This window comes from Peromyscus maniculatus, chromosome 2 (assembly GCF_049852395.1).
Source record: "Peromyscus maniculatus bairdii isolate BWxNUB_F1_BW_parent chromosome 2, HU_Pman_BW_mat_3.1, whole genome shotgun sequence".
Lineage (NCBI taxonomy): Eukaryota > Metazoa > Chordata > Mammalia > Rodentia > Cricetidae > Peromyscus > Peromyscus maniculatus.
Genome location: NC_134853.1, coordinates 121,367,898 through 121,656,255, shown reverse-complemented (window position 1 = coordinate 121,656,255; position 288,358 = coordinate 121,367,898). Strand labels below are relative to the sequence as shown.

General features: G+C 44.5%; 1 protein-coding gene and 1 long non-coding RNA gene across 2 annotated transcripts; one reads left to right on the top strand and one right to left on the bottom strand.

Moving 5' to 3' along the window:
- Positions 1–45,130: 45,130 nt before the first annotated feature.
- Positions 45,131–275,874, bottom strand: Cachd1 (cache domain containing 1). Its single transcript, XM_006974048.4, has 27 exons — positions 275,165–275,874; positions 193,203–193,265; positions 153,204–153,352; positions 135,677–135,783; positions 101,875–102,001; positions 98,897–99,041; positions 98,015–98,231; positions 93,102–93,251; positions 88,217–88,450; positions 82,655–82,804; positions 81,910–82,033; positions 80,762–80,879; positions 76,491–76,659; positions 74,095–74,237; positions 73,295–73,476; positions 72,055–72,165; positions 67,660–67,782; positions 66,232–66,331; positions 66,028–66,144; positions 63,152–63,312; positions 62,774–62,860; positions 61,519–61,635; positions 60,338–60,489; positions 58,640–58,801; positions 57,437–57,514; positions 56,735–56,836; positions 45,131–46,794 (listed from the first exon to the last, which is right to left on the bottom strand). Exons 1-27 carry the CDS (start codon positions 275,402–275,404, stop codon positions 46,556–46,558), a joined length of 3,867 nt encoding a protein of 1,288 aa, XP_006974110.1. The 5' UTR covers positions 275,405–275,874; the 3' UTR covers positions 45,131–46,555.
- Positions 216,925–218,899, top strand: LOC143271909 (uncharacterized). Its single transcript, XR_013049240.1, has 3 exons — positions 216,925–217,198; positions 217,838–217,985; positions 218,695–218,899. It is a non-coding gene; the product is annotated as an uncharacterized LOC143271909 (long non-coding RNA).
- Positions 275,875–288,358: the final 12,484 nt, after the last annotated feature.

Below are 288,358 nucleotides of genomic sequence, written 5' to 3'. Positions count from 1 at the left end.
ATGTGGACACACATTCATTCTTCTGTTTTTTCTGCCATCTTAGACAATGCCCAACAGTTTTATCTCTTTAGTTAGCATTCAGACTCTGGCATATTTCCTGACTATATGAATCTATAGTGAAGTATAGCATTTGAGTACACATTTAGATCAATTAGCTGAAATAATTAATATTAATTGTTAATTAAATTAATTGATGGCAGTCTCATCATTGATTGGTACGAATTATAGTCTTTGGGCAATTGTTGCATTTGAAGCCAAGCTAGTAGTGGCACCTATCATCAATGCACAGATTATCTAGACTAATAGGCAATTAAAAATGATTAAGCTTCTTGTGTTAAATTTTCTCATTGCCATGACCAAATACCTAAAAGAAACAACGTAAAGGGGAGAGTTACCTGCATGACTCACAGTTTCAGTCCACAGTCCTTGTCTCCATTGATTCTAAGCCCACAGTGAGGCAAGAGCATGTGGCAGAGGCTACCTAACTCATGGTTCATAGGAAGCAGAAAGAAAGTGACTGAGAGGGCCATGGACATGGATACTGGCCACCAAGGACATGTCCCCAATGACCTACTTCCTCTGGGTAGGCTTTACCTCGTAGAGTTTTCAGAATCTCCCTCAGTAGCCCCAGCAGCTGGGTGCCACACCTTCATGAGCCTTTGAGACCCCTTCACATTCAAACCCGAACATTTTGACCTTGGCCCCCATAAGGCTCATGCCCATCTTACAATGGAAGATGCATTCAGGCCAAGAGTGCCCAGAGCCTCAATAGTTCTAGCATTGCTCAAAAGTCCTGGCTCTAAGTCTCCTCTGAGACAAACTCTTAGCCATGAGTTCCTATAAACTAGAAAGCTAACCATTCCCAATGCGGCAGCGCAGAGTAAACATTCTTATTTGAAAAGGGAGGAATCGGTAGGGACGGGGAGGTAGAAAGGAAGGTTTAGACAAAGGTGAGCCCCAGATTCATCAAAGCAAAAAGTAAATCCTATGTCCAGCATCGAGGGTACATGGGTGTGATGCTACTACCTGAGCTGATGGAATCCCACGGGCCCTTTCTGTCGGGCTGGTTCTGCTCACCACTTGCAGCTTTATCCCTAAGATGTGCCAGGTTCTTGGCATCTCCAACTTCTTCAGCTCTGCCTCGAAGTGACAGCCTCAGAGCTTTACACACCACCCTCAGGGACAGCCTAGAGGGACTCAGATCCTGTCTTACACGCTGGACCTCCCCTTTGAAATCCGGGGGGGGGGGTGCCTCCATGTCCCTGGTTGTGCAAAATCCCCAAGTCTGTCGCCAGTTTTAGTGGTGGCAGCCCCCTCACAGCTCTGAGTCACAGCTCTGCTGGCCTCTGCCTGCCTGGGCAGCCAAGACTGGCAGAACAAAGCCTGGCAAACCAACTTCGGCCTAGGCACATCTGGGGAAGCGGAGGCCACATCTGGGGAAGCGGAGGGCTCGGTGCTGTTTTCCTCTCAAGGGAAGGCCTTTCACATGAGTTTGCTTTTCCATATATTTGAACCTCTGACAGGTGAGGTCTAGCCAGTTCTTGAGATGTCCCAAGGCATCGTTCTTATTCTCCTGATGAAAATTCCTTGACTTCTTTTTAATGGCCTTCGTCTCTTTAACACTCACACTCTATGTTACAACTTTAAATGAGTTATTTTCTGGCCAAACTACACTTTTTGTTATTGTTGTTAAGACAAAGTCTTATGTGGCCCAGGTTGACCTGGAACTCCTTATGCAGCTGAGAATGACCTTGAACTTCTGATCCTCCTACCTCCACCTCCTGAGTACTAGAATTCCAGGTATGGACCACCATATTCAGGGTACAAAGTGCTGGGGATGGAACCCAGGACCTCACAAATACTAAACAAGCACTCTGCTAGCCAAGTTACATCTATAGCCCTCATGGCTCAGTAGGAAAAGGTACTTGCTACCAAAGCTGAGCACCTGAGTTCCATTCTGGGAACTCACTTGATAAAAGGAGAGAACCAACTCTAATAAGTTGTCCTCTAACCTCCATGTGTACACACACACACACACACACACACACATACACATACATACAAATACATACATATATACATATACATACACACACATATACACAGGTACATATACACATACATACATACAAATACATACATATATATACATATACATACACACACACACATGCAGGGGGAGGGGGAAGGAAGGAAGGAGAGAGGCTATACTAACTCTTCTAGCACTTCTCAATCCAATAAAATAGTAATCAAAATTAACCACATGTTGCTAAATTCCTTCCCTTAGGGCGATGTAGATGACATCTACTTCCTCCTCCTATAGTCCCAATGGCAAGCCAAGGTGGATTCCACCAAACTTCGCTATGGGACACGAATAAGTTTATTAAGCTTACTTACAGGGCAATGAGTGAGGGGTCATGGGTGACTTTAAAGTGACCACACTGGAAGGTTGGCACCCAGCCTTTGTGAGGAAACCCCCATGGCTGTGTAGATGGTATCCCCTCCTCTTATCTTTCCCTACTTATATCTTCTAGCCCTTCCCAGAGATGCCTAGGCCGTGTGCAATTAGGGTAGAACTTCATACAGCTGGTTCTGAAGGGAGGCTGGATACTCAGGTGAGGGTCCTTTGACCTTTCCCATCCCCTACTTCCAAGAGGTAAGGTCAACAGTCAACAATCCCAGCTGTGAGGATATTTGGCAAGCAGGCGCAGGTGAACTCCTAAAGATGGCAGCAGTTTGCCTTAGAGGACAGTCCTATATAACACTAACACAAGGGGCTAGAGAGATGGTTCAATGGTTAGAGTTCTTCTTGCAGCTGATACACGTTTGGTTCCCAGCACCTACATTGGGCAGCTCACGACGGCTTGCAGGTCTAGCTCCATAGGCCCAGATGCTTTCTTCTCATTTCCATGGGTACCCACATACAAGTGCCCATACTCCCACAAAGACACATGATGTTTAAAAATAAACTAAATCCTCAAAATTTGCCAACATATTTCTTTTACAGATTCTACATCTGTAAGTCCCCTCTGAGCTGCCTTGGAGATTAGTTTTCAACTAATCTAGTTTTCTTCCTTTCTCTTCCCAAATATATTGCTGGATCTGTCATCCCAGGATTCTCTAGTTAAACTGTGTAGAATCATTACCATTTGAGCTGCTCCCTCAGAAGGCGGGCTCCTACAACTGCCTCTGTTTTTAGCTAATTTTGCATTTCTTCATTCTGCCGTATGTGTGTTCTCGCCAGCATTCCCAACTTCTTTTATGGTTGTAATATTCTATTACTTCTGCTTTTCTGCTCAATTGACCATTTACGGGCAACATTTTGCTTTTATTCACCCGGTACCAGGAACCCAAGCTTTGAAGCTAGATGACCCCAGAATTGCTTTCACATGAGCACAGGTCCTTCTTCTGATATACTTTCAAGCTGCTGAACTTATTTCTAAGACAGAAAAAGATCCCAAGGCTGGGTATGATAAAGAGGGCTTTAGTGAGCCAGGTTAATGTGAATTCCATCCATACTATTGGAAGCCTCCCAGGTGCCATAACCATAGGAACCTGTATTGCTCAGGCAGATGCACATGTGGTACCACTGTAAATATTTCCTTTGTACTCATTCACAAAGCCCAACCAAGTTTCCATTGGATTGAGTCTTAGGAGGCTAACCGAGTATAAGCATGTTATAGCAATTCCCTAATGATCATCTTAAAGCATCAGATGCCTTGGACAGAGCTTAAGCCGGCTCTGCTGTGTCCTCCCCGCTTCAGACAGAATGGGTATAGACAGCACAGACTGAACAAAAAAAAATGATCAAACTCATCTCGACTTTAACATTGGGTCATCAGGAATTTCTTCTTTAAATATAGTAATCCTTCTGTTGTAGCTCAAATGCATTTTACAATAAGCCTGATCTAGAAGTTTAAAAATCCTAATTATGTGTATTTTCCACAGCAAGTGAACATATTTCCTACGTTCCAACTATTTCCTATAAAATGTCATGCAAATGACCATATTCTATTTTTATTGAAATCGAATTCATTTATTCAACACTTACCAACCTCAAAGCAGCACTTAGCAATTTTTTCTCATCTACCCTTTGAAAGTCACTACAGACTCACACAGCTCCTTTGTTAGGATCAATGTCTTCTGATGACATTGGTCATTTTTTTTAAAAGTGTACACCTATGTCTATGTTCATCATGTATTCAGGAGCTGCTGAGGCTGGGAGCAGATATCAAATGACCTCAAACTGGAGTTACAGGGGGCTGCAGGCTTCCATGGATAATAGAAACTGAATTCCAGTGCTCTGCAAAAGTTCTAAGCACTTTTAACCTGTGGATCTTTAACCCCAACTTTGAATCTCTACTCTCTGTGGACTGGATTCTTATTTTGCTTATTTATTTGTTTATTTTTATTTTTATTTATTTATTTTTTTTGAGACATCTGTCCTGGAACTTGCTCTGTAGACCAGGCTGGCCATGAATGCACTCATGGATTAAAGGTGTGTACTACCACCACCTGGCTGGATTTCTCTGGTTAACACTTATTTTCTAAAACCTTTAGTTTTCTTTTACAATAACAAGATGTGTGAGGTCTTCTTGCACTGCCGTTTTAATTACTTTAAATTGCTGGGACAAAACACTATGACCAAGGCAACTTATAAAAGAAAACTTTAGTCTGGAGGCTCATAGTTCTAGAAAGTTTGAGTCTGTGACCATCATGGCAGGGAGGATGACAGCAGGCAGGCAGGCAGGCAGGCAGGCATGGCGTTGGAGCAGTAGCTGAGAGCTCACATATAATCTACAAGTATGAGACAGAAAGAGAGAGGGAGGGAGAGCTGGAGAGAGAGAGAGAGAGAGAGAGAGAGAGAGAGAGAGAGAGAGAGAGAGAGAGAGAGAGAGAGAGAAATAAGGAGAAATGAGCAATAAGCACTAGCTGGGAATAGCATGGGCTCTTGAAACCTCAAAACCCAATTCCAGTGACACACCTTTTCCAATAAAGCCACACCTCCTAATCCTTCCCAAATAGTTCTATCAACTGGTGACCAAGCATTAAAAAATATGAGCCTATGGGAGTCCATTCTCATTTAAACCATCATAATCCACTCCCTGGCCCACATAGTCTTATGGCCACATCATAATGTAAAATGCATTCAGTACAACTTGAAAAGTTCTCATAGGTACAGTTTTAACACAGTTTAAAAGTCCAAAGTCTCTAAGACTTAAGGCAATCTCTTAATTGTAACCTCCTGTCAAAAAGCAAATTACATACTTCCAGCATAAAGTGCCACAGAATATACATTCCATAAGGAAGACTAAGGGCAGAGTGAGGAAACACTGGGCAAAACCAAGAATGAAACCCAGCCGTCCAAACTCCGAATCCTGTAGCTCTGTGTCCAAATATTGAAGGGCTTAGATAGCTCCGCACTGCCAGCTGTCTGCAGCTCTCCTGGGCAGATATCCCATTGCCCAGGCATCTCCAATATCTTGGGGTCTCCAACACAATCCAGCTTCACTTTCACAGCTCTATGCAACGGCCTTTCACGGCCTCCACGAAGGGACTACACTGCCACACACCAGGCCTCCACAGATTTCCTCCACTGCGGAGGAAGATTCCGCAATCCCTTTACTCCTGCATCCGTCTTGATTCTAAAGCTAGGACTATGTGGCTGACGCTGCCAAGTTGTGCTGCCTGCTTGGGATGGAACCCGGCCCCATCCTTGAGCTATGTTTGCTTATGCTTTGACTTATTGATGCTTTTTAGGACTCAAAAATCTTCAGGACTAGGAAAACCTTTTACAAGTTACATGGTTAGTTGGGTGGACTCTTGCACTAAGGGAGCCACTCCATATATTCCATTTCTCCTGATCCTTTTCAGCACAAACCAAAGCTCCAACATTAAATTTCCTGGTATCCTTTTTCTCCTCAAACAGTACATTTTTGAATTTCTTTCTTCCTTTCTCTCTTCCTTTCTTCCTTCCTTCCTTCCTTCCTTTCTCTCTCTCTCTCTCTCTCTCTCTCTCTCTCTCTCTCTCTCTCTCTTCTTTCTTTTTTACGGCCTCACTTTTTTTTTTCTTTTTGCCCCCACTTGATCTTTTTCATTGTAGATCTGCAATCTTAAAAATCTCCTCTACTGCCGGTCGATGGTGGCACACGCCTTTAATCCCAGCACTCGGGAGGCAGAGGCAGGCGGATCTCTGTGAGTTCAAGGCCAGCCTGGTCTACAGAGTGAGATCCAGGACAGGCTCCAAAGCTACACAGAGAAACCCTGTCTTGAAAAAAAAAAAAACCAAAACAAACAAACAAAAAAACCCTTCTCTGTAAATGAAATTAATTCCAAACTCTTCAATTTCACCTTGGGCAGATTCTTAGGACAAGGGGAAAAAACCAGCTAGGTTATTTTCCAAAATATCACAATATCTCTAGTTGCAAATGTTGATCCCTCTGAAACTCTTGAACTGGTCCTCCACAATCCATATTGCTCTCAGTACTATTACCTTCCAAGATCCTGCTAGGACCTGCCTGTTAAGACCCACTTACAGCATTCAACTGCTTTCCTAGCCCAAAGTCACCAAATCTTCCACGTTGCTCAAAAAAATTCTAGCATAGTCAGGTCAGGCCTATCACAGCAGTTGCCCATTTCCTAGTAACAACTTCTGTCTTATTTTTTTATTGCTGTGACAAAACATCATAATCAAGGCAACTTATAAAAGAAAGTATTTCATTGGGGGCTCACAGTTTCAGAGGGTTAGAGTCCATGGCCATCATGATGGGGAACATGGCAGCAGGTGGGCCAGCGTGGTCTGGAGCAGTAGCTGAGACTTTACATCTGATCCACAAGCACGAGGTAGCGGGAGAGCTAACTGGAAATGGCATGGGATGTTGACTTCAAAGCCCATCTTTGGGGGTTTTGTGAAACATCTTTACCAGGAAGGTCATACCTCCTAATCCTTCCCAAACAGTTTCATCAACTGGACACCAGGTCTTCAAATATAAGGGCCTATGGTAGGCCTTCTCATTCAAACCACCACAATTACCCTCCTTCACATCTGTCTGACCTCACAGTTCCTATGGAGCCTGAGTGCTCTTACAGAAGAATGCCGAGTGGAAAAAACCAGGGGTATTTGGAGTTCATACCAGTGTTTCCTTGTGAGTACTGAAAGTCATTTGAACTCTATAAGGGAAATAGAAGTTTGCCATGTGAAGTCGACGGCCAAGGGACTTTTAGGCATGGAGAAGACCCAGGAAGGTTAGGCAATGATTAGTTAGGCATAATAATGTGTGCAATATGATATGCCAAGGAGGCATGTGACCATAACACTTACCGAGGCTGGGGACCCGGCAGTGTTGGTGAGGCAGACTTTCTGAACAAAGTGCCCAATGATTTAGGTATTTGGCATTACTTCCTGCCCATTCCCATCTCCTAACTAATCTAGGCCATGCAGCTAGCTAGTAAATAGAGCAGAAGTGACATGTCACTTTCTGGCTGAGGCAGTAAAAGACTCCATTTATCCAGTTCCTCTCTCTTGCTCTGATGAAGTGTCTAGCAACAGTCTAGAGAATGCCAGCTCTGACATGTGGATCTTTGAATGACTCTCAGAAGCACAGTACTTCTCCGTTTACCTGCAGCCATGGGGTATAATAATAAGTCATAGTTTGTGTTTCCCACTGCCAGATGAAGACATTGCTGACTGCAGCAGCAAACCCAGCATGTACAATGCACGCAGCCTCATTTCTCCCTTACCCACCATGGGCAAACTGGATCCTTCATTATTTGCTAAAGGCAGAAAAACAGTCAGGCATCGAGATACGACATTGCTACCTAAGCTAATTTAAAAAGCCACCAAAAAAGTCAAGTTTCATGTGATCTAATTAAGGAAGTGATTTGCTAGAAAAAAAAATAGTGCATTAAAAAATACCTGGGCTGGGGATGTAGCCCAGGGGTAGAGCACTTGCTTAGTATGCATGAGGCCCTACGTTTGAATTCCAGCTCCACAACAAAGTTGGTCTATTTACACTAGTTACAAGTCTGCGGTTGATATATGGAGACATACATGTTTTTCATTCCCCAGAAAGTTCTGGAGGTTATTCTATTCCTTATTCAGTTAATTTTGTTTGCACACGACTCTTCTCCTAAGGGCATCATTAATATGGAAGGAGGGTGTGAGGCCTGTAGCATGGAGATGGGACTGTTGCCTGTTCAACCCAGCCTAGGCAGATCTTTAGTTCATTTCAACTGTGTATTGCAAAAGCATAAACCGATTATAGTCTATTTATCTTTGTAATTGTCTGTGTTGGGGATCAAGCCCAAAGCCTCAAGCCTTCTAGGCTGGCATTCCACCATTAAGCTATTACTTTAGCCCATCTGCTTTTTCATTACTGACCAAAGCACATTCCCCTAATCCTGCTGGATGAATATACTGTATTTCTACTAACGCAACACAGACATACCCTGAATGCACACACAAAAACTCCCATGGATATTTGACGGAACAGCTTTTGAGTCCTTTAACTCCTAGGATGGAACCTGTTCTTGGCTTAATGTCTACCTTCTGCTCACTGAATGTGAAGTTCATAAGCAAGGCTCTGGTTTTGTAGGGCTAGGCCTTGTTTGTTTGTTTTTAATGGGGGTGGATATTGAAACCTGAGCCTTAGCGTGCTGGGTAAGGGCTCTATCATTGAGCTACATTCCTAGGATTTTGTTTTGTATTTGGGTACTATCTGTAGAGTTTAGTGTTAAGTTATGGCATCCAGAACATGCACTACATGTTTGTTTTATAATTTTTGTTTTATATGGATACCAACAAAAAGAATTCATGAATTGTCTCACCAACAAGAAGAATCAACAAATTACCTCAGAGGCAAAGAATCCAGGTGGAGACCACTGTAGTACCTCAAACGAGAGGGAAGGATGCTTTGTCCAATGAGCCAGTGCAGTGAGGATGGAGAAAAATGAACTGATGTCAGACAAACTTAGTAATCAAGTCAGGGAGGGGTCATTGAGATGCCTCAGCCAATAAAGGTACTTGCTGCCAAGCCTGATGACCTGAGTTCAATTCCCAGGCTGCATAGGGTGGAAGGAGAGAGCTGGTTTTTTGGCAAATTGTCCTCTGATTTACACACATGCAAACACACACAAAGTAAGCAAATGTAACTTTAAAATATAATTAGAGGACCAGGTGTGGTGGCACACACCTTGAAACCCAGAGCTCAGGAGGCAGGCAGGTGGATCTCTGTGAGTTCAAGACCAGCCTGGTCTACAGAGCCAACCAACCAACCACCAACCAACCAAACAACCCCAAAATGAAACTAAACAACAATAACAACAACAAATACCAAACAAAAATAATCAGAAAGCAAGGCAGACAGAACTTGGTGCTTAAATGTTTGGAGTCAAATGGCAAAAGTTGAATTTTCCTCCTTGGATAATGAAATAAACAGGCAACCCTGAAGAGGGATAGGTTGAGAAACACACAAAGATAGACGATAAACCAGCTGGTATGGAGTCCCATGTCCCATGAGCTACTCAAGTATCAATGCCCAGTTGTTACTTCCTCAATTCAGAGTAGGAGACAATGGCCATGCCTGACAAACAGGTTTGGGAATGAACACCACACAGAAACCTGAAGCCAGCGCGTAAGAAGATGAGAGCAGGCAGCCTGTGCAAAAGAAGATGAGAGCAGGCAGCCTGTGCACTGGGAGGCTGGGAGAAGGCCCACCTTGAAGTTAAGTCCCTAGCTCGATTGCTCCCTCCCTTCCTTTCTGCTTTTCTTTTTCTTTTCTCCTTAGGAGTCAGAGCTTGCTTATTACACTGATTGGACACTTAAAAAAAAAAAAACAAAACAGTTTCCCCCTCCACCGTCTCATTCAAACCATTCCTCCTGGGACAAGAGAGCTATTCAGATTTTCTCTTTTCACATATTGAAAATATTCAGAGCAATGTAAATTAAAACCTCCATGTCCCGACTGGGTGGCGGTGGCACATGCCTTTAATCCCAGCACTCAGCAGGCAGAGCCAGGCGGATCTCTGTGAGTTCAAGGCCAGCCTGGGCCACAGAGTTGAGATCCAGGACAGGCACCAAAACTACACAGAGAAACCCTGTCTCAAAAAACCAAATCAAAACAACAAAAAAATTCCATGTCACATGGAGTCTATTTCTTCTTCTACTTTGGATCATCAAGCAGAGGGGATATGGTTTATTTGTCAACTTTTTTGCTCCTATTTCCACCCATTTCCTCCCCAGTTCTTGGTTCACTCAGGTTAAGGTATGAATGTAGGAGTAAAGAAAACATAGACAAAGCATGTATTTGAGAGCTGGTTTTCAAATGCTCCCTGCATGACAGGTAACAAAACCGTCTGCCTTTTACAGGGGACTTGGGTAGCTCTCCAGGGATACCTGTAAAAACTGCGATCATGACGCAGAGGAACATTGTCTAACTGACCTCTCAGAATTACTCTCAACTTCCACGTTTTTCCCTAGCTGGGGCAACTAGCCCCAAGATATCCTATTTCTCGGACAGGGTCCTTGCAAGACCATGTTGCCTTCCTGTATGGGTCAGTTTGAGTGAGGCCGTGCCCCAACAGTTCCTGAAGGCCAATCGTTTTCCCTCGCTTGGGTTCCAGGCCCATGGAGGGAGCATGGAGGCTCCACTCAGCTTTGTCTGTCAGAGCTCTGGGGCTGACTGAGATCAGTGTCTTGCCCAGCTTCTGCAATGTCTACCGCATGTGGGGAATGAGGAATCCTGTCCCGCTTCAATCTCATGACCTAGAGTGGTGCCTCCCTTCGGGTCCATACTCCATGGACCATGGTTACACACTCATATAATCCACACATCCGGTGGAGAGAACTCGAATCTTTTGAACAGTCCTATTGACAGACTCCAGGTGACCCAAGGGAACGAACATTCTAGACTTTTGGTACTAGGCGGTTCCACTACTTTCCCCTGAATCCAGCCAGCTTTTGTTTTCAGCATCACAGACTTTTCAGCTCTTAGAACATTTCAGGTGCTCTGAAGTCTTGTGTTTGTCTCTGGCCAAAGACATTGCTCAAGCATCCAGTTGGGGGTCAGAGGTCAGTGCTTTGTGGAAAGCATCAGCCATCAGACCTTTATGTTATCTCCTGAGAGATGGGAAAAAGCAATGACGGATAAAAGCCATAGCCCTTCCTGTTTGGCCCGCAGCAGCCCATCACGGTAACTCTAGGGACACCCCAGATGACCGAGGCATACAGGAGATTGGTCCTTTCATAGCAAGCCACAGTTTCCCTGAATATGGGGGTGCTTACCATTACTTCTAGCTTTAGGTTCCAACTTAAAGCTGAGACACCAGGCCAAGTTCCATTTAGCATTTTATTACATCTTTAAATAGTCAGGACCAATTACCGAAGAGGTAGAGGAAAATGCTTGGCCTGAATATGTGTTCAAAGAGCCAAAGGGAATGTTTTCATAATCTGCTGAAGGCAATAAAAATAAGGACAGAGTGTCCACTGAATTTTTGGGGAAAGTGATGGCCTTGCCATGAAGGCTTCAGTATTAGGAAAGATCTGGAAGAGTTACCAAACAGTTGCTGAGGAGTGAAGAGGAGGCGAGGAGGCCAGGACGGTGGTGACAGCAACATGGAGCAGTGTGGCCATGAGGGAAAAAGAGGGTCCAGGAGGTGTCCAGGAGGTGAGAGGAAGGCTATTGTCTTTTAAATGCAAGAATGAATCAGGCTGAACTGCTAATATAGTTTTGGGGTTTTTTTTTGTTGTTGTTGTTGTTTGTGTGTGTGTGTGTGTGTGTGTGTGTGTGTGTGTGTTTAAGAGAGAAAGAGAGATAATTGGAAGGGGGTTTTCAGCTTTTTTTTTTCCATCTCAGAAGGAAAAACACACCTACATAACTGATGTTAAAATTCACAGCCGAGATGCAGGCTGGCAAAGGGAGTTGGTGCTGATGTGGGAGTGGGGAAGGGGGAGGAGGAGGGAGCAGGAGGAGGAAGAAGAGAGGGATCAGAACATTGCCAGTATGGATCCCATTGGTAATTAATTAGACACCTGTGGTTTTTCATTCAACCGAATGGGTATGTTTATTGGGCTCTGAAATTTTATAAATATCTTTGTGTCCTCAAGTGAACACTTCTGTGTTCTTGGTAGGGAACAAGAGGCTTACAATTTGTCCTCTGGTGCTATTCATATAGCTCATTAAGGTAAATGTGGCTGACTTCCTCGCTCTTCGTAGCAAAATCCGTGATGGTCCTGGTTGGCACTTAGGTATAAGGAACCAGCTGCTAGGTGCCATGATCCTCCAGATGCCACTCAAGGATTTGCTGCAGGGGCAGTCTGTCTCCCTTCTGCAGATGCAAACCTTCTGATTTCTACACATTTTAAATTATTTTATATTTGGATGATTTTATAAGAACCCACTTCCTGTGGTATGTGCAAAAAAGATGTGTTTCCACACCTCCATTATGCCTCCAAATATAGGCATGTATCTGATCCAGAAACATGGGAGCCCAACATCACTTAAAGCAGGTCACCATTTCCATCTCTGCTCCTGCCAGCTTTCTTCTTCTTTTGTTTATTTGTTTTGTTTTATTTATTTATTTATTTATTTTGAGACAGGGTTTCTCTGTGGAGCTATGGCTGTCCTGAAACTCACCCTGCAGACCAGACTGGCCTCAAACTCAGAGATCCACCTGCCTTTGCCTCCTAAGTGCTGGGATTAAAGGCGCATGCTACCATCACCCAGCTTCTGCTAGCCTTTTTTTAAAAAAACTTTTTATTGATTCTTTGTGAATTTCACATCATGCACCCCAGTCCCACTTATTTCCTTATCCCTCCACATCTGCCCTCTGCCCTTGCAACCTCCCCCCACCAAAGAAAAAAATCTTGCTGTGGAAGCTGCAATGTGTTGTGGTGTGTCTCACAGTGTACCCTTTTGCCTAAACAGCTTTACTTACAAATATTCATGGCAATGGGTTTGGGTCTGGTTCGATGAGTTTTGGCTCTGGCTTGGGCTACACTATCAATGCTGGATGCTCACTGGGACGCCTCTCGGCTACCCTATTGTCTCCCTGTGCCACGGAGATCCTGCAGTCTGCCAGCCTTCCTAACAGTCATGAAGTGGCTAGACATGGCAAGAATTCACTCAGTGTCAGGTGAAAGAACAGATGAGTGGTGGATGGAAGAGGGGATGTGTGGTAGAAAAACTGCCTTTTTCAGTTCCATTCTGACCCCCAGGCCATGTCTTACTGAGCAACCAAATTGGACAGGCTCAAAACTCCATACCTCAGTCTTCCCCACTACTCAACTGCCATGCATGGCCTCACTTCCATCAAAGAAGAATCTCTACGGAAAGATGGAGGGCTAACATGCCTCTTGGGAGGTGGGAAGCCATGTCTGCCTGTCCTTACTGGCAGGTATTGATTTTTTTTTTCTGTAGCGCTCCTGACTGCCTAAGAAATTAAGCTCTTCCCAACAAGCAAGGCTTGAGGCAGTGTGGTCCTAGAATCAGCTGTCAGCTACAATGTCCTGGCCATTGCTGAAGCCGCAGCAGCCTTCATGGGTCGGTTCTGCAGGCCTGCTCTGAGAGTCTACCCTGACAGAATGGCTAACATCAACCAGACAAACAACTGAATGCTGGTGAGGATGGGGACTGATAGTGCGAAGGAATACTTAGATTCTTGGTGGCAGTGTAAGCTGGACAGCCACAGTGAATTCAGTATGGAGGGTCCTCAAAGCAAAAAGCACCTAGAAATAGGACTTCCACATGATTGGGCTATACCACTCCTGGGTATATACCACTTCTGGAATCTGTAGCAACATACAATAGACATACCTGCATATCCATGTTTACTGCAGCTCTAGATAAGCTGTGGAAATGCCCTAAGAATAAAGAAAACATGTTACATAGAAACAATGGGGTATTATATAGCTGCAAAGAAGAATAAAATGTGCATTGCTTGCAAAAAAAATAGGTAGAACTGGAGATTATTGTATTAAACAAAATAAGACAGATTCATAAATACTGTATGTTTTCTCCCTTGTGCAAAATATTCATGTTTTAAAAAACACACAAGGGACTGGGGAGATGACTGGTAAAATGCCTGCTGTACAAGCATGGAGACCAGTTCAGAAATAAGCAGGGTCTGTCTACCTATAATCCCAGTGCTGAGGGAGCAGAACCTGAAGGGCCCTAGGAGCTCACTGGCCAGCCGGTCCAGTTCTAACACTGGGCTCCAGGCTCACCCAGAGACCCTGTCTCAAAAACAGGGTGGAAGCTGGGTGGTGGTGATGCATGCCTTTAATCCCAGCACTCGAGATGCAGAGCCAGGCAGATCTCTGTGAGTTCAAGGCCAGCCTGGGCAACAGAGCAAGCTCCAGGACAGGCTCCAAAGCTACACAGAGAAACCCTGTCTCGAAAAACAAAAATAAACAACAAACAAAAAAAGCAAGGTGAACGATTGAGGATCATACCTTAACATCAACCTCTGACCTCCACACTTGTGTGTGTGTGTGTGTGTGTATACACACACATACACAGACATGTACACACATGTACATACACACATCACATACAGACACACATAAAGAAAAGAAAACACAGAAGTTAAAGGAGACCTATTGGAGGAGGGGACAAGAGAGGGCATAGGGAGGTGACAATGGGATCAAAGTCTATTGCCTGCCTGTAAAAATGTCCTGGAACCCCCTACTTTATAAAAACGACACTAACAATTTGAAAGATTGGAGGGTAAAGAGTTACTTGTGGAAGCTCAGCATGGATCCACCTCTTTTAGTCTCTCCAGTGCCCATAAGCTGGGAAGTCACTTGGACTGGTTACCAAACCTGTGTCCAACGTTCTGCTTCCTGCAGGATGGCTCCACTCTGACCCCATGGAGTTGGCTGTGTGAATCGAGTCGCTGAACTGAAAACTACCCGGAGCCTTGCGGCAGCCAGTCCAAAACCCATCACGTCTCCGCACCGTGGCTAATGGCAAAGTTTCCCAGTTTCTGTTCCCTTTAATGGAATCCCAGGCAGCCCACATGCTCACGGAGCCTGAGTAAGAAGTCAACTCAACCTTCACTGGTTTATAAATGTGGGGCTTGGGGACCACTGGCTACTGCATACAGCCCAGGCCACCTGTGGCTTTACTTGGACCTTCCTTGCTTAAGGTTCTTGAGAGACTGTTATCTGAGGTGGAGTCCTGAATGACTATTTCCCGGAATGTGACTCATACAGTTTAAAATCTGGCCACAGTGGACTTCTCAAGACCATTCTACTCCTTAAAAGAATCCTCTTATATTTCTGTTGTTTTCTCTGTAACACATGTGGCCATGGTCTTGCAGGGGCATCACCCACCTTGTAGTGGCACCCTAGAGGCTACATTGTGAATAATGTATCCTGGATTGGCAATGCCATGGCCCAGCCAACCAGAGTCGAAGGAACCTCCTTGGAAAATTATCTTATTCAGTTTGTCTCATAAAGAAGTTACAAGCACATATAATCGTGAAGCATAATATAAACTATTAATTAAATTAATGTCATTATAAGAGTAAGATTTTGATATGGAAGGCTTGCTTTTTAGAACCACCATGATTTTTATTAAAATTCTCAATGTAATTCTTTTTTTTTTTTCCCCGACACAGGGTTTCTCTGTGTCATTTGGTACCTGTCCTGGATCTCGCTGTGTAGACCAGGCTGGCCTTGAACTCACAGAGATCCACCTAGCTCTGCCTCCTGAGTGCTAGGATTAAAGGCGTGTGCCACCGCCACACGGCTTCTTCTTTTTTTTTTTTTTTTTAATTATTTCTGAGATTTTACATTTCAAATCCATCAGGGGGCAGAAAATAGATGGAATATTTGTTAGGATTAGGTCCTGTTGTGAGATATTTGTATACTGTGTGAAAATGTATTGCTGTGATTGGTGTAATAAAAAGCTGAATGGCCAATAGTTAGGCAGGAGGTATAGGCAGGACTTCCAGGCAGAGAGAGGAAGTAGGAGGAGGAATCTAGGCATGTAAGAGACGCCAGAGGATGCGGAGAGGAAACAGGAGGTGCAAGATGGGAGAGAGGTAAAAAACTATGAGGCAAAACATAGATTAAGATAGATGGGTTAATTTAAGTTATAAGAGCTAGTGGGACAAGCCTAAGCTATAGGCCAAGCTTTCATAATTAATATGAAGTCTCTGTGTCATTATGTGAGAGCTGGCTGGCGGGACAGAGAAAGACTCATTACAAGGCCCAGCTCTCTGTGTTAGAAAGAGCCCTAAATAACAATGGCATATGAAGCAGAGCTCACTTCTGTTACACAGGCTTAGTAAGAGTGAGCCAGGAGAGGGCGGCTCTGGGAGCTGCCACTAGCTCAGGCTCGTGTTGACCCTTAGTTTGTGTCTTCACGCTGTGGTCCAGAATGGCTGTTTAGGTCAAGCCATCACATTTATTTCATCTCATAGAACATAAAGAGAGAGAGAGAGAGAGAGAGAGAGAGAGAGAGAGAGAGAGAGAGAGAGAGAACATGCCTATTTAAGGAGTCACACCATGCTTCTGATTGTAGTTTGCTGGCTAGGACTTGGTCATGTGATCATACTCTTATTTGCCCTGATCTACTTAAATCAAAGACGGTGCTACTCAGGGATGAATACAGACCAGACCTGGGGGATATTTAGCCATCTGAGTCATAGCTAGTTAGTGTAGTGGGTTTGAAAAGTGTGCCCCTCCCCCATTTGTGTCTACTGCAGAACTTAACCTAATCTGGAGATGGTGTCTGCATGTGTAGTTAGTTAAGACTCCTGAGAGGAGATCATTCTGGATTTAGAATGGAACTGATTTCCAATGACTGGTACTCTAGAGCAGAGGACACTGAGGTCAGAGAAGGAGGAGGCCATATGAAGATGGGAACAGACACAGCAGCTATGCTAACGGCAATGAGGGGTTGTCTTCTGAGAGAGCCAGCCCAGGTGCCACCTTCCTTCTTTCCAGAGCTCTGGGAGAGTGCACTGTGGTTCCCAGCCACTGGATGTGTGACAATGTGTCCCAGACAATGGATGTGTGACTGTGTGTCCCAGCCACTGGATGTGTGACAATGTGTCCCAGCCACTGGATGTGTGACAATGTGCCCCAGCCACTGGGTGTGTGACAGTGTGTCCCAGCCACTGGGTGTGTGACAGTGTGTCCCAGCCACTGGATGTGTGACAATGTGTCCCAGCCACTGGATGTGTGACAGTGTGTCCCAGCCACTGGATGTGTGACAGTGTGTCTCAGCCACTGGGTGTGTGACAGTGTGTCCCAGGCAATGGATGTGTGACAGTGTGTCCCAGACACTGGGTGTGTGACAGTGTGTCCCAACAGCTTGCTCTCTACCATTGACTTGCAGTGGTTCCTGAAACTGAGGACCAACACAGAGTCACCATGACAATGTGTTGGTGCTTCATGTCCATTCAGGGGGCTGTATTCTTGTGGTAATTCAGAGGCTGGCTGGGTTTGGGGTAGGATACCTGTGGTTCAGAATCTGGCTTCTCATATTGTCACCACACAACCATGATCTTCAGTTCTGCATGGAAGAAAATGGAGATGATGGAATGCCAACCGTTTCCATATTTATCACCTTCTACGTGGCAAGAGCCTTGCACACATTTTCTCACTTAATCTTTACAGTTATCTTACATGGGTGACAACCTCTCTACGTAACCAGCAGAGCAACAGCTGAAAGAGGTGGGGCATCTATCTATGGATGGAGGGCAGAGACAGTGTCTATACCTGGGCCTGTCTGGCTCTCCAGTTCAAATTCTTCCCCACAGGGGTGATCCGGCTCAGGATAACCACCCTATTTATGTAGCTGACCACTTTGTGCCAGAGGTCAGGTTATTCACAGAGGGGATGAAATTTTCCCACGTTCCCAGGGTTGGGGAATTCAATGAAGATAAACGCAACATCTTTTCTGTGCTGGGCAATGAACAGGAGATAAGCTACGTGACACCACCCTCCTCCGATTGCTTGCCATTGTTAATTGTCTGCATCGGCTAGGGACCAGGAGACCATAGAGGACAGTCTCAGTGTCTGTGAACACTGCCCTACACATGCCACATAACTTTTAGAGATTCAGAGCCCTAGGTTCTACCCTAGTCTGTGGAGGCAGAATATTGAAGACTATGCCCAGAAGTGCATTGAAATAAAGATTTATTTAGTTTCATTTTATGTGTGTGGATGGGTGTTCTGCCTGTATGCCTGTGTACTGAATGCATGCAGTGCTCACAGGAACAGAAGAGGTCAGGGAATTCCCTGGAACTAGAGTTAGAGATGGCTGTGAGCCATTGTGTAGATGCTGAGAGTTGAACCTGGGTCCTCTCAAAGAACAGCAATCACTCTTAATCACTGAGCCATCTCTCCAGCCCATGAACTGAGTTTTTAAAAAGCTCTGTAGGTGATTCTTTTTTTTTTTTTTTTTTTTTCTCGAGACAGGGTTTCTCTGTGTTGCTTTGCGCCTTTCCTGGAACTCGCTTTGGAGACCAGGCTGGCCTCGAACTCACAGAGATCCGCCTGCCTCTTCTGTAGGTGATTCTTATGCTGAGCTACCAATTAGGTAGCCACGTTCAGTGTTTTACTTTCCTTATGTAATACCTTAAACACTAGTGATGAATGAAAATACTAGCTACATGGAATATTAAAGTTAAATGTGTTCTTAATGGTGTTGTATAGTATGTGTAATTGAGGAGCTCATTATAGGAATGCTGTTTAGGCAGCATCTATGTTCATACATTATTGGAGGAGTAGAGAGCATTGTCCTTTCTCCAGGACAATGCTCTCTACTCCTCCGATAAATATGACAAGAGATGATAAAGAAGCCATTGTAACTAGAGTTTTCCTGCTTTGCCCACAGTCAGGACAAATCTCTCTCACCCGCCAGTCCCACAGCCACTCAGACCCAACCAAGTAAACGCAGACTTATATTGCTTACAAACTGCATGGCTGTGGCAGGCTTCTTGCTAACTGTTCTTATAGCTTAAATTAACCCATTTCCATAAATTTGTACCTTGCCACATGGCTCGTGGTTTACGGGCATCTTCACATGCTGTTTGTCATGGTGGTGGCTGGCAGTGTCTCTGACTCAGCCTTCCACTTCCCAGAATTCTTCTCCTCCTTGTCCCGCCTATACTTCCTCCTGCCTGACTACTGGCCAATCAGTGCTTTATTTACTAACCAATCAGAGCAACACATTTGCCATACAGAACATCCCACAGCAAGCCATAGAATGCCATTTTAATCACAGTTCTGTTTCTTCAGCAGCCACACACAATCCGACTCAGCGCCTGCTGTTAGCTGTACCTTTAGCCTAGAAGGCCTGTCTTTGAGGTTCCCAGATGGAATTTGTTCAAAGCTCTCCTGTTTGATGAAGCAACTGTTGTACAGTTTCCCCGAAGCACCCACCATGTCTCCATCCTACAGACTTCCTAGATCCCTTTCCTCTCCACCAGGAAGGAGCTTCCCACATGTGAGCCCTTTGTGTTGTTCAGCATTGTGATTGAGCACAAAGACACAGAAGGTTCAACAAGTGACCAAGTGTCGCCACGCTCCCTATTAGTGTGTGATTCATATCGGAGCCTTTGGAAAGGTTTATATGAGACATGTTTGCATGGTATATTTGCAAACACTTCTCATCAGTATTTCTCCTGATAATCTTTCTCCATCTTGATAACAGGTTGAGCTAGGTCCGCCTTAAGATGTGTCTCCTTTTGAAAAAAAGAAGAAATTCTGCAGTTAGGACCCACAAACCAAACAGCAGCATTTTACAGCCTCCCTTAATTTGTTAACGACACTTTGAAAACGTTGCACCATCACATAATTTAATGCAGATTGACTGGAGATTGCTGTTTGGAAATCAAGCTGGCAGAATTCAGAGAGAGAGAGAGAGAGAGAGAGAGAGAGAGAGAGAGAGAGAGAGAGAGAGAGAGAGAGAGAGATATGTGTCTGAGATCTTCTTCTTTCTGGTGAGGCCAACTGCTGAGGAAGTGCACGCTCCTAAAAAGAAAGTTTGCTATTCCCGGCTCCTGAGAGAGAGGCTATGCCTCACCAGGTGAGACAGCACCAGAGGGGCCTGGTGTCAGGAGTCAACACAAAGCGTGGGCAGGGGGGCTTTGATGTGGATACACTGGAAAATGAAAGGCAGGGTGGGATAAGCAGACTCAGGTCTGGAGATGTGTGTGTGTGTGTGTGTGTGTGTGTGTGTGTGTGTGTGTGTGTGTGTGTGTGTATGCATACTCTTCAATATAGGGCAGACCCTCCTTGTTCTGTTCCTGGTTGTGGGGTGACTTAGAGCAGGGGCCAGGGACCTGGATTGCAGAAGCCTGGTGAGAAGAGTTGGTCAGGAACATGGTCGGTCGGACTATCCTTACAAAGGCCTGCACACAGGCACGTGGTTTGCAGCTTTTAGAGGTTTGTTTACACCCAAGAGCTGTCAAAACATTACCCACCATAGCAAAGAAAAGCATGAGGAACAGGTGTGTGTTTAAGCTGTAGCTCAAGCAACTGCCTCATCTGGACGTCTTAATACGATTTCTCTTTCCGGGAACATCTGTCTCCCTTCCTTTTCCCTTTCTGTGTGACTGTGACTTACTCTTCATACCCCAATTTGAAAGTCACCTGTCAAGGAAGCCATGTGGGTGCGGACTCTGTCCTCTTACCAGTGGCCAGCATGACATCTGGCATGCATCCAAGGCTCTGCGAATACTCACCTGGGTTCTAGAGAGAAATAGGACATGAGGACTAGCTTACACCTTATAAAGCTCAGTTTGAGCAAAAATTAGAAGCCTGTGCCCCTGAGTGTTAAAACTGTGCATGTTAAACACGTGGTGGCTCCATATGCAAGGCCTCTGTTTTCTTGCCACCAGAAGCTTTAATGAGATCTCAAGACAGGCCACCGAAGAGGTGCTTGAGATCAGCAGTCTAATCCATCAGTTAAAAGCCTGACATTGTAACCATAAGGTAAGTCCATGACACCATTTCCCAAGAGGCTCTAAAATCTCTGATTAGATTTTGTAGGTCAGACAACTTCCCACGAAGACTTCACACTGATACAGCATCGAGGGACGCTGTTGAGACAAGTGACTTCACAACTTCAAAACATATGTTCCCGTTTCCACAGTCAGACTGCAGAGCTGTTGGAAGATCTAGCGACTGACCTGATTTCATCACTCTAAAAACAGCCGGAACTTTTCTAAGTGACCCTATTTATACATCCTACACACTTTGTGCCGCGGCCTTGGGGGAAATGACTCTGCACTTTCTTCCTCTAACTCTAGATGACAGTTAAGGCAGAAAAACGGCCTGGCAGCCCCCTGTATGTTATGGCCTCTCTTGAGCACTCGAACAAAGGAATAATTCATAGTAGGAAGTAGCCTTGATGGCACTCAGATGTCATTTGCAATTAAAGTCCACAAACCAAACTACAGCTAGGCAAATCAGTGAGCTCCAGGTTGGGCAAAAGACCCTGTCTCAAAATATAGGGTAGAGACGAATTGAGGAAGATGCAAAAAAATATTATTTTTCTTTGATGATGTGTGTGAATGTTTTGTCTGCATATATATGTGTGTGCCTGGGGCCCTTAAAGGCCCGAAGAGGGATTTGGATGTTCTGGAACTGGAGTTACAGGCATTATGAGTCCCCATGTGTGTTGATTAGCTTTTTGTCAATTTGATACAAATCAAGACATATCTGGGAAGAGGGACTCTCAGTTGAGAAAATGCTTTCATATCAGCCTGGAGGCAAGCCCGTAGGAAATTTTCTTGATTAAAGATTGATGTGGGAGGGCCTAGCCCGCTGGGAGTGGTACTGCCCTTGGGCAGGTGGTCCTGGGTTGTAAGAGAATGCAGACTGTAGCTAGAGATTTCCTGCCTTGCCCACAGTCAGGACAAATCTCTGTCACCCGCCAGTCCCACAGCCGCTCAGACCCAACCAAGCAAACACAGAGACTTATATTGCTTTCAAACTGTATGGCCGTGGCAGGCCTCCTGTTAACTGTTCCTATATCTTAAAGTAACGCATTTCTACAAATCTATACCTTGCCACGCGGCTCGTGGCTTACCAGCATCTTCACATGCTGCTTGTCCTGGCAGTGGCTGGCAGTGGCTGGCAGAGGCTGGCAGCGGCTGGCAGCGTCTCCTTCTGCCTTCCTGTTCTTTTATTTCTCCTCCCTGTTAGTCCCGCCTACACTTCCTGCCCAGCCACGACCAATCAGGTTTTATTTATTGACCAATCAAAGCAACTTGACATACAGACCATCCCCCAATACAGCCAAGTGCAGACCATCTCAGACACCTGCACTCAGGCCCATGGTCCTAATCATCCTCTATGCAAACCTGCTGGGTAACGCCACAAGGAACCCAAGAAGGGCTCCCACAGGACATACATTAACATCCCACAGCAGCAGACTGTATAAGCCATGGGGAGCAAGTGAGCAGGATCCTTCCCTTATCTCTGCTTTAGTTCCTGCCTCCAGGTTTCTGCCATGAGTTCCTGACCTGGCTTCCTTTGGTGACAGAGCCACACCCGAGAGTTGTAAGCAGAAATCAACCCTTTCCTTCCAAGTTGCTTTTCGCCATGGTGCTTTATCACAGCAGTAGAAACTCCAAGACAACATGGGCGATACTGAGCCCAAGTCCTCGGCAAGAGCAGCAAGTGTGTTTAACCGTCTCTCAAGTCCCCGAATTCTTTTCCCTCAAAAGAAACTTTCTGTGTGTTCCAATGAAGCCTTTGAGCAATGAAGAAGTTTCCAGCCACATTTAGCCTACCTTTAATGGCAAGTGCACCTGAGTGCCAATGATCTTACTGTGGAATTTCCAGCCACCTGTATTGAATACTATTATTTTCCTATAATGGGAAATAGACGGAAAATTAAAAATGTCCTTCTCATCAACCCTGCTCTGTTCTTCCTTATTATTAAGTAGAAATGGAGGGCAAGTAAGAGCAAAGGTAGAATAGTCATTCATTCATTCATTCATTCATTCATTCATTCATTCATCATTCACTCATTCATTCTTATGGCCCATCAGTCAGCATGCTCTGTAGTGAGCATCAGCCACTAGCTCAAAGGTTGGCTAGGTGATTGGAGCTGAGTTGGGCTATACCGTCCTTGTTCTCACAGATCAGTATCATTCTTTAAGTCTCTAAGATAACTAGGTATCTACCCTAATTTACCCAAAGATATTTGTATGAGTAGTACTCATTCAAGAAACAAAAGCTCAGGTTGGGGGTGGTGGCTCATATCTCTAAGCACAGCACTAAGGAAGCTAAGGCAGGAGCACTGCCCGAGTCAGAGAATAGCCTAGGCTACATGGTGAGTTCCAGGCCAGCCTGGGCTACAGAATGAGAACCAGTTTCATAAAATAAAATATATTTGGGGCTGGAGAGATGGCTCAGAGGTTAAGAGCATTGACTGCTCTTCCAGAGGTCCTGAGTTCAATTCCCAGCACCCATATGGTGGCTCACAACCATCTGTAATGAGATCTGGCACCCTCTTCTGTATACATAATAAATAAATAAATCTTAAAAAAAAACAAATAAGTAAATAAATAAATTTAAAAAAATAAATAAATAAAATATATTTAAAGGAAATAAACAGCTGGGTGGTGGTGGAACAGGCCGTTAATCTTAGCACTGGGACAGGCAGAGGTAGGCGGATCTCTGTGAGTTCAAGGCTACCTCTGTCTACAGAGCGAGTTCCAGGACAGCCAGGGCTGTTACACAGAGAAACCTTGTCTCAAAAAACAAAAATGAAAACCACAACAACAAAAGGGAATAAGCAAAAGCTAACTGATTCAGACTAAACACAACATTTTGTTCCTTTTTTTATGTATATGTGTATGTATATGTGTTCATAGTGTGCTAGAGGTACATTGTGTATCTTCTCCAGTTCCTTTCTACCCTCTCTTTTGAGACAAGATCTCTCACTGAACCTGAAGCTCACCGATTTGCCTAGCCTGGTTGGGCAGCAAGTCTCAGGGGTCCTCCTTGTCCCCAACTCTGGAGTTGCAGGGGCTTCCCACGATGCCCAGCTCTTCCATGGGCACTGGGGTCAGATCCATGCAGCAAGCACTGTACCGTCTAAGCAAGTCTCCAGCCCCAAATTTACTTTCCTAGAAGACATAAGTATTCCAGAATTTAAGTGTAGGGCTTCACAACTTCCTCGAGGACAGAAGAAGTTCATATAGTTGTCATGGAAACTCGGCTGTGTATTGGCCTTTTCTCTTTCTCCACTTTTCACATCAGCACCTTTCCTCTCTCCTCTGAATTACTGTACTTCTTAGTCTACAAGGCAGAGAATGTGGCTGAGCAGCCCTCCTGTCTACTTCTTCCATTCAAAGGGATTCCTCACTGGGAAATGGCTTTACTCTCCAAACTGTCAGGGAATGTAATTAATTGGGTCAAATGCCTGGTTATGGACCAATGGACTGTAGCCAAGGGGATGGGATTGTTTTGAATACTCATGGGTACCTGTAGGGGGTACAGAGGTCTTTACACTCACAGACATGCCATAGGCAAACCTAGAATGCTAGCTATACAGGGTTATTCCTTCAAGAGAAGAAATGCAAAACCTGTTTTCCACTCAGAGGGCTGGAGCAGACATGCTAACTGGTGACCATTGTGCCATCTGTGTGGCCAAAGGTCTTCCAGCTCTGGACCCTCTTCCAGACCCATTCTCAGAAACTTGTCATCTCTAGAATGTATTTTTATGGAAAGTGTCACATGTCCTTTACAAAGGGTTTTGATGTTGCCATGTCTCACTGGTATTTCGCTTACTTTCTTCCCCAAAGAGATTTAGGTATGCTTTGCTATGTATGTGGGACTGAGTTTCTCATCACAAGAATAGTTTTCACCAGGTTGTGCTGTCTTTAAACACACCTAAAATAAACAACTCAGGCTTCTGAAGTTTGAACCAACACTGGCTACTGAGTCCTGTTGTGCTGAACTGACCTCTTGCCTCATGCAGCTCATCTCTGCTGCCTGGGAAAGTTGCAGAGATGCCCACAGGTAGCAGCATTCATTTCCTTGATGCTGTGGATTTAGGGATAGAGTTTAAGGACACTTTCAGGCAAGCTGTCTAGATGGCTAGATAACAAATATGTATCCCAATGTTTTTTACATTGCAAAATAACTTCTTTGTTTATTAAACTAAGAAAGTGAGAACTAGAATGGAAAATAAGGACATAGATATAATAGTTATTTTAGAATTTTTAACTTATTATTTATGTATATGGGTGTTTTGCCTGCATGCATGTCTATAAACCAAGTCATGTAGTGCCTGCAGAAGCTAGAAGAACTCTCTGGGACTGGTACTACAGATGGGTATAAGCTGTCATGGGGGTGCTGGGAATTGAACTTGGACCCCGGAAAAAGCAGCCAATGCTCTTAACTGCTGAGTCATCTCTCTAGTCCAGTGATAGTTACTTTTAATTATCAACCTGAATCAGCTAGGAAGAGAGTCTCAATGGGAGACTGTCTAGATCAGTTTGGCCTTTGGGCATGTCTGTTGGGGACTGTCTTGATTGACTTAGTTGATGTGTGAAGACATGCCCACTGTGAAGAGCACCATTACTTGGAAAGAAGATCCTGGACAATGTAAGTGTAGAGAGAGTGCTAAGCATGAGGTGACACACACATATTTATCCTCCTTCTGTCCTTGACTGTCATGATGATGGGACCAGCTGTCTTAAGCTCCTTGCCCTATGACATTCATACAATGGCAGACTGTATTCTGGAATGGTGAGTTGATAAACCTTTTCTTCCTTAAAGGTACTCTCATGAGGTGTTTTATCACAGTAACAAACATGAAACCAGGACAGTAGAGAGAACATTAAATATCTGTAACATTAATAATACAACTTAAAAGGCCACTGTTAACACACACAGGCATTTCAGTTATTTGCCTACACCAGCTGTTCTCTCTCTCTCTCTCTCTCTCTCTCTCTCTATATATATATATATATATATATATATATATATATATATATATATATATATATATATCTCAATATCTATCTCTCTCTTTCAATATCTATCTATCTATCTATCTATCTATCTATCTATCTATCTATCATCTATCTATAGATATCTATAGAAAGATAGAAATAGATATACTAACTGACATTGAATATAAAATATTTTTTTCACACTTCATATTTCCCCCACATAAGTACATATTCTTTGGAAGAAACTGAAATGTCTGTAAGATATTCTACCACAAGATAATTTCTTCCTTCTTTTTATATTTCAGTCTCTTTTGTGGTACTGGGACATAACATTCCCTGAATCAGTTCTCTGTAATTTCTTGTTCCTCAATTTTTACTTCTGAAAGTGATAATAAGATAATAACATCTTATAAGGAAACCTTATTTCTGAAGTTAGCCATTTCTTTAGTCATTATATGAGGGATAAGAAGTAAAGTTGCAGAGATATGTGCAGTATGGAAGTGTAGGGAGAGCAGGATTAACCAACCGGGCTCACTAGCACTCAGGAGCCAAATTCCCAAGACAGTCAAGGGGAATGTAGAAGGCTGGGATGGTACTCAGCATCTGCCCAGCCACCTCATCTTCATCCTATGTCTGCATCCTGAAACTGCTAAGATGCAGCTCATTTCCCCCAGCTCTCCCATCTTTTCTTTGGAGAAGATGTGTTCCCACTGTACAATTCTATCTTACCTGCATGAGGCACCATCTTTCCCAGAACAGTTACAACACTGTTGTACGTGTGTTCCCTGGATTCATGTTCTTCATGTATTTAATGCCCAAGAGCTTGGTAGATAGTATATGATTAGCACACCATTGCATTGATAAATTGTTGAATGGGTAAGCGGATAAATGATTTCATGGGCCATTGCCCAATTTCCCATCACATACCATGTATTTTTTCTGCAGGGTTTTCTTTCTTCAATAGTGTCAATGTTCTAGTCTGTGGAGGGAATATAATGCATGCAGGTAATTCATGATATATTCTATTGCTTATGCGATAAACCTCTACATGTTATTTATTACATGCCAGGAACCATGATAGGTGCCAAGGACATAGTCTTCTTCAATGATTTCCATATACATATGCTCATGGAGAATTAGTAGAAGGATTAGTCCATGCCATTAAATCTACAGGTCAGTCAGCAAGTTGGAACCCAGGAGAGACAACGGTTCAGTTCTAGTATAGGCCTGAAGAGCACTGGGAGAGCGGAAGCTCAAGGCTCAGGAAGAGCCAGTGTTCTGGCTCCAGTCTAAGCCATAAACAAAACAAAACAAACACAATCCAGTTTGCATGTGGTCATGAAGGAAGAATTCTGACTTCAAGAGTTGATCTATCCAGGTTTTTAACCAAAAATGTCCTCACAGACACACCCAGAATGACATTTGGTCAATATCTGGGTACTCTAAAGCCCAGTAAAACTGCCACATTAAATTAACTACCATAGCCTCCAAACATGCTCTACCTCCCCATATTTAATAGCATAACAGTTCACTCACAGTGACTATATGACCATAATATGAGACTTGGCAGTCCTCGTTTCTACAGGCTTTGATATTGACCCATTCACCCATGAAACACTGATGGTATGACAGCCCTGTACCTTTAGGCCTTGGTAGGCATACAACATCGACACTTTCCTAATCCATCTGGGTATCTGGAAAGAGCAGGGACAAAGCCAGACAGGAACACAGTCAACCAGCTCTGCTGCTGCCCGGGCTCTCCATTAAGAATCATGGAACCTGGATTTGAGTTCTGGCCATGCCAACATCTAGCCAAGTGGCTTTGAGCAAAACCTTTCCGAATGTCACCAGTTTCCTTATTTATACAAGTTTGGATGAAATCTCCAAATCCTTCCTAGCTCTGACACCTAATTATGGAATGTTTTTGCAAGTCAGGGAGGTGAAAGTATCTGCACACTGGAATGAGGAGCAAGTTTCAGAAATAGAGTGGCGGTGGTTGTGCAACTTCACAGATCCTCTCAGCACCACAGAACTGCACGCTTAGGAAGGTCTAAGTAGCAAATGTTATTGTTCCTTAGCAATGGGAATACACTCTGAGGAAGATGCCCTTTGACGATTTGTCATTGTGTGGATATCAAGGAATGTACTCACATAAACTACAATGGCTATGACATCATGACCAGGATATATAGTTTCATGGGATCATGGTCATCTGTGTGGCCATCTTTGTGTGGCATATGACTGTTGACACATAACCATGCTTTTTCTCTTTTCTTTTTTTTTTTTTTTTAAATTTAAGTACCCACATAGGTTTGGACACTATTCTGACATTAGAGTCATCCGCAAATAACTGAGGCTTCCAGAATGGGGAGGATTAGAGAGAGTGGCTGAGGCTAGAGTAACTGTAAGCTGTGAATGGCTGGGATACAGGTGCAGGAGACAGGACACTCCCCATAGTCTCTTTTCTGGATGTGACTTATGAGCCCCAGCTGCTGACACACCAGGGGTGGGCTGAGTCGCCACCCTGTCCCTGCCACCCACCTCACTCAAAGGAGGAAGCACTAATCTAAAAACATACTGTTTTTCTCTCTTTGCCTGCTGAAAAAGAATGGCCTCTTTAAAAAGTGAAATTAACTAAAAAAAAAAATGTTTGCAAAACCCTTGCCCTGCAACTCAGCTTGGTCCTGTTCTTATCTCCTCCTCTGCGGCTGCTACTTCTGGGTGTGGTTCACTGCAGGCTGTTTAATGCCAGGCGATGTTAATGCATGAATTCATGAACTCCCTATAACACTGCCAAGTGTTTACAATTTCAACCTTACACTTCACTTGGCCGAAAGTTCCTATCCCTTGTTTGGAATTCCCGTCGTCAGCCTGGGATGAGGGTTGCTACCCTGCTCCTCTCCCCATCTCCTGCCTGGCTTCTGTCCTTGCCAAACAGCTCACATTTGCATCACAGTTCTTATATGATTAGAAGAATAGACTTAGTCTGAAGGAATCATTGCCTTTCTGAGGCCATGGAGACCACCGTGCGGAGGCTGTACCGTTCCTTCCCAGCCTGCATGCCAGTTTGCTTTTTATTTCTACGCCCTTTCCATCTTTTCCATAATTAAAGGGCTGAGCTGGTGTCCTTTTCCTGTTCATCTGCTCTGCTTCCCGTCTGTGTAAACTGATTCCTGATGGCTGAGCATATGCCCATCGGTTAGCAAGCAAGTGATGCCCATTAGGCAGCTCTGTCCCGTGGGTGCGGTCAGCCTTGTGGCATTCCAGCTCATTCTCCCGCAAACAAAACTCCAGCCAACAGCCCACATTTTTTCTTTTCCTAGAACCATGTTCAGGTGTATGGGTAGGGCTGCCTGGCTACCCTCCTGTGGAGACTTGAGTGGCTGAGAAAAGGCTAGATGCAGAAGTGGGAAGTACAGGATGAGATGTTTAATTAAGAACAGTTAGATTAATTTAGGGCAAGATTGATTTCTGAAACATTTAATCATGAAACAGCAGTAGGCACTTAACTTTATTATTTTTTGAGACAGGGTCTTACAATGCAGTCTTCCTGGCCTAGAACTAACTCTTTGTAGACCAGGCTGGCCTTGCACTCACAGAGATCCACCTGCTTATGCCTCTCAAGTGCTAAGATTAAAGGTGTGTGGCACCGGGGTCAGTTTACTTAATTTTTTATTTTGTGTGTGTGTGTGTGTGTGTGTGTGTGTGTGTGTATTCTGTGATAGCCATAGGTTTTGAGTGAGTGACATTGGAATGTATAGATCACAACCGGACATTTTGTTTTTGTTGTACTGGGGAGTGCATCTAAAGTCTCCTGCATGCTAGGCAAGCCCTTTCACATGGGATGAACTTTAACACTGGCTCTAGAACTAGATAATTTTCTCCTCCTCCTCCTCCTCTTCTTCCTCCTTCTCCTTCTTCTTCTTTGAGACAGGGTTTCTCTGTGTAGCTTTGTGCCTTTCCTGGAACTCACTCTGTAGCCCAGGCTGGCCTTGAACTCACAGAGATCCCCCTGGCTCTGCCTCCCGAGTGCTGGGATTAAAGACGTGCGCCACCACCGCCTGGTTCAGAACTAGATAATTTTAATAAATGGCTTCATGCCTCTGACTCACATCATCCTATCATCCAGTGCCTCTCAATAGTCGGTCATCCCTCTCCTACCCACACAACAGAAAAATAAACATAGGTGCTTGGTGGTGTGCTGTGAATAAATGCTTTAAGAACGAATTTTGCCCCAAATTCACCTAACTATTCTCCACAGAACAGCTCATCCTATAATTCCTATCTCTGTATCTGGTCACCCACATCTCCATGGGAGGGTAGCCAGGCTGCCCTCGCTATGTACCTGAACATGGCTCAAGAAATCGGCGCCCCACCCCCCTGCTTTTGGTGCTGGGGGATTCATCAGTACTGTTGTATGTAAGGTTACTTCTTATTGTGAGGCATTTAAGATTTATTTATTTATTATGTATACAGAAGAGGGCACCAGATCTCATTACAGATGGTTGTGAGCCACCATGTGGGTGCTGGGAATTGAACTCAGGACCTTTGGAAGAGCAGTTGGTGCTCTTAACCTCTGAGCCATCTCTCCAGCCCTATGTGAGGCATTTAATATTTTCAATTTCAACTTACTTTTAAACTGGTATGTAAACATGAACATTTATTAATTGCTAATAAAATTGCATCAACTGCCTTTAGTGGGTAAGAACACTAATGTATTGTTTAACTGCATTAATTATATGAATATGTATGTCAATAGGGTTCTGTGTGGTGTTTCTTATAAGCATACATTGTATAATGCTGAAATCAGGTTAAGGCTATCTGTCTTCTGGTTAAAACATCTCAAATTCTTTCTAGCTCCCCACCTCACTATGTTTTTTTTTTTTTTTTTTTTTTTTGAGACAGGGTTTCCCTGTGTATCTCTGGCTGTCCTGGAACTCACTTTGTAGACCAGGCTGGCCTCAAACTCAGACATCTGCCTGCCTCTGCCTCCCGAGCTGGGACTAAAGGCATGTACCACCACCGCCCTGCTTTGTTCTAGCTTTTGAAACATGTAATTCATTTTCTCTCTCTCTCTCTCTCTCTCTCTCTCTCTCTCTCTCTCTCTCTCTCTCTCTCTCTCTCTCTCTCTCTCTGTCTCTCTCTCTCTCTCTCTGTCTCTCTGGGTGTATGTACCTTATGTAGCAAAGACCTTTATCCTGGCCCCAGTACTTCTCATTCTTAGTATTCTTAGTGAATTATAAATCAGAACTTCTCATTCTTAGTGAATTATAAATCAGTACCCATTAATCAACTTGCCTCCTCGCCTCCCTCTACAGTACTGTTTCCTGGCTCTGGGAAGCACTGATTTGCTCCAGCTTCTATGAGATCCAACGGTTCAGATTCCACACATTAGTGAAATCACAAACTGCTTACTATTCTGTATTTGGGCTTTTTTATTGTCAGACTTTCTTTGGGACTGCCAGCCCCCAAATAATGACACGCAGATTTATTATTAATTATGAAAGCTTGGCCTTCAGCTTAGGCTTGTCCCCAGTTCTCATAACTTAAATTAACCCGTTTCTAGTCATCTACATTCTGCCATGTGGCTTTCTACCTCTCTTTCTACCTTTCTTTCTACCTCTCTTTCATTGCTCTGTGTCTTGTTGGTATCTCTCCTGTGCCTGAATCATAACCCTGAGTTCCTCTCTCTGTCTGGAAGTCCCACCTATTCTCTCCTGCCTACCTATTGGCCATTCAGCTCTTTATTAAAACAGAGGGCACCTTTCACACAGTGTGATCAAATATCCCACAACAGTATTCTGTAGCAGGCTTTTTCTTTTGGGCCACAAACTAGATCCCAAATCATGACGTGGAGACTTATTCTTAGTTACGAATGCTCGGCCTTATCTTAGCTCTCATTCTCATCTGTTTCTATGTTTGGCCTTGGGTTTTCTTTTTCTTTCTTTTTTTTTTTTTTTACCTTCTTTATTTCTCTGTCTTCCTTTCCTGCTGTCTCAATGTCTGGTTGGCTGGTGGTGGCCTGGCTGCTGACCCCAGGTGCCTCCTCTCTTTCTCCTTGTTCTCTTCTTTCTTCTTCTCTCTCATTCTTAGATTTCTCCTCCCAATTATTCTCTCTGCCTATCCCTTTCCTGCCTAGCTATTGGCCATTCAGCTTTTTATCAGACCAATCAGGTGCCTTAAAGCAGGCAAGGTGAAACAAATGCAACACATCTTTACATACTTGAACAAATGCAGCAGAAACAAATGTAACACACTTTCACATAAAGTAATATTCTGCAGCATAAACAAATATAACGCATCCTTGCCTACTTGAAATAATATTAATGTTTCACAATAGTATTTTGAACTGTTAGGTACTTTTTTTTCTCCCCTCCATATAAAATGTTCTCTTTTTAATGACTAGGATAAAGATGTCAAACTGGATAAAAAGCTACATACATACAAGTACACAAATATATACAAAAAGAAATTTAGTCATTATGGTTGGTGTATCTTGAATGTTTGGGAGCACATCCTATTGCTAGATGAGATAGATACAGCAAGCCAGAGAAGAAACACATGATTCATTTATAAACATATAAGACCATAAATCTGGGAATCTAAACATTAGCATTCATAGGAAATATTATAGCCTACTGACTATTCATGAGAGCACAGCATTAAACTTATATGTGTTTGTTCTCATGGCCTACATAGAACCGTGGTCATTATTTGAAGGATTAAAAAAAAAATTGTTTTGAGACAGGGTTTCTCTGTGTAGTCCTGGCTATTCCAGAACTCTCTCTGTAGACCAGGCTGGGCTTGAACTCACAGAGATCCACTTGCCTCTGCCTCCTAAGTGGCTGGTATTAAAGTTATGTACCACCAGCAGCAGCCAGGAATTCTTAATTCATTCCTTTCTTTCTTTGCTGTGGTTGAACCCAGACAAAACTGAAGTAATAATTATTTAATGTGGTACAAATTATGACACATTTATAGGAAGTGATTTAAAAAAAACCCAAAAATGTAAAAAAGGGGAAAAGGGGAAGTATAGATAAAAACATAAAAATATGGTGGTGCATGCTTTTAATCCCAACACTCAGGAGACAGAGGCAGGCAGATCTCTGTGACTTGAGGCCAGCCTGGTCTACAGGATGAGTTCCAGGATAGTCAGAGCTACACAAGAGAAACCCTGTCTTAAAAAACAAAACAAAACAAAACAAACAAAAAACCCATCAAAATACTATTTCCCAGACTTCCATTTTCACACTTATCAAAATAATCTGCATGCAACCAGAAAATTATCTGTTTACTTTTTACAATAAACAATAACTATGTTTACCTAAGATACCCTGGAGACTAGCCCTTTAAATTTTAATAACTGAAATCAACATTTCAGCAAATGCTGTTCACTTGGATTTTCACAACATATAAAACGTGCTTTAAAAAGTCTTCAGCTTTATTATTCTAACGTATTTAACTTCAAATCCAAATGTTGTTTTGGTTCATAAGACACAGTCTCTGGATGTAGTTCTGACTGGCCTGGAGCTCCCTACGTAGACCAGGCTGGCCTCAAACTCACAGAGATCCATGTCTATTTCCTGAGTGCTGGCATTCAAGGCATGTTCCACCATGCCCTGCATAATAATTCTAATTATTTTAATAATTAAAAATATACTATTAAGCCGGGCGGTGGTGGCGCACGCCTTTAATCCCAGCACTCGGGAGGCAGAGGCAGGCGGATCTCTGTGAGTTCGAGGCCAGCCTGGGCTACCAAGTGAGCTCCAGGAAAGGTGCAAAGCTACACAGAGAAACCCTGTCTCGAAAAACCAAAAAAAAAAAAAAAATATATATATATATATATATATATATATATATATATATATATATATACTATTACATTTTATCTTGCAAATTGGAACCATGTCTAATATCTTTTGAGGACTGCTGCTCTTCTTTGCTTTCCTTTGGAAATGATGAGTCAGCTGGTATATATTCTCCTTTCTACACACACACACACACCCTGCACGTAGATGCTCTATTAGAAGATACTGGAATAGGGCTGGAGAGATGACTCACTGGTTAAGAGCATTGGCTACTCTTGCAGAGGACCTGGGTTCGATTCCAACACTCATAGAGCAGCTCACAGCGGCTTGTAGCTCCAGTTCCAGGGGATCCAATGCTCTCTTCTGGCTCTGTGGGCACTGCATGCACAGTGAACAAACAAGTAAAATGCCCATGCACATAAAACTTTTCTTAAAAGTTAAAAAACAAACATGGGAGCAATTCTTCCATTTCTTCGGGTGTGTGGTGTGTGTGTCCAGGACTAAAACCCAAAGATGCTTAAGTCATTTGCCTATGATGACACCGTACTTGCATCTAACCAACCTACTTATATCTTCCTGTATATTTTCTCATACATTATTATTGGTGTTGCTATACAGCTGAGAGCTGGACCTCACAGCCTGGAACGTGCTATGCAAGCATTTTACCATGGAGGTGTAGCCCAGCTTTACCACACATATATTAAATCACCTCTCGATTACTTTAAGTAATGTCCACAGTGATGGAAATGCTCTTGCAATCATTGCTAGCCTTCATTACTTAGGGAGAAAGAAAAGGGAAGTAGAGGCACAGGCTCCATTGCTTTTGGACATTGCTGCTTTGCCATTGGCTGAACGTACAGAGGCAGAAGCTGCGGGTTTGCGGGTGAGGACTGCCATTTTGCGTGCCCTGCTTTTTAAGCGGTAGGCACCACACTCTGTGCAGTTGAGCTTCACTTCTTTTTCTCAGTTATGTTTCTGGGAGGTGTGGCGATGCTTGTGCACAGAAATGCACACCGACTCTCACACAGCTGCAGGGTTTACACTTACAGCCGTTGCTGGGATTGTTTCCAATTGCTTCCAGATTCAACATGTGCCGAGATGTAGAATTTCTGAGTCAAAGTATACATTTAAGTCGCCACTGAGTTGTCAAAATACCCACATAAATGTGTAGACTCCCATCGACGCTTCGAAGGGCCTCGCACTTTTGAAATTGTGCTCACTCTTTTGGATGAAAACAATAACATACATATTTTCTGAGGCAGTGTCTCACTATGAACCTCAGGTTGATGGCGAACTCTTGACCTTGCCTCAGCCTCATGGGTGCAAGGTCTGCAGGCATGAACCCCTCTCCCTGGTGTAGAAGAACAATCCTGCCTCAGTGTGATGTGCATGCCAGTAACTTGAAAGGCTGACGTTCTTCTGTGTGATGAGCAGCACTTTGCGTCCCCTTCTCACTGCAGAGACTTCTCAGCCCAGCTTTTCGGTTGGATCATTTCTACCTCGCCTGACGGGTGACAGACCTTGGCTGATCTCCATGTGATTCCCACTGTCAGTTTTGTTCTCTCTCTCTCTCTCTTTTTTTTTTTTTTGCCCCGCCCCCCCCACCACATTTGGGGAGGTATTTTTGTAGCACCGAAGTTTTAACTTATGCCAGTCTCTGAGTTATGCCTATTAAAGAAATTCTTCTTTAGCCCAAGGTCATAAACATAGGGATTTATTTCCTTCTGATGTTCTTGTAAGTTCATGATGATGTGCTCCTGGGACATTCTGATAACTAGGCAATTCTAACCTCTTCCAGCCTTTAATAAGAAAATGTCTCCATACTGCTTTAGGCATCTTGAAATGTCTGCTGTCTCTCACCCAGTGTGTGTGTGTGTGTGTGTGTGTGTGTGTGTGTGTGTGTGTGTGTGTGTAGTAGGATAAATAAGCATTGAGATGGTCTCATTTTGGTATTTTGTATTTGTGTGTGTATGTGTATATATGTATATATGTGCATATATGTATATATGTATATACACACATATATAGGCATGTATTTTGTGTGTATGTATATGTGTATAGATGTGTATGTACATACACACACACATATATAGTATTGTATGATACACACACACACACACACACACATTGTATAGTATTTGTATTGAAATCCAACTGTAAATGTCGGTCAGAAAAAAATTCAGTCACTTCTCATTGGGTGCCTGCCTGGATAAGCACAGATACCTGGTAAGCAGATAGGCATGGCAGGCAGCAGAAAACATCAGCTTGCTGTTGGGGAAGGACACATGAGTGCTAGTGCTGCCCTGTACCCAGATGTTGCTGAAGGCAGACTGCCCTTGCTGGCTTGGAAGTAACTTTTCCAAGATTTGCATCCTCACGTTTTGCCATCTTTGGTCTCATCTGGCTCTCTTCAGCCGCTGCCATGTGCTCTTGTCCTGCAGCTGTTCCCTTTGGTCACACACTCTAGGGTCTTGTCTATGAAACTCCAGGGAAGCTTGGGGCAGGTAGGGCATTTGTGTGTCAGCCAGACATGGCCATAGAGAGCAATTCCTGAGTCACAGCCACTAGTACCTGTCAGGATTGCGTTCCTGGGTCTTTGTGCCTGGTGTCTTCTTTCCGTCTCAAGACTCCAAATGACTTCAGGGTTCTTGCACCCCCGCCCCCAATTTCCTGGGGACTCTCAGCTTGTTACACAGAACAGTTTCACAGAGCGGCCACATCCTTGATCCTTCCCAGCACGTGGACACTGACACTGGATTCCTGTTTTCTTCTGTGAGCGGAAGGGGCCCACGCACAGGAGAACCTTTCTCTAGTCAGAACGGGCTTACCCTCTCCCCGACAGCCATATTCAGTTCTGCATTTTAGTGTTTTCTTCCTCTCACAGAGGGGAAACAATGGAAGCTAAATGTGGTGTGGGCAGATGCAAAAGCTGCTCAGCACTGAACTCTGGAAGAAAAAAGCATATATCTGCAAGAGGGCAGGATTGGGAGAGCAAGCCTTCCGGGCTCTGTGAACAGCACATGTAAAGGCCCTGAGGCATACCGGAGTCCAACTCATCCAATCAATCAGAACATAGCAGGAGAAGAGGTTGATGGACAGAATGGGGTGTGTGTCGGGGGCAGGGGGTTGGAGAGAGACTTTATTTCAAGACAAACGACAAAACATCAAAAGCTGTTAGGCAAATGAGGTTTTATTTTCACATTTTTGAGAGGATTACGTTGGACTGAGGTATAGCTCAGTAGAAGAATGTGCATTTAGCATGCATGAGGCCCTGGGTTCAGCCACAGCACCAATAACTAAAAAACCAGAAACATGTTTTAACACACCGACTAGGTAAGTAGTAATGTTTTGGGTTTTGTTTGCTTCTTTGGAGACACGGTGTCGCTATGCAGCCCTGGCTGGCCAAGAACTCACTGTATTGCCCTAACTGGCTTCAGCTGAGTGCTGGGATTAAAGGCCTGGACCACCACATCTAATGAGATCTGTAATTTAAATAAAAGAATGAAACAAGAGCTGGCTAGAGAGGGGAGAGAGTGGAAATGCTGGACACAGCTGCTGGGAAAAGAGAGTGGTGAAGCCAAGCCTGGAGAGTGTTCTGTCGGGCCCTCCAAACGCTGCACAGAGACTTACTCCATGGCTGAGCAATTATAAAAGAATTAAAAACCAGCATGCAGACACTTGTGCACCAATGCTCATAGCACATGGCTTAACGAGGCAGAGACGGCCAGGGCCCACGATCTGATGACTGGATAAGCAGAACACGAAGCACAGATTCAGCCTTCAACGGGGATCGATCTCATACACTTCATACCACAGGAAAGAAGCCAGACACAAACAGTCCACCTATCTGTTTACATGAAACGTACAAATTAGGTAAGTCCATTAAGACAATAAGGAGATTGGCAGTTTGTGGAGACGGGAGAGGGGCAGTTGGATACCACTGCTGCCTAGGAATGGAGTTTCCCCTGGGGTGGCAAAAAAAGGTTTTGAAGTGGGTAGAGGGGATGGATGCATAGCATTCTGAATGTACACAATACATTTTAAAGTCAGTCGTTTTAGATGTGACATGCCATAGTTACCAAGTATCAGAGTGGTGTCTCTAATTAAACAAACAAACAAACAAACAAACAAAACCAACCTGGATTTGCATGTGAAAATGAATTAGGAGGAAGAAGCATGGAGAGGACCATGCAGCTGCTGATGTGGCATTCCAGGGGGACAATGACAGGGACTTGGAGTAGAGCAGAGACAATGGGATGTCTGGACTGAAACTGTGTGGGGAATGTCCCTGCCATTTAGGCCAGCCTGTAGCCCAGAGGCAGCATCCACATGGCTGAAGATAGCTATTCATGCCACCCAACACCACATTGTAAACTTACTGAATATCACGAATTAAAACAAAAACCTACTGTGAGTTTCTAACGTGTGATCTTTGTGGAAGACAATGTTGTCACAACAGCAAAAACTTGGGCACATCTGACTGTAGAGCATCACATAGGTCGGGGAAAGGAGATGAAAAGGTGCTTAGGGCTTCAGGGAAAAGAGGGATATGGGAGGAGACTGGAGGGATGGAGTGGACTCCAGCTTCCTGCTGAGGTCTGTGAGCAGAGGATGAGTCGTAGGCCCTGCACGCACCAAAAGCATAGCACGATGCCTTGATGAATGAGATCTGAGGCTCAAACCATTATGAGGCTCTAAAGAGGGGCTGGAGAGATGGTTCAGAGGTTAAGAGCACTGGCTGCTCTTCTAGAGGTCCTGAGTTCAATTCCCAGCAAACACATGGTGGCTCACAACCATCTAGCATGAGATCTGGTGCCCTCTTCTGGCCTGCAGGCAAACATGCAGGCAGAACACTATATACACAATAAATAAATCTTAAGGAAGGAAGAAAGATGAAGAAATTGTCATCGTAACATAAGGACAGCCAGGGCCAGGAAGCTACCCTTGGTGTAGGCTGAGAGCACTGTATTGTGCTGCTGGAAAGTGAATGGGCAGGCAGAGTGTTTGATGCAGCTGTCTGGAGAGTGGCTGGATTGGCTCTGTTCTTCCAGAGTATGGTGGTGAGGGAATAAAGATTGGGGGCTTCTACACCAATGTGATGCAGCTGTGGAGCAACTAGGGGGAACCAATCAATACACATGAGACTATGGTGTACATGTAAATGCCCACAAAGACCTGGACTCTAGGGTGGCTGGGGGTGTGCTTTTGAAGTTGCTATAGGGTTCTGCCCTATCCTCACTCTCTTTTTCTGATTCCTGGCTAGGAAGTGAGCAATGTTCCATATACCCTCCTCACCACTGCTTCAGAGGCCCAAAGCAACAGGGACATCTGGCCAGGTATCAGGACTTCCAGAACTGTGCTATAGAAACCTTTTTTCTTATAAGTCAATTGCCTCAGGTATTTTGCTACAGTGACAGAAGCTGACTGATGTGCTAGGAGGTAAGCTGGATCTGGATAGAGTCTTGCCAAGGAGCACTGGAAGGCAGGAACATGTCTGTGCAGTGAGGCCAGGCTAATGGCTAGTGTAACACAGTAATATCAAAACTCAGAAGCGGTCAAACTAACTGACTAAGCATATATTTTGGAGAAGTCAGCGATTACAGTTTCTAAATGATTATGTTGGCCATGGACACCCCAGGGGTGCAAGTCTTAAAAAACAAAACAAAACAAACAAAACAAAAAACAAAAACAAAAACAAAAAACCAACAAAAACTAAAGCTTAGTACATACAGCAAATTTTGTAATGCATACTATGAAGAATAAGAAAGAGCCTGTGGGGGCCAGTGATGTGGCTCAGTAGTTAAAGATGATTGCTGCCAAGCCAAAAATCTGAGTTCGATTCCCAGGACCCACATGGTGGAGGGAGAGAACCAACTTCTGCAGGCTGTCCTCTGACCTCCACACACGTGCCATTGCATGCATGTGTTCATTTTCCACATGAATAAATAAAATAAGATAATAATAAAAAAAAGAAAGAGCCTGCCTTTAGAAGGCCAAAGTCCAAGGCTGGAGAGGTGTTCAGTGGGCAAAGCATTTGCCACTCAAACACGAGGAACTAAGTTTGGCTTCCCAGCACCCATGCTAAGCCAGGGTAGTAGCCCACCAGCATGGGAGTCAGAGATGGGGGATCCTCAGGGCAAGCCCACACTGGTGAGCTCCAGGCTCAGTGAGAGACCCTGCCTCATATACAAGGTAGAGAGAGACCAAGAAAACATCTAATGTCAATCTCTGACCTACACATATGTGCATGCATGCACATGCACACTACACACATACAAAAAAAAAATAAAATAAAAAAAATAAAAAAGCAAGCTGAAGTCCAGCTGGATTACAGGACAGTTCCCATGTGAGTACATCCAGCAGGATGAGGTGACCACTCCCAGCTGGGGTTCAAGTAAGGTCTTCGGAAGACAGGGGTAGGGATGAGGGTGGGGAGGGATCGGAGCTCCCTTTCAGGTATGGGCTGGGGAAGTGGAGTTGTCAAGAAACCTGGCACATGCTGGGGGCAGGGAAGTAATCACTGTCTTTATGAGTAGAAGAGAACATACAAATATGTCAGAACACAGAAGGAAAGACAACGTTCACATCGTGAGAGTCAGAGGGCATCCGGCCACGAGAGCAGCTGGAGCACTTGACAGCTGCCAAGGGCAGCTGGAGGAGAGTGTGGTCAGAAAGACTCCTGCAGGACATGGCGCCCAGGGAGTCAGGGAAGCAACAGCCAAGGCTGAAAGTGCATGCATCACATTGACGGAGCCGCAAGCAACAGTGGACCGCCATTACTGGACGGAAAGACCTTACTGCAGTGTTCACCACAGAGCAAGAGTTCCGTGTGCCAATGGGTGTTTGGTGCAAATGTTTTTTTCAGTCACAGTTACTGTTACTAGGAGGGCCATTCAGGGCGCAGGTCAGCTCTCGTCACCTTACTGACTGGACTGTCACATGCTGACTCATTTCTCATTTCTCATCCTCCTCTCCAAACCGATTCTGTTCTTGTCTCTCCGTGTCTGATTGCAGTGGTTGAAGCCAGGAACGCGCCGTAAATAACACCTGGGGTTTCTACTTCCATGACATACTCTCCACTGTGCTCTTTGTAAAAAATATGTATGAAATCGTCCTCAACCTTGTGATTCTCCCGTCCAAGCCCGAGTGTGTCACCACGCCCTGCCTACATTCCTCCATCTTTGCTGCCGTCGCTGTGAGTTCATGTAGACCTCTGCAATGCCTTTCTACCCACGTTTCCCAGCCTTGCTCTCCTATGATCTTTCAACACAGACTGGCCTACGAACACACATACACACACACACACACACCCTGACTGTAACTCTTCCCCATCTCCTCCTTCCCTTTGGAACTATCCTACAGGCTCCCTGGCTGAAGTACATTTTCTTGCTACAGCCCCAGGACCTCATTTTCCCTCCTCCTCCTCCTCCTCCTCCTCCTCCTCCTCCTCCTCCTCCTCCTCCTCCTCCTCCTTCTCCTCCTCCTCCTCGTATCCCACTGCCCTTTGCTGAGTGATGCTTTAGCTCCCGTGGCCTTGCCTCACTCAGGTCCCTGCCCATTCTCTATCCTACTACCCGAGAAGGTAGCCTTCCCCACCATCCCAGTACCACACGGGGCTCTGCAGGGAGCAGCTTCCAAGATGTCACATCCAGACGCTTTCTGTGAGCATCAACCCAAAGCAGAGTCCTCTGTATCTCTCCCTCGCCCTTCTTTTACTCCATAGCCAGCAACCCTCGCTGAAATCGTACTCGGGTTTCATATTTGTTTGTTCAGATGCTTTTATTAGACGCTTTCAAGTGTAGCTGCTGAAGACCCAATTGATACGATCTTATATAATACAGACTTCTGTCTCCAAAGGCTGGTTGAAGCCCCAGTTTATGGGTCCCGTTCTTCCATTCCTCTCTCCCCACTATCCAGAGATCTAGACTTCACCTGTGACTTCACACTACACTGAGACCGACGTCCTTACGACTAATCCTGTGAGACTGTACCAGACCAGGGCACACCTTCCTAGGCCATCATTAGGAAGGAATGCTTTATTCTGGTTGTGCAACTCTAGGCTTCTGACTAAATAAATTGGGGGCGGGGGGGGGGGGTTGCCAATCATTTTGTAGGAGGGATAAGAAATCTAAGGCCAGGAGGCCTAAAGTCTAATAGCGGGACGGGGTGGGCAGCCAGCCTCATCTGGTCCCCCTCTCCAGCTATGGAGGAAAGGGTCAGGCCTGCACTTCATTGTGTGTCCTTGCTTCTGATGTGTAAGTCGGAGGCCCTGAAAATTGGCTGCATTACTGGAAGCGAGTTAAGGAAGCAGCTTGAGAAGGCACAGATCCAGTACACAGAGCCTGTAAACCAGCGACACAGAGGAGGGACACAAACAGTGAGCGGCACGCTTGAATCAAAGACTTCTCACTTGGCGGCAGATTTAAAGCCGGGTTCAGCGACACTGGGATTAGCCTTCAGGTCTCCCTGCTTCCCACTCAGTGCTCGGCCAGGCCAGCCAGGCGAGGAAAGCACAACTCGGAGGTGGCTGGTGCTGACAAAGGCCCTGGGGTCAGCCTGCTGGATGCCTGTATTGAAGGCTCCCATCCTCAGTCGGGGAGACACTGCCCACAAAGGGCTCCAGATGGATTAAGTAGAGATCAGAGATGACAGTGGCTTTTATTCCCTCCAAAGTGTGACTCTAGCCAAGCAAACTTATCTCCTAGTCTCCTTTCTTAAGGAGAATTTAAATAAAATTAAGTCTCCTTTGGGGGAGGGAGCACTCATGAATAAAAAATGAGAAACCTTGAATTAGTAGATCAGAGAAGGAAAGGACCCCAATGAGCAATTCTGAATTGATGGAGGCTGGAAAAAACAAAAAGGTTGCAAGATCTCAATTTTTGCTCACACAGACACACGGACTCTCGCACACTTCATATGCAGTTACAAATATCTTTCAACTGCAGGTTCTTTGAAATGGAAGAGTTAGAAAGTAATCTTTTATAGCATTCTACCCCAGCCTGGAAGATCTGCATACCTCTGTTCAGACCAAAAAGTCACAGAGTGACTGGGCTGGCATGTTTAAGAATTTGATGATCCCCCCCCCCCCCCCCCCCCCCCCCCCCCGCAGAGGTGCATTCTCAAAAAAGTAACCATTGGAATTATCACTGCGACGGGAGGAAGCTGGTCCTCCAGGCTTGCCATGTGATAGTCACGGGTTGGCAACATAAGCTGGTGTGAGGGGGGACTGGATAGCTATCCAATAAATACATTAGTGAGGTTTAGCTGAGTATTCAAGTCAAATCAAGTGATGGAAGGCAGATGGCCAGGCTCCAACATTTCCAAAATTTATCAAAAGTTATTTACTAAAGATTACCTGGCAGACATATGGACATATACTCGGAGGACCATTGAGCCTGGGTCCTGTTGGATGTCAGTCTCAACCAGTAAGTAGTTTCCTTCTGTATCACGTGACCTGGAATATTCTGAGCTACCCATGCTGCTCATTGTAAAGGGCTGGGTCCAGGCACAGGGGCCTTGGTGAATGCACAGGCCCAGTACAGAACCCTTGGGGTCTTCAGAGCGCCCTCTGTTGGTGAATGCACAGGCATGGTAAGAACCCTTGGGGTCTCTAGAGCGCCCTCTGTGCAAGCCACATTGGTGTCTGAGGAGCCTAAGGAACTGACATTGACCATGACGATAATGTTTCCAACACCATGTTTTTCTTTCTAAACCATGTGAACATCACCGCCACCACATGTATGAATGATGTCACATGTGATGCTTAGGGATCAGTCTCTACAGGAACTATAAAATTCAGTCACAGGGGCTGGAGAGATAGTGCAGCGGTTGTTAAGAACTCTTGCAGAAGACCTGGGTTTGATCCCCAGCACCCAAATGGTGCTCACAACTGCCTTAGGCATATATGCAGTTAAAACACTCACACATATAAAACAAAATAAATAAATCTAAACAAACAAACAACAACAAAAACCAACTAACCAAAAAACTCAAAACAAACCCTTGTTTTATGGTCTCTTGTTCAGGTTATAAACATTCAATTACTTCTACCCTGACTTCAGGGCAGTCTTATTGCAAAAGATATAAAATAATTTCCATTAAAGTCTTTTTTTCCCTTTTTTTAAAGATAGTCTTACATGGCCCTTGTTGGCCTTGAACTCATGATCCTTCTGGGGTTCCCCAGGGTTGGGAGTCTAAGTGTATGCCACCATGATGTCTGGCTTGCTGTTGTGTTTGAGTAGACTATACTGATTGTTTTTAGCTCTCAGCTTTGTGTACCCATTGTATAGATCTTGAGCCAGATGGATACCATCCTCAGGACTTGGCCTGGTCTGCTTGCAGAAGATCATCAGAGCTGGACTTGTCAACTGTTGACCTTACCTCACAGGAAAATACTGAGTATCCACCTGCTCCCTCAGTGGCTGTGTGCAATTCTAACTGGACATGGTCTGGGGTTTGGGGGAGGGGCTCGGGAGGACCGAAGGAAGAGCCTTCTGTCTATCACACAGCCACTGGGAGGCCATCATCCATGCTGGGTGGGGACCTTCCCATGCTGCCTGTGACCTCTTACCCATGAACTGTAAGTGACCCTAATATAATAGTTGGTGAACTTCAGTGGAATGGAACTTTGAGACCTTATGAGGAAGATATGAAAGTAGATATTTGGCTCCCCTTAATGGCCCCCAGCATCTTTCTTGGAGATATCACTTCTCTGTTCTGTTCCTTCTTCCTCCCCAGTCAAGAAGCTGGTTTTATAAAAAGATGTATTCTGAATTTGAATTATGTCTGGTGTGTCTGTGTGAGTATATGCTATGTGTGTGCAGGCATTGCGACGTCAGAACCTCTTAAGCTAGAGTTACAAGTGGTTGTGAGCCATCTAATGTGTGGTAAGAAATGAATTTACATCCCCTGGAAGGGGAGCAAGTGCTTTTAACCACTGGCCCATCTCTCCAGCACATCTAGTTTCTTAAGAGAGAGTCGCACTCTTACAGGAAAACCTAGACGAGAAGAGTTCTTTCCAGGGAAGGCAGGGCCTTGCAATCTCGACAAGATAGAGTTGACCATCTTACACTAAGGAAATGGATTTGGCTGTGCAGGAAGCGGGGGGATACATACACTTTTATTTAGTCATTGGTTTTTGGGACAAGATCTCCCAATGCAGCCCAGGCTGCCCTCAAACTATTAATCCTCCTGCTGAGTTTGGCTTGTAAAGCCTAAAACATCAGGCATGGTGGTTTTACTTATTTTTAACTGTTTGTTCTTTATTTTAGCATATTAATATCCTCACTTTTCTTTGTGTGTTTGAGATGGTCAAGAGGCCTGAAGTTGTTTGAAGCATTGAAAGGTCACGTGGTGAGAGACAGCACATCAAATAACAATAGCCACTCAGCTGTTTGTGGCATACAGTTTATTTCACTAGACTGCAATTTTATACACAGTATGAAGGGGTTTCCGGGTAGCACATATATAGTTTACTTTCTGTAGTGCTGAGGACCCAATTTTTATTTATTTATTTATTTTTTTTACAGTATATCATGATACCCTATCATTAAAACATTATTCCGTGAATTTTTCCAACTACATATAAACGGAGATTTACCACACGCATGGTGCAAAGAATGTCTTCATAACATATTTGAATCACAAAATGTGAATCTAAAATACACCACTGTAATTAGAACACTACTTTAAAATCACAATGCCCCGCGCCAAAGAAGCCATTGGATGAATCCCTGCAGAGTCAAAAGCAGTTGGGTGAATTCAGTGGCAGCAGCTTCGAGCTATGATTTCAAAAGAAATCTTTTAAGAACCACACTTGCACAATTTTAAAATGTCTTCCTTTATCTGTTTAATATTCTCAGAGTCAAAAAATGAGACATTTTAAAATTTATAGTCTTTAAAACAAAGAGAATAAGCCCAAGCCTCCCTCAACTGAAAGGCTGGGGCTATAATACTAGATTTCGTAGAAACCTAAGAAAAACATTCTATGGGAGGTGGAAATGGATTCTAAAGGAATGGAATTTCTTTGAAAACGTCTTGGATCACTGCCCCTTCGGGAAGGGAACACTGTCACAGATGACGTGTTTCCGCAAAGTGACGTCAACAAGCCAAAGGAAGAGTTCTTCACCCCCCCCCCCTTTTTTTTTTTGTGGATCAGGGTGGTGGGAAGCTCACCAGTTAAATAAGAAACACAACTCCTTAATCACACAACAACGCCACCACACACAACAGCCAGGGTTATGGCCGAGAATCTCTCGTTTCCTCCCCCTCCCCCCAAAGTTTGAAAGTTCACAATAAATAGTAGAAAAATAATCCTTTACTTAGAAACTTTGAGATGCATCATTTAGAGCTCAAGGTGAGTTCGGTTCCGGACAGTTACGGTGGTGTCCAGGCACCGCTAGGAAACAAGGATGTCCGTCCAGCGGTTGGTGGCATCGGGTGTGTGCCACGTTCCTGGCATCTGTTCCAGCCCTCTTCCAGGGAAGGGGTCGAGTGCTTCTGGTGCTGGGAACATTCCTCTGGCTCAGTTTCCTCGACAAGTGTCTCTGTTGGAGCTTTGCCTAGGCTTCCATTCCATTATGGCAGGTCAGTTCATCAGCACCGGGGGGGCCCCCGCCCCCCGGCTTCCATTTCAGAACCAGCTTCAGCTTCTCACAAACAGGACTTTGTGGTTTCAGTTTTTAAACACGCCAGCAGGCAGCAAAGGCCTCGGACTTCACTGACAAAGCACAGACACCAAGTGTCTCACGGGCCAGAGTTTCACGCCCGCTCATGTCTTCTCAGAGCATCCCGCATCACCAGGGCCCCTCGGCCTGTTAGCACTCGGCGTCCACGGTGTGCACTGTCACAGCTGCCTGGAGGTGGTGGCTGTGATGGAGGGTCGGGTGGTGTGAGCGGTAGTGGTAGAACTTGTGACTTAGCAGGGCTGCCGTCTGGGGTGGGGTGTCCAGGTCCAAGTCCTCATCATGGTTGCCTACGTCCACCCCAGCTGACAAGGGGTCATTGTTGCATGGAGGGTTCTCACTGTCTTCCTGCGGACTCATGGTGCTGTACCCTAGAAAAGGAACAGCACAGCCTCAGGACACAGACCAGACTGTCTAGGGCGCTGGAGTGCACACCCCCCCCCCGCCCCCCCCCCCCCCCCCCCCCCGTGATAGCGACATTTAGGTGCCAACATCTGCACATGACCAGTGGATGCCAAGGTGTTGTAACTTTAAGATGATCGAGAGGAAACAGGGTTGGTTTGTTTTTTTCTAAGAACAATTAACCATAAACACACAACAATGTTAAACTACTGAGAAAGTTGGGGGAAAATGAACAAGAGTCATCACTCCAAATCCCCAGGCCAGTGATACCCCCACAGTGAAATCAGCCCACAGACCCCATTATCTGCAGGTACCCATCTTGGCATCCTGGGGCCCATCTTCCTCTGCTTCTAGAGAGTACGATGACAATCTCCCCCTGTATCTTATACACTACTAAAGCCGGCAATGGGCAGCTTTCAGGGTGATGTGAACAGGGTGCAGACTGGTTGGGAATGGTGGGAAACAGCTGAACGGTGAACTGCTTGTGGGATGTCAGTGAGGGTCCAACCCGTTATCATGATGGGATGTCAGTGAGAGTCCAACTCATTATCATCAGCACACATGTCTATAGCAAAACACAGGTCAGTGATTCCTGCACAACATCTGGGTTCTCAATGCCCACTGTAGAAAGGAGGTGGCCAGAAGGGAAGGAACTCGTCCAAGGTTCTAGTGTGCAGTGAAACCTCAAATCCCCATCTAGCCCAGAGCAACTAGAAGGGAGTCAGCTACGCTCTGTGTGAGCCAGCTCACTGTGTTTAAAGATGCATTTCTTTCAGTATTCTAAGTAACACATGTTTCAAAAGAAAATGCCTTCGTTGATCAAAGGATTCCCCTCCAAGAACCTTGGCATGTTTTTAAATATTGAAAAAAAAAAAAAAACCCTCTTCTAAACGTTTTGAGAAGTGACAGCTCATTAATAGTTTCCTTGCACCTCCGTGTCAATCAGCCCTCACCCAGGGTAAGCGCTAGTCACATTGGCGATTGCAAAACTGATATGCTCGCATTCAGTCAAGCCGGAGCAGTGTGGGGTTGAAAATGTATGCTCTGTGCAAAAGCGAGAGAGGCGATCTCTGTCCTCAGTACAACGTAACTGAAGAACTGTGTAACAGCCAGTCCAACGCAAGGAATATCGACTGGGCATCTCCTAAGTCCATGTCACTCTGCTAGGTACCGGAGGCTGGAAAACCTGGTCCTGTAGGAGCTACGCAGTCAGTGTTTGAGACAAGCAAAAAGAACACAGTGCATTGGGTCACTCTTTTACTGTGGACTGGGTGGGGGTGGAGGTGGGGTGACAAATCACATCGCCTTATTTCCCTTCCTTAATGACTAAAATGGTGTGCAGACAGTGGTGAGACCTAGAGCTCAGCTTCAGTTGAAACCCCGGAGGAGGACTAACTCATTCTGGCTAAAGGAATGAGGCAATGCCATCGCACTGTCACTAGGGCTTAGGGAGGTGAATAGGAGTTCGGTATAGTGTAGCCAGGCAGTGGTAGCACACACCTTTAATCCCAGCACTCAGGAGGCAGAGGCAGGTGGATCTAAGTTGGAGGCCAGCCTGGTCTACAGAGTGGGTTCCAGGACAGCCAGGGCTACACAGCGAAACCCTGGTCTTGAAACACAAAACCACCAAGTTTGGCAAAGTGGAGGTACGCAAAGAAAGAGGAGGGCAGTCCCTGAAGCGCGGAGCCGTAAAGCGGTTCCTCCATCGTGTGGCTCGGATCTGTGTTAGCAGGGAGCTGGGCAGCGGAGAAGGGAGAAGCCGAGAGGAGAGTTCAAGCTAGAGCCTGATGCACACGCTAGAGGAGACAGCAGGCACACGGCTTCCCTATAATGGCTGGCCCTGATCACTCTGGTCAGAGACCGACTGGCAGTTTGGAGAATGGATGAAAGGGAAACGGAGAGACCAAGGAGGTCACTGCCAACAGCCCAAGGAAGGATGAAGAATTAAAATGAGGGGAAGTGGGACGGCAGATTACAAAGGTTGCTAGGCAACCAGGCATGGGTGGTTATATGGTAAGGGCAAAGGCTACAAGCTGAGTCAGGAGGACGGCAGAGGAGACCCGGTGACCCCGAGTCCCAGGAAAGCATGACTCGGTTGGAACCATCTCCATTCTGGAGAGCCTGGTATACACACACGGTGCCAACGACAAAGAGGTACATCGTCTGCCCAGGCCAGGGAAGGAGGGCAGAGCTCACTGCTGTGGGCCGCATCACTGAGAGCACCTGGATACAGGTGCCAGGAGCAAGAACAAGAGCAAGGTGGACGGCCCCGGAAGCCCAGTCAAGGCACCACAGGTACTAGCGGCGCACAGTCAGATGCAACAGCTCTGAGCAATAGCCCTAAGGCAGTGGTTCTCACACTAGGGGGCACGACCCCTTGGGGGCTGGGTGTCAGAGATCCCGCACATCAGATACTTATATTACGATTCACAACGGTAGCAACATTACAGCTATGAAGTAGCAACGAAATAGTTTTATGGTGTGTGTGTGTGGGGGAGGGGGGTCACCACAAACGTGAGGAGCTGTATTCAAGGGTTGCAGCATTGGGAAGGGTGAGAACCACTGTCCTAAAGGCTCGGCTACCTCGGGGAAATGGTGAAAAGCTTGGCATGGGAAAGCAGGCATGGTGGTTAGGTAGGGAGGCTGGCGCTAGGGTCAGAGGGCTGGCTGGAACCACTAGGACTCCGTGGCAGGTACTAGGGGTGGGCGAGTGCCAACGCAAGCTGAGCAGAAGCCAGGTGGCTCAGAGAATCGGAGGCTGCCTCCCAGACCTCAAGCTGACGTCGGACAGTAGCAGCACTTGGAGATGCGGGACCCACCGGATATCAACAGGCTGTTCCGGGGAGGAAGCCGGGGGTTTGGTGACCAAATGAATCTGCCAGAGGAAGGGGTTAGAAGGGTTGACATCTTTGGAGATGGTGGAGGTTTCCAAGTTCAGGGGCTGGGGAAACAGTGACACCTTCTCCCACATTTAAGAGACGGGGCCAGAGTAAGTTTCTTGGTTTGCTATCTGTGGCAGGGCAAAGCCCACAGTGTAGGACTAGAAGCCAGGCTGTGAAAGCTGCCACATGGATGTCTGGACCACACCGTCCCGTGAACAACAAGGAGGACACCGAGACTAGACTTCAGCAGTCCCAGCTTTTGGGCTGCTCACCCTACTGCCCCCAGGGGTCCCATTCTGGCCACTTCTGAGTGCCACAGTGCCAGATCGATTGTTAACACACCTGGTGTAAGTTCCCTCTCCCTGATGCCATGCTTCAAGCTTCAGGTGCCTCAGAGCTCTGCTGAGTCTTCCTTGCCCATCCCCCTGACCGGCCACCTGGGTTTGGTGTCCCTCTGCCATTCTGCATGGCATTATGTAATTTTTTTTAAACATATTATACTAAAAATGGGCTCTTGGTTGACAAATTCCTCCATTTTTTCATTTCTTCTTATTTTTACTTTTGGGAGATAGGGTCTTACTACATAGCCCAGGCTAGCCTGGAACTCACTAAATAGCCCAGGCTTGCTTCTAACTTGAAATGGTCCTGCTCCGCTTTGCTTGCCGGGGCTCACCACCTTGCCTGGCTAGCCAGATCTTTCTTATTTGCTGCCTTTGCACTCCTGGCCCTGAACCCAGGGCCTCTCGTAAAGGAGGCATTTCATAGAAAAACCAACCGGGCCTGCAGGTACAGGCCTGTAAATGCAGCTATTTGGAAACTGAGGCAGGAAGATTGCAGGTTTGAGGCTGGCCTGAGTTCCAGAGCGAATTCAAGGCCAACACAAGCAGCTTAGATCCTGCCTCCAACTAAAAACTCAAAGGGCTGTGGCGATACCTCGGTGGGAGACCACTTGTCTAGCATGTAAGAGGCCTTAGGGCCAATCCCTAGTATAGCTTAAGTTTTCCTGCCTTGCCCACAGTCAGGACAAATCTTTGTCACCCGCCAGTCCCACAGCCGCTCAGACCCAACCAAGTAAACACAGAGACTTATATTGCTTACAAACTGTATGGCCGTGGCAGGCTTCTTGCTAACTGTTCTTATAGCTTAAATTAATCCATTTCTATAAATCTATACCTTGCCATGTGGCTCGTGGCTTATTGGTATTTTAACATCTTCCTTGCCGTGGCGGCTCCAGGCAGTCTCCTTCTGCCTTCCTGTTCTTTTATTTCTCAGCTTTGTTAGTCCCGCCTATACTTCCTGCCTAGCCACGGGCCAATCAGGTTTTATTTATTGACCAATCAGAGCAACACATTTGCCATACAGCCCATCCCCCAGCACAGCCAAGTGCAGACCATCTCAGACACCTGCACTCAGGCCCATGGTCCTAATCATCCTCTATGCAGACCTGCCGGGTAAAGCCACGAGGAACCCGAGAACATCCCACAGCACCCTAGAACTATAAAACTATAAAAACAAAAAGTGGTTTGCCGGGCAGTGGTGGCACACGCCTTTAATCCCAACACTTGGGAGGCAGAGCCAGGCGGATCTCTGTGAGTTCGAGGCCAGCCTGGTCTCCAAAGCGAGTTCCAGGAAAGGCGCAAAGCTACACAGAGAAACCCTGTCTCAAAAAACCAAAAAACAAAACAAAACAAAAAAAAAAAAAGTGGGCCTCCACACACTATTCACACTATAATTCCCCCAAGGGCCGGCATCCACGAGTTTTCTGTGATCTGTAGCTTTACATGGCATGGCATTTGTTAGTCTCACATAATTAGGAAGATTTGGAAATCCATGTTCTCCCTACCCAGTGGTTTTCAGCGTCTAGTGATACTCTGTAATTATTTGCCTCATTGTGATAGCCTGGTGTCTGGATCTGAAATGGCCCCCAAAGGCACCTCTGTTGGGGGACTGGATGCTGTCTGTTATGCTTTGGGAAGGGGGCTCAGTCAAGATGGCTCCAACCTCATTTTGTGGACCCATCCCTTGACAGATTCAAACCATGTTGCATTAGAGGGAGGTGGTGGAATGTAGGCAGCGGGGTCTAGTTAGAGGACGCATGTGACTGGAGGCTTGCCCTGGAAAGATGTGCCTTGCTTGGCACCATGAGGTGGCAACCTCACACCACCATGTCCTCAACCAGCATGGTCTGCCCTGCCATGGCCCAGAAACAGCATGGCCAGCCAACTACCGACTGAGACCCTCGAAGCTGTGAGCCAAAGCACAGCTTCACTGCTTGGAACGGTTCCTCTAAGCGTCTGCAAAGGACGGAAAACTAGCAGACACTATTGCCCATTCACTCCGTGTTTTCCTATCATTTAATGCATGAGTGGAAATCCCCAGGGGACAGCAAGTTGTAGAGAAGCAAGTGAAACAAATACATTTTCTTTTCTTTCTAAGTCTTCTGTGGGTGTATGTGGTAGGAGAGTGAGTGTGGGCATGCCTGCAAAGAGGTCAAAGGACAATTACCAGTGTTGGTCCTTGACTCCCACTTTGTCAGAGGCAGGGTCTCTTGTTTGCTGCTGTATACACCAGGCTAGCCCTCCCACAAGCTCCCGGGGAATCTGCCATTTCTATCTCCCATTTCATCGTGCGAGCTCGGGGCTTGCAGATGGGGCTGTAGTGCCTGGCTTTGTGGGGCTCGGGACCTCATGACTGTGCAGCAAGCGCTTTGCAAACCATGGAGCCCTCTCCCCAGGCCACAGGCGTTTCATCATCCGGCAAATAAACCATTTGCTTCTTGCCAGGAAGTTGTGCTTTGCCCTGAGAACTGTGAAATATCATGAGGACAGACAGGATCCCTGGCCATGGAGCACGGAAGAAATGCTATGTAAACCCAAAGGACCTCTGGCAGCACTTGCAAAGGCATATGCTGAAAAGCAAAAAGCATCTACGAAGATAACCTCAAGCAAGACACTCGCTTTAGGAATGAGGCCAGGCACCCATGAGGACTAGAGGTCCAAACTAGGCTTCTGTACTTTGGCATCCTGCTTATGTGTTTTCGATAGTTCCTGAGATACTGTTATTTGCCAAAACTCGAAGGCTCCTTCAGGGACTTATGCGCCATCTTGTGGTCACAAAGAGTAACTGGAGGAGGGTATCTCCAGAATATGGTCTGCTTTTGATTAGGTTTTTGTTCATCCTTTGTCTTAGAAAAAGTCCCATGAAATTGCCAAGGATGAGGGAAAAACCCCCGTTTTCAAAAAGAAAGTGTTGTTTACCATATACATACATGCAAAAATACCTGTCTAAACCTGGTTGTAAAGTTTCTAATGAGGAAGTAACTGAAATATAAACTCATGAGGAGCAAATAAACATATGCCGGTACTTTTTAAACTTAAAAATAAGCCAGTAGATATTAGACAGAACATGCTATTTTCAAGAGAAATATGAGACACAGCAGATGCATGGTCACAAAGGTATTTAGTAGCTCAACCTGTGAGGCTTACATTTTGCTGAAAAAAAAAAAAAAACAAAAAACGAACACTTTAAGTTGTCTTAGAATATTGACAGAAGTCTGGCTGGGGTGTTCGCAACACAGAGTACTTGCCTAGCATGTACCAGATCCTGGTTTTGATTCACAGCACACTTTATATTTTGAAACACGGCCTTGTGAACTATTTCTAAATGAATAAGCAGCCGCAAGTTTCCAAGTTTACTAAGAGCGGGTTTTATTTCTAGCAACATCGCTATGCAGGTTCCTAGGGGCCTAGGCTTTTACTAGTCACTCACGCGCTCATGTACACGGTGCGCATCACGGTGTGTGCACACACGCGCACGTGCACACGTGCGCGCGCGCGCGTGCGCGCGCACACACACACACACACACACACACACACACACACACACACACACACCACAGCACAACACAGAACCCTGGCACCGCTGCCTCGCCAGCTCAAGCCCTTCCTTTGCCTTTCTCTTTTGTTCACTCCAGGAATCTGTCTCTTTCCACCTTGTGTGGGGCTCAGGAACGTGGGCCTTCATTTCTGGGTTCCCCTGGAGTAGAAACTAGGAGGACAAAGCAGAGAGGTCGCTCCGAGCCCGAGTTCCTACCATGCTAGCTCCTTTGATCTTCACGAGAACTTTACCAGGTAGAAAAACTTAATCCTATTATTTAGTTACGTATTCGTTTTTGAGACAGGGTGTCACTACGTAAGCCTTGGCTGGCCTGGAACTTGCTGTGTAGATCAGGTTAGCCTACACTTTACAGAGATCTGCTCGCCTCTGCATCCCGAGGGCTGGGATTAGAGGTGTGTGCTACCACACCTGGCTATTCTACTTTCAGAATTAGGAAACTAAGGGCTAAAACATCTCACTAAACTACAAGCGGCTTGTTATAAAAACAAAAGAGGTGGTGGAACCTAACACGAATGCATCCTTGTCTCGGGGGCGCTCCTCTTGCTCACTCCGCCCTTTGCTCACCCCACCCTCCACCCCCAGCGCCCAGTGCACCCCACACACCCAGCACAGGCGCGATACAGGAGACTACCACTCAGAACCGTGTGGACAAACCCATCGATTCTATTTCCTCCTCTAATGCGCAGGCAGACTTTATCCTGCCGGCGTGACAGGGCCACTCAATTGGTGAGTCACTGTTAGTGGCCTGCTGTACAAGTTCAGGGACACAACAGCCCACAGGGAAGCGCCATTGATTAAAGGATGTATTTGGGATACGGGGACTCTCAGCGCCTTCTGCTTCCTTCGGTGGTTTATTCTGTCTGCATGAGAAACTATTTTTTTTTTTTTAAATTCCTCAGGGATAACAGGGATCCAATTAGTGAGAGAAATGAGAGAGAGCGAGAGCAAGCCCTTCACTGCATTCCTGGTTTCAGGTACTCACACTGCTCACACTTATCTAAGCCGATGCCTCACACACCATCGCAGTTAAGACAGCAGAAGAGTCTGGGAACATTTTGTCACTCCAGATCCTAATTTGGTATGGATGCCACGGGAGAGGCAGAGCTGAGATTCAGTGTTTCTGCTGAATAAGAAATTATTTCAGCTGAACTTTAGTAGCCTCCAACCTGTGTTAGTATTCAAAAGAGAAGGCGCAGAATTGCCAAGCAGAGGAACTAGCACAGGTTCAAAGGATTATTGGCGGGAGGGGGATGTGGGGGAGGCAGGGAGCCAAGAAACTGAAAAATTTAAGTTCTGCTTCGGTTCTCCATAGAAACCCGAAGGTTCTGTTTAGTCAGTGGGAAGGATGCCATTCAAAGCCCAATTCACAGCCTCGGGTTTACCAGGCTGGGCTGCAGCAGCTCACATTTTCCAAGGGCGGGTGCATCCCTGCAGTGTCAGAGGGATGCTGGTCCCCTGGAGGGGCGTCACCTCCTGTTTCTATTTGCATACAAATAGAAACACTGTAGGAAGGCATTTTTCTTCTTTCAGGATAGGTGTGGGAAAAGCCAAGACCAAAAATAAAATAAAATAAAATAAAATAAAATAAATTAAAAAGTTTATATAATTATCTAGGCACACACAAAGACTTAGCTTTGAAAACTAGACAGCTGGCCTAAAAAAATGAGACATTCTTTCACTCCAGTTCTGGTTTTTAGTAATGGCGGCAGTGATGCTCACAGACCGGGACATACCTGCGGCATGACAGTAAGCAATTAGACACCAGGATCGTGAGAGGCCCTATGGGGTGGCTGGTCTCTGGGACAGGACATGGGCTTCCTAGGACACGGGTTTGCCTGGCACTTGGTACCTCCTCAGCCTTGACTTCTTCTGCAATTAATGTAAATCCACAACTTTGTACACACTCATTCTTAGTCATCCTTTCAAGGCTCAGTTGCAAATGTTTCTTCAGCAAAGCTTTGGAGCCGGGCGGACATGGCCAGAGACGGTGTGTGTGTGTGTGTGTGTGTGTGTGTGTGTGTGTGTGTGTGTGTGTGTGTGTGTAGGTGGGGTGGGGTGGACACTGCTAGAGGACTGTCCAGACTTGCCTATGACCCAAGCAAGAGTGTGTGTTGAGGACGCTGACAGCGGTCCACCAGCAACGTTAGCTTCTTGGACACAAGGGGTTCCATACTGAATGAAGCCTTAGCGACTGTGTGATTTTGAAATGTTTCCCACACCCTGTTTTGAGAACTTGGTCCCTTAGTAACACTATTTTGGAAAGTTCTGGAAACTCTGGAGGTGAGCCCTGGATGAAGGAAGAGGATCACTGGTGACTGGTTCTTCACTTATATGTTCCCCCTTCATCCCACCCGCCCTGGCCGCGATGGTCACAGCTGTCTTCTGCCACATGCCCTTTCCACTAGGATGTTTTACTCAAGACACTGGCCCAAGCAATCAGATCTAATCAGCAACCAAACTGAACCCTCTCTCTTTTAGACAGGGTTTCTCTGTGTAACCCTGGCTGTCCTGGAAACTGCTCTGTCTCCTGAGTGCTGGGATTAAAGGTGTGCGCCGCTGCCGCCTGGTACACTGAACCCTCCTTCTTAAACCATGGGCTAAAAGGAATAATTCCTCCCTGCTTTTGTCAGGAATGTGGTCACAGCTAAGCAAAAGTGTCAAAAACACACCTTAAAAAATGACGTGTGTGTGTGTGTGTGTGTGTGTGTGTGTGTGTGTGTGTGTGTGTGCTTGTGCACTATGATGTGTGGAGGTCAGGGGGTGACTTGTGGGAATCAGCTCTTTCCTTCTACCACATGGGTCCCATGGATGAAACCTAGGTCATCAGGCTTGGATGCAAGGATCTCTACCCATTGGGCTGTCTCACCAGCCCCCACCTGCTCTGCGGAGGAAAACTTGAAAGCAGTCTGTGTGGTCAGGGCCATCTAGCTTGTGCCTGGAAGCATTGGGACGCAAGAAAACTGCCCATGCACTTTTCTCAAGCAACGTCACGCTTGGGTGCATCCTTTAGGGAAACTATGTCCAAAGAATTAAGTACGGAATTGGAGAAGGGGAGAGAAAGAGTGTGTGCCACCTCCCACAGGAGTAGCCCAAGCTCCCGATGGCTTCTGCGCTGAGGACCAGACCTTACCATGATCGCTTTCGGTACCCGAGCGGCCCCAGTAGCGCCGTCTCCTTTCAGGACTGTGTGCATGTCGCTCCATGACGGCAGCTATGAATCGAGTGTTGCTGACTACAGGAAGTCAAGGACAGTTAGTGTCACTCTTGGGCCAGGGCCTTCACTGATTCAACGCCCTGTGCCCTGAGCATGGTCACTCACATGCTGGGGGAGCTCTTCTTTGAAGAGTTAGAATAAATAATTTTTAAAAGAATTTTAAGGATGAGGGGAGAGGCGCTTAGCCACTTATCTCCCGCATGCGTCAGCAGGCCAAGGGCAGCTCCAGGGATCTAGACATCAGCAGAAGTCTCTTTTAATAAAGAAAGCACTTTTCTTTTACCCTGAGTTGTGGACACTAATGAAGGGACTAAAAAAAAAATGTATTCTAGAAACTTCACTTTCTAAAACACCATGCTGGAAAAGTAATGAGAGGAGAAACTTGAAGCCAGAGAAAATGCAAAAGATAATATCTAAAAAAAAAAGGCTTTTGAGGTATTCTGAAACAAAGCAGAGACCCACACTTCTTCCACTTAACGAAAAGGGGAGGGGGGAAAAAAACCCCCGCCATGTCAAAGCTCCTTAAATTTTAATACAAGCCAAAAGGACATAAGAAGGAATATTTATTTTGGATTAGCCTCCCGCCGACACAAGCCACGGGAGGCAGCGGATACTCACTGATGCCCCTGTCTTCGTGGCTGTCCTCGTCCCTTTCATCTCTGTCATTCTCCAGGTTGGACATACGCACTGACATTTCTGTCCATCACGAGAAAGGGAGAAGCATGACTATTTAATCAAACAAAATCATCGGCTTTAATACCCCGCGGAGCACGGGTGTGATGGCCGGTGACAGCAATTCCAGCAAGAGGGAGCTGGGGGAGGGGAAGGGGAGAGATGGGGGGGGGCGGCAGAATGCTCGCCTCCAACATGCTGGGTTCTAGCCCCAGGCTCTCAAAAAAATAAAAAGGAAGATGAGCTTGCAATTGGATGGCCCCTATCTGTTACATCCGTCTAGTAAGAGTCGGATGTTAGTACAAAGGAAGAAGAGAATGGGCAAGGAGCACCTAAAGTTGAGTTCCGAAGAAAGAAATGAAGCTGGCGGAGGCCAACTCACCTTCAAGCCTCTCTCAAAGCACTTAAGCAGTAGTGGGGTCCGAACCATCACTGGCTGTGCCCTGAAAAGGCTACAGCGCCACAGACGGCCAGGTGCCAGGCAACACTGGACGCCGGCCGTCCTGAGTCTCGCCGAATCTCACCGGAGGCAGGTGTTGGTGGTAACCCTGTTGTACTCTTCTGTCAGGGCTGTTGTCATAGCAACAGCTAACACTACTTTGTCACTAGTGCTGCAAGCTGAGCTAAGTGGCCAGCATGGTGGTGAGTTGAATTTACTTTCATTTATCGTTAACACAGTTCTGGGGACTTCGGAAAGGGCGGGTATGGTTTTGAGTGCAGATGGCCGACTTAAAACTTTGGCAACAAGGTCACAATTACAGATGAACTCTTTTGTAGTGGGCTCTGATGATTCCTCCTTGTTCAAAAGGTCTTATTATTCAAACATGACCATTCATACTCTGCACAGCAGTGCAACAGAACTGATTCATATTCCTGGTCATAATGGTCTGGGGGTCTCTGATTTGCTTGGACTCAGACCTGCAAGGGCAGCCTGTGGACACACAGTCTCTGTTAGCACCCTGGCTTCCCAGCTCAGCTGACGGTAGAAATAGGCCATGGAGTGGGTGAGGGATGGGGATGTTGGTAGCATCAGGCAAGAGCCTAGAATTTTCTGGGTAATCAAAATAGGGCATGCAGCGTTTAGGCACTAGAGAAGAAAGCAGGCCTAAGCAACCTGCTGCTGACCTGTAAGAGGATTTCTGCACTCACCCTGAGCAGCAAGAGGAGACATATGCTGGTGGCTGCGGCGATGAATCTGGTGGCGGTAAGCGTACACGGCAAGGACCAACACCATGATGCAGCCCATGATCCCTCCGGCGACAGGGCCCACGGGGGCACTCTTGATCATGTTTAACGTAATCACCTCGTCACCTTCAGAGAATAAACGAACAGATGTTCGGTGTCAAGATCCCCCGAGTGCAGTGGGAGGTAGGGATGGAGGGAGAGCAGTGAGACAGGAAGGACCAGAGGAGGATGCGTTGTTTGGGTGGAGAGCTGGGCGGCACTCTAAATTCCTCCCCGACACACGAGACCGTGGGAGGAGAGACTTCACTTCATCCCTGTTCTCCAGTGTTGGCTGCTACACAGAGTGAGCAGATGAAGACCGCTTACACACATGCCTTGCCTGGTGCTGACGGAGTCCTGGCTACTCTAGGAAGAGGAAACATCACCTAGTAGAGAAAGGCGAGGTGGGCTTCTTTGAGGGACATATGAACTACCCACTGAAATGAGAGATATGAAGTACAGTGAGTCTGCTCGACGGACCAAGACGCAGGGGTGTGGCCTCCCCGTAAGCACAGAGAGTAACCCTTTGGAGCATATCTGTGCCAACTACGCCCCCGCCTGCTTCAGGGGTAACCCAAGCACTCAACCCCTCCTCCCCACAGAAGAGGTTCAATGTGCAGATATTAAAAAGCAAGATCTAGATGGTCCCTAGTTGGTGAGGACTGGACTCATGTCAACTTTGTGATGATACAAAAGCAAGAGGGCATTCACTAGAAACAACACAGACTTGGGAATCTTTCCTTGGGCTTGTGAAATGCAGGATACTCTCTTGAGACAGGTATGGAGGTTCCCAGCCAGCCATGGGCTCACAAAGGTTAAAAAAAACCAGCACTGTGTTGTTGAACTGTGTCGTTAAATTATATAACATTCAGCAGGCGGAGAGTATTAAGCACAATTTGACTTATTCCTTTTCAACCCAAGATAGGTTTACGGGGCCATAACTGTATCCCAAGTCGAGAAACATCTACATTAACTAGTGGCTTAAATATGGTGACTCAATTTGCCAGCTGACAATGAGGACATGGGGCTGACTCTGGGAAGAGACTGAAAAAAAAAAAAATCTAATGAGAAATCCAGACTCTTTGGCAGTATTTTCAAGGACTCGTGGCCCGATCCCAGGGGCTCTTCTCTTTGTGGTGCCCCTGACCCCACCCTAAGTTGCTGTAGCAACCCTGCTGTTGTAGCCCTGGGGTCTGCTGAGCCCACTGCCCTCAACAGTGACGTGTGGCTGAGGACGCCTACATTGAAAGGTGGTTAGGAAAGGGGAAAGGGGACGCTTCGGGAAGAAAGGACACACCGCGGGCCCCAGGCTTCTGACAGCTGGGATGCACATTCAAGCGGACTCCGGAGATCAGCCATGTGGAAATCAGGCCCGAGTTTCTCAGAACGAGCTTTATGGGAATGAATTCCAGGCTTGCAAAACTTGGCAGCATGGTTGGCTGCTCACTGCACAGTGCGTGTAGTCAGCTCGGAAGGTCATTATCTGCCTTGGTTTTGTAATGAAGGATGACTGGGAGACGAAGCAGGGGAGTTGGGCCGAGGATTATTAAGATTTCGGTCCCAGTCTATAGGCAGAAAACTGCATTCAAGAATCAAACCAGCGTAGGTTCCTAACCAACATACCGATGGCCCCCATGTCATCAACGTAGGGACTCTTGGCTCCCACGATCCCTCCGAAGCACTCTTTCTGGGGCGCACAGTAGGACTTGTCCAGGTGGGTCTTTCCGTCGCTGTCCACCACACACCATTCGCAGTCCAGCACACCGAAACAGTCCCTGCCGGAGGGACAAAGGTTCAGAAATCAGTGTGAACAGGAGAGCAGGCAAGCTGGCCTTTAGCTGGACCTCAGGGCTCCACGGCTTGCTCCTTTTCTTGTCAAGTGGGGACAGCAGTCATTTACCTGTGGGTGGCTATGGGCTGCCTCTTGGCCACTTGAAAATGAGAAAAGGCCAGGTTCTCCCTGAGTGGCCTTACAACCTCCAACTGTGGATTAGTGTGGTCTTGTTCAGAATCATCTCAAAGGACCAAAGGCAAATAGACCCTAGGTTTGTTTGGTTTTGGTATAACATGCCCTGTGGCATTATGTTTTTCTTTTCTTTTCTTTTTTCTTTTTTTTAAAGGAAATAGTTCAAGAAATAGTAGTCTATTTAAAAGAGATTTCCTATCGGCCAGTCTCTGAGGCCGCTCCATGGTGATGCTCCTAAGAAATAACATCAGTGACCATACTGCCTTCGTCCAAATACAGCCTAACAGCTCCTGCTAATCAGTTCAAGGGTAGCCCTTCATTCAGCTCAACCAAACCCAAGGCCAACTGTGCCCTCTGTGCCCTTAGCCTGATCTCATGGCAACCAGCATCTAGAAAGAACTAATCCCCCTCCCCCAGATCTGCCATAGCCTCCCATGCCTAGTCCAAAATCCCTAGAGGGGAGCAGCCCACAGCAAGGGACACAGGGCTGTTAGTGTCTCAAAACTGCCCTGGAGCAGGTTTGCTTTCTAAGAAGAAAAGTTATGAAATACTTTCCAGAGAAACCTTGATGGCTGCTGGGTCCTGTTGAGAATCCCAGGACAATATCTTCTCTACTTTGCTTATTAAAACAAAACAAAAAAACTTCCCGCTCACAGAAGAGGCCTTTTTTTTTTAGCCTATAGCATAAATGCCAAACACCTGCAATCAGTGGGAATGGAATATTTAATCGGGGAGAGAAAAGGCTTATGGTGTAGGAAGGATCCTCCCTCTCTCGAAGGACGTATCTTGAAAGCAGGAAGCTGGGCTGCTGGGCACCGATCTCAGGGAGGTCTCTTACCCACTTTCCAGCCTCTGGTTGCACCTGCTGTTCACACACTGGTGCAGGGCGTCTTGCAGGCTGGGGTCGATAGCTGTGTATGTCACTGGCTCCTGGTGGACCTCACAGCTCGGGTTTCTATGAGGGAAGCAAGTGTGGAGGTTAGGGACAAGGCACCCATATCCAAACACCTAGTCCTTGATAAGGTCAGCCAAATCCGAGGTCTCATATTTGTATGGCTGGCTTTCTCACTCAGGGAAACCTTGGGTCAGTCCATTTAACCACTTTGTTGTTTAAATTTGTATACAATAAAAATTATATATATGCTTATATGTACACACCCCCTCATACACCTGAAATCATAAACACTCAACAAAATAGGAATATATAAAGCCAAACTGTGCTCAACCTTTTGTGTTTACAACCCTTAATCTTACTTTTCTGGGGTAACAACTGTGAGTTGGATTTAGCGAGGATCCCTTTAAGAACCCCTTTTTATCTTTAACAAATGTGTATTATATTAATACATATACACACAACATCATGTGTTTCCTTTAAGTTCTAGGAAAGGAATGTAGTACAACCATTAAGAGCTTATCAACAATATAAATAAATAACACCATTTCATGTATGAGCCTATGTAAAGCACATGTATAGTTACCATATAGGTAATTAAAAAAGAACAAAACGCCTCAATATGCATTGAGTACCCAACATATGGTGGACATGTAGAAAATGCTTGTATGAATCTCCTATGATTTATTTATTTATTTATTTATATTATGTTGGGAGCCTTTCTCTATTGTTCTCTATTTTTTGAGGCAGGGTCTCTCACTGAATCTAGAGCTCCATGACTTGGCTAGACTGCTTGGCCTGTAAGCCCTTGGGATCTGCCTGTCTGTTCCCTGGATGGTTGGGGTTACAGGCACACGCCACTGCCTGGATCTGACAGGGGTGTGAGGAACAGTGCTCACGTCCTCATGTTCGCATGAACTTTACCCACTGGACCATCTCCACAGTCTTTCACACGGCTTTGATACAGCAATACACTGCTGATATTTCACAGCATATATAAACATCAAATCAGACATTAAATAAAATTTAAATAATGTTTGGCTTACTGATTATGTTCCTTATTAGAACAAAGCACTTTTGTATACTCTTAACCTACAACAAATTTATAGAAAACATCATAGTATGGAGATTATACATATATGCATACATGTGTGCATATATAAATACAACGCACATAAACACCTATTTTTTTTTTTTTTACCTGTTCTCTGCATTGGTGAGGTTGCCAGTGCACTCATTGACCTCCAGGGGGCACTCACAAGGACATTCACATTCATTTTGTTCCATTCTGAAAAGCAAACAGAATTACTAGTTAAGAGGCAGGTGCTCGCAGAATATCATACACCCACCAGGGAACTGAGATTAAAAAATTCCTTTGCCAGTTACAATTGACAGTGAAAATGAAGCCATGGCCAAAAACTTGAATTGCATTTGGCCTGAATCCGCAGCCATGGTGACGGGTCGTGGGAACAGCACAGATCCTAAAGACTTCTGTAAACCGGGACTTCTTTTCCTCAGGACACACCCCCCACCTCTTCTGTTCCAAATGCCTGGTGTCCACGAACAGAACCCAACCCACCGGTGACAGTTGAGACAGAGACGGTCCACCATGCTGCAAGCGCAGAAGGCGAGGGAGTCGCAGGTCTCATTGACGACGCCGACAAATGCGTTGGTTCCTGGGATCCTCGTCAAGCGGTACTTAGAACAGTGGCTGCCATGCACAAGGTTCGTCAGATCCCCCTGCGGAAGAGAGGAGGGTCAGAACTGACAGACAGCAGTTCGAGGACTCGGCCCTCTCTTACAGAAAAGACAGAATAGCTCGGATTGTGATTATAAAAGCAGCACAGAGCCACTGTTCAGGATTTTTAGCATTTTCTAAAGATATATATGTATGTCTGTGTGTGTGCCACATGTATTTGTGGGGGATAGAATAGGGTGTTGGAGACCCTGGTGCTGTAGGTGGTTGTGAGTTGCCTGACGTGGGTGCTGGGAACCAAACCTGGGTCCCCTAGAAGAGCAGCATGAGCTCATGACACTGAGAGATCTCTTCAGTCCCCATAGCCACTGTTTAAAATGTGGCCCAGAGAACATGGTTTGTTAAAAAATTTGCTTTTCTCACTACTTTGTTGAGAAGAAAATTATAGATAGTTCTATCAGTCAGATATAATTTTCATTTTGTAGTTGGTATATATTTTATATATATTACATAAATGTAAATTTTCATATCTAATTTTATTATGGTTTAGTTATTTATTTTTTACTTTTATTTTATGTACATGGTTGTTTTGCCTTCACGTGTGTCTGTGCACCATGTTGGTTTGTGGCTGGTGTTTCCTGAGGCCAGAAGAGGGCATCAGATCCCATGGAACTGTAGTTACAGATGGCTGTGAGTGGCCATGTGGGTGCTAAGGATTGAACCCAGGTCCTCAGGAAAAGCAGTCAGTGTTCTCAACTGCTGAGTCATCTCTCCAGCTCCTAGTTCTATAACCTTAAGAAAAAAAGATAACATCATTGCTGGTTAGAGTTAACTGTCCCTTAGTGTGGGGGAATTAACTGTGTGAATTGAGGTAGAAAGACCCACCCACTGTGGGTGGCACCATTTCCTGGCTGGGATCCTGAACTGTGTAATAGGGAAGGGACCTGAGCAGCAGCAGGCATTCACACAATCATGCTCTCTGCTTCCTCATGGTGGATGCAGCACTCATAATTAATGGTAACTCTCCATGTCTTTATTTGGGAGCTGGTTGGCAGCCTAAAGAAAATACCAAGTACAGTCGTCCTCTGACCTCCCCACACATGTGCTATATGTACATCTGTACACCCACACAAATACATGATGCAATTTAAAAAGTAATAAAAAATAAATTATTCTAATTTCCATTCAACTAGAATGTGCTTTTTCAACTCCAGCCTCGGGGATTTACCTGCAGAGGACTCTGGAAGCCCCCGTAGAAAAGAACCAGACACATCGGAAGGGGCAGACTTTCATACAGTAACTACCCAGCTCCCCCACAACAGCGCTGCTCACGATGAGCAGGGGGTACGCAGGGCAGCAGGGGGATGTTGTGGACACTTTGAAAGCTTCTCTTTTTCCACTGGGCAATTGCTTTTCACAATCAACTCCATGATATTTAAGATATTCAATTTAATGCAGCACGTTAAAATTATTATTTTATTTAGCCATGTAAATTTTGCAGCAATTCAAGTCATGTAGAATACTCTCGGCTACAAAAGCAAACGAAACAAACACATGCTTTCAGGATGATTGCCACAAAATTCCCCACCTATCACGGTGGGTGACCAAGGACTGACTGAAGCTGGCCTTCGAAATTCAGGCAGTAAAACGTCTCCAGGAGACAGGAGGACCCGGAACCACAGACGTATGTACAGAGTATGGGAACAGCTCTCAGCAGGAACTCAAAGGGATATGGGATGGGGTGGTATGATGGCTATTCTTAGTTGTCAACTTGAGTACATCTGGAATTAACTACATTAACTAAAACCCAAATGGCTGGGCACACCTGTGAGGGATTTTTTTTTTCTTAATTAAATCATTTGAAGTGGGAAGACCCACTTCTAACCTGGATCGTTGAGGTGGGAAATCCACTTTGAATCTGGGCCACACTTCCATAAAGGACGTGGAAGAAGGAAGCTGGCTTTCTCAAGAAGGAAGCTGGCTTTCTCTTTGCCTGCTTGCTCTCTTTGCCCTAGCAAGTCTATTCCTTCCCTGGCATCAGAGCCTACTTCTTTGGGATTCCAGCATGTACTGAAGACCAGCGGAGACATCCGGCCTGAATTCTTGGGCATTATTTTGGGAGACAGCCATTGTTGGACCAGGTGGACCAAGCCTGTAAGTCATTCTAATAAATCCTCTCTCTCTCTCTCTCTCTCTCTCTCTCTCTCTCTCTCTCTCTCTATATATATATATATATATATATATATATATATATATATATATATATATAAAATCATTTTGTAAGTTCTATCCTCTAGGGTAGTGGTTCTCAACCTTCCTAATGTGACCCTTTAATATACAGTCCCTCATGTTATGGTGACCCCCAACCATAAAATTATTTTCGTTGCTACTTCATGATCGTAATTTTGCTACTGTTATGAACTGTAATGTAAATACCTGATATGTAGGATATCTGATATGTGACTCCTGTGAAAGGGTCGTTTGATCCCCCCCTCAAGGGGTCACAACCCACAGGTTGAGAACCAGTGTTCTAGGGACCCATAACTAATACCGCTGGTGTATTAATCAAACCAGAGTACCAACCCTGCGACCTTCAGACAGTCCCTGTCACATCCTGGCTTTCTGTCCCACAATGATCACAGTGGGGGGATGTACTAAGGTCTTGCCCTACTGCTGGGATCCTGTGACTCTAGAGCAACAAATCAGACATGGGCATTATTCCGTTCATAGTCCACGAAGGAGTGGGACCATGGGCTTACCACCAGGCTGGTATTGAATTTATAAGATCTCTGCACGGTCCGGTCACTGAAGCTGTTGCACAGGTTCTTCTTCACAAAGTTTGGGTGGTTCAGGATATCATTTGCTACCAGGGGCTCCTGACAAGACCACAAGACAAAGACCAGTCACTTCACATACGTTGGGCTTTCGCAGAACAGAGCTGACTAACTTTGGCCAAAGGATACCTTGTGGGTGATGTGTTGTTGCTCCAGAGGTGCATGGCCTTTGGGGTCAACGAGGGTTGGATGAGCCACCAGATAACCTCTGTCCTCCATTATGAAGCACCTGTACCAAAAAAAAGTGATGTCCTTCATTCATATGAGTGGCTGACATGCTTTCAAAGGACACTTGACTGCACTAGCCTTAAAACAAACTTATCTAGACTTACGGGGGGAAGAATGAAGGAACCTTGCCGGTGATGGACTAGCTGGCCTTCAGGTTAGGGTAAGAGCTACACATTGTTCTGTGGTCACCTGTACAGTTCACAGGGGATGTGCCCACCCAATGCAAGTGTGAGGGACGTGAAATTCTTTGAAAGAATATTAGAAGGAGGATGATTTTGAAGGGAAGAAGCAGAGGAGTATTCACAGACACAAACAAACAAAACACAACACTCGATGCACATAAAAAGGTACTTGTAGGAACACTAAGCAGAGCCAGAACTGCTTTAATCAGGACTATGTTCCATCTTCTTCCCCCAGCAGTAGTCAGAGCGGTGGCCAGGAGCCCTGCACACGCCCATTAAACTCCAATGTGAAATTCAACAGCGACAGAACGTGCGGAGCACAAGACGGAACCAAGAAGCGACTTTTAAAAGCTGTCTGCGCTGAATCAAGGGAATGCCCTTGCTTTGATCAGACATTTTCTTTTGAAATTCAGAAGGCGAGGTCTCGTAGATCTGTGAGCCTCTTTCTGGGAAAATGTAAAAGTGCCAGTCTAAACAGCTGAAATTTCACAGAGATTGGCTTAATGACTAAGTTAACATCAAAAGTGCCGCCCAACAGAAAGCGCCCTCTGGTCTCCCCAGTACCAAAGTTGAGGGACGCTTCCAATCACTGACTTCTGGAGAAACATGACTTTGGGGCACTCTGCTATTCCTCTTGCTAGGCACTGTGTCTGTTTGTCTAAATAATAAGCAGCATGTACCTTTGAAAAAGGAAAGAAGGGCCAGGGAGATGCCACAGTGGGTAAAACACTCGCCTTGCAGTCCCCCACACCCATGGTAAGCTTAATGCTGTAGCACACATCTGTAAGGAGACTCCTTGACAGCTCATTGGCCAGGGAGCCTGGTGCTTACAGCCATGAATAAGGGACCTTGTCTCAAAGAAGGTAGAAGGTAAGGACACCCAAAGTTGTCCTCTGACATCTGCACACACACACACACACACACACACACACACACACACACACACACACACAGAGAGAGAGAGAGAGAGAGAGATTTGGGAAAAAAAGGTGGTGGAGGGGAAGAGGACAATAAAAACCCGTCTTAATAGGACACCCAGGCCATGAACTCAACTTTTGGTACTGATTCTAACTATATGGCCAACATCTGGTCCCAATTTGTTCTGATTTTGGCAGTGGACAGGAACTAGTGTCCCTGGAGGGCTTACCTTATTTTGTTGCCACCATCTTGGTTACAAACTGGTAAGAGGTCCATCAGAACTTTGTAGAAGTACCTCAGGGTGAAGTCAATGCCCATCACAGCCACAGTGTGTCCGGAAGACAGCTGTGTACTTCATGTGAAGGAGACCGATGAGAAGAAGAGGTAGAGCATACATGGCATTGTCTAGGATTAGAAACATATGCCCTCCCCATTTCCCGCGCCTGTAAATGCGGAGTGACTGAATGTAGCATGAAGATGCCTTGAGAAAAAACATTAAGCCTTTAGTTACGGCTTTCTGAATAAGACCAGCACCAAACACGAGCAGCTGTGGGATATGTCCAGTCCTCACAACCCCCACAAATGTTCAGAGTGGTTGGGCTTTTTAGCAAAAATATCAGTCAGAGACGTAAGAGTGAGAGATTGCAGGTCTGGCTACTTAAAACTGAAAAATATTATGTACATGTGTATATACACATGTATGCATGTATGTGCCTGTGTGTTTGTAGATGTATGTGGGGCATGCATGCCACAGTGTGTGTGTAGAAGAAGGCAACTTGTGGGAGTCACTTCTCTCCTTCCATTATGTGGTCCCGGGGATCAAACTCAGGCTGTCAGCCTGGGCAGCAGGCGCCTTTCCCCACGGAACCATCTCACAGGCGCTACAGTTACTTCAGCAAGCTTCTAGAAATGGAACCTGAATGGCTGCAATTCATTACTGCCTTCACTCTTTCTGGTAAGGAAACAGGCCTCACAGAGACTTAGCAAGCACACTAAGGCCACATAAAACTTACCAGGAACCCTGTCCATTTTCTTTCCACAACACCATGGTGGACTCTACTCAAAACACAGTTCCTATTTAAGAACGAGTCTTATGTGTTGCAGGTCAGAACACCCTCTCTACCCTATACTACCCTCAAAGAGGGACTCGGCAGGTAAATCCAGGCAGTAAGGCTTGGTGCTGCTGGCTAATTTTTTGGTAGATATGGGGTCAAGTCCCAGCATAGCCAGTTTTATTTATGTTGCTCCTGGATGCTATTTGGCCTTTTTAAAACTTTGGTTTTTCATATGAAAAAGGAGATAAACATAAGGTAAACACCCGAATAGCAGAAGTGACTCAGTGAAATACAGCAGGGCTTACCCAACATGGACTGTTAAGAGCCCAACATCTATTTTTTTTTTATTTTATAATTTAATTTAATTTTACATATCAGCCACGGATTCCCCTGTCCTCCCTCCTCCCGCTCTCCCCCCACCCCCAGCCCAACATCTATTATTATCTACCTGGCTGGTTACCAAGAAAATAACAGAAGAAAAAAATGACTTCATTCTTAACCATTTCATGATGGTCTTTTTCTTCTCTCTCCACAGCGACAGGGTTTAACTCTGGGGGCCTACTGCATCCTAGGCAGGTGCTCTGTGAACTGATTGACAGCCCAGACTTTTCTCATGGTAATCTTTACTTTTACGTTTTGTGCATGTGTGTCTCCATGTGTTATATATGTGCACCAGGTACACGACTGGAGCTGGTGCTGGCAGCCAAATTGGGTCTTCTACAAGAAGAACAAGTGTTCTTAACTGCCAGGCCATCTCTCCAGCCCCTTTTGTGGCACTCTTGGGAGGCTTTAGCAATTCAAGCACACTGGAGCTTGCAAGAGTGAGGTCTCTCTGGCCAGCATCATGGAATAATTAGTGTATACATGGACAGAAACTCACTGCCTAATTCCAAAAGCATATTGTCTTAGTCACTAAGTCAGATCTGTAGGGCTGTAAACAATTTTAAATTATTTAATTTCTGTGGAAGAAGCTAAGAAAAAAATTGTAGTTTGTATTTTATGGATGAAAAAAATCAGCCTGAGAATGGTTAAAAGACTTAAATATCCCCCTTTCCCTGTATCTGGAACAGCACCGGAGGTTGGCTCTTCTCTACAGTACTGTATGTCTGCTTCTGTGGAAAGTACTGTTCCGGTGTTTGGGATGTGCTCATTTGATTTCTAAACCTCCTCTGAATGGCAGCTATCTGCTCCAGTATGAATTAAGATGCTGAAGTAATAGCACGTATCTTACCCATGAGCCTAGATTTGTATTTTACCTGAATTGCAGTGAGCTGTACTGTTACCATAGCAACTCAAAAGAATGTTATAGAAATATCCAGCCAAATCTACATTTCTAAACAACGGACCAGGTTGATGGTAACACATGTATGCGATTATCATTATTGAAATCCTGTGACCAGTCCCTTTATCTCCAGCAGTGTTATCACATGGGGAGAATGCCCAGCTAGACTGACAGGCCACTGGAAATGCTCATGGAAGCAGACAGAGTTCCCATGAGTGACTGGTGAGCGCTGAGTTAGAAAGCCCTCCCCTAGCTCTCCACCAAAGTACACCTGAAACCAGGGGTGAGTGGTTGTGTTTCAGACAAGTGGGGTATCCATGTCAGCTCTTTCCTCTGACCAGTTCGAATGCCACAAGTTCAAAGCCTAAATAGCACGGCAATAAAATAACCGCTATTTACTTATCACTCAACACTGTCAAGTTTGGAGCTAAGCATTTTCCCAGGCATCACCTCTAACACCTTGCCCCTTTCCCACGTTCTGGGCGCTGTTCTATGAGCTTCACATATTATTTAATTTAATTATTAAAATAATTATTTGAGATAGGCTCTAGTGAGGAAACAAAAGCAAAAAAGGATTTGCTTACAGTTCTATAAATCACAAACAGCAAAGCTACTTTTACGTATCTCAGGAGGGGAGTAGGTTCCCAAGCTGGCACCTTTGCCAAGCCTGTGTAGCAGTGCAAGTTGCGGGGGCTTTTGCTGAGCAATGGAAGAGGCTGTGGGCTTGGATCTAAACTGTGATGAAGGAAGAGGCCACAGCTCTAAATACTCAAATGGTACCCAGCTAAGTGAAACATCCACACAATGGGGTCTGCAGGCTACATTTTGAGGAGGGCCACAGCATACGTTTCCTCTGGGGGGAATCCATATTCACAGTGACTTCCAGTCTAGGACGAAAACTGTGCATTTTTGTTGTTGTTAAACAGGAAGGTAACCAGAGAGGAGATCTAAAGTTGTTCTCATTTGAAAAGTCACTGCGTTCCCGCCGTGCTTCATTTGAACAGGCCCCACAAAGGTTGGCAAACAAACCAGATCAACATTCTTGTACTTCCCCTAATCGTCAGTAAAGATGCTTACACACATACACATAAACTCACAAACTGGTCTCTACCCGTGCACCAAGAGCACACAACAGAAGGCAAGGCTAAGTGCTCCTGACAACGAGTTGACGATGAAGGGACCCCTCACTGGTATCTTTGAAAGCCCGACTCAGGCCCCTTTAACTACAGTTAGAGATGAGGTGGACTCTGTCCCTGGAAGAAACAGTCTATTTACTTTTCCTTCACGGATTAGGCTGTGTGGAGGGGATGATGAGTCTCATCACATACCAGATGGCATGCTAACAGAAATACGGAAGGATGTACTCCGTATGAGGGTTATTTGCTTATGTAGGGGATTTGTGTTATGAGACAGCTGACAGTCAAGCAGACACCGCTGCCCCAGAATCAGCCTTTGGCTGGCGGCAGGCATGGCTTTCCATAGAGACATGGGCCCGATGCTGGAATTCCACCCCACTCTGCTCTCCAATTATTATATCAATGAACTTATGTCAGGAGACTTCTAACTAGTACCAGTCATTTGAAGAGTAATGAGCACCACTGAAAAGCAAGAAGATCTGCTTTCCTCTAAGTTTTAAGGCAGCATGCCAGGCACCAGTCAAAAATATGGTCTTTCTTGGTTGCTTTGAGAAAATAGCTGTTTGTATAATAAAGGGATTAAAGCAATTCACTTTCCCATCCAAACTTTCACTGATGTTTGTAGCGTCACAGCTGAAGCTTTAAGCGGTAGGAAACAATACATTCTGATATATGTCCCATGGTACGGATATCCTGGCAACATCATTTTTAAGAGATACTTTCCAAAATACCAAACAGAAAACTAAAGCAAACAACTCACATAATTCTAAAGAGTCAGACACAATAGAACTCCAGATGCCCTGGTACATCTTTCCTCATTAAAAAATACTCCTCTGCTGGAAAACATAGCAATTCTAACAATGAAAGATGCCATGTTCCAGCTGGGATTTCTTTTCCTTTTTACATGTATGTGCACGTGACTGAAAAAGTTGGTGGGACTGCTTCAGTGGGCAAAGGTGATTGCCACCAAACCCGATGGCCGGATCCCCGGGACCTGCATGGTCTAAGAGAACCAGTCTCTTCTTACAAGCTGTCCACTGGCCTCCACGTGTGTCCTGTGCATGTATGCATGCACACAAGCACACATTAGGTAAGTTAATACATGTAATCTAAAAGGTTTTACATGACTAAAAATTAATTAACATAATTACCTGGATGAATGAATTGTGTGACTGATCGTCACCACATAGCCAGCTCCTCCAACGTCGAGGTAAGGACCAGTCAGAGAAATCAGCCCTGGATTAGCTACCGCATGAAGATACCTAACAGAGACCCAAGAGAAGCCATGTGATTTTAGGCATTAACTACCCTGTAAGTTTCAAGGAACAGTGAGTTTGTAGCTCTAAAGTACTTATCACTAACTGTGCTGGTACCACCTTAAAAATCAAAACGAATCTTCCATAAATTTTTAAAAAACAGTTTATGTGTGTTTTGCCTGCTTATTACGTATGTGTGCCATGTACATGCTTAGTGCCTGCAGAGGCCAGAAGAAGGTGCTGGAATTGGAGTTACAGATAGATGTTTGTGAGCCACCATGTGGGAGTGGGAATTGAACCCGGGTCCTCTGCAAGAACAAGTGCTCTTAACCACTGAGCTATCTCTCTACCTCCTTACTTCATTTGCAGAGCTGGGGTTTTGAACTTATGGCTTACCCATGCCAGGCAAGTGCTCTAGCACTGAGCGGCCGACCCAGCCCAGCTTCTCACCTTTTGTGTCTGAGGATAGCATCAGGACAAAGAGCTGAGAGACTGAGATTCCCTGCTCTGACATGTGCTCGACTCTGAGCTTTGACTGAGCCCTGCGGTTCAGGTGATCCAGAGGGGAATATAGAAAAGGACCAATGAAAGAAGAGAAGTAAATAAACATAAGGAAACCACCCCGGATTATTCCGGGTGGGGAATGGCCCGGAAGAGCTGACTCCTGAGCGAGGTGGTTGCTATCCAACACAGAAGTGATTTTGCTCCTGGTTCATGCTGCCTCCTCCCTGCTACAGTGCCTGCCTAGCACAAGTGTGAAAATGAAGCTCAGAGGTAGAAGAACATTCCTGAATTTACATGTGTTCATTTTCCACAGGTCATACATGATGCCATAATTACACGGAGTAAAATGAACTATTTCATTCAAGATGACCCTCCAGTCATGAGGAAGAATCAAGTAAGACCTTAGGAGTCAAAATGGACAAATGTAAGGCATTTCACTCTCAAAATTCCAATAGAGAGATAAAGGCACTGCAGTTAGGAAAATAACCCACAATATTAAAAAAAATATTGAAAATAATTTTACCCCCCTTGGAAGTGTCTTCTGTGATTGGCAAAGTTGCTGTATTGTCTGTACTTATCATGTCTCCCCAGGCCTAGGAGGACCTGGAAACGGAAGCCCCCTCAGACTCACCACTGTCTCCTAGTGGGATCAAATGCTTTGTCCATGAGGGACCCAGGATAAATTCTGAGGACGCCATTGGGTGTTGCTATGTAACGGCGGACAATGTATGTGTTCAGGCTGCTCATTTCCATCTGTGTCATCCATTCATCTGTGACGTGGCTGGTCGCCATCACTTCATTCCGGACAGAGAACTAAGAAACAAAGGCAGACCTTGCAGGGCCCCTTTAAAAAAAACTCACATGAAAAGAGTGTGGGCTGCTGGCAGGGCTCCCCAAGGTTCTCTTGCAGAGAAGCCAAGCCCAATTACTTCTTGAAAACCTTTCCAGAGCAGATGGACTCAGCCAAACCCGGTGAAAACAAAAGTTTGCAGAATGAAGTCGGGTTGCTGCGACTACACAGTTGTTCACCTAGCTAGCTTCAGAAAATCCCTACGGCGGATCATTAGACACATAGACACGGCCTCTTTGGTGTTGACTGTCATATTCATCTCGACAGCAGACCACTTCTTTTCCATGGGAAAAATGGAGTGTGAGGTTTTCTCTGGTCTCTTAATCACACCCCCCACCTGGAAATCCCCATTGCCTATGGGACCTGAAGCAGATTCTTCATGTGGCTCACTGGGCTCCTTAATCCATCAAAAGGGTCACAGCTGACTAGCCTCCCCCTGGGGCACACACTCTGCCTTTTTGGCTCCTGGCTGCAGAGGCCCAGATGCAAGCAGGGTTTGATACTTCAAAGGTTCGTGGCCAACACCCCCTCCTGGGCCTGTGGGAAGGGGTCCCGGGGATGTGGCCTGTGCCAGCACTTACTTTGAGTCCTGGGTTAGCAATGAGGCGAGTGTTGTCACTGAGATAGGCCGTGTAATGCTCCACCATGCGCTTGGTCTCGGGCTGGCTGAGGTGCTCGTAGGGGGAGGAAAAGCTGCCGGCGGACAGCATGACGGTTGGACTTTCTGAAAGAGACCCCGACAAAGCAGGCCTCAGCACACCGAGACTTCATTGGGGGCCCAAACAAAAGCATCACTCAGGCTCTGCCAACATGTCTGCTACGGTGGCTTAATGTCTTCCACAAGGGCACAAAGAGCTTGACAATGAGAGCAGAGAAAAAGGGAAGGAAAAAAAAAAAAGCCACATTCTCTCCCTTCAGGGAGCTTATGGTCCTGTGAGGGAGGCAGGATGGGGATGTGCCCAAAGAGGCACAAATGCTGGAAGCGGAAATCCTAAGAATCGTAGATCTGCATGCTGTGTATCTGTTAGGATAGAGGGTACAGCACACACATAGAGCCAGACTGGGTAGACTCTGGGCTCTGCCATTTTCTGGCTGTGAGATGTTGGGCAAGCATTTGCAAAATGGGGAAAATAACACCAACTCTCTAGAGCGATGCTGAACGGTGCTTTACAGGAGCACCAGTGATGTCTGTTAGTATTCACATCAGTAACTGTCATTCAGGAGAAAGAAAGATGAAATGTTGACATCAGTGCAAAAACCAAAACCAAATTAAAAAATCACCCTCCCAGGTGGTAGGCAAACGTGTCCCAAAGAAAGCTTATCGAGAGTATCCCATGTGTATATCTGTAGATACGAGGTCTAACATGAAAATTAGTTTCCTATTTGAGACAAAAATCCTTGCAGTGAGTCACAGTATGAAACAAAATGTTCTATTTAAATTTTTTATTGTTCAACCTTCCCATACTTTTATTTCCTTTGAAACAGGTCTTGGTGTGCAGCCCTGGCTGGCTTAGAACTCTCCTTGTGGACCAGCCTAGTCTCAAAGTCACAGAGATTTGCCTGCCTCTGCTTCCTGAGTACTTAAAAACACGCACCACCACACCAAGCCTCACCCTATTTTAAAATGTGTCATAAAACACTGTCATGTGACATCCAGCACCTGGGAGGCTGAGGCATGAGGGAAGTGAGTTTGAGACCAGCCAGGATTGATTATATAGTGATACCTGTATACAACAAACAACCAACATAAAAACCCAAACAACAAAGATCGCCAAAAATGGATACGAAACCTACTCTCTATCCAAACAAATTTGTCTACAAGAAACTCACTTAACCTATAAAGATATATAGAAATCAGAAATAAACTGGTAGACAGTGGAGTTGTGACATTAATTTCAGAGGAAACCGACTTCAAAGCATCTCAGCTTTGTTGCTTTGCCTTAGTCTGAGGAAATTATTTTTCTTTGGTAAGCCCAAATGTCTTCCTTTGCCACAGATCAACCAAGGCACTGGACACTAAACACCTGGTACATTGCAATAGTAAGTCCTACCGGCATCCTTTGGAGACTCTGCCTACGGCTAAGCTCTTTTGAGGTAGGGTGCTGTGGAAGATGCCATCAGCACCTTCATCAGATCCCTCCCCACACCTGCACCTCCTCACACCTGTGTCCTGTGCTCTTCTGGTAGGACACCTGTTTGTGGCCTCTGGACAACCAAACCATGCCTAGCACTGGCCGCAGGCTGAGAGGGGCTGAGCACTAGGAAAGCTCATCTGTGGTCTGGGAAGATGCTGGGTCCATGGACACTGCGAACCTGAGACCCCAGAGGCTGGAGCATCATTTGGAATCAGCTTAGCTTTGTCTTTTCTCCCTGTTTACTGCCTTCCCCTCTTCACTGGTCTCTTTTGAGAGCATAGCAATTCCCATCTCAGGGGGCTGGAGAGATGGCTCAGAGGTTAAGAGCACTGACTGCTCTTCCAGAGGTCGTGAGTTCAATTCCCAGCAACCACATGGTGGCTCACAACCATCTATAATGAGATCTGATTCCCTCTTCAGGCATACAGGCAAACTTGCAGAAAGAACACTGCTTATATAATAAATAAAATATATCATAAAAAAAAAAAAAAGAAATTCCCAACCTCTTCTAGGCAACCTGACCAAGGCAGAGAACATAACTGCTACACATAGTATATTTTGTTACGCTATCATTATTATTATTAGTTTATTGAGACAGGTTCTCACTCAATAGCCCAGGCTGTCCGGAAACTCACTATATAGTTCAGCCCATAGTGATCTGCCTGTCCCAGCCTAATACCACCAGGACTGTGAGTGTGAACCACTGTACCTGGCTGCTTCACATTTTCTAGAACTGGAAATATGAAGTATTTGGGGCTGGACAGAGAGCAGGAATCAAACATGTTTATGATAAACTCTTTGAGCAAGATCATGCAGGAAGCTGAGGAGCCCATGGGCTTTACCTAGAGTCGCCAGCTGCTTGAAGTGGAGGCAAGCGCTAGGTTGGCCCAGGAGATCTAGCCGGTGGTACAGCAGCTTGCTGCTGGGCACGGTGTTGAGGTTCTTCAATTGTTTGACAGGTATTTCCGGTTGGATCACCACAATACACAGAATGAAGGAAGTGTCCTGTACCTGTAAAGGGGAGGGAAAAAAATCAGCAAGGAATTCCTAACACAGAAAATGAAGAGTCCATTGCATACATTCTTTTCTGATGTCTGTCTTCTCTCTGGGAAGGCGTTAATGCAATGTCGGATGAACACATGAATGATATGAAGATTCACAGAAGATATTTTCTGTTTTTCCTTCTTATGGAAAGGAGCTTGTATGTAACACAACATTCTACAGCTAATGAATAGACAGATGAAGAGGAGCCCCCTGGGAACTGTGACCTGGTTTGTCATGATTAGATAGGTTAATGGTCACAAGTGCGTGTGCATGGCTTGGAATTCACTTAAAATGTACAAGTGGGGCCTGGGACAGCTCAGTGATAAAGTGCTTGACTGGCTTGTCCTAGGTACATCCTCTAGCCCAAGGAGAAAAAAAAAAGCATTGGTTTTTATAGAAGTTTTCTGAGAGTTGACTATTGTTTTTCTTTTTTCTTTCTTTTTTTTTTTTTCCGACAGGGTTTCTCTGTGTAGCTTGGGAGCCTGTCCTGGAACTCACTTTTGTAGACCAGCCTGACCTCAGACTCACAGAGATCCGCCTGCCTCTGCCTCCTGAGTGCTGGGATTAAAGGCGTGTGCCACCACTGCCCAGCTGAGCAGACTATTCTTTTCTTTTTTTCTATTATCAGTATGACACATTACAAATTCTTATCCTAATAGTGAAATGTTTCACTGAAGCTTGCCCAGGGATTGAGTAAAACCAAAACTTATTATATTCTTAATCAATTGTGAATCCTCAGTAAGAGAAGGGCTCGGGGCAGTCTTTACAGAATCCAGCGTGTTTATTTCGTCCCCAGCAAGCACTGTCTCCACCCCAGGTCTGAAATGAACACCATCACTGTTAAAACTCATAGGAAGCATTGGGCGGCGGCGGCGCACGCCTTTAATCCCAGCTCTCGGGAAGCAGAGGCAGGCGGACCTCTGTGAGTTTGAGGCCAGCCTGAGCTACAGAGTGAGCTCCAGGAAAGGTGCAAAGCTACACAGAGAAACCCTGTCTTGAAAAACAAACAAACAAACAAACAAACAAACAAACAAACAAACAAACCTCATAGGAAGCAAAAATTCTATGTATGGTACTCTTGCCCAGTATAGGTGGGTCAACATTTCTGTCCAGGATAGGCAGGTGCTTTAGCAGTCTAATACAATAAACACTATGTATTTGCAGATCTGCTTTCTCTTAGAAATGGATGTTTGAACAAAATTTAGTGAGGAAAATATCTTCCCAATAATCATCAGCCAGTCACTGACTTACCACCAACAATGGTAAATGTAATGAAAAGTTATCTGATAGCTAGAAAATGCCTGTCATTTCCAGATGATGCCACTGTAGGATCACAATGCAACTCATGATTTATGTGCCATGGGGGTGAAGTAGCCTACTCTGTTGTCTGTCAGCCATATAAACATGTAGCACAGACAATCGACTGCAGTATTGGTGGGAAGAACTCAGTTACACTTTACGTAGTCACTCCTACCACAACTTTAATCATTATTTTAGGAGATCTATTTCTGCTTATACAAATGCTTACTGAAAAAACAGCATGTTGTGTTATTCTGGCATCTGCCACATACCTCTGCACACCTGCGCTTTGATTGCCTCAGGCAGCCAGGTACAGTTGGCTGACCCATACCATGGAGGAGGGTTGTGTAAGTCAATGACATTCACACCCAATGATGCAGTGATGCTGTTCTTGGACTATCATTAAACAGTGCATAACTGTGTAAGTCTGATATATTGCAAGATGCAAAGAGTCTGTTTACTATTATCTCTCTCTCTCTCTCTCTCTCTGTGTGTGTGTGTGTGTGTGTGTGTGTGTATGTTATGCATACCTTCCTTCGTGTGTGTGAGACTGCTTGCAGGCGTATGTGGAGATCAGAGGTTGACATTGGGATGCCTTCCTCAGTCTCTTCTCTATGTTTTGAGACAGGATCTCTCAGTGACCTTGGAGTTTGCTGGTGTGACTAAACTAGCTTGCCATGAAGCCTCTGGGGTCCTCCTGTCTCCGCTCTACAGTGCTGGGGTTAGATGCACACCTGGATTCACATGGACGCTGGTGATCCAAATTCAGGCCACCCTTCTTGCACAATAAGCACTTTCCCCACGGGTCTGTCTTTCTCAACCCCAAAGAATCCATTTAAACGATGGTATGTCAATTGATGAGAGTGAAGACAGCTAAGTCAGAACTAAAAGCCAGTGCCTGAGGAAAATGGCTAGGATGATGCAGTGAGGAAGAAATTGGAAACCAGACAGGTTAGAGTTAAGTTAAACATGGGGTCTGTGAGAATGGCTTCAGAATCTTTAAACACAGAGGCAATTGACATCTTCCTGGAATTGCTTTCAAGTACTGCTGGCAAACATCCTCAATTAGATTAGCAAATTTAATCCTCTTCCCTCATGCCCTGAATTAGGAAGTTGATGGGGTATTCTAAACAGCATCTACTCTTTCCTCGCTGCGCAGTCTTACATAGGTGTCCCTGAAGTTAGGTTTTTACTGCTGCAAGTTCCACTGATCCAAAAGATGGAACCCTACTGGAGGAACTGGAATATAACTTTACAGAATTTAGCTTATTGAGTAAGGGAAAAATACCTAAGTTCCAAAAGTAGCTGGGTTAGCTAGAAAGAGCAATCGCTTCACACTGCTAACTTAATCTCAAGTTATCCTCAGTTGAATTCGGTAAAAGAATTCATTGGTCTGCCGTGTCTGTGGATGCTGAGCTATTCGGGCAGATTTTCTCAGTAATAGCTGACTCTTCTTGAATTATATTAATAGAAAGATCCATTTTATCCCTTGGGACAAAGCAAATATTTACCACCCTCCTCAAATAAAGAAATTTAAAAATATTTGCCCTTATTGCTGGGTAGTGAGTGCAGCTTGATTTGTCTTGAATCTCATTTTACTCTCTTAGTTTTTCACTTGATAGTGACCTGGGTGACAAATTTAGCTCCCTGAGAGAGGCAGTACCTCTCGCTGAATTGTTGAACTCAGGACATAGCTCAGGATTTATCAATGTGGGAAGAAGAGAAAATTCTTCTTTCCAAAAATGTTGACATTGAGTTCTGCTTACCGTCCAAAAGCCACACAATGCCTACATTTCTTTCTTTTTTTAAATATCAACAGTTATTAATGCAGATACCATCCAGCATGTAACTGAAATGCTTTTCATTGGAATATATTAGAAAATATGCTAGAAGAAAGAAGCCTCTGAATTCAAACACAAAAGTCTGGTTTTATGATAAGACAGAATTTCTCTGTGTAGCCCTGGCTGTCCTAGAACTCACTCTGTAGACCAGGCTGGACTTGAACTCAAAAGATCCACCTGCCTCTGCCACCTGAGGGCTGGGATTAAAGGTGTGTTCTACCAGATCTGGCTGATAGATGGTTCAGCGGGTAAGAGCACTGGCTGTTCTTCCAGAGAACCTGGGTTCAATTCCCAGCACACACATGGCAGCTCACAACTGTCTGTAACTCCAAGATCTGACAATAATCTATATTTAAAAAAAAAAAAAAAAAGGCTCTGCAGCTAACTCAGCAAGTGGAGGTACTTCCTGCCCCCATGATGCCCCGACGTCTACCCTGGTAGAAATCGAGAACTACCTCCCACAAATTGTCCTCTGGCCTCCATGTGCCCACACATGTACAAATAAGTAAATGTTGCTTCAAAATTCATTTAAAGAGCTATGATCTATCTACATAAATTCATACAGTCACTAATGCACCCCATGCATGTGTACACACAGAGACTTGTTTGTGGTGGTAGGGGGGGTGCTGGTTCTGGAAACGGGTTGAAGTGGTTACTGATGGGAAATAGGTCAAGGGCAGGAAGGAGTGGATCTATTTTCTCCCCTTTATATCCTTTTATATGATTTGATCTCTTTGTCATGAACAATTACTGGTTTTATAAACAAGAAAGGGGAAAAAATATGAACCATCTGTGGAATGTCTTCTAACCCAGTCACTTTAAATCTGGCTGGTCGTATAGTCTGACCCAAGCTCTCCAGTGTTACCGTGAGAAGAGCATTGAACTAGACTTCATGGGCCGTCCAATCCAAACGACTTCCTTCCACTCACCATCTTCCAGGCGTAGCTCACATTGTAGGCTTCCTTTCCAGTCTCCCTCAGCTTGTTTATGTGCCAAGACAGAGATGAGTTCACAGGGACTGTGATAATCCGGCTGCCTAGAGGGAGGCTGGGTGGAAAAACAGAATTAAATGCCTCAGGCAAGAAAGAAAAATTAAGCACTTAATTAAAGGCAAGGAAGAAGCTGTGAGCCAATGGCCACCCCCTGCTTCTGAACAGCATTGAAACTCATCACTTTTGAAAGACATGATGTGAGATTTTCAATTTTGTAAAGGCGTTATATCAACTCCACTTTAGAAGCCATCCTTCGCCTCTACCCTGCCCCCAATGCTAATTCTTTCCAGAGACTGACTTGTCTCAAATCATTCACTTATTAATTTTCAACCAATGAGCACGAAGACTCATTTCTCCACAGGTTACCATCTGCCAAAATAACATATCCCGGTTGGAAAACATCCAATCTGTTTTTATTTTAAGGGAGCGCTGCACAAACTGTGCGGTCGGACACGGCACTGACAAGCTATCTACTGCTCCTCATCTTAGCCTGTTTTTTGCTAATCCATTTCAGTTTGGTCTAAGCAGAGTACTTTCTGGAAACGTGTTAACATATGCCTGACTTGACAATTAAACTCAATGGAAACGTAGAATTTGATTGACAAAATATTGCCTCCAAATAATTTTGACTTTCCCTGTTACATCAAGTAAACAAGATCCTGGCTACCCTTCTTTAAATTCTTGTTTTCCGATTTAATTTTATTTATTTATTATTATTGTGTATGTATTCACAATGTGTGTGTGTATGTGTCTGGGTGAGGGGTGGCGGAGGTGGGGGGTTACCACGGTGAGAGTGTGTAGGTTAGAAGAGAACTCTGTGGAGTCTATTCATTCCTTCTCCTTTTATGTGGTTTCTGGGATCAAATCTGGATTGCCAAACCTGCATGGCAAGCACGTTTGCCTACTGAGCCATCTCCCAGCCCTTGGCTCCTATCATTATGAAAAAATTACTCAGAAAACTTTTGGTAACAAGAAAATAATTTGTATACTTGCCTCATATCCTATGGCAAACACTCATATTTGATCACAAAATGGGTCCCCTTCTCAAAAGACATGAAATCCTGTAGCCCTCACCTCGTTCTTACCTTAGGATATTTTGCCGAACCAGTTCAAACTTGGGGATATTTTCGTAATGTATGATGTCAGTATGAAGGGGGGGCTCTGACAGTAAGTATGGCCTGGTAAGAGATGGATGCATAAGTGTATACCCTGAAATCACAGAATAAGACATGTTATAAGGAAGATGTAGAATGCCAGTTCTAACAAATGTGCCCATTACTGGTCTGAACTGTGGACTGTCTGGGATGGCTGCCCAGTGCTCAAAACCTCGTATGTACCATGGCAGTCCAATAAAACCTCAACCTGTTTTATGTGAGCTCTCATAAAACTCCTGAAGTGTTGAAAGAGCTCTTAAATTACTGAACATATGTCTAATGGAGGCTATTTAGGTGGTGTTCGTTTTTCTGGTTTTCATTTTATTAAATGTTCTAATCTGTTATATGTAAACCTTCCTGCCAGGGAATCTAAAGATAAAGGTACTAACAAAAAGTGGTTTAAACCCCATTCTAGACATTGTTCACCCCCAAGTCTAACTTCTTGATGTTATAAAAACCCACGATCTCATAACCCAGCATATCATGACCTCATGGTTTGTGAATGTATTCTGCCATCCCTAGGATACATTCCCACAGTGGCCCAGTGACCCCATAACTTCCCTGAAAGCCATCCTTATCCCACTTCATGTATTAGTACAAGAATATCCACAGACTATTTTTTTTTAAGTTGCAAAAGAAAAGTCTTCTTTCTTACAAGTAACTCTTTGTAAATTACCTTTGTCATCTATGAGAAAAGTATAGGAAGCCAAAGAGTCTTGGTAATATGTCACGTCTTCAAGAATGTAAGCCAGGTTCACGTCCACACCTACGATTCCCAGGAGGAGATTTCCAAAGTAACAGGGTTTACTCACAGTCATTATCAGACCTGTGGGTTAAAAACAGAACCAAAGAATAGCATAGAAATTCTGGACCAAGGCTGGGGCTGTGCTCAGGTGAAGTATAAGGGCTAATAGTGCCCTCGGGTTCTGTTGGAAAGTTTTCTGTGATCCAGGTCTGAACCCCTGCTCTTGCAGCCTGCATGGAAAGTGAGCCAAAGGAAGAGAAGAGGGTCCTTTGGTGTTCAGATATTGCAGTTAAAATAAACAGGGGTGATTCCATGCCCCCCACTTCCTATCTAAGCCATGATACTTGGTGTGGTAGTTTGAATGTAATTGGCCTCCATAATCTCATAGGGAGTGGCACTATTAGAAGGTGTGGCTTTGTTGGAGTGGGTGTGGATTTGTTGGAGGAAGTGTGTCACTATGGGGGCGGGCTTTGAGGTTTCCTAAACTCAGGATACCGCCCAGTGTCTCAGTGGACTTCCTGTTGCCGCCATGCTCCCTGTTATGATGATAACAGAGCAAACCTGTGGAAGTGTAAGCGAGTCACTCCCATTAAATGTTTCCTTTGTAAAGGTAGCTGTGGTCATGGTATCTTTTCACAGTAATAGAAACCCTAACTAAGACACTTGGGATTAATAGAATATAGTGCAGTGCCAAACACATCTGGTGAACTGGGAAGATTCAGTTGTATGTCAAAAACAAACAGACAGACAAACAGACAAAAAACAAAACAAAACAACAAACAAAAACAACAAAAACCACTGGATAAGGAATCTGAGCTCTTGAGTTCCATTCCAGTTTACTCCTTTGATACTATACGTGTGACGTGTGACACTGGAGATAATATCCCTCACTGATGCTGACAGGACACAGATGAAAGGAACTGTTTTGCTGATTTCTAGGGGATGCTGGACCAAGAGACTGCAGGGAAAGGGATTTGTAAAAGATACAAACATTACAGCGTATTAATGTATCAAAAATCCCTGAAGACAGAGGAGGACATTAGAAAACCGCAGAAACTGATCATACAGAACTCTGAGTAGTTGAAAGAAGATGAAATTTCCATAGGAATGCATTTCTAGTCATGGAGGCCAGTCCCCACACTAGAGTGTAAAGGTCCAGACAGTACATGCTGTAGGCTCTGTCAGCCATACTGTCTCAGGGACCCATTCTTTCATATTTTTTTCTTTTTAGAAACAATTTTTCAAACTATACAGTCATACTTAGCTCACAGGACACATAAAACAGCAGGGCAGTTAGGGAAGAGCACACAGGAGGAAACTGGACGGGGGGGAAGGGTGTGGCTCTCAGAATCCACCTGGGCACCAAACTGTGCCGCCTCCACCGAGAGGCAGGACATGTTTGTGCCGCCCTGACGGGTATGTGTCTTCATGAAGCCGAGACAGGCAACGTCTCTGATCTCTAATCATGCTGCAATCTCGGGGCTCTCCATAAATCTCAAAACATAGAAATGACCTGCTTTTCTCTATCTTGTATCTCCCTTCACCCGGAGGCATGTGCTTGTTCATAAATCCCTCCTAGAACACTTTGGAAAAGGATCTGGACACTCTTAAAGGTGTCTACGAAGAATGGACTTCTACACAGAGAGCTGTGGGTGATGACAATACTCCAGGTGTGCTGAACTGCTGTGGTGGCAGAGACCAGCTGAATGCATCACTTAGCAGGAAGGGGGAGACACAACCCCGGAAAAGTTTGTAAAAAGTCATTCCATGGTGGGTAGGAGGTCTCTTCTGATCTTCAAAGCACCGTCTATTCAGTTCACATTTCAAATGTTTCTCATTGTCGGCTTGAAAACAGCAGATATTGAAGACGGACTGAAGTGCAGACTTCACAGGAGGTTTGTGTTTAGGTCTCCCTGGATGAATGGGTTGTGTATGGCAGAAGCACTATTGTGGGAGCCAGTATAGAGAGAGACAAAGGTCCCTATGTAGGCCACATTTCCCTGGGCTTTTGTCTAAGATGCAAGTCATTTTCATAGACCAGTAAAAGTCCAACGCAATGCTCCATGACCGAGATTCAAGAGCAGTCTAACCTCTTCTGGCTATGACGAAAAGAACTGTCTCAAAAATGAGCCTCAAACCTATTTTTCCATCAGCTTAGACAGGAGATTCTTTGTATTAATTAATTACAAATGAGTTGATTTGTGTGTGCATGTGTCTGTGCATGTGTATCTGTCTGTGTGTTTGCACACGTGTTTGCACATGCACTCCCTCAGAAGTCCAGGTTAATGTCAGGTTTCTTTTCTCAGTTGCCCAACTGAGACAGGGCCTCTCACTGAACCCGGAGCTCACTGATTTGACTAGACCAGCTAGCCAGGGAGCGCCTGTCAGCTGCCTGTCTCTGTTCACACCAGCACCAGGGTTATAGATTCCACTCTGCGTTCCTGGCATTTTACACGGTTTCTAAGGGACCTGAACTCAGGTAAGCACCTTACTGGGACATTTCCCAGCCTCTAGACAGAAGACTCTAGATCCTCATGCGGCGAATAAAGTATGTCAAGCTATATCCATACTGACAGAATCTCCAAACACTACCCTCTCTACTTGAATCTCAAACATACAAGTTGTTTTTTTTTTTTAAAAGAAATGCATGTTCAGCAAATACATATCACACACACACACACACACACACACACACACACACACACACACACAATGATATGCACCAAATGACAATCAATGAACAGCGGTTTTTGAGTTAGAGCTGCATTGAGCACTCTGTGTTCAAGCTCGTGAAGGCAGAGGAGGTGTCACCCAATAAATCGTAGGACCTGAAAGCCCGATAGAAGTTGACACACTGGCACAGAAACTCAACAGACGTGTAAACCAATGACTGAAATCTGCTGTGGAGGGTTCATGAAGTAAGACCTGCAGACTAAAATTTGGATGACATTAACAAACGGTTTCTCAACGTTTTCATATACGGTGTAAATTTTAAGAGGGGCCCCACTCCACCTGACCGGTATTGGTCATTTTAGGTAACTTATTCCGCTGGGTTCCTAAAGGATTGCATTTCTACATCTGTCTGTATTCCTTTCACACAGTAGTAATAGGATGTCTTAATCAGTCTCTTATCAGCAAAATTTTAATGAGGGGGTTTTGTGTACCTTCCCCCTCACTCTGTGGTACATCACTTGGCTGGCGCGCGCGCGCGCACACACACACACACACACACACACACACACACACACACACACACACACAAATGTGCATTTAAGACACGGTACTGTAACTACTTAGAGGAATAGCCTAATCTGGAGGCAGGAGTTCCTAGACAAGTGGTTCTCAATCTGTGGGTTGCGACCCCCTTGGGGGTTGAATGAAGATCTGACGCCCCCACAAAGACATACATGCAGGCAAAGCACCAATGCACATAAAATAAAAATAAATTATAAAAATTATATACTTAAATGAACATTAATCATTCCAGTGTCCCTTTTTACAGGGGTCGCCTGAGACCATGGGAAAACACAGATATTCACATTGTGATTCTTATAACTAGCAAAATTACAATTATGAAGTAGCAATGAAATAATTTTATGGAGGGGGGGGGTCATCACCACACCATGAGGAACTGTATTCAGGGGTCGCAGCATCTGGAAGGCTGAGAACCACTGTCCTAGACTATGCAGATTTGTGGACCCACTCAGAACAGGACCCACTCAGAACAAAAAGGGATAAAAACTGCAGCTGTTACGTTTCTGTTTTATAAAAAAAAATATGCTGGGCTGGAGAGATGGCCCAGCCAGCAAAGCGCTTGACACGTGAGTGTGAGGATCTGCATCTGGGTCCTCAGCACCCATGTGAGGAAGCTCAGTGTCACGACATGTGTCTGAAATCTTAGTGCTGGGCGTGCAGGTCCTGGGGGCCTGCTGGCCAGCCAGCCTAGACATGTCAGTCAACTCCAGGGAGAAACTGAGGGGGAAAAACGGTGGAGAGCAACTGAGGGAGATTCCTGACATGCACCTCTGGTTTCTGTGTACACACACAGCACTCACAAGTGAGCACACCCTACACATACGCACATACACACACATGTATGCATATAGCACAAGAAATCAAAAAAGCGCATTTCCCCATCTCCAGAACCCATCTCTGCAACCTTGCTCCCTTTTAGGCCAGTTTTCCTTGCCTAGCTACAGCTGCATCTGCGAGAGTTCCCAGTCAACAGGAAAACCAGACCTTGTTTGTGATGTCATCCGTCTGCTTAATAACTAGCTGCTTCTTTTAACCTTCACTGAGAATAAGGGAGGGAGGCTCAGTAAGAAAATGAATATTAAGCTGAGTGTAGTGGTGCCTGCCTTTAATCCCAGCACTCGGGAGGCAGAGGCAGGAGGATCTCCGAGTTTGAGGCCAGCCTGGCCTACAGAGTGAGTTCTAGGACAGGCAGATATACACAGAGAAACCCAATCTCAGAAAAAAGAAAAAGAAAAGATTAGAGCTGGAGAAATGACTCGGTACTGAAGAGTACATGCTGTTCTTGCAGAGGACCGGGGTTTAGTTCTGAGCACCCACATGTCAAGTCACAATTGATCATCACTCTAGTTCCAGAATGCACATGCTTTAGACATGTATGGAAGCAAATCAGTCACATACATAAAATTTTAAAAATGTAAAAAAAGCATTAAAAAAGAAGATTCAAAAGATTCCATTTTTCCTGAGAACCAACCTACTATTGGCCAGGCATTTTATAGATATTTTATATATATTACTGCAATTCTTCTTCACAATTACCTTGACAGAAAGGATTCCCATTTTCTAGGTCAGGTGACTGAATCATGTGACAGTTAAAGCCATTACTCAACATTATGGTCTGGGTACTTGTGGCATCAGGATGGTGGTGATAACAGTAAAGGTGAAATAGTGTGTTAAAAAAGGGAATAAGCAGTACTCATAACTGGGTAGCATGCCAGCCACTGGTATATGTCTCTGTATATGTATATATGTAGGTATCCATCTTAATCTGTATATATTCATGTATGTGTGTGAATTAATCCTAAAATTTCCCTGATTTATTATCCCTTTTCGAAGATGACCAAACAGAATTAACAAGACGAAATACACTACTGAGGACAAGGACTTAGGAAGTGTGGGACCTAAGAGCCCACCCACCGCCAAATCTTTGTGTTTCCCTATGCACTGTGACACAATGCTACCCTTCAGTGTCACTTCCTAATGGAGCGTCCTCAGGAAGATGCATCGGGAACTATCCCTTTACATCCTTTTAGGCTGGAGCAAGGAGGAAACATCTGACAGGAGCCAAGATGAAAGGCAAAGAGTGTGTTCACCTTTGTTTTTAAAAAGATGTTATGTGTTAGAGCCATGTGGCAGGTTAGGGGGCAGGCATGTTTCTGTGGGGTTGGAGCAGGAAGGGTACACCTTCCTGTTTGCTCCTTCCTTTCCTCTCCCATAGGAGGACATTCTCTCTGCACTTACCATCCCCCATCTCGTCAGAGAAGGGGAGGCTGAAGACAGCCTCGTCAATCATCCGGTTGGGAAGGTTAGTGTAGAACCTGCCAACTGTGGTCTCCAGGTTGCTCAGCTGGTTCAGCACCATCATGCTGCCCTTTATCACAGGCAAGGCTGTCCGGTCCGGGATCCCATATTTCCCAGAGTTCTGTTCAGCCAGATCCCTGAGGAACGCCAACTCCTTCAATCCAGTCACCCCATCTATAAGCAAAAACAAGAGGGAAGCTTGGTTATTTCTAGGCAACAGTTGGCCGTTTAGATCCACCGTGGATACAGGCGAGGTCTGGCACAGGTCGTGGTGGTGCAGGCCTTTGATCCCAGTGGGGTGGGGGTGGGGGTGGGGAGCAGGGTGTACTGGGGTGATCAAGGCAAGCGGCATCCACATAGTGGGTTCCAGGACAGCCAGAGCTACACAGTGAGACCCTGTCCCGAAGAAACAAAACCCAGAAACAAATAGATGAAGTCCTGCATGTCCAAGGGGGTCCATATTTGGAGGAATAGTATGGACCCAGGATGATACCGGTTCCCACTGTAAAGCAAAGGCCGAGGCATGGAATTTCTTCAGTCAGACACACAAAGGGATTCTTCAAAAGGCAGTGATGGAAAACACATGGGAAGCGAAGGATGTGCCCGTCCTAAACATTTAATTATAAGATTTCAATTCTCTGCTGCACTTACTATCTGAAAGCAAAAGCAACAGTTAACGAGTCTGCATTTAATTCACAGCAGCAGGTGACCTTTGGAGAGTTTTAAGGACTTTACCATTCCATTCCTTCTTTGCCTGTAAAACCACTTGCTAAAAAACCCAAGAAACTCAATGAAAGAATTATGGTCTGCATTTAGCAATGCTTCTAAGCCCTCTTCTTCAAGCTCATTTTAATTACAAATGTCTTTATGCTTGATATTGTTAGGATAATACTAAATTTGATTTATTTAATGTGTATTTTTTTTTATATTTACAGGGTATTGAAAACGTTGTAAGAAGATTTAGGCATAGTGGGATGTATTGTTCTACAACATCTGTATTCCATAGTACCAAAATAAATTTAATAAACCATTTTTTTTCTTTTTTTTTTTAGTTTGCTATTGTTGGCATACAGTCAAAAGGATTAGTAACTGATCTCACATGGGCACCACTGTAAACAAGTTCAAGTGCTTTCAGCTGGTGGCGAGTCTCCACCACTGCCCTTCCAGAAGATTCTGTCTGCTACTCTTGAAGGTTTCAACAGCAAACTCTGAGCTATTCCATTGTTAGACGAACCTGAAGCTTTCTCGGGTCACCTACCATATATGCCGTGATCTTTTCACCCACGGAGTGAGCGTGTTTCTAACATCAGAAGTTCAATTCTAGTTTACCAGGTAGCAGCAAGAGTTAAGGGATCATCTTTCTTCCTTACTTTCTTTTTTTTTTTTTTTTTTTTTTTTTTGAGACAGGGTCTTACTATGTAACTCTGGCTGGCCTAAAGTTTGCTTTGTAGACTAGGCTGGCCTTGAACTCAGAGATGTCTCTGCCTCTGCCTCTTGAGTGCTAGGATTAAAAAAAAAAAAGTGCCACCATGACTGGTTGATTTCTTTTTAAAAACATTATACCTAGATAAACTTGAATTCCACTGCACTCCTTCAAGGCGAAAGGAAAGAAATAAATTCCTGTGGCGAATCACTTGAGAACCAGGTAACTGTTCCCTTTGCTTGGCATAGAGCTGAGATTGGGGTGAGGGCTGAGGGGATCTGTTTTAATGTAAAAGACATGACTGACTCTTGACCTCATCTCAAGAGAGGCTCAGAGAGGTAGAAGGATGAGAGGAGACAACTCGGGCAATAGATGTATTTCCTGTTTGTCTAGTGTTGCTCTGCTCTCAAAGTGTCAACAAGTGACAACCCTAGATATTTGCTAGGCATGGCAGGACAGCGTGGGACAGGGTTGGGTTGTTGACACTCAGATTAGTAAATACACTGGGTTGTAAACCCACCAAGATGGGCATGCTAGAAACCACATTTCCCAGAGTCCTCGCTGCTGTATGCTCACAAATTAAAGACTCCAGAAGTCAAGTTTTATGAAGTGAACTGAGAGATGGTGTGAGAAACTGATAGAGACGTCAGAATGTTCCAGTTTGAACCACTCTCTCTACTCCTCATTAAGCCTCCTCTCCAAACTTTGGGCATGCTCACTACCATCAACCCCAGGTAAGTTGTCTAGCTATTTCATGGAGAGCAATGGCCATGAAAAGCCAACAACCTTCCAGAAATTTCTATACTGCAACTTATAAATTGTCTTCAGTGTTCCCAGCTTTCACTGCAAGCTTGATGATTAAACTTGTGAGCTTTCTGTTTTGTATTTTTCCATTCACCCCAGCCATAGTCATATACCTCATCCAAATTCCTCAGAAAATCCAGCTCTTTCAAACTTTCACCCATCTGCAATCAAAAGTCATGGGAAGACCACGTCTGGGAAAGTGGTTACACAGACAGACAGACAGACAGGCAGACAGGCAGACGGACGGACGGACACACACACACACACACACACACACACACACACACACACACACACACACACACACACACACACACACACAGTTCTTTCACAGGCTCACATTGGCCTTGCTTCCCTATCTGAGCTCTTGGAGGATCTAGTGAGGGAGAGTGTCTGCTCCAGCGAACAGCAGTCAGAGAACTAGTAGTGACAAGATATATCTGGTAAGACAAAAGAGAGAAACTGAAGAGCTAAGGATGGGTGAATGGAGTTAACCAGAGGTTTTATAGTGTGTATTTGTCAGGGGTATGGCAAGTGTACCCAAGACTCCGATTGAAGGATTGGTGCCTGGACAGGTGATAACTGGGGACTTTTATCCAGTTACTTCCCGTGGGTCTGCCTCCTCCCTCCTCTCCTGCATTTAAATCACCTGTCCTCCCTGTTGGGAGAACTGAACGAGACTGACCCCAGACAGCAGAGATGCCCTTCACTGTCAGCGAGGCTGAGTGACAGGAAACACCATCACTGCCCACTCCGTCCCCAGGATTTGCTAGGCACCAAGCTCCATGGTAACTTAAAATCTCTGACTTATTTATTTATGTGTGTGCTTGTAGGTCCGTGTGTGAGGCGGCCACGGAAACCAGAAGAGGGTGTCAGATCCTTTGGACCTAGAGTTGCAGGTGGCTGTGAGTCGCTAATGTGGGTGCTGGGATCAGAACTCAGGTCCTTTGTAAGAGCATCAATCACTCTTGACCTGTGAGCCATCTCTCCAGTCGCTCTATATTAACTTTCAACATACACCATGCTGTTAACTTTCCTAGCGGATCCATCCTTCCTTCCTTCCTTCCTTCCTTCCTTCCTTCCTTCCTTCCTTCCTTCCTTCCTTCCTTCCTTCCTTCCTTCCCTCCCTCCCTCCCTCCCTCCCTCCCTCCCTCCCTCCCTCCCTCCCTCTCTCCCTTTCTTTCTTTTTTTTTTTCAAGACGGGGTTTCTCTGTGTAGTTTCGGTGCCTGTCCTGGACCTCACTCTGTAGACCAGACTGACCTTGAACTCACAGAGATCCACCTGGCTCTGCCTCCCGAGTGCTGGGATTGAAGGCATGCACCGCCGCCACCACCACCCTGCTCATCCTGTTACTTTTTATACTATGCAGTCGAGTTGATTATCCTCACCTCATAGATAAAAGAGAGGTCTTGAGCTGGCACACACCTGCCACCTCAGCATGCAGGAGGCTGAAGCAGGGCCTCATGTTTGAGGCTAGCCTGAGCTACATAGTTTGGGCTACATAATGAGCTGTTGCCTGGGAAAACAAAAAGTTGAGGTCTAAAGAGAGGAAGAATCTTGCCATGAGCCCATGCTGGCGAACGGTGGCTACAACTGTGGCAGCCTGTGGTGAACCTGTACCTCCTCAGGGTGGTCCATAAGGCATAGGCCCAGTCTAACTCCAGAAGAACAGATTCCTGGGTCCCTCCTAAGAACAATATCTAGGATTTACATTTTGGGGGCATTCTCCACATAACCCTTAGAACATCAAACTGATAATAACCATTGTCCCGAAATCAGCATGGGGTATGGGGTGGGGTCGAGTGTACAGAGCTCCTAAATGGGACTGGCTGCATTCCCCTGTCTCTCAGCCACAAGGGAAGATAGCATCCAAGTACCCAGGCTGAGGCCCTGAGGGGGAGATCCATGGAGAGAAAAGCCACATACAAATAGGTGTGGTGGCACCACACCACAGAGGCATAAACCAGGGCTGTCCACATGCTGGAGGACAGGTGGGTAGCAGAAAGGTGAGTGTGGAGTCGTCCTTCAAATATTCCAATTTTCTAAACCCATCTACCAACATGTAGCAGCGAAACTAGTATTTCAATGAAAACTGGCTATAATACCCCAGGGCTGCTCCAAGTGTGTGATGTCTAGAAAGGCCAACCCTCTTGACAGGCCTGCACAGCAGGTCCTTGAGACCTGCATTGGACAGCCGAGGAAGCTGGTTCAGGCTCAGGTATGGTTCTGCGGAGAATTAGGCTATCAGTATGCTTGAGAAGGCGAGCCTCTAGGACAGCGCTATGGCTTCCTGCAACTCACGGGATCTGTGAGTATCAAGCTCCCTGCAGTATCCAAACCTCTGATGACTTAGGATACAGAGGAGAACTGGAAAAAGGAGAGGGATGCAAAACTGCCAGACCACAGAAGCAGAGGAGAGTCAGGAACCAGCGTTTGGCTAGGCAAGGTCACGCAGCCCAGCCCTGGGTACGAAGAGCTGCTGGGGCCTTGCCTGATAGCATCATCAAAGCAGGGCACCGGCCTCTCTTTCTCTTTCTTAAGCAGCTACGGTTAGAAGGAACTTTCATCTGAAAGGAAAATCTGGAAGCACTGCCTACCATTCATGAGGGCATAGGTAAGAATCATTACGGAGTTGTTCAGAAAGCCATTTTCTTCATTGATGACGCGGAGAGTTGCCTTTTTATCTTCTTCGGAGGAGTCCTTTGATGTGATGCCCGCTGACAGGTAAATAATGACCATGTCTGTATCTAAACAAAAACACACAAACCGAGGTTACATTCAGATTCTGGTTAGAGGGAGCTCTGTAGTTTTCCCAGACTTCCCCACCCAAAGGACCTGGCTGGCCCCTTGTGTCCTGAGCCTTTCCCATGCGATGGATGCGCTGGCTTTCATCTTGCTAATTCCTTTTCCCTTCCATCCTGGGCTCTCTGGACAGCAAGGCCTCACTTATCCAGCGCAAGACGCTCCTGACACATTTACCAGATGAAAGACAGCGATTTCCTCCAGGCACCCACGCTGTGTTCATTTAAGCCAGCCTAAAAGGAAATCTCCCCAGCTTCTGAAATGAGGATTCAGAATACAGCTTATCCCTTCCCCAGTCATACAGGGCCATTAACAGGAGCCACACTTTGGGGGAGGGGGGGAACAGACATGGCTTTAAAGTGGAGGTTCTTTTAGGGCTTTGCAAACATGAAAAATGATTTGCCAGACCCCAACTCCCGACAAATACAGTTTGATTTGGAAAGCTTATCAGTGTAGCAAAGCCAAATTATGGATGCAGAAGCACCATGTGCTCTAAACTGCTACTATAAACTGCTTAGTGTGTCTGGGTCATGTAGGCAAAGGTAGTCATCTCTTCATATGTACAGTTGGAGAAATGTCCAGAAAACGGGACAGATACCCGTACCAACTTCAAGAAGCTGCTGGGAGGAATGATGACTGGTCAACTGAATGAATGGGTAGGCAAACAAGAGGGTGATGGCCCAAGAGGGCGGGCGGTATGTGAGAAAGAAGCCTCAACACGCATGGGTGTGCACTCCTTGATCGGTCTGGGGATGACTTGTGATTTTAATTCAAACCACCCTCCAAATCAGGCCAAGGAGTGAGCGAGAAGTAATTGTAACTGAGTGAGAAGTCCTTCGCCAAAGTGGACTGACTCAAGAGAAAGAGTGGCGGGCCTGGGGAGACAGCTCAATGGGTGAAGTGTACTTCCAAGGTAACACTTCAAAGCCAGGGGAGGTGGTATATAACGACAATCCCAGGGCTGGCAGGTAAACACAGGTGCATCTTGGGAGCTTATTGGTTAAGCCATTCTGGTCAGGAGGACAAGCTCTAAGTTCACTGAGAGACTCCGTCATCAAAAAATAAGGAAAAGGAGCGACTGAGGAGACATCCTGCCATCCATCTCTGGCATGGGTTGCTGCCAGGTTCCTGCTCTGTTGCCGCACGGTGCAGTTTTGCCGCAGAGTGGCTGCACATCGGCTGCACGCTGCTGTGTTGTCCCGGAGCGCTGCAGAGGTGCATTCACACAGAGACACACGGAGGGAGACGGAAGGGGGATGGGGATAGTGGACTGCCTACCTCTATGGGTAACAAGGAAGGGATGAAAGAGAGCTGGGTTTCTAGATTGCTTTCTAACACAAAGGCCTTTGGGTCAATAGATGGCTTTTGGACACACTATAGGGAATCTTATCCCTGTGTACAGAAATACGTGTATACACATGCATTCCTCTGGGTCCTGCTGCTATCATTTCACTGGGGCTACTTTAGAGTAACCATGGCAGGCAGCCTAGTTGCTTTATGAACTATCTCATGACATGGGTGCCCTTGGGAAGCTACCTTCTGAGGGAAATTGGGATTTAACATCATCAAAGGTGATGGTGTTATGGTTGTGTTACAAAGCAATATGTAATAAATACAGTTGCCATTAAAATTATCCTCACAGAGATATACAATTCTTGAAGTTTGTAAAGTTCCACTTTAGGTTTTGAAGTGTTTATTGCTACGCACAGAGTAATAACTTATGTAGGATCAATGCTATAGATAACCAAACTGAATTTAGAAAAGTTGGACTAATAACAAATACATCCTCTTTACTACTAGCAAAGCCAAATAGGATGCTTGGACTTTCCTGACTGCAAATGTAAATGTCATTGGAAATCAGGAGGTGAAGGCTGATGTAAAAATAAAAATCCTTAAGTTTTAGGAAAATTCCCACATTAATACTAGATGTCAATATTTTCTCAGTTGTTACTATATTCCTGTATATTACTTTACTAGAGTCTGAAATATCTTACTTAAGCTTCACACTAAAACTAAATGTCAAACAAACCACAGCATGAAATAGTTCCTATTCTTACTGGCGGGGATACAGCTGTATCACAAGCTCACACAGTATGAGGGAAACCATCTCTTCTTGGCAAAGGTCCTATTGGTGATAAATTCTGGGATGTACCTGGACTGGCCCCTAAACAGAACCCTTTTGATTTGAATTTTGCCCACTGCCTCTGTGAATGTCCTTGGGGGCGGTTGTAGAGCAGGGGCCATGACTGGAAAGGTACAAGGCCCAAGCCCTTAGCTTCCTTTACTACCTGGGCACAGTTTATTTTCATCCCACAAAAATTATTTTGCAAAATTCTTACTAGGTCTGCCCAAACCCTATTACATTATCACCTAGTCCTCAACCAAGCAAAACTGAAGTTGTTTTTCCATTGGTAGTTAACATACATACATATATATATATATATATATATATATATATATATATATATATGAAACATTTTTTTCATATAATTTATTTTGATCTGGTTTCTCTTCTCCCAATTCCTCCCTACCCATCCAATTCCATACCTTTTCTTTCTCTTTTGCTTTAGAAAACAAACAGGCAAACAAAAAACAAATAAACCAGGATAAAAAAAAGAAAAAGCACAGCTAGGTGGTGGTGACCAAAGCTTTTAATCCTAGCACTTGGGAGGCAGAAGCAGGTGGATCTCTGGGAGTTCAAGGTCCACTTAGTCTACAGAGGAAGTTTCAGGACAGCTAGGGTTACACAGAGAAACCCTGTTTTGAAAAACAAAACAATAACAACAAAAAAAGAAAATGACTGTAGCTGGAAGTTTTCCTGTGTCCTACTTGGCCCTGAGGTGCCACAGTTGCTTATAAAATAATCACTCAGAGGCTTATATCAATTACCAATTGTGTGGCCTATGGCAGGCTTCTTGCTAGCTATCTCTTTCATCTTAAATTAATCCATTTCTATTAATCTATGTATCACCACGTGTTCTGTGGCTTTACCTGCATTACATGTTGCTCCTTGGACAGCGTTTGGTGTCTCCCCTGACTCTGCCCTTCTCTCTATATCTCTACTTGGATTTCCCACCTGGCTGTAAGTTTCTTGCCATAGGCCAAAACAACTTTATTTACTAACCAGTGAGAACAGCGTATATTCACAACATACAGAAAGACATCCCACAACAAACCACCCCCTCAAATAAAAAAAAAGAAAAGAAAAAAAAGAAAGAAAAAGCACAAGAAACACACACACACACACACACACACACACACACACACACACACACACACACCATAAAACACAAAATCTGAAACCATAATATACAAACAAAAGATCAGTAAGACAAAAAACTCCCAAACATTTGAACATGAGACAAAAAGTCTATAAAAATACCATTAACTTTGTGTTAGCTATCTACTGCTGGTCATGGGGCCCACCCTTAAGTGTGTTTAATACATCCAGTAGGGAAAATCATTTTTTCTTTTACAAGTAGATGTCAATTGGAGATAGTGTCTTGGTTAGGGATGATGAAGACACCCCATTTAGGACTGAGTGTTCCAAGGTCTCTCACTCTCTGCACATTGTCCAGTTGTGGTCTCTGTATTTGTTTCCATCTCCTGCAAGAGGAAGCTTCTCTGATGCTGGCTGAACAAGGAAGTGAGCTGAGTCCCAGTCTGGGGTGCTCATGTGACAGTTTTATTAGGTTTGTTCTGACTTGGCTCTTTGTTTACTGTATTCTCGGAGTCACCCACTGGTGGGGATGTATAACACTGGTAAAGTTAGAGGTGGCTAATTTTAGGGATTTGGGGACTCTGGGACTCTCTCTTTAAGTATCTAACTAGCATGTCTTGGAAATAACATCAGAGGAAAAAACAATTCAAATTTGAGCCCTGCACATACAATCAGATCTACCCTTGAAATCACTCTCCTCTTGCTATGAGATGATTCCCAAACACCACACCCAAACAAACACATAAGAAACAACCTAAAAGGTTAATGGTATTCCTTATGGATCTACCGAGGCAGTGAAAAAGGACCGTACCGTGGACGAAAGTTTTAGATTCTGATTAGTACAAGAAAGAAAGAAAGAGAAACAAAGGAAAGCAAGCAAGCAAAACCCAACCCAAAACAGGATGCATTAAATTTTTTAAATAAAGAAAAATGGCTACAGATTTTTAAGTGTAAAAGGAGAAATAAAAGAATCCTTTGAAAAGTTTCAAAGCAGAGTCCTATTTCAACTACACTTTTCCTTCCTTTAGCATGCATCCTTATTCCAGATTTTTCTCTAACACACGGAAATTAAATTAGAGTGCCTTTGTACATGGGAAGGGTGTGCTCATCTAAATGACAGCTGGTTAGAAAGGAGGGATCAAGGCAAGAATCCTTGTTGTCCCCTCCGGAGCACATGTACACCAGCACGGAACTGCCCCAAGCCCACAGAGAGGCAAAGCCAACAATTAACATTAAAGAGGATGTGGCTATTCCCTTGGGAAATAAGTGAGGATGTGTTCTTAATAAAGGGGCAGGAAGAGGAGGCTCTGGGAGTCTAGAAGTCCCCCAGACTGACCATGGTAAGATGGAAAAGATGAGAACACTCATTAGATGGCCATGAAGATAGCACATGATAATTTTATCTGAAATCAGTTGGAAAGTTTCCCCTCTAGTTTTGAACTATGCAACCAGCCCATTACCGTGGCCATCTCTCATAAGTGCACTTACTTGATTGGAACCGAGTGTTATTGCTGGTGCTTCGAATCAACTGGAATGCTCTGTGAAACCCCACTGCATGCTGGGTAGGGCTGTCAGAAGGCTTCACACTGCTAACAAAGGTGGACATTTTCCTTTTTGTCTCACTGGTGGCCGGGGATAGGTATGTCTTATAGCACTGGTCCAGTGAGCATGTCCTGACGGCGTCTGCCACAGTCAACACAGAAATCTGGAGGACAGAAAAAACACCTGATGACCTTTTCCTCTACTATTTAAAGTTTTATTTTGTTTGTTTGAGGCAAAGTCTTCCTCATGTTATTATTGTTGACCGCAAACTCTTGGGTTCACATAGTTCTCCTGCCTCAGCCACAGTGCCCAGGCTTGGATGTTCAGGTAGCAGGGAAGCCTCACTTGGGAGAAGGCCTATAGAACAGGTTCTGACTTTAAAAATAAATGCCCGAAGTCATCAACCTGTCAAATTTGAAAAGAATTTGGAAAGAAGAGAACCCAAGAATCTGGCCTTTGAGCCAAAAAGAAGTAGCAGCACAGTGTTTGCATATAATACTTAAAACAACAAAAACATCCCTAAATTCATGCAGGAAAAAATGATGGCAAAAGCTGCCCATCTTGGTTTTCATACTGGAGACCAGCGTAGGGAGTAGTGTGGTCTCTGTGCATTTTCAGCGATGAGGTTAGAGAAAAGGTCTTTGGTGATGGAAACGTCACAACACTCGGGCTACACGACAATGGTATGGACACACTGGTGCCATCTGGTCCACTGGTGACAGAGATGTCACTATGATGCCTCTGACTGAATATAATAAAACAAAAATAAGTGTTGGAAATATTCAAGACAGCTTTCATGCCCCAAAGGGATACTGGGATAATAATCACCTTATCATGTTCATCAATGGCACGGAGAATGACCTGAGCAGCATCCTTGGCAATCTGGAGCTGGGTGTCAGTGACTGAGGCCCCATGGTCTAGGATCACGACTATGTGCTTGGACTGCGGCCGGACAGTAGAGACATATATGGGCCTAGAGAAAGGAAAAGGGTGTTAACACAGCTGTGAACACTACAGATGTGTGGGCTCCCCAGGGTGTATGGGTTCTTCTAGGGGGGGGGGGCGCAGGTGGAAGTGAGTTCAGAATGGAAGGGGGAGGGGCATTGAAAAGAACGGGACCGTGAAATTCCGACTTTAAAGACGTGAGCACACCTTCTGAGAGGCTGACTTCTTCCACACACTTGAAAGTCCCAGCTCACTTCTACAGGGTCCAGGCTTTCCACTCACTCATTCTGCTTTGGGGAGTGAACTGCTGGCCCCTCAGGCTCTAGAGACTTGGTCCAAAGGGAGAACAAGGCCCACTTGCTAGAGTTGGCGTCTGTCTTGCAGACATACAGATGATGTTTTTCTAGCAGTAAGCTAGCCTGTGACCTGGGCATATGCTGGGCAGTTCTAGATGGCAGGTTGGCCTTTCTCTTCACATATATACACCCCTGGTTCAGGGAGCCTCCCTTTCCTCTCTATGTCTCAGTGACTCATACAGACCAGCCACCAAAACGCTCCTGAGCCGAGCATCTCAAACCATGTCATCAAAATTTGTCTAAACCTGCATCAGCCACCCTTTCCGCCAGGTGCTTGTTGGCCGACCTGAAGAATCAGGGGAATGCAGAAGTCATGGAGGGGAAATAAATGCCTCTGATCAAAGCAGCCTCCGCCGCTGCTGCGTGGACCAGGAGGGGTGGAAAGAAGAGGGTTAATGAGCTCTCTATTCATTTTAAACCTGGAACAAATTAGGGGTGGTTTCAGAAAGCAAATCGGCCTCAAGAGAATCCCGTCCATTATTGACACCTTTAAAACTAGAATTTTCTGGGAAATGTGAGCTGCCTGTGAGTCACAAAAGCCTGGGCACAAGAAATGTAGCCCAAGTACCAAAAAAAAAAAAACAAAAACAAAAAAAAAAAAAAAAAACAACCTTAAAATCTGGCCAAGTTTACACTAGCTGTTGGCAAGTCAAAAGTCTTGTATTGAGACTGCCTTAGCAGTTCCCCAGTCAGTACCACTGAGCCAGCAGGGAGATGAGATAAAAGAGACCAGGGTAGGTGGCCTCATGAAGAACCAGGAACAGAACAGTAGGACCTCCTGGCCAGCCCTACACTGACACCAGGTTGGATGTTCCTTGCATGCGTGCGTGCGTGCGTGCGTGCGTGCGTGCGTGCGTGCGTGCGTGTTCTTTTAACTAGGGGAGAGGATTTTTCTTAAAATGATGTACTGCCTTTGTCCTAACTGAATTCACCCAATGAAAAGCCCAGCAGCTTTATCTAAAGTGGCTTCAGGGGGACGTATAAATAGCCTTGTACGTTCCATGGATAAACTGGGAGGCAACCTCAGAGCTTGATTGGTTCCTTTCTCATGTGCTGTGCTCTGAAACCCACTGGAGTCTTCGACGGGTTCTAGAGAGTTTGCAAAGGCAACCAGTTAAGACAAGTCAAGAGGCAGGACTGGCAATCTATGAGGCGGGAAACATGGTCACGCAGCCAAAGAGTCAGCTTCATTCTAGGCAGGCTCGAGCTGGAACTTGCAGATGAAGGTTGAATAGTGATGAGACCCTGCCCTCCCTCCCACGAGCTGAGGCAGCGGGCCATTTAATTGGTTTCCTCAGGAGCAAAAGTCAGTCTTTGCGTCCCCCAACTAGTTCGGTGGTTCTCAACCTATAGGTCTCGCGACCCTTTGAGTATGCGTGGGGGTGTTGACTGACCCTTTCATGGGGGTCGCCTAAGACCATTGGAAACCACCGATATCCACGCTATGATTCACTACAGTAGCAAAATTACAGTTATGAAGTAGCAACAAGAATAAATTTTATAGCTGAGATCACCACAAATGAGGAGCTATATAGTAAAGGGTCCCAGCATTAGGGGTGTTGAGAACCAATGAGCTAGATACCAAAGCCATGATTTCTGGTCCAGTCTTCACGGCATATAACTGTACCAGAATATCTAGGGAAAGAATGGCAGAAAAACCATACAAATAATAACAATTTTCTCTCCTTCCTTCCTCTCCTTCCCTTTACTTTGGGAAAAATCTTGGATACAATCTGAAGGAAGGATGAAGGGATACTTTGGTGATTGTTTGGAGGTCATGGAGAATAGGCATCTCCCACTACCTCCAGGCACCCATACCTGGCACTGCCAAGGGAACCTGTTGGGGCTCAAAGGAGTCCATCTTTGCCTAGGGCCTTCTGTAAGTTGATGAGCCTTGTTTTACAAATGATCTTACCAGGCCTTTCCCTCTGGCTACATGGTACAACCAAGTCATTTTGGTGTGAGAAAAGCTGGATAATGGTGACCTTTAATCCAAAGCTCTGTGAGTAACCTTAGAGCTTGTGGTGTCTGAAGTGTACATGTAAACTTCAAAAGTGTCAAACCAAACCCATTGTCCCAGAAAGGAAAATCAGCCACAAACTTTAGGGCAATTACATCTTGACGCTCTATGGTCAAGCTGTGGAGAAAGTGCCGCCATGTCTATTTCAACAAAGGTGTTCCCGGCACAGAACAGTAAATGCATCAAGCCACTGTCTTTCCTTCCCACAGCTCTGCTTGGTGTGATAGACAGCTGTGGGAAAGCTCTGGGCTTTGCATCATCACTCTGCCCTAGTGCAGGGATGCCCATCTGCATCAAATGTAGACATTTTCCAGCAAGGAAAGGTTTCTGAACGGCTTGGGGCAGAACCGTGTGTGGAACTCACTGCTGGGGTTGAAGTCTGGGGTCCGGCCCAGACTGGGCAGACTCTCTCCCCAGAGTCACAGCCCACCCCGCCATGCAGATGGCCGTCAGCAACAAGTGACCTCCGCAGGACGTCAGCATACCGACTGCGATGCTCATAGCTGCCCTTACACCGGAACTTGTGTGCTGGGAAGACAGTGAAAATTCCTTCCTCCGAGCTGAAATACTGCCACTTGATTCCAGGGTTGGATTTCAGGTTGTCTGCAAGAACTGGAAGAGGAAGAAAATGAAATATAACCACAGAGCCCACAGGTGTGTGCATGCACGGCTCTTCAGGCATCTGTTTTGCATAAACTGCTTGTAGTATGAAGAAATCCCACCAGATAGAAGGTTGTAAATTTTCTACAAAACGTTTTCTTCTTGCCCTTTAAAAAACATCCTGTGAAGCGAGTTCCAGGATAGGCTTCAAAGCTACACAGAGAAACCCTGTCTTAAAAAAAAAAACAAAAAAAAAAACAAAAAAAAAAACAAAAAAACCCGAAAAAAAAAAAAAAAAAAAACAACCAAAAACCAAAAAATCCTGTGACTAGGCCAGCCTGGTCTATAGAGTGAGCTCCTCAGCAGCCAGGGCTACAGAGAAACCCTGTCTCAAGAAAAAAATAAAATAAAAAACAAAACAACAACAACAAAGCAATCTGTGGGGGTGCCTGCATGCGTGCATGTGCATGTATGTGATGTATTGTGTACACACACCAGGGCTCCTGGGTAGAAGTCAGAAGTCAACCTTGGGCGTTGGTCCTTGCCTTCTGCCTTGTTTTGAAACAAGGTCCCCTGTTTGGTGTTTGCCACTGCGCATGCCAGGCTAGCTGGCCTGAGAGCTTCACCCCTCCCTCTTCTCACCAAGATTATAGATGCAGCTACTGTGCTTGGGTCTATGTGAGCTCTGGGGATTCTCCTCCAGGCCCCATGCCTTTACAGCCAAGTGCGTTTCTCACTGACCTATCCTCTAGCTCTCAAAGCATTCTATGTTGTTCCCATTACTATGATTATTATTATTGGCAAGATCTTGCTGTGTAATCTAGGCTGTCATCAATTTCACCATGTAGTTCAGGCTGTCCTCGAACTCACAATCCTTCCTTCTGCCTGAGCTCCTGAATGCTGGGGTTGCCAGTGTCACCACGCGGAGCTTCCAAAAGTTTTTTTGCTCTTCTCACAGTCAGAATCCGCTCCCTTCTTGGAGCCATTATGCCTTTTTACTCACTTCTGTAACAACTCAGGACTTTACTGCACATCTGACCATGCACAGATCCCTGCTGAATGCTCTACGGCCTCCATCAAGAGGAACAAAAGCCCATCTTCCTGTAGTCACCAACATGCCAGCAGAAAGAGAGACAGAAACAGAGCTGGAAGCAGCGCTGTGGAAGGAGGGGTGTGGGAAACGGCAGAGAACAGGAATGCCTGGGCTGTGATCTACCCAGCATACACACAGCTCTGTATACACATAGCTCTGAATGACCACGTGGCCCAGGTAAGGATTTGTTTCTCTAGCTGAGCTGTGACTCTGACAGCAATGGTCGATGTCACCTCTTTAGTAGCGGAGTTCCCAGGGTGTTGCATTTAACATGTGCATGATCAAATTCAACCTGTAGTCTAATTTCCATGTTGCAAATGAGGAAATGAGAGCTTAAAGATGGTTCCCGGTGCTTTCCTAAGTCCAGCAAGTTTTGTTTTTATTTACCCCGCTTGTACCTATCTGTGTAGGCACAGCTCATACACTGTTCCCTCCAGATACCATTTCAAGTGCATACAAGCAGCAATGTGGCCCTTCAGAGCCTGGAGCCATGAATACACAGCATCTAGTGAGTATTTCCTGAGTATATGTAAACCCACATCTGGCAGGTGGAAAGGTGTCTTCAACACAGCTCTTCTGACTCTCATATTCTTCAGTCAACAATTCAGTATCAAACATAAAAGGGTGAGCTAATTACAATATGATGCTTGTATGCCATTCCTAACATCAAGGGCTACTAAGGTTCTGAAATGGAGATGTGAAGACCGGCAGGACAATTGGAGGCAATAGTACCCAGGCAATCCAAAGGCATAACTAGGCAACCACATGAAGGCTTCCCTTCTTTGAGAACTTCATGAAGAAGGCAAATTGCTGGTCAGCTCTGTCTCTTCAGCACTCAACCCTGTGGCTGGCCTGACAGGATGCTTCAGTATGCTGGCTGGACTAAATTCCCATCTGACACAGGAAGCTCTTGCTTCAGCTCTCAAGTGCTCTTGCCTCTAGGTCACTGTTGTATCTATGGTCCTGATGTCCACTAGACTTGGATCAACCCTTCTTCCTTTGTTCTTGGCCTGTCATGAGAATGGAATTGCTTGGCAGAATGGAAGGCAAGAGATCAAAAGAACCAACCTGTGCTTTGCCTGGGACAAACTCGTTGAGGGAGATCAGAAATACATACTGACCCCTTTGCTGATTAATTAGCACAATATCTGATGAGCAGCTTAGATGAGGTTTAGGGGTGCTATTGAAGGACAGGGAAGATCTACCAGGTTATGAGATGGGGTTGGCCACAAGCACTGGATGAGAGTACCTCCTACCTACCATGTATAATGCAAGCTGTCCTGTATACACCACAATGGATTTTTGCATTTGGGCTTGCTTAAAATGGCATCCCAAACTGCAACCTGTGTGGAAGGGTAGGGACATGAGAATAGAGTAGTAGTATCACCTTGAAAGTAGGTCACCTTGTTGACCTAGCCAGACAGGAAGCCAGAGGCCAAGGTCAGCTCTCCAATGTATCATAGGAATGGTGTATAAGCACATATCAGCTGTGCATAGGGTAGAGTGTAAAAGGGCATATCATCTGTGTATAGGGTAGAGTACATAAGCACATATTACCTATCTATATGGTAATATATAGCATATCATATCATCTGTGTATAGGGTAGAGTACCTAAGCACATATTACCTATCTATATGGTAATATATAGCATATCATATCATCTGTGTATAGGGTAGAGTACCTAAGCACATATTACCTATCTATATGGTAATATATAGCATATATCATCTGTGTATAGGGTAGAGTACATAAGCACATATCATCTATGCATATGGTAATATATAGCACACATCATCTGTGTATAGGGTAGAGTACATAAGCACATATCATCTATGCATATGGTAATATATAGCACACATCATCTGTGTATAGGGTAGAGTACATAAGCACATATCATCTGTGCATATGGTAATATATAAGCACATATCATCTGTGCATAGGGTAGAGTATATAAGCACATATTATCTGTGTATAGGGTAGAGTACATAAGCACATATTATCTGTGCATATGATAATATACAAGCACATATCATTTGTGCATAGTGTAGAGTATATATGTACATATCATCTCTGGTTGCCATGAACAAAGTAGATCCCAGAGTAAAATCTAGTTGGCTCCAGTCTCTTTCTGAGTGAGATTTATCATGTTTAAAGTTTTATCTACTTTGCATACATCCTCCTGCCACGGGCATATGCTCTCCCAGGACCGAGTTAACAAACAAGACAGTAATTAAAATACACAATCCGTGTTAAAATGTCAGTTTCATCTTTCTTCCTGGCATGTAGAGAGACAGTCTGGCATCAGAGCTGTTCCCACCTGTCACTGGAAACACTCAAAACACAGAGAAAGATCACAACGTCAGTCAGTAAACGGCTCATTTTACACTGAAATTCACTTTTGATGTGATTGTGCCTTGAAAAAGCCACAAGGTGCTGCTGGTCAGCTAGCCTCCTTCTAGGAATATATGCCCAGGGATCCCTAGGACCATTTTTATGTAAAGGTAAATAAGGTTCCAGTCTAGCAACACGGAGCAGGGGTTGCCCAACAGGAACTCTGTGCTGATGAATTTCTGCCATTTCATTCCAACCTCAGCAAGTCAACCTTAGTACGCAGAAGGTTTCAGGTACTGGAATTAAACCAGAATGGCAGGAAGCCACAGACACGCAGGAGAGTGTTCAAATTCCCACACATGCCCATTCCCCCAGGGTTTGAAGGTCCACCTCCCAGTCCCAGCACACTTTTCCGGTTGGGAATAGCGGTGTGAAACTTCGGTTGAAGGACACACAGGAGAAACTCTGGCTTTTCAGATCATACCATCTGACAAAACTCCTTCTGTTAGTACAGCAAGAAGGCCGCCACAGGCATGTCCCTGATCAAGCGCGGCTGTGAGCCAACCAGAGCATATTTACAAAACTCCCTGGCGAGCCATATTTTGTCAGTGGTTCTCCCCCCAAAGCCACGCAAAACATACGACACGCAGGATTCGGTGCATTTCCAAACGTGTGTATTTTTTAGCAATTACCAGCTTTTCATTCCCCCACCACCTCCACATATTTGCAAAGGAGCCATAAGGCACACACCCCCCACCCCCCGCCGCCCCAGCCCCGCAATCCAAGCAATAAAAGTTATTATCTCTAAGGCACATAAGGAAATGGGCTCAGAGAGTTTCTGTGACATGCCTGAGGTTTTACTTTGAACAAGAAGGGCACGTGACTCCAGCCAATGTGAGATCATGATGTCTGTCTCCTGCCTCTTGCCAGGCAGTTTGCCCTTGTTAAGGTCATTCCCCTGGATGGAGTGAGCATGCTCTCTGGTGGTGTCTGGCTGATGTGAGTGTGTGCAGACACAGAGAGGCCTCTTCTCTCCTCGCCTCCTGGGGTCTGAAGCCTTAACCTTGATCTCACATTTGCACTGTTCGCCAGGCAAGCCCTGCCAACCCCTGCAATAAAAAGGCAAACACTGCCTTTGGAAGTAAAGGAAAGCTCGATGACCTCATTTAAAAGTAACATCTGTAACAATAAACAGGCTCTAGGAAGCTATTAAAAGGGAGCCAATGGGACCGGGAATGTTTTAAAAATAAATCAGAAGTCATACAGCGCGTGATACATTTAGTCTCACCACAAAAGATCATTCTGGATCCTCACAATCATTCTTGCACTGAGTGTAACAGGCAAGGGTTCTCAAATTCTCCTTCTCGGGAGTCCTTTGGCATATGATTAAATTTCATCCATTATCTGGTACTAGCAGAGGAAGATGAATATGAAGGTAATGAGACCCCCAGGACCTAGAAGTAATCCATCAACATGGAGCATGTATAGCTAAGCAGGCCCCTCTCTGGCCTAGATGCAGAGGTGAAGAGAGCCTTATTAACTGGGATAGCAACCCAGAGGGGCTCCCCACCATTCCAGTATCAGTTACATGCTCTGGCCACGTGAGGTGGTGTCTAACTCAATACACGGCCCTACCTACTTCTTTCCCTTTCCTCAAGGGTGTTGGAAAACGTCCAGGAAAAAGCTGGGCCCAAACTACTGGCCCAGGATGCATGGTATTTGGCTTCAAACCATTAACAGGCATGTTTGCATCTGTCTGTATCACTCTGCACACCTAACACACACACACACACACACACACACAGACATAGATATAGACACAGACACAGACAGACAGGCAGATACACACACATACACACACACTCTGAAGGCAGCAATAAATCAATATTCTTCACAGAAGTTGGCACCCAAGCTTGAAGATACAGTGTGCTCTGAAGTCCTAGGGTTGGAGAAAGGGAGTTAGTTATCTTTTGACACCTTACAATCAGCATGACTATTGTTAAGGTAAATTGTAGACTCTCTATTCCTAGATCTAAGATCCTGGAGGGCTGGCTCCCCATTCCATCCACTTTCAGGCACATGTTCTCTGAGAACTACCTGCAGCACACAGGTTGATGTGATCTACACTTCTGTTGTATAAATTCTAAAGGCTCTCTTTCTACTAATTCTAAAGCCAAAATAAATGAAATAGTCTGACTAAATCAGTATGGAAGCACTGACCATTTTAAATATGCTTTACAAAGGCAGCCTCTCTATCCTTCATGCATGACTGCTTTGTCGAGAAAGTTTGCAAATAAAACCACCTCATACTATTAACTATTTATCTCAAAAATAAATAAATAAACAACCCAAAATATACGTAGTTTTCTGGGTAAATATACATATAGAGTTTAAATGAAATTTTCTCATCTGGGCTGAAAATATTCCCTCCAAGAGCCAGAAGACCCCACCCCCACCCCCAAGAAAAACCAACACCAGGCATGAGAAGCCCTCTTTTGAGTTGTTGGCAAGGTTGTCCAAGAAACTCCCCAAATATAAAGCCTATTGCTGCTGCCTTTGGCTACCCCCTGAGCTGGTTAGTTTTATGTCAGCTTGACACAAGCTAGAGTTATCTGAAAGGAGGGAACCTCAATTGAGAAAATGCATCCATAAGATCTGGCTGGAAGGAATTTTCTTAATGAGTGATTGATGGGGGAGGGCCAAGCCCATTGTGAGTGGTGCCATCCCTGGGCTGGTGGTCCTGGGTTCTATAAGAAAAACAGACTGAGCAAGCCAGTAAGCAGCACCCTATCCATGGCCTCTGCATCAGCTCCTGCCTCCAGGTTCCTGCCCTGTTTGAGTTCCTGTCCTGACTTCCTTAGGTGATGATTAGGAAGTGTAAGCCAAATGAACCCTTTCCTCTCCAAGTTGCTTTGGTCATGGTGTTTCATCACAGCAACAGTAACCTTAACTAAGACACTCCAGAGGTGGAAGGTGAGTTCCTATTGCTGAAGACACCATGCACTTCAGAAACAGGGCTCAGAGGGCTGTGAGCTGGAATGAATGTCTCCTGAGGACTAGTTTTCACGGCACCAGAAGACGCAATGTAACTTATAAAGGAGAGAAACAACCAACAGTCCTGCCCAGCTAAGTCACTGATAAGTCACAACGGCATGGCACCACGTCCCCAAGGGTACAGTCATGGCATGCATACCTTGGCAGTAACCAACAGCTCTGTAATTGTTCTTAAGACCCACTTAACAAGAGAAAAACCATGCCTGGTACTAGAAACCTAGTTAATTAATCAGGGCTGGTGAAGATCTTGAGGAGAACCTCCAACTATCACTTAAACCAGTACCATCCCGAACTACTTTCTAACCCTTCCCCTTATACTCAAAGAGAAGCACAACCAATCAAAATGTAGGGTTGTGGAACACAGTCCTAATGGATGCATCTAGAAAACACACCTATGGCTCAGGGAACGTTGTGGAAGAAGAGGCAGAAAAATTGTAAGAGCCTGAGGGTGAGGGAGTTTGCTGTGAGATTGTGTCTCCCAGTATCATCAGAAACTACACACGTGAAGCCTCTCACCAACACGACTGTCTAAACACAAGCCGGGACAAGGACAACAGACGTGCTAAAGTGGACAGAGGACAGCCCGCACGGCCCCAGCCTGCATGGCCCCAGCCCACATGACCTCAGCCCTACATAAAGGACTATGGACGACTAGGGAATGCTGAGTGCGAGAAATGGTCTTCCTCAGGACGGACACCCAGATGTGTTATCTAATACCAAATGATCAGCCTTGACAACATACATACGAGGAATATTCAGACAGAGCAGGTTATATTTAGGAACACACACACACACACACACACACACACACACACACACACACACACACACACATCCTACACTCACAACAGCAGTTTTTTGTTTTTTGTTTTTTTTAAAAGAGGCCATGGATTTAAAAGAGAGCAAGGAGGAGTAGATGGGAAGGTTGGAGGGAGGAAAGGAAAGGGAGAAATGATGAAATTATTATAATCTCAAAAATAAGAGAAAAAAGCTTTATCTACAACAAACAAAAACAGTCCCAAGACAAATAAGCAAACAAAACACAAAAACCAAAAACTAGCTCAGAAATTGACAGGTGAATGGGTATTAAAAGCTTATTCATAGGATAATGAGGGGGGGGTGCTTAGTCATGTCAAATGTATAAATTGAACATGTTAAACATGAGAGTTATTGGATATCAATTATACTTCAGTTAAGCTACTTTGCTAATAGAACAGTGAAAAGCTATGGTACTTCATGCAGACGTTTCACACACTGTGTGCCAGTTTTCATCATCAAACTGTGAGCATGCACTTTTACTCCCTTGGTACAGAGGCAACACTAACTTACTCAAGGATCCAAGGCTAAGGCTACTGTTGCTTGATCAGGAAAACACTTGGGTCTAAAGCCTTTGCTCTTTCCAGGACACTACAGCACTTGTGTAAATCAAGAACTACAAGATTGATCCCGGCCTGTGGGAGGTAGAGACACGATGAACCTGAGCTAGAGGCTAGCCTGGACTACAGTGTGAGGCAATTACAAAAATCAAAGAAATTAAAACGGGGCTGGAGGGATGGCTCAGTGGTGAAGAGAGTGCACTGTTCCCCAAAGGACCTGAGTAGGGTTCCCAGAATGCACATCGGCTGGCTTAAAACTGCCTGTGATGCCAGCTCCAGGGGATGTGATACCTCTGGACTCTGAAGGCACCTGCGGTCACAGACACACACAGACACAGACACACACAGACACACATAGACACACACACTTTAAATCTTTAAAATAAAACAAACTAAGACAAAGTAAAGGTAAGTGGAAGCTAAAGGAAACATGTAAGAATTAGTCGTCACCAGATAAAAAGCATGCTGGGTATTTCTCTAGAGGCAGAATACATACATACATGTGAAGTGTTTCTTAAAATACTAAAGTCGTATTAGTTGGTAACTAGAGGATATAAATAAATTGATGAGATATACCAAAAATAATTTTATAATTGAAATAAGAAGAAACAAACTGTTGAACTGTTACAACTGACGTGCACTAACTGGAAACCAGCGTCATGGTGTTTGCCGCTGACCCACAGGCTGGCTTAGTGGGAAGACAGTATAGACGCGAGCTGTGGGGGAGGAAGCTTGGTGAACAATCGCAGCAGGAGCGGCTCAAGGCGACATTAGACAGTACCCGGAGCAGATCAAGGCCACATTAGACAGTACCCGGAGCAGATCAAGGCCACATTAGACAGTACCCGGAGCAGCTCAAGGCGACATTAGACAGTACCCGGAGCGGCTCAAGGCGACATTAGACAGTACCCGGAGCAGCTGAGATAAGAGAGGGAGTTTTTACCTGATTGAGAAGCCACACGATGGACAGATCTTAATCCTTCTGGGAACTGACCACAGGTTACTGAGGTGAGTTTTAACCCTTCTTTCAACGCTAACGCGGCGAGGACTAGGCAAGTTGTTTGGACACGGGCCCAGGCCTCCATTGCACTTCTGTCTAATTCATGCTGATACTCATTTCTTACAGGAAGACTCGGATGACACAGAATGGACCCAGAATGAGAAGCCACAGGATTAGGCCCCATCTTTTAAGTCTGGCAAACTATCTGACCTTAAAATTACCCTCCGGGGGTATCCAAAAGCATCTCTCTGAGATGTACAGCACACTCCACTTTCAAAGGTTTCCTAATGTCTTGCATCTACTGTTAAATCCAAACTCGGAAAGGCGCTGGCTAGCCTGATCCTCCCTTCTCTTCAGGCTCCCTCCTGCCTTCCGTGTGCATCACTGGACACCAGAGCTAATGCTCTGACTCCCACAAATGTGCCCTGCCCTCTTCCAAGGTCATCCTTAGTCCTGGATAACACTTTCCTCCATCCAGTCAGTTCTTCCTTATCCTTCCAATTTTGCTTTAAATTTCCACTTCTTAGAGGCCATTCCCTGATGACTTCAGCCAGCATCTTCATATCCAACATTGTGCCTCTCAGCAAAACCTGATAATGTTCTGTGTGACATTTTTATAGCTGCTCCTTTAACATTGCCCATCTGAGGAGCTGTGAGTGACACCAGGGTGGGACCAATATCAGTTTGTCTGTCACATTCCCAGAGCCTACCAGAGTCCAATTCCTCCCTCCCTTTTTTAAAAAGTAAACACTCTTAGAACATGTGATCTGTGGCTTGGCTAAGGGCCTCATTGCTGTCCCCTGTGAGATTCCAGCTTTTTCAACTGTAAAGTGATGGATTTGGAAAAAGTGTTCACAAATTCCCTTTAGAAACCAGAAGGGCAAAGAGGCAAATCATGATGGTCAACAGAAGGGAAATACCGGTGCTCGACTTACAATTGGGTTAGCCCACAAACTGAAAATATCCGAAGCTAAAAATGCATTCATGGTCTACAATCAAGATGAGCCTATCTTGAATGTACTTAGAACACTTTTATTAACTTATTGTTGGGCAAAATCAAGATAAAGCCCGTTTTATGCTAAAGTGTTGAAAACATCATAGATATGGACTTCGTGGAAATTGGATGGAATGTGAAGACCCTGGCAATATAGTTCACTCTATGGCATATAGACTACGCGCTCTTGGGGTCATCAGCTGCCCGAGCATCTGCCAATCCCTGCTACTGCCCAGCATCATGTCTCATGCTACATATCCACAGGCCAGGAAAAGATAGAAATGTAAAGTTCCAGGGATGATTTCTCCAGAATGGCTAGCCCTTCTGTACTACCAAAAAGTCAAAAAATAAGTTGGACCACTGTGAGCTGGAGACTGTGAACTTACAAAAGAACACATTTCCAGCTGGGTGTTGTAGCACACTGCTCTCACACCAGCACTTGAGAGGCAGAAGTAAGCAGATCTCTGTAAGTTCAAGGCCAGCCAGTGCTACATGGTGAGACCCTGTCTCAGTAAACAAACAACAAAATGAACAGAAAAATAAAAATAAAAACAAATTTCTAGCTACTTTTTAAAAAGCATATAGAAAATGGGGAGACATGAAAAAGGGGAAAAGATTAGTACTTTTACTTTCGAGTGATTGAGATGGTATCAGTGGACACTATACTAGTTATATTAAAACATCTAATTAAAATATTTAGATGAGCAAAATGGAGACAACTAAGTCCCAGCTGCTAGACTGTGGGAGTGAGTCATCGCAGGCTATGGTCTCACATGAGGAAGTGTCCTCTTATCTCATCAAGAAATAAGGTAATGATAGAAGTAATACCTGAAGCTTGGAAATGTAGGAACCAAGCCTAGGGGTGAGAAGCTTTTGGATAAAACTGCCTACAACCACCTGTAACTCTAGTCTCAGGGGACTCACCACCTTCTGGCCTCTGAGGGCACTGTACAAATGTGGTACAGAGACATACATGCAGGCAAACATTCATACACATAAAAAATATTAATTTTTTAAAATAAAAGTCATAAGTTCAGGGTTGAGCAATCAACTTCAAGGTAGACAGAAATTCATATTTCTATCTCAATGAGACAGTGTTCAAAATATAGGTTCAGAGCAATCTAGATACTTCTTTCCTTATGCATTTAGAAGAGTTTAGTAGTAGGTCTTTGTTACAATTCGGAAGCAATTGTTAGCATAGTTAGGGTCAGAGTCTCGGCCCTGACAGCCCTTAACAGACTAGTTTGGCTACTTTACCTCAAATAGGCCGATTAAATAACCAAAGTAAAAGACACAATAAGAGATTCAATGTGGTCCTTTGGGAAGAGGAAGAGAGACGCCCAGTGACTTTCCTAGGTTCATCTTCCAGATCCCAACATGACATTTAGCTTTAAATAGAAGGCATGCATGGGTAAGCAGTCCTTGTCTAGCTGTGGTCCCGAATGTCACCTTTATCTTGGCTCATCTCTTCAGCAAATTGTCTGATCAGTTGTTAGTTCTGTACTACATCTCTTTCCAGGAGACAAACTCTCCTTTGGGCTGGCACCAGGATCCCAGCAAGAGATTACTACAATTTCTTGGGACTGGCGTATTGCTTCAAAAGTCTTAGAGTCAAAGGGAAGATTGCGAGTGTCTCTCACGATAGCCTCCTTTCTGCATTATAGTTTGAGCAACTCTCCCAAGAGTTCATGTGTTGAAATTCAATCCCCATGGTGCCATGTGAAGGTAGAAATTCAATCCAACTATGGGATTCAGGAGTAAGATCCCTTTGGAGGTAATCAGGATTAGTTCATATCCTTAGGGTAGAACACTATAATTGAATATTGGTGGCTGTGTAAACAGGATAGAGAAAGAGACACTAGCAGATACACACACACACACACACACACACATATTTCCTGTCCCTTGCCATGTGACACCCTGTGCTGCTTTAGGACTTTGCTGAGGGAAGGCCATCACCAGCAATAACCCCACACATGGACCAGCACTGTGAATTAAAACAAAATATCTTTCCACATGGGCCTGTCTTGAGTATTTAGCTATAGTAACAAAGTGGACGAGCACAGTCCAATGACTTCCATAATTTGCTTTCCTAAAACATCTTTAGCAACCATTATGAAAGATAAGAAATAGCCAGGATTTCTCTGGTGATTGTTAAATCACCAGTATGGCAAACACAGTTTAACTATACTTTGATGTAATATTAAATTAGAAGCCAATAAAAATAAAGCTCGTTTATTTAACATCCAAATTCACGAATACCATATTTCTACCTAAGAGCTTCTTGAGTAGGAATAGATTTGTGGTCAAAAAAAGATGAAAAGTCCTGACTCTAAGACAAAATATGCTCTTTAGAAACTTACTTACAAAGGTTTCTCTATCAGATTTCTTCAGTGACCACTATTATGAAGGTGCACTTCGACACTAGTACATTTTTTTTTTTTTTTCCGAGACAGGGTTTCTCTGTGTAGCTCTGTGTCTTTCCTGGAACTCACTTTGGAGACCAGGTTGGCCTCGAACTCAGAGATCCACCTTCCTCTGCCTCCTGAGTGCTGGGATTAAAGGTGTGCGCCACCACCGCCAGGCCTTTTTTTTTTTTTCCTATCGCTGTGATAAAGACCATGACCAAAATCATCTTGGACAGGGAAGAGTTTATTTGTGTTACATACAGGGATCACAAATACATTACTGAGTCAAACCATGGTAGGCACCTGGAGGCAGGACCTGAAGCACAGACCATGAAGGAGTGCTGCTTACTGGCTTGCGCTCCATTGCTTGTTCAGCCTGCTTTCATGTAGCACCCAAGAGTGCCTCCCAAGGGTGGCACCACCCACATATCAATCACTAATGGAAAAGAGCCTTAGGCTTGCCTGTAAGTTTATCTTACAGAAGCAGTTCCTCCCCTGATGTTCCCTCTTCCCAGATGATTCCAGCCTCTAGCTTGCATCAAGCTGATAAAAACAAAGAGGAAAACAAAACAACTTCTATAGTGGCATATACAGACGGGAACACATCCGGGTTCTCATTGCTTCCTAAATTAGTATTGGTCTTCATTTGGTTTGACAAGAGATTACAGTATCTCAGAGAAGATCAAAATGCTCATAATAAAACAGTCGAAAGCTCATAATAAAAGACTGACCCGAGTTCTATTTATGCAGCTTTAAGAGGGCAAGTATATTAAGTGCCTGGCTATGCATGGGTACTTAGCAATTTGCATGTGATACCTCAGTTCTTTCATCCAACAACCCTATGAGGTAGGTTTTATTTATCATTCTAGAAACCCAAACATGCAGAGGTTAAAGTTCTAAGTACATATTTGCTAAAAGGAGACAGAATATGGAGGTTCATTAAAGAGATTCCTTTATTCTTATTGTTAGCTGAATGATTCAGGAAGCGAAGAGTGACTTCAGCCTTGAACTCTGAATGGGACTCAGACCATGGAGCCCAATGATCTTGCAACTCCACAGATCATTCTAACTAAAGCCCAGTTAATGTCGGCTGCCTAAGCTTGGTTCTACAGTCAATTCTATGATCCTTTCCTATCAACTCCCATGTATTTTAGCCCAACATCAAGAAAAGGACACACTCAAACCTTATTTTGTTCCAAGTTGTTTTTTTTTTTTTCTAGTTAATGATATAATGGAAAAACAAAACAAAACAAAAACTAACCAGTCTTTCCTTAACTCATTTGAGACTTAGAGAACTATAATAAAGCTCGGGTCAGTCCAAACCCAGGAATGTCCCTTCTTCTTCCTTCCTCTCCCATAGAGACTCCCAGAGGACCCCAAAGCCTGGGTGTTCTCCATGCATTCATGGGAGGAATAACATCAAAGTAGGAAAAACATAGTTCTCAAGCCTGGCTGATTGCCATCACCAAATTCTGAAACCTACAGGGTCCCAACCTTTCCCATGCCAGTGTTCTGAATCCCTGGGCCTGGAGCTCATAATGGTTTCTGTTTGTTTTAAACAGGCTACCTATTGGGACTCTAGAGATTAGCTGTGATTGGGGCAAATAATTAGACATTATTCTCTGTTCTCTCATCTGGTTACTTAGTTTTCCTAGACTGATTCACTTTAAAAAAACACATTAGTTGACATTAGTGAGACCTTCCTGGATCCTCAATTGTCACGGAATCTACTTTTCTCAGTCAGGCAACCTCAATGAGAAGTCTCCACTGAGCCTATCCATCTTCCAGCACTGCCCAGGTTCCCTTCCAAGGTCAATTTAATTGTCTATGCCTAGCTTTTCCTTCTCATTTTCCACAAAGCTCCCATCTTCTCAAACTTAAGTGTGTCAGTTGCTTGGCTTCAAAGTTGATAATAATAATAATAATAATAAATAGTAATAATAAATAAAAAACCCCAAGCTCCTCTGATATAATCTATAAAATATGGCTCAGCCAACACTAGAAACAACGATCCATCTTGGCTATATTGTTTTGTTTCCAGAATGTGCCATAAGCTCCTCATAATCACCTGGATGATTCCTGTTATCTTTTAAAACCCTGTTCGGAGCTGGGTCCTAGGTCACATGTTCCAGCCTTTGTTCCTGACTGCTGGTTTTTCTCCTGTCCTCTTTCCCAACAATATTAACATGAACAAGAATATGAGTTCTCTGAGACCACAAACTTTGAAGTCTAGTACTGCACCTGACACAAAACTGTCACTTGTGAGAAGTCTTTACAAAGGAGCAGGGGGTGAGGGCTGAGGCTATTTCTGGATCTCAGGCTTGGGTAACAAAGCTGCTCTTAACTGAATTTTGAAAAATGGGCCAGAAAGATGGGGGTGAGTAGGGAGATCACAGGCTTGGTTTTACACACAAGGTATTTCAAAGATCAGGCCATGGGGAGAGTCTGAGAAACATCTCAACACTGGCATTCTAGGGCAGGAAGGCCACTCGCTGGGCTACCATGGTTAGTCACTTGCTATTTCAGTTTCTGTGAGCTGACTTCTCTGGACTGTCATCTACAGAAGGGGATCATCTAAGAGTAAGACGAAGAAGCAATGGCGCTTCTTGAGTACGTTTTGTGAATGCGATTACTCATCTGGGTAATTTGGGTCGCTTTTATATAGATGGTAAGACATTTCTCTGTGCAGGTTAAGCCCTGGAAACCAAGCGACCTGAGAAGAAATCACAATTATTTCCCATGGAAGTTCTTCAAAAGCCTTGGTTATCCTACCATGGTGTTGGAATAAGAATGGCCTCCCATAGGCTCATAAATTTGAATGTTTGGTTCCCCATTGGTGTGCTGTTTAGGAAGGAATGGGAGGTGTGGCTTTGTTGGAGGCGGAGTTGGGGGGTGGGCTTTGAGGTTCAAAAGCCATGCCAGACCCAGTTTCTCTCTTCCTCTCTCTTTGCCTGATGCCAGGTGTAAGCTGCTCTGGTCATGGGGTCTTTTTATAGCAACAGAATGGTAACTATGATATCTGCTATACAGATGAAAAACCAAGGACACAGATAACCCTAGCTCCTTCCGTTCCACAAGGATTAATTTGTGTACCTGTTATAGAAAAGGTATTGCATTGTGGTACAGTTATAGGAAAGATATTGCATTGGGTACCTAGCATTCAAGAAGAACAGAGTCAAGGAGCTGTCCAGGATAAAAACTTAACATTCTATAGTAAGAACAAACACTCAGTGAACTTAGAAGAAAAAGTGGCAACTGAAGCAACAGAACTCTGAAGGCACCCTGCCTTCCAAGGTGCCCTGGGGTTGACAAAAGTCACCGCTGTAGCTGTAAAGACGCCTACCGTCCCACACAGCACAATTCGGCTTCCTTTCTTGTCCTCAACGGCTGCCCTACCGAGAGTTGACTTCCCGGGAAGCCAAACATGCTACGGCTACACAAATCTCACCTCTCTAGGACTGTCACACGAGGTAGTAAAGGAGCGGGTCCTTCAGAACCGAGCGCTGTTTCAGATGTGACAGAGGGCACACCTTGTCTTGTAAAGCAGAACTAGTATCCTGAACAAAAGCACCCAGGAGTGACAGGAACTGAAGGGGCCGAGGGGTTTAAAGACTCGAGAGGGATTCGCTAAGGCTGGAGCTCACAGGTCTAGGAAGAAGGGGCTGAAGATGAGGGTGAAAGATTCCCACCCATCTTGGAGGAAATGGGGGGCACCCAAGAAGTCTGAGAAGGGGAGCTTGAGTCAGTGTTTTCAAAACATTCAGTATGTCTTGAAAGAGGACACAGACCCAGGAAACATTTGGGGAGGCTTTCACTAATGATTCCTCTGGAGGAGAGGTGGAGATCTTCAGTTCAGGTGGGAACAACAGAAGAGAGAGGGGAGAAAAGGAGATCACAGACACCCAGAGAGGAGAGGAGAGGGAAGATGCTCAGAACCAGAGCCAAATGTCCCTTCACTGACAGAGGACAATAGGAGGCGTGTCACAGCCAATGTGGCTATTAAGAGGACTTCATAGTTGAAAAAGCGTTCAACATCCTTAGCCACCAGGGAAATGCAAATTAAAACTGCTTTTAAATTATGTCTCACCCCATTTAGAATGGCTATCATGAAGAAAACAAAACAAAGGCTGGTTAGGATGTGGGGAAAGAAGAACTTTTTATTTTTAATTGAAGAGATCTCATAACTTTTTCTTCTTAGATTTATTTTATGGACCCGAATGTTTTATTTGCACACATATCTGTTCACTACATGTATGTCTGCTTTCCTCAAAGTTTAGAAGGAGGGAGTCACATTCCCCAGAACTGGAGATAGAGATGGTGTGGTGATATTTTATTTGTACTGAAATGTTATTTTAATTTTATGTTAATAAATAAAGTTGCCCTGGGGTCAGAGCTATTAGAGCCATAGTAAGAGCGTGGTGGTTAGAAGAGCTAGGTAGATTTCTGTGTGTTCAGGGATACAGCCAGTATTGGAGACATATGCCTTTAAGACCTGGAGGGCGGTACTTACAGGCAGTGATGAGGCAGTCATGTGGTTGGGTTTACAACCAATGAGAAGGCAGAACAGAAAGATTATTTAAACAGAGACACAGGAAGTACCTCCCTCTCTCGGGGAAGCTAGGAGCACTGCAGGAGGTAAGATTTTATCTCTGAGCTCTGACCTCTCGGCTTTCTCTTTTACCTTGGCTCTGTGTTTCTTATTTTAATAAGACGATTGGTTACATCTACATCTGGCGCCCAACGTGACAAGAATCCATTAAAAACTGCTTGGGGCCGGCTCCCTAGCCCGAGCAGCCGGCTCCCTAGCCCCTGCCCAAGGTCTGCTTGGGCTCAGGCTGGACTGTGAGCTGCTTGCTTAAAGCCAGTGCTACAAACAGCTCAGGCCTGCCCTGCTAAACAGGGCCCCTGCCTGTAAAGCCAAGCCTTGACTCGGCTCAAGAGGGAACAAGTGGCTGGCTTTAAGCTTTAGCCGGCTACCCCTTCGCTTTCACTTTCACTTTCGCTTTCGCTTTCGCTTTGGCTTTCTCTCTGTCTCTCTGTTTCTGTCTCTCTCTCTCTCTCTCTCTCTCTCTCTCTCTCTGGATTCACACCTAGGACACTAGGTGGCTCTTTTGAAATTCACTCGGATTTCTACTGTTCTACGCAGATTTGGTAAGTCATAAAGGAAAAAATGGGTTTTCTGTGTACATTGGAAGAAAATTGGGTTTTTAAAATTTTAGGCAGTCTGACAATGGAACAACTATATGAAAAGATTAGTATTATGGGAATTATGCAGTTAATCACCATGCTTATTCTCATTTTACTATTTAAAAAGATAGTCGATTTAAGTGCCAGGATAACAGCTTTAGAAAAACCTGTTAATTTTAACAGTGAAGTTGGTTCAAGTTTGGATCATAAGGTTACAGAAAGAAAGCCTGTTTTCACACAGTCATCCTTAATTTATCCTGTAACCGTACAGCAGATGCCTGATCAAATGGCTACACAAAATATCTGGGCTCCAATTGAACTGATGGATTTTAAAAGGTTTAAGGAGGCAATAGTATCTTATGGCATGCATTCCCCATATGTAAAGCAAATGTTAAACTCTTGGTCAACATATAATAGGATTATACCACAGGACTGGCGGGACCTTGCACAAGCTGTTCTGGAACCCAGCCAGAGAATTCAATTTCTAACGTGGTTTAAGGAGGAAGCTAGAAACGTAGAAACACAATGGAGGGATAAAGGAATACAAGTTTGTCAGGATCAGCTTATTGGAGAAGGCCAATATGCTTCAATACAAACACAATGTTTATATGATGTTCAAACCGTAATTTTATGTCGAATGGCAGCCTTGAATGCATGGGACAGAGTTGATGAACCAGGAAAAAAACCTGAGTCATTCACAAAGGTTATGCAAGGCCCAAAAGAATCTTTCACAGATTTTTTAGAAAGACTGGCTTCAGCAGTAAACAGAATGGTCTCAGGATCAGAAGCTAGTAAGGCAATAATTGAAGCTTTGGCATTTGAGAATGCGAATGCAGCATGCAAAAGAATAATCAGGCCGTTAAGGGCAAGATCTGCACCTTTGGAAGATTGGATTAGAGAAACAATTAATGTTGAGGTTGATGAGCATGATCCGTGGGTAGGAGAAGTAATTTCAAAAGGTTTGAGGAGTGTTAGATGTTTTGGGTGTGGACAGCAAGGACATTTTAAAAGGGACTGTAAACAGGTCATTCCTAGAAGCAATGTTTCTTCAAGGAACAATGGCAACAGAAGGCCCCTTCCTTCTGGAGTATGCAGAAGGTGTGGTAAGGGAAAACACTGGACCAATGAATGTAGATCAATAAAGGACAGACAGGGTAATCCTTTGCCTCAGTTTTCGGGAAACTCCCGGAGGGGCCTCATGCAGGCCCCCATAGCAAAACCAGTTCAAACCTTTCCTGCAGCTGTAGAGGAAATCCCTGCTCTGAGCGATTAAATAACCAAATGACTATTGGAATAAATCATGCTGGTCAGGATGATGAAAAAGAGAGAATAGAAAATTCAGGAGAAAACATAAAGAAAATTTTTTGGTAAACTTTTATTAATGAACAGAGACCAAAATTAACGATAAAAATAAATGGTGTTTTGTTGTCTGGTCTGGTAGACACAGGTGCGGACATTACCATAATTGCACCAGAATTTTGGCATCCAGCTTGGCCTCTTCAGGAGGTAAACGTTCAACTGTTAGGAATTGGGACATTATCTGGAGTGAAACAGAGTGCAAGATGGCTCGAATGTATAGGTCCAGAAGGACAGAGAGCAAAATTAAAACCATATGTCGCTAACATAGCTATGAACCTGTGGGGTCGAGACTTGTTGCAACAATGGAATACTCAGATTAAAATCCCTCCAATCTCAGAAACAAATCATAAACTAGCACATGTTTCTGAGAGAAATATTAGAAGGCATTATTTTGAGTGGTCACCAGCCATCCATATTATACAAGAACAGGGCACAACAACTGATAATCCTCCAAAAATACCAACAGCTCTACCTTTAAAATGGTTAACAGACAAGCCTGTATGGGTTCAGCAATGGCCTTTAACAACAGAGAAACTCCAGGCTTTAGAAGAGCTGGTAGAAGAACAGTTAAATGCTCAGCATATTGAACAGTCAACCAGCCCTTGGAATTCTCCTGTATTTGTTATTAAAAAGAAATCTGGTAAATGGAGAATGGTAACAGACCTTAGAGCAATTAACAAAGTAATTCAGCTGATGGGCTCTCTACAATCTGGAATTCCTTTGCCTACTCTGTTACCAAAAGGATGGCCTCTCATAGTTATTGATTTAAAAGACTGTTTCTTTTCAATACCCTTACAAGAAAAGGACAAAGAAAGATTTGCTTTCACAGTGCCTACTTATAATAATTCTCAACCGGTTAAAAGATTTCAATGGAGGGTCCTCCCACAGGGAATGTTAAATAGCCCAACTCTGTGCCAATATTTTGTACAACAGCCATTGGAAGTGATACGTAAAAAATTTCCTAAATCTATAATTTATCATTATATGGATGATATTTTACTAGCTGACTCAAATGCAGATACTTTAGAAAGAATGTTTGAAGAAGTAAAGAAAATTTTGCCTTGCTGGGGATTACAAATTGCTCCTGAAAAGATACAAAGAGGAGATTCTATTAATTATTTAGGATATAAAATAGAGCTACAAAAAATTAGACCCCAAAAGGTGCAAATTAGGAGAGATAGACTACAGACTCTTAATGACTTTCAAAGATTATTTGGAGATATTTCTCACCTACGAACTATTGTTGGGGTAAAAAATGATGAACTGACTAATTTGTTCAAAACCTTAGAAGGTGACAAGGACTTAAATAGTCCAAGAGAATTATCACCTGAAGCTGAGAAAGAATTGGCCTTGGTAGAAAAGAAAGTACATGAAGGGCACGTGGATCGTATTGATCCAAAGCTGGATTACATTTTGTTTATTTTACCTTCTAGGCATTCCCCTACTGGAATATTAATGCAGAGGGAAGATATTATATTGGAATGGATATTTTTACCAAATAAACCAAATAAAAAATTAAAAACTTATGGGGAAAAAATCTCTGACTTGATTTGGAAAGGAAAATTGAGACTTCGTCAATTAGCAGGAATAGACCCAGCAGAAATTGTCGTACCTTTAACTAAGGAGGACATTGAAAAATTATGGACAGAAAGTGAACCTTGGCAAAGAGCTTGCAGTAATTTTTTGGGAGAAATTAACAGCAAATATCCCAAAAGCAACAGAATTGATTTTATAAAGAGAGCTGATTGGATCTTGCCTCGAATTGTACGGCAAAAACCCATATCTGGAGTTCGTACATTTTATACAGATGCCAACAAACAAGGAAAGGCAGGTTACAAATCAGAAAATTTAAGTAAAGTGGTACAAAGTCCTTATAATTCAGTGCAAAAATCAGAATTGTATGCTATTCTGTTGGTATTAATGGATTTTTCAGAACCTCTCAACATAGTAACTGACTCTCAGTATGCTGAAAGAGTGGTGTTACATATTGAGACTGCAGAATTTATCCCTGATGCTTCAGAATTAACTTCACTATTTATTCAATTACAAGATACAATCAGGAAAAGGAGTCATCCTTTATATATAACTCACATCCGATCTCATACTGGTCTGCCAGGCCCTCTAGCACAAGGCAATGATGAGATTGATAAATTATTGATAGGAAATGTGCTGGAGGCCTCAGACTTTCATAAAAAACATCACGTCAATAGTAAAGGTTTAAAAAAGGATTTTTCCATAACCTGGCAACAAGCCAAAGAAATAGTAAAGAAATGTCCTACTTGTTCTTTCTATAATCAAACGCCATTACCAGCAGGATGTAACCCAAAGGGTACTCAGAGGAATGAAATTTGGCAGATGGATGTGTTTCACTTTGTAGAATTTGGAAAATTGAAATATGTACACCACACCATTGATACTTATTCAGGATTTCAATGGGCAACTGCTTTGAGTTCTGAAAAAGCTGATTCTGTAATCACTCATTTGCTAGAAGTTATGGCCATCATGGGTATACCTGCACAAATTAAAACTGACAATGCTCCATCATATGTCTCTGTTAAAATGAAACAGTTTTTTGCTTATTACAATATAAAGCATATTACAGGTATACCACATAATCCTACAGGTCAAGCAGTTATAGAAAGGTCAAACAGAACTCTAAAGGATATGCTAAATAAACAGAAAGGAGTAACAAAAACCCCCAGAAATAGACTGCATAATGCTCTATTAACTTTGAATTTTCTGAATGCCAATGAGAAAGGAACAACAGCTGCAGAGAGACATTGGATAATAGAAAAAACTACAGAATTAAATCAGCCTATATACTTTAAGGATGTGCTGACCTCAGAATGGAAGCCAGGGTATGTATTACGTTGGGGACGAGGTTTTGCTTTTGTTTCTACAGGAGAAGATAAGCTGTGGATACCATCAAAATTGATAAAGGTTCGATTTGAACAAGAAAAACCTCTTAATTAGAGGAGGTGATAGTTCATCAACCAGCATGAACATCCAATTTAAACTAACTTGTACCTATAACACATGTCTTTTCATTTAATCAGATAATAACTTGCCAAAAAGGAACATCCCCAAAATTAGTCTTGGGGGAAGGTTTTTGTTTTTGTCTTTTAGGAGAATGAAGGTTAAGGAATCTGAAGGACACAAGACAAATGAGACAACTGAAGAAAAGGGACAAATCATCTATCCCAGGAAACAGAGTATATGGGAGTATATGGCATATGGGTATATATTATCTAAAAAATTTTATGTCTTCTTAAATGTTTGTTTCTGCTTTTCTCTAAAGATTTAATGGTTTTCTTTTTTTTTTTTTTTTTTTTTTTTTTTTTTTTTTTTTTTTTTTTTTTGTTTTTTTCGAGACAGGGTTTCTCTGTGTAGCTTTGCGCCTTTCCTGGAACTCATTTGGTAGCCCAGGCTGGCCTCGAACTCACAAAGATCCGCCTGCCTCTGCCTCCCGAGTGCTGGGATTAAAGGCGTGCGCCACCACCGCCCGGCCACTATTGGTTTTCTAATAGTCCCAGTTCAATTAAAATTTAAAGCTGACTTTGGAGTTGGAGAATGGCTCTCTCCTTCTTCAAACTCAAGCATGTTGTTAAAAGGAAAATGCAAACTCCCTGTATCATGCCAGAAAGAGCCATTTTCTGCTATGGGACAGGACAAAAGCCAAATTAATTAAGGGACTATTCTATTACTAATCTCAACTCTTTGATTCTATTCTGATTCTTTAAACTTTTCTTAAAGTATAAATTTTATATCAAAATTTACAAGATTAATATATATATACATTTTAAACTTTGTTAAGATATGAATGGTCATATAGAGTACTATCTAATTCTAGAAAAAAGGCTTCAATTAGCTGCATATATATGTCTTTGTGTTCGAGTCTCTTATCAGTTTTCTGCAGATAATCACGGCCAGGCCTAACATCAACTGAAGTCTCCGGAAAGAAGATGGGGCCCCACAACCACAACAACAACAACAATTCCACGTGGACAATAATAATATCACTGAACTGACAAACATCATCTACAGATCAGCTTTGAACTACAAGGTGCTCAGAGCAATTTTGAGATGACTAGCTGAGATGATCCAGTCTCAAAGACTACTTAAATAAGGACTTGAGATAAACCCTGAACTTTGGCAATACACATGGACTGGATAATAATGAAGGATATAGTTACCTTTCCTAGAATTTGACAATTAACCTAAAATTTTTCTTTCAGGATAAAGATAACTTCGCCCATACCCAGCAGGAAGCAATTTTAAGAATGACGCCCACATTCCCAAAGAGGTGGTGTGGGGCGGGTGGTTTTTTTTTTTGGTTCTTTTAATGGGTTTTGGGTCTGGGATTATTTTCATTATTTAGGGGGGTAGATTACAAGTTGTCAAGGGTTAGGAAAAAGGCTAAGCAAAGGAGATTAGATTTAAGGTTCTTGTTTTTAAAAAAAAAAAAAAGAAAGAAAGAAAAGAAAAGAAAAGAAAAAGACAATTACTAGTTTTAAATACTTTACATTATTACCAACTATTAGGATATAAAGAAATGAAAGTTAGTAGTTAGACATTACAATAGAAATTGTAGTCATATTAGATATGTTTTAAAAATTGAGCAGATGTATTTTAGACAGGTCATCTTCAAACCCTTCAGAGATCTACCGAATATGGCATTTAAAATATTTTAATAACTTAGAAATTTTTCTTTTTTTGAGACATGTCGGCTCCTGGCAGTACTAATCTACTTCAGAGAAAATATGGGCATTGAAGAAACTGCATATGGAGTTAACTTTCATTGTGGCAAAAGTTAGCCACTGGACAACAAAGTATCCTCAAATCAACAGAAAAAATGGACAGACAGAACACGAAACAAAGGACTACCAATTCCTGCCAAAACAAGTGTGGTTATGGCTTTATCAAAAGGCATCTTCTGAGGCCAGGACAACATGGCACCATCCCTGAAGTGGCCTTCACAATCCGGAAAAGGTACAGTGCCCTTTTCTTTGAAGGCAGCTGAACAGGCAGTGGGCCGATGGCTTCTGTTGTGCAATGGAACAGCAACTGAAAGCTCACGCCTCTCAATAGTAGACTGGCATTTAATAGAGGGATGTGGAGAAGAAGGGGATGCTGAGATGAAGCCATATATACACAGCCAAGAAGAATGGACAGCTGAATTCAAAAACCATCAACAATTTCCAGAATTTAAAATCCTGAATCATGACATGACACTAGTGGAATTCAGGTGTTTCTGGTACATGGACTGCTCTCACCCAATGTGAGGTTGAACTGTTGACCTTGTGTACAACCTACTTCACAAATGAGTCTGTCAGATACGATAAGCCTATAGGCTGAAGATGATGCCCCAACACTGTGGAGAAACCTCAGGTGACTGTCCAGGCAGCTGGCTGTTTCTGTCAACTCACAAAATTTTTGGAAGTTGCTTTTGTGCACTTCCTGTTTTTATTTTTGTTAGCTAATATTATTTCCTTCTTGGGTCTCTGAGGGAGTTGAAGATTAGTTAGTTATAGTTGAAGATTAATTAGGATAGAAAGTGAATTAGATACATTTTGAACTTACTAAAATAGGATAGATAAGGGAATTATTTTCTCTGATTTGTCAAATACAAATGGACTAGACATCGTTTAGGTATTTGTTACTTGTATATATTGTATATAGTTATTGTACTTTTGTATATAGTTTTTCTTTTGTTAGTTATAACCTTTTGCCTTTTTTCTTTTTATTAAAATAGAAAAGGGGAAATGTGGTGATATTTTATTTGTACTGAAATGTTATTTTAATTTTATGTTAATAAATAAAGTTGCCCTGGGGTCAGAGCTATTAGAGCCATAGTAAGAGCGTGGTGGTTAGAAGAGCTAGGTAGATTTCTGTGTGTTCAGGGATACAGCTAGTATTGGAGACATACGCCTTTAAGACCTGGAGGGCGGTACTTACAGGCATTGATGAGGCAGTCATGTGGTTGGGTTTACAACCAATGAGAAGGCAGAACAGAAAGATTATTTAAACAGAGACACAGGAAGTACCTCCCTCTCTCGGGGAAGCTAGGAGCACTGCAGGAGGTAAGATTTTATCTCTGAGCTCTGACCTCTCGGCTTTCTCTTTTACCTTGGCTCTGTGTTTCTTATTTTAATAAGACGATTGGTTACATCTACAAGATGGTTGTGAGGTGTCATGTGGGTGCTGGGAATTGAGTCTGGGTCCTCTGGAATAGCAGCTAGTGCTCTTACCATTGAATCATCTCTCCAGCCCCCAAAGAGGAACTCTTATACACTGCTCCTGGGAATATATCCTGGTGTACTCACTATGGAAATCAGCATTAGAGGTTCTCAAGGAAGTCATATGGCCCAGTTATAACCACTTTAATGCATACCTGAAACAAGGTAAGTCAGCATTCCACAGGGATACTTGCACGTCCACAGTTACTGCTATGTTATCACAGTAGCTAGGAAATGGAACAAGCATGGGCAGCTAGCAGCAGATGAGTAAAGGAAGTGTGTATCACATACAGACACAGACACAGTAGAACTTTATTCACTATAACGAACAAAATCACATGTTTCAGGAAGGTTTTTTTTTTTTTTTCTCCACACAGGGTTTCTCTGTGTAGCTTTGGAGCCTGTCCTGGAAATTACTCTGTAGCCCAGGCTAGCCTCGAACTCAGAGAGATCCGCCTGCTTCTGCCTCTTGAGTGCTGGGATTAAAGGCATGCATCACCACCGCCTGGCTGTTCAGGAAGTTGAATGTAACTGGAGATCATTATATGAAGTAAAATAAACTGACTCCCCAAAGCAACTCTGTGTGTGTGTGTGTGTGTGTGTGTGTGTGTGTGTGTGTGTAACATGACAGTCAAAAGGGAACCATGAAGAGACAACCTCCCAGGGATGAAGTGATGATTGCTCAGTCAGTACCCTCAGCAGTTGGCTGGGGCTGGAGGTTTGAGCTCACCTCAGAAGCTGTGAGGAACTGAGGAGGTGGAACAAAGAGCCACAAATGCTGAAGAGTAAAGGAGAAGGAACCCCAGGAGACGAGTGAGAAGACCTCAGCAGTGACGGCAAACAGTGCAGGGTGATTTTCTAGAAACTGAAAAATGACTTTCAGGATAAGGTTCACACGTCAATGGGTACAAGGTGATCAGGCCAAACATTTGGTCCCGCTCAGCACTTTAAATGTCGTGATAAAGTAGAAGAATCTGAGTGTTGACTTGGAGTGGACTGGCTGGTTCAACACTGTTCTATAACCATCACTACAGTATTGTAAAAATGAATAGACATGTGCATAGGAGTTTTCAAGTCATATTGGTTACATTAAAAAAGTAGGTTCTGTCCATGGAAATCAAATACACCATAAATATGTATCATACTCTAGCAGGCTCTAATCTGCATGATGTTTTTAAATGTCAGCTAATGGCTTACAAAATATCCTAGCTGGGCATGGTGGCATATACCTTTAATCTCAGCACTGGAGAGGCAGAGGCAGGTGAATCTTTGTGAATTTGAGGCCAGCCAGGGCTACACAGTGAGACCCTGTCTCAAACCAGCAAATAGGAAAAGAACATCAGAAGTGAGTATAATAGATACTATGGTTTGGATCTGAAATATCTCCACAGGTTTGTGTTTTGAACTATTGGTTCCCAACTTGGGATGCTGGTTTAGAGGCTGTGGGGCCTTTAGGAGGTGGGGTCTGGCTGGCAAAGCAGGTAACAAGGAGTGAGCTTTTGAAGGTTATATACGTACCCCTTTTTAGCCCCATGTACTTGGCTTCCTGTCCTCCACTGTGTGAATGTACCATAAGCTCCTGTCACCAGGTCTAGTGACGTGCTGCCATGTCTTGCTTTACGATGGAGCCATGAGCCAAAATAAATCTGCCCTAAAATGGCTTTAGCCAGGCCCTTAGTACAATGACATGCAAGTAACAACAGAGGTTTACTGTGAGAAGCTGTAAAACTTTTAGTAAGAGCCTGAAGGAAAATTAGGGTTAAGAAAAATGACCTGTGTTTTGCACCTAATTTTGTGTGTACCTATACATATAAATGAATGCATATTAGATGGATAAAAACCAAATCATAAAATCTCAAAAAAATTTCTCAGTGATTTAATAGATTTTAGAAATTTTTATAAGCATTACGTATTTATGACTGAAATGCAATCACAAAGAAATAAAAAGGAACCAATATCCTTAGCTTTTGTACCTTTCTTTTAGGGAGAATGTAGTGTGTTCATTGTTACTAGGAGAAATCCACTAATGATTGATTGATTGATTGATTGATTGATTATGGTGGAGAGTGAACCCAGGGCCTTGTGAATGCTAAACAAGCTACCAGCCCTGCTAATGGTTATCTAACAGGCAATTTTTATGGTAAAGCTGCTTCTTGATTCATGATGGGGCCATGTCTCAACAAACCCACCGTAAGCTAACAGCATACCAAAAATGCAATTAACATGCCTACCCTACTAATCACCCTAGCTTAGGGACTCGGTAAAGGTAGAGTTCATGCTGTTTGCTCCTGAGAGCAAGTGCCAGACCAGCTGGGCGTGGTAGCTCTTTTCCACTGTCCAGCATGAGGCGAGACCGCAACACTGCACACTGCAAGACCCCAATTCCAAGGGCAGTTTCTACTGAGTGCATTTAGACTCAGTAGTATCATGAGGTTGAAAAATGAGTATAAGTCAAGCCATTGGGAGCCAGGAGCCACCTGTATTGGAAAGGACAGAGAAAAGCCTACAGGACACAGGGAGTCATGGCCATTGACCACTGAAGGATGCACTGAAGTCAGGAAAGTGAGGAGAGTCTACAGCCTCTTGGGCCCACAGGTACCTCCTGCAGCATCTACCTTTACCTACTCACGATGGCCCCCTATCCCCAAACCTGTATCTCAGGGAAGACTGCAAGGTTACCAAGATCGGACTCTGCAACTTCAAATGCTCTTTAAATAAAACACAATGAAGCCTAGAGACTTCTCCATTGTGGTAATATATTGTTCCTCAAAATATTGTGCACCCCAATAAACTTATCTGGGGTCAGAGAACAGAACAGCCACTAGATGTAGAGGCCAGAAAATAGTGGCACATGCCTTTAATCCTAGCATTCCAGAGGCAGAGATCCATCTGGATCTCTGAGTTCAAGGCCACACTGGAAACAGCCAGGCATGGTGACACACACCTTTAATCCCAGGAGTGGTGGCAGGAAGCAGAAAGGTATATAAGGCATGAAAACCAGGAACTAGAGCCTGGTTAAGCTTTCAGGCTTTAGGGCAACAGTTCAGCTGAGATCCATTCTGGATGAAGACTCAGAGGCTTCCAGTCTGAGGAAACAGAATCAGCTGAGGAATTGGCAAGGTGAGGTGGTTGTGGCTTGTTCTGCTTCTCTGATCTTCCAGCATTCACCCCAATAACTGGCCTTGGGTTTGTTTTTATTAATAAGAACATTTAAGATTCATGCTACACTCCATTCATTAAGAAAGACCAGCACCTACTTTCCCTCTCGGCCCAGTTGCATAATTCAAGAGAGCAAGAGGCAAATTTCCTTGGACTCTTCAAATAAGCTCTCTTTAGGGATCAGGCCATGAACAAGAAAATAGCTCAGCAGGAATTTAAAAGAAAAAAAAAAGAGTGAGAAACTAAAGATAAAAGCAGGAAAGCACCATAATATACCACATGTGCTGTCAAACTTCAGTTATTTGGATGGACTCAGGCACAAGCAGTCAATTTGGAAAGTACAGATCTGGTGAGGGTTGTTTTAAGGAAAAGAATGCACATATGTGTTGGATGGAGGGATATATGACCCGGTTTTGGATAAATAAATCGAAGAATGGTTTATAATTTATGTGAGTCTATTTCCAGCCAGTCTGAAAGGCAATCTGAAACTGTGTTATCAATTAGGAGCCCATTGATGGATTCTATACAGTCTGGAAGGGCCTGGGGCTGGACATCTTACAGATGTAAATATCAGACATGTGATAGCCTACAGAGTGCATTAATTCTGCTCTGGAAGGGGCAGGGGCTGCAGGAGGAGGAAAAGGGGGAACTTTGAGGTCGCCCTTCACCCTCTACCACACCTCTCACATTACAAGTAAGTGCTCAAGCATGTGGACTTTGGGACGCAGCCACTGCCTGGTAGAATGTCACAAAACTTCAAATGCAAGCAAGCCAGTGCTTAAGAACCTAAATATTGCCAATAGCTGCTTGTAAACTGAGCTGTGCCAACCAACCCTTGCCAGGCAGTGGGTTCTACTTGAGATACACTCTAAGAATGACCAGAGTTCAAGGTCTGGTCTTTAGCTACATTCAATTTACTTCAGCTATTTCCACCTTGATTTTTCAGACCCCTTCACCCATACCTTAACAACAAACAGTGAAAGGAAACAGCATTTTGTAGGAGCCCTTTTTCCTAAAAAAAAAAAATGTTCATGAGGCTCCACCCAGTGCCTGGAACATGGCAAGTGCTAGGCTACTGAGTTACACCCCAGCCCTTGCAGGGATGGCTGATGATTTATATAGCTGAGTTTTACTCTAGTCCCAGTAAAAGAAGGGAATCACAGAACAACAGATGAGCTGTTCACTCTCTGATTCCCATGCAGTGGTCCAGCTTCATAACAGAGGAGAATCACTGGGAAGGGAACATCCCAAAGTTCCAGACCCTCTGATAATCTATCGATCTATCTACTTTCTTTTCCTTCACTCTTCTTCTCCATCTCCGACCTCACACAGAGGAGACTGATTGCCAACTCTTCTTCACCACACCAGACCCCAATGGGCTGCAATTTCTCTCAACTTAAAATATTCCCTGATGCTTAGAATCCTCCACCATTTTTTCCAAGCAGACCTGGAGAGTTCATATACTCAACTGTCTACAGCTCCTCTGCCTCCATCCCGAAAGCCTGAGCCCTCCAGGACCAGCCTTGCCTCCCTCTCCACCATTCTTCCCCACAAACTGCTGGCCCGTCATTAAACACCGTGGCTGTCTTTCTAGCCCTTGCCCTACTGGAGAGGCTCAACACAGCTGCTCTCTCCTCTGTCCTGAAGTACTTCCTTCAGGAAGACACCCTCTTGACCCCCAACCCCTGCCTGCCCTGGACTGACAGTCCCTCTTCTAATTCCTTTCCTGATTACATCTTTTGCAGCGTCCTCTAAGTGACAAGGGACCCCAAGACTCCATCTTTGGAGTTCTTTTCTACCCTAATAGCCTGCTACATGATTATAGTCACATGACACAGGTGCCACATAGACACAATGAGTTCCAAATTTAAATCTCTATTCTGTCCTGTCCCTAGGTTCTAGACTTGCATATCCAGCAGTCTATGAGATTTTTCTACTTGAACGTCTGCCAAGCATCTAAAACTTTACTCTTACCAGATATCCTATTCCAGTCTTGTGATACTCCAACACGATACCCATCCCCTCTCTATGGGCCCTCTACTGCATCCAAAGCAATAGCTGAAGTCCTTACAATGGCTGGGGAAGCAAGGACATCAGGGATTTGGCCCAGAACGATCTGACCTAACATCCTATCCTGTTCCCTAGGCCCCTTTCACCCGACCACAACCACAGTGGCCTTTTTGCAGTTTTTGAGCATAAACAAAATTCGAAGCCTTTGCCTGGGTTATCCTTCCTTCAGTGATGCCCATATCTACAAGCCCCACCTATTCAGATCTCGTCAACAAGTCCCTGTGTAAAAGGGTAAAGTCCTGAATCTCCAAACCTCAGCGACACCTAGGCCTCATCTCCAAGTCACTTTTGCCTGGTCACACGTGCTCTCATCTGATGTGTGCTCCTGTAACAGAACCACACCCCGAGGAACTCCGAAGCGACAGCCGGCATTCTGGAGATCGGGAAGCCTAGGAATGAGAGGCTGCGTGTGCTGAGGAGTGTCTTGCTATACTGCAGCATGGCAGACGGTATCACATGGGTGAGATGGCCCAAGATTGAACTCAAACGCTTGGATAACTGGCATTAATCCATTTACGAGGGTAGAGTCTCATAAGGTTTTGGGGGATGGGGGAGACAAAGTGACCTCGAAGGAGCATTGACCACCACTTGATGTACAGTTTTTTATCTGTTTATCATCAGTAACTCTCAACCTCTAAATAAGCTCTTTGTTCTGTTTATATAGCTTTTGGGCCAAGTATTTATTATGTGGCACAGTGTTTAATAAATACTTATTGAATAAAGTCCAGTTCTGTATATTTATTCTAGTTAGTGGCTAGGTGCTGATGAAGACTTGGGGAAATTGCTTCTGTACTCAACAAGAAAAAGGCATGGTGCCCTTATTATTAATGATGGTGCTAGACCCCAACAATGAGCTTGCTGTCAAAAACTTGGGACAGATAAAAGATAGTAAGGAAATAGGGATGAGGCCCTGGCTGTTATCTGCTCCAGATCTGCTAAGGCCTGGTCCTTCACTGAGGTAGGAGTTCCTAGCAGAGGCAAGAGTGTCACCCTAGACTCCATGTGTGTATGTACCACCCTCATTCTGCCTCAGTCTACTCTTGTGTATGTATATAGATAGTATGTGTAAGTATGTGTGTATGCATGCATGTGAGTGTAGACAGATGTGCATGAGCCACACAGCACACGTATAGAAGTCATAAAGACAACCTTGGGTATCATTCCTTGCCTTCTATCTTCTTTAAGAAGGGGTATCTTTTGGTGGTTTGCTGCTGTGTATGCCAGGTTAGCGGGCCCATGAGCTTCAAGAGATACTCCTGTTTCCACTTCCCATCTACTTTAGGATTAACGATGCACACTACCACACTCAGCTGTATGTGGGTTCTGGGGATTTGAACTCAGGTCCTACTGCTTTGTGGCAAGCATTTTCCCTATTGAGCCATCTTCCCAGCTTCAGCCTGTCCTTTCTTATTGTCCCAGTCACATAACCAGAAGTTAATGAACTCTCCTCAGAAACTCGACACCAGCCTGAGGATGTATTTTCAGAGACATGTTAACAAAGGTGCTGTCTACCCAAAAGGAGTGAAAAAAACAGCCTTCCACATCTGTGCGTTCAACCAACAGCAGCTTGAAAATGTGTGAAAACACCTAAGTGCACTGAATGGTGTAGGCTTTTCCGAGTCATTCCCTAAAGAATGCAGTGTGGCAGCCATTTACATACCATTTGCATGCTTTTAGGTATTACAAGTAATCTGGAGATGATTTTAAATATAGGAGAGAAAGCACAAATGCTGTATGCAAATGTCACACTATTTTGCATAAGGATTGAGCTTCTGCAGATTTTTGTGTTCACAGAGGTTATCCTAGAACCCAACTGAGGAGCTACTGTAGTCTGTAATCCCCTTGCTTTATTTATCTTTTCCTGATTCTAAAAACAACTTGTGCTCAGTTAGAAATGAACAATACTCCAGCATCCTTAAAAGATACCTACTAAAATTATTCAATGGGTCCCTAGATCTTATATAAATGAATATTGTACTATTTTTTTTTCCTTACTAATTCAAGTGGAAACCTCTGAAGTCAGTGTGACTTTTAACACTTTGAACAGATAGCGCTAAGCTACCCTGTGTGTTTTTGGAAAATACTTATACCTTATTCTACAGAATTCTACTCACAGATTGTTATTGCAGCAATATGTCTCATGTTACTGAGCTTTTTTTTTGAGAAGCAATGAACCTGAGAATCAAGTGTCAACTCTGCGGCTCGTGCCAACTCTGGAATCTTCCATTATTAACCTTCCTTTCCTATTTCATGCCCTTATAGACTCTCTTTTAATGGAAACTATTCTCACTTAACTTCTTGTGTAGCAGTAAACCCCACCTGCTCCAGGAGACTTCCGTATTCTCTGACCAAATAAAACTGACTGAATATGTGATGCACCGTGGCTCAAAGTATGTGCCTGGCAGACGAAGGTCGGATCATTTATCTAGCACTTATAGCTTCATTATCCCCTAAGAAGTTGAAAACTCTTTCTTTCTAGACCCAATAGGCTCCCTGTTTGTGTATACAGTTCCCAAAGACTACAATCCCTCCCCCAGGCAGAGCCTGTGGGGTCCTAGAAGTAAATATTCTGGTCCTCTGGCCTCTGTCCTGAGTTTTATGTGTCTGTAAGAGTCCTGGGGCTTGGGAAATGTAGACCTTCATGCTTAAGGCTTAGCTCCTTCAACTTCCCAGCATGTGAAGGCTTGGGACCTTTCTGAGTCTTGGTAAAACCTGAAACTTGAGGCTGGTCTTATTTCTGAAAGTCGTCCCAGCTCTTCAACGGGAAAGCCTCTAGGTCTTAAGATCTCAACCAAGTGTAAGTGTACACAAGGCAGTGAAGGAGAGGAACTTGGAACAAAACCTCCAGGGCAAGAAAGGAGAGACACCGTGGTACTCCGAAACTGCAGGCTACCGTATAAAGGGAGGCTCGATGAGCTACTACCCCTTCATATAATGGCATTCAGTGAGATAAAGAAGAACGTGCAGTCTCAGCCCATAGTGTAATGGTGTGGATTCTAGTAGTGGAAAACCCTCCCATTGTTCATCTAGAAAACTCTAAAACCAATTGAAAGATTACTGATAGAAAATGCAAATGCAGATGAACATCTCCTATTATAACAATAGCTGGGTCTCTGACATAGCCTTTAACATAAAGAATGTAAAGCTCCTCTGGAATAAGAAGCTGTATCGGGGAGCCTGGTGTGGTACTTGGCATGTACTATATATACAGTTGTACAATACATGCTTAATACATACCAACTTGATAGTCTTCCCTTCTTTCCTACAGAGTTAACTTTCTCAAGAAACATATACACTTACAAGTATATAACATTGTCCTTTAGAACGAAACAAAAACATTTGAGGCAGTACATTTATTTGTTCAATGTGAATAGGGAGGATGCAGTTCACCTTTAAGAAATGAAAAACCAAATACTGACCTGAATTTAAGTCTCGACCCGGGTTGAAGGCTCTGCTGTTCACGGTAGTAGAAAGTCGATCACAACTCACTGTCCTCGATACGTTGGTATTAAAGTTCCCATCAAACCTGAAACAACAGGGCAGGATTAGCAGTGTGTGTATCTGGTGGGTTTCTCATCTAAAAAAAAAAGCCACCAACAAAAACAATCATTCATACCATGTGTGAACAGGCTAGCCCGTAAGTAGTAGGGGATGGTAAATTAACAACAACAACAACAAAAATAGTAAAAATGATTTCTAAATAATGGGTGAGGAAGAGGAGTACCTGCCTCTAGAAGGCTTAGCAGTCAGGTTCAAATGCCAGGAGATGAAAACTGAACTTTAGAAGCCAATCTTCCTCAAGGAACTTGAGTATACCGATGAAAGCTTATGCAAAGTAGATGAGAAGACAGAGACTTGAGAAGCTGCCAAACAGTTTTTCACTGTACTGCATCTGACCTGTAGAGGTCAAGTCTGCGAATGGGAGGAGAAGGGAAGTACCAACCAGGGAATAGAAATCTCCCTGTCCTGTCACTCACGACCCAATGTATGACCTGGAGAAACTTAGTGTTCTTATTTGGGAAAATAAACAAATAAATGAAACTTACTTTCCAAAGTTTTCAAAAGGGTTAAGAGTCATGTGTGGATAAGCTTCTCTTGGAACCTGACTGAGAAATGGCCTCTGCCCTGCTGCCATTCAGAGAAAGCTGAAATTTCTTGATTTCTTATAATAGTTCAGTGTAAGTACTAAAGGCACAACAACGTTAGTACCCAAGCAGATGGATCACAGTTGGAGCCGGCAAATCATTTGCTCAAGAAAACAACAATCTGAAAGAACCTACCAGGACACACATTTATATAGTCGGTAAGGAAAGACAAAGAGCTTCCATTTCTATATTCTATTTCAGATTCCCAAAGCAGAGGGAGCTCCCGGAGACTCCAGCAGGCAGTCAAAAACCTCAACTCAACCCCAGCTCTTTACATCTTGTGGTATATTCAGTATATAGCTCATCAATAAACCTGTGAGTGGATGCAGTTCCTTGACTACATGCCAGGAAGGAACTCTCCTAAACTCAAGATCCATCGAATCATTCATGACTTCGGATTATCTGTTGGTCATCTCATAAAATCTAAGAACTGCTGAACTAGATTGATCAAAGGGAGCTGTGTTTTCATATCAGTTTCAACCCCCAAAATGGAAGAATATTTTTAGAGTATCTTCTCAAAGATGAACGAGGGAACTGGGTTTGAAGAGCCCTTTATTCCAGCCACCAGCCCAGTTGAGAATTCCATCAACAGTGTCGGCTGCGCATCAAAGGACTCCGTGGCTTCACTCACACAGTGGCTCTGTTTTGGACTTGTCCCAGTTTGTCTAGAGAGAAGACGGCTTCCTTCGAAGCCACAGAGGAGGACAAAGGAGAGATTAACACAGTTCCAGCTACCTACGTGCACGCTGCTGGCACAACAGTCCACAACTCATTGTCCTTGTGCACCAGCAAACAGAAGTCATTCCCTTCACAAACGCTCTCCCAGAAGGCCGGATAATAATATTTGGGGCTTTGTGGGTCATAAGTTCTGTCGAGACACTTCCACTCTGTCACTATAGTGCACAAGCAGCCACAGAAAATGGAAGACTGAGTGTAACTGTCTTCTAAAAAAATTTAGTTTTCAAAAAAAAGGTGGTGTGTATCTGGGCATGGTGGGACATGCCTTTAATTGCAGGACGCAGAGGTAAGCCTTTGTGAGTTCAAGGCTAACCTGGTCTAAAAGTGAGTTCAAGGACAGCCAGGGCTGTTACACAGAGAAACCCTGTTTCAAACAAACAAACAAACAAACAAACAAACAAACAAACATGAAACAATAACAAAAGGGTGGCCGGCCAAATTGTTTCTTTGAGTTGGACTAGACCAGGGTGGTCCAGAAAAACCTTAGATGAAGAATATGCATGGGTTTTGCTCTGTCCAGTATGGTAATACATAGGTACTAAGCATTTGAAATGTGGTCACTTATTTAAGGTCAAGTGTGAACAGTCACTGAACTGTGGTTGCCATGTTGATCCACTGGAGAAATCTAGAGGGCTCTCCTATTTGCCTGGCTCTCTTTCAGGCCCTATTTGCATATCACTTCCTAAGAAAGATCTGTCCGGATGTTGGATAACTTCCCAAGAATGTCAAGTGCCTCTACATTCTCTCAAAAGTTTGTCTCATATGTTAAATTTATGATTCTATTTATAGGAGGTGGCGGTGTGTGTGTGTGTGTGTGTGTGTGTGTGTGTGTGTGTGTGTGTGTGTGTGGTATCAGCTATGTGGCTGTGAGGTGGCTAGAGGTTGACATTAGGTGTTTTCCTCTATAACATTCTACCCTATTTTTTGAGACAGGGTCTTTCACCAAGCCTGAAGCTTGCTTTTCCCCAGGATCTTTTTTTTTTTTGGAGATAGGGTTTCTCAGTGTAGTTTTGGTGCCTGTTCTGGATCTCGCTCTGTAGAACACGCTGGCCTTGAACTCACAGAGATCCGCCTGCCCCTGCCTCCTGAGTGCTGGGATTAAAGGGTTGCGTCACCACCACCTGGCTCCCAGGATCATCTTGTCTCCACTCTTCCCAGTACTGGGTTTAGAGGTGCAGGTTGCTGTGCTCAGTTGTCACATGGGTGCTGGGGATCTGAACTCAGGTCCTTATGCTTGCGCAGTAAGCTCTTTACTCACTGAACCATCCCCCAACCTCCTCTGTGTATTTTCTTTGTGGGGGGAGGGGGCGATAGATTTTGGAAACTAAACTGCACGAATAGATAAGAAAGGAGAAAACATACAGATCATTTTCTTCTCTGGTGTAATCATAACATTTAGCATTGGTTTAGTCAAATAGTTGCTCATTTTAACTGACTTGTTATGAATACTCATGTGCCCAGTCCCATTCTGAGCCACCCAGAAGGCTCCTGATGTCTTAATGAGAACTGACTCATTTGAATGGTTGCAAAATACTCATCATGTAGCTACACCAGAATCACCCAGGGTGGATGCTTGACTCTGCCTCTGCAGAGCTCGATTTACTGATTTGGGGGCAAGGAATCTGAGTTTGAATGCTTCTGAGGGACAAGAAAGCCCTCCAAGGTTGTCATACAAACTTCTGAAAATAAATTAAGAGAATGGCTTTCTGTATGAACACAGGTAATCCTTATTATCCCTCACAGACACTAAAGACCAAGGGGTTTAGTTCACTAAGGACAGAGGGTCTTCGGATTTGGTTTGGGTCAAGAGAATGGAATAGTATACAGGTATGCCTGTAGCTCATAGCTAGACTTTGCTGTGCAAATTATGAAGCCCCTTTACACCTACCCATTTCACAATGGGAAAAAAGAAAAGAAAAGAAACCTAGGATGTACAGCAAGTAAAGGAAGTAAGGGAGCCTTGGAACCTGGACCCAACTCTTTTGCTAAGAAGAGACACCCAACATTCTTCTAAATGACATAGAAGGAAAATCTTGCTGAAAAGGTCAATTCAAGAAGGTACCTGACATATCCCACTAGGACAATTCTGGTCCAATATAATCCATGTGTACCCAGACAGGGTGTCCCCAGCCAGGACCTCTGCTCTGAGCCTCACCCCCAGAGAGCTGATATCAGAAGGTGAGGGTACACAGACTTCTGGGGTCATTGTGAAGTGAAAGCTGGCTTACTGGAGACAGGGAGACCAAGGAACTACTCTTAGGGTTTCCTTCCTCTATGGAACAGATGATCTCTCAGAGCATTAGAGAGAGCTTCTGCTCCATTACCTTTGTTGACCACAGAACAGTCGACAATGTGGTTTGCGTCATATCCTGTTATTACTGTCTCCCCGCCTTCTCTCCCAGCTCTCCCAACCTTCACTTCTAACCACACCAGACTCAGTACGGGCTTGCCCGTGGATCACCACTGTCCATTGCACCCTCTCTTCAGGACTGACCCATCAGCCCACATTCCTCCCTCCTCCAACATCTCAGCTCAGGGTGGCTTCTTTCTCAACCTGATTGGAGCTTTTTTCCTCTGTGTGTGTGTGTGTGTGTGTGTGTGTGTGTGTGTGTGTGTGTGTGTTTAAATAATCAGATTTAAAATGCTGTCATTGTCAGAAGCACTGAATTCAAGGGCACAAGGCAGCCCCCCCCCCCCCCCAGGGCTCTTTCTGCAGTCATTCCCCAAAGGCCTCACTTTCTAATATGACCAGAGTGATGATTATGTTCCAAGAACATACATTTCAGGGGTAAAGGAGCATAAACACTAAAAAAAAAAAAAAATCATCAAGAAAAATCCAAAAATAAAATGAGCAAGTTATCTTTCCTTTGTACCAACTAAAGATTTGTTAGTGGGGGGAGGTGGTAGTCAGCAGTTAGGGAAGCCCTGCTAGGCAACCAGCCCCCAGGCAGCCTTGAACTCTCATTTCTCTCCGGTTTAGACTGCTCTGAGTCTCCTCACCTGTGCTGTGCCTCAGCCATGGGGCATCACCCACCTACATGCAAGTTCATGTAAAGCCTGGAAATCTGCCCACCCTGATGCTTTCCACACTACCTATGCCGCTCGAGTGTCTGTCAGGTGAGGGGGAAAGGTCATCAGAGGGCAGAAAGCAATAGAGGGAAGGAGAGTGTCTGGGGCTGGCGAGGGAACGAGGCCAGGGAGCAACAGCAATCGCTAGAAGCAAATATAAAAGGGGATTATCTCCTAGCGCTGCGATCACACATGCTAACGCTTGCTGTTGTCTGGACTCCGGACCTGCTGAACTCTAAACATTCGAAGGAAACCTGCTTAGTCATCTTGGCTACACTAGCTACCTCCAGGCCTAGGAAGAATGGTCAACAACCTATCTCCTTCAGTGCACATGCGCCATCAAGAAAAGCAGTTTCTAAAAAACAGCATGCTAGTCACTCAGATCTGGAGCCCATGGAAACAAAGTTTATGGTTAAGATTCTTTATAAAAACATGTCAATTACTCTTAGGACTTAGCTAAACCATTTTGCATTGAGGGGTGTATTAGCTGCCAATCATATGCATATAAGTCTAGGTTTATAGAGAGGTCAAGAATTAGAAAAATGATACATTTTCCTATAAGATGAGTAAGTGATCAGTTTAAAAGGCTTGATTCATCTCATGCTTATATTTATGCTTTTAGAAAGTTAGCAATAGAAAAATCCTACCTAAATCTCCTTTAGACCTTGAGTCTTAAAAAAAAAAGATAATGAATTAAATCCGATTTCTCTACTTATTTTCATAAGATAAAACCATTGCCTAGAATTCAGTTTCTAGAAGAATAACTCCATCTTTCCTATCCCCTTAAGAAAGAAGGAAAAAAGAAAAAAAAAAAAAACCCGTTCCTTTTGGATTTACTTTCATGAACAACTGATCGAAACTGCGTCCCGAGGGAGAAAACAGGGCTGTGACTCCCACTTTGATCTCTTCCCCATGGAGAAATTCACTCCCTGCCTGCCTTGCAAGATGTTCATTTGATTGACGCTTGCTCTGATGTGCAAACTGCTTTGAACTTCAGACATTTAATTCCCATCAGGCTGCAGTCATTTTTATTCTCCTTCAACAGGATTTACGAGCAGGAGATCAGCAAATGTAGAAGATAAAATAAATTTGCAGAAGCTTTGAATCTTACATCAAAACAGTGTTCAAGTGACTTCCAATTGGATTCCGTTCAGCCTCGATCCACAGTGTAAACCGACTTTTCAGTGGAGTCCTGATTTAGAGAGAAAACGATAGAAAGACAGACAGACAGACAGACGACGCACACACCCCGTTTGGGGTTTTACTTCCTGAATCTGCTTCTTGGTCTTTGTTTAAATTCTCTAGGGAAGGTGATTTGCCAGGCAAATCATCCAGAATCCTGGGTTTTTCTGAACCCTTCCAGGGAAGCCGGCCCAATTTATCACAGTGCACACAAAAACCAAACCCCTGGTGTGGGTTCCCAGGGCGGTGGTGAAATGTGGTATTGTTCATGGATACATTTTTAAGGCAATGATTTAAAAAGCAAATCCTTGGGGATTTCTCAGAAGAGCAAGGCTTAGAGTGTTCAGGAGTCCATACACAAAGCCAGTGTGGTGGCAGCTGAGGGGCTGGGGACATTTTTCTCATTTGTTCGTCTCTTTTTAATCACCGCTAAACTGCAGAGACAAGTGTAAAAGTCTCTCAGTCTCTCTCTCTCCGCACCCCCTCCCTCTCTCTCCTTTCTTCTGAAAGCAAAGCTGGTATCAGTTCTGAAGGAGTGGGGAGCGAACACCGACAGACTCCCAATGGAGCTCTGGGGTCAAGCAGGTCCTGGCAGGCTGCAGCTTTCTGTTTTAAGAGCCGCACACAAAAGAAACCACAGCTCTCGGCACCAGTAGCTTCAGGAGCCTCCAGGGAAGGGATAGACGGAGAAACGCCTGTGCCTCACACCCCCCCTGGCCCTAGTGACAGCCCCGAGTGCCTCCTCACTGTAGCTCTTCTTCTCCATCCAGCCAAGTTCCTGACTGTTCATTCCTTCTCGGATGGGGGCTGCTTTCCAAATATTTGAGCAACACCAGTCGAAAAGAATTAAACAAGAACTCCTTATCTTCCACTTAACTACCCAAGAGAGAATAAAGTTAAACAGAGGAAGAGCTAAGATAAAAATCGAACATCTGCATTGGCAAATATTTAAACTCTGAATGGTGGAGGAAAGGGCTAAGAATAAAAATCACTTCAAAAAGGACCCATCACATTCATAAAGTCAATGACACTCAAACTCCCCAACCGAGCTTACTTAGTCAAACACCTGAATTAATGGGCTAACGGAAAAGCTGTCAAATAGCATGTAATCATGTGGCGAGAAATGGGCTTTCCTTCCATCTCCACAGAGATGGGAGAGATAAGTCACATTCTTTTTGTTCTTATCAGCAATCAGGATTAAATCCCGGGTTCAACAATGCCAGGTTGGAACAAGAGCTGGTTTCCAGTGCCCTTGGAAGGTAAGGCATTCAGAGCACAAGGCACCTACCTAAGCAGCATAGAGAACAACCCATTCCTTCTCTACCATTTCCTCACAACACATCACCAACAGGGAGTGCCCCCCCCACTCCCCGTGACCTTGGGTCACACATTCATATGCACACAGATGATCTTGTCCATTTTGTGCAAGAGCTAAGCGATTGGATAGGTGACATCTGGGGCAGTTGGAGGGGACATATAGCCACATCAAACCAACTTTTTTTTTTTATCCCTATCTTCTTCATCAGTAGGCTGAGTGTGAGAAGGCTGGGCACAACAAGAAGAGAAAAATATAAGGCAGGGACCATGGCCTGGTAGTACCCTTTACGCTCTTCCGCGTCACCTCTGTCCACTGGCTACTTGACCTCCTGTAAGGATGGCCACACTTGACATTTATTTTCTTAAACACTCCTCCTTGTTTGGAAGACACAGTGAGGGAGTGGTCCTCCCCTCTACTTCTTTCTCCTTAGGACCTTGCCCAGCATCAGACCTATGAGGAACTCGTCATTATTGCCAAATGAAGAAATGCAGGAAGCCTAGAGGCTGACGTCCCAGGCTAGACCAAAGACTACAAACTGTGCATTTTCTCTTTTAGGAAATAGCAGACAGCGGTGAGCTGCACCCACACAGACATCAAAGACAGCAGCCAAGAACCTCTACTAGCAGGTGACCTTGGAGATGAGATAGTCCAGCTTCCGGCTCAGGCTGTGCTATGGAGAGAGGCCTGCCTGCCCATGCAGGCTCTGCAAGGCATGGAGTGATAACGTCTGAGGTGCCTGAGGAAGGTTACTAAAGGTATGAGTGAAGACAGATGTGCACACCATCATACCGTGTGAGAGATCACATCCAGAATGGTTCTCAAATAGCAACCTTTAGAAACGCTTTGCAATTTCAGTACCATAAAGCCTATAAAAAGCTTAAGGGTTGGTTTTCAGCTGTGACCAAGTCTATTCTTTAGAGCTGGGCTAGCCCTCTAACCAGCATTCCCCCCCCCCCCATCCCCAGCCAGGTTCTAAAAAGAAAAGTCACAAAACAAATTCTACTTAAAATTCGTAAAACGCAGGTGGTGAGATCCAGTACTGGAAGCATCGAGGTGCCTCTCACCCTTTGGAAAATCAAGAAAGCAGGAATCTCACTCAGCTCCCCACCCGTGGGTGCCTCTGGAGTGAAGGTGCTTTTTATCAATAACAGTCTCATGGACACAGCTACCTAGTGAGCCCCCCTCCGCCAGTCCCTCCCCCCACGTTACTGCTGCAGGAACACTGTTTGGGTTTTAGTCTAACAACATCTGGACAGTGGGAACTTTGTATTCAGCTCATCTACCCTCTATAAGTTGTCACTCAGTAGTCGTCAATGAAATTCTAAGAAGAAACGTAATTTAGCACCTCAGTGGACAGGGGAGCCATCCTTACTTCTAATCTCGCCTTCGGTCAAATTATTTTGTCATTATAGGAACAGTTCATTGGAGCCAGGCATGGAGGTGCATGTCTATAATTAGCACTTCGGAGACAGAGGTCAGAGGACAGTGAGGTCAAAGTCAGTCTGTGCGACACAGTGAGAGCCCGCCTCAACCAAGAGAAGAAACACACAGCAATACAATCCCCAACTCATCGGGAATCAGGAACCCAGATTCTAAACCCACCTCGCCGAGCCCTGCTACATCTCTCTACACTGTTTGTTTCTCTGGAAAATGGAGGGAGGCATAGCGAAAAATTAGGCAACAACGGTGCCTGCCCCCCCGAATCTGTTCACAGAATTTGAGGGGTGTTGTTACTGAATTACGAATGCATGCAACTCGTTTTCTGTAAGTTTCATATTATAACCAAGCAGCTTTTCAGAAATGCAAATGTTCTGCAAAAATCTTTGTTGAATTCTTAGCTCAGCTCAAGGCCTGCTGGTACCAATATCTGCAAAGCCTGGATCGGTGGTTAGCTGGCCTGCAGGTAATAACTGCTAAAGGAATTGGAGATGGAAGGGCCTGATAAGGAATGGAGAGTGACTTGAAAGGGAAGGATTTCCATCCAGTGCTTTGTGGACAAAACACATCTTCCTGGGGAAGGAAGGAGGCTTGAAAGAAAATTAAACACAGTTGTCAAAGGACCAAGCTTGTCCTTTTTTTTTTTTCCTTTTGGCCTATGACACAGAGAGAACAAAAGAACAGAAGTCATAGTCACAATAACACCTAAGCCACAATGTCTCCTTCTGCAGAAAAAAAGCGTAATGAGAAAATTGAAAAGAGAGAGGGTACAATATCTTCTTGTGTCATAATTTCCAGGTGTACTACTTTCAGATCAGGCTTGGAAAAAAATGTGGGAAAGCTGTTATGTCTAAAAACACCATTTTATAGAAAAACTAACACTAAAGCTAAACATGCTTGACATGATCTGGCCACTACATAGCATATACACTCATTAAACACGTCAGTGTCTCCTATAAATATGAATAATTACATGTGCTAGATAAAAAGTATCTTGAAAATAAATTGACACATTTCCTGAGCCACTCACTATGCACATAATATGAGATGAAAATATTTGTGGGCTTTTCTAACATCCCCGATGGCTAATAAACATGCAAGTTTATCATTCAAATTAGCAATTCACAGTCAACTCATTCTCCTTGCAAATGTTTTACCTCTATTTTTACTCTTCACAGATTTCCATCCTCTAAGACACTCAATTTAAAAATAAGAAGTATCTTTTAAAAAATCTTCCTTGGGGCAGGAGAGACGGTTCAGTGGTCAAGAGCACTGGATGATCTTGCAGAGGACATGGGTTTGGTTCTCAGCACCTACATGGCAGCTCAAAACTGCCTGGAATTCCATGTCCAAGGGACCTGACCCTTGACTCTGGCCTCCACTGGCACCAGGCACATATATGATACACATACATACATGCAGGCAAAACACACATACATATAAACTGAAAATAAATCTTACAAAGGCTATTTAAAAATCTCCCTCCTTGCCAAGACCTCTAACAGGCCTTATTGGCATCAACTCTATACCACACTCTACATGTTACTCTTACACTTCTTTGGTGTACCCATTGTCTCTCAGGTGTTATTCATTTTTAAATTGTTGTTGGGGGCAGGGGCATGCCACAGTGCACACACAGAGGTCCAAGGACAACTTGGTGGAGTAGGGTCTCTTCTTCCATCTCACACAGGTTCTGAGATACAAACTTAGGCTGTCAGGCTTATCCATCTGGTACCATTCATCTCTCTGTGATTAGCAAATTGGTCCAACTGATGGACAGCCTGGCTCTTCGCCATAGTTAATCATCACTGGTCAAGTAGTTATCTTGAGCAAACCATGGGCCACACTGCAGTCTTTCTTGTTTGAAAACTTAGTACCTACAGAAAGTAATCTGTCCAGGCGACTTGGAATTTCCAGGCCCTGGAGTATCTTCTTAGTCAGTATTCCAGCTCAGCCTTCCATTCACTGTGCAGGATTGTTTTATGGACACTTGCTGGGATTTTTTTTTGGGGGAGGTCTGAAATAGTCTTCGCCTAGACCAGTAGTTCTCAACCTGTGGATCATGACCCCTTGACAACCTATCTCCAAAAATTTTTACATTATAATTCATAACAGTAGCAAAATGACAGTTAGGAAGGAGCAATGAAAATAACTTCATCATTGGGGTCACCACAGTGTGAGGAACTGTATTAAAGGACGGCAGCATTAGGAAGGTTGAGAACCACTGCCCTAGACCAACCTGCAAAAGCGCCACTCAAGGGCCCACCTACTATTCTGAACTAAGCCTGTAATCAGAGGCCTCTGTCCATGACCTCTCTCCCTGAATGGCCTTTGCATTTCCTCACACACTGGCTACAGTTTGCCTCTGCTCATGTAGTGAAGCTTTTTTTTCCCCATCTCTGAAGTATCCATTACAATGCCTTGTGTACTGACTACCTTCAACATGACGTAGGCAAGTTTAGCTAGAAATGGTTTGGAAATTCTGTCTATTCTGAAATCCATCATGAACACAACAACCTTATTAAATAAAGGTGGTAACTGAGATAACTAAGCACCAACTTCTGTTTCAAATGAGAACTTGTAACACAGGATGATGTCCAGATAAAAACAATGAACCATAAAGTGACATAAAGCAACTCCATAACAGTGGTGAATGTCTGCCTAGAAATAGAGTGGCTTGGTAATTATGACATCCACATTACTGCTGGACTTATATACTTCCTTCTTAGGGCAATATTTACTGAAGGACCTTACTGAACACAAGGGTTTTGACAGAGTCCTTGAACTTGTAGCTCAAAAAGATGAGAGGATACACAAAGTACAAATACACCTTAGCACCAGGCACTATCACACCTCCCTAGAATTACATCCAGCCAGCTCTGATTCCTCCCTCTCCTAAAGCTCAAGACAATGAGCACCAATGACCACATGTCAGTCTTTCTAGTTTCTTGCTTACATAGACAAAATCAGTCCAGGTCTTCCAGTTCTCAACACAGTTAAATCCTCCTAACTTTACGTTTCATTCTTTCATTCCCTTTCTTGAAGATCTTGATCTCCCCATTGAAGTAAGAGGATTGGAGTGTCTGCTCTGGGGCATGCATAGAGTTATGCAACAGAGAAGCATCGGCATTGTTCCTGACTTCATTTGTGGAGCCAAAGCCCGCCGCTCAGATTAGTTGGCATTTGAGCTTCTCTGTAATAATGTATGATTTCCCTTAGCTGCTTCTTCCATCACATGCACCAAATGTAAGTCCTCGTCAACGCTGCTGATCACGTGCGGCCATGAGTGTTCCTCATTTCCTTCCTCGTCTAGAAAGCTCCTCTATCTCTCGGGATGTTTAAATCCTTTTCCCACTTCAATACCCATGTGAAGGAGTTCATTATTTTTATCTGATTTTTCTTCCAAATGAATGAATGGGTGCTTTTAGCTCTGTAATTATTATTTACCTAGGTAATGTTTCAAAAAAAATGAATATAGAATCCAGAACTTACTAATTTGAACAATATGAAAAGTCTCCTATTATGTAAAATGGCTCTAATTAAAGAGTAAGCCCTTGCCTATAACCCCTGCATTGCGAGGGGTGGGAGTGGCAGAGAGAAGAGGATGATGCCAGGCCATCAGCCTAGAGAAACAGCAAGTTCCCGGTTCAGTGAGACTCTGATAAGGTGGAGAGTGACAGAGGAAGATGTCCTCCTCTGGCCTCCCCGTGGGTGAGCACTGACATGTACAGCAAAACACACACGGGTGAATATGTCAGACACTAAATACGTATCTTTAAGAAGCTAAAGGGAGCGGGGCGGCAGTGGCGCACACCTTTAATCCCAGCATACGGGAGGCAGAGCCAGGCGGATCTCTGGGAGTTTGAGGCCAACCTGGTCTACAGAGCTACAGAGCGAGCTCCCAAACTACACAAAGATACCTTAAAAATGGCTTGGAGGATTAGAAGGGTCTCCGGAGTGTAGATGAAACTTCGCACTTTTCCAGATGAGCAAAGTGAGGACCTTTCTACTTCACGCAGAGAGGGCCAAGTTGGGGACAGCCAGTCTGACTACTACATCACGGTGGCATGATCTGTCACAGCCGAGCTTAATGGGACAGAACTGGCAAAACTGCATAAGCTATTTCTTCTGTGGTGAAGGGGAGCAGCTTGAACAAGGGCAAGGATACAGCCCAGGAGTAGAACATCATAGGCCTGGAGTACGTGAGGAGCGGGGTTCAGTCCTGGCATTACACTAGACAAGCAAAGCGAAAGATTTTTCTTTTCGGGTAAAAGCCAGCCCCCTGCCTTGAAGCTCAGTCTACGAAGAACAGATATCACGTCTTCTAAATCTACTATAAATATCTAAAGGGCCTACTCTAAGAAACCAACTATTACGAGTCAGAATGCTAATCATTACAGCAGAAGAGCCCCTCCGGTCACTTGTCCCTAGTTCATATGACACCAGTAACAGTCAGAGAAACCGACAGCGCATCTAAGTCATGCCACTTTGTGTGGGAAAACTAACTTCGTACATGCGGGGAATCTGCTCCAGACAGCTCTAAACATTAAGAAAATATCTATGCGAATACAGTAGAAAGGTATAAAAGTAAGAATGGGTACTCCCTGTCAAAATCTGCAGTTTAGTAAGAAACAATTAACGGTAATGGTAGGCTATGTATCCTTTTCTCTAAGGGAACCATGGTTGGTTGGATGTATCAATGTGGCCAGGCTGTGGTATCTCAATATAATGTCAAACAACACCTTGGATCTTCCTATGAAGGACAAACAGCTCAAGCTCGGATTCAGAGAAAGGTAGATCCCTTCCCATAACACAAAGCCTCATGGGCTCCCTCAACAGGATGAAGATCTTTGAACACTGACCTCTTTCAGCAGAAATGATCCCCCTACCACACTTCAGTAGTAGCCCTCTTTAGGTCTCTAACCTGCCAGCCCACCCATCAGGCTTTGGACTTGTACCTATATTATCACATCTGTCAATTCCTGAAATTAAATCACGATCTCTCACACATTCCCACCTCTATACTCGCACACCTACCCTGTGGGTTCTGCCGCTCTGCAGACCCCTAATCGATACAGAGGGCTGTAGCAGTGGCTGATAACGAGAGCTATAACCAAGAGCCACGGTTCTTGCATTAGAACCCGAGCTAGTTGCTTGGTCTACAGCACAAAGCCTCAGGAAGCTGAATGGCAAGGCTTGCCTCCTGCCATCATGGATAACTTCTGAGAATACACTAAATTTGGCTTACAAATGGGATGGGTCCCATTGCCTTCTCCGGTGACTCACTGACTGCACCCAACTTAAAGGGCTCCTGAAAAATAGTGGGAATCCAATTTAAAAGTGCTTCCAAGAGTTTCTTCACTTTTGAGAGTCAGTGAAGCTGTTCAAGTCTCTCCCAATGAGCTTGAGAGAATTATCTCTTCAGCTGAAGCCACTCGGCTGTAGGGGGCAAGATGAAATACCCTGGAAAGAAACTGCTTATTGACTCACAATAAGCACGGCTTCCCTTATGATGCCAATTCCTACCATGATTAGCCAATCAGCAAACGTGAGACGTGTGAGCCCCAACAGCACCGACTCCCCTCATGGAGATTCAAAGAGGCATAACAGGCTAGGCTTATCTTAGTGTTTGCTCTCTAGTTTATATTTTGTCCTCCTTATAAAATACACCAGAAAATGAAACTAAGAATGATGATGGGCAATAATAGCTATAAAAGGAATTGGGAACAGAAGAACTTCACTGGGAAACGTGGTGTTGGTCTTATAATAAAAACTCAGAGCCAGATATTGGGGTAAATGCTGACAGATCAGAGAGACAAGATAACAAGCCACAGCTATTGCCTCTTATCTCACCAACTTCTCAGCCTAAAAGAGCATGAGATCCTGTCTCCTCCTGCCTTTGCCTAGCCACACCACTTCCCGTTTTAACCTTCCTAGTGCTGGGATTAGAGGTGTGTGCCTCCCAAGTGCTGGAATTAAAGGCGTGCACCACCACTGCCTGGCTCTGTTTCTCTCCTAGATTGGATCAATCTCATGTAGCCCAGTGTGGCCTTGAACTCACAGAAAACCAGATGGATCTCTGCCTCCTGAGTGCTAGGATTAAAGGTGGGTGCCACCACTGCCTGGCCTCTATGTTTAATCGAGTATCTTGTTCTGTCCTCTGATCTTCAGGCAAATTTTATTTGTTCAAAATATCACCACAATGTGGAAGACAAAATTATTGATTTGGCCATATAAAAAGCCCAGGGAGAGCAGGGCTTGTCAACAGGTAGGCGGTTCCTGACACACACAATCAAAGCATCTCAGCTCAGGCCAGGTCTCAGGGACAAGAGGCTTAATGAAGTACATTTGATGGCTGATTCCTGAAAGCCTGAGTGAATAAGAAGGGAAGTTGAAGCTGGTGTAGCAGGGAATGCACATGGGCAAGACCTGTTCCTGAGTCAAAACTATGAGGTCGCATGAGTCTTCAAAAAGCCAGAGCTGAAAACTTGAATGTCAGTGTGGGCCGACCAGGATAAAAGTGAAGCGAGTGGGTTAGAACAAGCGGCAAGGCTGATGAACGGGAGAATCTATAAAGGGAGAATGGCTCTTCACGAAAGCAGGGGGCTGCCAAGTGGATACTGGGAACTTCCTATGGCCAGGTCCTCAGATTCTTCGAGAAGAAACAGCAACAACAACAAAACCCAACCAACCTTTGAATTTTCAAAATGCGTAATCTTATAAAACTCTAATGTTGATAATGATTTGAGAAACATACAAAGGGGGAAAATCATTTTAAATATCTGTGGAGGTGGAAAAGGGCACCTAGGTTGGATATGGTCCACGGGTACGATGCCATATCCGAAGCCCTTTGTATCTTAGCACCGGTCACTGTGACGCAAGCAGAGCTGCTGAATGTCACGCGCGGACGACCCTGCTTCTCAAGACTGTTGTTGGTAGCATGTATAAGGGCATAGGTTAGACCCTGGCATGGCTAAACAAACATCAACAAACCCAGAGATAAAAGAGCCCCTATACCTGTTCCTGCAAGGTGGCCCACTGAAAACGAGCTTGGCTTAGGTTAAGCCTCAACCTGTTTGTTTTTCCAAAGCATTGAATGTTAAGACTTCGGATCATCCCTTCGATAAACACAGACAGAGGGCCTAATCGCTATGCAAGGCTCCAAGCAGAATCATTAACTCCCAAGGCTCCTGAGTGAGAATTTTAAGAGCTGACTAATCTGAGAAGGGAAGTAACAGACTCCTCTGAAAAATCAATTTTCTGCCACTTTGCAGCTTTCTTCCCATGTGGTCACAATGTCACCTTCAGGTGTACGCGGCGCATGGGGACTCAATGTAACAGATTTTCTCTCTCCTACCTTCCTTCTCTCCCCAGGGCTCAGGTTGCCTGTGAACTCACAATCCTCCTGCCTCAGCTCTCCTAGAGCTGAGTTGGTGAGTATGAGCATCATGTTCCTTTTTTAAAGTTTTTAAATCATTCAGTGTGTGTGTGTGTGTGTGTGTGTGTGTGCGCGCGCGCGCGTGCGCGCGCACGCACGCCACAGCATACATATAGAGGTAAATGGACAATCTCATGGAGTCCCTTCCACCTTTATGTGGGTTCTGGGAATAAACTCCGGTCATCTGGCTTCATGACAAGCACTTTTTCTAACAGAGTGATCTCACCAGCCTGCCACTACACTCTTTACAGCTCCTTTCCAGAACTGGCCATTTTACATTTTTTTAAAAAATATGTACTATTAAGTCTTAGTGAAACCTGCTTGATCCCTGTACATCTTTTGGCTATTCAGTTTTATCCCTGGTTGGACACAATGGCATGTCTTGGCTCAGTCATCTACCCTGAATTAGGGTAGTATGCATTTTCAGTGTTTGGTGCAGAGAACCATCTCTGAGGGAGCACCATCTCCGAGGGAGCACTCATTTGCACTAAGCCATTGACTCTAAGCTCCTGGAAGAGAAACTGTATTCTCTGGCTCATTACATTGACTGAAAAGAACAATGGCTCTGTTGAGGAGACACCCAGCATCTTGGACCTGAAGCCTCATCATCACATTCAAAATGGGAGTCGCTGTCCTTGTGCCAGAACACTTGGGTGGAAGCCTTCCCAGATCCTTTCTTTGTTTTTCCAGACAGGCTTCTCTGTGTAGACCTGGCTGTCCTGGACCTTGCTCTGCCAACCAGGCTGGCCTCGAACTCAGAGATCTGACTTCCTCTGCCTCCCAAGTGCAGGGAATAAAGACATACACCACCACCTGGTACCTGCCCAAATCTTTCACGCATGCACATGTGTGTATGTGTGCATGGTCACTTCCACAGCATGGCTACAGCTCACCATCTCACATGCATCAATGCCATTCACTCTTCCAAACTAAACCCTTTCTGGGAGACTTTTGTAATATTCACACGTTTCTGTTCTAAGTGGCACTATAATAACTTCCCTCATGTGCCTTCATGAACATGTCTGATATAACTTGCCTAGTGAGTCTCTTTGCTGTGGGGAATCCCAGCGTGGCTCTGGGTCACATTTTGCCTTGCCTGATGGTCAGTATCTGTCCCATAACCCCACAACATCTTAGATAATTCTTGAAGGCTGAGACCCCTTTACTCACCCCTAATACAGATCAGCTCAGACATTAATGCACAGTTGATGAAACCAAGTGCCAAGTGCCAGAGGTGAACATGGAAGAGGTGTAATTCCTGCTCTGGGCAGCAGGGGAGGTGAGGCAGGCTCACCACCAAGGTGTGCTGCATTAAGTGCAGGAAGGGATATGAAGTAACTATGGAAACAGACCTGAGGGAATAATGACTTCTTTGGGAGGCAAAAAAAGAAGCTCAAAAGAACATTAACTGAAGTTCTCTAGGCAAGCAAGTAATAGGGGAGATTTATGGGCAGAAGCCAACAAGTTTAACTACACAGATGTTTAAGGGCTTGCATTAAATAGATGGGAAGCTACTATGTACTTCGCAATAACCAAACATGGGCACTTTGGATCTGGAGGTTTAAGCAATCTAGCTCTTAGTCTATGAGCAGCAGAAGCAGAGAATGCTCAAGTCTTACTCCATCATGGAAGGCGGGATTGTGCAGCAGTCCTGGATGGCGGTCAGCGGGGATGTCAGGTGAGCGGTATACGACGCTTCCACAACTTGCTTGTTGCGATTGACCACGTCCAGGTAACGGTTGAACTTCTCACGAATTTTTTTGGCTAGCTGTGGATGACAGTGAGCAAAATAAATCACCCATTGATTTCATCTTTCCTGATAAACTCATTAATTTGCATCATGAGATACAGACACTAAGTTTTAGAGAACACAAAAACTACTACACCCAAATCATCTTTACTTGGTGGGATGGGCAAATGTTGTAAAACACCTAGACATCATGGTAGGAAATTTAGACAGCCATAAAGTAGTCTTTTCTGTCTGTAAGAGAGGAAGCTGTATTTCCAACCTCTGATGTGTCTAAATTCAGTGGAATGATGCATATCCACAAGTGTCTTGATGGAAAAAAAGAAATGAGGACTTCAGATATTATTACCGCCAGCACGACACAATGCGCTGTGGCCGAGAGAGCGAATAATGATAGGGAAAAAAAGAACGAGAGACTTTCTGATTCTGGAGTCACATGGATGGGATCGGGAATGCAGGAAGGAAGGGAAGTGACACCCAGTGCCTTCTGTACAGCCCTGGGGGGACACCATTCACTGTCTTCCGTGTGAAAAGCCATTCTCTAGGGAGGTACAATGTAGACACTCATATAAAACAAAATGTGTAATTAGAAATGTACTTGGATGTGACCCATTACACCGTTAAGACGGACAGATGCTTAACTGATGTGAACAGAACACTTTGTCATGATTTACTTCCACGGGGGAATAAGGAAAGCAAAATGGTACGTACACTGCTTTCTCCTCCATGGTTCCTATCAAATATCACAGCTTAATTATAGATCTCCAAGGAAAACAATGTTGTTTGTCTTCCCCTTCAACAAAATGTTACCCAAATGAGATGACGGATAGAATTATGGCTAATTGGTTTTGCAGAGCTATTCATTAACAGCACACTGGAGAAGAACTAATCATCCCCTTTGGGTCATGCAGCTCATACAATCTAGTAGCCTACAGGCAGGAGCATGGAGGCAATCAGAATATCTCCATTTGTTTTCAAGACAATATTTTTTTCAGTGATATGCTCAACGAACTGAAGCTCGTAAAGTTTCCTAAAAATCATTCTAATAAAACTTGGAAATTTTTCTGGACATAGAAAAGAATATGAAAATAATTTGAATTGAGTGATTCTCTTTGCTAGAGGGGAGCTGTGATCACATCAACCTACAATTCTATTCCCTGAGCTAGAATTCTAACTATACCAAGACGTGGGTTTTTGTCTGTGAAGGTCATTGAGGCAATACGTACATTTAAATTTCACACCTCAAGTTAGATTACTCACTAATTATATTGTCCCATGTGGCAATTATACGGCTGGAGCTTCTAGATGAGAAAGCTTCATTCCTGCCTCTCCAAACCCTGCCCTCTCAGAAAAACCACCAAGCAGGGGCTCCTTCCCTGAAGCTTCCAGCGGCACAATCCCTGCCTAAAGCGTTATAATTGGACACAAACCCAACTTGTGAGGACACGTCATCACCTCTGCGCCTACAGGGTATTGAAGTCCCTTCATTTAGACTGGCCATGTGATTTTTCTCCTGCCCCTTTCCTCTGCCTCGATCTCTGGGGGCTGGAGGGTCACCCAGGAGTGCTTTGCCCAAATAAACCTGGTCTTTTACTTTTTAATTCATCTTGATCCAGCTTACTCTGTTGATACCTCTAGTATTGGGGTACAGAAACCTATCAGCAATGTTTAGAGACAATTTTGGTTGTGATAACTTGGTAGAAACTGCTATCAAGTAGATAGTAGGGGCCAAGAATGCACCTAAACATTCTACAATGTGTCGAATAGTTTCCCATAACCACAAATTATCTATCCCCCAAATTTATTCCTAGAAATTACCAACCTTATCATTTATATTTTTGGTTTAGTAACCAAAAACTTCTTTAACAGTACAATCTATCTACCTACCTATTTGTCTACCAATAAATCATCAGGCTGCCAGGATCAAATTCAGCTGCATGCTAATTCAAAGGTTCAGAGAGTTTTTTGGTCCATGGTAACTTGGCAAGAATACTATGTGGAGGAATGTGTGGTGGGGGAGAGTTTCACTTCAGGATACAAGGAAGCAGACACTTTGTTATGAGTCAAGGACTCTTAGAAAAACCTAGATGGAACCTACTGTTGTATAAAAATTGGGATCTACAGCCGGGCAGTGGTGGTGCATGCCTTTAATCCCAGCACTCGGGAAGCAGAGCCAGGCGGATCTCTGTGAGTTCAAGGCCAGCCTGGTCTACAGAGTAAGATCTAGGACAGGCACCAAAACTATACAGAGAAACTCTGTCTCAAAAAACAAAACAAAACAAAACATTTGGGATGTACCATGACGTCTACCCCACAGCTGGAGTCTGAATGGTCTTAGGATGGCTTCCTAAGTAGAGTATATAGAAAGTGACATCATATAACTTTCAAGCCTTGGTTACAAAAGGTCATATGGCTTCCATCTGCTCACCCTTCATGGTGGCTCCCAATTACCATTCTATAAGAAGCCACAGACACAAGGAAAGGCCATATTATGTGCTTAGTTGTCAGCCTAATCAAGGGCTCGAGTATGTCCTGGAGTAATCCTATCTGGGCACAAGTCAAGAAGCCTCTGAAAGGGCCGGAGTGATGGCTCAGTGGCTTTATTGCACTTGCTGTTCTTGCAGAGGACCTGAGTTCAATTCTCAGCATCCACCTGGTGGCTCACAACCATCTCTAACTCCAGTTCCAGGGGATCAGATACCTCAGTGAACTGAGGCACATCCATGGTACACACACAGAGAGAGGTAGGCAGAATACTCACATAAATAAATCTTGCAAAAGAAGAAGAAGAGGAGGCCTCTAGAGAACTGTAACCCCTAGAGTCTGCCCCGATGTCTATTCAGACATCACAGAACAGAGATAAGCCATCCTTGTACAGCCTGGTCCAAACTCTTTACTCATACAGTCCATAAGCACAAACACATAGATTTATGCCACCGAGTTACAGGTAGCCCCGCCCCCACCCCCCAGCAATAGTTAAATGAAGCATCTAAGGATAGGCTCAATCCCATCCTAGGGCGAGCATGTTGAAGTAAAGCTACATAAAGCTGCACAAATATAGGCCCTGTATCTGAATAATCAACATTTTAACTTGTAGGCTGCAAACCCGTTACAGAGAGATGTCAGAGGTTCATCAGAAAATTCTAACAAAGCCATATGGAGGGATTTGCTATACGCTAGACACGGGACTCTACAGTGTAGACACTCTTGGTTTTCTTTTGTTTTTCTTTTTGTTTTTCGAGACAGGGTTCTCTGTGTAGCTTTGGAGTCTGTCCTGGAACTCACTCTGTAGCCCAGGCTGGCCTCCAACTCACAGAGATCCGCCTGCCTCTGCCTCCTGAGTGCTGGGATTAAAGCTGTGTGCCACCACCACCTGACATTCTTGTTTTATGTCAACCAGGTTAAGTGGTTAGTTAGCACAGAGCCACAGAGCAATAAAAGATCCACTTTTCTAAGTAAAAAATGTCTTGCCTGTACAGCCTGTGTTCACCTGCTCAGGCAAAGCAAACCTAAAGGAGCCACAAATGTCACCTGAAAGGTGACTCTATGACAAACCTCAGGGGTTAAACATCTTCTGAGCATAAGAAGACAAGGCACAGAGCACAATGGTAGAAAGCCCTCAGTCTGGGTTGGCTGCCAAACTCCTTGTTGGGAGTGGGGCAGTTGGAGCTTCTGGCTAAGAGCTTTGGGGAATGCCTGCCTGCCTTTGGCTGCCTGGTGAGGGTAGGCCTCAACCTAGAGCCTGGCACATGCTGCATTAACAGGAGGTACACCCCAGCCCCCAAGCTACATTCCTCAGCTGTGGACCACAGTACCTCCATATGGAGTCCAGCTATCCACAACAGTTCAACTTTCTCAACCACATGCTTTTGCTGTCGTTATAGCAGCTTCCCAGTCTCTCACGGGACACCCCATCTTGTTTCATTAAAAAAAGAAAGAAAAGGCCAACGTTTGCTGAATACTTTGTGAATTGAAGTTTCCGCACTAAGCATTTCACGTGTATGTATCAATTTCATCATTTAAAAAACCCCTTTAGTCGGGTGAGGAGGCCCATGACCCTAATTCCAGGTACTCGAGGCTGAGGTTAGGAATCAAGGACTGCTTGAACCTGTTTTAAAAAAACAAGCCAACAAAAAACCCCTATGAGGTGCCAAAGCCTTTATTTCCTAGAGGAAGGCGCTAAAGAGGAAGTCACCTTTTCAGGGTCACAGGGTGACAGGCACTCAGTAATCCTCAGAGCCCAAGCTTCTAACTTCTAGACAGCACTTCTCTTGGCAGTTTCCTCCACGTCTATCTTTTCTTTTTCTAGGTGAGAGGGTCTGACGTCACACAGACTGGCCTGGAAAACACTGTGTAGCTGAGGATGACTTGGGACTTCTGATCCTCCTACTTCTACCTCCTGAATGCTGGAAGATGGTCCAGGCGTGCACTCACACATCTGGTTTATATAGTGCTGGGGAGAGAACCCAGGACTCCCTATATGCTGGGCAAGAAGTCTGCCAACCGTGCTCCATGGCCAGCATCCCCTGGTGCTTTTTAAATTCACTTTAACATGAGATTCTTGGCAGGAGAGTGTACGGCATGCAGCCTCTTACTTCAGTAAGAACTGGGATTTTTAAAAATGTGATTTCATTCAGAATTCTTCATCATTCCTATGAAAGTACCCACATTAGAAAGGATAGGGTTAAATGTCATAATACAGTCCCTGCAAAACAAAACCTCACAATCCCTTGCTAAGCTTACCTGACTATGTTAATTGTAGCATAAGTGCAATCAGACTAAATTATAATTGTTCCGATAACTCAGACATCTTCAAACATTCACTGTTTTATAAGCTGGACAGAGAATACAGGGGACAGACTGCTCCTTTCCCTTAGGGAATGAGTTTCTGAATTCAATATTTTGCTCAGATTTTTTTTTTACCTTATTATAATACTTCATTATAATACTCTGGTGTAAGAGAAAAATAGCAGTTATCACTTTCTAGCTGGAGAAATGGAGACAGAGGATGCGTAAAGTGCTATAGCCCAGTTTCCTGGGAAGGGCTCTCTTTATCTTCCACCAAGGAATGCACTCACTATGTGTGGCTCACTATGGAAACCTCAACTAATAATTCATTTTCTTTTCCCTTTCTAAAAGCACTCTCTCTTAGCATGCTGACCAAAGCCAGGTTGCTGGGCAAGCATCACAGAATCTCTTAGAGTCAGGACAGCCCGCAGAGAGATTAAGGCCTGAATGTATCTGCTAAACTCAAGAGGGATGCTCTGCCCTAGAACCTTCCAAGAGGCCACACAGAAACCGGGGCTGCACCCAGCCATGATCTCTGGCAGACGGGCGAAAACAAAGGACAACCTCAACAAAAAGCTACAGGTGGACCCACAATCCTCCTCGGCATAATTAAAAACATTTTTCTTTCCACATCCTCAGCTTTCATCTTTTTATCCTCCTTTCTCCTCTCCCCTTGTCCCCTAAGGGGCTCCTGAATGCTTATGAGACACCGGGACTAAAACCATCTTGTCATCTTTTGGGTCAGTTCTGAGGCTAGCCAACATCCAGCCATGGGTCAGATGATCAGTAGGGCAGTGTGTGGTCCCCATGGGAACCGGCTCTCATTTGTCATCATCTCCAGTGACAACGTTTCATCATAACATCAATGGATTTCCTGCTCGCTGAGTCTCCCCTCCCTTAATTTTCGCAGAGACGCTTCTGTCATTTGCCTACTTCCCCAGAGCCCCTTTAAAAAGCACTTTTTTTTTTTTTAACCTTAGCTTTACACTTCTGAGGATAGAGAGGGGAGGGGGGATGGGCACACAGCTGAAAAAGGTAAAAGGAAGGGAACTGCAAAGGCCCAGCACCCCCGTTATTTATGACTGCTTCCTAAAAGGAAGGGCTGGAAGGAGTTTTCATGTGAGGGAAAGCTTTATTTAAAATATCTAACAATGAGGCTGACAGGCACAGGCAGGAAGCCTACCCTGGGGACTGGAAGACTCACAGCAAAATTCATATGGAATGTAGGAGAGTTTAACATTTGACATTCAAAAACCCTCTGTGCCATGGTAAGAATTTAATAGCTCACACCACTCTCCTCCAGCGCTAGCCTTATCACGTAAGAGGAGACCTTCCATTTTTCTTTTCTCCCAAGTTTCAGGATTTAGTCCTATAAACACGTGACACAGAAATCATTTTAAACATAAGCCAAGCAGGCCCCTTTTGCATCTCTGGATCACATCACATTGCCACATTCCAAGGTTCCTCATGGCTGCCTGTGGTACACTGTGCACAGGATACAAACAATGCTTAGTCTCCATACCCGTTTTCTTCGTGAGGCTTGGAATGGTCAGGATGGACAGAGTTCTGTTACTTATTAGCAGGGTATTTGGTTAGGTTCCTTGATTGGTTTCCTCATGAATGCAACCAGAATGACATGCCCCTTAAAAGGCTTTTCTTGTGCTCAAACAAAACAACAAATATACAAAGCCCAGGATAAGTACGGTAGATGACTCCTACTGTCAAGCCAGTCTCTGGGTTAGAAAGAGCATGTGGTGGTGATCAGAGAATACTGTGGGGGTCTAAGTTTTCCCAGCAACAAGAGCTATAAAGGGAGAAGACACACTGGAATAGTAACTTTGTAATCATTTACCACATCCTACATGAGAAACCCCGGCTTAAGTGACAAGGGGAAAGCATGCTTTTCTTATATTTATCAGTAAAATGGCACAAAGGACTTTGGGGAGAAAGAAGGATGGATTAAATATAGAATTTTTTCCCTAAGCCTCAACTTAATGATCTCGGTAATTGTGGAGGTGTGTCTGTGTGTAGGCCAGAGGGATAAACTCAGGTGACATTCTTAGGAACACTGTCTACCTTCCTGGTGACAGGGTCTCTCCCTGGGCTTGGAGCTTCTCCATTAGATTAGATTGGTTGGCCAAGCCCTGGGTCATCCTGTCACCACACCCAGAATTTTTGTGTGGATTCTGGGCATTGAACTCGGGTCCTCATGCTTGTGAGGCGAGCACCTTACCACTGAGCCATCTCCCCGGCCCTCTATCTCACCTGTTTGAAACAGGGTCTTCCTAGGCAGCTCTGATGGCCCATTACTCTCTGTGCAGCCCAGTCTGGTCTCGAAATTGTAGCAATTCCCCTGCCTCCCTTTCTAACAGGATTAAAGGAACGCACCACCACTTTGGGTTTTAACTACCTCTAAATTGAGACTAAAAATACTTGTTTTCTGGTGTCAAGATTTACATTGGATAAGGTCTATAAACAGTGTCCAACATATTAAAACTACTGCATACATGGTAGCAGCAGGTGTTTTACCCCTGCTGCTGCTGTTCGTAATTATTGTGATTGTTATTGTATGGGGGACTTCATGAATTGTCTCAGGCACTGGAACCAAAGACCTAAAGAACATTCTCTGCACCTGGGGCAAGGAGAGAGGGCAGCTCAGCCAGGATGGCCATGTTAGCATGGTCTTCAGCCTCTGTCAGCTGTCGGGGATTCTGAAACTCTGTCTACAGAGAGAGGGTAGACTATTACCGTCTCGGAAGCTAAGGATTTTTTTTTCTGAGATCCTGGGTTTCTTATCTAATCATGATTTTATTCTTGCTTGCACTCTTCCATATCTAATGCATTTTATGTGAGTTATTCCTTTTGTGACTCACAACAAAGAACATAGGTATTTCCTATGTCATTCTTATAGTCAAGGAAATCCAGACTCGGGGCTTGCCCGAGCTCAGGCTGGGTAGGTGCCGGAAACAGACCTAATATCTGTTCAATTTTCTTTAAAAGAAAAAGAAAGAAAGGAAGGAAGGAAGGAAAGAAAGGAAGGGAAGGAAGGAAGGGAAGGGAAGAAAAGAAGAAAAGAAAAGAAAGAAAGAAAATGATAAAATTACATAGGCCAAATCATGGAACTTCTGTCTACACTCACCCTAGCCCAACTCTGTACTCCTTGAAGCCTTATTAGGTTCCCTCCTTCCAAAATTTCCTGGGGCTCCCCAGCTGCTCCACTCATATCCCACTTCCCACTGTTGACCTTTCATCATCTGAGGACCCCATTTCCCGAGCAAAATGGTAATGCAACAATAATTAGCACTAACTGGTTGCTTCCTATCTGTTGTACGGTGTGCAAAGCATGGCTTTACCTGGTGTCTTTTATTCTTCCTAATAGCATTGTATTGTCACCTATATTATATGCTATTGTTGCAGTGGACTGACTTGCCCCAGGTCATCCAGCTAACAAGCTAAACAACTCTATCAAATCTACATTCCTGCATGGCTGCCCTGTGCATTTTCTTCAAACACTGAGAAGTGGCTTTAATGGGGTTAATTTACTACATGCATTTACCATCACAAAACTGCCCACACATCAGACTGACCAGAAAGCTCAGGGCTTGCCTGTTTTCCAGGAAGCACAGGCTACTGTAGAAAGAGCCAGGCCATCTTAGCTTTGGCTGCTGTAGCAAAATGCTATATACTGTGTTAATCATGGAACATTCATTTCTGTAGGCTGAGAAATCCAAGATGAACATGCTGGAAGGTTCTATTGAGGCCCTCCCTCTTCCCAGCTTGCCAATGAACACCCTCTTACAAACTCACATGGATGAGAACTGACTCTGTCTCTTTTTGCAAAGGCATTAATCTCACCATTTCTGTATACGCACAATGGTGTCTAAACCTATTCCCTCCCCCAAAGAACCTACCTCTTAATGTTATTACAGTGGGGGTCAGGTCTTCAGCCTATGAATGGGAGGCATAAACACTCAGTTCATGACACCCCAAAGTGAAATCCAGCTGCTCATTATGCTGCTTGAACACTCCTTCTAAAATTATTAAGGTTAGAGTTTATTCACCATTTGTCCCTCCTCTGCTTTCCTGTTGCGACAAATACCATGACCCAAAGCAACTTAAGGCAGTAATGCTGCTTACTGGCTTCTCCCCAGGCTCACATTCACTGTCTTTCTTATACAGCCCCAGCCCACCGGCCCAAGGATGGTATTGCCCACAGTGGGCTGGGACTTCCTGTATCAATTAAGCATCAAGAAAGGGCCCTACAGACATGCCCATAGTCCGACAGGATGGAGGCAGTTCCTCAGCTGAGGTTTCCAGGTGTGTCGAGCTGACAACCAAGATTAGCCATCACACCATGGTGATGATGTGAAGAGTTAGAATCCACTTAGCATGCACCAAGTGCTGTTGGTAGAGTGGGTTCCTGATAAGAATACTGAATTCAATGTTTTCTCTCTTTGCTCACTTGGCAGCACAGGATTTCTTATTCTCCCAGGGAATGAAACCACACTAAGGACGTCTCCAGATGCTGGTGACATGCTTCTAGACCCCAGCCTCTAGAACCGTGGCTCTCAACCTTCCTGATGCTGTGACCCTTTAATACAGTTGCTCATGTTGTGGTGATCCCCAGCCATAAAATTATTTCCTTGCTACTTCATAGCTATAATTTTGCTACTGTTACGGATCATAATATAAATACCTCTGTTTTCCAATGGTCTTAAGTGACCCACATGAAAGGGTCATTCAAGCAAGTGGGTCGTGACCCTCAGGTTGAGAACCATTGCTCTAGAACTGTAAGCCTACTATGAGCCTACTGTTTAGAAATGTGTTTAGCCAGGAGCTGGAGAGATGGCTCAGCGGTTAAAAGCACTGGCTGTTTTATCAAAGGTTCTGAGTTCAATTCCCAGCAACCACATGGTGGCTCACAACCATCTGTAATAAGATCTGGCACCCTCTTCTGGCATGCAGGCATACATGCAGACAGAACACTGCATACATAATAAGTAAATAAATCTTTTTTTTTTTTTTTAAAGGTATTTAGCCTGTAGTTTCCTCTTAGAGCAGCAGGAAATGGACCAAGACATAGTAATAGTAATGTCATCGCTGTTCATTACTACTGTGGGGCTCATGAAATTACCCAGTTGAGCAGAGCCTGGCTGCAGGCAGTGACGATACAGAGAAAGACAGATTAAGACAGCGATGGGCAGGGTCAGTCTCCATTTCCAGAGGCCTGTGTCTGCCGGACGTGTGAGAATAGCCTAACCAAGGGAGAAGCCGAGAGCCGCTGACAGATGATCTGCAGGTGGACCAGGAAGATTTATGTGTGAGGCTGTCTGGGTTCCAGGGTCACATACCCAGAGCTTGTGATAGGTGGGGCCCCTACACTGAACTGGGTGGAGCACAGTTGAAAAACCAGAAGGCAAGTACTGACATGCCGGAGAGCCGGAGGTGTCTGTGCCCTGGGAACAGCTGAGAGTTACAGCTTTGCTCTTGAAGCACAGCCCAGGTTGCTTGAAAGGTCATCATGGTTTGGTACGGGCTGGAGTCTGGGTTCGGTTTTCCGGGAGAGTCACTGCAGAGCACACCCGTGACGCCTGAAAGCCAAGGTTATCAGCCCATGGGCTCACAGGGCTCTTGCCCCGCTGTTCACCCCACTCTACTCTTAATGACCACCTCACAACACAGGAAACGGGGAGAAGGGCAGGCTTCGGCCCACGTCTCTCTGTACCAGGAGCCCCCGGGAGCCTTGAAATCTGAAGGAAGCAAGTGGTTAGGCCTGGAAGGTATGAAGTCTGCTTCTTCCCAAGGAAAAAGAAGATCTTACAAAGAACGGCAGGGCTGAGAAGCAGGGAGGGAGAAATCAGAGCACACGCAGGCATCGCACAAGTTCTGGAAGACGTTTGTAAAGGATATTAACCACGGAGGAAGGGGGGGAAACACTGGTGGCGTAGGAAACACCTTTTGACCTGGTCTCTGCACCCTCACCAGAAACACACTTATTTCAGGCAAGCATTAATCAACCTTTTCCCCTCAAGACTCCTTTGTACCCAAGAAAATTTCATGCTAACACAGGTACAAAGCTACAGAACACAGGTATACAAATCAAACTGTGACTGACGAAGGATACAGAAAGTTATTTTAAAACAATTTTTTAGTATAAATATAATTTTGGTATAGATAGAAGTTTGCTGTTTATTAAAGATGAAAGCAAACTTGTATACTAGGAAGATGCCTTTTATATAATAAAATTTACATAATTAAGTCTTGGCAAAATTCTTAATATGCTGAATGTAGAGTACCTTCCATATTTTTCAGTTAACTGCTATATTTATTTTATAATCATCAGCTGAGATTGATACTTCATTTAAATACATAGTACATAATTGTAGAAGTGTGTTTGGGTTATTTAAAAATTGCTGAAAATTCTGTCCTAATTCTGAGAAAATTCAAGTCACAATTGTGTGTGTGTGTGCGTGCACATGTGTGTGTAAGCCAGAGTAAGACATCAGGTGTCCTGCTCTACCACTTGTCACCTTATTTCAATGAGACAGGGTATCTCCCTGAACCTCTCATTTCAGCTAGTAGCCAGCCAGCGCCCAGGAACCTGCTATCTCCTCCCTACAGAGCTGGGGCTACAATCTGGACCATGCCCAGATTTTTTTTTTTTTTAAATGGGTATGGGAGATTCAAATATCCTGATACAATGTACTGCAAAAGCTACCTTCATTCTTCAGCATGTAAGTATTGAATTAGTGAAGTAGTAAAAGAGCGAAAGACTTTGTTTTCCATAATGAAACCATAATGTGTCCAAGGGAGCAGATTGCGTATACAGTAGTCTTAAATCTGAGCATTGCCTGGCCCTTCGTGGCACAGTAGCATGTGCAGTGCAGAAAAAGGCCTGTCATGTGTTCAGAAAGAACCAAAGGCTGCCCAGGACTGAAACACTGCACACAAGAGCCCCCCCCCCCCAAAGACCCGGGAATCGTCCCGTGTTTGGTTTGGAATTAATGTTTGGTCATTGTGTATTCAGAAACAGTGTAGTGTTGCCAAAGTTTTCACAACCCCCACGTTCAGTCACATGACCTACAGGTTAAGAAGCTGGGATTTTGTGAACAAATATATGTGCATAATTACAAACACTAACCGGAGCACAGGCGAATGCTAAGTAAAAGAGGCCACTAAGGGAGCTAGGAGGGTGGTTAAGAGGTTGGGAGTGCTGTGAGAACCTGAAATGTCACACCCGCCCAGCCCTTCTCCAACCAATGCAAAAATTACAATTTCGCCAGTCTCGTAACCTAGGCCAAAGCCTGGCACACTGCAGGGACTGTACAGAAAATGTTTACTGTGTAAAAATGAAGGGGGGTAGCTAGAGCCTTTTAAGGTTCTTCCTGGACTCCTTTTGAGTGCATTCTGATCATACACTGGTCAGCAAATGTCAGTTAGCAGGGATAAAGGAACAAAAACCTGCTGCTATTGGACATTTCCTCACCCTCATATTGGCTAACAAGCTATTAAACCCAGCTCCTAGGTAGATGGTTATAAGGGCTGTCTCTAAATTTTAAAAATCTACATGTTCCCCATTCACCTCTCCTGACTGTCAGGTCCAAAGGAAACTCCATTTCCCCAAATTCTGACAGTTAGACCAAAGTCAGCATTTTGGGGGAACTTGTGAAGCCAATTCCTCTCTACCAAAGGACACCATTGCCTTTATCACTGGCAGAAGGGACAAATGGTTATCTATGGTGCCTAAGCATACCAAATCGAGTGCTTTCCTCCAGGCCTACATAGTATCCAGTAGCTCTTCTCACCTCTACCCTACCCTAAAATTCTCTAGCTCACGGGCTTCCCTCCGCACAGCGTCTCATTCTCCTTATAACCCTGCTATTTCAGCTCTGTGCTTTCTTAGGCTTCCCTTTCTTTTTTGCCCTCTGTTGGTCTTCTCTTTGTCTTTCTCTCATTCTCCTCCTCTCTGCCCTCCTCCCCTTCTGGTCATGCTCAGTCTACCACATTCGTTCTCCGCTCTGGACTGTTCTCTCCTTCATATCGACAATAAAAACCTTATCCTTAACCATGCCACAGATCAGCCTTGTGCTGATATTTTATTTGTGCTGAAATGTGATTTTATTTGTATGTTAAAAAATAAAGTTGCCTGGGGATCAGAGCTAAAAGCAAGCCATTTAGCAGAAGTCCGATGGTGGTGGCACACGCCCTTAATCCGATCACATGGCAGGCCGAGTCTCTGCATAGTCAAGGACACAGCCAAGTGGTGACCCTAACCTTTAATCCCAGTAAGAACCATAGAGACCTGGAGGTCTGTACAGACAGGCAGTGATGAGAAATCATGTGGTTGGGTTTAGAGCCAATGAGAAGGTAGAACAGAAAGGCAATAAATAGGCAGGCCACACAGGAGAAGGTCTCTCTCTCTCTGGGAAAGCGATGGCAGTGAGTGGTAAGATAAAGGGAGTCGTGGCTTTTGCTCTGATCTCTTAGGCTTTAACTCTGTATTTGGCTTTGTGTTTCTTATTCACTAAGACTGTTTAGAATCTCATCCACAGCCATATTGTCAGTTTACACACCGATCTGCTTTCCAATGGAACTGACACTGTGCTTCTTTAGGGCTTGAGTGATGTTTGGGCTCTAAGAGTAGCTGAGCTCCATTGAGTAGGTATCTGACCCCTCCCTAACACAAAAGATGAGTGAATGGAAGTCCCAGGCCAGCCCAGGCTGTTTCTGTATTTGGAGGAACACTGTCATACTGTATATTCTTTTTAAAACCAAACAAGTAAAAATAGCTATAAAGAGAACCTCTTATGACCATCTGATTTCTTCAGCTGCTGAAGAGCAGTCTTGAATATTCATATTACCCAAGTCTTTAGTGTGCTGTGTCCACCCTAAACGTTGGGAACTGCCTCCCACTTGGTCCTACCTTTTAATAATGAAGTCAGCTGGTAATGTGCTTATGTCATTCAATAGAGAAAAGATCACTTCCGGGCCTTTAGCTGTTTAAAATATATTTTGTGTGTATGCGTATTTTGCCTGAATATATGTACATTCACCACACGCATGCCTTCTGTCCACAGAGGTCAAAAGGAGGAACAGGATCCTCTGGAACAGAGGTTACAGATAGTTGTGAGCTACCATGTGGATGGGGGACTAACCCAGGTCCCATGCAAGAGTAATAAGTGTTCTTGACTGCAAAGCCATCTCCCCAGGCCCAGGCTTTTAGCTTTAAGATACCTCAGAGCTGGCCAACAGCTCCCGAGCTGCAGAAGCCCTTACAATGCAGGAAGGTATCTACAAGAGCTGATTCAGAGTTTCTAGTTGATTTATCATATATAATTAAGTCAACAACAGCCTCACCCACATCCACACACATACTGCCACTCAGATGAGGTACAGATGTAGACTGACTGCTGATGGGAAATGCACCACTCCTAGAAAGACTTGCTAGAACCAACAACAGAAAGAAACCATCCCCGTGTGGATCCTAAACCAGAAGAATGAGGACAACTGCCTGAACCACAGAAAGTTTATTATCGCCTCAACTGCTCTTGGGTTAGATTAGGTGAATAATTTTGAGGTTGTTTTATTTTTCTAGAAGGCACAAAAGTTTGGGGTGCAGGGTAGAGTTTGGAGTTAGAGGACAGGGAACTGTTGGAGAACTCTCAACATTTCCTAATACTATTTCAACCCTGGGATGGTAGAATTGTGCACAAAATGAGCTTGTCTTTTGTTTTTCTCATGACGAGAGTTTCTTGGACTTTAGAATGACAATGATAACTCAATCTGTCACTTTCTGGTTCAGTGGTTTTCAACATGTGTGTCACAACCCCCACAAGGGTCTCACATCAGATATTTAGGATTCATAACAGCAGCAAACTTACAGTTATAAAGTAGCAGCAAAATAATCTTATGGTCCCACAACACAGGGGCTGTATTCAAGAGTCACAGCAACAGGGAGGTTGAGACCCAGTGCTCTAGTTAAATGGAGCTCTGAATGAGTATGGAGCCAGGGCTCTTTCTCTGGGAGAAGGCACCTGCACACGTGTGGGTCACAGGGTTTGGTGAAAGGCTGAAGTTCCAGCCAGAGCCTGGACACATACTGGAGCAGAGCCGAGGCTTAGGCATCTTTTCTTAGCCTCTGTCTGGGCTGCAGCCTGTTTGCTCCATCTGTGCCGGCCTGCAAGCACCAGCTCCCAGTCCCGCTGGGGCACAGTACAGCTCCTTCCTTGACTTCCCTGTGGTGAGGACACAAAGCAAGGGGAAAAGGGGAATGGGAAGTGCACTCATTTGTGTCTCTGCCAAAACAACATACCACACAAAATCAGAGTTTTAAGATTTTAAATTGTACCCGTGGTGGCAGTGGCAGTGTTTATAAAGAATGCACTTCCTAGAGTTGCCAAAGGTGGTATAAATGGGTGTTATGGGATATATGATCATACAGTGTGAAGATATGCCTAAGACACCTGATTGGTTTAACCAAGAGTTGAATGGCCAATAGCTAGGCAGGAGAGGTTAGGGGGGACTTCCGGGCAGAGAGAGGCACTCTGGGAAGAAGAGAGGTGGAGGAAGGCAGACATGCATTATGGAGGAAAGGTAATGAGCCATGTCGCTGAATGGAGACTAATATGAATGGGTTAATTTAAACAATAAGAGCTAGTTGTGAACAAGCTTAAGCTAAGGCCAAGCTATTGTAATGAATGAAAAGTCTCCATGTCATTATTTGGGAGCTGGTAGTCCCCGAAAGAAAGTACATACAGGAGTTGGGAGTACGGCTCAGTTATGAAACTCATGCTTAACTTGCCGGAAGCCCTGGGTCTCATATCTAGGAAGAGTTGTCCAAGAGAATATTCATCAATGTAACAATAAGTACTGTGCATATACAGAGTATGAATATGACCTACTATATTCAAATATGTAAATAATATAAACATACTGTGTATGTACAAATATACATAAATTAAATACCTGCATATATGTAAATATATATTTACATAGTGCTTTTTCATGTCCCAGGAAAAGCATATTATAAAAAAGGAAATGAATGCTCATGTGCCTGAGTCAGTATAAACAGGCTTATCACAGCTTAGCTCAACAGCAGACACACACACTGGCTAATGGACAATGTGTACCCTTGAAGTCAACTGGTCTAAATTTAGGACAGGAATTTAACCTTTCGCACAGGCAACTGAACATATTTTAACTTCCAAATATATACAAGGGCATAGGATATGAGCTTCAAATACACCTTCCTGAAAACATCCACAAGACTGCCGAATCTTCTCATTTCACATTGCCAGTTCTTACATGTGACACATGGAGCTGATTCTTTGTTCCTTTCCTGAGAAGCTAGGTGAGATGTAGCCCCAAGTGATCTTGGTTATTGCCAAATCTGCATATAAGGAAGACCTCTGGGAGTGTTGAGCAATATCTACAGACTGCCTCATCCTCCCGGGAAACTCCTAACAAAACTTTGCTAACCACAGCTCAGCACGCAGAATGCAAAGCCATCTCCACGTCTTTGCTGAGACAGAGAGGAGGTCTACTTCCGCCGTACTTTAATCCTGCCCTCTGGGGCCAACAGCTGTGGGTTTTCACTCACCCAATTAGTTAAAAGTTCTTATTTAGGGGATATTTATTTTAAAACAAAATGAAACCCCAACAGCCCAATAGAAATTCCACAATGACAGAAATTATAACCAACTGTCTTAAGGTTATGTTAATAATGGAATAATGATGGATTGTTAAGAAAGGCAAAAGAGCCATCAAGAACTTCCTTCAGTTTTATATCTTGTTTATGTTCCTGCAGAACAAGCCATTAGTAATATCAGCTTCTTCATAAGGGCCGAGCACAGCCTTGTGATTTATGAGAGCTAAAAGGCTGTGGCTAACGGAATGGACGGCACTGGCCACCATGGTTTTACCCTTGTCAACCGAACATTTAAACTTGGTCTCTCCTCCTCTAACAGCTAAGTTTCATCCTAGTACTTACAATGTTTAGACGTGTTATTTACCTTACGCTGCTTGATGGGTGAGACCCTCCGGAGAGAATGAACTCTTTCTCTTAAATAGAAAATTGGAAAGCATATCAAGAAATTTGCATGCGAGGCAAGTCAGCAAGCCTGCTGGTACTGTGGGCTTTGGCACATACCACTGGCTAAAACATGGTGCCTACTGCCTAACTCAGGAGAGACTTTGGGAAATTCCTTAGAGCTTTTGTCCTAACCCTTGTCAGCTCTAAGGGAGAAGATTCATTTATATCAGAGGATTGTGTGAGACTTTAATAACTCATAGGAAGTAGGATGTTATGAACAAACTATCATACTAAATAAGGGATCTTTTCCAGCATGTCACACAATTCCCTTAATGAGTCAATTGCTGTACCCATTTGCCCTTTATGAGGAGTCAGGAAGAACATCATTTTCCAAAAGAGAATCTGTCTTCTGGGGTGCCACTTTTGAGATTACCAAGAGCTATCAAATGCATGGCTGAATGTCTGGGATACAGGTTTTGTTTCTCTTCCTACAATACTAAGTGTCTACATCCTCAGCAAATGTTTGCTTAATTTATCACCTGCCTATGACTTAGCAGAGGTAGGCTTAGAATCTGCCTCTTCCCAGGTCACACTCTTCTCTAACCATCCTTAAAGTCATATATAGTCAAACTATTTTGACAGGGGCTTAACTTTTAGAGGCAACTTAATTTTTATTTTTTGAGTATGAAACAAATACATTTTTTCCCTCCAATAAAACTACATCATCCAAGCCGGGCAGTGGTGGCACACACTTTTAATCCCAGCACTCGGGAGGCAGAGGCAGGCGGATCTTTGTGAGTTCGAGGCCAGCCTGGGCTACAGAGTGAGTTCCAGGAAAGGCTCCAAAGCTACACAGAGAAACCCTGTCTCAAACAAAACAAAACAAAACCAAAACCAAAAACGAAAAAGCTACATCATCCAGGGCTGGCCTGACAGCCTGGTGGGTAAAGACATTTACCACCAAGTCTGATGACTTGAATTCAATTATCAGAGCCCACGTGGTAGAGGGAAAGAGTCGACTTCCTCAAGCTGTTTGCTTATTGTGGCTTGTGTGAATCCACTCACCTACATAAAATACCTAAGTATATCAATTATAACTCATGCAAACTTTAATGAAAATCCTCTGATCACAGTTTGTTTGTACTGTTCACAAACCAACTTAAGCCCAGCTTGGTTACGATACTAGTGACAAAAACGGCTGAGGAAGGAGGGTGGCAAGTTCAAGACCTGCCTGGGGAGCTTAGGGAGATCTTGTCTTAAAAAGAGGATTGAGCGGGGTGTGCCAGTGGCCCTGTCAGAGTTGCAGCAGGTGGCAACTGAGGTCAGGAGTTCAACCCACCAGAGTGCAAGGCACTGATGGGAGAACCCCGGATAGGCAAGGCTCCGTGAGGGCTTGGGCTCCAGAATGATGGGAAAACCTTGGATAGGCAAGGATCCGTGAGGGCTTGGGCTCCAGAATGATGGGAAAACCTTGGATAGGCAAGGCTCCGAGGGCTTGGGCTCCAGAAGGTCTCCTGCGACTGTTGTGCCTTTGCATATTTGCTGCTGCCTTTTTTCTTGCATTGGTGTCAACAGGTGTAGGGGAATCTCTACTGCCTCTAACGTAGAGTGATTATCTCATGAAAATATCCCTTTTTACCGGGCCTTTTTTTTTTTTTTTTTAAAGATTTGTTTATTATGTGTATAGTGTTCTGCCTGCATGTGTCCCTGAAGGCCAGAAGAGGGCACTAGATCTCATTACAGATGGTTGTGAGCCACCATGTGGTTGCTGGGAATTGAACTCAGGACCTCTGGAAGAGCAGCCAGTGCTCTTAACCTCTGAGCCATCTCTCTAGCCCTTTACTGGGCCACTTTTATCTGTGGATTAGTATGAAGATGATTTCCTCTTATACTGTATCGTTTAACTGAAGTAATGATTTTATACAATAACATTATTAGTTTAAATAGAACTTTAATGACTAAGGATTTTTAACATAGTAAGGGATTATGATAAAGGTTAGTTTAGTGGGAAAATTAATATAGATAAAAGTAGAATATAGTGTTGTCCCCACCCCTGATAAAGCAGAGACTACAGAGGATAGAAAATAAGAACAAGGAGGTATCACGCGGCTAGGACTTAGGAGTTTCTCTAGAGGAGTCATATAGACTGGGGTTTAGGTTAAAGATTAATGAAAACAATCAAGTTCTGGGAAGTTAGCTCAAGTTCTTTTTGATATTGGGAAATGTGTTCACGGGTGTCAGTGTGCATCACAGCTAAAACAAATGATGATGTCGTGTAACTAAAAAAACAGAATTGGATGGCTAGTTAAGATAACTGGACTAGACTCTAAAATATGAAATGTGAAACTAGTAACCTGTTTTTAGTAATTTCCGGCATTTATAATACTGCCTATGTCAATGGTTATGGCTGAAAGTCTCCTGATCTATGAGAAATCTCAAAGATAAATGTTTAACTGTATGTGGGTTCTTGGGGATAATTTATTTTTCACCTATAATACGTAAGGAAAACACCAGGAAAGGTGTAGAAGGAAACATGGAGAAAGACGTCATCAGGAAAGCAGGAGATGGGAAACATCTGGGTAGAAGAACAAAAAAGAGACTAGACTAGAATAAGGACAGAAAGAATAAGAAAGAAGGTTTATTCCCCTCAGAATGTATGCTGCAGAAGTCTCATTTGTGGCGGAGCACTCCTGTGACACTAATTCTCTGCACTTTGACCAGTTGTGAGTTTCTGGGATAGCCACTTTCCACTGCACAAAGTCATTCCCTCTGATTAGGTATGAAATTTGCACTAATCTCTAGGTAGAGGGATAGAAATAAGACAGTAGTTTGACACTATACCCATTTAGCACAGTGGTTCTCAACCTGTGGGTCATGACCCCTTTGGATCGAATAACCCTTTCACAGGGGTTGCATAGGACTATGGAAACTAGTCAGCAGAGAGGACACTTCCTGGTCAGTACCATAATTTGTACATGTCCTGGGACCAAAGTATGTGATGATTTCAGCAATAAAGCCTTACCATCAAATTTGATGGTGGGCACCCAAGAGCAATAGCAAGTCTGTATGAGGCCAAATAAAATTTCACTGTGTATAAGTAACACATTTTCCCTTTTTCAGACTTTTGTTTTATGCATGAGTGTTTTGCCTGCATGTATGTCTGTGCACCATTTGTGAGACTGGTGCCCATGGAGCCCGGAAGAGGGCACTGAATGCCCTAGAACTGGAGTCACAGTTAGTTGTGGGTGCTGGGAATTGAAGTGAGGTCCTCTGAAAGAACAGTCGGTGCTCTTAACTGCTGAACCATAACTTCTGTCCTTGGTACCACATTTTCATTGTCACTGAGAGAATCTAAGCTGGTTACATCTCCTAACTGTTGTGAATAGAGCAGCTAGGAACATAGATAAGCATGTGTCTCTGAAGTAGTAAATATAGTCCTTTAGATATAGGCTCAGGAGTCTTATAGCAGGATCGGAAGGTAAAGTTGTGGTGTAGGAACCACCACACTAATCACCAGAGCGGCTGCACCAATTTGCACTCCTACCAAGAGTGCATGAGGGCTCCTGTGGACCACATACTCACCAGTGACTGTTGCGTTCTACTTTTTTATTTAATTAACATATACTTATATCACCTCCCTGTAGCAGGATTCTTAAAAGTTCTTATTAATAAAATCAAACCCGAGGTCAGTTATTGGGGTCCATGCTGGTAGATCAGAGAGACAGAACAAGCCACAGCTATCTCACCTTGCCGGATCCTCAGCTGGTCTTGTCTCCTCAGACTGGAGGCCTCTGCGTCCTCATCCAGAATGGGTCTCAGCTGAATTACTGCTCAAAAGCCTGAATGCTTAACCAGCCAAAATCTTCTAGTTTCTGGTCCTCACGCCTTATATATCTTTTTGCTTTCTACCACCACCCCCTGGGATTAAAGGCTGGCTTTCTGGGATTAAAGGCGTGTGTCACCATCCTTGGCAATTTCCAATGTGGCCTTGAACTCACAGAGATCCAGAGGGATTTCTATCTCTGGAATGCTAAGATTAAAGGTGTGAGTGCCACCATTTTCTAGCCTTTGTTTCTAGTGGCTGTCTGTTCTCTGACCCCAGATAAGTTTATTAGAGTACACAATATTTTGGGGAACACAATACCACCACACCTCCCCTCTTCTTTTGTTTTCTTTTTCTTTTTTCTTTCTTTTTTTGGTTTTCCGAGATAGGGTTTCTCTGTGTAGCTTTGGTGCCTGTCCTGGATCTCACTCTGTAGACCAGGCTGGCCTTGAACTCACAGAGATCCACCTGGCTCTGCCTCCCGAGTGCTGGGATTAAAGGTGTGAGCTACCACCGCCCGGCTCTTTTGTTTTCTTAATCTTAGCCATTCTGAATAGGGTAAGATGAAATCTCAAAGTAGTTTTAATTTTCATTTCTCTAAATGGCTAAGGATAGTGAATGGATTTTAAAATATTTCTTTGTACTTATTAGACTGAGAACTCTGTTCAGACACATGGGTTGCTTGTTTTCTTGATGTTTAGTTTTCTGAGTTCCTTGTATATTCTAAACATTAATCCTCTGTCAGATGTACAACTGTGAAATATTTTTCCCATTCTGTAGGCCACCTCCTTGGTCAGTCAACAGTTTCCTTTACAGTATAGAAGCTTCTGGATTTTATTAGCGAGTCTTATTTCTTGGGTGACCAGAATTTTATTCAGAAAGTCCTTACCTGAGCCTACATTCTATATAGCCTATATTTGATATTTCCTACTCTTTCTTCAATAAGTTTTAGGAATTTCAGGTCTAACACTGAGGCGTTGATCCATTTAAAATTTATTTAAGTACATGGTTAGAGAGAAGGATCAAATTTCATCCCTTTACATGTGGATGTCTGGTATTCTAAATACCATTTGTTAAAGATTCCATCTTTGCTCCAATATATGATGTCGTAGTTACTCTTCTATTACCACAACCAAGGCAACTTACAGAAGGAAGCATCTGATCTGGGACTCATGATTCCATAGGGTTAGAGTCCATGATGATCATGGCAGAGAACATGGCAGGAGCGAGACAGGCCTGGTGTTGGAGCAGTAGCTGAGAGCTCACACCCTTATCTGTAAGGGGGTGGGGCGTGCTACCTAGGAATGGTGTGAGTTTTTAAAACCTCCGAGTCCATGCCTGGTGACACACCTCCTCCTACAATCCACGGCTCCAAATCCTTCCCAAATAATTCCACCAATCAGGGCCCAAGCATTCAAATATATAAGCCTATGAAGGCCATTCTTATTCAAACCACCATAGATGTTTTTGGCATTGCTGTCAAAAAGCAGGTGGTGTAGTGTGTGGCCTTTGATGTTTGTGTCCTCAAATCTATTCCATTGCTTGATGTATCTGTTTTGGTGTCAGCATTATGGGTTTTTTGTTGTTGTGGTCATGGCTTTTGTAGTATAACTTCAAAGTAGGATAGTGATATATCCAGAAGGGTTTTTATTGCTCGGTTACTTTGGCTATCAGAGGTCTTTAGTGTTTACCTATGAATTTTAAGACACCATTTGAATTTGTAGGTTGCTTTTGGTAGTATGACAATTTTCACAATATTAATCCTAACAATTCATATACATGGAAGGTCTCTCCATCTTCTGGTATCTTCAGTTTCTTTCTTTGTTGTTTTCAAGTTTTCATTGTATAGGTCCTTTTCCTTCCTCGGTTAGGTTTATTCCCAGTTGAAGGGTTCACAACGCGGCCACATTTACTGGGCGGACACTTCCGCCTAGCCATTTCCGCATCAAAAAAGCGTCTTTCGTAGCTAGGATACCCGGTGGGCCCGGATATCTCCGCCTAGCAAGTTCCGGGCCAAGGGGTCTCGCGTGATCAGAGTCCCGTGGCATTGCATGGTGATGTAAGCGCGCAACATGACCATGTGATCTACGCACACGCGTAGAGTAGTGACGTGACCTGGCCACGCCCCCAGCCGGTTTTAAAAGTCCGGCGCGATATTCCCCATTCTCTTCTCTACGCACGTGTCTCTCCCACAGGCCTGCACACTTTCTGTCCTTTGTTTTCTAATAAACTCTATAAGCGGATTCTGTCGTGTTTCGTGACGTTTCCTTGCAAGGGGTAAGAACACAACGCAGACAAAAAACTAACACCAGTGTCTTTATCTTTGAAGCTGTGATGAATGGGATTGTCCCCCCAATTTCTTTCTCAGTCTGTTTGTCTTTGTTATCTATGAAGGCTGCTGTTTTGGGCATGTTAATTTTGTAACCTGTCACTTTGCTGAAAACGTTTATCATCTCCAGGAATTTCTTGGTGAGTCAATAAGAAATACAGATATTTTAACTATCATCTCTCCTTTCAGAGTATCTCTCAGAACCACCAGTCACTATCCCATTTCATTCACAAAGCACCCAGGGTTTTGGTAGGTATAAACACAGAACGAGGGTTGTTAAGGTAAAAAAAAAAAAAAAAAAAAAAAAATTACCCTGTTCTCTGAAGAGTCAGACAGAGAAGAGGAGGAGTTAAACAGACCTCGACTGATTCCCACCCAAGAAAGAGAGCACTAGTTAACCAGGAAACTGTCTGGGCTCAGGTCAGCAGGAAACCATTTGTTTGCTCAGGCCTTTGGGTGATTCATTGTTAATTCCCATCTGAATGGCTTTGGTACCTCTCAACCTCTCTGGACTTCCTAAAGATTCAGTGCTTTTCATTCACATATTCAACCAACTTTTAGTGAATACTTACATTCAGCACACAGCCAGTTGAATCTGGATAAGAGAGTGAACTAAACCAGAATTCTTAAAAAACAAAACAAAACAAAAAAAATCCTGGGGGCAAATGAGAGAATGGTCAGGGGAACTAGACAAAATAGAATCCACTCACCCTACACCTCTCTGGGTTTGTCCAGTCTGGATATGTGAATCTTGAGCATACTTTACTGGGATATCACACCCGAAACCAGAGCCTGCAGGCTACCAGATTGTGGAAATGTGCATATCGAGATGCAAGACTATCTCCAGTCATTTTTCAATGAGTACTTATTAGTTGACACCAGGATTCAAAGACAACAGTGTTGTTCTTCTGCAGCCCCTTCTAATTTTATTTTTAGACAGGGTCTTATGTAGCCCAGACTGGCCATGGATAACCTTGAACTTCTAATCTTCCTGCTTCTATCACCTGAGTGCTGAGATTAGAGGCATATTCCACCATACCCCCATTGATATGATGCTGGTGGTAGAGTCCAGGGCTCCATGCATGCCAGGCAAGCATTCTTGAAACTAAGCTACCTTCTGAGCCCTGCACTGCCTCTGCTTGCCTGTTTCCTCCTGGGCTACAATGCAGGGTTTGGCAACATAAGCGAACTTTCTACCCACCTACTTCCATCCCAGTACTATGCAACCTTTACTTGCATGATTTAACAACATAATCAAACTTGCTTAGGCTGGAGTGTTTCTGGGAATTGGAACAAGAAATAGAAATGAAAAACAAAACAAAACAAAAACTAAGATATCCTGGGTCCAGTTTTATAAGCTCAGTTAGTAAGGCTTCTATGTAAAATGTCCACTGAGCCCCTTTCAGGGCCTTTCTGTGATCAACTTCTTTTGGAAATTCTCTTTGCAAAGTCTGCAGATCTTTCATTCGAAGCTTCACCCAAGAGAACACATCTTACAGAATAAAACTGGTTTCCCCTTATGCTAACACTCATCGCCTTTTGATAACTGGAAGCAGAATATTGAATGTCCACTCGGTGTCAACTACAGTCTTCCACAGGCTTTCGAGACAGACCATTATCTCTGCTTTACAGATGGAAACGGGCAGTGACAGGTTAAACATTCAGTCAAAGTCCAGATAAGAAGTGACAGAAAGTTCTCAAGTTTTCTACCTCAAACAATAAGGACCTTTATGCTCTTCATCTCCTACTAGGGGTGTCCAAAGGCTCATAACCTTACTTGTCTTGTGCCCACGGTCTCTGAAGTTCCTTCCTGCTCTAGAATTTGAAACATTACACTGGTCGGGCCTGACCATTGACAGTTTAACACACAGAGGGCTGACTAGATCAGGTTGCCTCTTAGTTAACGATATCTTTAAGGAAAGAGATTCCTGGAGTGGGTAGCAACATGTAACTCCCTTCAAGTCCTGTCCCTGTGAAACATGAAGTACAAAATCTGGGGCTACATCCTGCTTTCAGGTGGGACTGTTTCACTGGCTTGATATTTCCGCCATGACTGAGCCTGGAATTATACTGCACTGAAAGAAGAATTTGGAGGGGCTAAATATATATATATATATATATATATTAATATATATTATATAAAGCCACTATGCTTCTTTCTTAGTATGTTTCACTGAATGATATCTTTCAGGTAAAATTTCCTTTGTCAAATAATAATTTAGAAAACTAAGGAAAATATCAGAATAGACATACCATTAAAAAAAAATGTGTTGAGATACCTTTGAGGCCAGAAATATATTTATGTGTGAATAAACTGAGCTGACATATTAACTGCTGTCCATAACATACTGAATTTGAGTCCTGTCAAATCAATTACCTGTTGAAACAAACAAACACACACACAAAAATGATCCTCAGAGGAACAGAATCAAAGTTTGTTTCCATAATAATCAAGATGCAACTTGTATTTTTTTTTAACCTATCAAGAAAATTGTAAGTGTGACTAACTTTTCAGAAAAAGCTGCCAAGCATGACAAATTTCACAAGTTCAGGGGTAGGCAAGACAGCTTAGCGGAAAAAAGTATTTTCATGAAAGCCTTTTGACTACAGTTTGATGCCAGGAAGCCTTGCAAAGGCAAGAAGGAAAAACCAGCTCCACAAGGTTGTCCTCTGACGTCTACATGTACACTGTGGTGCATGTGCCCCCCCACCCCCACAAACGATATTAATAAATGACTTGTAATTTTTGAGACAGGGTCTTATTATCTGGTCTGGCCTGGAGCTCACTATGTAAAGCAGGCTGGCCTTGAACTCACAGAGACCCACCTGTGTCTCCAGAGTGATGTGATTAAAGATGTATGCACCCATGCTTAGTCAAATAATGTTTTAGAAGTAAGAACCAGTCAAAGACTCTAAGGTAGCTATTATAATTATGCTCAAGCTTGTGAAGGTAAATACACTTATGAATGGTGAAAAAAAATTATCCGCAGAGAAATTTAAAAGAAAGAAATGGAGATCTTAGGACTGCAAAGTACAATATCTGAAATTTAGAAATATATGTATTGAAGATTTGGCTACAGAATTAAGCTAAGGGGAAACTTAAATATACATCAATAAAAGTAATGTAATCCGAAGATTAGAGAGGGAAGGAAGAAACAGGAGGAGAGGGAGATGGGGTCATGTGGTTCTTGTAAAGAGCAAAATACCAAGTATCCATGTAATCAGGAACTAGGAAAGTAGAAAAGCATAGTGAAAAGATATATGAAGAAATAATGTCCCCCAGATGCCTGAATTTGATGGGTGACATACATTACAGATTCAGAAAGTTCAGAACAAGTAAACAAAACAAACAAACAACAAACAAACCAAAAAACCAACCACTATACTACAAAAACCAAAGCAGAGTAAATGTAAAAACTGTTGTACCTAGTTAGCCATAATCAAATTCCTAAAAAACAAAACAAAACAAAATAAAATAAAATAAAATAAAGAAAAGGAAGAAAACCTTTAAAGATCAACCAGAGGAAAAGAAAATAAAACAAAAAAACAGATACAGGGTACCAATTTTCACTGACGCGTGATTAGAAACTAAGGCATCTGGCAGAGAGCAAAATGCTTCTACAAATATTTATAGTGGGGAGGGATCTGAAGAGCTGGCTCAGCTGGGAAGAGCACCTGCTCCTGCAGAGGACCAGGATTCCTTTTCTAGCACCCAGGCTCACAATAGCCTGTATCTCTAGCTCTAGGGGATCTGATGCCCTCTTCTGGCCTGTTTGAGCACCTGCACACAAGTGGTACACACACATATACTCAAGTACATATACATATATATATATATATACAGAAAGTTAAAAAAATTTAAAGAAAAAAATAGTCAAACCACAATTTGGTTTGCCCCTCCCCCACTGTGGACTTCCTTTTGGTGCCCAGATGCAGGTTACAGCAGTCAGAAGAACAGGTCAATGACCCACCTGCCAGCAGAACTGTCCCAGCCCCAGTCCTCACAATTTGGTTTGAGTCAAAAGCATGTAAGAGAAAAGATGAGGTAGGGAAATTTTCTTTTCTTTTCTTTTTTTCTTTTTTTTGGTTTTGTTTTGTTTTGTTTTTTGTTTTTTGAGACAGGGTTTCTCTGTGTAGCTTTGCGCCTTTCCTGGGACTCACTTGGTAGCCCAAGCTGGCCTTGAACTCACAGAGATCCGCCTGGCTCTGCCTCCCGAGTGCTAGGATTAAAGGCTTGCGCCACCACCGCCCGGTGGGAAATTTTCAGAATGCATGAAACAAAGAAAAGCTATGAGGATTTGTCTTCTGGATGTCTGCATTATAGTAAAAATTACAGGAAGTTCTCTGGACATCATCAGTAGGTGCCTTGAGAGAGAAATGAAGAGCACTGTACATGTAAGTATAAAAGTTATACAAGTTCTTCTCTTTTTGACATCAATATTTTTAACCACAGCAGCTTAAAGGAGAAGCAACAGCCCTGTCTTCTGCAGTTTGTCATGTGAAACAGACAACATTAGCATAAAGGGCGGTGCTTTGGCAATGGACCTATACAATTACAAGGGTAAAAGATTTTGTGAGTGGCAGAATACTAACTTTTAGCAAACTAAAAAAATTAAGAGTATGTATTATCATTTCTAGGGCACTTCCTCTAAAAATTATGCTAATGTTGTCTGCATAAAGGGCAGTGCTGTGGCAACAGACCTATACAATTATGTACAGAGATACTATTTTAGAATGGATATTTTATTTGCCACACAAACAGAGTGAAAAGACTTAAAGACTTCTGTAGAAAAGGTTTCTGAATTGATTCTGAAAGGAAAATTGAGACTTCGTCAATTAACAGGAATAGACCCAGTGGAGATTGTGGTACATTTTACTAATGCTGAAATTGCCTCATGATGTGCAGAAAATGAGCATTGACATAGAGCTTGCAGTAATTTTTTGGGAGCAATTAGCAACAATTATCCCCAAAGCAAGAGACCTCAGTTTATAAAGAAAACACACTGGATCCTTCCTCACACTGTGCAAGGAACACCAATTTCTGGAGCCCCTACATTCTATACTGATGCAAATAAATCAGGAAAGGCAGGTTATAAGTCAGGAAATTTAAGTAAAATGGCTTAAAGCCCTTATGATTCAGTTCAGAAATCAGAATTATATGATATTCTAATGGTATTATTAGATTTTTCCCCGAACTTCTTAATATAGTTACTGACTCTCAATAGGCAGAATAAGTTGTTTTATATACTGAAATGGCTGAGCTTATTCCAGATGATTCAGAATTAACTTTGTTATTTATTTAATTGTAAGAAATAATCAGAAATAGAAATCATCCCTTGTAAATAACACATAACAGATTCCATATGGGACTGCCAGGACCTCTAGCAAAAGGTAATGATAAAATTGATTAGCTATCAGTAGGAAATGTGCTAGAAGCCTCAGAAATTCATAAGAAACACCATGCTAATAGCAAAGATTTGAAGAAAGATTTTTCTATCACTTGTCAACAAGCCAAGGAAATTATAAGGAAATGTCCCACTTGCTCTTTGTATAATCAAATTCCACTACCTGCAGGAAATAACCCAAAGGGTACTTGAAGAAATGAAATCTGGCAGATGGATGTGTTTCATTTTCAGAGTTTGGAAAATTAAAGTATGTGCACCAAAACCATAGATATATACTCAGGATTTCAAGGGGCAATTGCCTTGAGTTCTGAAAAGGCTGGTTCTGTAATTATATATTTATTAGAAGATATGGCCATTATAGGAATACCTATAAAAATCAAGACTTACAACGCTCTAGCATATGTCTCTAATAAAAAGAAAGGGTTTCTTTGCATATTACAACATAAAGCATATTACAGGTATACCATACAAACCTATAAGACAAGCAGTTATAGAAAGATCTAATTGCACTTTAAAAGATATACTTAATAAACAGAAAGGGTAATAAAGATACACTGAGATAGATTACACAATGCTTTATTAACTTTAATTTTTAAATGCTAATGAGAAAGGAATGACAGCTGCAGAGAGACAATGGATAATAGAAAAAACTACTGAATTAAATCAGCCTGTATACTTTAAAGATGTGTTGACCTCAGAATGGAAACCAGGATGCATTGTGTTGGGGAAGAGGTTTTACTTTTGTTTCCCCAAGAGAAGAAAAAAATTGATAAAGATTAGATTCGAACAGGAGAGACCTCTTGCTTAGGAAAGGTGATAGTCCAAACAGTGTGGCCATCAATCTAGACTAACTTATAAGGCTAACAAAGGCCTTTCATTTGATCAGACATAACTGCCCTAAAGGGAAACCCCAAAGTTAGAGTTGAGGCAGGTTTTTTTTTTTTTTTCTTGCTAGGAGAATAAAAGCATCCAACTAAGGAATTTAAAGACGACTGGACAAATGAGACAGCTGAAGAAAAAGAAGGATGAATCATCCAGAGAAAATCTCCCAAGAAAAAGAGTAAATTGACCTAGTGGTATAGCACATCTCCAACAGGATAAAATCTCATAAATCTTCCCAAATGTTTATTTCTACTGTTCTCTACAGACATAATAGGAAAATGGTCTTTTTGTAGTCTCAATTCAATTAAAAATTAAAGTTGGCTTTGATTTGGACCATGGCTCTATCATTCTCTAAACCCAAGCATGCTTGGAAAAGGACAATTCAAAAATCTCTGTCTCATGTCAGAAGAGCTACCTGGTATGGGAAAGCAGAAAAAACAAAACTGAGGGACTATGCTATTGGCACAAATCTCCTAAGCCTTTGGTAACGAGGAATTAAATTTGTGTGCCCTATGTTGTAACTAATTGTGGTCTTTAACCTCTCAGAGATCTGCTGCATGTGACATTTAAAATGTTTTAAGTTTTCTGCAGTGACCCGTGACTATTCCTGGCAGTGACCTTTGAGGTTTCTAAGAAGATGGTGGGACCTCACAATGATGAATCCACGTGGATTGTGGTAATACCATAAGCTGACAAACATTACCCCAAGATCAGCTTTAGGCTACAAACTGCTCAGGACATCTTCAAAGCAGTCAGCTGACATAGTAGCCTCATGAACTACTCCACGTCAGGACTTCAGATAAGCTCTGTACTTCCCTATCACACTGATACTGAACAGTAGCTAGGTCTCCCAGGACTTGACCATTATCTCAATTTTTTCAAGGTCCCTTAAAAATGTGACCACCCCCAAATAACAGGAAGTAATTTTAAGAACATGACATCTACATTTGCCAAAGGTAGGGTGGGGTGGTTTTTAGCTGTTTGGTGGATTATAGATGTTTGTATTGTTTAGGAGGGTTGGTTACAAGTTGTTACTAGCTGTGGTCAGGGAGGAAACTAAGCAAAGTAGATTAGATTCAGGTATCTAGTTCTGAAAAAAAAATAGGGCATATAGGAATGATAGGAATGATAGGATATAAGGATACATTATTGAATATACTTTTAACTTAAAAAGCAACTATTAGTCTTAAATATTTTACAGTGGTATAGATTTTTGTATATTGATACAAATCTAAGGTTATTTTTGTTATATTGTGTGTGTGTGTGTGTGTGTGTGTGTGTGTGTGTGTGTATGTTTCTACTTTTGTTTAAGGTATATACATTGACACAAATTTAAGGATGTTGTTTGTTTTTTCTCTTTTTGGGGGGCCCACAACCCAGCTCCCAAATAAATTGTACACAGAGACTTATTTTTAATTATGAATGCCTGGCCTTTGCTTGGCTTGTTTCTTGCCAGCTTATCTTAAGTTAAATTATCCCGTCTACCTTTCGCCTCTAAGCTTTTCCCTTTTCTTACTTCTGTAATCTTACTTTCATTCTTACTCCATGGCTGCCTGTGTAGCTGGGTGGCTGGCCCTCAAATGTCTTCCTCCTTCTCTGGCTCCTTTTTTCTGCTCCCATATTTCTCCTTCTATTTATCCTCTCTGCCTGCCAGCCCCACCCATCCTTTCTCCTGCCTTGCTATTGGCCGTTCAGTTTTTTATTAAACCATCAGGTGTTTTAGATAGGCAGAGTAAATCAGCTACACAGAATTAAGCAAACACTACATAAACAAAAGCAACACACCTTAAAATAATATTCTACAACATAAGAATATTTTGTTACTTTATATATCTGTTTCTACTCTTGTTTAAAGTTATTTTTGTATATTGATGCAAATTTAAGGTTATTTTTGTTATGGTGTATATATTTTTCTACTCTTGTTGAGAGTCTTGTAACTCTACAGCTCATTTAACAATGTAATGTAAATTTCTACTTCTTGAGAGTTATTATTACAAACTATTAAGGATAATTAAGAAATACCGGTTAGGGCTGGAGAGATGGCTCAGAGGTCAAGAGCATTGGCTGCTCTTCCAGAGGTCATGAGTTCAATTCCCAGTAACCACATGGTGGCTCACAACCATCTAAAATGAGATCTGGTGCCCTCTTCAGGACTGCAGGCAGAACACTGTATACATAATAAATGAATAAATATTAAAGAGGAAGGATTACTTCCACAGTAGTCATACAAAGTCAGAACCTATGTGCTATGAAAAAAGAAACAATGCATATGCTATGAAACATGAAACGATGCATGTGCTATGAAAAATGAAACGATGCATGTGCTATGAAAAAGGAAATGATGCATGTGCTATGAAAAAGGAAACAATGGACCAGGGGAAAGGGAAACAAGAGTCTGGGGAGCTGGGCCAGCACGGTGGTGTGCACCTTTGATCCCAGAACTCGGGATGACTCAGAGGCAGGAGGATCTGTGACTTTGAGGCTGGTCTACACAGCGATTCCAGGACAGCCAGGACTACATAAAGAGACCCTGTCTCAAAAACAACAACCAACTACACCAACAGAAAGACTCTAGGGAGCAAGGCAGGCCTGACTCCAAGGAAGCAGACAACTGTGCTTTCCCAGACCCACAGTAACCAAAAAGATCAATCAGGAAGATGGAAGGGACCAAAGAGACGGCTCGGCCGTCAAGAGCACCTGCTGCCTTGGCAGAGGACCCAGGTTTGATTCCCAGCACCCAGGTGGCAAGTCACACATGCCCATAACTCCAAGTCCAGGGGACCTGTCACTCTCTTCTGAACTTTATAGGCATACAACATGTATACATACAAGCAAACACCCATATATATAAAATAAAAACAAATAATATATTTCTTAAAAGATGAAAATCACTGTTCCATATTCCTGCCAGTTATATAAATGAAGACAACAGAATGAACAACTTGGAGGCCATGGCTGGCCTTAATATGGTGGATTAGAGGACCAGGCAGTTGTGTGGAGGGGCTGTGCTTTCAAGACAGAAACGGGACAGCAGGTGGAGAAGAAAGCGGTTTTCTGAGCTTTCAATGCCAAAGACAGGCTGTTTTCATCTGATGGGGATGATCCTGAAGGGCAAAGCGAACTGAGGAAGGGGAAGAGCTGCCTGCAGACAGCCTTGACCAATGTCAGGCTCGCTTCCTGAAAATGTGGCTTCACTCCCCCACAGCTACCCATCTCAAAGCTCTCTGTCCTGAATTATTAATAATGAGGAAATCATTTGCCAATCTGTTAAGTCGATTATTAAAATAAATAAGTACAGAAGCAATTGAGAAAGAAGACCGAAGCTTGAAGGAAGTCCAAGGTGGCTCTGGCTCCTTTAGGGGATGAGGCCAGCACCCCGGAAGCTCTGTCTCCTTTTGTTTCTAACTGCCGTCCCTTCCCGCTTTGCCCATAGGGAGACTGTTTTGCTACTTTGGGGGGCACTTGCTCAAAACTTGGTTTTTCTTGATTCAGATTCAACTTCACATAATGCCCTTATGTGAGCATACAACTCGATTCCTTGAATGACTCAAAGCCCGCATCTATGGGAAGGGTTGCTCACAAGAATGTGTGGGATAGAATTTTCTCCTTCTGAGGCTGCTGCCCCGGTCTCTTGGCAAGAAAACTGCCTACAGCAAACTAATCGAAGACTTAAAACACACTGTGAAGCAATTTAGACCCAGGCTCTGAGGGTTAATGCAAAAGTCCTAATGGGTAAGAGCAGGAAAAGCAGTACACCGTAGAGAATTTTGTGGTAAGAGTCAAGAATCATGGAATGTTTTTTTTATTAGTGTTAATTACTTTGCTCTCTTAACCAAAGATATTAACAACACATTAGATTTCCTGCCAAGTTCCATGATGTGCACAAATAAGATATGACTCTCAAGAAGATCTTATTAGCAAAAGCAGACGCCAAGAACCCAAAGGGCTCTATTTTCCTTAAAGGAAAAGTAACAGAGAACGTATGGCAGGATTTTAGACAGTAGAATGTGTGTGTGTGTGTGTGTGTGTGTGTGTGCACGCATGTGTGCATGCGTGCACACACTTGTACATGTGTGCATAAACATTATTGCACCCCAAATAAAAAGTAGTTCTTCTTCTAAAGACTGTGAATTCAAATTGAGAGCAAAGGAGCTAAGGATAGAGCTCAGTTGGTAAGGTGCTTGTGTAGCATCCATAAAGCCCTGGGTTCAACTCCTAGTACTGCATAAAACTGAGTATAGTGACATGCTCCTGTATCCCCAGCACTTAGGTGACAAAGGCAAAAGAATCATTTCTCTGTGAGTTTGAGGCCAGCCTGGTCTACAGAGTGAGTTGCAGGACAGGCACCAAAGCTACACAGAGAAACCCTGTCTTGAAAAACCAAAACCAAACCAACTGAACAAACAACAACAAAAAGTATAAGAGGAAAGATCAATAATCTTTTTGAATGAACAATCTATTTTTTTCTTCTCAAACATATCCTACAATCAATTATAATTGTCTCTATAATGAAGAGGCCAGTGGGATTAGTGAAAATAAAACTATTATAGGGGACATGGGTCCTCAGAGATGTGTCCTCAGAGTAGGATATGTAGGCAGAAATGCAGTGCCAATCAACATCTGCTTTCATTCTTAGGGTTTGTGCAAGATCTGGAGACCCAGAAGGTAGACTCTGGTTAGAGGGCTGAACACCAAGGACAGAGACAGCCTTAGGGCCTGACTAGCAAGGGAAAAAACACACAAGAAACCCAGAAATGGAAATGGAAGGAGTGGTGTTACCTCACCAGATTTCAACACGTGTTATAACAGGACAACCACAGGGACTCAATGATTAAGAGCGCTTGCTGTTCTTCTAGGGGACCTGAGTTCAATTCCCACCACCCACATGGTGGCTCAAAATTCTAATTCCAGCTCTAGGGGATCTGAGGGCCTCAAAGCACACATGTGGTACACAGACATACATGCAGGCAAAACACTCTTGCAGCACATAAAATACTTGTTAAAAAATTCTCGGAGCTGGAGAAATGGCTCAGTAGTTAAGAATGAGTACTGCTTTCACATCAGACCTAACCTTGGTTCCCAGCACCCATGTCAGGCAGCTCACAACCACCTATAACTCCAGCTGCATGGGATCTGATGCCTATGGCTTCCATGGGTACTACATGCTTGCTCTCTCTCTCTCTCTCTCTCTCTCTCTCTCTCTCTCTCTCTCTCTCTCTCTCACACACACACACACACACACACACACACAAATACACATTTAAATTAAAAGAAATTAATAATAATGGTTGTGAAAAAAACTTTTTGTACACTTTTTGAAGATGTATCACTCTGATTGGTTTAATAAAAGGCTGAATGGCCAATAGCTAGGTAGGATCTCTGGGCAAAGGAGGCTGGGAAGAAGGCAAAGATGCCAGGAGAGACACAGAGCAAGCAGGATGGGCAATATGGAGATGAGGTAATAAAGCCACAAGACAGAAAGTAAATAATAGAAATAGGTTAAGTTAAAAGAGCTAGCTAGAAACAAGCCCAAGCTATCAGCCAAGTTTTCATAATTAATAATAAGTCTCCATGTCATTATTAGGGAGCTGACTGTCCTGATGAAAAAGTCCAACTATCAATGGCATCCAATGTGGGGAAATGTATTTACACATAAGACCCGAGAAAGCATGAAAAAGGTCCCAAACACACAAAAATGGAACCTAGTCCTACAGTCTTTCATGTGAGCAGCAGTACAGAGACCATCTCCCGGCCACTGCCTGTGAGCTTGAGCCACCAATGCACCATGAGATAAGCTGCGACAGTTTAAGGTTTTTCTCATGCAGACAAAAAAGGTTACAGTTACACAATAAAGCAGATTCATATGGGAAAAAAAAGAACCTCTAAACAGGTTATAGTATGTTTCACAATGTGTATTGGCTTAAGAAAAAAAAAAGAAAGAAAAAGGATATAGACAGTAATAAAAAAAATAGTCTAAGAATAATAGTAAAGTCTTTAAAGAGAAAAGAAGAGGAGGAGGAGGAGGAGGAGGAGGAGGAGGAGGAGGAAGAAGAAGAAGAAGAAGAAGAAGAAGAAGAAGAAGAAGAAGAAGAAGAAGAAGAAGAAGAAGAAGAAGAAAAAGAAGAAGACGAAGAAGTAGTAGTAGTAGTAGTAGTAGTAGTAGTAGTTAGTAGTAGTTTGGACCTTATACGGCACTTTGTTAATTTTGAATTTTTTGAATGCTAATGAACAGACAACAGCTGCTGAGAGACATTGGATTGTGGAAGGGACTGCTGAATTAAACCAACCTGTATACTTTAGGAATGCCTTAACTTTAAAATGAAAGTCAAAAAATGTATTATGTTGGGGAAGAGGTTAAGCTTTTGTTTCCATGGGAAACAAAAGGCCATGGATTCCTTCCAAGTTAATAGAGGATCAGATTTGCCCAGGGAAGATCTCCTAAGTATCTTGGCTACAGACATGGGGGAGGAAGTAAAGAAATACTACATGACAGGTAATGTGTAAGCTGATTCCTCTGCAGGCAGATCTCTGTGAGTTCGAGGCCAGCCTGGTCTACAGAGACTTACAGGACTGCCAGGACTGTTACACAGAGAAATCCTGTCTCAGAAAAACAAATAAACAAACAAACAACAAAACCACCCCCCACCAAAAAAGAAAGAAAGAAAAGAAAAATAGATCCAATTTAAAGGTCATATCTTAATGAGTGATCAATGGGGGAGGTCCCAACCCATTGTGGGTGGTTCTATCCCTGGGCTGGTAGTCCTGAGTTCTAAAGAAAGCAGGCTGAGCAAGCCATGAGGAACAAGCCAGTAGGCAGCATCCCTCCATGGCCCCTGCATCAGCTCCTTCCTCCGGGTTCTCACCCTGTTTGAGTTCCTGTCCTAACTTCTTTCAATCATGGGCAGCTATCTGAAAGTATAAGCCAAATAAACCCTTTTATTTCCAACTTGCTTTTTGCTCATGGTGTTTTACTTCATCAAAAGAAACTCTAAGACAGGAAATTGTGGTGGTATTGTGTTCCGCAAAATATTGTGCACCATAATAAACTTATCTGGGGTCAGAGACAGAACAGCCACTAGATACAAAGGCTAGAAAATGGTGGCACTCACACCTTTAATCCTAGCACTCCAGAGGTAGAAATCCCTCTGGATCTCTGTGAGTTCAAGGCCACATTGGAAATGGCCAAGCATGGTGACTCATGCCTTTAATCCCAGAAAGCGAGACTTTAATCCCAGGGAGTGATGGTAGAAAGCAGAAAGGTATATAAGGCGTGAGGACCAGAAACTAGAAGCATTTGGCTGGTTAAGCTTTCAGGCTTTTAGCAGCACAGTTCAGCTGAGAGCCATTCGGATATGAGGACACAGAAGCTTCCAGTCTGAGGAAACAAGATCAGCTGAGAAGTTGGCCAGGTGAGGTTAGCTGTGGCTTATTCTGTCTCTCTGACCATCCAGTATTTCACCCCAATAACTGGCCTCAGGTTTGATTTTATTAATAAAGACTTTTTAAGATTCATGCTACAGGGAGTATATATATATGACAAACCAAAACATGAAACAAAGCAAGTGAATGATTTTTAAAAAGGAGAATAGCAGGGCACAGTGGTGCACCCCTTTAATCCCAATGCTAGGAGGCAGAAGCAGGCATCTCTGTGAGTTTGAGGCCACAGTGAGTTCCAGGCTGGCCAGGGTTATATTGTGAATAATAACCTCTGAGAGAAAGTGTAAGACACCCTCTTTGGCAGGTCTTTCAAGGGCTTCCAAAGTCCAGGTTGATATATTCATTTTAATGTATTTCCTTAGAGCTTACCTTTTAGGCTTTGTAACTTTTTTACATATTAGATACATTTTACAAGTTTTTGGAAAGACAGGTTAATTAGTTGCTAGTGATTAATTAGTTACTAGCATTCTGAAGTTCAAAGGAGATGTAAACCCGAACGACTGTGGTGGGGAATGTTTTATAGAAGAAGAATCATGATAGATGAACATGTTCCTGCAGATTTTGTCTTAGGCACTGTCTAGTATCATAGGATCCAGAGTTTTTAATTACTTAAAAATTATTTTAATTAATATTATTGTGGATGGGGGAGGGAGAGGGGGAGGGGATGTTGGTTTGTGTCACGGCACATCTGTAAAGGTCTGAGGACAATTCTGTAGAGCTGGTTTTCTCCTTCTACCTTTATGTGGGTTCTGGAGATCACACCCAGGTCAGGCTAACAGAGCAAGTAACTGCCTGCTGTCCCACCTCAACAGCCACTGTGTATAGTTCTCAATCAGGAGTCTCTTTTGGTTATAAAATGGGGGAAACTATCATCTCAGCGAAGTGACAAATTTTTCAGTAAACATGCCATCATACACTTTTAATTATTGTTAAATGGATCACAGGGCTGAAATGATTTAAAAACCATGATATGGAAGAAACTTTTCAGGGCTTGTGCACATTAAATTTTAGATGGAACAATTAATGGGGCAATTTTCTCCTGCCTAGGGAGAAGACATAAGACCCTCTTTGCTTGGGGTGCTCTGGTAGGCGGTGGCGGGTGGGGTGGGGTGGGGGGGCATGGGGGGGCCCTGGGGCTGTTAAAGATAAATATGTCTTGGTTCAGGTTAGAAAAGAATAATTTGTTTTTATTTTTTTTGGGGGGGGGGGGCGGTTTTCAAGACAGGGTTTCTCTGTGTAGCTTTTGTGCCTGTCCTGGAACTCATTCTGTAGCCCAGGCTGGCCTCGAACTCACAGAGATCCACCTGCCTCTGCCTCCTGAGTGCTGGGATTAAAGGTGTGTGCCACCACCACCCAGCAGGAGAGAATAATTTGACAGCGAGAAGGCACGTGGAGCAGAGGGCACGTCTCTGTCAGGTGGGATTTTCAGGTGAAGAGAGTTTAGCAGAGGTGTCCGTTGTGAATGGGAACACACAATAAAGTAAATGGTCTAAGAGAATAGTCAACATGCATTTGTGTCTCACTGATTTCTGAAAACTTGTTCTCCTGTCATAAGAGTGCAGGCAGCTTCTTTGACCTCTTGTGGCCTCAGTATCCTCCTCATGATAGGGGAGTCTGCTTCTGAAGGTTATCTGGCTACAGTCTATTGAATGGCCTCCCACCAGTTTTCTCTAAGTGCTCCGTCAGTTGCTATGATTTCTAACAATTATACTGAAGGCTTCCAAGCTTGCTCATAGCCAGTTTAGCAATGACATCAGCCCCCAAACACAAAACAGCTGCACGTTCGGAAAGAGTCCGTGTAAGACCTGTATCTGTTACTTCAAGAGGCTTAACCTGATAGCCCAGATCACATTCTTTAAAGGGTTATCAAATAGCGGTTGTCTACCCAAAAAAGTCTCCTCTAACGAGCAGGCTTTGTATAGAAATCGTAGTCCATAACAACTCTTGTAGATTTAATGATTCTGAAGTGCCTTCTAGCTCTCGGGAATAAGCTTAAGTCAGGACTTAGAAAGACAGGACTCAGTGTAGCACACCACAGCAATTTCAGGCTATTCATCCTTCACAATATCTAAACTAAGACAAATGAGACCTGCATCGCCACTTAAAAGTGACTAAACCAGGCCTCCGCCTATAAACAGGAAATGCTGAACTTAGCTCTCAGCACTCAACTGTAAATAAATAACCAGCCTGTAAGAACTTCACCCTGACGCAAAGCCTTTCTTCTGAGAATGCACTTTAAAGCTCAGACGGGGTCAAGCTGTCTCCATGAATAAAAGAACAGAAGGAACTCAGAATTTACATCATTATGCATTTTCTTATGTTTCTCTTTTTATCCTGGGTGAGCCCTCCGCTGCACCCTGACTTGTAGCTCGGTTCTGTTTCTCACTGAAGTTTCAAACCTGGTTTCAAGTTACTTGTCGACAGGCTGGAATGAAGTCGGTGGGTTAGCTGAAATGAAAGCCTCCGCCTTTCTTACCGCTCTTCTCGGGCACCCGCTAATTATTTATGTTCAAGCTCACCAACACTGTGTCTTAGTGTAGGAGGCAGCGTACTCAATGCCAGCTAGCTAGAAACAAACAGAACCTGGCCTTTAAGTATCTTGACTGCACAGAGCACTGAAAGAAGATAAAGAAGGGAAAAGAAAAGGGGGGGGGGGGGCGTAGAATTTTAGAAAGAGGACAGAAAAGCACCATGAAGCGCTCATGTAGCTGAAGCACACACAGTAGCTGCTGTGTTGCCAGAGCCTTCTTCCACCAAGATGAGCTAAATGGGTTCTTGTTAGCCTGACCACCTCATCATCAGAACTTCACGAGGAAGCTATCAGCGGTCTCTTGCATAAGGCTGACAAACTGCCAATCAAAAAAATAGGAGTGGGGACTGTTTGCTATGACCGAAGCGTGCATACGGATGCCAGAATGGGGAGTCTGATTCCACAGCCCAGATGCTTATTTTCTGCATTCGATGAAACGTGTTTCGTTAGTTTGGGATTTGGGAGGGTCAGAGATATTCATGACAAGAGGTGATGCTTCCAAGGCACACCAGGAATGGCTATGAACCACCCACAACGTCTAAGCACCTGAAATGTCAGGGAGTCGCCATCATGCAAGAGACTTCAGAAAAGTAGGCTAGAGGAAGAGATAAGGCTCCAGGGAATGTGCCCCGTCCCAGAGTCTTACCTGCTGCACTTCGCTCTCTCCATTGGAGATTTTCTCTGTGTAAACCAAGGAGTTGAAGATCCGCTGCAGCAAGAAAGAAAATGGACATTAGATTTTTCTATATGTGTGTGAATAATTTGTTGCATACAACACAAATAGATTCAAATAGGAAAAAGTTTAATTACAATACAGTGATTTTTTACAGAGAGTAACCTAAATATCCACCAAAGTCAGTCACACTTATTTATTTAAGCATTACCCAGGCACTATAGTGAAATAAACCAGATGTTACACTATATTTTTCATTTTCAAAAATACATTTAATTACAGATTTCCGGAGCCCATGCCATTTTATCCAGCTGCCGTAATCTGGCAAAGTTGTGTTTCTCATTTAAATCCTGCACTCCCTGAATGCTGTAATTGTTTACAGGCCCTAACATCTAATGTAATAAAACTCTTTGAAAAGAATTCTTTCCACATTCTCTCATGTCCCTATCCAGCCAGTACCTACCCCATATTATCTATCACCTTCATTATTCAAGCACCCCCCTCAGGAGAGGAACAAAGACACTTGCCAAATACGTGTGGCCTCAAGAGCAGATTCCCGCCCAGGCTGTGGCACATTGGCACACAAATTCTCTGCGGGGTCCTGCCTAGCCTACCTCACACCCACTCTTTCACACACCACCTTAAGTTAAAATAGCTCTGTAGGTTTGAGACTCGACTGGCATCTGTAACAAACTAGAAGTTGAAAAGTCCAGGCTGTGTACATAGTAAGGGGGTGGGATTAGGGCAGCGCCCTTCTCGTTTGTCTTAAGAGCTTTAAAGGTGCCAAGGAACTCTCTAGATGAATCAGGAGTCAGACCTGAAGGTGTCAGCCAAATTTTTGTTTCTCCTCTCTACCCCGCTGCCAGCCAAGCATTTGTCGGCATCTGGGAAAGCATCCCAGACAGCCCAACACACCTGTGTGGCTGTGGCGAGAGAAGGCATGTGCCAAGTTCATCAAGCCCCGGTGCAACCTAGACAGAACGCAAAGGAAGGAAGGGCCCATGGCTGGGGTGTGGCCGGGGGTAGGCGGGAGCGGAGGGTGGAAGCGCACAGAAGGACAGCGATGGAATTATAGCTTGGAAAAGTATAATTATAAATCATCACGATACCACCCATCACACCCCATGTGCCACACTCATTCATTCAGCAGATGCCGCCCCATCAAAATAACCCTGCAAGAGGAAAGCTTTCTTTTAAAACTTCTGAATTATGTTTGTTTTGTTTATTTATTCTTCCCTCCTGTGTGTGTGTGTGTGCATGTGTGTGTAGAACTTTTGAGAGTTAGTGCTCTCCTTCTACCATGTAGGTCCCAGAGATGAAACTTGGGTCTCTGGGCTTGTCAGTAAGCAGCATTACACACTGAGTCATCTTATCAGCCAAGGGATGTTTCCATGGCTTCTTGCAGGGCTCACAATAACAACTGGTTAAGATTTATGGAACGCTTACTATAAGATAAAGATCTGAGCATGTGCTGTATGCTAATATTCCTATTTTTGATGTGTTTGTTTGGTTGTTGTTTATTTCTTAAGACAGGGTTTCACTGTATGTACCAAACCACATTGGCCAGGCTGGCCTTGACCTCTGCCTTGAATTCTCTTGCCTCAGCCTCTCTAGTACCCTTCTCAATCCAGCTTAAATTGATTTTACAAAAGTACCTTCATGATAGACAGTTTAATTGAAATTTTTTCTTTTTATTTAAGTGCATGTATGTGTGCCTGTGGGAAGGCATGTGGACCTGAGTGCAGGGGTTCATGGAGCCCAGGTGTTGGGTCCCCTGGCTCTGGAGTGGTTGTGAGGCACCTGACTTGGGTGCTAGGAAAGGAACTCATGTCTTCTGTAGGAGTGGGACCCCAGCACTCTTAACTGCTGAGCCATCTCTCCAGCCCTGACGGACACTATTATTATCCTAATACATAGATACAGAAACCTAGTGCAATGCACTCATGGAATTTCGTGTCTCTATATTTTTAAAGGACTACACTTATAAAGATGAAAAGCCAAGAGCTTAGGAGGGTTAAAAAGTTGATCAAAAATCATTCAGGACAAGGCTGGAATTTGAAGCCAGGCCTGTGGTTCCAGAGCTGACATTCCTCACCCTATGTCTCATTAGAATTTGTTAGCTGGTTAAGTTTTGCATAACAAATTTGTTACCAAGACATATCATGCCTGGAACTTAACTGGTAGCAAGTCCCAGCTAGAACTTACTAATCCATTAATCAGTCATTTCTTGTACCTATCAATTTTGCCCCAGATTCACTGGGGGTTATTTTATAACCAAGGGTCATCACCATTCTGAATCCTAAAACACATCTCATTTTTTGAAAGGAAAATATGGGTCTGGGAGTGTGGCCTAATAACACTGTACCTGCCTACTATGACCCCCTAGATTCCATCTCAAGTGCCCCTTGGAAAGAAAAGGGGACAGGTGTGTGTGTGTGTGTGTGTGTGTGTGTGTGTGTGTGTGTGTGTGTGTGTGTGTGTTTATAGGGGTTCAGGCAGAAGGAAATTATATAGCTGAAGAGTTTTCTCTCCGGGTCCTAACAAACCCCGGCAGTCCAACAGCCCACTTATAAAATAAACACACAGACACTTATATTATTTAAACTGTTTGGCCTAATGGCTCAGGCTTCTAGCTATCTAGTTCTTACATCTTAAATTAATCCATTTCTATAAATCTATACCTTGCCACGTGGCTCATGGCTTACTGGCAGCTTCACATGCTGCTTGTCATGGCAGTGGCTGCCAGTGTCTCCCTCCGCCTTCCTGTTCTCTCAATTCTCCTCTCTGTTAGTCCTGCCTATACTTCCTGCCTGGCTACTGGCCAATCAGTGTTTTATTTATTGACCAATCAGAGCAACACATTTGACATACAGACCATCCCACAGCAAAATTACAAGTCTACAAGCCTCATTTCTAAATTAGCCCACAGCCCTAAATTCCTAGTTCTCCAGAGCCTAGGCCAACATCATCACTCGCCATAATCCCAGATTATATTCCAGACTATTCTATCATTTCCTTTTCAAAAAGATGCTCAGTTCATTTTCATTAAAAAATGAACTTAACTGATGCAGCGATTCCAGGTCTTGGCAAATGTACTGACTGCCTTCCTCTTAGAGCAGGGGTTCTCCAGTGCGAGACTCCCAGGAAGCCAACCGGACTGTGCTCAAACCAACACTCACCAATGGCCAAACGTGCCGTTCCCTTGTGTCCTTAAGAGGAAGGAGCATTACTCAATAGTTCTAAGGGTGCGTGTCAAGACTAGTGCACCAAGTTTTTTCAATCTCTATCATGTTTGAGATCTTAACAGCAATAGGGCTAATATTTTTATAGAGTCCTTTCCTATACTGTCTATACCTAATTAATTTAGGTTGATAAGACAAAGATTTTAAATGAACAAGTCCTAGATATGTGCCATAGTGATTAGTGGGCTCTATATTACAACCCTCTAGCCATCCCAGCGTTGACGTGACAGGGCTGTCACCAACGCAGATGGTCTTTGCCCTGCATCCTTCCCCTGGTACCAATGCTGTACAACTGGTACAAGGTTTAAAAGTTGGCTTATGTGTGTGCATAAACATCACATGAGACACCGTAATTTCTACCATGCTCTAAAAAAGCTGTTCAGCTCCCCAAAGCTTAGAATTTTTGTAGTTTACAATTTCACATCAATTACCGCACTTAATCTTTATAATTGCCTGTGTAGGCAGAGCAGGTATCTGAAACCACATTTTACAGGTTTGAAAACTATAGCAGAGTTAGGAGCTATGTCCCAGGTGGAAAACCGAAGTGCTGAGGCCTGAACCTAGATCTTAAATTAAGTACAGGCAGTGCTTTTAGCAGACCTAGCAAACAAACTTATCCGTATCACCTTGCTGTTCAGGATGGTCTAGGAATCCTACGTAGAATGTAGGCATGGGGCAGGGGGCACAACACACAATGACTGAGAGTTGAGCTTTCCCTGATTTATTTTAAACAAGGTGTAAAATTTTAGAAACAACCAATGCCCCAGACGGTTTCATTTTTTGTACTTTGTGCTGCATGTAAAATTGCAGAAGAAACAAAATACAACTTTGCTTTTGGGGAGCGAGGCAGGGGGAGTGAGGAGTGGTGGTACCTGGGTCATGTGATAAAAGACAGGAATTCAAAATTATGGAACCTGGCTGACATTTTGGTGACCTTAAGGTAAATGTTTCTTGGTTATTAGAGGACTTGAAAAATGGAAGTTTCTCCTGAGAACACAAAACTGATGAGTATTCTTTTTTTTTTAAATATTTTATTATTATTCATTTATGTGAACATGTGTGTTTGTTCCTATATGTGCATGTATCGAAGATTAGGGCCATCCCCTGAATCTGGAGTTACAGGCAGTTGTAAGCTGCCTGATGTGGGTGCTGGGAATTGAACTCGGGTCCACTGCAAGAACAATACATGTTCTTAACCACTGAGCCATCTCTCCAGCCCCGAGTATTCTTGACAGGTCAGAACCTTCATCCTGTCCTTGAATGAGGTATTCACAGTAACGAATTGGGGGCTGGGGACTAGGGGGTAAGGCCACCATTCTGCTTTGTCCTCTAAACTGTCACTTTCCCTTAACCTAACTTCCTGGAGAACCAAAAGAATTCCTGAATTTGAACTCTTTTTTTTGTTTGTTTGTTTATTTTTCAAGACAGGGTTTCCCTGTGTAGCTCTGGTTATCCTTGAACTTGCTCTGTAGACCAGGCTGGCCTTGAACTCAGAGATCCACCTGCCTCTGCCTTCCCCATGCACCACAATGCCTGACTCATAAACTCTTCATTTGAACACCACCCAAGGGAGCAAAAATTCTCCTCTGATTGCAAAGCCCCAGAAGTGAAGTCCAAAGACATCACCCTATCTCTCATTACTCTTTCCTGTTCTAAAAAGTTCTTGAATACTAAAAGCAAAACTATTCTTTAATAGGTATGGAGACGTAAAGTTATTTTTAAATAAAAATGTCACTAAATCCTTGTTACTAAGTTTATTTCTATAATAAAGAAAACAATAAAATGTCTTATTCTTTTGCTCATGGGATCTGCATTAATGTATACTCTGGAAAGCTGGCTTTGTGTTCTAAATCCAATCATATGCTTAGCCTCTGGCCCAGCAGCTCTCCTCCTTGACATCCACTTGACAGAAACGTGGGGGGGGGGGGGGGTTTGCTCGTGCTCACCAAGGCAAGTTATAAGGCTTGTGCATAGCTGCTACTCCTAACAGCTCAAACCCAAAACCAACCCACATGCCGATCCACACAAGGACTGAATTGATACACACTCAGAATGTCTACACCCTGAAAAACTCAATGAGAATGAGCACATGGCAGCAGCAAAGCTTACCACCACCGGACATCACCACGGCACATCACTACATCACCACCAGACATTACCACAGCATATCACCATGGCACATCACCACAGCATATCACCATGGTACATCACCACATAACCACAGGAGACGGCAGGGACTTCTGGAATGCTGAAATGTTCTGGTTTTCATTTTAATGTTAGTTGGTGTGTGTGTGTGTGTGTGTGTGTGTGTGTGTGTGTGTGTGTGTGTGAGAGAGAGAGAGAGAGAGAGACAGAGAGACAGAGACAGAGAGACAGAGAGAGACAGAGAGAGAGTGAGAGAGAGTGAGAGAGAGACAGAGAGACACAGCATGAGAGAGAGACAGAGAGAGAAGGGGGGGGAGCATAGGCCATGAAGCATGTGTGGAGGTCAGAGGATAACTTGGGGGAGGGGTGTTCATTCTCTCCTTCCATCATGTGGGTGCTAAGTCATCAGGCAAACACCTTTGGAGCTAGTCTCAACTGTTTCATGCTCCGGTTTTCAATGTGAGTGCTGGTTATTGGATTTTATGAGGCTTTATCAAGCTGTGCTCTGTTAAACCCATTTGTATGTGAACTAGTGTTCATGTGTATGTAAGGGTAGGCATATACACATGTGAGTGGAGACCAGAGGACAATCTCAGATGCTAGCCCCAGGAGCATCATCCATCTCCTTTTGAGACAGGGTCTCGTGGCACTGGAGCTCACCAATTAGATGGGGCTGGCTGGCTAGCAAGCCCCAGAGATCTCCTGTCTTCACCTTCTCACCCCTCAACACCGAAGCTACAAGCTAGTACCAGCCTTCCTGGCTTTTCACATGGGAGCTGAGGACGTAACTCAGGGTCTCATGCTTGTGAGTCACGCATTTTACTAACTACAGGGTCGGTTCAGCCCTTAGAGCTGTGCACTTTTTTTTTCAGCATGCAGCACTTCAATAAATTTTTTGCTCAGTGTGCATTCCAGGCAGCCTCTTTGAAAAACGCTTGTCCCAAATGCTCTCATATGCATTCAAAACTGTATTTATAAAAGGAGGTTGTGTTTACTGGACTATTATACGTACTTAACAGAAAAACATAAACTCATCCCTGATGTGGATGATCCTGGACTGTCCCAATTAGACACACCTCACAAGTCACTGAGCAAGGCTCCTGAGCATACCCTGATGCTCTATATGAATCACATGTACAAGTTTTAAGCATATAATAATTCTCAATTCTCTTTTTGAAATGATTCCCAAGGCTTCAGATTCTCACCCACTAGTACTATATAAACTTGATTTTTTTTTTTGCAATAAAAAGCGTATCTTTCATTGGACCCAGATATTTTAAACATCACACAATTTCAAATAATCTGCCTTTTGCACATTCTACCCTTCAGCATTGCCTATGTCATTCCTTCCCCCCTTAAATGACGTTCTGAACCCCACTCTTAACTCCCAGGCTCCCCCATCCAACCCTCCTATTTCATTAAGCTTAACAGATGGCAGGAGAACTCGTTTGTTGGAACAGGAATGATTACAAGGGTGTTTAATAAGACGGTCGGTCAGTCCAGACAGCGGGGCCCACCTTCGCTCCACTACCTGCCCTGCCAAATTTTAACAAGACATTTAAATGAAACCTACAGCACAATACCACAGTGAAGAAATAAATACCCCGAACCAGCCTAATGAGAGGCTGTGGGTCTCCTTCCCTGCTCTTTGCTAAGAAGTTAAGGACTGTGTTTTTACTCCAAACCTTAACCTCATGCTGTTTTATGGGTCTCTGTGGCCAGTCCATATGGTTGACAGTTCACTAACAGCTCCATCTGGCTCTGGGTCTGCTGCTATGATTCTAGGGGTTGTGGACAAAGGGGAGGAAAATAAAGACGAACATTGTTATCTCAGCAAGCGGACCAGCGGGGACCACTGACGCACCAGTACCATTTAAAGAAATTCCAAAAGCACTGGAAAACAAATCAATGGTAACTGAAGTGTCCTGGGGAAATGAAGCGTATGCATACCTCATAAATAATCTTTTACCAGATTCGGGTCCCCCTCAGCCCGGATCAGCCAGTGTCTGATTTTGGCCAGACTGTTGAATATCACACTGTTACACACCTGGACGGCCCAGGAGAAAGGCCTTCCTCAGAGGAGGCTGATCATTTTGAGCTCTAAGGTCACAAGACTTCAAGTGCAAAACAGACGTTTCTTTAATCCCCGAACTTGCTCATTCTGGACACGGGACTTGAAAAGGTTTGTGGAGAGTATTGGGAAGGCTACCCTCTAAAACTTTAAAGTAAACAAAACATCCAGAAGAGAAGGGAACAAAGCCGAGACAGGGCATACAGCTGTCAAAAGCATGTTTGTGATAACTTGTGTTACTGTGTTTTTAAAACAGCATTTAAACCAATAGCATCATTCTGTGTGTGTAGGTGTGCTACAGACAATGTTACCATCCATACAACCAGGGACCGGAGTGCATTCAGGTATTTTACAACACATAATTTCAAAATATTCCCAACGTTTACCACACCCTCCAGAGTGACAACAGGAAACAGAAACTGGTCAGGACCTCCAGTTCTGACTCTCGTCCTTTGCCAGAAGCCAGAAATTCCTCGGTTCAGTCCTGGCTGGAAGCCAAGTATTCCAGAAGGGGGCTCTGGTTCCTGCTCTGCCTTCTTGTTGCCTTTATTCTCCTTTTACGCCACCTAGATGAAAGCCATTGCCTGGAAGCTATACGCCAGGACATGACCAAATCTGAGAGGCACTTGGACGTCCTGTGGGTGGGGTGACGGGACCGATCAATTCATCATCTCACCCCAGTTTCTGCCAAAAGACTCATCGAAAGCCCCTGGACTAGCAATCTCTTGAGACCCACTCTATACAGGAACTCTACTGCTTCTTGTCTGTTAAGTGCTTGCCTATAATGTCACAATAAAACCCTATTCTAAAGGTACTCTTCTACTATGCGTGAAATTCATTCTAGGAGTTTGGGATACAAAGGACTGGGAAGCCACTGTCTTTGGGTGGCTCTGATAGCTGCTTTGCCCCATACTCTAGCCCCCTAAATTATACTCACACAGGTGAGAGAGAAATCCTTTGCCATTCAAGGGCCCCAGCTTTTCCTGTACTGTTTCCTCATTTTTTTTTTTTAATAGATGAAGACACTAAGGTTCTGAGCTTTAACTCGCCTCACATTGACCATCAGGAAACCGTGTGGTCAAATCTGGCTGCAAAGCAAGACTTATTCCAAAGTCCATGCAAAAGAGATGACTTGTGGGAAACTGAAGCACCGAGCACACTAGAGCAGGGCTTGTGGGTGACTGGCAGATTTGCATGTATGGTCTTTCCTCCTCCCTCCCTTCTCATATTTCCTTTGTAGCAAAGAAAAATACACATTCTCCCCGCCCCCCCCCAAAGACAAGCTAAACTCAAAGCAGGATGCATTCAGAGATTCAACCAGCACCTACCAAAAAACTCACCTACACTAGATCATCGCAGTTAAGAGTGTGTGGGGGAGAAAAGAAAACACAGGTTCACACCTGACCCTTGCCATAAAAACTAGATCCTAAACACCACAGTGCCTGGCAGGAGACGGACAACGCTGCACCGGTTTCCTAACAAAGGGGAAGGCCTAGTTACTCAAGACTGTTGGAGGAAGAGACTTTGACTGGAGAATCTAAAACCAAAGTAATGAGCGACACCACTCCCAACCCTGCGCAACGCAGCTACACCCCAGGTACAGCCCAGCAGACAGACCTGTTTGCTTTCAAAGCTACTATAAACAATGATCATGGCTAATGCTTGGGTGATGCTTACAGTCTGCCAAGGGCTGGCACCTCACATCGATGAACTCTTCTAGCTCCAGACGAAAACGAACTTGGGGAGCACTCCAAGTATTGTGACTATGTTGTGCTCACCATCGTGTTAACCTTTCTGCTACTAGCCATCGATCCTACTGTACTTAATCTTCTCAAAACATTAGATATTCTCTGACTGGCAGTTATCCCATGACAGCTGTAAAGCAAAGACCTCCTTGGGAGCTATCCACCCATTCAAGCCCACATACCCTCGGTAGAATAGGGAGGTGATGGAGACCGCGCCTTTCTGTATTATTTCTGTTGCCAAGTTACAATTCAAGTAATACGTTTCCTATAGAAAATTTGAAAATACTTAGGAGAGAAAGAAAGAAATCCGTCTGACTGCCCAGGGAAAACTAGTGTTGTTTATATTCTCCTTCATTTCCTTCCAGGGTTCTTGAGGGTCCAACTCCAAAGCTTGTTGTAATTCTCTAGAAATTAGTTTAGGCCGTGACTCCTGGCCACACCAGAGTACACATGGTGAGCATAAATGATTCGTGTCCCTGTTAATCTATTTTATTAAACCACACAGATGGTTACTGTATTTTGGTTGTTTGTTCATCCAGCTAGCAAAAAAGAAGATATCTTTTTATCTTTAAGATTAAAAAAAAAAAAAAAACAAAACCCTTATTGTCCCAAAAACCTGTAAACTCTTTGGGTAGTCTACCAACATAGTCCTTGAACCTCAATTTCTTTTTCTTCCAGTACCTTTAAGCTCAGCTCTAACACACACCACCACCACCACCACCACCACCACCACCACCACCACCACCACCACCACCACCACCACGGTGGACCACACAAATTATGAATTCCTTGGTCTGATGGTCTTTCGCTTTCAAACCCTTCAAACCAACATGAACTCTGAATAGTAACTTATGTGGCCGATTCACAAGTTGGGGATAAGTGTCACCTTCACAAAGGGCTGCCTGTTTGGGGCCACTCTATCCCTCAAAAGGAATTACAGGGAAAAAGAAAACTGCAGGCACTCTGATTTAGCAGAGACACTATAAAGCAATCTCAGCCAGCAAAATTTCTAGTTGTGATCTCTTGATTTCCTACTGGAGCATTCAAAACCCAGAGAGAGCTTGTGGGTGAACTACCCAGAGAACAAAGGGAAACACTTCCTTGAGTGCAATACAGGTTCCAGAGGGGTTACTGGGTTTTTGTTGTTGTTGTTTTTGTTTTGGCTTTCACAGGGAATAAAGGAGAGCAAATCAAGTCCAGTCCATGTGTTGAAAAGATTCAGCCTGCGGTCACTGTAACTTGCTGTAAGTAATCTTCACGACAGTGTGCATGACGGAAGTGGAGTTGCCCAAATGCTCTGCAAAGGTGCCAAATTTCCACCCCCCTGCTTCCCATCCCCTCCCCCAGTTTCCCCAGCCATAACCCCTACAGCTCCATTTTGCTTCACCTTGAAAGGGGAGGGTAGTTAATAACCACATGTTTATTCTTGAGGGTAGCATTTTAATATTTCATAAACCTTCCATATTGAGTATTCTGAATGTGAAAAACCAAACCAAACCATAAATGCATAGGTTTCCATTAAGGATAATGGGAAGCACTTGGCCTTCCGGACGACTTAGAACCAAATCCTAGCCAACCAAGTCTTTTTAACCAAATCCTACCCAACCAAGTCCTTTTAACCAAATAAATTCTAGCCAACCAAGTCCTTTTGGAAGAGTCAGAAGTCATTGGGCGGGGTCAGGGTCGGGTCCCTGCTCGGTCAAGGAGCTCATACACTCACTGTGAAGGGAATTTAATTTAAAGTCGAGGGGAGCAATACCACACAGATGGTGGCTCTGGCTGCTTGTCACAGGCTCTGTGTGCTGCTGGACTTCACAGGGGGAAGATCCCTGAAGGAAACCACGTGGTGGCTTGACTTGGGTATGGTATTTAAATAGGGAAAGAGGAAAAGGAGCTTAAGAAAAAAATCATTTCTGAACATTTGCTGAGAAGGTCTGTCACATAGTAGGAATCACCAAAGAAAACGTTTACTAAGCCCCCCTTTTAGGCAGGGAGCTGTCTCTGACCCTAGGGATGCCAGAACATCCCCTGTGTACATTCTACATTTCAGGCCTCTTGGCCTCAAGGAAACTCTTCTAAAGGACTGGATAATCGTGGGCCTGTATTCAGAGATCAGGACAGTGCTTCTGCCCTAGGAAGGCTTATGTTCTAGTTCTAGAAAGAGGCCCCAGAGCCAACGATTATGACCAGAGACATATATAGCAACAACAAGTCCCATTTCACAGGTTGGATTGGAAATGAAACCCAATTAAATGGAACAGAAAAGACAGACCGGAAGGTCTACAAGGCAGGAAGAAGAGCTGGAAATTTTGGAAATAAATCGGCCTTAGTGAGGTTTTTCAGTGGGTAGTCCAACCAATGTGTATTTGACAAGAATTAAGGGTTGTAAAAAGGATTTTAACTGGGAGTGGGGGTGGGGTTGGGGTTGAAATGGGTGTTTTAAGAATCCTTACAGTCCACATGCTTCGAGCCAGAGATCCACTTCCTGAAGCTGATCATGCATTGTCTCATAAAAAACAAAACACATATGGTCCATTTAGAAACCCCAGGGTTAGCATCCCCAGGGGCTGCGACGACTCCAGGAATCAAGTGATCTGACTCATCTGCTAGTGAGCTTAAGAACCTGGATCTGTAGCTTCCCAAGTGCCTCATCTCCTCTGTAAGATTATATGGCCCTCTAAGGGACCTGCCTTAGTAGTTTCGCTATCTGTACAGCTCTCGCAAAAGGTTACATTATGGAAAAGAGACTGAGCAACAGCGGTTTAAAAAAATGTTTCAAGTAACAGAAAACAACTGCTGGAATTTAAACAAAGTTGCAATGCTGCATTATGACATGAATATGAGCTTTCTTTCAATCAAAAAAAAAAGTCACTTATTTATTTCTGTGTGTGCACGCACATATGTGGAAGTCAGAGTTGGACAACTTTCTGGGGTTAGTTTCGTCTCCCACCGTGTGGGCCCTGGGAATTGAACTCAGGTCTTTAGACATGATCAGAAGTACCTTTATCCACTGAGCCATCTTGCCAGCCCCGAATACTGTGCTCTTTATGTACTTTTCCAATGTTCAGTACGATAGTATCCAAAAGGAAAATTCTTACACATGTGATTCTGGTCCATACGTTATGTAAATAGATGCTTTAGGCTGGCTGCGGTGGTACAGGAAGCCATTCCTAACACTCAGAAGAACGAAGCAGCAGGGAAATGGGTTCCAGGCAAGCTTAGGCTACCGAGGTGAGACCTTGTCTCAGAAGAAGGCGGCTAAAGAGATGCTCTTCCAACGCAGTCTTCATGCAAAACTCACACAAAACCAAAGAACAGCGACGGCGCGCAGCTCTGGCCACACTAGCCCTATGGTCAGGACAGTAACTTCACCTCCCTGGGCTGAGTTTCAGGGAGTAGTGGCGCATATCTGCAATCCCAGCCCCTGGAAGGCTGAAGCAGGAAGATGGGAGTTCAAGGCCACCTGGGCTACTCAGCGAGACTGTCTCAAGAAATTCATTAAAACGAGAAGCCGAGTTAAGAGTCTACAAAATACTAGGAGTCTAAAATGTCCACACTACATCCACACTGGAATTTTATTGAAATTCCAACTGAGACTTGTGAGCCCAGTCTTCCTGTTATGAAAATCTTTCAGGAAATGCCACTTGCTTATGAATTCTGCACCACTACCACCCTGCTTCCTGTGCTGGGGATTAAACCCAGGAATGTGAGCATGTTAGGCAAGTGCTCTAACCATTGAGCTACATCTCCCATCCTTCATTTTTTTTTATTTTAAAAAGATTTATTTTTATCCCCCCCCCCGTGTGTGTGTGTGTGTGTGTGTGTGTGTGTGTGTGTGTGTGTGTGTGTGTTGCCTGCATATAAGTATGTGCACCACATATGTGCCTGGTACCTAAGGAGGTGAGAAGAGGGTCGCAGATCCCCTGGGACTGGAGTTATAGACGGTAGTGAGCTGCCATGTGGGTACTGGGAATCAAATCTGGGTCCCCTGAAAGAGCGGCCAGTGCTTTTAACCACTGAGCCATCTCTCCAGCCTAGACCTTCATTTTTTTGAGACAGGATCTCACCATGAAACTCAAGACTAGCCTTGAACTCCAAAACCTCCAGCCTCTGCCTCGCAAGTGTTGGAACTATAGGCATGTCCCAACACACCTGGCTTTAACTGATTTAAAAAAAAAATCATAAATACATCTCTGCACTTCGTTGCCAGGGGAGTGGCCAGGTATGAAGGCGACGAATATTTTAAGATGAAGATTTGAATGGAGAATAATTCTCACACATGTTGAGTTTAAAGTGAAACTCAAAGGTGTGAGTCAAAGCAGTGACCATGAATGAATGAATGTGATGCCAATATGATGACATACACGCCTCCTATGCTCCCCTCCCCCCCACCCCCCAGGATTTGTTCTTCAGGCTCCCACAGCCAGGGTACGTGTGCCACACATAACAAATGCCATAGTATCTGCTCTTGCCTGTCCAAGCTCTACGCTACAATTGTCAGCAATAATTATTAACTAACATCTTGGCTGAATGATGGCTTTCTGGGCTCAGATTTATGATATAATTTTCATGAATAAATAAATTATGGAAAGAACATTTCTTCCAGACGGTAGGGTTCAAAACAGAGGTGGATAGAGGGTGGTGGGATTCTGTGGTGGCCCCCTAGAAGGCCCTGGTTACAGACCATTCAGATCCGCCTAGTTCCACGCTCATGAAGCAGAGGTGAGGACTGCTCTTACCTACGGAGATTGATGGATTTATCTCTCACATACAGTAAGAGCTCAATAAATAGTAACTTTTTAAAAGTCTTTAAAACTCAGGAGGCAGAGGCAGGCGGATCTCTGTGAGTTCAAGGCCAGCCCCCCCCCCCCCAAAAAAAAAAAAAGATTCTCAGAAATAGAAGTCATTTGAGATTACCCAGGCTCCAATTCCAACATTTGGAACTTTCCCAAATTGTCATTCCAAAGAGATGAGGCACTTCACAAAAACACATTTTCAGTAAACGGCTTTGAAAGCCACAATCGGTTGTGACAGCAGCAGCTCAAAGGTCTTCAGAAGGCTGAATCCTAGCCTCAGCAAACTGCCTTATTTCTTCATTCGGAAACCTGCTTGTAATCGGGGCCCTTCCCGGTGCAGTGATTTCTACACTTTGACGGTTAAGTGCCCGGAGGAGAGCTACTGACTGGAAAGCAACTCAGGCTCTGGTTTATCATAACCCAGAGCTTTGGACACTCCCACCAAGAGGTCAGGAAGGGACACGGCCTTTGGGTCATCCCTCCAGAGGTGTTGATCTCTCCCGAGCTAGTACTCTCAAGGAACAAGGCTCCTGCCCTGGTACTGAGAGGGGTGAGTGGTCCACCTGCACATGCCAATCAAAATGGTGACCGTGGGAGAAGAGACTCTTCCCATCCCCACCCCTAGCCCCACCCCCACCCCACCCCCAACCAGCTACTCCACAAGCAGGATCCTTGGCAGGAGGTATCTGAGCTATCTGAGATGACTTCCCAGGTCCACCCAAGCAGAGTAAAATCTTAACTCCACCTGGTGTGAAAGCCACGAGATCTTTACTTTGACATTTTCTTGCACATTATTTCTTAACGAGCATTAGCAGTGACCCTGAAAGAGGGCAAAACCAATTCCTATTCACCCACACAGGCTGTCTAACATGGGAACCAAGATCTGGGCTTTGGAATAATCCAGACTGCAACTATTTGAGAGGAAATTATTTAAACCCAGTGCGGACTTAAGTAGAAGACCCCCAAACCCACAGAAGTGGGGCAGTTTAGTCAGAGTAGCCTTCTAGGTGTGCAGCCGGCATTAAGGGATCCATTGCCTAGATCAGGGAGGGTCCAGCTAAGCATGGCAATATTAAGATTGTTGCTAATCTCTCTGAATAATCAGCATTTGGGAAATCACTAATACATATTGAACGAATGTTTAATGACTAAACATAAGCTGTGGTATGACAAACTCATTTGACATAGGAGGAAGACATGTGAACATATGTGAAGCTATGTGAAGTCACCAAGCGCACAGAACCCAGTCTTTCCCTAGCTTTCAGCATGCCAGTACTCAATTTTATACCATGCTAATTTCTCATGTAATTAGAAAAACCTGGCTGTACTGCGAACCAAATTCAAAACGAAACCATATTTATTTACTCCACAATGCCAGTTGGAACAGGAAGGGAAATTATCTAAAACTCCTGAACAAGAAGAAACCAGAACGTCAAATTATTCTCCCCACCAAGTAAATATTGAATTTGGCACGAGTTCTTGGAAAGGAGATGGTATGGTAGACTATGCATGGGTTCTGGAAGTGAGGAGGCTAGACTCTGGATCCTGGTATGCTCTTACTGGGCCACTGAAGACATGTGCTTAAATGCCCAGCACCTCTGCTTTCCTTTCTATTGGAAAGGCTTCCTGGTATAGGACTGTGGTGATATTTTTTGCATCCCAATAAAGCTTATCTGAGGATCAGAGGAAAAGGCCAGCCACTATAGTAAACATAGAAGTCAGGTAATGTGGCACACGCCTTTAATCCTAGCATTCAGGAGGCAGAGAATCATCCTGATCTCTGTGAGTTCAAGGCCACACTGGGAATAGAGCCAGGCATGGTGGCACACGCCTTTAATCCCAGCACTAACCATGGAGGTCTGGAGGTCTGTACAGACAGACAGACAGTGATGTAGCTGGGCGCAGAGAGAAAGTAAGAGGGCAGGGACAGAAAGGCATACAGGCGTGAGTATACAGGAAGTAGCTCTCTCTTTGGCTGAGGATTTCTAGTGGTAAGAACGTGGCTGGATTCCTTCTGCTTCCCTGACCTCTCAGTTTTTACTCCAATATCTGGCTCTGGGTTTTTGTTTTTGTTTTTTAATTAATAAGACTGTTTAGCAATTTGTCTTACATAGGGTTCTTCAGTGTTTAGCAGACACATCTCTTAGGACCACTTTGATGGTTCTTGTATAACCAGGTCTCCTCTAGACCCGGGGACCACACTGGACTGATGTCTATGGAGACGGAAGCCATAGGTCAGCATTTTATACAACCAAACCCAAGATTTGCTTTGAGCCTGAGTCTGAGAACCACCTAGTGAGAGACAAGCAATCCATATGGCTGCTACTGAACTAACTCCCAGACACTTTCTTTGGGAAGTGACTGCTAATGGGACCAGCATTTCTTTTTATGCCGCTGAAGTCCTATAAAATTAGATCATTTGCACAATCCTGGAAATATTTGTACAAACCATTGGGTCCACTTTAAGTGGCTGACTTTATGGAATTATTTCAGTATCTACTTTGTTTCCACTGTGAGGCTTAGTTATCAGGGAAGAATGCTGCAGGGAAGCCACAGTACTCAATATGCACTGCATACTGCATTCATGTTGGTTTCTGCCGCTAACTGTCCTTCATACTCTAACATGCAAGGAATCTTGGGTTGGTTTGCTATATAAAAATGCTGACTCCTTGCCCTCCCTGCTCCACCATTAGTTCAAATTGGGCCACAGGCCCAGGGAAGGCCAGCTTTTGCAGGAGTCACCAAGGCACCCTGGTGGCCTACTAACCAATTTGGGAAGTCCTATACCAGGGAACTTTTCAAAGTGACATTTGTATTGTGAATCCCCAGAAGTGTCATCTATATGAGAAGGAGGGCCATTTTCTAAATCTTCGGTCACCACAGAAACCACTCTCCAATTGCATCTCCAAGTTCAAGTTTAAAGATGAAATAAGGGAGGGAAAAAGGAAAGGCCACTCTCATTTGTAATGTCACTGGCAGAGGTTTGGGTTCATACCTTTTTTACAAATGAGAAGACAGCCGGGCGGTGGTGGCACACACCTTTAATCCAAGCACTTGGGAGGCAGAGGCAGGTGGATCTCAGTGAGCTCAAGGCCAGCCTGGTCTACAGAGTGAGATCCAGGACAGTCATGTCTACACAGAGAAACACTGTCTCAAACTGCCCCCCACCACCACCAAAATGAGAAGACTAAGAACGGGCAAATGCATGACAAACCTCCATTGCCTCACATCCAGTATCAGCAGGGAGAAGACGCTCCTCATACAAGAGCAGACTTCCAAAAGTCAAAGCCATAAACTCGGGGATCAAGGTCCTTGAGTCTCTCAAGCAGCTGGAGAAGGCCTTGAGAACTTCCTTTTGTCTTCTACCCTAACACTTAAAACATGCTGCAATTATTTGTTTACAAAACTAAACACCCTCCTATAAAATCTTGGAAGTCCTAAAAGACACAGAAAGAAATCTCTGACACTGAGGTGGCATTTACCTGACGATAAACACCAGATGGGAGGTGTCCTAGCCAGAGAATGTGGCCAGTAACACTTGCCAAAACAGGCCCTGTAGAGAATAGAATCCCCAGTCTGGGCAGGTATGGCAAGCCCTTGTCTGAGTTTGGATGACAGAGGGACAAGAGGCAGTACGGAGCACATTAATGAGCTGAGGATGCTCTACACACATCTTTGTCAATACAATTTTGTCAGAGTTCAATTCCTTGTTGACCTTGTTAACCTTCCCCAAGAAGGTTCTCTTCAACGTGTTCTCTCTCTCTCTCTCTCTCTCTCTCTCTCTCTCTCTCTCTCTCTCTCTCTCTCTCTCTCTCTCTCTCTCACACACACACACACACACACACATGCACACAAATCAAAGGGACAGCATGGAGTTACTTGCCATCGTCAAGAGTTTAGAGATTTCACTCAAGTTCAGTCTTCGCCTTGATGCCAACTTTCCACATATCTTCAAGTTGAAGTAATAACCGAGGATCCTGGAAGACCCCATAATAACCGAGGATCCTGGAAGACCCCATAAGCACTCCAAAGGTAACTGGAGTGCATTTTAAGGTTAGCAGAGGGGAAACAGACTGCATCTAACCACAGGGGAGCTGGTTCCCTGCAGCTGGCTGATCTGCTGACCTTTGGCACGTGCTTCCACGGAGGGCTTTGGCAGGCAGGAAAAGAGGATGACATGACCATCACAGAGGCTTCAATTCCAAACTTGAGGAATGGGGCCAGCACAGATGCATTCCAAGCAACAAACGGACATGTTGTATTACAGGATGGGCTAAATTTAGTATATGGCAATAAAGTTTTCATTTTAATTCCCTACACACACACACACACACACACACACACACACACACACACAGAGAGAGAGAGAGAGAGAGAGAGAGAGAGAGAGAGAGAGAGAGAGAGAGAGAGAGAGAGAGAGAGAGAGAGAAGTTGTTTTCAATTAACCACATCAGAATAATTCATCAATAATGGCAAAACCAGAATAAACAACAAGAATAACTTCCTCAGCATCTTCACCCTGAGCAGGTAAATAAAGGTTTACCTCACTTTACAGCTTTGCTATTTTTAAGTCTTGTCTTTCTCTAACCCTCCTCACCACCACCACCATGAATCAAGGATTTCTAAGATCTTGACAATGGTTTTGATTCTCAAGCCAATGGAAAGGTTGCTATTCCTCACTGAGACAGAGAATGATAAATGGACCCAGGTAATGCTACATGTTCATGCCCAGGGAATCAGCACTGAAGCAAGTATCTGGTGTTCTTAACATTAAAACACAGGGTAAACTGGGCACAGCAGTGCACACCTTTCATCCCAGCACTCGGGAGGTAGGGTAGGTGGGGTCTCTGCGATTGAGGCCAGCCTGGTCCACAGAGTGCATTCCAGGACAGCCAGGGCTACATAGAGAAAGCCCATCTTGAACAACCAACCAACCAACCAACCATTCAATCAATAAACAAACCAACCCAGAATAAAATGCTGTAGGTAATTTTCAGTTGGTGGGTGGGGGTGGGGTGGGGGATTAATTAGTTGCATGCTATCAAGTTCTGACCACGGAGGGCATCTGACTTTTGCTGCCAGGCTCTGTATAGGTCCAGAGACACCAAATGATCCTAACAGCAGAGCATCCCTGTCACTCTTGAAAGCATCTTTTGTATGTTTTGTTGTAGCTAACTTTTACTACTCATAAACAATGGAAAGGATGAACATGTGGATTCAGGCAAAGCGATGGCCTATCTAGAATCAAAATTTGGAAGGCTTGAAAGCAATGTCCAGAGAAGCTGAATGAATCTGTCTGATCTGGGATGCAGCTGAGTCACTTGCCAACAACACACAGAAGTCAGGCCAACTTGCAATAATTGAGTTGTCATTGTGGATACCAGGGCCAAAGGCTCTCAATGCCCCTTCCCTCCTTCCCCCCAATTTCCTACAAGGCTCATTCCCATCAATAAGATAAATTATCTATCACAGTAACTAACACGTTATGTGTTCACTATATGATAACTTTACTGTTTCTAATGTAATGAAGCCCAGAGCGTTGTGCGTGTGAGGGTGTATGTTAGTGGGCTAAATTGAGGTGATGGGTCCAGAGCTAGAAGAAAAGATGCAAGGGATGCTTCAGGCTCCCTGGTTATTGAGAAATGTATGGAAAATTCCAGAAACATCTCAAAACTGGACCATCAATGGCAGGTTCCATTTTGCGTGTGTTAGTTTTACCTAGTCAAAAATGGAAGAAATGAGAGAGTGAATCAATGTTCTCTTTAATCTGCCAAGGCAGAAAAAGAAATTTAGAGCACATTATGAAAGTCACTCTATCCTTTCCTGACTAACAAGGTACAAGGTACTAAGCCATTTCTTTTAGAAAGGGAGTTTCTCAAGAAAAATTGATAGAATTTAACATGGTGCATTTTTGAAACACTATGCAACTTACGCCCTTTTATAAAAGCAAATATCAGACTATGGTCTCATGAATTCAAATTCCATTTTCCCATCTCACAACACATACTTAAGACATTATGCAACATCAATGGACTACATCCAGTGAAAATTAGGAAAGTATGATAAGAAAACATAGGTATGTTTTTTTTCAGATGTCAACTTCGTAATACAAATTTAAGAATTTTCTACTTAATTCCAGTGTCACTAGAGGAATGTTATCAGTTACTAGAATATTTTTAAAAGAAAAAAATGTGCACAAAACTCAGGGTCAACAAGGCTGTTCTTGGATAATGCTAATGTTCTTTTGGAGAGAGCGCACAAAAAAAGTTTTAATAGACTAAATCTCACAAGCCTATAAATGAAAGCAACACTTTTAGGGAAGCAACAGACAGACAATTGTCTTCCGAACACAGCTTCCTTTTTCTGATCCTTCATTTTACTCTCAACTTTAAATAAAAAAGAAAGGAATAACTAACCTCTAGACACAGAACTAATCATCTATGCCAAGTAAATCTCCACTGTGATGGTTTTCGGAAGGATCCTCTTTATGTTAACTTTGTGATTTTTTAGGTTGTCCCCCTGGTGATCAAATACATGGCACCTTCATTAAAAATAATTAAGATTCCCAGGGCAGACATACTTGAAATGGGGAGCAGGGAAAAAAAAAAATCTCAATTTTTATATCACTGCAAGGTTTTTCTAAAACTCATTCATATTTAATTTTTAAGAATGCTTTGCAGCACATTAAATATTTAATAGTCAGAGGGTTTTCAAACCAGAATGCTAAATGTCAACCTAGTCTTCCAAAAATACTTCTTCATTTGCAGGAAATTAACTGGACCTCCCTTCAGAAATGGGAGTGGGGTGGAGTCTTTAAACTTAACTCACATTAGGACATTGAGATAATATCGATCTACATAATTAGACCATGTAAGAGATTTAATTTTAAATACCAGGCTTATTAAGTATTGCAGGATTCTAAAGTAGTGTTGCTCACATTATAAATGGAGATAAAGCCTTCAACCCCCCCCCCCCTTCCAGACAGAATTCATCCTGTATTGTGTGGCATACATTAGCATACAGGATGAGTGTGGTAAGTCAGTGAGAGTCCGCAAGCAATTGCTGGGCAGCTTAGCAATACAAAGTGACAGCTGGAAACACAGCTCCTGGTAGACCCCAATTAAGAAGGGGCCTCAGAAAGCCCTTTTAACATCAGAGTATCAACAAAGGGTGGCAAGTATCCATCCATCCATCAGGACTTGCTAACCACTGTCATTCAAAGTGAAGCACAACTTTTTGTTTCCCTTAAGACAGGGTTCCTCTGTGTAGCCCTGGCTGACCTAGAACTCACTCTGTAGACCAGGCTGATCTCAAGATCCCTTGCCTCTGCCTCAGCATGCGTGACCATCGCCAGCAGAAACACAGCATTCATAGGGTTGGGCAGTCATTTCGATACTGTATATGGAAGGAAAATCTACTTTTAAACAGAGGCAAAAGAAACCAGTTTTAACCCCTGATGATAAAGGGATTAGAACAGAGGGAGAAAAGAAAATCTCCAAGATCTAGAACACCAGTGAGGCACTGGCAAAGGTCAGTTCATACGATAAATCCTAAAGCCTGAGAAAAGAGTTAATACACAAAATGGTTTCCCAGTAGGACTATGGGTACCCAGGATACACACAAGACATGTGCTCACATTGTAAGGCCTCTACAAGGATAAAGGCTTCTCACCTCACTTCAGGCCAGGGCATGATGTGCAATTTGGTGGTGATTGTTTAAATCAAAGTCAATGCAATGGCTTCACATGTTTTTGTGACACAGTGTAAGTAATGTTCTTTGAAAATGCCAAAAGGGGACAGTTGTCATCTGGGTTACACTCAGAGAGAGCAATGTGGGCTACCCTGACCTATGACGGTGTTCACAGGGGCAAAAAAAAAAAAAAAAAAAAAAGGTGTGCAGGGAAACAACACCCATCTCCTGCAGTAAGATGTCTGCACCTGCCCTGCTCTGCCCCCTAGTTTTGGCAGTCATACGTTTGATAAGAATCAGCTATTTTTCTTGCTAGTTTTACCAAAGCTGTCCTCATAACACAAAACTGTCTCCAACTCACTCAGCCCACCCCTCCCACACCTCCCACACACACCACACACACATCATACATATCACACACACATGCATACACATCACACACACACGTGCATGCACACACATCATACACACATATCACACATATCACACACACGCACACACATCACACACACACACACGTGCATGCACACACATCATACACACACACACACACACACACACACACACACACACACACACACACACAAGTCAGGCAGGCTTACTGACGAGGGACAGTGTGCTACAGACTGAAAGTTGACAGGATGCCTGGAAAGCGGCCATTGGTTAATGCACTCATGGCCCTCTGGCTAAATGCAAGGGGGAAGAGGGACCAGAGATGGAGGAAACATGGGGAAAACACTCTCAGCAGGAGCCAAAGCACCCCACAGAGAGGGCTCAGCACACTTACAGGGAAAAGAAAGTCGCTGACTTATCTGAAAAAAAAAAAAAAAACGTGGAGAGCTTTCTGTACATTACAGGGCCCGGACATTGCTTCACTTAATCAATTTTGAAACTTTAACCTAATTGCTTCTTTTTCCAACACCCCTCACACACAGCCTCTTTAAACTTGAACCCGAAAGAAACCCTGTCACAGTAGAGCCAGGCTGCTTAGGACTTCGAAGAGATTCCAAAGCAAGTCATGGCAAGCTAGAGCCTTCTTTTCTTCTGGGAATAATGTTGTTTTCTTATTAACTACTTTTTATTTGTCTCTTTCTCCAACTTTTTTTTTTTTTTTGAGGTACTTGTAGTCTTCATGGCTGGATAGGTTTGTATAGATATGAATCATTGATTCCATGGTTTTTCATAAACAAAAGGTGAATGAAAAGAAAAGGAAGCAGAGAGGTCAAACAGCATGAAGTGGGACTCTGTCACCCCACCACACAGAAAGTCTTAAAATGAGGAGGCTCACAGGCGGCACCTGATGTCTACATGGCCAGTCCATGGAGTGGACAGCCACCAGCTCTCACACTTGGGGCTTTGTGACTTGTTCAGAGTGAGTTGAGCTGAGACTCAAGTTCCCATCTTCAGAACATAAGCATCAGGAAGTTAGCCCACAGTGCATACATCTAACCACACAAGGCTGAGGCAGGTTTTAATTTGGTCCTCACGGCACCTAATGCAGAGATGCAGACTCAGTGCTTTCTAGCTCTTGGATCTTCAGTTTTAAGAATAAACTCATACACAAACAAACAAACAAACAAACAAACATTGTTGCATGCATTCCTGAGCCTTCATCCTCACCTATCATTTCTGGGATGGTAATAAAATTAGCAGTGGTCAGCCGGGCGGTGATGGCACTCACTTTTAATCCCAGCCCGTGGGAGGCAGAGGCAGGCTGATCTCTGTGAGTTCCAGGCCAGCCTGATCTACAGAATGAATTCCATGACAGCCAGGGCTACAAAGAAACCCTGTCTCAAAAAAGAAAAAAACAATTAGCAGTAGCCACTGATCTCCCTTGCAGGGGTTCCTTCTCTGGCTGGCCTGCCTCACCCATAGCTTCACAGGGAGTCACAGGAATCTAGTGCTGACACTACCTACAGGAACTGCAAGTGTCCCGAGCAAAGCTAGTTAATCAGAGCACACCGTACACTGGGACCGGTGGACTGGGGATGACTTTTATATTTGGGAGGTTCTGAAATACCAGCGAGCACCTGTTCAAGCCTGCCCTACATCTGAAACTGGAGAATAATACCTCTAAAGGGTTAAGCACTCAAGCTACTTACAGTATCTGATCAGTGATACAATGTAGCAGAAAAGGAACCTGGATGAAGAGTTAGGTCAGCAGCATGGAGAACCTGTGAGGCAAAACTGGTTTTGCTTTGGAGAGCTTTGGAGTATCCAATATGCCAGTGGCCATATGGGGAAGAAAGAGAGTGTCTCTGGGGTTTGCTTAAAATCTTCGGTAATTAAGTCAACTTTCTTGGACTATATGTTAATCGCCAGGAAATTCTTCACCATTGCTGTCATTTTAAAACCTGGGAGGAATCATATTTCCTGTTTCTGTTTCTGACCTTGAATACTGAATTTCTCAATGCCATTCTTGGCAGGACTAATGCCAAGCATCTTGTCTAGGATACAGGAGCTTCAGGAGAGGTAGGAACTGGAACACAAAGTTATATATAGATTGACATTCTGACACAAGAGAATGAACGGTGAGACCATACACAGTCGGGAGAAGAATAGCTGTGAATTTACCAAGATGTAGTGAAGGCTTTTACCTCTCAAAAGCTTTAAGACGTGTGTGTGTGTGTGTGTGTGTGTGTGTGTGTGTGTGTGTGTGTGTGTGAGAGAGAGAGAGAGAGAGAGAGAGAGAGAGAGAGAGAGAGAGAGAGAGAGAGAGAGAGAGAGAGAGAGAGACTTCTGTGCATTGGTCCACAGTGGCCAAAAGAGGAGATCGGATTTCCTAGTGCTGAAGTTACAGCCACCTGATGTGGGTGCTAGAAACTGAACTTGGGTCCTATGCAGGAGCAGCAAAGTGCTCTTAACTGCTGAGCCATCTCTTCAGCCCGGTCAAGTCTAAATCTTTACTTTCACTTTCTAGGAGTGCTATTCCAGCCTGGTTACTTGGTGACGCTCGCTGAGTTTCTTCCCATAAGAAAAAGGACAAGGTGTCTGCTGCTTATGGGATTATGATGTTAAGAAAATACACAAAGCAGAAGGCCAGGAACACAGAAGGCACAAAAACCAAAGTGAGTAGCTTCTCACCCCCTTCCCTGCCCCACCACCCGTCACCAACGCCATCTTTGTGTTCAGAGTTACTCTGGAATTTACAGGGATTATCCGAATTATTGCAAGGAGCTGCATGCATGATGGCTGGAGTCCCAATTACTTGAAGGCCAAGGCAGGAAGATTGCTTGACCCCAGCCAGGGGCAACAGTGCCTACATAATGAGCTGAGGGGAGAGGCAGCATGGACAAAGAAAAGAAAACATACCCCAAGGGTAAAGCCTCCTCCCTTCCCCTTGGTTTGTAATTCACCATCTGATCAGTCCTTTTCTGGAACTCCTCCTTGGCTCATGCTAACATCCTGCTAGCCATCACCAACTCATATGAACTCAACGAGTGACACAGAGCAATTGCAGTATTTGAAAGGACGTTTACAAAATTCACCGACAGATATTTTACTATTCTTACCCACATCCCGGGAGCAAAGAAAAGCGAAGGCACAGAACAAACCAGTAATTTAGGTAACGTTGCACAGATCATGGTTCAAGCCATGATCTTAAGCCAAGTTGCATAAAAACAGATGTGGAGCTGACATAAAACAAACAAACAAACAACCACACAATAGATCGGCTTCACTTCCAAAAACAGGTGAGAATCTTTTCACGTAGAAGTTATCTGCACAGAAATCAATATTTATTCACAGACAAAATTTATTCACATTTTTCACCCACAGTGTGATCATTGAGAGCTGCTTCCAGCTACCTCTCAGGGAAAGAAGCACAGATCTGGTCATGGAGAAAGGTTAAAAAAAAAAGAAAGAAAGAAAAAGAAGTGAGCCTGGCACCATCTACATCACAAAGTTTCACCATCAGGAGGAGCTGGGGTGCTCAGGTTGCATTATACTAGCAAAACCAAGAATAAAAGAAGAATCGTTTCCACATGGTGTCTTTTTTCTACAAATTTTTCAGTTCAACATTGTTCTGAAAGCTTTAGTCACCTGACTACAGAGTTCTATGTAACAGATGTGTACCTGGGTAAAGAGGCTCATATACTGTATTTACTAAGGCTCGTGGCCATTAGAAAGAAGAGCATGGAAAGAGGCATATGAAAGTCTTCTACAAACAGCACAGTCGTGACCGGAAAAGGATCCAGTTCAACCTCCATGGACCAATCTAGAGATGATTTCTGATGTTTTCAAATTCACACCCCCCCCCACACACACACACCACTCTGGCCTTGGTTGATATTCACACACACACAACCACTCTGGCCTTGGTTGATATTTACACACACACACACACACACACACACACACACACACACACCACTCTGGCCTTGGTTGATATTTACACACACACACACACACACACACACACACACACACACACACACACACTATTTCGGACACAAACAGCATGAGCAGCGACAAAAACAAGCATAACACACTGTATCCAAATGTCTAAAGCTCTTGTGCTTCAAAACAACCATCAAGACAGTGAAGGAGCAACTTACAGAATGAGAGAAGGCACTTAGGCCCATCAGACAAAGGACTTAGACGGGCATATATGAGAATCTGACAACTACACAATAAAAGGTAACTGAAAGTAAACAAAAGGTGGGGTGGGAGGACGGCTCAGTGGTTAAGAGCGGAGAATGATTTTGCAGGGGACTCGAGTTTGGTTCCCAACTGCCTGTGACCCCAGCTCCAGTGGGATCCACCACCTCTGGCCTCTCACATACACATACATACTCACATACACACCTATACCCTCTCATAACGTAATCAAAAATAATGAAAATAAAAACCATTTCAAAAAGATACGCATACACCCCTTTCTTCAGGGAAAGCATACAAACAGCCAATAGACATAAGAAAATATATGCTCACCACCACCAGTCTTAAATGAAAATCAAATCCATAATGAGCTACTAATATCACCACCACAAGAATGGTTAGACTAAAACAGTAGATAACAAGTACTGGTGTGGAGTCAGAACCCTTATACACTGTGGGAATGTAAAACTGTCATAGTTTCATCTGTCAACATGACGCATATTAGGGTCGCCTGGGAAGAGGGAAGGACCCTCACTTGAGGGCCATCAGATAGGCCTTGTGGAAGATCTCTGGAGCATTTCCTTGATTGCTAACTGATGTTAAAGAGTAGGCAGTGTCACCCCTAAGCAGGTGGGTCTGTGCTGCCGCGTAAGAGAGAGAGATGGGTGGAATGTGAGCCTGGGAGGAAGCCCACAGTGTTCTCCACGGTCTCTGCTTTAGGTCCTGCCTCCGGCTTCCTGCGCCGGCTGCCCTTGATGATGGACTGTAGCTGAAATAAACCTTTCCCTCCCGCAAGCTGTACGGTCATGGTGTTTATCACAGCAATAGAAATCAAACTAGAACAAAAGTGGTGTGCCCACTGTGGAGAAGTCTGACTGTGCCTCAGAGGTAAATGGTTACCACATGACTCAGCCACTCACAAGCGTATGCTCATGAGAAATGAAAACATGTGTCTACAAAAAAGAAGACGTCTACAAGTGCTAAGTAACCTTCGTCCCAAGAGTCCCAGGTGGAAAGAACTGGAATATTCATTCATAGAACAATGGATAAATGAAATGTGGTAAGGGTATATAATGGGGTCAGTGATAAAGGGGAATTAAGCATTGATCTATGCTGTGCCATGAGAAATGCCTTGAAAATATTAGGCTAAGTTAAAGAAGTCAGATACGAAAGACCCCGCCGATATGACTATTCAAAGGGGGTGTTCAGAACAGGGAAATCTCTAGAGACAGAGAATAGATTCCTGGTTGGTTTTGACAGAAGGAAGTGGAAGAGGTGGAGGTGATGGGTAAATTGTAGTGTTTCCTTTTGAAGTTAAGGGGACATGTCTAAAATTGACTGACATGTTAGTCCCCGTGTCTTCACTATACTAAAAACCACTGAAATATTTAGTGTGGATGGACAAACTGTATGGTATGTGAATGTACCTTAAGAAAGCCGCCCAACGTCTAGAAAAATCCACATACAGGTTTTTTAAAACAGCCCGCAGCTCTCAGGTGGAATGCTGTGCTTGACCAGACTTTCTGGGTGGTGGTCAAGCATGCAGCAGGATGAGAGATCAGTAGCTTGAAGATGGTGGTGGTTTTCACCAGCTCTAAGGCCAGTTAAAAGGGCAGCACCAGAATGTTCTTCTTCAGAATGCCTCTGAAGGAGAAAAGCATCCAAGAGCACTTCAGCCTTTGTCTACCTGACCACCAGAGAGGAGACACTGTGCTCCTCACCTGCACCCAAGTCTCCTCTGGGAGTCACTTATATATGACCGTACTCAACATAGCCTCCAAGTGACCTGTGGCCACAGCTACAAAACCCTGGAGGGCACAATCAGCACCAGGTACTTCAGATCTCTGCAGAAGAAATGGTCCTGGTGCCCAGTGTTTCTGGAATGAGTTATCATGAGGCCTGAGGTCCAAGGCACATGTTTCTAAGAAGGAAGAATCAGGGCTCTCCTGACATTGCGGATAACAACTCACAGGCCCTCCTTCCTCATTTTCCCTTTTCTTTCTGTGAAGGTGGTACCTGTAGGAGGAGGGATTATCTGGGATATGACCAGGAGCCTTCCAATGTGCTAGAAATCCCACTGGTATTAAAATAGATGCATTTATAATGCATCAAGCTGTACGTTGAAGATTTGTGTGTTCCACTGCATCATAACGCAACTAAAGTCAGGAAAATGGCTTCAGGAAGGCATTTTCTAAATTGTCAGGTCTACACAACTGACAGTGACTGATTTTTTTTAAGAAGTTATCTTAAAAACAAAGGTGAGCTAGTGTTGGAGAGATGGCTCTGAGGTTAGGAGCACATGCTGCTCTTCCAGTGCGCTAGAGCTCAATGTCAGAAACTCACAGCTGGCTGGGACCCCAGCTCCAGGGGATCTGACGCCCTCCTCTGGTGTCCACAGGTACCTGCATACACATGGTATTCATTCACACAGATACACTAATAATAATAATAATAATAATAATAATAATAATAATAAAAATTTTTTAAATAGCAGGTCTCTAAGGTCAAATACAAACCATAGGGAAGAACAAGTCATGTTATCAACCAGTCCTCAGGTCACTCAATCATATTCATCAGGCAATGCTGCCGACCTTGTGAGAGAAAGTTACTCACTGCCTGGTGCTCTCAAACACCAGTCATGCCTGCACTGTTAAGCCTTCGAGCTCTTACTGAGCACCGGGAAAAACAAACCCCACATGATGGAAGTAAGAAATGAAGCCCTTCCCTCCCAAGAAGACTCACTTGGTCCTTGCCTAAACCATGCTCTAAAGGTGGCTACTACAAGGTGGTTTGGGGCGGGGAGGGGGGGGGGGGGGGAGTCAGCCGTTGGCAAAATGGTGAAGCACAAAGTTTTCTGGTTTTGAATCCTTTTATATTGGTCCCACTATCTTTTGTCATTAGAAGCCTTCTCAGCGACACTAGCCTTGGGTAGTACTCCATACATTCCTCTTGACTCCAGAGTCAAAACTTCTGAGGAGGGTTGGACAGACAGTTTATAGGATGAACTCTGGGTTCCCAGTGCCTGTTCATGCAGGCACATAATCTCCAGGATTGGGATTGTAACCTTTTTTTTTTTTTTTTGGAGATGGGGGCAGGAGGAGATGGGGGTGGAGCACAGAGTCTTACTAGTTAGTCCAGGCTGGTTTTGAATTTCATATGTACCCCAGGCTGGTCTCAAACTCACAATCCTGTGACTCTTGACTCCTGAGTGCTGGGATTGGAGGCACGTGTGGTATCTTTAGGGTATGACATAGGGCACAGCTGGCTTTCTAAAGGCCTAGCTAATCACAGGAGCCTTTAGAAGCAGAATCTAGTCTCTATGTATAGTGCCAGAGTAGAAGCGCGCGCGCGCGCGCGCGCGCACACGCACACACACACACACACACACACACACAAACAAACACACACACACACACACACACACACACACACACACACACACACACCAGCTAGCCTCTAAGAGGGTAACAGTTTCTGATGTATCCTTAGAAGCCATATAGCAGGAATGACCAGGCTCTGGGAACTGAGAACAGTGCCTCTATTCTAGCGAGAAGAGACATGGAAAAACATTCTAGAACTGTCTGGGTAAAAATCCTATCTACAGCCAGTGAGCCTGGAAGAGGACTACTCCAAGCCTGCCTGGATACTGAAGCTCCAACCTCCACCAAGATTTCATTTCCAGTGAGACCCTGCACGGAAAATCCCGCCACACCATACCTAGATTTCTGCTGTAAATAAACTCTAAAGAACATTGTAAGTCCGGGTTGTTTTAAGCCCTCTAGTTGGTGGTAATTTTTTGTGGAGCAAGAGAAAACAAATGCAGCATTGAAGGAGAGCCTTCCCTGCAGAGATGGACCTACGCTTAAGTACGGGCTCCATCACATTTCTCTCGGCCACACTCTTCTCATCTAGGAAACGGAGCGGAGTCTCCACTTCCCGGGATGGATAAGAAGGGAAGAAGAACCAATGCGTGTCAAGTTCTAGCAGACAAAAAGCGTGCTCAGTGAATGGTGACATGACTTCACATTTAGTGACAAGAGGTAGATCAGAATATAGAAAAGTGAAGGTCACTTGCTTATTATTACGTGTGTCTCTGTGTATGATGCATGTGTAGGGCCGTACATGTGTGCCAGCCACACCACACACATGGAAGCCAGAGGACAATTTTATCGTGTCATTTCTCACCTTCCACATTCCAGGCTTGCGTGACAAGCACCTTTCTCCACCGGGCCTGATCACCTTTCCGAGAAATGCTTTCTGAACATAAGAACTGGGGCAAATCGCTTCTGAATCCGTTCCCATCGAGTGCCATTAGGAGTGGTTGCTACAAGGGGGCTCCAGAGGCAGTGGTGGGGTGCCTAATTAACCCAGATGACTCTCTGAAGGCCATGTCTCATCACACATGAGTTTACAGGGCCAGACAACTCAAATGGGGTCGGCATTGCAGTCAGTGCTCTGTGACGGTGGGCAGTTCATGTTCCAAGCATGAGGGCCACACTCCAGAAAGAGGCACCGTAATGTTTCCTTTACCCATGCTCAGCCACAACCACAGCCATTGCCAATTCGCGAGCTGAATGTCAGAAGTGGATTTCTGCCCGTGTGGCTCCCAGTTCATTTGCCAGCTCTGGTGAAACGGAAGATCCACTGGAGATGCGACAAGTGGTCAGCGCATTTGACCGGCCCCCCACCCTTGGTGGGAATCAGGTGCAGCCTGATAGCTTTGTCTCCTAAGAGGCCTCGAGTCCAGTTAGGTTGGAAGGGTTCCAGTTGTTAAGTGCTATTAAGGATAGTGGAAGTGTCCTCTGGGCTGCCAGCGTGTCTGTGAGGAAAGCTGTTCAGATAAAGCGGTGACCAGGGCAACTGGAAAATACAGCTGGGGCTCTACCAAGCACAGAGGTGACTCCCAGGAACCACCCCGTGCTCCCTTGCTGAGATACGGCCGTAAATCAAAATCTGGGAGGATAGCAGAAACAGGTCTCTGGCTGGCTTGAGTCATACCCAGGTGGCAAGGCTGTGGGACAGTAGCTAAACCTCACTCAAACTCCAAATCATTTGGTTGCCATCAAAACTGGCTCCCCAAACCTCTGAGAGTTATACCTAATGAGAGGACGGAGGTTTACAACAGGTGGTAATGATTGTGAGCTTTTGGTGACAATAAAGAAAAAAAATGATCCAGATTATTATATCATTTTATTGCATAATATATTATATTATCTTGCTTGTTTCATTATAATATATAAGATTATTATTAGTCTTTGTAAGATTAATCTAAAACATCAAGATCTGGGTTTGGGCCTGGAATTCTGCTAACTTACTATTGTAATGTTGGTTGACTCGAAAACTAGTTGGAAGAGTTGACTGATGGTTAGCAGGCTGCTAGAAGGAAAAGTTAACTCAGACTTACAGACAGCGGGGTAGGTATGTTTTTAAAGTATCGGAATAAAATAACGAGCTCCTGTTGCCGACTCTGCCCAGCCCTTCACTCTGGAGATAAGGGAACCGCGGCCTGGAGCGGATGGATAATGTTTGCAAGGTGCTCCATGTGTTTCCATTTCTGCATTCAGACTTCCTTCGGGTATTTAATGTGACTCTCCTGCTGCAGACCCTGGCTGAGCCTCAATCAAACGGTTCCAACATGCCTTAACCTGCTGGCCCCAAGCCAGATCGTTTATTTAGCGTCTGGAACTCTCCCACATTTCCATTGCTGAAGGCAGAAAGTTTATCATTCAGGCCCAAGAAGCTATGTCTGCCAGAGATTTCTTAGCAAAATTCCTTTAAGTCTTTGTTATCAAATGGGTAACAAGGGGCTAATGAGATTTCAAAACAAAAAGACCCACAGCTCCTGCTAATGAGTAGCCTGTCGACTACGACTTTTACCACAGTTCAGAGGTCCCTATCTCAAATGGGGGAAAGATGGGCGCTGTGAGGGACCCAAAGATGCCCACAAAGCTACCAGACAGGCTGGTTGGACTATATTATATGTTAAAAGGCACAGGCTGGAGGAGAAAGCCAGGGCAAACATAGGTGTTTACTAAAGGCCCTACACTATCTCCGAGGCCCTTATCTATGACTCTTACCTCTCTCTAGGGTCTTAGAGACAATAGGAAGCTAAGAGTTCCAACTCCCAGGGCAGCCAGGAGATGGGTATGGCCATGTCCTTGACAAAAGGCTAAACAAAAACCATTCCAGTCTTTGTCCAATCTGAAAAAAAAATATGTCTCCAGAGATTCAGTTCCCAATAATCAGAAAACTAGTCAGTTGTTAACATCATTTCTTCCCACTCTTGTGAGTGGGAACTAACCATGAGAAAACTTGGGAGTTGGGGCAGATGTGACAAAGTCCCAGGTGCCTTTAGCCAGGCTGGCCCTGGTCTAAATGCTCTGCGCTCACCCACGTAGCAACGCCGCCTCCTATGAGACCTTCTCCATGCCTCCAGATATCACCCTAACTTCACAGCCCTGATGAGGAGTCATTTAAAAAGCAGGCATCCAGTTAAGTCGGTTGAAAAGACAGGACACAAACCAGACAGTGGAAGTCCATCCTGGCCGTAGACATCAGGTTCAGGGCCACTGATCTAGCCCAGGAGACACAGCACACAAGTGCCTCCCGCCCAGGGGGTGTGCCGCTCAGCTATCTTGGCAGGAGAAGCCAAGCCGGAGTCAGGGGCTGACAGATGACCCCACTTAAGCTCTTCCCCCTGCCGCATAATGAATCCTCCTTCCTGTAAGAAGATACAAACATTGAGAAACACTGAACCAAGCCAACACCTCCCAGGATCTACAAAGGCGCCCTGGCTCAGTCCGGGAAGCCTGCGAGAGATCAAGTCCTGTTCAAAAGGGAGGGCAAGCTGCGCCACCACGGGGGTCCACCACCCTTCTCTCTTCAGATCTAATCATCTTCTTTGTTTCCCAAGGAATACAACCCCGGCAGCCACAGGACTCCCGCGTTCAATCAATGGCACATTGAAGGCAAGACAGCTACCCCAGGGTGGTGGAATAGACCTCCCTATCCCCTCCCCCAAAACACATTTTTTCAAAGTGCAAAAAGTTAATAAATTAACAGGAGAAACAAGCCCAGCCAGGTGAAGGAGCAATCCTATCTAGATCTCTCCTGGCGATGCAAAGCTGCCAATTTAACTCTAAAGTTGATGTCACCTGCTCAAGATCTCCCACAGTTCCCAGTTACTCTGGCAGTGGCCTCTGAGACCCTCCTGATCCTTCCTGTCTTCCTCCTGCAACGGGGCTATCCCTCCTCATCTTGTCAGGCTGGACCCAGGAACAAACTGACACACAGGTCACAGTCTCTCCTCTCTCTTTTATTTACTCAGATATCATCTTCTCCATGAGGCCTCCCATGAACATCCTCTTTAACTACCACCCCAAAGCCTCCCTTTGCCATCTTCCCACAGCAATCCCGTTCTCTTTCCTGTGGCCTTCCTCCGCTTCTTTTGGTTTAATAGCACAATCCACCCTCCAACATGTAATTTACTTCCCTGTGTCTGTGCTGTATATTGCCGGATGGAATGTGACTGGAATGCAGGTCCCTGGGGAAAGGAATTTCTACATGGTTTGATGTGATGAATTAACAGGACTGAAAAGTGCGGATCATATAGTACGCACTAAAAAAAAAAAAAAAACAAATGTTGGGGCTGGGACCGCATGTGTGAGGCCTTGGCTATGATCCCTAGCTGCCACCATCCAACTTCAAAAAGAAAAAAAAAACATCATTTATCAGCTTTTTAGCTAGGATAAAGTGCAATAAATACTGTATGGATGAGATGTCATCTTTTTTACTAACAATGACAGCAGCGAGTGTTTATTGAGCACCCTTGAGTCTCAGGCCCAGCAAGGTCTTCACGCCATTTCTAGCTGTGATACTCCAAAACCTAGCTACTACAGGCTGGTGTCGCTTATGTCAAGTTCTTAGGATCAGAAGTGTTTTTGGGCTGGAACCCAAGTCTAAACATAAAATCATTTATGTCTCACACACAAAGCCCGAGGTAGTTTTATAAAATACTTTTAGTGTATTTGTATTGTTACAGTAATCCATCACAGGAGTTCAGGTGTGGAATTTTCTACGTGTAGTATCATGTATGTCAAAGATTCAAAATGTTTTGGGTCTTGGGACATTTTGGGTTTTCAGATGAGCTCAACCTGTAATAGTACCCCAAATTTACATGACAAAATTAGGCCTTAAGTTACTTGCTCCCAAATCGCATCCCTCTCCAAGTACAAAAATCAGAATATCAGAATGGAAATGGGCTCATGTGGCTCCACTGTGTAGTTAATGCCGATGCTCTGTTTTCTATTTCTGTTGGCCCAGTATGTGGTTTTGTTTCCTGGGAAGGAAGGATTTTAGATATGAAAAAGAATGGCTCCATAAAACCAACCAGAGAAAAGGCTCTCCATAAAAAAAAATATATATATTCCCTAGAAATATTTCTACATAGTAGAATAGCCTCTCACGAACAGTAATTGGAAAATGAAAACTGGGTTCAAGCCCATACTCCTCCTCCTCAACTCTGACATGGACATGAGGGCAGTGCTCCTGAAAACTATAGGGATAATTAATAATGCTCACCATGAAGAATCACTTTAAGGATTGCGTGAGATAATGCTTGTGTAAATTCATAACACGGTTCCTTCCTCATTGTTTGGTTCTGTGTGACCACCTCTGTGGACGAATGAGCAAACAAACATTTGTTAAGCTCTAATGTGGGGGTCCACAGAGGCTGTCTAGTGAGAACTTAACTCACAGGGCTACATAATGGGGTGATTTGGCCACGGGCATGTTTACCAGGTGTTTTGAAGGGTCTACCCTTGGCTGTGCATTGTGCTTTGATCTTGATTGGGGGGGGGGGAGTGTCTTTTGCCCTGCCCCTTGACATTGTACAAAAAGTCATTTGGGATAAACCTTGAGGCAACAGGGTATTGACCCCCGGGCCCTCCCGAAGCTATCCTGTGTCTTTCTTATCACCTCCTATCTTTCTATCTATCATTTCTTCATTCCTCTCTCTTCCCCCCCAAGAACCCTTGCAACAGGTCGGAGCTGGACTCCAACAAACTCCCACACACTAATGTGTACCAGGCACCATGTCTGGCTCTAGGATTATAGACATAGTAAGATGGTCTGCTACACAGTAGGTTATACAGGTTCCTAGTCTAGAGCCAAGGCAGATCAGCAAAGCAGGGTATCCCAGCATCACATTAAGAAATGACAATGGGGATGGAGAGCCAGCTCAGAGGTTAAGAGAGATTGCTGCTTTTGCAAAGGACCCAGGTTCAATTCCCAGCACCCATATGGCAACTTCCAACCTCCGGCAACTCCAGTTCCAGGATTCTAACACCCTCTTCTATCCTCCCTGGATACCAGACATACACATGATGCACATATATACATACAGACTCTCATACAGACACATACAATGAAAAATAAAGAAAAACAAACAAAACAAAAACTGGGGTGGATCTTTTCAGATCTTTAAAAGGAGGAAATGACATTGCAATTTGCAGTTATGTCGTGGACCTCATGGAATATTTAATGCTAAAGGTAACTGTTCTAACATTAGCATGGGAGGGGAGGAGTATCAAAAAGCATTGGCATATTCGCGATTAGGACTACGCTGCTGAAGAAGGGGTCATCTTATGTGTTGTTTGCAGTTACAGGCTACCTGCCAAGAAACAAACCACCTAAATAAACACATCCTTCCCCAGACGCTTGGTGCCTACACCTGAGAATCCTATCATCTCCCATCATCTCTTCTACAACTTTCATTCTAAAAACCCAAACATGTCAAAACCTCAAGCCATCTTCATGTAAGTTTAGGAAGTAGAGTTGAGAAGAGAAAGGACAAAATCTGTACCCCACCGCACTTGTGAGGCAGGGTTTCTCTATGTAGTCCTGGCTGTCCTAGAACTCACTATGTAGACCATGCTGGCCTCGAACTCATGAGATCTGCCTGCCTCTGCAGGGATTAAAGGTGTGCACCATGCCTGGGACCCTTCCACATTTTAATGATGGAAAGAGCAGGGGCCTGAGTCGCATACACTTTTCACTAAACGGATGTACTGACACGTCAGTTTTCAGTGCTCCACATCATATCACCTGTATGCCCAGACAGTGTCAGATCACAGGCCTTTCTTCATACGTCAATTTCCCATCACCCCCTCTCCCAGGCAGCTATGGAGCTCACAGCAGTCCCTGCAGCTCACTCTGAACAGAGTAGGCCTGTATCTCGGGGGGTGCAACTACAGCTGGCGCCTAACAGCACTGTTCACATGAGGCGGCCAGATCACTCAGACACAAGCAGTCAAGATGATTTAAGAAGGGAAAATGCTCCAGATAGCTCAGGCTTGCAAGGCTAAAAACCCATTTTCCTTTTTAATTGCATGAGCTTATATTCCTAAATAAATGTCAGCCCAATCAGACTGGAAACATGTCTTGGTTGAGGAGATTGTTAAATTTAATCTTTCACACAAAGTGATAGGGTTTTCAGTATTTCCTGTTTTCATTATAAACCGAATGCCTGATGTTTCCCAGCTCCCCAACTCTATTTTCCAATGCACCCTAAAGAAATGACTTTTTAGTGCATCTACTTTGGTTAAGATGAGTAGAAATAGTTAAATTATTCAATGCTTTGCATTAGCGGTAATTCAAGATTCACTGGGGAGCAAAAAATCTAACACCATTTTAATCACTATAGAAACCTAAATTATACTTTTCTATGGAATTGTGCACATATGTATGTGTGTTATGCATAAAATTAGACATGCAATTAGACATACATGTTCAATTTGTGAGTATTTCATTTTCCTTTCAAATGATCCAATACTATATAATATGCCAAAAATCACACAAATTATCAATATAGTAATGAGTTCTAGAGAGTTTGGGTGTGGGGAGCTGTCTTCATTTGCCCAAGGAAGAAAACAGGCACTTTAGGAACCTATGAACTGTTTGATTTCATGTTTTCCCCCCCAAATAATTACAGATTCCTCAAGTCTAATTACTAAGGACAAACGGGGATTCTATAAGAACAAATCAGGTCAAACTCTGTCAGACAGCCATGTAGACCAATACATATATCAATTTCAGTGGGACATTGGCCATGCCTTTTCTGCTTGACCCTTGAGAAGACAGTGTGTACCCACCCCCACCCCCACCCCGAACCTCGACACCATTACAAAAGTGCTCAGCAATTGCCGGAGGCTAGGAAGAATATAACTGGTTATCACTGAGCTTCCCTGCTAAAGCAAGTACCAACAATCCTGTGGTCACCCCTGAATCTGCTCAGCCACCGCCCCATTGCTCTGTTTCACTTTTCAAGCCCCAAGAGTAAAAGAAGCAGAAATGAAAGCTAAAAGGCTCTTATGTGGAGCCACAAAAAAAGAAAAGTTAACAGTCAAGCTAGCAAGAGTCCTTTCAGCTAGATAGCCACACGGACACGTCTTGAAAAAAGCCATATGGTTATAGTTGTTATTTTTGGCCTTTCTACCTTTAACTCGCTTCTTGTGTATAGACGTTATTACCACCAAGTGATAAATCACTTTGAATTTCCAAGGCTACAAAAGGCATTTACTGGCAGCCATTCCAGCTTTCACTTTTCCGCCGGAGGACCCTGGAGAATTCTTAAGTGAGAGATATTCGTGTTCTACAAAAGTGCCATTTTATATATGCTCGGCCAACACTCAGATCTAAACTTGATCTTGATAGCCAAGGTTCCAGTGAAGAAAGTCAAGCAGGAGTGGGAAGGAGGGACACAAAGCAGGACCCCGTGACTGCACTTAGGCTCTGGGAGTTCACGAGAGAAGGGATGAGAGAGAGGTCTCCCCTAAAAGCATGACCTGGAACTCATACTGCAAGCCAGCAACTTAATTTGACATTAAAAAAAAAAATCTTATTTTGGGATTGGCCCAATCAGGAAAGAGTCTGGAAGCTGCTTACATGGTGATGGTGATGGTGGAGGCAGGGGAACAGGACACTATTGCTGTGGGATGCCCTGAAGGTTGTGAATATATAAAACGCTGTTTGGCCAGCAGCCAGGCAGGAAGTATAGGATAGGCTGGACAAACAGGGAAGAGAGGCTGGGAGGTGGAAGTCTGGAGGAGACGCCGGCCTGCCGTCCAGGGAGCAGCATGCAAAGGCAGCAGGTAAAGCCACAGAACACGTGGCGACATATAGATGAACAGAAATGGGCTGAGTATAAGTGTAAGAGCTAGACAATGGTAGGCCTGAGCTAATGGCCGAGCAGTTTAAATAACATAAGTGGCTGTGTGTTTATTTTATAAGTGGGCTACGGGACTGCCAGGGCTTGGTGGGACCCAGAGAGAAAACCTCTAGCTACACACTATGTTGCACGCCAAGTTTACCATATGCTTATTGGAAAAGATTATCTCCCCCATCTCCCTGAAGGACCTCTTATGTCAGTTATTTATAAGACAAGTATATGAAATGACATCTCATTCCTTAGCTGAGAAGTAGTGTACAAATGACCAGAAGGAGGACGTTCAAGAGGAAAGTCCTTATTAGGATAAAGAAGAGAGGCAGGTGGGGCAGACCGAAGGGTGGAAATGTCTAATGGCTCCTAGGACACCCCTGCAGACTCCAGTTGTTCTTCTCAGAGCAGGGGAGCCAGGAGCTGTGCTAGGATTTGGAAAGCTTGGGTGTTCGGCCATGACCCTTGATCTCCAGGGCACACTTGCTTTACCTGTGACCATAACGCAGCCCCTTAGTTTTCAACATATCTGGAGAATGGGAATAATCACTTCCACTTCATAAAATGATAGGAAACAGTACCAATCAGTAAGTTTATTTTAAAAACCATATAAGAACATGAACTATGTGCCCAGTGAGAATGCCAAATGCTTTATTGCATTTGATTATTATAACAACACTGACATGGTGTCTTAGGGTTTCTACTGCTGTGAAGAGACGCCATGACCACGGCAACTCTTATAAAGAAAAACATTTAACTCAGGCTGGCTTCCAGTTCAGAAGTTTAGTCCATTATTGACATGGCAGGAAGCGTGGCAGTGAACAGGCTGACATGGTGCTGGAGAAGGAGCCAAGAGTTCTACATCTGGATCCGCCCGCAGGCAGCAGGAAGAGAGTGAGACAACTGAGACCTCAAAGGCCATCCCCTAGTGACACATTTCTTCCAAAAAAGCCATACCCTACTCCAACAAAACCACACCTCCTAACAGTGCCATTCCCTGTGGGCCTGGGTGGGGGGCATGTTTATTCAAACCACCGCATGTGGTCACTCACCATTTACAACCGAGGAGGCTGGAAAGGGGTCTGTGATTTGGCCAAGGCTGCAGAAGATAAGCAGAGCAAGGCCATTTGGCTCCGCCATACTCCTGATGGCCACTTTCCTGCCTTAGCTGTCCAGTATGGAGTGATAGTGATTGCTCTGTAAACGTGGAGCAAACAGAAACCATGGGTTCCTAGGGAGTCCTGTGCCAGAGCTGCCCAGAGGTGGGAGAGACCGTCCTCTGAGGAAGACACCGTGGGCTGAGCGGCCACCTGTCAGAGGTGCAGTAAAGCCAGCATCAGGGGGAGAGAGTGGTGGACGCCATGCCTTTCCGTCCGTCCGTCCGTCCGTCCGTCCGTCCGTCCCTCTCAACCCGTGATTTCCCAACAACCCATTTCTAACACCCAGGATTGTTTATTTTCTCAGGCAGTCTCAACTCCTTTTCTCTGGTTTTTCCTTTACTGTGTTCTTCAATACAGGCGTGTATAAAGGAAAGAGCCTGGGCTTTGAAATACAGAGTCCCTGGATGTGAATATTTGATCTCCCATGTATAATAGCAAATCAATACTGAGCAAGACACTAGACTTCCTCTTGATGAGGAGTTCCTCGTCTATAAAAATAAGGGTGGTGAGATGAAAGGAGGGAACAGATTAAAGTTCCGCGACAGAAGCACCTGTGGTCACCTTCACACAGCGTTCTGTCCCGTCACTGTGCTGTCTGATTCTTGCCGTCTGCCTCGAGTCCGATAGTGCCTGTAAAGGTCTTCGGTCCACTAGAAATTGGTCCCCAAATACTCATTATCTCCCAGGCACTATTCCAGCCCCACACAGATGAGCAAACGGACTGAGATCCTCTACTGGAAACCACATCCTGCAGCCTTTCGTCCACACTCTAGATCCCGCTGTGCCAAGTCACACAGTAAGCCCACAGCTTTCTGGCTCCTTCAGCCTTCCAGGAATAACAAGTGATGAATGAGTTCGCGGCACTCCAGTACAGAACATCTCACTTAAATCACACGATAATCATACACGAGGGTGACAAGGGCACCTACCATTATCTGAACTTATCTTTATCTTGGACCCACGGCTCTAACCTCTCTGCCAATTTCTGTTTTTAGCAATTTTAAAAATTGTAGGGCTGGATGATGATTATCAGAAAAACAATATATCAAGATACCACTAAACGAGGAAAGTGATTTATTAGACACAAGAAGTGCAACCAGAGACAGAGCGCTGCCCAGAGACCAAGCCCGGGCTAGAGGGAGAAGGGCACTGTGGACCCCTGCCTGTGACTGGCCTCTCCTTTGCTTAAATGGAAGGCCATTCATTGCCTGTCTCTTCTCCAGTGCAGCCTAAATGTCCAGAGTCACAGGCTCAGACTCTGATCATCTACCGAAGGTAACACACTCATCATTCTAGAGTCCTGGGGAAGGAAGAAGGGTCCCCTTCCCTCACCCAGCTTCCACAGGCTCCCAAAGAAAACAGGAGCCCCAGCCTCTCATAGCTCTGGAGTGGCTCTCCCCACCCCTTTCTAAATAAGAGAAGTACAGGTTGGCTCAGACTCCTGCAGGTAAGAACCCACCCAGAATACCTCGCTTTCAACCTCCCAGTAAGAATTTCATTCAAGAGCAGTTTTAACTGGCAACCTGAGTGTCGGCTTTCTGTTAATGCTGCACCTCCCTTCATTGTTGTGAACATAACAGAGTGGTGTTGGTGTTGGTGTTGGTGTGTGTGTGTGTGTGTGTGTGTGTGTGTGTGTGTGTGTGTGTGTGTACGGAGGTGGGGCTGGAGGAGTTGCCTAAGCTTTCAAGTTGTCAATGTTTCAAAAAAAAAAAAAAAATGTATTGATTGCTTTTTTCTCCCCGAAACCTATCCTTTCTTCGTAGTCCTGAACTGAGAATCATAACAGCAGCTGTGGGAGACAAAACTTATCTGAGAGTGCATAAGAATCCTTCTCGGCTACACAGTCACCTCATTATAAATAAATCGAGACGGGAATGTGAATGTCACTCATAGTAAGACAGGCGTAGTGTTAGGCTTTTTAAAGTATGTGTCATAGAATTTACCTTATGGCTTCAACTTGAATTTATATGTAATATTATACTGTTTTCCCTCTATCCTCGGGGAATCTAACATAAGAGAAGGCATCCTAGGGCAGAGTTGGTGCTCAAAGAAAAAATAAAGCCTTAAACAACAACAACAAAAACAGAGTAACTTCAGAATTTCACCCTAAGACCCCTTTTTCCTTACTATCCACTGTTTAAGAAAAAAAAAAAGATAAATGAACTAAAACTCCTCATCCTTATTGACTCATGGCTGCCTTTTTAAAATCAAGTGGCTGAAGCCAAAGAAAGGATTAACGATGGTGTCCTTTCAATGATTCTTTATTACAGCCTGGGATTTACTTTGCAATTATTCCCTCCTGGGCAGAGCAAAGGCCCAGAGAACTTGTTATTAGCTAGTCTGGAGATTCCTAAAAAAATGAAAACACCACACCTATCATGAGGGGCGGGTACCACGGGCATGAAAGACAGAGGAAGTTGTGGGGCCTTTGGGAAGGACAGTTCAAAGAGATGCTGGGTCCCAACCCTCAGAAATAAACGAAGGCAGGAGCAGCTCTCCCTGACATTCGCAGTCAGGAACACGAACGTAATCTTTAAAATCTGAGCTCTATGTGTACCCCAGCGTCATCCTTCTGCAAGGTCCTACTGCTTTTTCCTTTTATAATCAGCAATAAAAGCCCTAGAGGGGTGGGGTGTTTCCCCGTGCCTGTGTTCTGAGCAGTACAGTGGAGGGGAGCAAGTGGGAGCAAAAGAAGAATGAAAGGGGAACAGGCAGGAGAAGGAGCAGAAGAGAGGGGACCATGTGGGCAAAAACACTTGCCATGCAAACATCAGGGCCTAAGTTCGAATCCTCAGCGAGCAGGTAAAGCGGAGCCAGTCTGCACATGCCCAAAGTCCCAGCACTCAGCAAAACAGCAAGTCCAGCAGATAGACTCTGTCTCAATAGAATAGGGTGGAGTGTGAGAGAGGAAAAGGCCAGACAGCATCCATCAGCCTCCTTGTGCATGTGCATGGGTACATGCACCTACGTGCACAAGTAACACATAACACATGTGTGTGCATGCATGAGCTTACACACACACCAATTTTAGAAGAGAAGATTGGTTGAGGCAGCAAGGACTCTAAAGGAAAGTGTCTTAGTTAGGGTTTCTGTTGCTGTGAAGAGACACCATGACCACGGCAACTCTTATAAAGGAACACACATTTAATTGAGGTGGTGGCTTACAGTTTCAGAGGTTCAGTCTGTTGTCATCATGGCAGGGAGCATGCGGCTGGGAGTATGGCGGTGTGCAGGCAGACATGGTGCTGGGGAATTCTACATCTTGATCCGAAGGCAACAGGAAGTGGTCTGAGACACTGGGCAGTACCTTGAGCATATATGAGACACCCCCCAAAACCCACCTCCACAGTGACACACCTTCCTCCAACAAGGCCACACCTACTCCAACAAGGCCACACTTCCTAACAGTACCATTCCCTTTGGGAGCCATTTTCTTTCAAACCACCACAGAAACTAAGTGCCTGGGAAGCCAGGTCCTTTTTGTGGGGTAAAAAGGGAACTAGGGAAGCCGCTGACTCTGACTGGGGAAATTGCCCTGGGCTTAAACAACTCACAGAAAACCAGTGTCAGATCCAGGCCTGTCTTCGTGACAAACATCAAGCATGGTTCTCTGAACAATATGATCTGACATACTGAGGCTGGCCACTCTCGGCCACACAGCCTAGATGTGAGGAAGGAGCATGCCCGTGTAGGAGCCTCAGGTATTCCCTGCCAATCACTGAAGTGGGGGCAACCCGGCTCATATGTTCCATGCTTGGCAATCAATTGAATGTAAAGTGTTATTGTGCCTATCTTACACAGGACGAAACAGGTTTACAGAGACTCATTTGATAGTCTGAGACCACGGGAGCCTTATAATGCTTCCAATTTGCTCAAATATGGGGCCACCTCCTCCTCACTCTCTGGAGGAAGTTCATTATGGTTTATTATGATTTATACTTAATACAGAAATGATTCTGTGGGTATACTTACATAAGTCTTTTAAAAATGAGTCAGGAAGGAGGTGGTACATTCTATTATATTCCCACCTTAGAGATATGGAGGTCTCAACCATAAACAAACTGCCCGGGCCTATATACAACTAGTTTCTTGACTGCTAAAGGCAGGTTCTTTCCTTTAAGTAGTATCATATATATAAAACATGTGAGAAATAAATTCTTTTCTCTTTGAAGTTCAAACTCCATTCTCATTCTTCCTCTCTTGCGTGTGGAAATGGAAGATAACCTCTGACTTTTTTTTTTTTGAGTCAGGGTCTCTCACTGACCTGGAACTTGCCACATAAGCTAGACTGGCTGGTCAGTGAGCCCCAAGGATCCAATGGTCTCTGCCTCCCCAGGGCTGGGATTAACCTTAGATCCCCATGCTTACGAGCAAGCACTTTACAAACCAAACTGTCTCCCTAGGCCCGGTCATCCCAGCGGACTCTCCATGGCTTCCTATGTATAACCCTAACCGGACTTCCACCATTGATGACTGAGAAGCTTAAGCAAATCCATTCCCGTAGACTGTCGAAAGCAGTCCAGTGCATGGTAAGGCTCGCTCTGTTGTGACACTTATCTGCTCTTCTTAGGTGCAGTGTTTCAGAGTCCAGGAGTTTAAATGCTGGCCCTTCTAATTATTAACTGGAATTGAAGAGTCAATCATATCGTCTGCCCCCAAGGCACAGAGCGACTAAGTGGGGGGGGGGACCCACATGAGGCACTAGGACAAAGCAAGAGCTGAACCAGTGGATAGGTAGAGCTCTGGTAGCCAGGGCACAGCCTCAGGTGGGGTACCCTGGAAAAAGAAGGGTGGGTAGGAAGGCGGTGTCTAAAAGGAGACACAGGTAGGGGGAGCAGAGGCAGTAGGGACCTGCTGCAGGGTATGACGATTCAGGTTTAGTTCACAGATACCAATCTTAGATAATTGGCCAGGCTACTCAGCCAATCAGAGGCCTCCTAGAGCCACTATAGCTAGGGTGACTGCAGGAGGGGGGGGATCTACACCCTTCCACTACAGACTTCGCTCAACCCCCATGCCTTAAGATTAGTCAGGCACCCAGACCATAATGTCCATGGCTTTGCCAATAGTTGACTATCTTCCTCCACTGAGGACGGTGGCTTAAAACCAGATGTTGCTATAGGAAACAGGAATCTATCTCCGAAGGATGCAGATGAGGGAGAAAATTCTTGGGCTGGACATGGCAGCCAAGATGGAGCACTCGGGAGGAAGAGGCAGGTGGATCTCTGGGAGTTGGAAGTCAGCCTGTTCTAGATATATGAGTTTCAGGCCAGATAGGCCTATGTGGTGAGACCCTGCTTCAAAAATTGTAATGGTTTTCAACGAGAAAAGGATCTGCAAAATGTTCTTGCAGATGGGGGGGGGGTTGCTCGAATTTTTAAAGGTCTTATAATAAAAACCCGGTATCAGATATTGGGGTGAATGCTGAAAGATCAGAGAGACAAAGGGACAAGCCACTGCCAAGCCTCACCTCACCAACTCCACAAATCCTCAGACAGCAAGCCTCTCAGCCAAAAAGACTCGAGCCGAAAGGGCTTCCTCAGCCGAAAGGCCTTTAGTTCCTGTCTCCTCACGCCTTATATACCTTTCTCCACCCAACCATATTACTTCCTTCCTAGTGCTGGGATTAAAGGTGTGTGCCACCACGGCCTGGCTCTGTTTCTCTCCTAGAATGACTCAATCTCATGTAGCCCAGGGTGGCTTTGAACTCACAGAGATCCAGACAGATCTCCACCTCATGAGTGCTAGGATTAAAGGTGTGTGCCACCACTGCCTGGCCTCTATGTTTATTCTAGTGGCTTGTTCTGGTCTCTGATCTTCAGGCACATTTTATTGGGGTCCACAATATATCACCACAGGAGGGAGGGGGGGCATACAGAGAAAAATTTTAAGTTGTGATTTCAGGAATCACTTTAAACCGTCAATGCATGAGACTGAAGCTTTAGGTAAGAGCTGCCTACTGAACAAAAACTGGGTGTGCCTCACATACATCACCCCTCGGTCTTCACCATCCATCCCTTCAAACATCTGTCAGCCATGGGGCAGACACGGAATTAGGAGGCCCCAAGGCTCATGCAACTTGCAGTCCAGATGGGATTCTGGGCCATCCACAAAAGGGGTGAGAAGTTACAAGAACATTCATGACTGTTGACTCATTTTGCAGGGCTGTGGATGAACTTAAGGGCCTTGAGCATGCTAGGCAAGCAAGCACTCTCCCACTGAGCCCCCAGCACCTAGAAAATTCATTAGGTCAAAGACTGTGCTCTTCAGGATTCAAATGTAAGAAAGCATGGTTCTTATGTAAGCCATTGGTAGACCTGGAGAAGACACCGCCTCTCCTTTCAAGGAAAAGAGATGTTTTCTCTGTTTAAAAATGGGGAAGCTTTCCATATTCATGTCTTTGTGATCCGTGGAGCCAGCCTTGCAACTGGAGGCGGGCATTTCTCAAGTGGAAGAGGACAACAACCAGTTCTTCATTTACAAGAGAAAGGGAAACCGCAGCTCCCTCAGCTCTCCCAGCCTGCCCCGGGAGAAACAACATAAACAAACACACTAGACGACAACTACCCTACCCAGCCGGGCTCTGACCACCTTCAAGAGCGATTCTTAAAAAAAGGAAATCATACTCTGCATAAGCAAAGATCATTCTTAAAAAGGCATCATCGGGTCTCAGAGTTCTGACTCCCCCTCTTTTTTTATTCTTTTTGCTTTTTAACACAAATACACTCAGTGCTTTGACAGATTTTTAGATACCGAGCCCCCTCCCCGCAAAGGCACCATTCAAGTCCAATGTCCTTGGAATGTTTTATCTGGGGATTAGACAACTGTACCAAAACACAGCTGTTCTAGTTTTTTCTCCTTTATTTTTCACATTAAAAAAAAAAAAAAAAACTCCCACTATCAGCCAGTCCAATTAGTTACTCACTATCAAAAGGCGGCTTTGGTCTTTCATCTTCAGGGAAAACTGGATCCAAGTGACAGGGTGTCATGGAAACTGTATCTTGGGTCATTTCCTGTTTCAATTGTTTAGCCACAAAAAAAAAAAAAAAAAAAAAAAGTTCTGCCCTATCAGATGGAAATTAATGACTACTTGCTGTTGCCTTCTGAAGAGCATGCAACCAAATGAGAGACCGCTTTTCTGACCAAACTTTCCCACCAACACTAGGACGTGCAGAGAGAACGGTACACCCCAAATGGGAAAACACCAACGGATGCAATGAATGAGGTTTTATTCGCCTCCATTTCTGTAATCCAGTGATCAGCCTGAAGGCTGTCACTTGTGTTTGGGAACTACGGCTACAGGGTAAGTGGTTTTAATTGTGGTTCTCTTTATTCACGCTCTCCCACTTAACAACAAATTCTCCAGCTCCCCTCTTATAATTCTGCTTCCCATTTGGACAGAGCTGGCATTTTCCTTTTCAACATGAACTGCCTTTAATATAATAAAATGGACAATGGGAAGAGAGACTGGGCTGTACCTCCTTCTCAGCAAGCAAAACACCCACGTGTCGCGGGGAAAGCAGAGCTTAAAGCTTACAGGCAGTAGGAGGCAGGCATACATGTTAGCAAACAAGGTCCTGGCTAGAATTCAGGGATAACGGCCCGGGAGATTCAATGCACACCAGCACATGTGCACATTCTGTACAAGGGCGGAAACAGTGTCAGGCCGGACAATGGAGAACTTAATCAGTGTTAATAGAGTTCGGCTCTGTCTGCATACCTGCTGGCAAAAAGGAGGGAGCAGAACAACCAATCAATGTTAGGGCACAGGAGGATTTGCTCTGAAGTGAACTGAACCCGGGGCCTCCTGCGTGCTAGGCAATCCTCCACCAGCTGAGCTCCCTCCCCAGGCCAAAGTCTCTGGTTTTATTTAATCAATTGGCACTGGGGACAATCTTGCTCACACTTTCTCTTTTACATGGCACCCTCTCCTTAAAAATCTACACTTACACCACGTCAAGACGGCTCTGCTGTTATTATTAAAAGGAAGGTGGGACCAGTGTTCTCTAACTGGACACCACCATCAGTTGCTTTTTCCATCATCCATCGGAGGAAGAAGAGCCATCTTCGACATCTTCCAGAGGAATGTCCCTAATTTACGAAAAGAGGCACACGTAGGCAGTGATCGTCTCATTACATGCACAAAACACGGGAAGCTGAGGCAGTGTATAAGAACGATTCAGACACTACTTCCTTACAGAAAAAGAAGTGAAAATGTGGCATTAGCTGCTAAAGGCATCAACACAAAAAAATATAAAAATCTGCTCCCAGAGAGAGGCAGTGAGCCCAAACTAACGTGAATCCGAGAGTACAGCTACTAAACAGACCCGAGGCCTCTGGTCATGAGCACTGAAGCTGGGTCCTCCCCATCCTCCCCGCCCCCCCAGGGAGACAATACAAGAACAAAGATGTGGCTGCTGGGGGGTAGGCGGGGAGAGGCTGCAAATGCAAGAGAGGCCAGGAGCAGAGCAGAGCGGCAAGACAATTTAATATTCTGGCCGTGGCTGGCTACTTTTCATCTCTAGCCCAGAAAATGCAACAGCAGTAAGCTCCATGTGCAGTCCTCCTCACTATTAAAATGAAAGTGAAGGAAACAGAGAATCATAATTTGCAAGCATAGTTTCATTACAGGAAAAAATAATTCTTGTGAAACTTATTATTTGCATAGCAACAGACCATTGTTGCAATTAGTGCATGAACCTTAATATTAGATTTTTAAAAAAAGGTTTCTGTGTACAATTGTTTGCCTGAGTATATACACATACATACCATACACATGGCACCCACAGAAGCTAGAAGAGGGTGTTGATTGCCCTGGAACTGGAGTCACAGACGGTTGTGAGCTGCCATGTGGGTGTTGGAAATTGAACGTGAGTCCTCTGGAAGAGCAATCAGTGCTCTTAACTGCTGAGCCATTTCTCCAAAGCCCTTATTATTAGATTTTATGAAATTTCCCTTGAGGTTTGTTTTTCTTACATGTCTAATCGAAAGTACTAATTAGAACATAGATATTTATCAGGCGCTGTCAATGCTGAAGGCAAATACTGAACATTTTTGACCAATGAGCACCCTGACTGTGTGAACACATCCAGATGTTGCCACTGGCTTTCCCAAGTGCTCCCCCACATTCTTCAGCGTGCTGCAGGTAACACATGACCAAAGTCCCCTGTGTCATGGTCCAACCAAAGCCTACAAGGAAATGGGACAGTCGAGCCTCTCTTGCCCTCTGGAGCCAAATGCAGAGTCACAGTATGAGATGCTAATACTGTCAAGACAGGAAAGCCACAGACCGCTAACCAAGAAACGGGTGTGGAAGCGCTGCACCATAGGCTGTGCTGGACCTGCAGCCTATCCTGGGAAGGAGTCACTGAAGTTTGCATGCCACAGAACTTGCAGACAGTGAAGCGAAATACAAAAAAAGCCTGTTTTCAGGTAAAGGTGTAAAATAAAGCATGCGAGGAGCAGGGGGCTGGGGGCTGGGGGCGTAGCTCAGTTAGCAGAGTGCTTGCCTATCAGGAGGCCCTGGCTTCCCAGCACTGTACACAGCACAAACCAGGGGCAGGGGGCACAGCACACCACAAGCCCAGCACTTGGGTGGTAGAAGCAGGAGGAGCCGAAGTTCAAGGTGTTCGGGTACAGGCATGGTAAGGCTGAGGCCAGCCCGGGTAGGAGACCTTGTATCCAAAACAAGGGGTGCCAACTACGAACTATTTTTAAATGATGATATTGTACTTGTGCTTCTTTGTTAATGTATTTATCAATAATACAGCCGAGGCCGGAGAAACTCAGCACTTAAGAGCACTTGCTGCTCTTGCAGAGGACCAGAGCCCAGTTCCCAGCACCCACATCAGAGGGCCCCCAACTGCCTGTAACTGCAGTTCTAGGGAATCTGACACCCTCTTCTGGCCTCTGTGGGTACCCACACAGGTACACTTGCATATGTACCTCCAGACACAATACATAAGTAAAGAATAAATCTTTTTTAAATTATTTATTTATTTATTTATTTATTTATTTATTTATTTATTTATTTATTTATTTATTTTGTACACAATGTTCCACCTGCATGTATGCCTGCAGGCCAGAAGAGGGCACCAGATCTCATTACAGATGGTTGTGAGCCACCATGTGGTTGCTGAGAATTGAACTCAGGACCTCTGAAAGAGCAGCCAGTGCTCTTAACTGCTGAGCCATCTCTCCAGCCCCATAAAGAATAAATCTTTAAAAGGCAAGATTTAGCAATGGGTCTAACAACTACTGTAATTTCAAAGAAGCACGGACTGCTATCCCACTTTATCTGAGATATGAAATATTTGTTTCAGTGACAAAATCCCAGATTTCGCCAATACTATGATAACCCTATCATAATGACAAAGAACTGGGAAATTTCCCAGAGTTTTGCATTATAATTTTTAGATTTATTTTATGTATATTAAGTGTTTTGCCTGCATGCATGTCTGTGCACCACATATGTGTCTGATGCCTGGAGAGGCCAGAAGATGGTGTCAGATCTCCTGGAACTGGAGGTACAAACAATTGTGACCCACCCTGTGGGGGCTGAGAGTCAAGCCTAAGTCCCCTGGAAGAGCAGCCATACTCTTAACTGCTGTACCATCTCTCCAGCCCCCTTATGTTACGTTTCCTCAGCAAGTTTATTTCCTGGATTTCTGTGAAGTCAATATAACAAAAACTCCAGAGTTTTTTCCCTCCTCTGGCTCATACAAACATTTACAAAGTCTCAGGCACACATTCTCCCGAGTCAGTGAGTAGAGGGCTATCCAGTGTGGGATGCTGCCCTCCATCACTGATTTCGGTCTTTAACCTTATGCACTCATCAGCAGTTTTGAACATAACAACCCGAATGATATTCTTCACTGGCCAGTTGTCAGATATAATTTTATGAAGCCTTAGGTACATTCAAGGCCATGGTTACAAAATTTATAAGAACGGCATATAACAGAAGACTGTCATGTTCTCTGACATCACAATAGTCTGTAAAGAAACAGCTGGCCAAACTGGGAGACTGCAGAGATAACTGGATAGTTAAGAGAGAGCACTTGTTGCTCTTCTAGGACCCCCAGCTCAGTTCCCAGCACCCACACAAGAGGCTCACAACGGCCTCTAACTCCACTTCCAGGGCATCCTATGTTCTCTTCTGGCTTCCATAGGCATTACACACACATGACATGTACTCAAACAGACATAAACATACACACAAGAGTAAATCTATTAACATGTAAAGCCACCTGGAGATGGCCAATAAGGGAGCTTGCCCAGTCCTCAGCTCATCAGCACCACTTCCAGGAATGTGTGCCCCAAACTAAGGGTTCAGATCAATCTATAAGTTCATAAGGGCTGGGTGTAACAGGGCTGAGGCATTGGATATAGTAGTAGTCTAGGACTTAGGAGGTTGAATCAGGAGACTCAAAGTCTACATTAGCCTGGGCTACAGAGTGAGTTTCGAGGCCAACCAGGGATACATAGCAAAACCCTCTCACATAGATAAATGGATGGATGGATGGATGGATGGATGTGGATGATAGATAGATTAGATAGATAGATAGATAGATAGATAGATAGATAGATAGATAGATAGATAGATAGATAGATAGATCAAATGAACAAATAAAAATAAAAGCAAAAAAGAAAGGGACTGATACAACCCATACCTTCTTAGCTAAGGGCCGACTTCACTGCTGCTTCTCGGTTTCCTTGACAACAATATCTGGCTATAATTTAATTGGAAGTGAAAATTTCAAAAGTAAGAATGACTCTTAAAATATTCCCCTCCAAATGTCCCCCTCTAGGGCAGTGAGCAAGCACAGGGCCTGTGGTGCGGCTGGCTGCTTGTTTTTGAATCTACCCAAGGTCTTTCCAAGGCACTATGGAGCACATAGTAGGTTCCAGGGAAAGGTGCTGGCCAAAGACCCAGCGCTGACAGAAGTTTGCAGTGTCTGAGAGAAAAACGCTCTGCCTTCATTTAGCGATGGATAAAGGCGCCTGACCAGTTCTCTTTGCACCGTCCTTACTACAAAACTAATAAATACAGTAGCCAACGGGCTGACTACTTCTCAACTCTCAGCATTTTTTTAGAAGAAAAAATAATTTTGCCCAAACACGTGTGATTTAAAATAAATAAATGAACTAAAACCCCACTTCGAAAAAATAAATCTTAAGCTCCCCTTCAGGTTAAAAATGATGGCTACATCCTTTAATCTCAGAAATTGCTCTCTATGGAAACCTTAAGGACAGGAAACCACTAAGAATTTTTTTAACGGCAACTTCTAAGGAAAATCTATGTTTGGGGAAGTCGGGCTTCCGCACATGGCTGCCCTGAGGATAGCAGTCTGTGGCATCTTTCACTGACCCATAAATTAACTCTAAATAGAGTTTCCCAGTCATGCTCAGGGTCTGACTCTGACTCCTCTGATCCCCTGACAGGCTGGTGTCCAGGTCCCAGCATACCCACCACCTCTTTCCCTGAGATTCCTGCGGGGTGGTGATTCCTAGGAGGAGATTCCTAGGAGTCTACTCTATGGGGCACTTTACTTCCACTCAAAGTCATTGGGGCACTGCAATGTTTTTTCTGAGCAACAAGCATCCTAATGTGGATGCTGCCCTTGGCTACAAAGGTTGAGACAGTATGTGATCCCAGAGAATTGGTGTTTCTAATTACAGCAGAAAAGTACGACACAGAGAGGCTGCTGAGATAGTCGTGTGGCACTGTGTCCTTCGTAAAGACGTCTGGCTTTGCCCACTCTTTAGCACACCTCCAGTCAGGAAAGCGGCCTGATTAAATGTAAAGGGGACTGCTGTAGATATCGTTCTGTATAAATAAAACACCGATTGGCCAGTGGGCAGGCAGGAAGTATAGGTGGGACAAGGAGAGAGGAGAATTCTGGGAAGTGGAAGGCGGAGGCAGAGAGACACTGCCAGCCACCGCCATGACAAGCAGCATGTGAAGATGCCGGTAAGCCACAAGCCACGTGGCAAGGTATAGATTTATGGAAATGAATTAATTTAAGGGGTGACAGATTTGTCCTGACTGTGGGTCAGGCAGGAAAACTCTAGTTACAGGGGACCATGCAGCAGCTTTTTCTACATACAGAATTTTTAAAAATTCTTTGAGAACTCTATACAATGTGTTTTGATCACATTCTTCCCCCACTCCTCCCCTTAACTCATCTCAGATCCTCCCATCCCACCTTCCTGCCCCTCCCAACCTCCAGTCCTTTTTTTTTTGTTTTTTAACAAAAATCTAAAGATTTATTTTTGTTATTTGTGCCAGAGTTCATTCTGCATGTATGTGTACCATGTGTATGTTGTACCCATGGAAGCCATTGTGTCCCAGGAACTGGAGTTACAGATGCTTGTGAGTCGCCATATGGGTCTCAGTTGCTGAGAACTGAATCTGGTCCTCTGCAATAGCACTAAGTACCCTTAATGGCTGGGCCATCTCTCCAACCCTCCCTCTCTCTCTCTCTCCTCTCTCTCCATAGCCCAGAGTCCTTTGGGGGCTGCACATAGACTCATAGATGTAAGAGCCTATGATGAGCTTGATGGACCAACCAGGAAGCACACCCTTGAAAAACTGACTTTCCCTCCCCCAAAGCCATGGGCTGTCAATAGCTCCTCAGCGGCTAAAGGCTGTGGCTCCCAGACAGCCCCCTCCGCTCCCCACCACGACAATGTTGACGGGCGGGTCGCATGCAGGTCACCACAGCTGCTGTGAGCTCATGTGTGCGGGAGTCCTGTCACATCTAAAGGACACACTGTTTCGCTCCAGCCCTCCCTGACCTCTGGTTCTTAACAATCTTTCCACCTGCTCCTCCATGAAGGTCCCTGAACTTCCAGTAGGAGAGTGGCAGAGAACTTCCTGTGGTTGAGCCCTCCACTGATCCTCTCTGCTGTGTTTTTCTGAGTTACCCACCAGCCGCTATACAGAGGAAATGTCTCGGATGAGGACTGAGAACTGTGCTAATCGATAGGCATCCAGTTACAGTTTTTAAAATCGTATGACTGTTTTGGCTACATAGATGTCTGGGTACTATTTGGGTTCCCGGTGCCTGTGGAAGCCAGAAGAGGGCTTCAGATCTCATGGAACTGGAGTTATAGAGGATTGTGAGCTGCCGTATGGGCTCTGGGAATCAAACCCAGGTCCTCTGCAAGGGCAAAAGTGTTCTGAACCACTGAGCCAGCTCTCCTTCCCCAGAGATGTGGATTTAGAGAGAGAGCAGTTCGATACTATGTTCATTTAGTAAAATAGTAGTCAGTTACAGGCCAGGGCCTGCAGTTCCATACTATGTTCATTTAGTAAAATAGTAGTCAGCTACAGGCCAGGCCTGTGAAGCTCCTCACGCCTGGGTTCTTGGCCAGATGTATAGCACCAAGCACTACTTTCAAACTTCATCTTCCTCCAGTCAGAATGGCTAAGAGTAAGAAAACAAAAGCCAACAAATGCTGTTGAGGGCGCGGGGTGAAAAGGGAGCCCTTATGCACTGTTTGCGGATTGCAAATTAACGCAGCAGCCATGGAAATCAGTGTGGCCGGTCCTCAGAAAACTAGACCTCCCTCTCCTCCCATATGACCCAACTATCCCACCCCCTGGCACATACCAAAGAGACACATGCTCGTCCCTGTTCATTGCTCTTCTGAACACAATAGCCAGGACATGGGAACAGCCTAGATGTCCATTAACCCATGGACATAACGAAAACATGGTTCAGATACACAATTTTATTCAGTGATGAAGAAAAGTGAAATTTGCAGGGAAACCAGTGGAGCTGGAAAACATACTGAATCAGGTATCCCAGACCCAAAAAGACGAATGTTTCGTGTTCTCCCTAAAGTGGATCTCAGTGTTGGAGCTTGAGATGTGTGTGGTTAACTTTGACTAACTGCAGAATCCAGGAGAGGACTATGGGTGGGGGAGACCTCAGGAAGGGGTGACGGCAGAACACAGGCGCTATGAAAGAAAGGCCAACGGGGAATCATGAGGAGGGAGGTGCTGGTGGGAGAGGGATAAGGCGGTAGGGTAGGAGAGGACTTGGGGGAGGGAGAACACCAAGAATGTAAGAAAAAACCATGCGGAAACCCACTATTTTGTAATCCATATTATAAACCACACTCTGATATTACATATGTATATGTGTCTGCATATATATATACATATACATACATACATACATATGCATATGCATATATATTAGAGTTTAAGTGGAATTACTCCATACAAGGTATGATACTCCTCCCAGATACCATAGGCTGCCAAATAAAAAACCCAGTGTGCATCCCAGAAACCCCCAAAACAATACAGGTCATTGCCGCCCCTCTTGGTTGCCCACCAGAACTTGATGATAAAATAGTAATAAAGACACCACATGTTTAATCCCAGAAGATAGAGAAATCACATTGGTCCTTCCCCAAAAGGCTCTTCCTTGCTGGCTATCTCTCAGAGGAATGGAAGATGCTATCTGTAGGCTGCTGGGGCGGGGGGAGCCATCCACAGTCCGGCTCCGCTGTGAACCCGTGAATGGCAATAATGACAAGCGTAGCAAGCCATGCCATTGGGCACAACAGCAGTGCGATCATCCTGGGGGCCGTTCAGTAGCTAGCTTTCCAAGAAGCAATCCAGGTATTTTTCAGTGAGCCGAAGGTGGGACAATCCTGCACGGTCCTGGCCTGTGTAGGATCTTGGGCCGCGTCTCGAGAGAGCGATCCCACATACTTTCAGGGTCTTAAGGTGGTTCAAACAAGTACAAAATATCAGGTTGCTCTCACCACCACCTCTTCTAGGAGGCACTGCCTGGGACATCAGCCAGGTTGGCAAACAAATTATAAAGCGCAAAGGTTTTAAGTACCCTCTTGCCTTTGGCAGCACACTCACAGCTATTTAAATTCGTTATTAAATACAGCTGAAATGCAGCTACCAAGTCCCGGCAGACAAAGAGGGTGAGGAGGAGCCCAGACTTTTTTTTTTTTTTAATTTAAAGGGCTGCCTGAATTAGCTCTTCTAACTTCGTGTGGACAAAAAACTAGGGGTTGGAGGGGCTCAAACAAAGAGGGAAACAGAATTGTAAAACTGTAGGGGGTAGAAAGAACGGAAAGAAAAAAAAAAAGGAGGGTGGCCGGAGAAATGATCACTGGTTAAGAGCTGTATTGTGAGAGCCAAAGTCACATTTTAAGTTTTAATTACTATGCCTGAGAGATCCACGAAACAAAAATGCCTCTGATCTGCAAGCCCCTTGCCCAAGGACAGACAGTTCCTGAAATGCTGGAGGCTACTGTTTACGGGAGATAACAAGCCGTGTGTTTTCCCTCCCCTAAACAGTTTTGTTTGACCCATCTGCTTGATCACATGTGGGGCAGAGGTTCACAGGCAGGAAAAAAAAAGTGTCACGATGTATGCTTGGCCCTGATTGGACCAGATGGGAAATACTTGAGCAAACTGTAACTTAGGGTTATGTTTCTGGAAGACGAGAGATGGACTTGGCCAGAGCCCATCTACCTGGCCAGTATTTAATTAAAGCCTGCTTCAGTTTGGGCTTCAAACTGCTAGTGGTCTTCTTATTCTCCACCAGTGGGATTAACAGTACTGCTCTTGTGGAGTACCCAACTTTGCTCCTGACATCCACATCAGGTGCCTCACAGCCACCTACAACCCCCGCTCCAGGGGATCCAACACCCTGCTCTGGCCTCTTCAGGCACCTGCACACATGTGCACATGCCATGCACGCACACGCGCGCACACACACACACACACACACACACACACACACACACACACACACAATGGGGCCGGAGAGACAGCTTGGCAGTTCAGAGTGCAGAGTGCTCTTGTAGGACAGGAGCTCGGTTTCCAGCATCCACATCAAGTGGCTCACACCACCCGTAACTCCAGCTCCGCAGGTCCGGAGCTCTCTCTTCCAGGTTCTGCAGGCACCTGCATGCGTGTGCACATACCCACCTGCAGACACTCCCACAAACGCACATGATTTAATGTTTTTTTTTTTTAACTTGGAATTGTTTTTTAAATAAAGTCTTTATTAAAAGAAAAAACAAGTAGGCCTCTATGAGGAAATCTCTGGTCTTTTAGTACGAGGCGCCCTTTGAAAACTCTTCTTAATTCAGGTTCAAAGGGGCTTTTAAAAAGTAATTTTCTTATCTCTTGTCAGATAAAAAACACAGTTTCTGGCTTCTTTTACTGTTCATGCCTGTCTATCTCTCTCCTAATTGGAGGACAAAGTCCATCACCAGCCTCAGTTCAGGTAAAGAGATCAGACGCACGGGGGATGCCCCCTTTGGCACTGCGTTCACTGGAAGACAAGGGACAAGTGATGTCTTCCACAACTGTGAAGTGAACAGGAGCCACTTCATGAGCTTCAATGGAGAAGGTCAGGACACACACTTTGCCTGGATAGGAAAGCTTTTCTCACACCCCAGAAAGATTTCCCTAATGGAGGGTGGTGCTGTTTACAATAAAACTGACCTGAGACTGACACACAGCAGTCTGTCTGTAGGGTTTCTTTTCCCTTTCTGTCATTTCTCCCCTTCCCTAATGATGATGATGTCACACGCATTCATTTCCAGCTTCCAAATGACTTCAGCTACATTCCCTTTCCCTGGGTTTAGGGGAGGGTGTGTGGTGGTGGTAGTGGGGTATCAACATGCCTGCCCACTTGAAACAGCTTTAAAAAAAAAAAAAAGTGGCTTCAATCACTAGATGTAAACTATTTCCTGTTGGTTGAGCCTCTCGGTTCCTGTATAAGCCATGCCTGGATTCTCCGGAGCATCCTGCATACATCAACATGGTTTGATTAGAAGAGGTAGCCAACATCACAGACCCATTACAGGCTGACTTCCCCAATATTATCAACCCAGTTGCCTAGGCAGAATTTGATGTGGATATGAATCCCACCTTGACCACTTTGTGACTTTCAGATCTTGGATAGAGCACTTAATCTTTCAGAAGTTATCAGCTGCCTACATTTAAAATAGAACTCAAGCCCATAGCCTGAGATCTGGTACATAACAGGTGTCTAAAATATGAGCAGTGCTGTTGTCGGCCAGTAACACACTAAGAGCCGTATCAAACATAATCCTTGTGGTTTGGTTGGTAGGTAAGTAAAAAGCCACGTTCTGGTTGGGTAAATTCTAGATTGGAGCTTAGAAATTAAACTTCAAGAAAGAGAAAGTGGCCATCTTTTGTCTAACAGAGCTTTGGGGTTCTCCTACAGAAGTCAGAACTGCTCCCTAGTATACATAAATCTCCTCTTTGACCATGGTTTGTGATATGCCCGAAGGTAGCCTATCTTTCCATGTATTATTTAAATGAAAAGATTTCTTTCAAATGGGGTGGGGGGAGTGAATGAGGAAAAGGAATGGTTAGAAGAGACGAGAAAGTGTCATGTGTCTTATATAGCAAAGCCAGGGCCACAGCCCCACATTACAAGCCTCTCTACCTGGTCTAAAAGAAAGCAGCCAAAGTGTCAGCTAAGAGGATAAGAACCCACTATTGTTGCAGGCTTAAAGGGATTCCACTTTCACTAGAGCCTGGGGTAGTGGGGCCCTCATTGAAAATGCAAAGTCCCTGGCTGGGGGTAAGAAGAAGAGAAAACATTAAGATGCTCAGCTCTGGAGAGCCATACCGTTTGTCTGAGTTCCAGAGTCTCCTCCCTGACCCCTCGCCCTCACCCCAGCAGCTTCCTCCCATTATTCTGGAGTAAGGTCCTTCCCAGCTCTGCCATTCAGGGTCAGGGAGACTTGGGGAGTGCCCAGGGACTGCTGTGATGTGGGGAGAGATACAAAGACTTCTTCCACAAAGCACTCTTTCACAGAGGGGCCTTGTCTACTAATATGCATCTACTTCTCTAAGGCGATTATGAGGACCACAGCTCTCAGAACAACCCCACAAAAGTATTGACGCCCACTGCAGGAAGGACAAAAGAAAGGGGTGTGTGGCTGGGGGCTGGAGGGGGGATTTAAAATTATCAACAGGTGACCTTCCACTCCTTGGAAAATTCCCAGGGGAAAGGTGTGGACAAAATGCTCAAGGAACGGGCTCCGGCTCACTGGGGTCCAGGTGTCTTCAGTACTGAGTTCCTACACTTCATTCTTATAGTCCATGTATGTCAGGAAGAGAGGCATAAGTGCTATTCCCTGTTCCCACTGCCTCACAGCCAGGGAGAGTCCCATTCTTATAAAATGCATGATACATCCTCCACGGATTCATAAGTATGTGAGGTAATAAACTACACATTAAATTATTAAGCCACACATAGATTGTCACTGGTTAATGAATGATTAAACTCTTCACCTCATTATTTCTTCATGATTATTTTCTCCTGAAGTCATGCAAGCGCAAGTACACTCATAGTGCGAGATCCTCTTCTTTACCACAGATATGGAATAGAACATAGAGTTTTATTGTCATTTAAGAAGCATGTATTTCAAGCTCTCATAAGACGGGTAAATTGTTTCAGCACTCACAAAGGGATTATTGTGCAATTCACAAAGGGATTTCAGAGCCCTTTCATTTAACAACTCCATGAAGAAAGCATTATTTATCTCCATGTTATTGGTAAGGAATCAGGTGGGAGCTCAGGGCTTTGCTTCCAAGTTCCCTCACCCGTTCCTGAGGCACATTCTGAGAACCTACTCTTGTCCTGGGCACCATTGCAGTTTTGAGGATTCGTGGAAGGTGGACTGTCTCAATTACAGAGGATCTTTGGGCAACTCCAGAGTTCCAAATGGTCACACATTGACAGCATCCAAGCTGAACTTGGGAGGAAAGTCAGAGGCAACTGTCTGTAGACTGTCTAGAGAAGGTAATGTCATGATGAAGCCAAGAACAAACCCATGACTTCCCTCTCCTTACACTGCCTTCCATGGCTTCCCAGCACCAAGCCACGCTAAATAAAATGGGCTAGAGGATGCGTTTCTGCTAGGGGTAAGTAGACAATGTGCTCAGGAAGGCAGCAGCAGATGTTGCCTTTATATCTAAAGTTACTCTACAGATATGGAGACCAGCCCCAGGGCAGTAGTTCTCAATAAGAGGCAGTCCACTGTTGCTTAGCATGAAGTTGGTACAGAGTAGCCTGGGCACTTCTGGGAGGGTGTGATGAATGAGGTCAAGTTGAACTGCAGAACATACCCCTGCCCATTAATGGACACATACATAGGCCAAGGCTGGAAGGAGGAAGGGGGACACCTAAGACCAGAGACTTGTTCTGCAATGGCTGGGGCCATATCCAGGCCCATGGTAGCTGGATACAGGCTTTCCTTCCTTAGACTGTGCTGAAGTTAGTAAAACAAATTCTTGTTCTTAAGCGACAAAGAGTGCTAGTGGGCTTTCACTAAAAAATATTAGTAAACTATCTTCAACACCCCACCAATTGCATGATGCTACTAGATGGAAAAAACAATTTTTTTTTCATCTTTTGTTTTAAATGTCTACATCCCCCTACACACACAAACTTTTTAACTTACAAGAGATTTAGCAGAGTTTCAAATTAAAGTTTTTCAGGGAAATCAAGTGAAGCACACGGGCTATGATCCTAACACAAAAGAGGTCACACTGTTAAATAAAAATTAAAAAAAAAAAGTTACTCATTTTGCAGGCATGGGTGTTGTGTCCACGTGTAGGTTTGTGCATCATATGCATTCCTGGTGCCCTCAGAGGCTGGAAGGCGGCATGTGATCCCCTGGGGCTGGGGTTATAAACATCTGTAAGCCACCATGTGGGTGCTGAGAATAGAACCTAGGACCTCTGAAAGAGCAGGCAGTGGTGGCTGAGCCACCTCGATAGGCCCCCTAGATAAGTCCTTAAAAAACAGCGGAGCCACCTCAGTAGTCCACTAGATAGAAGGACCACGGCATTCACGTGCAGAGCATCTAGTCTCGATCACTGAGAGTATCCTCCATTTAAGCCCTGAGTTTCCAGCCAATTGTCCTGCCTCCACTGTGCTCTTGCCTCTGGAGTGCTGGGCTTGCAGATGTTATGCAGCTGTGTATCGCCTTTTGTCATCAAGCACGTGTGACAACTTAAGCCACGTAGCTACCTCTAGGGCCGCATAATGAATCCACATTCTTTCCTGTGCTTTTCACTTCTACCCTTTGAGGTGGGGTAAGTCCCCATTTCACAGATAAGGAAACTGAGTAACTGGCAAGGCTCAACTACTCTGTCACAGTTCCTAAAAGACAAAGAAGGTCGAATCTCACTACATGGAACACAGTACCTTCCACCAAGAACGGTGGCTCCCCTCAGGCTCCCCAGGAACCACACACCACGACGTGGAAACGCATTGGCTGGAGGAGCCAACAGGTTGGAGATCAGGCTGACTGGAGAGGGTGCTCTCACAGATCACTAATTTAGCCTTCTTCTCCCCTAGCCAGCGTTTGAAGTAAATGGCAAGAGTTCAGAGGTCAGCCAGGAGGAAGTATGTGCTTTAATTTCTTCCCCCTAGAGGTGCGTGAGTGTTTTCTATTAACAAAAACCCTGTGGCCAACAAATTCTGGGCTTGGATCAAAGGGCCCTCCGTAGTTTAAGTCATAACATCACAGGGAGACATTTCAAGAGGAAGCCAGGCCCAGTCAGACCTGTGGGACCAGGGAGAGGGTTGTTTTTGTCCTTCAAGGGTTTGAAACGTACCTCCCGCCCCCTCCGAAATTGCTGAGTGCCAGACAAAAATGTCTCCTAATAGTTATTCGTCACCGATGGACTGAGGCTAAGCAGAAAGTAGAGGAAACCAGTGGGCAGAGGCTGAGGTGGGGTGGTCTGTGTCTAAGGGCAAGGCCATTGGGAAGTGACATTTGGCAGCCAGCACGGGTCCGTTGAGCCACGTCCAAGTTCTGTGACAACTGGCTAGTACTTAGTGTGAATCGGAAGGCACAGTAAGGGTACTGGCGGGTTATAAAACTCCCCTTCCCGGCCCCTCAACACCAGGCTCTCTCCTGCTTGTTTCTTAGCAACAACGCCCAGGATACTTCCCAAGATCTGTAAGCAACGTGGGGCAGGACACTGAATTTCTGAAAACCCAGCACACCTGCCTGCACAGGAAAATGAGGCTTGCACTTTACGGAGACTTCTAGCACACGGACCAGATTCGGCATTCTCATAAACCTGCTCGTGTAGCCCTACACTGCCCGGGGGTATATTCCTTGACTCCCAGCCTTCATTTTTTAAGACCGTCTCTCACAAAACAGAGCCCAGTCAGGCCGTGAACTTGAGTATTATGGCTCTTCCTGGTGTTGTGTCAAAATCCTTGGCAGAGGTCACTTGGAAGGGAAGCGTTGGTTGTGGCCCGCAGGGTGAGGATAAAGTCCATCGCGGCAGGGAAGGCATGGTGGTTGGAGCTGTGAACGAGCTGGTTATACTGCATCTCCAAGCAGGAATGAGAGAGAGAGGAATGCCCATGATGCTCAGCTCACTTCTCCTTTCTAGCAGTCCAGGACCCCTGCCCCCATTAAGGGTGGGCCTCTCTTCTCCAGTTACACCTCTCTGGAAACATGCTCATAAACACATACAAAGGAATACTTCCAGGGACTTTTAACTCTATTGAGCTGGCAATCAAGACAAGTCCACCCACTTCTCAACGTTGGGTTTAGCAAGATGGTCCTGCAGGTGAAGGGCCTTGCTGGCAAAGCTGATGACTTGAGTTTAATCCCAGCAGCCCACATGGTAGGAGAGAAAAACAACTCCCAAGTTGTCTTCTTACCTCCATACATGTTCTGCAGCACATGCATGCACACGAGCACACAGACACATACTCACAAAATAAATGCTAAAAAAAATTTTTAATAAAATATTCTACCCTTGCCTCTTAAAAGTTTCATTTTCATCTCAAATACAAAAATGCATAGTCCGTGTCTAAAACTCCCCAGAATCTTTAGCAGTCCCAACACTATTTAAAAGTCCAAAGACCAAATTCTCTTCTGAGACACAAAGCAAGCTTTTAACTAAACGTCCATTTAAAACAAAAACAAGCTACATGCTTAGAGAAAATACTGGCACAAAGTCAACGGTCTCACTCTAATGAGAAGACTAGACGAAGAGCAAGTAAAATGGAACCAAAACAAGAAAGAAAGCCAGGAGGACAAAGGCCAAGCCCCGTAGTTCCATGGCTGGCATCTCAGGGTCGTGATGGACTCCTCTGGGCCCCAAAGGGTTTGGATAGCATCATCCTTCCAGCTCTGCCGACTGCAGCACACTTCACTTTTTCCCTTGCTCACACTCCATCTCATTCCTGCAACTGTCCTCAGTGTATATCCCATGGTCCTGGCATGTCCAACATTCTGGGATCTGGATTAGATCCACACAATGGCCAGTCAGGCCCTCCTTGCAGAAACTCTGAGCCCGCCACACATCTCCTGGTTTTACTAGCTCTCTGGAATCTTCGTGCAAGTCTCCATGACCTTTCAGTCTTACATCTTTCATGCCTATAAAATGGGTGCCACATGAGTCATGCTAAGTTTTGCTGTCAGCCTGAGACGTAATGTAGCCCCCTTGGACCACACAGTTATAATGGCTTCTGGATGCCTTGGTGGTTGAATCTGCACACGTTTCTTTGAGAGTTGTTTTCAAGCAGGGAATCCAGTTCAGAATCTTCTCAAATGAATTTGCATTTTTTATAAGCTGGAGCCTTGGATGGGTGGAGTCTGGCCCTTATGGGACCTTTTCTATTTGTCCCAGTGAAGAACACTAGGTGTCTCTTGAATAAGGCTAATCCCTTCAGTAACTGCAGCTCCTTTTCCCATCTGCCTTATCTGTATCTTTAAATCCACTCGAGCGATTTTCTTTTCCAAACTGTATACTTTTCATACCCCTTTGCTCTGCTTGCCACTCTCTCGCTGTAGGCCTGGATCAGAGCTGTGAGCAGTCACGATGAGGCAGCCAGAGTGCAATTCCGTCTTGAGGTTTCTCCAAACAAATTAGTCCCTTACTATTAAATCCAGCCTTACTCAAGCTCACAGGATATAGGCAAAATGTGACCAGGTTCTGTGCCAGAATGTGACATGATGGCCTCCGTCCCTGGAAGGATCTTCTGAAGCCTCCTGAGCGAGGCCTTCCCACTGCGTGTCTCCATTCTTCCACATTCCCATCAGAATGGCTCAGCAAGCGCTTTCACAGTGTTCTGGGGCTTCTCTAGCCCCAAGTCCCAAATTCTTCCACAATCCCCCCAGATATCAGCTCTGCGTCCTAAGAACCACATGGTCAGGTTTACTGTGGCAACAACCCCACTACTGGGACGATGCTTCTGTCTCAGTTACTTTTCTCATTCTATAACTTGACAAGGGCCACTTCAGGAAGGACTTCCTCAGACTCACCATTTAAAGGTACAGTCCATCATGGCCAGAACGGCACGACAGCAGGGGGATGACACATTCACTATCAGGAAGTAGACCCGGATGGGTTCTGGTGCTTGGCCCATTGTCTCCATTTTTACAAACTCTGGCCCATGGCTGCCATATGCATTTAATGTGCATCTTCCTACCATAATGAAACCAATTTAGAAATTCCCTCACAGACAGGCCCAGATATTTGTATACTAGATGATTCCAGAACCTGTCAAGTTAACAATCAAAAATTAACAATCACAACTTTAAAAAATGTATTTTTCATTTCTAATTGTGTGTGTGTGGTGTGTGTTTCTGTGTGGGTATGTGCATGAGTATGCAGGTACCTTAGGAGGCCAGAGGCCTCCTGGGGGTAGCAGAGTCACAGGCAGTTGTGAGCCGCCCAGTGTGGATTCTAGGAACAGAACTCAGGTCCTTTAGAAGAACAGTACTTTCTCTTAATTGCTGTGCCATTTCTTCAGTCCCACCTCCAACTCCCTTCACAACTTCTGATCCTCCTGCCTCGGCCTCCATAGCACTGGGATTACAGATATGTGCCGCCATGCCTGGGCTTGCCCAATTTTTAGAACAAGGAGCCTGAGGTTCCTAGGGACAGTGAGAAAGCTTGGATTAAAATCCAAGGTTCTCTCTCCTGGCTTTTGTGAGTTGTTTTGAGAACAAAATCTGCTGTCATAGCTTCTGAATGTCTCCGAAAGCTGACTTAAGAATGAGCTTTGCCTTTCTGCGCAGCGCCTCGGACCGAGAGCTGCTCATACAGCATGGCGGGCAGCGGAGGCCCCGGGCTGCGGAACCCGGCCTGTCCTCGGGAACCCGGCCTGTCCTCGGGCTCTTCCAGGTGCCACAAAACCTGTCTCTTGAAGATGCTTGAACAAATGTTTTCCAAAAACTTGTCATGGAAAGTGATGTAAACAAGCCACCAAGAGGACAGTTGCCAGTAAAAAGCCCATTGGTGGCTGCAGGAGAATGTCCAAAGTCAGTAGCTGTGATGTTTACAAACGCGCCATTGTTCTGGATGCGGCACACGTTTGGAATGTAAAATGAAGAATTGGTCAAGAAACTGTGAGCAGAAGCAAGTGATGAGAATCAGTATTTTATTTATTGTTTATTACTATCAAATTATGTAGAAATAAAGAGCTGATTGTTGTGGGCAGTTAAAAAAAAAAAGAATGAGCTTTACAAGCCGGAGTGCTACACACTGGGCCTGCTTCACCGGGGAAGCCCTCTGAATGACTGAACTCTGGCTTTTGGCTCGCAGGCCTCATGCCTTCAAAAGCACAGCCACAAAGCTGCCAGGTCAGCCTTCCTGGCAGGGCGGGGGTGAAGGAGCAGAGGAGAGGTAGTCTCAAGAAAATGGCAGGCAGCTCAGCTCTAAAGGAAATAAGAAACCAAGTGAGGGTTTATAAGACGCTCGGAGGAAGAACCCGGCACAGTAATTGTTTACAGGCCACTTGTGAGTCATCTGAAGACGCCTGAACTAAGAAATACAGCTTACAGCAGCAGCCTCCTCTGAAAGAGTTAATCCCCCAGAATTGGTCCTCCAAGGCACATGACCCATTCACATCCATGAAGCCAGAGACTTAAGCTTTGCATACAAATAATTTCCCTGAACTGACCCTTGATCCCTGCTGTTCCCAGCTTGCTTACCAACTAACCTCAGAAGAATGTGTGCCCAGGCCCAAGCGGAAACCAGGCTGTATTTGATCAACCATTCTACTTCAATGCTCCCAGCTACTTCTTGGCTAGATGCAGACATTAAATACATATTCAACGAAGCATTACTTACTTCATTATTTACTTAGTTTTTCCTAGCTAATTTGATTCAATACAAGAATTTAAGATTTTGCAAGGAAACATGTAGTAATGTGAATGCTGTGTGGAGAAAAACATTTAGAATTCTCATGTGATAATAACAGTACAATATCTATATATTTTTAAATCTTATAACTGAGAGAGCCAACCTCAAAAGATCAAATTCTAATGCAATGGGAGATACGGTCAGCCCTGTCTGCAGGCTCCACACCTTTGGGGTCAACCAAATGAGGATAGAATATATTGGGAAAACCAGCCTCTGTATTGAACGTGTACAGAATTTTTTTTTTCCTCACCACTATTCCCTAAACAATGCAGTAAAACCACATTGTGTTGTGTATTATTGGTAATCTAGAGGTGACTTAAAGTCTACAGGAGGATGTGTGGGGATCACCCTCAAATGCAAGGCTAACCCCGCACAGGCTTAGGTTGTAGGTCTTACAATCCCCGGCCCACAGCCCAGGAGCGCTATGGCTCGGCTCACTGATTGCGGCATACTGTTCGGCTGAGTTTAGGAACATGTTGGTGTGCTGAAAGGAAAAATGATGGGGTGACAACAGTCTTCTCAGCAGACTTCGCACATGCCCGTTCATTACAGATTTTGAAGAACAGCAATGCAGCTTCAACAATTTATGACCAAGACACCGAGTCAAAATTAAACAAGACATTCACCATGGTCCTAAAATAATCAGTCTTAACTCACATCAGATAGAAGGCAAATTTGGAGCGGGCAGGGCGTGGGTGGGTGAAGATAAACTTATAAAAGATAATTCTCACACGTTATCTCCTTGATAATAATTTGCTATGTCAGAATGAGATTCTTCATACAATGAATCCCGAGTGTTTGAAGCAGATACCAGTTACCTTGTAAACTTCTCAAAAATAACTTGTTACATTTGTGCTTATGTTCATTTGAATACACACTAATTATGATTTAGTTTTGATAGCTCAGTGAATTACTGCAGACTGAAGCCCACACCTTAAAGTTATAATTCTATTTATAACTTTTCTAATATAATCATGACATAGACACAGCCAAGTAAGAAAGTAGAGATGGGAAAAGAGACTGGTCAAAAAGTGGAAACTGGCAAATCACAAATTATAAAAATGTGTGCCACTTGATGTTTAAAAACATATTCATCTACAAGATGTATTACATGGTTACTACATCTGTGACAATATTTATAAAACACAAATGCCTTAGCAATTCCAAAGCACAAACACATCACACAAAAAAGTTAAACTTATATCCTAATATATGAAATGAAGCATTGTTACCACTGACCTGGGATTCTTCCAAAGGCAAAATGGATTAAACTTCCCAAGCCCTCATGCTGAATCAGCACCATCTATGCGTCCCTGAGATTTCTCAACAGGTGCATGAGAAATAGAGATGTTCACCAACTGACACATGAGTTATATCCCAATAAATCTATCATTAGTGGGAAACACAATATCAAAAATAGTCTTAGTACTTCATTCTTTAAAAAAAGTCTCAGAATATTTTTAGTATGTAATTGGGCTAAAAAACCAACTTCATGATAGTGTGAACGAACAGGTTCTTGGCCATGCACACACAGCTGGGTAAGAGTGTTTTGTCAACACGATGGGATGTGACACAAAAAATACTACAATGAAGTTTTCATACAACCCAACACCCAGTGTGGGTCCATACTGGATTCCCTTATAGCTGAGGCTCACAGCTGCTACCCAGCATGGCTGGAAAGGATCCTCCCATACATCAAGAATGCAAGGTGCTGCAATTTGAAAAGACACAGGATTTCCACTGAATGCGCATCACTTTGCACCACCTTGAAGTTGAATCCCTTTTTTTTTTTGAGCTGAGGATCGAACCCAGGGCCTTGTGCTTGCTAGGCAAGCTCTCTACCACTGAGCTAAATCCCCAACCCTACCTTAAAGTTGAAAAGCTGTTAAGTCAAAGCATGGTAACTTGAATCTTGCGAAGTCAGAGCCATCTCTGATCAATGAAACTAGAGAGATGCTGGAGGAACGGGGTCCATGTGGTCCAGAATGACCTGTAACTCACAATGGACTCTAAGCTGGCCTGGAACTCACGATCCTCTTGACTCAGCCTACCCACGGCTAGGATGGATTACAGGTGTGGGGCACTACCATATCTAGCACTCATAAAGATAAAAAATAAATCCAGGATAACTAAGATGCTAGTCAAAAATGATCAGAACTTTTCCTCATTTTACTGCCCCCTGGAAGGTTGGCAATGGTCATTGAAGTGGACACGTGGATCCCTGCCTTTTGCCCAAATGAATGGATTGTACAGCAATCTCAAAATGTGCATTGAATCTACTCAGTTCTAAGAGATCAGCTCCAAGACAGGTCCTGGTAGGTACATTTTTTTGTTTACTATTTGTGTGTGTGTGTGTGTGTGTGTGTGTGTGTGTGTGTGTGTGTGTGTGTATGTGATGTTTCAAGACAAGGTTTCTCTGTGTAACAGTCCTGGCTATCCTGCCATCTGCTTTCTAGACCAGGCTGGCCTCAAACTCACAGAGATCCACCTGCCTCTGCCTCCCAGAGTGTTGGGATTAAAAGCATGCACCACCACCACCCAGCTACTTTTTGGTTTTTGAGACACAGTCTCACTATGTGGCCCTGGCTTGCCTGGAATTCATTTTGTAGACCAGGCTAGCCTTGAACTCACAGAGATCCTCCTGCCTCTTCCTGAGTGCTGGAGTTAAAGGCATGCACCACCATACCCAGCATGACGGGGATATGTTGATGTAAACAGAACTCCAGTGTGTCCAGCAGGAGTTCGCTGGGGCATTTTTTAGTGAGCAGGGAAGAGGGACCCTCTTCAGAAGGGTGTAACCTCTGGAGGCCTGTAATTACTGGATTCATTTTATTACAGCCTGAGCTTACATCAACAACCAGAGGTTGGGAAAGTCAAAATAGTAAGGCAAGATGAACCAGTCAGGCAAAATGATTCTAAAGCAAAAGTCAGTTGAATAATCGTGTGCCTCAAACCTTCCTGGCTCCCCATTCCAGCCAGGACAAAGTCCAGACAAGGACCTCCATAGAGAGGCAGTTGCCTCCCATTGACGCCCATTCCCATCCTGGTTCAATGCCTTCCTTGAGCCCTAGCTCTGAAGATCCCTAGGCCCTCACTCACTTCACACAATTGCACAAATTCTCCAGTTATTGTTCATCAACACCCAAGGGGCTGTTTGTGAATGCTATCTTAACTGGCCCTATCTGCACACGAAGTGGTCAGTCTCATTGATTCATTGTCTTTCTTTAGCTCTGCATGTTTAAATGTTGACTTTTCCCTTTAAGGGATATAGGTCCCTCCAAGGCAGGGCCTCTGCTCTGCCTAGTTCCTAGAATCCTTAAAAGTGTGCTGATACACGCCCAGAGCTGAACCGCAGACCGTGAACAGACTGGCTGACTCACACAACCTAAGGACCTACACAGGACCAGGTAACCTTTAATCCTAAGCAATGCTGTCTTGATCAGATAAGGAGTGTAAAATTCACAACTCTCTGATGAAGACTGTATATGTATCCCAGTTAACACTCATTCTCTCTAATCCTGGATGTCATCGCATTTTTAAATAATGAAAGGAAGTTTCCTGGGAGAACAGTGTCACTTAAAAACACTCCACCTGCAGCAGTAGAAGCGGCATGTATGGAAAGAATAAAAAGCATATCTGAATGAACACACAAACACTCTAAAGAAAAAAGAAACAGGTACCTGGAGTTGGTGATGTGACTCATTGGGTAAAGGCATTTTCGATCAAACCTGAAAACCTGAGTTCCATCCCTGGGACCCACATCATGAAAGGAGAGAAACATCTGACTTCTACACTCATGCTATGACACCAGAATGCCCCACCCCTACTAAATCAATGTTTAAAAAAAAAAGTGTAAAAACTAAATCAACGTTTAAAAAAAAGTGTAAATGATAAGAGAAGCGTGCAGTATAATAATAAAATAAAAATTTTAATTATAAAAATAAAATCAAAATTTTACTTTTAGTTATAAAAATAAAATGCCTTACATATATTTGTATTATAATTAAAAAATAAAATAAAATTGAATGCTTAATATCCACACAAAGATTCTGTTGTAGCCGGGCGGTGGTGGCGCACACCTTTAATCCCAGCACTCGGGAGGCAGAGCCAGGCGGATCTCTGTGAGTTCGAGGCCAGCCTGGGCTACCAAGTGAGCTCCAGGAAAGGCGCAAAGCTACACAGAGAAACCCTGTCTCGAAAAACCAAAAAAAAAAAAAAAAAAAAAAAAAAAAAGATTCTGTTGTAAACCATCAAAGCTACAGTAAAAAGTGAAAAGTATCATCCTCTATAAAGAGCACATGTAATCCCAGCACTAGGAGGCTGAGTCAGGACGATTCCCCAGCCTCGGCCAGCCTGAGCTACACAGTGAGAGCCTCCCTCAAGAAAGAACACATTTCAGTATATGTAAGTCTAAAACTAAGGGTAGGTGGGACGGGGGGTGGAAGTACATCTGAGTCACTATGGCAGGATTCTATTACCACAGTCAGGGGTGATCCTGGACGCTTTTCATTTTAATAAGAAAATAATTATATACGGAATGATGTTTTGCTTTGTTAATTCTAGCCTAAGAACAATGTGGCCACATTTGTATTATATTTCCTGGAAGCCGCAGGGATTGTTTACTCTGGAAGAAAGAAACAAGTGGCCTGCCATGGATTTTCTCCAAATTTAAGAGTCTGTCACCTCACCCCACACACTCACCTCTCTAACAGGCACCATCAGTAAACAAGGCCAAGAAACACAGCTGTGACCAACACAATGCTTGCCTGTAAGAAGTGAAAAGGGAAATAGCATACTGGCACACAGAATGTGTTCAGGAAACATTTCATAAATTAATTACCTAGTGAATTCTAACCTTGTGAGGAAGGAGTTCCAAATACACAGTAATTTCAAGTTTTCCTACTCTTAAATATAGCCCAGCTTTCTCCACCATGAATAAGCCGAACATCAAATCCCACTAATACTCTTGAAATTTATGTACTGGGCATTGTTCTGAGTCACTGATATTTCTGAGGCATTTTCAATCTTTTTTGATTTCCCAGTAAGTCTAGAATGGCTAATGCAACTGACATACTAAACACAATGGGAGGAGCTGATGTAGAACAGTAACTATTAGAAGGATACAAAATCTACCATTTAAAACCCCTGGGCAATTCTTGCAGTTTGGACTTCGTTTCTTGAGTCCTCCAGGTAGGTCGCGGGCAGTGCCAACCTCGCTAAGACTCTCGGGATCAGTAAGTCTGCCTCTTTCCTCCTGGTGCTCGCTCTCCAGCACCCCCCCTCGCCACACTGTGACTGTTTACCAGTCTTATCTAACTTTAATATCTGAGAGAGGGGTATGCAAATACAAACTCCACATCTGTTTTTAGTTTATTAATAATAATAATAATAATATCTTGGAGATATGGTCTATGCTGGCCTCGAACTCACCATGTAGCCAAGGATAACCTAGAACTCTTGATCCACCTCTCCTCCTCCTGAGTGCTAGGATTTCAGGCCTGGGCTACAACACCCTGCTTTTATGGCCATCTGCATTTACATCAACCCCAGAAATTTCAAATGTCAAACACCCATGCCAGGTGTTGGGGGTTTACAATCAGCATACAGCTTAGTCTTGCCTAAGCCTCAAGAACGGTCACCATTTCTTCCCATTACTGGAGAACACTGAAACCAACTGTCTCCCTCCAAAAATTCCTTGGGTTTCCAGGGGTTTTTTCCTGATGGTCTCTGGGGAAGGGACAGAAGAACCCACAGAACGCACACAGACACTCCCTCCAGTAGCAGCACGGGCCTCTCACCCAGAGAAGAGCTGATGAGGGCATCTGACCCAATCCCGCACTTCCTCTGTCAAGCACCTTAGACAGAAGACAGTGAAAGCAACCAGCACAGGGACAGAAGGCCAGTGTCCTGCAGAGGCACCAGGCAGACAGCAGCCCAAGGCGCTCAGATGCATTAGTGAGGACTGAGGGTCAGTAAGATGGACCTGCTATGCTTTTGATATTCAATGATTAGGGGGTGAGGGGAAGTGAGATATTTAAAACACACAACCCCACCTCTAACAGACATACGAGTATCACGAGACAGTTTATAAATACTGCACATTTACAACAAAGAGACAATACAGCCAATCAGATGCTTATTTCTCAGTTATCCACAGCCAGTAACTGCCTAGGTGTTATGGCTTCTCAGTGATGTTTTTAACTCAACACAGTGACATGAAACTATAAGGACTATTTAAACTAATTATATCAGGAATGGAGTTGGAGCAGATCGATGAATCAATCAATATATTTGTGGATTGTTACTTCTGGCCATTCTTGGGTAAAGGAAGGAGTGAAGGGAGGGAGTGAGGGAGGGTGGAGGGAGGGAGGGAGGGAGGAAATAAAGAAAATGTTGGCCATCAGACAGTGGAGCCAGTCTGTTTTGCTTCCCAGGATGGGTCTTATCAGGTCTACCACAGCTGAAGAGATTCCAAATTGCTTTATTCCACACTTGGATTTTCTCCTGCTAATAATTCCTCCCTTCCTGCCTGTGACTGGCAGGCTTCTTCCACACTGCGGTAATGTGGGACAGCTAATTATCTACCGATCCACCTTGCTATTCCACACTTGGCAACTTTTATCTGCACAGGACAGCTGCACTCTGTGTGTTTGAAGTAACATGTCAGTCTCTGCTAATGCAACAAGACTTACATCCCTAATGATGTCTCCACACTTTGAAGCAACAACTCAAAGCCTAATTAAAAATTCAGATTCATTCTCACCGGCTTGCTGATTTTTTTTTAAAACTGTCCTTTCACCAGAGCCTCGAAGTATCTTTTAAAATAGTCCATGCAAAAATAATATAGACTATATTTTTTAAAATCCAAAGGAAGTCAAGGACAAAAGGGGCTGTAGTCTTGGGCTCTGTGCCTTCTAAAAAATGGTTCTGGCTGGAAGAGAACCCAAACACTATTGAGGATGAGATAAGAAGGTAGGGCATGGGCTTCTACTCTGCAATTACCACAAAGTATGTATACCTAGAGAAACAGGGACCATAAGCCACTTTGCAGTCTGACCCATTGGGTATTTGGAGATGGGAGCTTTCAAACTGCAATTTTGACTGTGGGAAGTTTAAGGAGGACTCTTATCTTTGGACTCAGAAAAAGAAAGCAGTGTTAAAAAGAATGTTCCAATAACAAATGTCATTTACAGTGTGTCATCACTGAGTCAAACTCCTCCAGAGAAATACTGCAGTGTCCACTAAAACAAACGAAGGGACTTCAGAATCCAAGTAACTAGGGAAAAGATCTAAGTCCTTTAATTCAATTTCAAAACAGAACTTTGTCTGAAATGACAGGTGACATTTCCTTCTGCGGCTCTTATATAAACAAACACTAAAGGACCAAAGCTGCTCTTCCCCTAACCTTTTCCCAATGCTTTGCCTTTTGTTACTGTATTTATGTTTTGTTGGTTTATTTGTTCAGTGCTGGGGATTAAACTGAGGCCCTCATGAAGGCAGGATGACGGCTCTGCCCCTGAGCCCTGTGCCCAGTCCCACTTTCTCCTTTGAATAGTTAATTTAGTAGTAACAGTTCACAATGGTAAGCAGCAAGTAATCAATCACATTTGCCCCTTCAATCAGCATCTAGCATTCTGTAAGTCTCAGCATCTCGGAACTTCCTTCAGTGGCTCGCTGACTTTTAAGTACTAAGTAATAACTTAAACTCATCTAACCAGCATCACGCTAAACCATCACCTTCATGATCTCAACCGTAAAGGAGCTAACCAGCTTCCAAAGGAGGAATGTTTGGGGTTGACTCAAGCTTCCTCTCCCAATTCGAGGCACTCCCACAGTATCAGGTCATGAGATATCCCAGTGATCAGAAAGACCCAAGACTGAGACTAGAACCTACAGCTACAACACATCACTAGGAAAATCTGGTCTGGTCTGTAGCTTCCAGGGAACAAGTCACTTACACATAAGAGCACTCTATTGGACCCTCTCAGCCTTGGTACCCAATGATCAGACAGTGTGGGCAACAGGCCAGCACAGAGGGTGAGGCTATTGCATCTGGTTCTGTACTGCTCTTCTGGAAAGAAGCAGGCTCTCCTTGAACTGGACCCGGGGATATGGGAAACAGGAATGGAGCAGGCCCTGGCAGGTGGTGCTGGCCATCACAGTTTGAGTCTTAAACCTCTTAGCAGAGTTTCTTAAGGTCTAGGCTTGCTCAAGATTCTAGCTCCTTTCCCCAGAGCACACCCTCCAACCCAAGGGGTTCAGGCACATGAAGCAACTGGCACCCAACCAGTGGGTAAGATGCTGCCAGCTATGTTGAAAAAGCAGGAGGCCCCACTTAGGCAGATGCGCACTGGGAGGCGGAAGGTACTAGGCACATCCTTTAGGCTGTTATGTAATCTCTGCAGGAAGATCTAGCCTAGAGACTCAACTGCAAAGGCAATAGGTTCCTTTCTCATTCAAGCTAGTGGGAGTGAGGTATGTTGGCACCTGCCAGAAAGGAAGTCTTGAGTGGTAAAAAGATCCTAGGGGGTCCCCACAACTTGACCTCTGCCTCCTTGCCCATTCTATCCCACACTTCAAACCCTAACGCCATCTTTTCATTTTTCAACAGGAGCTTTCTGGGAAGGCCACTCTTTGACTACACAACTTCCATTTGTTCCAGGCTAGACCCTTTCCTCATCAGACAAGTAAACATCCCTGACACCCTTTCTTCGAACATCCAGAACACCTCTTAGGATTGTGTCACTTTGTAAATTAACTGATATCGCAAGTCTAATAGAGTGCCTGGCACAAAAGAAACACTAAGTATTTGAAGTTTCTATAACGACAAGAAGCCCCTCTCTCAAGGTAATCCTTGCTTCATCAAAAAGTTCTGCTTTGTAACTACCCAGAGATTCTCTTCCAGCAGGGCTGGAAATACTTGTTGCTCTTACAGATAACTCAAGTTCAGTTCCCAGAACCCATGTCACAACTGTAACTCCAGCTACAAGGGCTCCAATGCCCTCTTCTGGCTTCCAGTGGTACCCACACACAAATGTGATGCAGACATAAACATAAATGAATCTAAAAAGGAAGGAAGGAAGGAAGGAAGGAAGGAAGGAAGGAAGGAAGGAAGGAAGGAAGGAAGGAAGGAAGGGAGGCTTCTTCCCCATAACCTGCACACAGCACTGCCTTTATCACCCAGAACCCACTGGTAATTCTAACCCAGACACTACTAACCAGAGTGTGGCCTCTGTCTCAATCTTGCCTGCAGATGTGTTTGTCTTGGCCCACACTGTTTTACTATTATTATTTTAATCTGACCCAATTGCCATCATGTTAAGAAGCAAGGCTTTTCTACATTTCCTGAAAAACAACCTGATATAATGACACTAGCCTGGACAGTGTCCCCATATTGCCTCTGGGCAACCAGAATGGAAACAGTAGCTCAACCCTCCTGCGGCCCTGGCAATTCCTCACAGCTAGTGTCCCACACCTCTCCTTCTGACTGACCCACACCCAGCCCACTTCCTTCCTTCTGCCCAAGAGACCTCGGAAACATTAGATGTGGCAACCCTGAAAGAGCCATAAATCACAATCATGACAATTCTCTCCATTCTGTCTTGACCATCAAAGTAGGTTTAGCCTTCCTAAGAAGGGAACTCATGGAGAAGATGCTAGACACACCCCTTACTCCTGCATCTCTCGGCCCCCAATTCTGCAATGAGGCACACAGTCACAGACTACTGAAAAAACAGAGGTGTGTGGAGCAGCTCTTCCTCTTTAGTCCTCAAAGGCCTCTCACTTAACAGCTTGTCTTACCCGCCCCCCCCATCACTCTGGGAACAGAAGTGGGCAGATGAGGTTCACACTACATCAAAACACATGTGCCTACACTACATACCAACCACAAGAAAACAAGAAACCTCACAGCCTCGCGGGAAAATGGGTCTGCAAGCAAGGGACACAAAATGTCACTGGGGGAGACCCAGAGGTTTTTCTATTGAGAAGGCTCGTCACTGGGCCAAAGTACCAGCTATTTAAAGTTCTATACAACAGGAAACCGAGAGAAAGAAAACACTGTTACGGAACATGCCAGATGACAATAAATGAAATTGTAATGCGATTTGAAACGTTACAAACAAAACTGCAGCATGTGGGGCTTGCTGCCTATCACCTGGGGGGAAGGAAGGGCAGGTGGAGGCAGCAGCAGAACCAGCCTGACCACCCACTAGTGGTCACCAGCTGCTTGAGCCGGAGGAGAGAGATGTGTGCGCTCTTACATTATGTCCTTTGGTCTTGCACGTTTTTTAAAAAAGACAGCTTTGCAATAACAAGTTTAAGAGTAAATAAGTAACTACAAATTGCACATCTAGTACTTTCTTCAGAAACCCCAGAGGTTTGGCAGCGCATGCTGGAGGGCTGTACGTGATACCCAAGAAACTCTGGAACAGAAGCATGGCCGCCTTGGAAACACTGTATCTGAGGATGAGATGGGCACTTGGCTCTGGAAGGAGCTGTAGGCTTCTGCTTACTCAGTGTTACAGCCTCACACTGAGCAGACCTCGCCCATCTTTACATATTTATATTTCTGTTTATTGAATCCTCTTCTGCAGGGCCCTGTGCCAGTCTGGTTTTGTTGGAGTTTTGCTGCTGTTGTTTTTTTTCTGGAAAATATATCTCCTCCTATGAACCACACGAAACGGGGAGACACTGGAGTTCAGGCTAGTTTAATAACATCTGGGAAGAGATTACACAACTAATAGGTGGCTGAGTCAAGAATGCTGCCCTTGGGGGCCCCCCCCCACCATGATATCCTGAGGTCCGGCAGATTCTTAGAGTCCAAGAAGACCCATAATGAATTTCAGTCCACCTCCTTAGCAAAAGCGGAGTTTTGGAAGGCTCTCACCTAACCCACCCACTTAGGCTAAAGGAATCAACTTGGCAAGCAGCAACCAGCAATAGCACTGACATGTTATAAAGTGTGAAACCATGGCCTTCCCCTTCCCAAGCCCAACTCAAGCCAGGCTGCCAGGGAAGCTAACAAGCACCAGGCGCGAGGCCAGCCAGGGCAGGCATCAGTGTGGAGGAAGTCCAGCCAGTACTAAGACAACAGCAGTCAGCAAAAGTCATTCAATATGTTTTTCCTTGGGCTCATTCTTAAGTTCAAGTTCAACTCAGAGTCACCTAAAACGGTTCTGCTTTCTTCTTCTCCAAATATTCAGTTCTAGAGGGAAGTAATATACAAATTTCCCACTAAGATTTTTACACACAAACATACAAACCAATCCACATCATTTGCAAGTGTTTTTCCTCTAAAATAGTCTTTAGTACATAAATATACATTGAAATCATTCCAAACCAGGTTATGCCTAGGATGCTACACAAAATAGGGAAAAATTTAAGCCTCACCTAAGTATGACCGACTGAATCAGCTTTTGGTTTGTAATCCAGCTCCTGAGAGGACATCTATCACCACAGATGGGTGAGGGTGGCCAAAGAGATGAGATACCACATAGGATCTATACGGAGAGGTGGAGTCAGAGCCAGCCTTCCCATAAAAGCTGGAGCTACACCAGCCTCCTCATCCAATGCCAGCACAGAGATCAGCAATGTCTGAGGATGGCTGATCTGCTCACAGTTGAGGCCACTCCTCCCACTTCCAGGGCCAGCCTCTGTGTGCGAACATTCCACCAAAGGGGCCAAAGTAGCTAACTTCCTTGATCACCACAGGAACAGAGCAAGGCTGTTCCGTGGCCTCTCTCTCTGCTACAGCACTCCCCAGTACCTCTCAAGGCCTCTAGGCCCTGCCAACCCATCGGGATCATCCTGCTTCCTCTTGTGTCTATTTCTGTCACTTGCTTAGAGTCTAGGATAGGAGTAAGGAGTGGGGGGCCAGGCTTTGGTCACCTTTTATCAGCGAAGTCTAACCCAAGACCTCTCGGAGGAGAAGGTCTCTACTCGCAATTTGTTAGAGAGGTCCAAAAATGAGCAGTGGCTTGGGTGGCCCCTGCAATCTGTCTTGCTGTCCCCGGGAGCTATGATTCACTACTTACAGCATTGCCATTTTCAATGGACACCTCTGACGGCCCAGGCCCTCCCACTCCTGAAGTCACCGTGTCTGGCTGCTGCTCTAATTGATGTGAAGCTAGCTCCACCTTGCACTTTGGGTATTTTTTTTTTTTTCTGAAAGGAAGCCCCTCCTCTTTCTCTCCCTGGGCCTCATACTGCATGCAGCCCTCTGACCAACCTGCTGCTGTGTCTGCCAAGTTCACAGCCAAGCATGCCCAGCTCAGCAGAACTAACACCAAGGCGGGCACACTGGCCCCGAGCCAGACCCTCGCTGTTAGGAAGCCTCAATTGTCATATAATGTTAAGTAGGCTTATAAAATACCTGGTGAAATGGCTCCCCGGGTAGAGAGGCCTTCCTTCTAACAAGCAGGCATTGGGGACTGAACATTTTACCTGTGCAATGGTACCTCTTCTTCAAGGCCAGCAGTACTCAACCTTCCTAATGCTGCACGCCCCAATTACAGTTCTTCGTGTTGTGGAGACCCCCCCCCAATCATAAAATTATTTTCGTTGCTACTTCATAACTATAAATTTGCTACTGTTGTGAGCCATAATGTAAATATCTGTGTTTTCCAGTGGTCTTAGGTGAGCTTCTATGAAGGAGTCATTTGGAAAAAAAACCCAAGGTTGAGAACAACTGTTTAAGACAAACTATTGGTGAAATTATGGCTACCCGCTACAACAAACCCTTTAAAAGGCAATGTGGGAATATCTTCTTGTAATTCCCTAAACACCTAGCACTGAGCTAAAAAACTACCACATCCATAGACATTTCTCAGCCACAGCTTCATAGTGACAGGTGTTACATCACATAGTGATGGCCTTCCTGTGTCAGGTCCCATCCAAGCCACACTGCAGGCCTTAGGAAGAAATCACCCAACTAGCAAGTGACGACTCTAGAATCCAGATCTCTGGGACACCCATGGGGCCCTTTCCACGGTGTGACAGACACCATGCAACCAAAGCTTGTTGCAACAAAGGATAAGCAGATACGAGTCACCCTGACACCATCCCTTTCTGCTCCCCAGACCTCAGCACGATGGCTTCAGTTCACCGGACTCCTGAGGAGACAGTGATGAGGTTTCTGATTTTTCCCCATGATCTATGATGTCTGCTGCCAGGGAGGCAGTATTCAGTGGCAGCTTCCCAGTAAAACTGATGAGTGTAAATCACATCCTCTAAAAAAAATGGGGGCTGTTATTTTAAAAAAAGAACCAACAAATGAAAAACATCAAAACAAAAACTTGAGTAGGTAACCCCAGTTGGAAAACTTTTCCAGGGAAATCTGTCAGACAGACTGCTCTTCAGTCTTCTCTGTGAGCAAGCACAAGAACCATGTCATGGGAGAGCATGGCGCTGAAAGGCTGTTTTTGCCTTTGTGAGTTCCCCCGGCAAAGGCTCGGGTGAGCAGGGTGGGTGTGCTGCCATTGGAGCTCCAGCAGAGCAGCGGGCCTCACCCGGGAAGCCACTTGATAATTTCTCAGAATGAAGAATTTTGGAAAATTTCAGCAGCAAAACAACTTGAAGGTCTGGAAATTGGCCTTAAAAATTAACAGGTCTACAGATAGTTTCTCATAAAATGCCAAGGTTAAATAAAAGGAGTCAATCCCTTCATTGGGGGGAGGGGGAGCAGACGCTCTCTTCCTGCAAAGGGACAAGGCCTTGATGTCTCAACCATTTTGTGTGTGTGTGTGTGTGTGTGTGTGTGTGTGTGTGTGTGTGTAAGTCATGCAGCTCCACCTAACATCCACTTGGGCTATTTGTCCCCGAAGCACCGAACCCACATTCCAGAACAGAGGGCACATCATCTTCATTTTAGGCAACAGGCCCACATTCATTTCAGATTCACTGAACAAACCCCAAAGTTCACAAGCTCTGTGCTAAGAGCCAGAAATCTATCTAGCATTGGATTTATTATACATAAGTACTTCTCCCAAAGCTGGCAGTCTCGCTACATTAAAAGGACTCTTACTGCAATCTCCCCCAAGACAGCAGCAAGTACAGCCCTAGACGAGGAATTTAAATACAGTGAGCACCTCACTTTCAAAAGAGGAGAGAAGCCACTTTACATATTGCCAGACAAAACCCTGTCCACAGGAGGTCCCTTTCTACAATGAGGTTGCAAAGGTGTTAGAAAGAGGCCAGTTGGGAGAGATAGAGGGCCATTTGGGCACACACACACCCCCACTGACCCGAGCTTTTCTTCTTGAAGTGTCTAAAGTGTCTCCCTACCTGAATGACAATGTGTCAGGATCAGATTTCACCTTTTGTCAAGGACCAGGGTGAGAAACAGTAAAACCGCGGCCGCCAGCATCTTATAAACGGCAAGCCTTTAGCTTACAGGAAGGGGAGGGGTTGCCATCCCTTGTCCCGCCCTAGAGATGGGGTGAAGGTGGCAAAGGCCGCCTAATCATGAAAGCAGAGCCTCAAATTGCCACACATGAAACCCCTTGTGCTAAAAGGGGGTCCTCTGTGGGAAAACACAATTCTGTGTGGGTCTAAATTAACGCACTCACCAGTGCAAAGCAAATCTGGAAGTCTTTCATTGCCTCCGAAAAGCCTTTCAACTCCTAGAAGGTCAGGGAGTCAGGAACCAGAAAATGCACATGGAAGAAATGAAAACTGAGCCTGAATCTAAACAAGGTGATAGGAAGTAATCGAAAGATGAACTTCAAAACAGTAGCTGTTATGGTGGAAATAAAGAAAACCTCCCTCCGTTACATGCCAGGCCCGGGTTTCTGCAAATAAGTGAAAATGTACCACTCCTAGCAGAGCTATCAGACCACCTTAGAAAAGCTAGCGTGGAGGAGACCTATGGAACTTGCTTTAAGCAAACTGCAACAACCTCTTAGGAGGCCTGGGTGGGAGTAGGGTTTAAAAAGAAAGAAGCCGGCAGAAACCTGAATCCCAAAGAGAAGCACAACACCTCGCCGGTGGGTGGTGGAGTGGTCACTCTAGGTTTCGAAATCAGAAACCTATTGAGACCACATTCCTAAAAACTTCGGTCTTTCGAAGACCAATTCCGGTCACCATGATTGCAGACATGCAAGGTCTAGAGAACTAGGCTGTTTCGCCGGTTTCGTACTCCGGATGGCATCTCATCAGTTCTTAATTGAGTGGGCCTTCTTCGCCAAGATGAGAATAACGGCGCGATAGGATCTCCAGGTGGTTGCTGTCTAGCAATTTTTACAACTGTGGGTTTTTAGTAGCATCGTCAGAAATTCTTATCAGCCGAAGGCAATTAATCTACAACCCTGGAAAGGCCGAAGCGGTAAACACTGGGAAAAATGGAAACCCTATTCACCTTGTCCTTCCTCCTCCCAGCAAAGGTACACACAATCCAAAAATTACACAACGGACTGCACGCGACCGAGGGCCGCAAGAGTGGAAAGCAACAAAAAGAGTCCCCACAGAGACTAGAGCGGGGATCCGCCAGGCCAGCCCGTCCCCTCCCCCAAAGCGGCGGGCAGGGAGAGCAAGCCCCGGCTGCTCGGCAGCCCGGACCCCCGCAGTCCTGCGGCCCGCGGACACTCTACCTTCCCTCCCTCTCCCACCCTTGTGCCAAGGTTCTCCAGGACGCCGGGAGGTTTCAAGGGGGAGGATTAGGGAGCCTTGGAGAATGCCTGGAGTCAGGCGGGACGCGCTGCCTCGGGATGGGGACACAAAGAGGGAAAGGGAGTTTGCAGGAGTGACGGATGAAAACAAATCTGCAAAGGAAGACAGTGCAAGCTGGGGAAGGAGATGAGGGTAGAGAGGAGAATCCCTAGCAAACATAATGGGGCCGGGGCCAAGGAGAGGGGGGGGGCTGTGCTAGGGAAAGTGGGTGAGGGGCAAAGGTTCTGCAAGGGAGGGCAGCGGCAGATGAGTACATGGGACAGACAGGATTCGATGTGGAGGAGTCTGCAGGAGACGAGGGGTCCCGTAGCCTGCAAGAGCGCTCAGTGCAATGCCCTGGGGGCTCTGTGCATCGGGAGAGCACTGCAAGAGAGGCGACGCGGAGAGAGGGTCGCTTACCTGCATGGTGACCACCCCTAGCTCCTCGGCCGCCAGCCTCCGCATCTGGCTCGCCAGCACTTGCGCCTCGTCCAGGATGGAGAAGTCGGCGTCGGCCACGGCGCCCAGGATCCAGCATGCCACTAGGCAGAGCAGCCAGAGGGGCGGCCGCGGGGCCCCAGGCCAGCCAGGGCAGCGGGGACAGCGGCGAACCAGAGCGGCTGGCCTCACGGTCTCCTCTTCCTTGGGCTCGCGGGCCATGCCGCCTCCGGCCACTCCCCGCCGACCGGCTCCGGGCGCTGGCCGAGGGAGGCGCAGCCCGCCAAACTTTCCTGTCTCCTGCGCTCCCGGCTCCGCGGCGCGGCGGCGGTGGCTGGCAAACTTAGGGGGCGCCCGGCTGCAGCGCGGGCGCGCGGGCGGCCACCATCGCCCGGCGGCGGCGGCTCCGAGACCGCGGCGCCCGCAGGCCGGGGCGGCTGAGAGCACGGGCGGAGCAGCGCTGCTTTCCCTTCCCCGAGTCCCGGCGCAGCCCGGAGACGGCGGCAGCGTCACCAGTGCTAGCGCGGCGGCGCGGCTGGGGCGGTCTCCCGGCGAGGAAGGCGAGGGAGGTTTAAAAGATCCGAGTGAAAGAAGAGAAAGGAATGAAAGCGGTGAGGGAAAGGGAGGTGTCTGGTGCCACCACGCTGCGCTCTGGCTCCGTACACTTCCCGGCTCCGCGGCTGCCGCGGCTGCGGTGATTTATGGAAAGAGGAGGGAGGCGGGGAAAGTCCCGCGCTCGCCCCTCCTCTCCCTCGCTTGCACGGGGCGACGCCCTGGGACGCTGGGGATCCGGGACGTTGGGGACCTCGCTTCCACAGGACCCTCCTGGCCTGGGAAGGACACTACTGGGACCTTCTCGTGGCTGGCCAGCCGACCTTTCCCCGCTCTCCACGCCCTGGCCCACTCAGGGGGATCTCGGGACCCACGCGTTACAGGTTCCACCCACCCACCTCCCAAAGTCCCTTTTAAGTTCGAGAACTCTGGCGTTTTGCCTGACAGAGATCTGGGAAGGAGGCAACTGCCGTTGGAGCCTCAACTCCCTTGCCTCGGTGTTATTAGTAACAATAGCTCGCCCTCGTGGGCGCAGCGGATTTGGTTTGTAAGCAGTTATTGTGGGCCCTGCACTGTACTCTGAGGTCTACGTTCAGTGTGTGTGGCTCATTATCCTTTAATCCCAGGACGTCCCTAGGAGGTAGTATCTTACTACCGAATTTTTAGGTAACCAACACTGAGGCTTAGGGAGTTGCAACAAATAGCTGAAGGTCACCCAGAGATGGGCGATGACCCAGAGTTTAAATACAAGCATTACTTTCAGGCCTTTGCACTGGATTCTGCCTGTCTCTCTATGGAAATCCATCTGACTCCATTACAAGCAAAAATGAAAAAAAAAAAAGCTGAAGCGGAGTCCATAGCACCCAACTGCTCTCCTAAGCATGGGTAGGCTCGGCTAACTTTCCTGTTCGCTCCAGACTCCTGGATCAGGCTCTCTGAGAACCACCATTTGGAAAGGAGTGGGTGGCATTGTGTGTGCTGGAGGGTGGACCCAAGTGTCTGTGTGTAAAGCATCCATTCTCTTTTCCACAGACTATGAATTTGCTCCTTCTAGGGATCTAGGAATTAGGGCCATGGGTAGGCAGATGTGGTGGTTTAAATGAGAATGCCGCCCCACCCCCACCCCCCCCCCCACCCCGCTCTCATACTCACATGTTTGAATACTTACTTGATCCCCAATTGATGTGACTGGAAAAGATTAGGAGGTGTGGCCTTGTTGGAGGAGGTAAAGCCATTCCCAATTAGCTCTCCCTGCCTCATGCTTGTGTCTCAAGATGTGAGCTCTCAGCTACTGCTCCAGCAACATGCCTGCCAATTGTCATGTTCCCCGTCATGATGGTCAGCACCCCCAAATTAAACATTTTCTTTTATAAGTTGTCTTGTCTTGGTCGTGGTGTCTTCTCACAGCAGTGGAAAAGCAGCAGATGGCAGGGTATAGGACTTGCCTAGGACTAACTACCAGAAGCAATGCTGGGAAAGAAACCACAGTGTTTGTTTTACTTGATAGTAACGTCTTCCAGTTTCTCTTTGGTTATAAGAACTCAGTATTGCCGGGCGGTGGTGGCACACACCTTTAATCCCAGCACTCGGGAGGCAGAGGCAGGCGGATCTCTGTGACTTTGAGGCCAGCCTGGTCTACAGAGCGAGATCCAGGACAGGCACTAAAACTACATAGAGAAACCCTGACTCAAACAAAACAAAACAAAACAAAACAAAACAAACAAACAAAAAAAAAAAACAAGAAGAAGAAGGAGAAGAAGAAGAGGAACTCAGTATTAAGAACTGACCTTCTAGGATAAAGAGAGAACTCAGTCAGTAAAATACCTACTAGGTGCAAGCGTGAGGACCCGAGTCCAGATCCCCAGCACCCAAGGAAAAACCAAGCATCCTGGTGTTTCTCCAGAACCAGGTGTAGGGTGAGGAGATGGCAGAGAGGGGTGGACCGAGCACAGCCAAGCTGAACTCTGGGCTCAGTGAGAGACCCTGTCACAAAAACTTAAGTGAAGAGTGATTGAGGACAACACCCAAGGTCAACTTCTAGTGTCTTCTGCCTCCTTCTACCACCTCCCTCAGGCACAAGAATTTCATTCAGACGCGTCCCTTGGGCCCGTCTTACCTCACTGGGATCAAGCCCCTAATTCTAAATTCCCCAGTTTGTATGGTTTCTGTCATTTTAGCATATGTTTTCATTATGTGGCCCTCGTGACAGTCTCCTCCCAGTCTTGGCAGGACAGTCTTTAATTGTGATATTTAGGATGTTTGTTTTACTAGGATGGGCTTCTCAAATGTAGAATCCTGTCGCCTCTCTACCATCTGCATAGTATGTCCTGGGAGAAGGGGTCCAGAGGCTGTGTGTTTTAAACTGTTGTTGCATCGTGGGATACGCACCTTGCACTCATGTTCCTGTAAGTCGTAGGTACCACCACCAGCACTAGCTACAAGGAAGCTACTGAGAGGACGACGATGACGCTTGAATCCTAGAGTTCTAACATTTAGATCAGTAGGTTCTCAACATGCAGGAAAGAGCCTGAGACCAGTCTTATCTAACCAATGGGGGAAACCCAATAGTTATTTGCTCAAGGTAAAAATGTTTTTAAAAAGTTTTAGGGGCAGTGTGCACCCCTGGCCTCAGGTCTTCACACAACAAATCTGTCTCTAAACTCATGATTTGATGTCAGAGAGAACATGTGCACGCACTGTCTTAGGAACATTGCTAGTTCTGCGGTAAACTCCACACACCAAAGCAATCTGAGGAGGAGAGGATTTATTGGGCTTACATATCCCAAGTCACAGTTCCCTGCGGTAAACCAAGGAAGGAACCAGGAGGCAGGAACTGAAGCAGAAGCCTTAAGGTGAGGTTGCTCCCCTTGATTGCTCCCCATGGCTTGCTCAGTTTGCTTTTTTGGGGGGAGAGGGGTTTGAGACAGGGTTTCTCTGTGTCGCCTTGGCTGTCCTAGAACTCATTCTGTAGGCCAGGCTAGCCTTAGACTCACAGAGATCACTTGCCTCTGCCTCCCAAGGGCTGGGATTAAAGGGGTGCACCACCACAGCCTGGTTTATTTGTTTGTTTGTTTATTCATTCATTTGTCTATCTATTTATCTATCTGTCTATCTATCTATCTATCTATCTATCTATCTATCTATCTATCTATCTATCTATCTATCTATCTAATGTGCATTGGTGTTTGACATGGGTGTCAGGTCCCTAGAACTGGAGTTACAAACAGTTGTGACCTGCCACATGGGTGCTGGGAATTGAACCCTGGTTCTCTGGAAGAGCAGTCAGTGCTTTTAACTTCTGGGCCATCTCTCCAGCCCTTAGTTTGCTTTTTTAGATACTCTAGGACTACCTGCCAAGGGGTAGTCCATCTCCTTCCATGTCAATCATTAATCAAAGAAATGCCCCCATAGACTTGTCTACAGGCCAATCTGATGAAGGCATTTTGCCTCTAAGATTTTTTTTCCAATTAAGATTTCTTCTTACCCGGTATGTCTAGGTTTGTGACAAGTTGACAAAACTAAACCAAAAACAAACCAGTACACATACATATTGATCAAAGTGTATGAATGCTTTCAGTTTATATCGGCGAAGCCATCTGCGTATTGACCCCACGTCAGCATTAAAAATGGTTTTCTGATAAGGCGACTAATTAGAACAAGATAGGCAGGTGACATCAAGGTAGCCGGTCAATAACATCTGTAGCAAAATGTTTGTTAGAACAAATCTTTGTCCTCAAATATTTTATGACAATAGACCAGGAGGGGAGCCAGGTGTGGTGGCACATGCCTTTAATTCTAGCACTCCAGGGGCAGAGGCTACAGGATTGCTGCACATAATAGGGATCTGCATAGCGAGACCTTGCATCAAAATGACTACAGCAGCAGCAATAATGGGTGTGTGTATGTGTGGCACCATCATTCCCATTACACACACACACACACACACACACACACACACACACACACACACACACATCAGGAAATACAGACATATGTATGTGTGTGTATATGCTTATAAATAAACATGCGACACTATAGATTATAGATATGCATCTCTGTACCTTTTTATGTGTGTATATTTAGTCATATAATATATATGTGTATTATATATGTGTGTGTGTATATGTATAACATGCGTGAATACACAGCTATATATATCAAGTGTGGACCAAAACATGTCCCCATTTTTTGGATTTTGGATCCCAAGAGCCATTTTTTACTGCATGAGTCATCTATGCAAAGCGCAGCGTCTCTTAGCCTCTGTTTCTGTATCTTCACAGTGTGAACTGTACTACCCAGGGTTTTTGCGGTCAGGTACATGTGGTCCTTAGCATAGCCCATACTAGATGAGAGGGAGGAAATATCATGAGGAAGCTCAGAAAGGCAACCAGAAAGAAGCATGAGGGGAAGGTACAGACTCTGTGTCCTGCTGGATTACCACCCAAATCCAAATGAACATGACTTCAAGACATTGTTTCCGATTCGGCGGAGATGTTCTTCCTTTTGTCCTGATGAAACACTAAGGCTCAAAGCCCAATCATCCGATCTGTACAAAGATACTATTAGCTCTGGAGCTATTTGAAATAATAATAATAATAATAATAATAATAATAATAATAATAATTAATAATAATAAAAGATGAGAAGGTCATACCTGTTTGGAGAAGAACATAGGTCACCATGGAATTTGTCTGGTGGCCTTATCCCCTCTCCAGAGTGTCTCAGTAGTGTTTGCTTGTCACCAGTTGGAAACTGGGTCACCATGTCTCCAGGAGCTACAGCACACAACATGCAGCTTCATGCATGTCCTGTAAACATTTTCTCTTATTATTTCTTCAAGTGTGGATGATTTGCCACCACCTGCTAGGGACAGTAACTATCTTGTTCACTGTCACAGAGCCCAGCATAGTTTCACACACAGAGTCAAACCCCAGGAAATGTTACACATATCACACCCCCCACAAAAAAAATGGAAGGCATATTAGGAAAGGCTGTGGGAGGAAGGAAGGCAGGAATGTGGCTGAGTGGGTATAGTAGTTGCCCAACATACCAGAAGCTCTGGGTTCAAGCCCAGCACCACATAAACTGGGCATGGGGGCACATGCCTGTGACCCCAACCTTTGGGAGGTAGAAGCAGGATGATCACCCTTAAATATGTGATTTCTAGCCCAGCCTAGGCTGGACAAAACCCTGCCTCAAAATGAATAAAAGGAAGGAAAGAAGAAAGGCGTGAAGGAACAAGGGAGTGAGGAGAGGGAGGGACGGCCAGGCCATGGACCCTAACTGTGCAAGAAGCGTCACCCACAGTTTTGTCCTTAGTCTGATGAAGACAGAACCAGAACTTCTCATCCAACCGGCCACTCATCTTTATTTGGGAGGTGCAAGGCCACTTCAGTGATGGCAGGCCACTTCATGGAACTCACTGGCCAAGAGGCTCCCCACCAAAGGCCTCTGCTGAACTATCATGGGAAGCGCTTGTTCAGATTTCCACAAACCTGATGTGGCATCTCCAAGTCACCAGGAGTCCCCTTTGCACGTGCTGAGGTTCCCGTGAGGCCTTCACATTCACAACGATACCTGGCCACAACCACACCGAGTGGCAGACTTGGGAAGCTCAGGGAAACAGAACCGAGTCCCCGAGAAGAGAAATGGGCACTCCTTGACATCCACGAGGCAGCAGATCTCAGCAAGTGTGGCTCACTATAAAGTAGAAACACTGCATCCTGCAGCACAGACATTCTTCACTTTCCACATTCTATTGGTCGGCGAAATCACCTGACCAGGGGGTCTAGTAGAGACGGACCAGTGGGGACAGGCAGCAGTGTCCGAGGTCCCACCACGGCACACAGCCTATCATTTGTGAACACTTACCGTGCATCCTATGCCCTATCGTTTAACATCAAGACAAAGACGACAAGATTGTCAGGGTTTGAAACAGAGGAAACTGAAGCACCAAAGGGTGACAGACTTGGGCCCAGTTTCTAGCCAGTAGGCAGCAGAGCTGAGATGGAAACGCAGTCGCTTCATTCTCTCTTCTCCAGCCACTCTTACTAGGTATCTATGAGAGACAGAGAGAGAGAGAGAGAGAGAGAGAGAGAGAGAGAGAGAGAGAGAGAGAGAGAGAGAGAGAGAATTTATTTTTATTTTATGTGCATGAGTGCTTTGCCTGCATACATGTGCAGCACATGCCTGCCTGGTACCTATGAAGGCCACAGGATGTTGTAACCCCAGAACTGGAGTTATAGATGGTTGTGAGCTGCCATGTGGATGCTGGGGACCTGGACCCAGGTCCTCCGCACTCTCAGCAAGTGTTCTTAACCACTGAATTATCTTTCTAGTCCCCCAATGAACATCTTTATTTCTAAGATACAACTACTTTGTTTCAGCAAACATTCCTTGAAACTTGCTATGAACCAATGAGTTTGCTGGGTACTAAGGATACCAAGGTGAACAACGGTTGCCCTTAAGAACTTGACAGTGAGCCGGGCAGTGGTGGCGCACGCCTTTAATCCCAGCACTCGGGAGGCAGAGGCAGGTGGATCTCTGTGAGTTCGAGGCCAGCCTGGGTACAGAATGAGTTCCAGGAAAGTGGCAAAGCTACATAGAGAAACCCTGTCCAAAAACTTTACAGTCAGGGGCTGAAGAGATGGTTCAGCAGTTAGGAGCACTTAATGCTTTGCAGAAGACTTAATGCTTTTCAGCACCCACAGGGAAGCTCATGGCCATCTGTAACTCCAATCACAGGGGGATCTGACACCCTCTTCTGACCTCCACGGACACCAGGTACAAATGTACATGCAGACAAACTACCCATACAAATAAAACATAAACATAAATCAATCTTAGGAAAGAAAGAAAGGAAGGAAGAAGGGAAGAAAGGAAGAGAAAAAAATCACAGGAAGTACCTCAGAGCCTTTCTACTTGCTCTTTTCTGTGCCTCAAATGTTCCGTTTTTGAATACCTGTTGTTCATAACCAGAAAAGATCTGGGACTTTACCCTGTTTACAAGCCGACAAGCCAGCTTCCCACACCTTCATGGATACTGGCCAAAGACATGAGACTCCTGGCTTAATGAGGAAGGACTTTATTGCTCACAGCAACAGCAGGAGGCAGAGGGTGAGCCTTTGTGCATATCCTGCAAAACCTGCTTCCCACACAGCAGTGTGAGGAGGGCCAGGTGCCACCTTCATGTAGCACTGAGTGAGAGAAACTCCAACTTCAGATAAGGATCCCAAATCGTTTTAAATGAAATGCAAACAAAAATATTCTTTGCCCGAGGAGATATCTGTAATATACTGGACCCAAAGCAATATTTCCCTTATCTGTGCCCGGCAAGGCTGTTGACTAAACAGATTCAAACGTACAATCCAGAACAAAAAGGAAGTTAGTATCTTGCTCCCAGGCATGCAGACACAGGAAACTCACCGAAAACTGTCTCCTCCCATCACCCCTTTCTAGTCTGTGCACAGGTAGACAAGGAGGTCTTCCCTAACCCTATTCGGGGTTACACTTCTTATTCCCCTTTCTCCAGACACTCCCTCATGCCAGATTTCTGTCGTTCCTATACCAGTTAGCCCAATGAGAATTTGCTTCCTTAGTTTGCATACACTCTGAGAAGGAAGGAGTTCTGTGGGCTTTGTCAACTCACTCTTAGAATCTAACACAGTGCCTGGAATACGTAAATACTCGAGAACTAATTGTCGAGTTAATGAAACAGTGTGGGAAGCGCTGGAGAAGCAACCAGGAACCTGGTACCGTGGGAAGGGTGTTTACTCTTACTTAGAAGGAAGGCCACAGAAGGCTTTCTAGCAGACTTGGCAGCAGAGGAACCAAGGATAAAGGGCTGTCGTATGTGTGTGGGGTCGGGAAGGGAGGGGAGGAAAGAGCTAGACACCCCATAGGAGAGAGAGGCATTCTATGTACAAAGACTAACAGTATCCCGTGAAGAAAGGAGCTAGAAGTTTGAGGTTTAATAGCTGCAGTGAAGGAGGGTGCTGAAGACAAAGGCAGCGGCTTCCTCGGATCCAGGAGCTCCTGAAGAGCTTAGGCAGGGAGTGACATTTTCACAGTTTCACTGTAGTTCCCTACAGGATGGATTTACAAGGACTCGTTTTTTTACCCCTCACAGATTCATTGACTAAACTGAGTAGCAGCTCAAATGTATCTAAATATTTTTAGAAGGCTCATGTATTTGAATACGTGGTCTCCAGTTGGTGGAACTCTTTGGGAAGGATTTAGGAGGTATGGCCTTGCTGGAGGAGGCGTGTTGTTGGGGGCCAGCTTTGAGTTTTCAAAAGACTTCGTTCCGGTGTGCTCTCTGCCTCCTGCTTGTAGGTGAGACTTGAGGTATCAGCTACTGCTCAGCTTCCTGCTGTCATGCCTTCACTCTACCCACAGACCCTGGATCCATACCCCCAATTAAACACTTTCTTTTATAAGTTGCCTTGGTCATGGTGTCTTACCACAGCAACAAAAAAGCAATTAATACAAAATCTACATCAAAGTATGAAGTAGGTTTTTATTTAAAACATACCCAGCCCCACCCCACCGCCCAAAAAAAGTTTAAAAAGGTGGGCATGGTAGCACATGCCTTTAATCCCAGCCCAGCACTTGGGAGGCAGAGGCAGGCAGATCTCTGTGAGTTCGAGGCCAGCCTGGTCTACAGAGTGAGTTCCAGAACAACCAGGGCTGCCTAGTAAGAGCCCTCTCAAAACAAACAAACAAACAAACAAACACATAAATAAATAAACAAACCATATCCAGAACTATAGCCAGGATCCTCATGATTGTGTAATCAATATTAATACTAATAACCCAGTCATGGCTTAGAGAGTCTTAAAAATTAAGGGCCAGACGGATTCTGTATTAGTGACTTTTCCGTTGTTATAATAAAACTCTGACCAAAAGCAACTTCAGGAGGGAACTTTTTTGTTGTCCTACGATTCTACACGGCTGCAGTATTTTTTATTTGTTTTAAATTTTATTGAGAAAGGATGTTCATATGTAGCTGTGCTGGAACTCACTATGTTGATCAGGCCAGCCTCAAACTCACAGAGATCTGCCTGCCCCTGCCTCCCGAGTGCTGGGACTGAAGGCTGGCAAGACTGTGCCTGAATGACTGCGGTCCTTAACAGTGGGACCTGCATGGCAGCAGGTGGCAGGAGCAGGAAGCTGAGAGATCACATCTGCAATGAGAAGCAGAGACAGCAAGCAAGAAGCAGGGTGGGGCCGTAAGCCCTGAAAGGCCGCCCCCAGTGTGTACTCCTTCAGCAAGGCTCTAAGCCCTGAAAGCACCCCCCCCCAAGGCTCCATTACCTCCTATAGCAGTGACACACTAGAGATCAAAGTATTAAAATACATGATCCTATGTGGGGGGGCACATTTCTCATTCAGACCACAACCAATCTCTTCCTTTATTCTAAAATCAAAAACCATCTTTCCGTGGTCTTGGTGACCCCTCGACTAGCTGAAGGAAGGAGGTTAGTTATTTTCATTTCACCAAAGTCTCCAAGTTCTCTAAAAACAGGTCTCAGAGTGGTAGAATTATCAGGAAATCAAATCAAAAGAACCACGGAGTGAACACCCACTACCGAGGAGGGATGGTGCTGCCCTTTCGGAGAAGCACAGTGTTCCCTGGGTAGGGAGGCCAGACACGGAGCTTAGGAAGGGGTTATGCCCGCCCTTCCCTTCGCAGGCCGCAGCAGCGGAGAGAGACAAAACAGAGGAGCTGCTGCTCCATCAGTGCTGCGTCAGGAAGTGGCGACTGTACTGAGATAATATGGGAGTGGGAGCTTGGTTCCAGCATGGTGATGTTTCTAATGGGATGATCTCATTTGGTCCTAAAGCCTTGTGAATCACCACAATGACAGCTAGCGCCCAATGCTCTCACTGGGTGTAGGCACTGTGCTAAGTGTTCACAAGGAACTATTTCATTTCATCCTTGGAAAGAACCTGTTACTAGAAATAATCATCACCATCTTTTTCAGATCCGGAAACTGAGGTTTAGTGAGCTTGAGCTTCGCTCAGTGTTTCAACGGTAAAATATGAAGTTGTCATTACGTAAAGACAGGCCATCTCTCTAAATGACAGTGCCACCCTGCCTTGGGATAGCGCAAACTATTGCGATAAAATCCATTTTCCAAAAGAGGAAACAATCACAAAAGTGGAGCCATGAGGCTAACTCCCCCTTCCCCCCTGTAAAGTCAGACCCAGGAACTTAACTACAAACAGCCTCAAGGATTAGAAACTGTAGTAGGACTTTCTCCTCAGGACTGCCAGCTCGCAAATAACAATATGGAGATTTATTATTCATTGTGAAAGCTTGGCCTTAGCTTAGGCTTGTTACCAACTAACTCTTATAACTTGAATCAACTTGTATTTTTTAATCTATGTTCTGCCACGTGGCTCATTACCTCATCTCCACACTGCATGTCCTGCTTCCCTTGCTTCTCGCTAGTGAAACCAGCCTTTCTTCTTCCCAGAGGTCTCTCTCTGCCTGGAAGTCCCGCCTATACTCTCCTACCTGGCTATTGGCTGTTCAGCTCTTTATTACACCAATCACAGCAACACATCTTTGCACAGTGTACAAATACCCTGCACCAAGAAACACTAAATGGTATAAGTTTTATGTTTGATCAATATCACCTGGATGACTTGAACTTGAATAATAATAATAATAATAATAACAATAATTTTTTTGAGACAGTGTTTCTCTGTGTAGCCCTAGCTGTCCTGGAGCTTGCTCTGTAGACCAGGCTGGCGTAAAAATCAGAGACCCACCTGCCTTTGCCTCCTGAATGGAGTGCTGGGATCAAAGGCATGCACTGTTACCACCCAGCTCTTGAACTTGAATTATTAGTGAATGACTTAGTAGCAAACGAGAAAACCAGATTTTTTTTTTAAAAAAATTCTTCACTCTGCACTCACACCGGGGACTTTGCTTCATCACAGGTTCGTTCACTCTCTGTCTGTAACAGCTTACTGCTTAGTGTCCAGGCTGGACACTGAGCTAGCTGCTGGGAAAATACATAACTCCAGGTGAGGAATTTTATATAAAGTAGATACCACACAGGGCAACTTCAGAGCAATGTTCCTTTTGCACTGATGTCCCACAACACTGGAGAACCCCAGATTTTCTACTGTAGGGCTATATATACAGAGTATCATAATTTGGCCCCAGGGGTCAAGACTTTTTAAGTCCTAAGTAACACCTTGCTAACTATATTGAACTCTTGAGATGGAAGCTTCTAAAACAAGTGCAGAGGACCTTTCTTACACTGCCATTCACCGCTCTAGCTTTCCCTGGCCTGTTTAAATTTACTTTTGACCCCAGATTCCCAACTTCAGCACCCCTAAGTTTGATGAGCCAAGTTAGACTCACTTCCAGTATGCCGCCTCGTGCACATGTGGATAATTCTCTCTCTGGCACTCAGTATCTTCAGGATTTCATCCTTACCCTCAGCTCACAGTACCGACTAAGCAGACCTGCTCCTACCTGGCTAATCTCAGGAAAGGAGCTAGACAAGGGCAACCTGAGGATGTCAAGGATAAAATTAGAGTCATTCTTGAATTATCTTGCTGGACCTGAATGTCATTTCATCTCTCCAGTATTGAACATAGATACCGTGTTTTTTGTTTTGTCTTATTTCCTTGGATAAAATAGAAAATCTTAAGTACACAGGCACTTCTGAGCCTGGATCCAGACCCATCTCCTTATTTTCCTCACTGTCCTCTACTGTGGGATGGTCTTTCTGTATGCTGTGAATATGTGTTGCTACCATTGGTTAATAAAGACGCTGCTCTGGCAAGCTTCCCCAATGTCTGAGTCTCCCCCCTGGTTCTCTTCCACCCTGTCTCAGTCCAGTTGCTCCACCTGGCCAGTAAGGCCCTCTGAGTTTTGAAGATTCAGCTAGAATCACTTCCCCCTGGGAACTGGTAAGGTATGTGCCTCCTGGGCTGACTTGGCTTAGGCTCTGATGGGCACCACCTTTTTGTTATCCATTGCCCATCTCAGCCACAGCTATCTTCCTAAACTACAGCCTCTCGTTTAGGGGAAAAACAAGTTGTTCTTAGCCCTTTAATACCTTACTTCTCAGCAGCAAGTGGGAACCTTATAAACATTTGTCGAGTCAAGGAATACATCAGTGAGTGAATGAACATATTCTAGAGAGCAGTAAATGTTTTCAGAAATATCACAGTCAACACAGGGAGCAACACATGATCTATAGTATTTTGTAGCCATGTCCTAGCTCAGGCGACCTCCTCTGTAGGTGTACAATGGGCCTTGGAGATGAGAAAGGAACCCAGACAAGCTGTCCACTTTCTCCTTCAACAGGTGAAGTTGTAATTCTGCTTTGATATTTCCAATTAGGGAACCTTTACAACTCTCCCTGGAAGTAGTATGTCAGTAAGATTAATACGAAAACCTCAAGTCCTTCACCTTTCCCATTGACCTACTCCTTGAGTTTTCTGCCCAGCATTGTGAAAGCCATCTTATTCACATGCTCTGCTTACCACTTAGCACATGGTTGGTGTTTAATTAGTGTTAACAAAAAAGAGGAATCGTAATATGCAGAAGGTGAAAGAAAAAGCCTTGCGATTTTAATAAAACAATGCATTCGACTT

Bases quoted from the DNA above. Each gene is read 5' to 3' on its own strand.
- Cachd1 (XM_006974048.4), bottom strand. From the start codon at position 275,404: ATGGCCCGCGAGCCCAAGGAAGAGGAGACCGTGAGGCCAGCCGCTCTG. The intron at 93,252-98,014 runs GTAAGTGCACTT...GTTTTTGTTTAG, and splicing joins TAACACTCGGTTCCAATCAA to ATACAGACATGGTCATTATT. The intron at 88,451-93,101 runs GTAGGCAGTGCT...TTTTGCTTATAG, and splicing joins TACCTATGCCCTCATGAATG to ATGGGGTGACTGGATTGAAG.